This window comes from Rhinoderma darwinii, chromosome 2, assembly GCF_050947455.1.
Source record: "Rhinoderma darwinii isolate aRhiDar2 chromosome 2, aRhiDar2.hap1, whole genome shotgun sequence".
In the NCBI taxonomy this organism is placed as follows: domain Eukaryota; kingdom Metazoa; phylum Chordata; class Amphibia; order Anura; family Rhinodermatidae; genus Rhinoderma; species Rhinoderma darwinii.
In genome coordinates this window covers 341,160,666-341,443,085 of record NC_134688.1, presented here as the reverse complement: position 1 = coordinate 341,443,085, position 282,420 = coordinate 341,160,666, and the positions used below count along the sequence as shown (strand labels likewise).

The 282,420-nt window shown below is 42.8% G+C and overlaps 3 protein-coding genes across 5 annotated transcripts; 1 reads left to right on the top strand and 2 right to left on the bottom strand.

Annotated features, from left to right (window-relative positions):
- Positions 1 to 77,875: 77,875 nt before the first annotated feature.
- AVPR1B (arginine vasopressin receptor 1B) lies at positions 77,876 to 79,778 on the bottom strand. Its single transcript, XM_075850678.1, has 2 exons — positions 78,893 to 79,778; positions 77,876 to 78,156 (listed from the first exon to the last, which is right to left on the bottom strand). The coding sequence occupies exons 1-2, from the start codon at positions 79,776 to 79,778 to the stop codon at positions 77,876 to 77,878; spliced, it is 1,167 nt and encodes a 388-aa protein (XP_075706793.1).
- A 9,875-nt stretch (positions 79,779 to 89,653) lies between these two features.
- FAM72A (family with sequence similarity 72 member A) lies at positions 89,654 to 104,574 on the bottom strand. 2 transcript variants are annotated; one of them, XM_075850676.1, is made up of 5 exons: positions 104,451 to 104,574; positions 99,692 to 99,847; positions 94,502 to 94,579; positions 93,233 to 93,357; positions 89,654 to 90,806 (listed from the first exon to the last, which is right to left on the bottom strand). In XM_075850676.1, exons 1-5 carry the CDS (start codon positions 104,540 to 104,542, stop codon positions 90,706 to 90,708), a joined length of 552 nt encoding a protein of 183 aa, XP_075706791.1. In that variant the 5' UTR covers positions 104,543 to 104,574; the 3' UTR covers positions 89,654 to 90,705. The 2 variants fall into 2 exon arrangements, with proteins under 2 accessions (XP_075706791.1, XP_075706792.1); XM_075850677.1 differs by lacking the exon at positions 104,451 to 104,574 and adding an exon at positions 104,356 to 104,445.
- A 321-nt stretch (positions 104,575 to 104,895) lies between these two features.
- SRGAP2 (SLIT-ROBO Rho GTPase activating protein 2) lies at positions 104,896 to 235,187 on the top strand. 2 transcript variants are annotated; one of them, XM_075853715.1, is made up of 23 exons: positions 104,896 to 105,015; positions 106,620 to 107,056; positions 164,415 to 164,607; positions 177,011 to 177,173; positions 191,371 to 191,433; positions 195,738 to 195,953; positions 196,095 to 196,223; positions 199,438 to 199,659; positions 200,408 to 200,509; positions 204,972 to 205,169; positions 206,757 to 206,841; positions 210,466 to 210,493; positions 210,602 to 210,632; positions 212,004 to 212,064; positions 212,561 to 212,638; positions 215,157 to 215,291; positions 218,567 to 218,672; positions 222,792 to 223,013; positions 223,954 to 224,033; positions 224,403 to 224,451; positions 224,679 to 224,828; positions 229,824 to 230,148; positions 232,196 to 235,187. In XM_075853715.1, exons 2-23 carry the CDS (start codon positions 106,990 to 106,992, stop codon positions 232,577 to 232,579), a joined length of 3,087 nt encoding a protein of 1,028 aa, XP_075709830.1. In that variant the 5' UTR covers positions 104,896 to 105,015; positions 106,620 to 106,989; the 3' UTR covers positions 232,580 to 235,187. The 2 variants fall into 2 exon arrangements, with proteins under 2 accessions (XP_075709830.1, XP_075709829.1); XM_075853714.1 differs by having other exon boundaries at positions 229,806 to 230,148.
- Positions 235,188 to 282,420: the final 47,233 nt, after the last annotated feature.

The following is a 282,420-nucleotide window of genomic DNA, read 5'->3' as shown; positions in this document are numbered from 1 at the left end:
TCAATGGGAGGATTTATCATTCTTTCAATGCCAGTTTTTTGGCGTAGAATAGTCGCAAATGACTCAAAAGTCACAATTTACACAATAAATGCATTTGTGCTGCTTACACCACTTTACTAAAATAGGGCAACGTTACGTAAAAGTGACATAGCCTTCAGTGGCCCGACAAATTTACTATCATTTACGCCAAAAACTGGTGTAAATTATATCGCAAATCTACTCCAGCCCCAGACATCTTAATAAATAAGGTGCATCTTACTTTAGTGCTACTTAGTGTAATACTGATGTCTGACCCCTTATATGCCCCAAAACCCCTGAGGACGCTGCATTTGCAGCGAAACATGTCGGGGGGGCTATATTAATCCTATTTTAGAGCAATGTTAACAGCTGACCATTACTATTGACTACAGTTAGTACCTTTACTCAGTAATAGCTGATCTATACTTTTGACTACAGCTAGCACTTTTACTAATTTCTTATGATTTACATTGGGTTATTCCCATCTCTTGTATGGCATAGGTACTTTGATACTATTACTGGTCGGCAATATATAACCCCAGCACACACAGAGGTACGCAAAAGATCCAGATGCAAACATGTTTGAATCTGGATCTTTTGCGTACCTCTGTGTGTGCTGGGGTTATATATTTCCAATATTGTGGGATTCTCATCCCTACCTTACTAGCACCACGCCAATTGATTGAGGAGTGCATCCCAATATCTATTTTTGATTACTGGTCGGCACACATTGTAGTTTTAAATTCGATGTTGTTTGTCCCTACTTTATTTAAATAAAGGTATTTTTTACAATTTAACTATTCTACTAGGTAGCAAGTAGTTGGGGGAAAAACGTGTTTCTATTGCCTCTGGCAATTTTTCTATATACTCAAAGTTTTTTACTAGGTTCTTTTTCTATTTTTTTGTTAAGACTGACGTCTGAAACACCAGTCTAAATAAATTCCCCGCATTGTGTAATACGATTAAAACCATTCTAGTAAATCACTTTAATCTAGCATCTAATAGTTCACAACTTCTGGCTTTCTATTACTATATGAAAATCTGAATTTTACTATATTATATCCAAATAAAAATAAAAAGGGATTTTCTCAGAAAAATGTTCCACCTACATGCTGCCCATAGAGGTAGGGGGAGGGTGCTGCTGGAGGGAGACAGAGAGACACAGATGCTGATGCAGCTTCTAGTAAGTGTTCTATCTCACCCCAGTGATGGATTAGATTCACAACTACATTGCTCATTACTGCTGTATAATGACCTACATGCTGCTGCTGCTGATTCTAAATGTGTGGGAGATAGAGGAGCAGGATTCTTCTCTTTTATCTGTATGCAATGTATGGGAGACATCATCGCGGGAAAAACTCAGCTTCATAGCTGTAGAAAAACTGACAATTAGAAATAGAGCATACAGAGGGGAAAACTGGTGAAAAATGCAAAATCGGACATCAATATCTGATCGTTTGTTGTCCGACTCTCAGCACCACCAATTAGCTGTTTAAAGTGGCCGCAGCGTGGGTACTAGCGCTGCTTCCCCTTCATACTTTTCACTGCTCCATACTGTAAAACATTGACACATTTGTAACGGCGATTCGCAGAATTATAGCCTTCCCCCATTCAAGTCACATGAGGGTCGTACGACAGTATGCTGCGCATAGCCAGTGGCGGATTATCATTAGGGCGGTTCGGGTGGCCGCCCGGGCCCGAGGCTCCCAGGGGGCCCATAGCCACCCGAACCTTCTCATGCCCAGTGGCGTCGCTAGCACCGGAGGGAGCCCCAGTGCCAGGACCGTACCTGTCATGAGACGAGGGGAGTCCTACTTAGCAGCCGTGGTCTCTGCTGCTTTAGAAGCTCCCCCTCCAGCCCCCCTTCCCTGCTCTAAACATCTCTTCTCCTGCTGCTAGCTGTCGGGACATGGGGGAGGGAAGACTGTCGGCGGGCTCTGTTTCGGGCTGTGAGCAGGAGAAAAGCGGCAGTGAAGACTCACAAATATCCTACATAAAAGGTAAGTACATGTGTGTTTACAATGTGTACTTTATATGTGTATAATGTGCATACACGTGTGTGTTTACGGTGTATACTTTATATGTGTATAATGTGCATACTCGTGTGTGTGTACTTTATATGTGTATAATGTGCATACTCGTGTGTGTACTTTATATGTGTATAATGTGCATACTCGTGTGTGTGTACTTTATATGTGTATAATGTGCATACTCGTGTGTGTACTTTATATGTGTATAATGTGCATACTCGTGTGTGTGTACTTTATATGTGTATAATGTGCATACTCGTGTGTGTACTTTATATATGTATAATGTGCATACTCGTGTGTGTCTGCGATGTGTATAATGTGCATACTCGCGTGTGCGTGTATATATATATATATATATATATATATATATACATATATATATATATATATATATATATATATATATATATACACTGAAGGAAATAAGTATTTGATCCCTTGCTGATTTTGTAAAAGTTTGCCCACTGTCAAAGTCATGAACAGTCTAGAATTTTTAGGCTAGGTTAATTTTACCAGTGAGAAATAGATTATATATTAAAAAAAAAAAAAAAAAAAAGAAAATCACTAATTATATATATATTTATTTGCATTGTGCACAGAGAAATAAGTATTTGATCCCCTACCAACCATTAAGAGTTCAGCCTCCTCCACGCCAGTTACACGCTCCAAATCAACTTGGTGCCTGCATTAAAGACAGCTGTCTTAAATGGTCACCTGTATAAAAGACTCCTGTCCACAGACTCAATTAATCAGTCTGACTCTAACCTCTACAACAGGGGTCTCAAGCACGCGGCCCGCGGGCCGCATGCGGCCCCTGGGGCTGTCATCTGCGGCCCGCGGGACGCAGCCGCTAGTATCGGCTCTGCTCCGAGACTCTGGAATTCCCTGACATCGCTGTCCACATATGAACAGCGATGTCTGGGGCTTCCCCAGAGCCGGAGTCCCGAGCAGAGCGCTGGTGTCGGCTCTGCTCCGGGACTCTGTGGAATTCCCTGACATCGCTGTCCACATATGAACAGCGATGTCTGGGGCTTCCCCAGAGCCGGAGTCCCGAGCAGAGCGCTGGTGTCGGCTCTGCTCCGGGACTCTGTGGAATTCCCTGACATCGCTGCCCATATATGGACAGTGTGTCAGGGTATTCCCCAGAGCGGAGTCCCGGGCAGAGCGCTATTATCGGCTCTGCTCCGGGACTCTGGGGAAGCCTCTGACATCGCTGTCCATACATCGACAATGATGTCAGGGGCTTCCCCAGAGCAGGAGTCCCAGTGATGTCAGGAGCACAGCTGGAGTCCCAGGAAGAGCCTACTAGCGCTCTGCCTGGGACTCCAGCTCTGGGCAAGCCCCTGACATCACTGGGGCAGCCTCTACAGAGGGCACTGGGGCAGCCTCTACAGAGGGCACTGGGGCAGCCTCTACAGAGGGCACTGGGGCAGCCTCTACAGAGGGCACTTTGGCAGCCTCTACAGAGGGCACTTTGGCAGCCTCCACAGAGGGCACTGTGGCAGCCTCTACAGAGGGCAGTATCCGATGAAGAGGTAGACACTTGACGTGGCAGATGGCACTTGGCGTGGCAGATGACACTTGACGTGGCAGATGGCACTTGGCGTGGCAGAAGACACTTGGCATGGAAGATGGCACTTGACGTGGCAGATGACACTTGAACGCGGGTAGGCACAGGAACAATACGGAATGCAGGAACGGTAACATGGCACAGGTAACAGCTGGAACGGGAGACACCAAGGGACCATTTGCGAGACAGACTGGGAAAGACTAACAACGCTCAGGCAAGGACTAGAAGGCCAGGGGCCTTCTTATAGACCAGGAAATCGTGGCAGTTGATGGTGATGACGATTTCCTAATTGCGCGCGCTGGCCCTTTAAGGCAGGGCGAGAGCGTGCGCGCACACCCTACGGGACCCAGCCAAATGGAGCGGAAGTGATCCATGGCTGCGGGCGTCGGGAGGTGAGTAAACCCGACGGCCCGCGGCCATGGGCGCTACAGTATCACCCCTCTTACGCCCCCTCTTCTTGGGGCCAGAGTGAGAGAGGAACTTTTTAATAAGAGTAGGGGCGCTGAGGTTCTCTTCTGGCTCCCAGGACCTCTCCTCAGGACCAAACCCTCTCCAGTCCACCAAATAGAAAGTCCTTCCTCCTACCCTCTTGCGGTCCAGGATCTCCTTTACCTCGAATACATCAGAAGGACCGCTGGGAGCATCTGTGTAACTAGAGGTCTTGCTGTAGCGGTTCAGGACCACTGGTTTCAGGAGGGACACATGGAAGGAGTTAGGGATTCTGAGGGTAGGGGGCAGCCGCAGCTTATAGGAAACAGGGTTAATTTGTTGCAGGGTCTCGAAAGGACCAAGGAACCTGGGAGCAAACTTGTATGAAGGCACCCTCAAGCGAATGTTCCGAGAGGAGAGCCAGACTTTAGTCCCAGGAAGATACTGAGGCGGCTCTCTTCTCTTGGTATCTGCCTTACGCTTCATGCGATCTACCGCCAGCAAAATAGAGGACCGGGTCTGTTGCCAGATTTGCAGGAAGTCCCCATATGCAGAGTCAGCAGCGGGTACCTGAGATGAAGTTGATACAGGAAGAGGAACTCTGGGATGTTGACTGTACACGATGTGAAACGGAGTGGAAGTGGTGGACTCACTTGTGTGGTTGTTATATGAAAACTCGGCCCAAGGAAGAAGCTGTACCCAGTTATCATGCTGTGAAGAGATGAAGTGGTGGAGATAATTTTCCATGATCTGGTTGATCCTCTCAACTTGCCCATTGGACTGGGGGTGATAGGCAGAGGAAAAGTCCAAACTCACATCCAGGAGTTTACAGAGGGCTCTCCAGAACTTAGAGGTAAACGGAACCCCCCTGTCGGACACAATGTGAAGAGGCAAGCCATGCAAGCGGAAGATGTGCAGATTGAAGAGACTTGCCAGTCGAGGAGCAGAGGGTAGGCCGGTCAGCGGGATAAAATGTGCCATCTTAGAGAACCGGTCCACCACCACCAAGATGGTGTTGCATCCTGCTGAGAGAGGAAGGTCCGTCACGAAGTCCATAGCGATGTGCTGCCAGGGGGCACTGGGTACAGGCAGGGGTTGAAGCAGGCCGGCAGGCTTGCTGTGAGTAACTTTGTTAGAGGCACACACCGTGCAAGCAGAGACAAAGTCCAGAACATCCTTAGGTAGCGTGGGCCACCAGAAGTGACGAGCGATCAGGTCTTGGGTTTTACGGACACCGGTGTGCCCAGCTAGTTTAGAACTGTGTCCCCAGCGGAGAATTCTTTTTCTGTCTGCCAACCGAACAAAAGTTCTCCCCGGAGGGATATTTCTAAGCTACAGAGGATTGGCGGTGACAACGCAGGATGGGTCTATGATCGTCTGAAGGGACCCCACTGTGTCTTCCGTCTCAAATGATCTGGACAGGGCATCGGCCCTCACATTCTTGTCAGCGGGACGGTAGTGGAGCAGAAATTGGAAACGGGTGAAGAGCAGTGACCACCTGGCTTGACGAGGATTCAGTCTTTGAGCGGACTGAAGGTAAGTAAGATTCTTGTGGCCGGTGAAGATCAGGATGGGGTGAGCAGCGCCCTCCAGAAGATGTCTCCACTCCTCCAGGGCCAATTTGATAGCCAGTAGCTCCCGATCTCCAATGGAATAATTGCGCTCAGCAGAGGAAAACAGTCTTGAGTAGTAGTCACATACTACTGCCTTTCCTTTGGAGCTCCTCTGGAACAGAAGTGAGCCTGCACCAACAGAGGAAGCGTCCACTTCCAGTGAGAACTGCCGAGATACGTCAGGGTGATGGTGGATCAAAGCTGAAGTGAAGGCTTTCTTGAGGCTAATGAATGCGGACTCTGCCTCTGGAGTCCATACCTTGGCGTTCACACCCTTCTTGGTGAGGGTAGAGATGGGGGCCGTCAGAGAAGAAAAGTTCGGAATAAACTGCCGGTAGAAATTGGCGAAACCCAGGAACCACTGTATGGCCCTTAGGCCTTGAGGACGTGGCCATTCCAGGACAGACTTTAACTTCTCAGGGTCCATCTTAAAGCCTTGATCCGAGATGACATAGCCCAGGAAGGGCAAAGACCTCTTTTCAAAGGTGCATTTCTCTAACTTGTCATACAAGCGATTCTTTCTTAGTCGCAGAAAAACTTGACGAACATGCCTCCGATGGGTCATCAGATCTGGGGAGAAGATTAGAATATCATCGAGATAAACTACAACACACATATAGAGGAGATCTCGGAAGATGTCATTAACGAACTCCTGAAAAACTGCGGGAGCGTTACACAGTCCGAAGGGCATCACCAGGTATTCATAGTGCCCATTGCGGGTGTTAAATGCCGTCTTCCATTCGTCACCCTTGCGAATCCGGATTAGATTATAGGCCCCCCACAGATCTAGCTTGGAAAAAATGTTCAATGGGACAGTCATAATTCTGATGTGGAGGCAACGTCTCAGCCTCTCGTTTGCAAAAGACATCCGCAAAACTGGCATACTTAGAAGGTAGATCGGAGAGTGACTGAGGCAGAGGGGGCACAACAGGACGGACTTGTGACAGGCAATGGCTATGGCATCTGGAACCCCATTGAAGAACTTCTCCAGAACTTCTCCAGAACTCCAGTCGAGTGTCGGGCCATGTAGACGGAGCCATGGCAGACCCAGCAGGATAGGATTGATAGCCTTGGGTAGTACCAGGAAGGAGATCTGTTCTGAGTGAAGAGCTCCGACCCGTAATGTCAATGGCTCAGTGATGAGCATGATCGGATCAGGCAGCGGTAGACCATTCACAGAAGCAACTGCCAGGGGTCTCTCCAGACGGACTGTGGGTAGTTGAAACCGATTCACTAGGCGGAGGAAGGATGTGATGTCTGTCCACAGGTATCGATAGTTTGGAAAAGGTTTTAACGTTTGGAGAGGTTCCACCTAGAGTTGCCTCTCCAACCAACCCTAGGTACTGGAGTTTCCCGGTTTCTGTGGGCATTGGCGCACAAAAAGACCCTTGAGGCCACAATACATACAAAGTCCAGAGGAGCGTCTGTGCTGCTTCTCCTGTTCAGATAACCGGACTCTGTCTACCTGCATGGGTTCCTCAGGTAGCGCACTAGGAGTGGACAATAGTGGTCTCTGGGCAGAGGGTGCTGGTCTGTGGGCCCGGCTCTCCTGACGAACCTCTAGAGAGCGCTCACGGATTCTCATATCAACCTGGGTGGCACATCTTACTGAAGCGGTCTACTACAACCCACACCACCGACTTGCCTTGAGATGGAGGCAAATCGGTGATGAAATCCATGAAGATATGGGTCCAAGGTCTCTGGGGAACGGGCAAAGAACATAGTAAGCCCACTGGTCGGGACCTGGGAGTCTTGGACCTAGCACAAACTTCACAAGCGGCGACGTAGGCCTTAACGTCTTTGAGCAACCCAGGCCACCAATAGTTTCTGGCAATGAGGTGCTTGGTACCCAGGATGCCTGGATGGCCAGATAGTGCGGAGTCATGATTTTCCCTAAGTACCCTTAGCCGGAATTGCAGGGGAACAAACAGCTTGCTCTCAGGAAGGTTCCCGGGAGCTGAACCTTGATCAGCCGCAACTTCAGAGACTAAATCAGAATCAATAGAGGAAATGATTATACCTGGAGGCAAAACACAAGCAGGATCTTCCTCCGAAGGAGGGCTGGCCATGAAGCTACGCGACAGTGCATCAGCCTTAATATTTTTAGACCCAGCCCTATAGGTGACCAAAAAGTTGAATCTGGTAAAAAATAACGCCCATCGAGCTTGTCTCGAGTTTAGCCTCCGGGCAGATTCTAGGAAAACCAGATTCTTGTGGTCGGTAAGGACCGTTACCTGGTGCCTAGCCCCCTCCAGGAAGTGGCGCCACTCTTCAAATGCCCATTTAATGGCTAAGAGTTCGCGGTTGCCAATATCATAGTTACTCTCAGTGGGCGAAAACTTCCTGGAGAAGTAGGCACAGGGTGGGTGAGGGACCTGGTACCCTGGGACAAGACAGCCCCCACTCCCACCTCGGACGCGTCAACCTCCACGATAAATGGTTGGGCTGAACCAGCACTGGGGTTGAGATAAAGCACTTCTTAAGGACCTCAAAAGCCTGGACAGCCTCAGGAGGCCAGTGGAGGAGATCAGCACCTTTGCGAGTGAGATCCGTAAGAGGCTTGGCGATGACCGAGAAGTTAGCAATAAATCTCCTGTAATAATTAGTGAACCCCAGGAAGCACTGTAACGCCTTCAGGGAGGCAGGTTGGACCCATTCCGCCACAGCCTGGACCTTGGCGGGGTCCATGCGGAATTCATGAGGACAAGAGAGATTAAATATCCTACCCTTAGGGAGCTTAGCTCCTGGTACCAAATTGCGCAATCGTATTCTCTATGAGGTGGTAACACTTCGGAGGCCACTTTAGAGAAAACATCAGCGAAGTCCTGAACAAACTCAGGTAGAGTGTTCACCTCCTCAGGGAGAGAAATAGAATTAACAGGAAAACATGACGTCATGCATTCATTACCCCATTTGGTAAGATCCCCAGTATTCCAGTCAAACGTGGGATTATGCAACTGCAACCAGGGAAGGCCTAAAACCAAATCGGACGTTAATCCCTGCATCACCAGTACAGAGCACTGCTCCAAATGCATGGAGCCAACAAGGAGTTCAAAAACAGGGGTGTGCTGTGTAAAATAACCATTAGCAAGAGGAATGGAGTCGATACTCACTATCGGGACAGGTTTAGGCAAATCAATCAATGGCATAGCTAGAGACATAGCAAATTCCACAGACATAATATTAGCAGAAGACCCTGAATCCACAAAGGCACTGCCGGTAGCAGACCTACCACCAAAAGAGACCTGAAAGGGAAGCAAGATTTTATTACGTTTCATATTTACGGGAAATACCTGTGCGCCCAAGTGACCTCCCCGATGGTCACTTAGGCGCGGAAGTTCTTCTGGCTGCTTATTCTTACACCTAGGACAGTTGTTCACTTGATGCTTGTCATCCCCACAGTAGAAGCAGAGACCATTCTTCCTGCGGAACTCTCTACGTTGTTTGTGGGAAACGGAGACCCCGAGTTGCATAGGTACCTCCGAGTCTTCCGTGGAAGAACGAAGCAACGGAACCTCAGGAGGCAACATGGGGGAGTCAGAGGAGAAAACACAAACACGTTCAAGTCGTCGTTCCCTGAGACGTCGGTCAAGTTGTACCGCTAAAGCCATAACCTGATCTAGGGAGTCAGAAAAGGGATAGCTAACTAGCAGGTCTTTCAGGGCGTTCGACAGACCCAACCTAAACTGGCACCTTAAGGCAGGGTCATTCCACCGAGGCGCTACGCACCACTTCCTAAAGTCAGAACAATACTCCTCAACAGGTCTCTTACCCTGACGTAAGGTCACCAGCTGACTCTCAGCAAAGGCAGTCTTGTCAGTCTCGTCATAAATGAGCCCAAGAGCAGAAAAGAAAAGATCAACGGAGGAAAGTTCAGGGGCGTCAGGAGCCAAGGAGAAGGCCCATTCTTGGGGCCCGTCCTGGAGCCGGGACATAATTATACCCACCCGCTGGCTCTCAGAACCAGAGGAGTGGGGCTTTAAGCGAAAATAGAGCCTACAACTCTCCCGAAAGGAGAAAAAAGTCTTCCGGTCCCCTGAGAACCGGTCAGGCAACTTGAGGTGGGGTTCAAGAGGTGAGGTGAGGGGCACTACCAGGGTAGCATCAGGCTGGTCGTCCCTCTGAGCCAGGGCCTGGACCTGTAGGGAGAGGCCCTGCATTTGCTGAGCCAGGGTCTCAAGGGGGTCCATAGTAGTGTCAGGGACCAGGGTAGACTAGGTATATGGGCTTGTGATTATGTATTGACAGGGATTGGGAAACAGACAAGTGAGCCCTAATCTACCCGCCACTTAGTCCCTGCCTACTTGCAACGACCCGCCCTAGGCGACGGGGTACAACTGGGCGACGGTCCCTACACTCAATAAGTGCACGACAGACAACCAGACAAGGGAACACAGAACAAAAGGGAAACGGGGCGGTTTCCCACGGCAACACCGTGAGCAACAAGAGTAGTAAACGAGCATAGTCAAACCAGGAGAGTACGAGGTGCCAAACGCAGAGCAGGAGAGTAGTGAACAAGCCGAGTCAAACCAGGAGAGCACGAGGTACCAAACGCAGAGCAGGAGAGTAGTCAGTAAGCCAGGGTCAATACGAAGCAGGGACAAGTAGTTCAAGAAGCTGCAGCAGGGCCAGGAAACAAACAGAGAAGAGTCACAAGCAAGGAGGAACAGGAAAGGCAGGTATACATAGACAGAGGGCGGGAGCTAGCTCCATCTGGCCAGGCTGTGATAGGCTCTCCCACTCCTAAGCCTGCCATCCTGAGTGGTGGAAGATGGAGTCAGTCTCACAGACATAGAAGCAGGTGCAGACTGATTACTGTCACGGGAACTGGGTTTGTGGACCCACTAGGCCGCTCCGCCGTAGCGGGGAGGCAGCTGACCAGGTCACAGTCTATGTGAAAGTAGATAGCAGACAGTAATGTTTAGGTACCTGTAATAGTCCGGGCGGTGACTGTGGTCTCAGCACGGATGGAGACAGGTGCGGAAAGTGGCGCCAGACGTGGCGTGCAGTATCCGATGAGCCGATGGTACTTGAAGTGGCAGATGGCACTTGACGTGGCAGATGACACTTGACGTGGCAGATGGCACTTGACGTGGCAGATGGCACTTGGCGTGGCAGAAGACACTTGGCGTGGCAGATTGCACTTGACGTGGCAGATGGCACTTGACGTGGCAGATGACACTTGAACACGGGTAGGCACAGGAACAATGCGGAATACAGGAACGGTAACAGGGCACGGGTAACAGCAGGAACGGGAGACACTAAGGGACCATTTGCGAGACAGACAGGGAAAGTCTAACAACGCTCAGGCAAGGATCAGAAGGGCTGGGGCATTCTTATAGAGCAGGGAATCACGTGGGTTAATGATAATTGATTCCATGTGCGCGCGCTGGCCCTTTAAGAGCGGGCGCGAGCGTGCGCGCGCACCCTACGAGTCCCGGACGGACGGAGCGGAAGCGAGCGCTGGCATCTCCTAGGAGGGAGACGGAGGCCAGCGCTCACAGATCCATGGCTGCGGGCGTCGGGAGGTGAGTGAACCCGACGGCCTGCGGCCATGGGCGCTACAATTACCTATGGACGTTGATACAGAAGCTGTGCCTGGCAGATCCTTTAAAATAAATGCCACTTTGGCCTCCTCGGAGGGGAAGAGATGAGGCCGTAGCCTAAAATTCACCGTGCATTGATTGAGAAATCCTCTACATGCTCTGGGGTCACCGTCGTAGCGAGGAGGAAGAGGCAGAGGAACTGAGGATCCGGAACAAACAGGGGGAGCAACAGGCAGTGGCACGGCAACAGCTTCAGGAGGAAGAACCGGGGGAGGAACAGCGAGTAGATCCAGGCGGACCAGAATAGAATTCACCGCCTCAAGGAGTTGATCCTGACGTGTGCGTAGGTCATTCATCTCTGTCTGAATCTTCTGTACTGGGTTCTTGGGCTGGCCAGCGGGTTCCATGGCCTGAGCGTACTGTCACGGACACAGGGTTTGTGGACCCACTAGGCCGCTCCGCCGTAGCGGGGAGGCATCTGACCAGGTCACAGTCTATGCGAAAGTAAAATGGCAGACAGTAATGCTTGGGAACCTGAAATAGTCCGGGCGGTGGCTGTGGCTTTAGCACTGATGGAGGCAGGTGCGGCAAGTGGCGCCAGACGTGGCGGGCAGTATCCGATGAAGCGGTAGACACTTGACGTGGCAGATGGCACTTGGCGTGGCAGATTACACTTGACGTGGCAGATGGCACTTGACGTGGCAGATGGCACTTTGCGTGGCAGAAGACACTTGGCGTGGCAGATGGCACTTGACGTGGCAGATGGCACTTGATGTGGCAGATGACACTTGAACGCGGGTAGGCACAGGAACAATACGGAATACAGGAACGGTAACAGGGCACGGGTAACAGCTGGAAAGGGAGACACCAAGGGACCATTTGCGAGACAGACTGGGAAAGACTAACAACGCTCAGGCAAGGACTAGAAGGCCAGGGGCATTCTTATAGACCAGGAAATCGTGGCAGTTGATGGTGATGACGATTTCCTAATTGCGCATGCTGGCCCTTTAAGGCCGGGCGCGAGCGTGCGCGCGCACCCTACGGGACCCAGCCGAACGGAGCGGAAGTGAGCGCTGGAATCTCCTAGGAGGTAGACGGAGGCCAGATCCATGGCTGCGGGCGTCGGGAGGTGAGTAAACCCGATGGGCGCTACAGCCATAAACACAAACAGACATAAACATAATAATAATAATAACAATAATAATAACTAACACACAAGAGACTTAACGCTAACCCCTTAATGACCGGGCCTGAAAAGACCTTAAAGAGGCTCAGTCATCAGATTTTGCAACCCCTATCTGCTATTGCAGCAGATCGGCGCTGCAATGTAGATTACAGTAACGTTTTTATTTTTAAAAAACGAGCATTTTTGGCCAAGTTATGACCATTTTTGTATTTATGCAAATGAGGCTTGCAAAATTCCAAGTGGGCGTGTTTAAAGTAAAAGTCCAAGTGGGCGTGTATTATGTGCGTACATCGGGGCGTTTTTACTACTTTTACTAGCTGGGCGTTCTGACGAGAAGTATCATCCACTTCTCTTCAGAACGCCCAGCTTCTGGCAGTGCAGACACAGCGTGTTCTCGAGAGATCACGCTGTGACGTCACTCACAGGTCCTGCATCGTGTCGGACGAGCGAGGACACATCGGCACCAGAGGCTACAGTTGATTCTGCAGCAGCATCAGCGTTTGCAGGTAAGTAGCTACATCGACTTACCTGCAAATGCTGATGCTGCTGCAGAATCAACTGTAGCCTCTGGTGCCGATGTGGCCGACACGATGCAGGACCTGGGACAGGAAGTGAGTGACGTCACAGCGTGATCTCTCGAGAACACGCTGTGTGTCTGTGCACTGCCAGAAGCTGGGCGTTCTGAAGAGAAGTGGATGCTACTTCTCGTCAGAACGCCCAGCTAGTAAAAGTAGTAAAAACGCCCCGATGTACGCACATAATACACGCCCACTTGGACTTTTACTTTAAACACGCCCACTTGGACTTTTGCAAGCCTCATTTGCATAAATACAAAAATGGTCATAACTTGGCCAAAAATGCTCGTTTTTTAAAAATAAAAACGTTACTGTAATCTACATTGCAGCGCCGATCTGCTGCAATCGCAGATAGGGGTTGCAAAATCTGGTGACAGAGCCTCTTTAATGACCAGCTCAATTTTTCTGTTTTTGCCTCTCTGCGTTTCAGCAGCCATAACTTTTTTATTTTTTCACTGACGTGGCTGTATGAGGCCTTGTTTTATGCGAGAGAAATAGTATTTTTTTTTCCCACAGTTTGGGGGTAAAAATTTTTTTTTTTACAGCGTGAATATAGGAAAAAGCGATTCTCGGAATAGTTTTTTTTGTTTATTTTTCATCCCGTTCACGTTTTACGCTAAATAACCCATTAGATTAATTCTTCAGGTTATTACGGTCGTGTAGATACCTAATATGCGTAGGTTTTTTGTTTTTATTTAGTGTAGAGGCAATTAAATGTATTTAATGCAAAATAAAGACTCTTTTTGGGACTTTTTTCATTTATTTATTTGTTTTATTTATTTATTTATTTTAATCCCATCAAGGGATAACTTTATTTGTAACTTTATTTTTTACTTGTAATGTATTAGCATACTTTTGTACGCTAATACATTACACTGTGTCGCTATGACACAGGCTGCTGATCGGGCAGCACATAGTGTGCCCGAACAGCAGGCACACGGAACAGACAGCCCTGGGGTCCTTTGTAGGTCCCCAGGGCTGACTGCAGAGGGATTCCCCAGTGTTTGATCGCATCACTGGAATCCCGGTGATGCAATCAAAGAGGGGAATTCCCTTTGATCATGCCGCGGTCACGGACCGCGGTAATCAAAGGGTTAAACAGCTGGGGTCCGAATGTTTGCCGATCCCAGCTGTGTTCAGGAGGCTGCTCTAAGATCAGGAGCTGTTAGTTACAGCTCCTGCTTAGAGGACGAGCGCTCATCAGCCTGATCTGCAGCGACGCCAAAAGCGTCTCTGTAGATTAAGCACCCGCACCACCTGACGTCAAAAGACAGTGGGCGGTCGGGAAGGTGTTAATGACCAGCCTATTTTAAACCTTAATGACCAAGGTATTTTTTACGTTTATCCATCGTCGCATTCCAAGAGCTATAACTATTTTATTTTTGTGTCGACATAGCTGTATAAGGTCTTGTTTTTTGCGCGACAAGTTGTATATTTTAATAGCACCATTTTGAGGTACATATTATTTATTGATTAATTTTTATTCACTTTTTGGGGGGAATAGAAAAAAACCTGAAATTTCGCCACTCTTTTTCGCGTTTTTTTCAAAATTATTTGTTCTTACGTCTCCATATTTGAAGAGCCATAACTTTTTTATTGTTCCGACGATGCAGTTGTATGAGGGCTTTTTCTTTTGCGGGACAGCTTGTCGTTTTTATTGGTACCATTTTGGAGTAGATGTGACTTTTTAATCACTTTTTGTCACAGAATTCACAGAAAACAGCAATTTTTCCATAGTTTTTAATTAAATTTTTTACGCTGCGGGTTATATAATGTAATAGCTTTATAGTTGGGTTTGTTACGCACACGGCAATACCAAATATGCGTGACTTTTTTACTTTATTTTGGTTTTTTAATAGTAAAGCAGTTTGTAAGGGGAAAAAGTGGGTTTTTATTTTTTTCACATTTTTTTAATTAACTTTATTCAACTTTTTTTTTACTTTTTTACTAGTCCCACTAGGGGACTTTAATATGCGATCATCGGATCGCTATTATAATACACTGCAATACTTTTATTACTTTTATTTATTAATATTACTGCCTGTCCATTTAAAACGGACAGGCATCTGCTAGGCCATGCCTCCGGCAAGACCTAGCCGTCATTCACTACAGGCAGACCGGGGGGTCTTTATTAGGGCCCCGGCTGCCATTGGAGACACAGACACTCGGTGATCTTATCACCGTGTTTCAGTGGGATGAGATAGAGCTCCCTCCCTCTCTCCAAAACCACTCAGATGCGGCGCATGCTATTGAGCGCCGCATCTGAAGGGTTAAACGGGTAAGATCGATACTTATATCGATCTCACACGTTCGAGCAGGGACGCCCCCAGCTCTCAGCTACATCTGGCAGCTGAGAGCAGGGAGATTTGACAGCTCCCTGCTCTGTTTATTTATTCTGATGCAGCGCCGTAAAAAGGCATATGCATCAGAATAAAGCCCGTTAGTGGCCGCCGTGAAAAGACGTATTGGCGGTCACTAACGGTGGATGAAATAAGGCCACGGTATTTATTCTGGGTTACCTTAAAATTTTAATAAATAACCATAAATCAAATTAAAATTCACCAATAAAAATAAGGCTTAGTCCCAAATGACTCAAGCCAAATCAGTTTACTAAAAGAGCAGAATAACCTTAGTCCACCCATATTTAAATGGGCGACAACCCCACTATAAATACCGCGATAAATACCAATACAAAGTTCATCTTATTGGGAGGGAGTGCGGGGAGCTGCTCTGGCTGTGCTCCAGGTAAACAAGACAGCAATTCTCCAGAGAGTCCTGTGATGCTGCTGGCCAATCACAGACAAACCACAGCTTTCCTTGAGCTGCTTCCAGAAGGATCCACCTTCAGAACTTGTCTCGTCTATTCGACTTGAACACTGAAGTCGTCTCAGATAATGGACTTGGACACAACAGCTAATATGCCTAGGCATAATGGTCCCAATTTCCCAACCATAATGGTTAAATGGCAGTCTGCAGCTGCTGACCGAGTCAGTCACACTGCACCATAGCAACACGCTATACATACACATCCCATTCCTAATGATGTGCTTTCTTTTTGTTGTACGTTCCTTATTTAAACTGCACTATTAAAATTAGTTGTTGTGTTGAATAAATTTATCCCTGCCAGCCACTAAGGGTCTTCTATTTGTTTCTTCAGATAATGGACTTGAACACAGAAGTCATCTCGTACATGGGTTCAAAGACGCCATAAACACAAACAAACATAAGCATAATAATAATAACAATAATAAATAAGACACAAGAGACTTAAACCGTTAGTGACCGCCCCATATTGTTTTTACGTCGGTCACTAACAGGCTTTATTCCGATGCAATAGACTTTTTACGTCGCTGCATCGGAAAAAGTAAACAGAGCAGGGAGTTGTCAAATCTCCCTGCTCTCAGCTGCCAGAGGTAACTGAGGGCTGGGGGCGTCCCTGCTCGAACGTGTGAGATCGATTTAAGTATCGATCTCACCTGTTTAACCCTTCAGATGCGGTGCTCAATAGCGTGCACCGCATCTGAGTGGTTTTGGAGAGAGGGAGGGAGCTCCCTCTCATCCCACTGACACCCGGCGATAAGATCACCGAGTATCTGTGTCTCCAATGGCAGCCGGGGGCCTAATAAAGGCCCCCAGGTCTGCCTGTAGTAAATGCCTGCTAGATCATGCCTCTGGCATGACCTAGCAGATGCCTGTCCGTTTTACACAGACAGGCATAATACACTGCAATACAGAAGTACTGCAGTGTATTATAAATGCGATCGTAGGATCGCATAGTGAAGTCCCCTAGTGAGACTAGTAAAAAAGTGAAAAAAAAGTTTAATAAAAAGTGAAAAAAAAAACGTGAAAAAAAAAATGAAAAACCCACTTTTCCCCCTTACAAACTGCTTTATTATTATTAACAAACAAAATAAAGTAAAAAAGTTACACATATTTGGTATTGCCGCGTCCATAACGACCCAAACTATAAACTTATTACATAATTTAACCCGCACGGTGAACGTCGTAAAAAATAAAATAAAAAAACATACAAAAATTGATGTTTTCTTTGAATCCAGCCTTAAAATAAATGTGATAAAAAGTGATCAAAAAGTCGCATCTACTCCAAAATGGGAACGATAAAACTACAAGTCGTTCCGCAAAAAAAAAAGCCCACCTACAATGGCATCGGCGAAAAAATAAAAACGTTACGGCTCTTCAAATATGGAGACACAAAAACAAATAATTTTGAAAAAGAAGTATTTTCACTGTGTAAAAGTAGTAAAACATACGAAAGCTATACAAATTTGGTATCGTTGCAATCGCAACAACCCACTGAATAAAGTTATTGTGTTATTTATAACACACGGTAAACGGCGTAAATTTAGGAAGCAAAAAAGTGTGGAGAAATTGCTGTTTTTTTTCTATTCCCTCCCAAAAAAAAAAAGTTAATAAAAGTTAATCAATAAATTCTATGTACCTCAAAATGGTGCTGATAAAAATTACAACTTGTCCTGCAAAAAACAAGACCTTATACAGCTATGTCGACGCAAAAATATAAAGGTTATAGCTCTTAGAATGAGACGATGGAAAAACTTAAAAAATGGCTTCGTCATTAAGGTCTAAAATAGGCTCGTCATTAAAGGGGTTGTCCCAAGTTGATAAATGGAGCTATAAAGCTCCCCCATGTAAAAATAAGAAGAATTCTAATTACCTGTCCGTCGTCCAGCGATGTCGTTTTCTTGATATCGTTGATTGAAGTTGCGGTCGGTCCCTCTTTGTATCCTGCTCGTTGCCTAGGTTCCCGGCCACCGCTATTTACCTTTAGCGGTGGCCGCGCATGCGTAATGACATCCTCTGCGTCCGGAGCAGAGGATGTCATTTACTCATGAACGCGCATCCCGGCGCATCTCGGCGCATGCGCAGGAGATGCAAGGAGATGAAGTGGAAGGTACCCGTCGCGAGAAGTCTGCGCTCCGCTAAAGGTAAGTGTGTGTGTGTGTGTGTGTGTGTGTGTGTGTGTGTGTCTGTGTTTGTGTATATATGGGTGTGTTTGTGTATATGTGTGTGTGTTTATGTGTGAGTGTATACATGGGTGTATTTGTGTGTATATGTTTGTGTATATTTTTGTGTTTGTGTATATATGGGTGTGTTTGTGTATATGTTTGACTGTGTGTGTGTTTTTGTATATTTGTGGGTTTGTGTATGTGTTTGTGTATATATGGGTGTGTTTGTGTACATATGTTTGTGTGTATATGTGTATATGTTTGTGTGTATATGTGTGTGTGCTTTTTTGGTGTGTTTATGTGTGTGTGTTTGTGCATATATGGGTGTGTTTGTGTATATGTGTGTGTATATATGGGTGTGTTTGTGTATATATGTATATGTTTGTGTATATGTGGGTTTGTTTGTGTACATGTGTTTGTGTATATGTTTGTGTGTATATGTGTGTTTGTGTATATGTTTGTGTGTGTGTTTGTGTGTTTATGTGTGTGTGTGTGTGTTTGTGTATGTGGGTGTGTTTGTGCATATGTTTGTGTGTATATGTTTGTGTGTTTTTGTATATGTATATGTGTGTGTGTATATGTGTGTGTTTGTGTATATATGGGTGTGTTTGTGCATATGTGTATATGTATGCATATGTGTGTGTATATGTGTGTGTGTGTTTGTGTATATATGGGTGTGTTTGTGCATATGTGTATAGGTTTGTGTGTATATGTTTGTGTGTTTTTGTATACGTGTGTGTTTGTGTATATGTGTGTGTGTGTTTGTGTATATATGTGTGTGTGTGTGTGTGTGTGTGTGTGTGTGTGTGTGTGTGTGTGTGTGTGTGTGTATATGTTTGTGTATATGTTTGTGTATATATGGGTGTGTTTGTGTACATGTGTTTGTGTATATGTTTGTGTGTATATGTGTGTGTGTATATGTGTGTGTGTGTATATGTGTGTGTGTATATGTGTGTGTGTATATGTGTGTGTGTATATGTGTGTGTGTGTATATGTGTGTGTGTATATGTGTTTATGTGTGTGTTTGTGTAATATATGGGTGTGTGTTTATATGTGTTTGTGTATATGTTTGTGTGTGGTTGTTTGTGTGTGCGTTTATATATGTGTGTAGGTGAGTAGAAGTATTGGTATTGTTCACATTGCTAACTTTTTTTTAATGTTGTTGCAGATTTTGATGTACCGATTGGACTACGTCTTTCGATTCGTTGGACTACTGCGTAGATCTACGTTTTTTGAAAATTTTAATAAAATGGTTAACGAGGGTTTTGTTGGGGATTTCTTATTTCAATAAAAAAAAATTGTCTTTGTGTTTTTTTTTCAAACTTTATTAGTGCCTAGATAATGGCAGTGGCTGATTGACAGCGTCCATTATTAAGGCGGTACTTAGTGTTAGCCGGTGCAGAGGCTAGCACTAACCACCCATTATTACCCCGGTACCCACCACCACCAGGGGTGCCGGGAAGAGCTTGGTACGATCCAGTACCCGACCATCTGTTGTGATGGTCGGGTACTGGGGCGGCCATAGGCTGGTATTATGAGGCTGGGAAGGGCCAAAAACAGTGGACCTTCCCACCCTTGTAATGCTAGGCTGCTGCTGCTGTGTTGTATCGGGCTGGTTATAAAAATGGGGGGGACCCCCACGTCGTTTTTTTGTAAAATTTAACAATAGACGTTGGGTCCCCCACATTTTTAATAACCAGCCATATACAAGGCCGCAGCAGTCTGGCATTACATGGGTGGGAAGGGCCACTGGTTTTGTCCATTCCCAGGCTAATAACACTGTGTTGTTTGTGGCTGGTTATGATAAATTGGGTGGAACCCCATGTCTTTTTAATAAAAATAATAAATAAATAATTTAAAAAAATGACGTGGGGTCCCCCCCATTTTTATAACCAGCCAGATACAACACAGCAGCAGCAGCCTAGCATTACAAGGGTGGGAAGGTCCACTGCTTTTGGCCCTTCCCAGCCTCATAATACCAGCCTGCGGCCGCCCCAGAGCCCGACCATCACAACAGATGGTCGGGTACTGGATCGTACCCAGCTCTTCCCGGCACCCCTGGTGGTGGTGGGTACCGGGGTAATAATGGTGGTTAGTGTTAGCCTCTGCACCGGCTAACACTAAGCCTCGCATTAGTAATGGATGTTGTCACTCAGACAGCGGCCATTACTAAAGTGATAGTAATAAAACTTGAAAAGAAAAGACAAAGATATAGATAAAATATTTTATTGAAATAAAGCACCCCCAACACAACCCTCATTAACCATTTTATTGTAGAAAAAAAAACGTCATCTAAGTAGTCCTCGAAACCGACGTAGTCCAAACACCAAACCTGTAAAAAATCAAAAATATAAAAAAAAAAAATGAAATAAAACATGTCGTAGGCTTACTTTCACTTTCATGTGTGATACTGACTGTTATACCATGTATAGAAGCCTGCGGCAAAGTTGGCTTAGATACAGGGCGCCAGCAGACAGTATCATACATGGCCATACAGACATATATACAAACAAACATACATACATACATGCAAACATACATGCACGTATACACATACAAACATGACAACATACATACATGAAAACATACATACAAACATACATACATGCAAACATAACTACATGAAAACATACACACATACAAACATGACAACATACATACATGAAAACATACATACATGCAAACATACATGCACATATACACATACAAACATGACAACATACATACATGAAAACACATACATGAAAACATACAAACATGACAACATACATACAAGAAAACATACATGCAAACATACATACATGAAAACATACATACATGAAAACATACATACATGAAAACATACATACATGCAAACACATGCACATATACATATACACATACATGCACATACAAACATACATACATACATACAAGCAAACATACATACAAGCAAACATACATACAAGCAAGCAAGCATACATACATACATACATACATACATACAAGCAAACATACATACAAGCAAACATACATGCACATATACACATACATGCACATATACACATGCAAACATACATACATACATACAAGCAAACATACATACAAGCAAACATACGTATATGCAAACATACATACATGCAAACATACATACAAGCAAACATACATACAAGCAAACATACATATATGCAAACATACATACATGCAAACATACATACATGAAAACATATACATACATACATACAAGCAAACATACATACCTACAAGCAAACATACATACAAGCAAACATACATACAAGCAAACATACATACAAGCAAACATACATACAAGCAAACATACATACAAGCAAACATACAAGCAAACATACATACATGCAAACATACATACATACAAGCAAGCATACATACATACAAGCAAAAATACATGCACATATACACATACATGCACATATACACATACAAATATGCAAACATACATACAAGCAAACATACATACAAGCAAACATACAAGCAAACATACATACAAGCAAACATACATACAAGTAAACATACATATATGCAAACATACATACTTGCAAACATACATACATGAAAACATACATACATGCAAACATACATGCACATATACACATACATGCACATATACACATACAAATATGCAAACATACATACAAGCAAACATACATACAAGCAAACATACAAGCAAACATACATACAAGCAAACATACATATATGCAAACATACATACATGCAAACATACATACTTGCAAACATACATACATACATGAAAACATACATACATGCAAACATACATGCACATATACACATACATGCACATATACACATACAAACATGATAACATACATACAAGAAAACATATACATACATACATACATACATACATACATACATACATACATAACAACATACATACAAAAATAAACTCACCTAAGACGTTCCCACGAAGAGCTGAACGGTCCCGTCACTTTTCTTCTCCCATTCACAATAACAGAGCGGTGGGCGCAGATGAAGTAATCACGTGGGCCTGATATGATTACGTCATCTGCGCCACAACGCATTGTTACTATGAATGCGAGCGGCGCCAAGAAGAAGGAAGATGGCAAGTGACGGGACCGTTCAGAGCGCCGTTAGAACGTCTTAGGTGATTATTATTTTATTTTATATATTTTTAGTTGTTCGCCGGGTGCTGATGCAGCACCGATGCGGCGGGTACAAAAATGTAGTGACAGGGTGGGGGAGGGAAAAGTGGCTTGCCGAAACGGGGTGAGTGTAGTGTAGTGTAGTTGACATTCACGGTAAGTTCGTCTCAATCGGGCTTACCATGCCCGCTTGAGACGAACATTCTCCCGATGTTGCTAGAACTACAGTATCTAGCAACATCGGGAGCGCGCACACTGCAGAGCGGAGCGGCTTGATTGACATCGAGCCGCTCACGCCCCTTTTTAGAAAAGATAACCAGCACTTGCTGAGTTATCAAGTGTAAAAAAAAGGCACTCAAATTTTTTTTTTTATACATTTTAAGCAGGAAATGAATTTTAAAACATTTGGTGTTAAAAAAAAATTAAAATTCATTTCCTGCTTAAAATGTATAAAAAAAAAAATTTGAGTCAACTTGGGACAACCCCTTTAAGGGGTTAAATGTGGATGAAATAAGGCTACAGTATTTATTCTGGGTTACCTTAAAATTTTAATAAATAAACATAAATAAAATTAAAATTCACCAATAAAAATAAGGCTTAGTCCCAAATGACTCAAGCCAAATCAGTCCATTAACCCCTTCCCGCCCATTCACGTTACTGTACGTGACAATTGTTGGTGCTTTCCCGCATTCTCACGTACAGTTACGTGACGACAATAAACTGTCACCATGTCATTTGACATGGTGACAACGGGCAGATCGCGGCGGCGAGTAGCAACAAACACTTACCGCTCGCCGGCACAGCACTAATCAAAGCGGTCCTGTGACGTCGATCGCTGTAATTGGTCATTCTAAACTGAATGACCAATCACAGCATAGGTAAACAAAAGACGCAGGATTCTTCTCATCACCGGCTCTGACAAGCTCATTTCTGTCAGAGAGCCTTGTGAGAGTCGGTGTGTGAAGCCCTGTCCGAAATAAAAAGTGAAAGAAAAGTGAATAAAGATCTCTTCTAGATCTCCCCAGATCCTCCCAGATCTCCTCAGATCTCTCCTGTCCCAGTAGTTATAAAATAATCCCCAAATTGCCCACCCATTAACCCAGTGAAATTACTGCAGCATATTACTTCAGGCGATGCCCAGATCGCCCTCTCACTGCCCAGTGAGAGAACATTGAGCCGTGTCAGTGTCCAGTACGATCCACACAGATCGCCACAATTCACTGTTGCCTTGCCACATACAGTGACAGTTTTATGCAGTGATCCAGTCAGTTCCATCCCGCTCCTACATTTTTGAGAATGCCAGTATGTTTCTAGTTAACACAAAAAAAAAAATACAAAAAAATATATATAAAAAAAAAATTATAATTTTTTTTTTCTTAGGGACAGTTACGTTTTAGGGTTACGATAAACTTAGATCTGTTATATTGTAGTGTACATTACTGCAATATGGCGCAGACATTTTATAGCCCAGAGGAGGCATACGCTATGCTGTGCTCGGATACAGACTCTGCTAGCGAGGATGAAATGCAGTTCATGCTGACATCTTCATCTAGCGAGTCTGATGAGCACCCCCCAGCAGCGCAGACGAGTTGCTGGTTCTGACCAGCCCCCCGATAGTGAGGCGATATGGATGCCTGCTACAAGTTATGCCCCCCAGTTTTCCGACTTCATCACATCCTCGGGAATCCAAGTGGAGACCAAGGGGTTCAGAGAGTTTGATTTTTTAAAATTATTTTTCTCCGCTGAATATATAAATTTAATGGTCAAACAGACAAATTTATATGCGGAATAATTTCTCGCCCACAATCCCACATCCTACTATTCCAAAGGCCAAATTTTGACCCCACAAACTCAGAGGAGCATTGCAAATTTTTGGGCCTGTTATTGAATATGGGCCTCATAAAGAAACCCAGTATTAGGGACTACTGGTCATCGGATGTGCTATATAATACCCCCCTTTATGGCACCATTATGACCAGAAAAAGATTTGAGGTCATCCTAAAATTTCTGCATTACACAGAGAATATCTGCTGCCCACCCCCCGATGATCCAAATTATGACCGTTTATATAAAATAAGGCCTGTCATCAACCATTTTAATTTAAAATTTGCCCAAATTTACACCCCAGGAAAAAATAATGCAGTCGACGAGTCTGTCGTCAGTTTTAAGGGAAGGCTCCACTTCCGTCAATACCTCTCAAATAAAAGGGCCCGGTATAGAATAAAGCTATATAAAATCTGCAAAAGTTCCACAGGGTACACACATTGTTTCCGGATTTATGAGGGAAGGGATTCCAAAATTGATGCCCTAGAGTGACCCCCTTCCCTTAGTGTCAGCGGAAAAATTGTGTGTGATCTTATACACCCGCTACTTGGCCAGGGATATAATGTCTATATAGACAATTTCTATAATAGCATCCCTCTCCAAAAGTGCCATTTGGCAAGAGCGACAGTGGCCTGTGGCACGATCAAAAAAAATTCTAAGGGCCTCCCCAAAACCCATCTGGGCCAGACATTGCTAAAAGGAGAATGCAAAGCAATGTGCAGCGAGAATATTTTGCTAGTAAAATATAGGGACAAGAAACATGTCCACATTCTATCTAGCATCCATAAGGATAGCAGCATCAATGTTCCAGTTCGTGGCTCCAGCACCACAACTTCCAAGCCTGCCTGCGTACTGGATTATAACAGCTTTATGAGTGGGGTGGATGTATCTGATCAGGTCATAAAGCCGTATAGTGCCATGCGGAAAAGTAAGACCTGGTACAAGAAGCTGGCAGTCCACCTCTTCAAATGGCAATGTATAACGCATTTGTGGTGTCCAGATACGTAGGCGATAGAAATACATTTCTCCAATTTCAGGAGACAATTATTAAGGCCCTTTTATTTGACAACCCAGAAGGGGAGGGCACTTCTTCGCGAGATTACAGTTGCCGTATAATCCCAGGCCAGCACTTTTCCTCAGTAATACCCCCCACTCAGAAGAAAAGAAGACCCCAGAAAAGATGTCGGGTGTGTTCCAAAAAAGGCTTTAGGAAAGACACTATCCACTAGTGTGAGACATGCCCCATAAAGCCAGGCCTACGTATCAATGAATGCTTTCAATTTTACCATACCTCCACTGAGTTTTAGATTATTTTATTTATACACCCGTTAATTTTACAAATTGGCCATTCTAAATAGATTTTTGAAGCTGAGTAATTTTATTTTCATATATTAAAAGAAGCCCAAATGAAACGAAAAGTTCTTACTACACCCCTAAATGAATACCTAAAGTGGTTTCACATTATAATTAGTCACATCAAATTAAAATATTTTTGAAAAACCGATAACAAAATTCTCACTATACCGCTAGTTGAATACCTTGACAGGTAGAGTTTTCAAAATAAGGTCAGATGGAATTACTAAAATAGCATACTTGAGGTAAAAATGTAATTTTTTATTTGACAGCATCATTTCATATAAATGTAATATTCCTTCAATGCATATTTTTTTTATAATTTTACTGAGTTTGCCTTTTATTATAACTATGTCCTGCCATACAAAGCTGTTATATTAATTCTTATAAACTGTTTGGTGATATGGGCATAGTTCTTTATATTTGGAGGTTACTCATTTTACGAGCTGTTCCTGATCAATACATTATGGGCTTTTTTGTTGTTCAGGTTTTTGCACAACCTGTTAAAGCCGAAAATACTTCCAGGAAAACTGACAATATCTTAGGGGATTAGTAATCCTTTACTGTGCATAAAGAAGGTGTTGGACTGCCCTTTTATATATTCTGTAGGTGATTGGTTGTTTTGCGCACATTACGGTTCCTACTTTACCGGGCAGGGACCTGTAATGGTGTGCCAACGTCCCTTGGCACGTTCGTCTCTGATATAGAGATTGATGGGGCTAAAGAGATGTTGTATGACCAGTCCCTTTGAAAAAAGAAGTGACATTATAAAGCCCTGTTCTTTCATTCTGTGAACATGCTCAAGTTCTTAATTTTTTCCTCCAGTTCTCAAATATATTGCCCTTCAGTCCAATGCAGTTCTAATTTTAATTCTCCCTGCTTTAACTGTTCTTAACAGCTATGGACTGACACATTTGTTGGTCATCTGCTTTGTTAGCATGACATAGTTACATACACTGGCAAATGCACTTCTACGGGTTAATATGCTGTGGAAGGCAACCATGCCCCAAAATTAATAGATTTGGTAAAAAAATTACCACCTAAATACCATGATTCCGGCTATGAAAACCTAGCGGTACAAGCACTCATTAAACAACTAGGTGAATACCTTAGGGGTGCAGTTTTCACAATGGGGTCACTTCTAGGGGTGTCAGATCGTTAGCCAACTCAAATCCTTTACAGGCATGGAGTGGGCCTATCAACTCATTCAAGATAAATTATGTTCTGAAAAGCCAAAGGGTGCTTCTTTGCTTTGGGGTCACACTGTGTGGGCATGAAGCAGATTACGGCCTAATTGGGGGTATTTCTGGACACAGGACAAACTAGGTAATAAATGTTGGGGTGTGTTTCATCAGTTTCATGTACTATTTTGGAAAAATATGTCCTAGAAATGACGCATTTGTGAAAAAAATGTAAATGATATTCTTGAGGGGTGTAGTTTCCAAAATGAGGTCACTTTTGGGGGTTTCTACTGTTTTGGTCCCTCGAGGGCATTGAAAACATGACATGACACCGAAAACCATTCCAACAATATCTCCGCTCCAAATGGCACTCCTTCCCTTCTGAGCACTGCAGTGGGTCTAAACAGCCGTTTATTACCACATATGGGGTAATGCCGTAATCGGGAGAAATTGTTTTACAAATGTTGGGGTGCTTTTTCTCCTTTATTCCTTGTAAAAATTTGAAAATTCAATGTTATTCAGAAACAAAGTAGATTTTCATCTTCACAGACTAATTCCAATAAATTCAGCAAAAAACCTGTGGGGTCAAAATGCTAACTATACCCCTAGAAAAATTCCCTGAGGGGTGTAGTTTCAAAAATGGGGTCACTTTTGAGGGTTTCTGCTGTTTTGGTCCCTCCAGTGCGTTGCAAACGCGACCAGGCACCGAAAACCATTCCAGCAAAGTCTGCGCATCAAAATCCAAATGTCGCTCCTTCCCTTCTGAGCTCTGGCGTGGGTCTAAACAGCAGTTTATTACCACATATGGGGTGTTGATGTAATCGGGAGAAATAGCTTTACAAATGTTGGGATGCTTTTTCTCCTTTATCCCTTTTAAAAATTAGAAAATTGTATGTTTTTTCAGAAAAAAAAGTAGATTTTCATCTTCTCAGACTAATTCCAATAAATTTAGCAAAAAAACTGTTGGGTCAAAATGCTAACTATATAACATAATGTAGATATATGGGATATGTGAAATAGTAGCTATTTTGTGTGGTATTACTATCTGTTTTACAAACAGATACATTTACATTTCGAAAAATGCAAATTTTCTCTAAATATTGGTGTTTTTCACAAATAAATATTGAATTTATCGACAAAATTTTTTCACTAACATAAAGTACAATATGTCACAAGAAAACAATCTCAGAATTGCTTTAGGTAGGTAAAAGCATTCCAGAGTTATTACCTCATAAAGTGACACATATCAGATTTGAAAAAAGGGGGCTGGTCCTGAAGGTCAAAATGAGCTTGGTCCTGAAGGGGTTAAAAGAGCAGAATAACCTTAGTCCACCCATATTTAAATGGGTGACAACCCCACTATAAATACCGCGACTACAATACAAAGTTAATTTTATTGGGAGGGAGTGCGGGGCACTGCTCTTGCTGTGCTCCAGTGGAACAAGACAGCGATTCTCCAGAGAGTCCTGTGATGCTGCTGGCCAATCACAGAAAAACCACAGCTTTCCTTGAGCTGCTTCCATAAGGATCCACCTATTGCCCATAGCAACAGCCTCAAAATAAACTCAGAACAGGTAAGTACCAGAAACCCCCAACTGCGGGGGAGAAACCACGGATTGACATGGCTCGTTGGGAGGTAGGCCTCCCTAGTCCAGCTCCCACATTTCACCAACCCTGCTGTCCTCATCAGCTGTTCCACCTAAGGAGTCTTTGAAGATGGACCATCTCAAGCTGTCCTCCAGAAATATCCGGCTGAGGGTGCCTTCATACAAGTTTGCTACCAGGTTCCTCGGACCCTTCAAGATCTTGCAACAAATCAACCCTGTCTCCTACAAGCTTCGGCTGCCTCCTACCCTCAAGATCCCCAACTCCTTCCATGTCTCCCTCCTGAAGACTTTGGTCCTGAACCGCTACACCAAGATTCCTAGTCCTGCAGTTGCTCCCAGCGCTTCATCGGATACATTCGAGGTTAAGGAGATCCTGGACACCAAGAGAGTAGGAGGGAAAACTTTTTATTTGGTGGATTGGAGGGGCTTTGGTACAAAAGAGAGGTCCTGGGAGCCAGAGGTGAACCTCAATGCTCTTACCCTCCTGAAGAAGTTTCTCTCCTGCTCTAGTCCCAAAAGGAGGGGTGTAAGAGGGGGGGATACTGTAATACCCATGGCCGCAGACCGTCAGGATTACTCACCTCCTGGCGGCCACAGCCATGGATCAGTGAGCGCTGGCCCGCATCTCCTCCTCAGGAGACGCCAGCGCTCACTTCGACTTCACTCTACTGTGTCCCGTAGGGTGCACGCGCGCAATCGTGCCCGGTCTTGAATGGCCAGCGCGTGCACCTAAATTAGATACCAAATCATGCCATGATGTCCCTGGACTATAAGAAGAGCGTTGCCTGAGCGTTGTTGTCGTATACCTATGTTCGTCTTTGCAAATGGTCCCTTTACTATTTTCCAGCTCCCAGTGTTTCCGTTCCTGCTACCGGTATCCTGTATCCTGTGCTATCTTGTTGCAGTGCCGTTTACAGTTGGAGTTGGGTTGTACTATGTACTACGCCTTCCTTGTTACACCACGCCTGGTGTCTTCCTGCAGTCAAGGTCCCATCCGTGCCTATCTTCGCTACTGTCTGAAGTTACCACAGGTACACTTATTTTTTTAATTTGTTTATTCAAAATTTATTGTACATACAAAGTATCTTGACAATAGGATAATACATGACAGTATCAGTAATGACAGTACATAAGCGATGTGAGATATCAACAGTAATATACAGTCACATGTGTAGCTATTATAGTGTCCATTTGCCAATCTTACAGTAAAGTACAGGAGTAATCCCAGTTATTTCACAGATGTTAACCTAAAACTAGTAAACAAACAAAACAATTCGCCTATGTCGCATTATAAGGTCACTAATATCAGTATATCATATCTCATCAGAGGACAAGGAAGCTAAGTTATCCTACAGTGATGGCTAACATCAGGAACCGCCATGGCGGCCAACCACTGACCCCACACTCCCTGAAATTTGTCTGGACATCCTCTGTGGGAATATACCAGCTGTTCATAAGTAACAACAGTATCGATAAGTGATTTCCAGGAGGTTATTGATGGAGCTGTATCTCCCATCCAATGCATGGCTATAGTTTTCCTAGCTAGAAATAAAGATTCTCTTATAAAAATACCAGTGTGGTGTGTCCACTGTTCTTCATCTATGAGACCCAATAAGGCTATTTTGGGGGATAACAACAAAGGACTAGGTAGTAATGGAATAATAACATCATAAACTTCCAAAATATCATAATGAATGAACATTCCCAAATGAGATGCCAAAAATCCGCCTCCGGCTGACCACATCTATGGCAGGCTGATGTTGGTATTCTGCCCATACGGTGCAATTTCACTGGGGTGAGGTAAGCTTGATGTATAATGTATAGTTGAATAAGTTTATTATTTATAGCCGGGGATACTGTTAAGTGTGAGTTTAGAATGTTAGTCAGATCCTCAGAGGAGAGGTCTGGTATCTGTAACTTCCATTTAGACAACACCGGAAGCGGGGCTGAATTAATTTTAGCCAAAATCAGATGGGTATACAGAGCTGAAATTAGACCTTTAGGACCTTGAGATTTTAGTATGCCAATCAGAGGGTATGCTGATATGATAGATGTGTGAGGTGGGAACTGAGTTTGTATAGCATGACGTAACTGCAAATATTTAAACCATTGTAAGTCTGGAGTTTGATGTGTTTCCTTAACCTGTAGGAAGGTAAGAAGTAAGCCACTATCATACATATCTCCCAATCGGGTAACCCCTAGATCCTGCCACATCTGTGTACCAGTCAATGACTGAATGTGAGGTAATGTAGGGTTATGCCATAAAGGAAGCTCTGGAACCGTATCAGTGTACGCAAGTAGCTTTTTGGACGCACGCCAAACCGCTAGTGCCAGGCTATGCATAGGGAGTAAGTCAGTACGGGGAGTAAACTTAGGGTATTCTAGGAAGCTAAGCAGGCTACGTCCTGCAACTAGGGAGGCTAAATAATAGTCTGTGTCAGATAGAGATGAATCTTGTATCCAGTCCCTGATATTGCGAAGTTGTCCAGCCTGGTAGTACAAATAAAAATCTGACAAGGCCATCCCTCCTTCAAGTTTTGGCCGTTGCAATGTGGCTATACTGAGTTTAGACCTGGAAGAGCCCCATATAAATTTTATTATTAAGGAATTAAGGGATCTGAAGAACGATATGGGAACTACGACTGGCATATGTTGTATACTGGCATAATGGCCGATTTTTGCCAGTTAACTTTCAATCCGGAATATTGCGAAAAGATATCCAGTAACCTAGCAGCAACATGAAATGAGGAATTGGGGTTATCTAAAAAAAGGACCATATCATCTGCGTACAGGCCTACTACAGATGTTCTACCCTTCCAGCTTATCCCAGTGAGGTCCGGGGAGGCTCGAAGTCTGATCGCCAGCGCTTCTATGGCGATAGCAAACAGGGCGGGTGATAAGGGACATCCCTGTCGGGTACCTCTAAAGAGAGAAAAGGGGAGAGAAGGGACATTATTGACCACTACATTGGCTTTAGGGGACTCATATATTAACCTGATCCATTGACAAAATTGAGGACCGAAGCCAAAACGCTCTAGACAGGCCCATAAAAACGGCCATTCTACAGAGTCGAAAGCCTTCATGGTGTCTAAAGAAGCAATCGCCCATTGCATATCATGTGCCCTGCCCAATTGCGTAATAGCCTGCACCTTTCTAATATTGATACTAGTGGATTTCCCTGGCATAAAGCTTGTCTGATCTGCGTGTATAATGGAGAGGATAACCTCATTCAATCTTTTGGCTAATAATTTTGTCAATATTTTATAATCTACGTTGACCAATGATATAGGTCGATATGACCCACAGTCAAGGGGGTCTTTACCAGGTTTTAGCAGGACTATAATGGTAGCATCATAAAACGTAGGAGGGAGAGTGTGCGATTGAGAGGCCTGACTAAGAGTATCTAGAAGAAATGGGGCTATGTTATCCATGTATCTGTTATAGATTTCAATCGGGAGGCCATCCGGGCCAGGGGACTTATTAAGAGCCATATCACGGATGGCGTCCTGCACTTCCTCGAGTGTGAAAGGGGCATCTAACATAGATTGTTGTTCAGGTAATAAAGTTGGAAATGTGAGATCATGTAAATACTCTAAACTGTCGGCCACAGAGTGAGGAGTTGAGGAACTGTATAGTCCAGTATAGTACTCTTTAAATCGAGATGTAATGCGCCCCGCTTCTGTAACAACGGACCCATGAGAGTCTCTAATGAGTAATACTGAGTTGGTACCATTTACTTGTTTAACAAGATGGGCTAGTAACTGACTGGATTGGTTTCCCATTTAAAAATAATATTGCTTAGTAAAAAATAATTTGCGTTTAGATTTAAGATGAAGCTGTCTTTTGTATAATTGAGTCAGGCTTAACCATGCCATTTTGTGGGTATCAGTGGGGTCCGCAACATACTGTGTCTCTGCTGCTGTGACCTGCTCCTCCAACTCCTTTTCCACTTGAGCCGATGTTCTCTTAACATAAGATATGGACGATCTCAAGCAACCTCTGAGATATGCCTTAAAGGAACAGTGTCATCACAAATAAATTTTTTATATGTTAAAGATGTTAGTGCTTTAATAAAAACGTTTATATTCATTTGTGTGTTTGTGTTTTACTTTTTCTTATTTTTACACTTTTTCTTCCCTATGGGGGCTGCCATTTTTTGTTCCATTTCTGTGTGTGTCGATTAACGACACACACAGACATGGAATACGGCGTTCACAGTCCCATAGGGACTGTGAACGGCTCCCGTCCCATTGACTGCCGTGTACGGCGTCTGTGTGGGAACTGCGCATGCGCCGCTCCCACACAGTCCTATTCGAAATTGGCGCCGTCCGGCGCCATTTTCCTGTGGACCGGAAGTCGCGGCCGGACAGTAATATTACTACTTCCGGTCGCGGCTTCCGGACTTGTGCACATGGAACAGCGGCAGCAAACGGAGCGGACGGGCTGGAGGGAGCCGCGGCGGCAGGAGCAGGTAAGAGATTTCAATGTATGTTAGTGTTTGTGTGTGTTTACTACTGTATGTAAACCTACTACACTGTGGGTTACCTCAAAAAATGGCGACACACAGTGTAGGAGGTTAAACCTTTCAAACCCCTCGTTTATCCCGGCACTAGCCAGGATAAAGGAGGGGGGGATGCTGAGAGCTCACTAGAGCGAGGGCTTTTAACCCAATGTTGCAATGCTGCAATTTTGGGAACTAGCTCCATCTAGTGACCAAAAATGGGTAGTATTATAAATTAGAAAAAATTTATAATATTTCCTGACTCGCGAAAAAAATAAAAAAAATTTGAACAATGTTTAATCACCCACACACTAAATGTTTAATTTTTTTTAAAAAAACATGTTTTTCTGGCAACACATTCCCTTTAAACGAGTCCCATCGCAAGGTATGCGATAGTGACGAGTTATTGATTTGTAAAAATTGATCTATTTGATCCGATATGCGATCAGATGAGCCAATTCGTTTTAACCAGAAGGGGTGGAATTTCCAGTTGGCCAACACGCCCCCACCGGGGAAGGTCAAGTGGAGCAATATTGGGCTATGATCAGACACACCCCTACGATCATGTGTGACCAAGGAGACATAAATAGCTACATTAAGGGACCCAAAACAATAATCAATCCTAGATAACGTGTGTCGCCCCGTCGAGTGACACGTGTATTCTACCTCTCCCCGGTGATGAGTCCTCCAAAGGTCGATCCACCCCACACTATTCATCAACCGACATAAGGGTGTAAGATTAGAGGCGGGTTGTGATGTGGAGGCTCCAAATCTATCTAGAGAGGAGTGCATAACCTGATTGAAATCCCCCATTCATACTATAAAGGAAGTCGGAAATTGATGTGCAAAGGTAATAGCTGCCTGAATTACATACATATTAGCCTGTGGGGGATTGTAAAGACATAAAAGCACATAAGGTTTGGTATCTATCTCCGCATACACAAAGACAAATCGTCCTTCAGGGTCCCTACGAGTTTGAATAGGATTCCATCGTATAGATCTATGTATAAGGATAGACACTCCCCTAGAGTATGAGGTATGGCATGAATGGCAGGACCATTGAATCCAGGGTTTCCGTAAATAATCTGATTTGTCAGAGGTAAGATGGGTCTCTTGTAAACCAATGATATGGGGATTGGATCTCCTCAAATGAGAAAACACTGATGCACGTTTATTGGGGGGTGTCCAAACCACGTACATTCCACGATATACATTTCAATGTTAGCGCCATAAAGAGCAACAAATGGAGTAAGTGCATATATAAAAGGCACGTAAAGGACTACAATAGGCATTAAAAGAACTTGCGACATAGGCTAAAAACATAAGAACTTGATACCATATCAGGGTATTACTGAAGAACAAAAACAAAAACAAAATAACCCTAAGGAGATGTAACATCAGGGCTGTGTATAATATAAATGGGGAATGTCCGACTAGAATATTGTCAGACATGTGACAAAGCATATTTGGTGTAGGTAACCATTAGACCATAACACATAAAGGTGTAGTGCCGGCTCACTTCTATATGTATAAAAGCACGCCCCCCATATTCTCACCCCCAGATCAACGAAAATAAATCAATACAGAATGGGTAGTGAGATATACATCCCCGTGTCACCCTCAAATATGCAGTACATCACCCAGCGTCCAAATCAAGGTTGAGGCGGATGCATCTGTAGCCATTCAGTCGCCTCTCCCGGAGTATGCAGGAAGACCACCTTGCCGTCAGCCACTATTCGGAGGCGAGCTGGATAAGACATTGAATAGGGAATGCCATGATCTCGAAACTTCTTCTTTACTTCAATAAAGGTGGCACGTTGTTTCTGCAGATCAGCCGAAAAATCAGGAAATATGGATACGACGGTATTGTTGTACTTTAGCGGTCCCTTATGGCGAGCAAGACGGAGAGCGGCATCCCGGTCTCTATAATTCAGCAATCTAGCCAAAAATCGTCGAGGATGGGCCCCTGGAGGGGGAGGTTTGGCTGGGACTCTGTGTGCTCTTTCCACAATAAAGCAGGATGAGAAGGAAGTTTCTCACAAAGTAGCTTTGAGCCATGTTTCAGCAAATGATTCCGGGGTCTGACCTTCAGTTTTCTCAGGGAGACCAATAATGCGTAGATTATTGCGATGCATTCTGTTCTCTAGATCGTCCATTTTGGATTGAGTAGCTTCCATTTTACGAGAGGTGGAAGAGAGTGTAGTCATCAGAGGACGAACCTTGTCCTCCGTTTGGGAGATTCTTTCCTCCATTTCTCCAATACGACCACGTAAGTTTTGCATGTCTTGACGCAGTAAGGTAACGTCGATCTTCATTTCGTCAATTTTCCCTGTCAAGGAGGTCTTACATGCGTTTATGGCTGCCAGCAATTGAGTAGAGACTTGGCGTAGGGTAGGTTCTGGATCCGTCTCAGGTTCAGTGCTATCTCGTGACTGCGGATCCCCATCTCGCGCTCTGCCTTGCGCGGATCGCGTAGCACGAGGAGTGGTTACAGTATCCTCAGTATCTGTATGAGCATATTCTTTCAGCTTATCCATAGTGGGCTGAAGTTTAGATCTGTGCATGTTGCAGAGACGTGAGTATAAGCAACTGGCAAGTCACTATATCGGATATCTAAGGCTGTGAGAGTATCTAGATGGAAAGTGGAACTTTAATGTGCAGGAGAATGTGTAGCTGAGGAGATGTTAGGCCGAGCAAGCTCAGTATACAGTTCCAGGTGGTATAAAAATTCACGCTGATAACGGTAATAGCAGCAGCTCTGTCGTTTCCTGTTAACCCTTCCCTGCTCCAGCAAAGAGGGATACCGTTCAGTAGATTAGATCAACAGAGGTTAGAGCCAGGGGGTACTGCAGTGCTTCTCAGGGTGCAATACACATCTACATTCATCCATATCACACCGCTGGTCCCAGGGTCTTAATGCTGCACACCATGCCACGTGGTGCAAGCCAGGAGCTGGTCCCCTAAAGGTAAGTATGTCGTACCTGTGTCGGCCGTATCTCCCGCCGAGATGTTCCAAATCTGGACAGCCACCGTCTGTATAGGAGGATATGGGCTGGGTGCTGCAGTGTATCTGCGTTGGTGGCCGGAGCACTATGGAGGTGGTAAAGCCGCGGTGACACGTGGCTCTCTCTGCTTCGGCTGTAACTCCCGCCGATATATGTCAAGTCGGGACAGCTCCCGTCTGTGTAGGAGGATATGGGCTGGGTGCTGTAGTGTATTTGCGTTGGCGGCCGGAGCACTTATGGAGGAGGCAAGGCCGCGGTGACACGTGGCGCGCTCTGCACTCAGCAAACGCTCGGTGCCGAGACTAGGCAGGAGCTCCAAAGTCGGCACGGAGAAGGTCAGGGGTATGATGATCTGATTCCGGTCACTCCGGATCACCAAGACATGCTGTCAGCACAGGATTAGATCAGGATGTGTAACGGTCCCCTGGAGAGCAGCTCAGAAGCGTCCGACCATCTTGACCGCTAGCCACGCCCCCCACAGGTACACTTATTAAAACGATAGACTTTGACTTGGTATCCTGTTGGCCAGCTGCTATACCGCCAAGGCGGTTCCATTCCAGTGCGTCCACATACCCACAGACCATTACACTGGCGTCTCTGTGTGAGGAGACGCTGGGCAGGGTCCAGAGGCTTGCGGTCGTGGCTGCAGATAGGTGAGATATGCCGGAGGCTGTGGGCGTAACAAGAAAAAGACCAATAGATTGCAAGTGACGGCTTTCATCCAATACCTTAGGCTGTGGTTCTTGGGTAGTCTCGTAAACGTTTTCGGTCAGCTTTAACCTTCATCAGTCTGATCACCAGATTGTCACATTAAGGCGTGAGCAGCATTGTGAAGAATGGTGATTATATCGCTAGTGACATAAATGCTAAACAGTAGGCATAGCAACTGCATTGGGAACCAATAGTTGAGGGGCCCAGCTCCTCCATGAAAGGATCATCAAAGATTTGTGAGAACTTGGATGAGGAAGGATGAGAGAGAAATTGAGTCCTATGATATGTTATGCTACTGTTACACCACTGCAAGAACTGTTTCTAAAGCATTACATGAACATAACATAATAAAACAATATTAGGTAGTAAATACTAAAGCAGGTAATAAGCTAAAGGTAATGTTCCTACGTTATGGTACTTACAACCAAGAATAGAATCATTGGCAATATAATGCATGTATCATTAAAACCCTTTCAACATGAGTAATTTGTTTGAATATTGATAATACCTACTTTTTATATTTATTAAAATTATTATCTGATAAACTGTGACAAGTAAAATACTGTTATTAGTGCTCCACTATTATTATTTTTATTTTTTTTGCAGGGTCTGTCTGCTGTCACCTGAAGTAAGTGGAGATGACAGACTTTATTTCAGAGACATGGTAGGAGCTATTTTACATTTTTAATACAACACTGAAGAAGGCCAACATTATGCACAAATTAGATCACTTTAGACTGAAGTTCCCAGAGCAGCAGACAGGTCTGTTTTAGCTTTCTGGGCGTCCATGGCTAAAAGCTGAAGTTGTGTTTCTGTACACAGATATGTAGTAATATATAGCAACGCATATGTATGCGGAATAAACAAGGAGCTTGGTGTATTTATCTTGTCCTGCTGTGTGGGAGAAGCATCCTGGCCCAGGTCCCGCTTCATCGAATGTGGGGCCTTGGGCAACAAACAAAGTAGGGCTCACTCTCTCTCAATTTTTAAAGTTTTTCTTATAATTTCAAAGTCCATGGTGTCCATGGTCTATGCTAATAATAAGGTTACATGGACATTAACTTTTCAAACAATTTACGCTAATCTGATATTATCCCTGAAGTAGATCAAATTTGTAATTTAATTACTGTTAAAATGTAGATGTTTTTATACATGACAATTATGTGTGAAGATACTGCCACTAGGTGTCTCCCTTCCTGTAATCTGTTGTCAAGCAAAATCCGTCCCAGGTTACAGAGCAGAATTGAAGGACTGCTTAAGGTGGCCAACACTGCCTGCCTGCCAACAAGTCTATTGAGAGGGAGGGGGCAGGAGGAGGAGGGAGCAGTGAGAGAAAGAGACACAGTCGCGCGGCTGATACATGTCTATGTAGAAGGGAGGTAGAGCAAAAGGAGGGAGCAGAGAGAGACTAAGTGAGAGACAGACACGCTGACAATATAAGTCTATGAAGAGGGGAGGGATGAGCATGAGCAGAGTGAAAAAAACATATACTCACACTACCCTGCTCATTACTGTTGTATAATCTCCTTCATGCTGCATATATATATATATATATATATATATATATATATATATATATATATATATGTGTGTGTGTGTCTGTGTGTGTGTGTGTGTGTGTGTGTGTGTGTGTGTGTGTATGTGTGTATGTGTGTGTGTGTGTGTGTGTTTGTGTGTTTGTGTGTGTGTGTAATAGATAGAGATAGGAGAGCAAGATTCCAACTCTTCTTTTTGTGCAGTGTATAGAAGACACTAGCTCAGAGACAACTGAGAATTAGATAGAGCCTGCAGAGGGGAAAACTGCTAAACAAATACAAGTCACATAATGGCTAGAAATAGTGTTATTCCCTATGTACCCACATATTACATCTTATTCTGAAAAGTCCACTAAAAAGTTAGCTACACTTTAATTATAAATTCCCTGGTTGTCTAATGCAGAAAAAGGGATATTGTACATTCCCTGGCGGTATTGGGAAATTAAGGGGTCAATGATAAATTCAGGTTGCTTAGGGCGGTTGAGTCCTTGGCGGGCTCTAGGAGATGGTGGCCAAATTTGTCATGCTTTATAGCCGATCCTGCCTGGGCCCCAATGCACAATCTATAACAGGACCTCCCACCTACGATGTGCTATTTATAATACTGGTCTCTTCTTATGTGGCAGAGTGGCCCCCTTAGACACCAGGGCTCAAGTGTGACTGCTACTTTTTCACCCCTTAGAACTATGCCCTTGCTGTGTAGGTATATCACAAAAAGAAAATATATTTTTGACTGACACATATATAAGTGTGTTATTAACAATAATAAAATATTAATAGGGTGTCTTTATAAAGGTACATGTAGATTGTGAGGTTCCGTACAGTAACTTAATTTATACATACCTCAGCATATGTATAACGCTGCCGCGCCTTTCCCCGCTGCTTCCACGGCCTCTGTTCCGGTTCCTGTACCCTCTATTCCCTCATGCTCGTCCCAAGCTCCACTCACCCGATCCGGACGCTCTGCAGGCTCTGGGCGTCGTCAGGTAAATGCATCTCTCACCTCCCTCCACGGCCGTTAGCCACGATGTGCGGCTGCAGCCACTAGAGGGCGCATGCGCTGACTCTTCCGTATTAAAGGGCCAGCGCGTGGCAAAATCCTAAGTCTTCCTATTTAAGAAACCTACCCCCTCAGATCCTTGCTTGTTCAACCAAGTTATCACTGTGAGTTTCCCTGTATCCAGTTTCCCTTTTACCTTGACTTCTGCCTTTGTCTGGATTTCCCATTGTAACCTCTGCCTGAACTTGTACTATCCTTGCCTGCCGCCTGCCTTGACCTATTGCTATCCATACCCGTTACGACATCTGCTACTTGTCCTGACTTCTGGCCTATTCATCTGACTGCCTCTAAAACCCGCTGTGCCAAGCTTTGCCCTGGGTTACAAGCACCATCTCCCAGACGACACAGAGGATCCACAAACAAACTGTTGAGAACCATTATAATATGGCAGTACATTCTTAGTGGGAATATACTCATCCATTATAGATAGAAACAAGGCCTTATAATGAGCAGGTGCCTTGGTGACTTTGACAAATTAGTGTTGGGTCATGTTACAGTGAAGGAAATAAGTATTTGATCCCTTGCTGATTTTGTAAGTTTGCCCACTGTCAAAGACATGAACAGTCTAGAATTTTTAGGCTAGGTTAATTTTACCAGTGAGAAATAGATTATATAAAAAAAAAAAAAGAAAATCACATTGTCAAAATTATATATATTTATTTGCATTGTGCACAGAGAAATAAGTATTTGATCCCTTTGGCAAACAAGACTTAATACTTGGTGGCAAAACCCTTGTTGGCAAGCACAGCAGTCAGACGTTTTTTGTAGTTGATGATGAGGTTTGCACACATGTTAGATGGAATTTTGGCCCACTCCTCTTTGCAGATCATCTGTAAATCATTAAGATTTCGAGGCTGTCGCTTGGCAACTCGGATCTTCAGCTCCCTCCATAAATTTTCGATGGGATTAAGGTCTGGAGACTGGCTAGGCCACTCCATGACCTTAATGTGCTTCTTTTTGAGCCACTCCTTTGTTGCCTTGGCTGTATGTTTTGGGTCATTGTCGTGCTGGAAGACCCAGCCACGAGCCATTTTTAATGTCCTGGTGGAGGGAAGGAGGTTGTCACTCAGGATTTGACGGTACATGGCTCCATCCATTTCCCATTGATGCGGTGAAGTAGTCCTGTGCCCTTAGCAGAGAAACACCCCCAAAACATAATGTTTCCACCTCCATGCTTGACAGTGGGGACGGTGTTATTTGGGTCATAGGCAGCATTTCTCTTCCTCCAAACACGGCGAGTTGAGTTAATGCCAAAGAGCTCAATTTTAGTCTCATCTGACCACAGCACCTTCTCCCAATCACTCTCAGAATCATCCAGATGTTCATTTGCAAACTTCAGGGGGACCTTGCGGGCACTGCAGGATTTTAATCCATTACGGCGTAATGTGTTACCAATGGTTTTCTTGGTGACTGTGGTCCCAGCTGCCTTGAGATCATTAACAAGTTCCCCCCGTGTCGTTTTCGGCTGAGCTCTCACCTTCCTCAGGATAAAGGATACCCCACAAGGTGAGATTTTGCATGGAGCCCCAGATCGATGTCGATTGACAGTCATTTTGTATGTCTTCCATTTTCTTACTATTGCACCAACAGTTGTCTCCTTCTCACCCAGCGTCTTACTTATGGTTTTGTAGCCCATTCCAGCCTTGTGCAGGTCTATGATCTTGTCCCTGACATCCTTAGAAAGCTCTTTGGTCTTGCCCATGTTGTAGAGGTTAGAGTCAGACTGATTAATTGAGTCTGTGGACAGGAGTCTTTTATACAGGTGACCATTTAAGACAGCTGTCTTTAATGCAGGCACCAAGTTGATTTGGAGCGTGTAACTGGTCTAGAGGAGGCTGAACTCTTAATGGTTGGTAGGGGATCAAATACTTATTTCTCTGTGCAAAATGCAAATAAATATATATAATTTTGACTATGTGATTTTCTGTATTTTTTTTAATATAATCTATCTCTAAAAATTCTAGACTGTTCATGACTTTGACAGTGGGCAAACTTACAAAATCAGCAAGGGATCAAATACTTATTTCCTTCACTGTATGTCTCTTCAGTTAAAATAATGTAAGATGTTACTTTTAAAGCATCAGCATATTCAATTCACATCACTCTCTGCCCTCATTGAACTATAATCTGTAGGAACAAAATGATAGTAAAGCAAACTAAAACAGTATCATATTGATATTAGTGAAAAGTTCCTAACAAGTTATTGTCTTGTTTCTATTTTCAGGAAGAAATGGAATTACATTGATACTTTCCTACTCCTCATTGCCATCATCCTCTTTGGCTGGGTTCACACGACCTGTTTTCAGACGTAAACGAGGCGTATTATGCCTCGTTTTACGTCTGAAAATAGGGCTACAATACGTCGGCAAACATCTGCCCATTCATTTGAATGGGTTTGCCGACGTACTGTGCAGACGACCTGTTATTTACGCGTCGTCGTTTGACAGCTGTCAAACGACGACGCGTAAAAATACAGCCTCGTCAAAAGAAGTGCAGGACACTTCTTTGGACGTTTTTGGAGCTGTTTTCTCATGGACTCCAATGAAAACAGCTCCAAAAACGGACGTAAAAAACGCCGCGAAAACGGCGCGAAAAACGCAGCGAAAAATGCGAGTTGGTCAAAAAACGTCTGAAAAGCAGGGTCTGTTTTTTCTTGAAAACAGCTCTGGATTTTCAGACGTTTTTGGTCACTACGTGTGCACATACCCTAAGGGTATGTTCACACGAGGGCGTCCGTTACGGCTGAAATTACGGGGATGTTTCAGCCTGAAAACATCCCCGTAATTTCAGCCGTACCGGCATGTGCAGGCGCTTGAACGCCGCGTCCATTACGGCCGTAATTAGCGCTGCTATTCATTGGAGTCAATGAATAACGGCTCCAATTACGGCCAAAGAAGTGACAGGTCACTTCTTTGACGCGGGCGTCTATTTACGCGCCGTCATTTGACAGCGGCGCGTAAATATACGCCTCGTGTGAACAGACAAACGTCTGCCCATTGCTTTCAATGGGCAGATGTTTGTCAGCGCTATTGAGGCGCTATTTTCAGACGTAATTAGTCTGAAGGGTATGTTCACACGCTGAGCCAAAAACGTCTGAAAATACGGAGCTGTTTTTCGCGGCGTTTTTCGCGGCGTTTTTCGCGCTGTTTTCGCAGCGTTTTCGTGCCGTTTTTTCGGCCATTTTTGGAGCTGTTTTCAATAGAGTCTATGAGAAAACGGCTCCAAAAACGTCCCAAGTAGTGTCCTGCACTTCTTTTGACGAGGCTGTAATTTTACGCGTCGTCTTTTGACAGCTGTCAAACGACGACGCGTAAATTACAGGTTGTCTGCACAGTACGTCGGCAAACCCATTCAAATGAATGGGCAGATGTTTGCCGACGTATTGGAGCCGTATTTTCAGACGTAAAACAAGGCATAATACGCCTCGTTTACGTCTGAAAATAGGTTGTGTGCACAGGTTGTCTGCACAGTACGTCGGCAAACCCATTCAAATGAATGGGCAGATGTTTGCCGACGTATTGGAGCCGTATTTTCAGACGTAAAACAAGGCATAATACGCCTCGTTTACGTCTGAAAATAGGTTGTGTGAACCCAGCCTTAGGCCTCATTTACACGAGCGTAATATACGCGCGTGCGACGCGCGTGCTTTTCACGCGTGTCGTACGCACCTAAATTACTCTATGGGGCAGTGCAGACAATGCGTGAATTTTGCGCAGCGCGAGTGCGTTGCGTAAAACTCACGACATGTTCTATAATCGTGCGTTTTTCGCACATCACGCACCCATTGAAGTCAATGGGTGCGTGAAAACCACGCATGCCGCACGGAAGCGCTTCCGTGCGAACTGCGTGATTCGCGCAAGAGCTGTCAAACTGAATGAAAACAGAAAAGCACCACGTGCTTTTCTGTTTACAAACATCCAAACGGAGTGTCTTAGAGATGAGCGAACCGAACTTCACCGGGTTCGGCCGAACTCGTTTTGACCGAACCCGGCAGGAGACAGTCACTGTCCAGGGTGCTGAAAGAGTTAAACTGGTTCAGCAACCTGGACAGTGACTTCCGATCCCAATATACGTGAACGTGTAAAAAAAAAAAAGTTCTGACTTACCGATAACTCCCGGCTTCTTCCTCCAGTCTGACCTCCCGGGATGACAATTCAGTCCAAGTGACAGCTGCAGCCAATCACAAGCCAAGCACAGGCTGCAGCGGTCACATGGACTGCCGCGTCATCCAGGGAGGTGGGGCCAGATGTCAAGAGAGGCGCGTCACCAAGGACGCGTCACCAAGGCAACGGCTGGGAAGTTCTCGGTAAGTACGAACCTCTTTTTTTTTAAACAGGTTACTCGATATGGTGATCGGAATTCACTGTCGAGGGTGCTGAAAGAGTTACTGCCGATCAGTTAACTCTTTCAGCACCCTGGACAGTGACTGACGTCGACTAGCCTCATCTCTATGAAGGCGGCTGCACGAAAATCACGCAGCCGCGCATCATACACTGATGACACACGGAGCTGTCAAGTGCCTTTTGCGCACGCAAAACGCTGCGTTTTTTTGCGTGCGCAAAACGCACACGCTCGTGTAAATGAGACCTTAGTCTAAATATAACCTGTATCATTATCATATATGTGAAATTAAAAAGACAAATAGGTAAAGCAATAGATCATTAAAGATTTTAGTTCCAGAATAAATGAAATAAATGCACTACAATCACGTTCCACCTTTTTTAAGAAAAAAAAAATCCTGTCTGAGCAGGGGGCATTTCAATTTTTTTTACATTTTTTTTTAATAACGTGTTTTGTGATGTATTTTGCAGCCTTTCTTGTCTTACATAGACACACATACACTACCGTTAAAAAGTTTAGGGTCACTTAGAAATTTCCTTATTTTTGCAAGAAAAGCACAGTTTCAATGAAGATAACATTAAATTAATCAGAAATACACTATACATTGTTAATGTGCTAAATGACTATTCTAGCTGCAAACGTCTGGTTTTTAATGCAATATCTACATAGGTGTATAGAGGCCCATTTCCAGCAACCATCACTCCAGTGTTCTAATGGCACATTGTGTTTGCTAACTGTGTTAGAAGGCTAATGGATTATTAGAAAACACTTGAAAACCCTTGTACAGTTATGTTAGCACCGCTGTAAACAGTTTTGCTGTTTAGAGGAGCTATGAAACTGACCTTCCTTTGAGCTAGTTGAGAATCTGGAGCATTACATTTGTGGGTTCGATTAAACTCTCAAAATGGCTAGAAAAAGAGAGCTTTCATGTGAAACTCGACTTGTTCTTAGAAATGAAGGCTATTCCATGCTAGAAATTGCCAAGAAACTGAAAATTTCCTACAACGGTGTGTACTACTCCCTTAAGAGGACAGCACAAAGAGGCTCCTACCAGAGTAGAAAGAGAAGTGGGAGGCCCCGCTGCAAAACTGAGCAACAAGACAAGTACATTAGAGTCTCTAGTTTGAGAAAGAGACACCTCACAGGTCCTCAACTGGCAGCTTCATTAAATAGTACCCGCAAAACGCCAGTGTCAACGTCTACAGTGAAGAGGCGACTCCGGGATGCTGGCCTTCAGGGCAGAGTGGCAAAGAAAAAGCCATATCTGAGACTGGCTAATAAAAGGAAAAGATTGATATGGGCAAAAGCACACAGACATTGGACAGAGGAAGATTGGAAAAAAGTGTTATGGACAGACGAATCGAAGTTTGAGGTGTTTGGATCACACAGAAGAACATTTGTGAGACGCAGAACAACTGAAAAGATGCTGGAAGAGTGCCTGACGCCATCTGTCAAGCATGGTGGAAGTAATGTGATGGTCTGGGGTTGCTTTGGTGCTGGTAAAGTGGGAGATTTGTACAAGGTAAAAGGGATTTTAAATAAGGAAGGCTATCACTCCATTTTGCAACGCCATGCCATACCCTGTGGACAGCGCTTGATTGGAGCCAATTTCATCCTACAACAGGACAATGACCCAAAGCACACCTCCAAATTATGCAAGAACTATTTAGGGAAGAAGCAGGCAGCTGGTGTTCTATCTGTAATGGAGTGGCCAGCGCAGTCACCAGATCTCAACCCCATAGAGCTGTTGTGGGAGCAGCTTGACCGTATGGTACGCAAGAAGTGCCCATCAAGCCAATCCAACTTGTGGGAGGGCATTCTGGAAGCATGGGGTGAGATTTCTCCCAATTACCTCAGCAAATTAACAGCTAGAATGCCAAAGGTCTGCAATGCTGTAATTGCTGCAAATGGAGCATTCTTTGACAAAAGCAAAGTTTGAAGGAGAAAATTATTTCAAATAAAAATCATTATTTCTAACCTTGTCAATGTCTTGACTATATTTTCTAGTCATTTTTCAACTCATTTGATAAATATAAGTGTGAGTTTTCATGGAAAACACAAAATTGTCTGGGTGACCCCAAACTTTTGAACGGTAGTGTATGAGCACAAATGTCTGTTACATTCATTGTGTGCTCTGGTTATCCATCTACAATAGTGAGAACACGCCATCTACTGGTTAAGTAACGTTTCATGCACACTGTACAACACAATTCTATATTACAGAAATTATAGCATGACATGGGCCCTTACCAGTGGCGTAACTACCGCCGTAGCAGCCGTAGCGGCTGCTGCGTGGCCCGCGGCATGAGGGGGCCTGTGTCGCCCGCCGGAACGGGCCCCCACCATGGCCGGAGGCTGCGCTAGCTGCCGCTGTGGCTACTACAGCGCGACGTCACTAAACACTATGGCAGAGCAGAGAGGTATCTCCCCGCTCTGCCATTAAACAAAAGACATGTATTCCCTATCCACAGGATAGGGGATACATGTGTGATCGCTGGCAGCGATAGGGAGAACGGGGGACCGAAAATGCCTTGAAGTTCTCCATCACAAACCTCGGACTTCCGGGGTCTGTGTCGGCAACTCTGTAGAAATGAATGGAGCACCGGTCACGCTTGTGCGCATGCGTGACCAGCGCTCCTTTAATTTTTATTGAGCTGCGCAAACTCCGGAACTCAGAGGTTTGTCATGGAGAACTTGGGGGGACTTTCGGTCCCCCGTTCTCCCTATCGATGCCAGCGATCAAACATGTATCCCCTATCCTGTGGATAGGGGATACATGTCTTTTGTAGGACACACTATAGGTCGGATTTTTTGGGGGGGTTGGGGCTGCATGGCGTTACCTACAGGGGGGGCTGTATAGCGTTACCTACAGGGGGGACTGTATAGCGTTACCTACAGGGGGGCTGTATAGCGTTACCTACAGGGGGCTGTATAGTGTTACCTACAGAGGGGGCTTTATGGCGTTGTCTACAGGGGGGTCTGTATGGCGTTATCTACAGAGGGGTCTGTATGGCGTTACCTACAGGGGGACTGTATGGAGCCATCTACAAGGGGTCTGTATGGCGTTACCTACAGGAGGGGACTGTATGGCGTTACCTATGGGGGGGCTGTATGGCGTTGTCTACAGGGGGGTCTGTATGGCGTTATCTACAGGGGGGCTGGTTGGCGTTATCTACAGGGGGCAGTATGGCATTACCTACAGGGGGGAGCTGTATGGCGTTTCCTACGGGGGGGCTGTATGGCGCCATCTACAGGGGGGCTGTATGGCGTTACCTACAGGGGGGGCTGTATGGTGTTACCTAAAGGGGGGGCTGTATGGCGTTACCTACTGGGGGGGCTGTATGGCGTTGTCTACAGGGGGGTCTGTATGGCGTCATCTACAGGCGGGTCTGTATGGCGTTATCTACAGGCGGGTCTGTATGGCGTTATCTACAGGGGGCTGTATGGCGTTATCTACAGGGGGGCTGTATGGCATTACCTACAGGGAGGGTTGTATGGCGTTACCTACAGGGGGGTCTGTATGGTGTTATCTACAGGGGGGTCTGTATGGCGTTATCTACAGGGTGGCTGTATGGCGTTATCTACAGGGTGGCTGTATGGCATTATCTACAGGTGGGCTGTATGGCGTTATCTACAGGGGGGCTGTATGGCGTTATCTACAGAGGGGCTGTAAAAAAGCCACTATCTACAAGAGGGGGGGGGTTGTGTGACACTCAGGGGAGGGGGCCCCAGTCAAAAGTTTGCTATGGGGCCCAGTCTTTCCTAGTTATGCCCCTGGCCCTTACTGTAGCTCTGTGTAACCCCTGATTTTATACTGAGGTTATTCTGATGGATTAATATGGAATCTGTGCTAAAAACAAAAAAAGGTGGCATGCTGCTTTATATGCTGTATTATAAAGACAGTCTTGGTTTTAGGGGAGAATATAATACTACAATTCAAAGGTCGGAAAAAGAGACGACTCATGTGGCACCCGATCCCTGTCCATACACACCTAGTTCCCCTTGTGCCACATAGTATCATGCCACAGTAGTGCCCCCACACCGTATCATGCCTCAGTAGTGTCCCCCACACAGTATCCTGCCTTCATGGTGCCCTACATTGTATCATGCTCTTATAATACCCCCACACATTATCATGCCCCGACAACATTTCATACTTCATAGTGCCCACACACAATATCATGGCCCTCACACAATATCATGCCCCTATAGTGCCCCCACACTTTATGAAGACCCTAAAGTGTCCCCACACAGTATCATGCACCCAAAGTTCCCACGCACAGTATAATGCCTCCATAGTGCCCCCACACCGTATAATGGCCCAATTGCCTTCCCACACAGTCTAATGCCTCTATAGTGCCTCTACACACAAAATAATGCCCCCATAGTGCCCACACACACACACAGTATAATGCTCCCATAGTGCCTCCTAAAAATAATAACATAAACAATCATGATGAAAGGAGGAGATCCCTCTGCAGGTCTCCCCTGATATATGGCTCGGTGCAGACAAATGTGATGAAGTCACTGTATTGCGCCCCTCTGTACAAGGATGCTCACAACAGGCTGCACATAGTATATGGTGGAGCAGGTAGCTGACAACTCCCTTCTCCAATATTATATTCAACTGTATCTGCATCATCACCCGAAATCCGGGACTGTCCGGTTGGATCCGCCATGGTTGGGATGCATGATATAGTGACTCATGCAAGCACCATACGGTGGCACACGGAGTGCCTAGGTCCGTAATGCAGAATTGTAAGGACTCCATGTGCAGCTGTACAGGGTTCAACTCCTTACTCTCACTAAACACTAAAAAGTTACAAGTAGGCTGTGATTCGGCAAGATATGCTATGCCTGACGACCAGCACATTATCCCTCCACGTATTACACATAGTACTGACACCCCATGAACTATTCACAGCACTGACCCCTATTCACCACACTTATTTATTTTCTATTACATTATCACACAGCTCTGACACTTCCATACAGGGATCAGGAATTTCAGGGCCCCCTACAGCTAAATTTTCTGGGCCCCCATACCGTGGCACTGCCTGTTAACGGTACTCCGTCCAGCACTATATCATGGTACCCAGGGCCGCCATCAGGGGGGGTATTAGGGGTACTGATATGAGAGGCCCAGCCAAACCTAATTGAAAGGGGGGCCCGGCAAACTGCCGCGACTTGCCTTTGGTAGAAAAAAAACAGGCCCCTGCAATGGGGCCCGTTTTTTTCACCAAAAGAATGTCGAGAGCTGCGGGCCCCCCTTTCAATTAGGTTTGGCCGGGCCTCTCACATCAGTACCCATAATACCCCCCCTGATGGCGGCCCTGGGTAGCATGGGGGTCGTCATGGGGGCCGTCAAACACCGCCGCCCGTGCGACCGATCGCGCGCACCAGCAAACTCCCGCGCATGCGCACCCACGACCGCCTGGAACCGCGCACCGAATTTTGAGGCAGATATTGACCTGCCCACACTATCTTGCCGCGTTTTTTGCCCGCTGCGATTGAGGACAGCAGACAAAAAACGCAGGGAAAAATGCATTTTCTGCCTCCCATTGATTTCGATGGGAGGTCAGACGCAGAACCGCGGCAAGAAAGGACGTGCTGCTTTTTCTTTTTTCCGCGACTGGCTCCCATTGATTTCAGATTAAATCAATGGGAGGCGGTTTTGGAAGATTTTTGGTGCTGATTCTGACGCAGTGTCCGAGTCAATATCAAGGCCCAAAAACTCTGTGAACTGGGCCTTATTGTTAGGGCTTATTCAGACGAACGTGTAATACGTCCGTGCAACGCGCGGGATTTTCACACGCCTCGCACGGACCTATGTTACTCTATGGGGCCGTGCAGACTGTCCGTGATTTTCACGCAGCGTGTGTCCGCTGCGTAAAACTCACGACATGTCCAATATTTGTGCATTGTTCGAGCATCACGCACCCATTGAAGTCAATGGGTGCGTGAAAGTCACGCCCAGCGCTTCCGCAGCCGTATAAACTATGAATGAAAACAGAAAAGCACCACGTGCTACAAACATACAAACAGAGTGTCATAATGATGGCGGCTGCGCGAAAATCACGCAGTCGCGCATCATAAGCTGCTGCCACACGGAGCTGTTATGGACCTTTTGCATGCCACGTTTTTTGCGCGTGCAAAAAGCACACGCTCGTGTGAATCCGGCCTTAGGGTAGGAACACACTAGGCATGAACACTGCGGATTTTATGCAACACATTTTATTGTGGAAAATCCGCAGCGTATTACAGTCGCAGCAGAGTGGATGAGATTTGAACAAATGTCATCCACACGCTGCAAAAAAAAAATTACCTGCAGTGTGGCTTTTTAAGCCGCAGCGAGTCAATTTATTCTGTGGAATCGCCGCTCGTCTGTTGTGGAAATGCTGCGGTTCTGCCGCAAAAATCACAAATGAGAAAAAATAAAAAGGCACTTTTTTAAATTTATAAAAAAGTTTAGACTTGCCCCGGCCGTAGTTTAGGTGACGCGATCCTCTAGTCTTAGCGCAGCTCGGCCTCCTGTCATGACGTTTCATCCCATGTGACCGCTGCAGCGGTCACATGGTCTACAGCATCATCCCAGGAGGCGGGGCTACGTTCAGAAGAGAGAGATGCGTCACCAGGACTACGGCCGGGGCAAGTCTAAACTTTTTTTTCCCTGCAGGATTCCCGCAGCGGACATGCTTCACGAAACCTGCGCCACTATTTGGTGTGGTTTTGCTGGCAGAATTCTCTGCGGCTACCGGGGCAAATAAGCTGTGTAGTTTTACTCAGCATATCCGCCTAGTGTGTCCCTTATGATGCGCTCCTGGAGCTGCTGCCGGTCTCTAAATAGGCAGTTGGTCCAGTAGAAGTTGGAATTATTTTTTTTTGTGAACCAGTGCTGTCACTTTCACTTTCCGTTGCGGGGTTCACCCAACAGAAACCTCAGACGGAACCCCGGAACGGAAGCGAACGGTGATGTGAACAGGCCCTAACACAAAAGTTTTGTATTTTTTTAAGCTGGTTCACAAAAAAAAAATAATTCCAAATTCTACTGGACCAACTGCCTATTTAGAGACCGGCAGCAGCTCCAGGAGCGCATCATAAGGAACACACTAGGCGGATATACTGAGTAAAAATACACAGCTTATCCGCCCCGGTAGCTGCAGGGAATTCTGCCAGCAAAACCGCACCAAATAGTGGCACAGGTTTCGTGAGGCGTGTCCGCTGCGGGAATCCTGCAGGGAAAAAAAAGTTTAGACTTGCCCCGGCCGTAGTTTAGGTGACGCATCTCTCTCTTCTGAACGTAGCCCCGCCTCCTGGGATGACGCTGTAGACCATGTGACCGCTGGAGCGGTCACATGGGATGAAACGTCATGACAGGAGGCCGAGCTGCGCTAAGAATAGAGGATCGCGTCACCAGGACTACAGCCGGGGTAAGTATAAACTTTTTTATTAATTTAAAAAAGTGCCTTTTTTTTCTCTTTTGTGATTTTTGCGGCAGAATCGCAGCATTTCCGCAACAGACGAGCGGCGATTCTGCAGCATAAATTGACATGCTGCGGCTTAAAAAGCCAAAAGCCACACTGCAGGTCAATTTTTTTTGCAGCGTGTGAATGAGATTTGTTCAAACCTCATCCACTCTGATGCGACTGTGATACGCTGCGGATTTTCCACAATAAAATCTGTTGCATAAAATCCGCAGTGTTCATGCCTAGTGTGTTCCTACCCTAAGGCCGGATTCACACGAGCGTGTGCTTTTTGCGCGCGCAAAAAACGTGGCATGCAAAAGGTCCATAACAGCTCCGTGTGGCAGCAGCTTATGATGCGCGGCTGCGTGATTTTCGCGCAGCCGCCATCATTATGACACTCTGTTTGGATGTTTGTAGCACGTCGTGCTTTTCTGTTTTCATGCATAGTTTATACGGCTGCGGGAGTGCTTCCATGTGCTGGGCGTGACTTTCACGCACCCATTGACTTCAATGGGTGCGTGATGCGCGAACAATGCACAAATATTGGACATGTCGTGAGTTTTACGCAGCGGACACACGGACACACGCTGCATGAAAATCACTGACAGTCTGAACGGCCCCATAGACTAACATAGGTCAGTGCGAGGCGCGTGAAAATCCCGCGCGTTGCACGGACGTATTACACGTTCGTCTGAATAAGCCCTAACAATAAGGCCCAGTTCACAGAGTTTTTGGGCCTTGATATTGACTCGGACACTGCGTCAGAATCAGCACCGAAAAACTTCCAAAACCGCCTCCCATTGATTTAATCTGAAATCGCAGGGGCCTGTTTTTTTCTACCAAAGGCAAGTCGCGGCAGTTGCCGGGCCCCCCTTTCAATTAAGTTTGGCCGGGCCCCCTACAGTAGTACCCCTAATACCCCCCTGATGGCGGCCCTGCTTCCATACATACACATTTCTGTTTTACCATACATTCACACCCTAGCACTACACTAACACTCATTTATCGCACACTTGTGTGCACTTAGTTCGCCACTCCCCTCACTGCTAGTGGGAGTGGCTATCACTATTTAATGCACCCTCCTTCTGCAGCATTTTTTGACTTGTCTGCGTCCTGCTGGGAACGGGTTTTCACCCACACACTTAGTAAGTATGGCCTTTTTTGTGGTTTTAAACACTAAAAAGTGTCTGAATAAACATATTAGTATACTGGAATGTTTAATCCAATCACATCAGAATCTACAATAATTTAAAGGAACCTGTCATGTAATTATACTGCTGGGGTTTAGCATCCTAAACATGCTCCTCTCAAAACTGTTCTTTTTAGCATTTTGTCTAAAATGAAGTCACAATACAGCATACGCTGTATGTAAATTATCTGAGGAGATCCCTGAGATGAGTCCAGGTGTACTTGCATCGGCTTTATCTGAGCATTGAGCATGTGCAGGATTCCGTTGTATTCATCTCAAAATTCTTCTGTGGTAATTTACATTCAGTGCACACTGTATTATAACTTCTTTTTAGACAAAATGCTAAATCAGACAGTTTTGAGAGGGGCTGGTAGAGTAGTGCCTTACAATCTAGTGTCAGGTTCCCATTAAAGTTATTTTGTCTCTGCTCATAATTGAAAGTTGTTTTTGATAATAGAGTGATTTCATATGAATCAGGCAGGGGTTCAATACCTGAGGGTGCAGTATACGAATCAAACGGCGCTTGGAAGTATGAGATGGAGAACCATGTAAACAATGAAGATGCTGTGGTGCTCATACAAGCATTGCGACCCCTTCAAACGGCTGATCTGCAGGGGTGCTGAGAGTCACACCCCCACCGATCTAATAATCCTAAGGATAGGCCATCAATTTTAAAAGCCCGGATAACCCCTTTAAGTTGTTAGAAGCAGGAAAATTAGGCAAGCAACAGAATTGTACCAGAGAGCAATGGAGGAAGGTGGTCTGGTTTCATGAATCACATTTTCTTTTACATCTTGTGGTAAGGAAGGACCTTTTGCCTCACTTACCTGGGTAATAGATTGCTCTAGGATGCACTATGGGAAGAATGCAAACTGGTGGAGGCAGTGTGATGCTCTGGACAATGTTTTTCTGGGAAACCTTGGGTCCTGGCATTCATGTTGTTGTAACTTTGACATGTACCACCTTCTAATATACCCCTTCATGGCAACGGTATTCCCTAATGACAGTGGCCTCTTGATGCCAGATACCACAGGACACCTTCAGAGGTTCAGTGGTCTTATATAGTCCATGCCTTGACGGGTCAGAGCTGTTTTGTTCACACAAGGGGGATCTAGACAACATCAGGCAGGTGGTTTTAATGGTATGACTGATTGGGGTATATATATATATATATATATATATATATATATATATATATATATATATATATATATATATATATCCAAACTGATTATTCCTACTTCAAAAGGTTATAGAGTATTATTATTTCCATATTCCAATGGCATTATGTTGCTTAAAGGTTCAGACCTCTAGTTATGATATAATTGACTGTGGATTGAGCTTTGATTGTTCTGATTGAGCTTTGAATAATGGATTAACTAAGCTTCTTCATCATATCTGAAGATAATCATGTGTGTCAGAGTTGTAACAAGGAATCGGGACCAAACAATGTGATATGTACCCCCATCATAGAGTCATCTTTAGGCATCAATCCAATAATGGACACAGAGGGTGAGTTATGATCACTTATATCCTAAAATTATTGTTTTATTGTACCACTGTTTTATAGAGTTTACTGTGAAGCTGAGAATATGTACTGTTCTTCTGCATACCATTTCTTTTTTTGGCTATACACATTTATAAGCTATCTATCAACTTACCTCTCTACAAACAGGAAGATTAAGAAATTAACAAATATCTTATCGGTGCTATAATAAATTCTCCATATCTCAGAATACATGGTTCCAGAAGAGGTTCTACACTTTTTGCTGCCTTAGGCGACAACGTAAAAGGGCAAACCTCCCCGAAATTGGAGATGGCAAAAGAGCAGGGATGGACTGTATATCTAACCCACTCCTTAAAGTGAGGGGAAAGTGCCACCTAGGATGATATTCTCACTTTGATCCCATTGATAGTGCACTAAAGTTTATGGCTTTACAGTTCGATACTGGATATAGAAAAACAAAAGGGCAGAACGCATCACAGGACAGTATGTAGCAATAGTATATAGTAGGTGCAAAAACGATTATACTCACCTATTTTTGTTCTGTAGAAGACACAACAGCTTATTAGGATTTTGGTAAGGGTTAGAGGTGCAGCTGCCACAGGAATTGTCGTTTGACCACATAGGATGATTAGGCAAACAGAAAATGGACAGAGGCAGCACTTGCAAAAAGCATCAGCAGTTTATTCACCCGTGCAACGTTTCAGTCCAACAGGACTTTTTTCAAGCATAAAAACACACATCAGGTCATAGGTATATAAAGGCTCACAAAGCCCAATCAAGTTGAAACAGTGATTAAGACAAAATACAATATAAAATGAGCTACACAAAGAAAACTGCAATGTGAAGGTACAGACATTAATACCAGTGATAATGTAAATATACATAATGGAACAAAAATACAGTCCTAGTATCAAAATAGTTTTAATAATATAATGACTCAACCAGTTGTATACAATAATAAAAATCGTTCCAAATTGTCATTTACAAAAACCGGAAGGGCGAATTCCTCTTGGTTTCAGATGTCTATGTGTGTATACTACGTATATCACACATGTGTGATAGAACTGCAATCACCGCCTGCAGTACATTGCGAAATCACGCAAGATTGCAAGTGGTTATTGCCGCGCATGCGCACTAGATGGCATACAGCGTGGCGGCCATCTTAGCAAAATTTACTCTATTAGTTCCGTGCATGCGCAGTGTGTGATTCACTGTGCGACGGCCATCTTACAATCTGGAAAGAGATCTATCTCACAAGAGAAAGATCTATGGGGGAAAAGAGTGCCGGGAACAATGTATAAAGGATCAATTATGTTTATTTATAGTAATCATCCTGCACTGTGGATACAGATTATATACCTGCCTAGATGTATATCTAGCCAGTATATCATAAATTGTGTAAGAACAAGACCCATAAATAATGTCCCTATTCATATAGAACTACAATTAATCCCCATGCAAATGATAATGTATACCAACTAATGCAAGTACTGACATCTTGATGAAATTAACAGATATCTCACACTGTACTACCCCCTATGGCCACAGGTTGTCAATGTTAGACCTAGACTTAATATGAGTAAAAGTAGCCATACAGATGATTAATTAGAACAGTTCTACAAGGACTCCGGAAACCAGAGGAAACAGTCCAGCCCGCTGACAGAATCTGGAAATGACAAAAATAGACAATCTGTAAATATTTTATTAAAACAATGATTATGCTATATTGCAATGAAATATCGTCATATTTAGGGTGTTTGCAGAATTATATACAACAGTCGATGACGCTCGCAGACCACCCACGGCACATCGAGGAGAATAATCACAATCCATATATCCATCAGTTGTAAACCACCCCAACTTTGAAATCAACATTAAGCCCTTTTGGATGAAGAGAATCTAACCTGTAAATCCACTCAAGTTCTTTAAGTTTTCATTTGGCAACTCTATCGCCACCCCTCCTATGTATGGGCACATGGTCAATGACCCAAAATCTCAAATCACTGACCATATGTCCTGCTGAAACAAAATGTGCTGGAACTGGAAGGTCAAGTTTTTTCGTCCTAATAGTAGGTCTATGCTTGTTAATACGTGTGCAATATACCTGTGTGGTTTCCCCCACATATAACAACTTGTATGGACACCGTAATACATATATAACAAAAGATGATGCACAGGTCAAGAATTGTTTAATATGAAAAGTCTTGCCATTTGTCGGATGTCTAAACATATTTCCCTTCATCATGATATTGCAATTCACGCAATTCAGGCAAGGAAAACATCCCAATTTTTTTGGGGCCAGGGTTAACTGGCGGCTGGTTTGAGAAGACCCCACATCTGCATGTACAAATTGATCCCTTAACGCCTTAACGCATTGACAAGGATTTATTTGAATTTCTTGTTGTAACACATCCTGTTACCCCTGTGATCTATTGCCTCCCTAAGATACATAAATGTTTACATAAACCACCGGGACGCCCGATTGTATCAGTGAGGGATTCAATTTTTAATCCTATAGCAATATTTCTTGATAAAACACTCAGGGGTTTTGCTATTTCTGCAACAACCTATATCCAAGACACAACCGATTTTTTGGTGAAGTTAACACAGGTATCTTTGACTGGTGACATCATTTTAGCGTCATTCGACGTTTGTAGTCTGTACACTTCCATCAATCATGATAGAAGACTCAATGTAGTAAGGGAAGCCTTGAGGAGGTCGGAACATTCTGAGGCTGGCACATGCTTTTTGATGGACTTGTTGTAATTGATACTTACAGAGAATTATTTTCTGTTTGTTGATTCCTTCTACATTTACGCCAACATGTTCATGGCGGCCCCCGAAGAGCGTAATGTCTATGTGTCCCACCACTTCAGGCATGTACTGAGGTGGTGGTGATACATAGACGATGTGTTCGTTATTTGGACTGGCACTATGTTACAGCTTGAAGAGTTTTTTGGTTTTCTCAACTCCATTGATGCAGATATCAAATTCACAATGGAGTTCTCTACCACACATTTACATTTTTTGGATACTCTTGTATATAGGGTAGATGACAAACTAGTCACTGATTTATGCCACAAGACCACTGATCGCAACAGTTTGTTGCGATTTGGTAGTCAACATCCTCGCCGGATGGTTGAATCTTTACCTTTGAGCCAAATGTTGAGGGTCAAACGTATTGTGGCAGAACCCCAAAATCTTACATTGCGTTTGGATGACATGGGTGAGAAATTCGCTCAGCGTAAATATCCACGGGCGCTCCTACGAAAACAGAGGGACAGGGTCGAATCTGTCGCTAGGGATCAGTTATTGACATCACAGAGTAAAAAATCCACAAATAGAGTAGCATTTGTTTCAACTTTTTGTGACATTAGCTACAGGATCTCTAACATCATACGGCAAGAGTAGCATATTCTTGGGAACCTGTCTTATGTGGTCCCTGAATTTGGTAACCCCTCTATGATGGCCTTTAGGCGTCAAAAAAACTTAAGGGATGAACTTGTACATGCAGATGTGGGGTCTTCACAAACCAGCCGCCCGTTAACCCTGGCCCCCAAAAAATTGGGATGTTTTCCTTGCCTAAATTGCGTGAATTGCAATATCATGATGAAGGGAAATATGTTTAGACACCCGACAAATGGCAAGACTTTTCATATCAAACAATTCTTGACCTGTGCATCATCTTTTGTTATATATGTATTACAGTGTCCATGCAAGTTGTTATATGTGGGGGAAACCACACAGGAATGTCGCGCACGTATTAACAAGCATAGATCCACTATTAGGACGAAATAACTTGACCTTCCAGTTCCAGCACATTTTGTTTCAGCAGGACATATGGTCAGTGATTTGAGATTTTGGGTCATTGACCATGTGCCAATACAAAGGAGGGGTGGCGATAGAGTTGCCAAATTAAAACGTTAAGAACTTGAGTGGATTTACTGGTTGGATTCTCTTCATCCAAAAGGGCTTAATGTTGATTTCAAAGTTGGGGTGGTTTACAGCTGATGGATATATGGATTTTGATTATTCTCCTCGATGTGCCGTGGGTGGTCTGCGAGCGTCGTCGACTGTTGTATATAATTCTGAAAACACACTAAATATGACGATATTTCATTGCAATATAAAATAATCCTTGTTTTAATAAATTATTTACAGATTGTCTATTTTTGTCATTTCCAGATTCTGTCAGCAGGCTGGACTGTTTCCTCTGGTTTCCGGAGTCCTTGTAGTTCTAATTGTTCATCTGTATGGCTGCTTTTACTCATATTAAGTCTTGGTCTAACATTGACACCCTGGGTAGTACAGTATGGGATATCTGTTAATTTCATCAAGATGTCGGTACTTGCATTAGTTGGTATACATCATCATTTACATGGTGATTAATTGTAGTTCTATATGAATAGGGACATTATTTATGGGTCTTGTTCTTACACAATTTATGATATACTGCCTTGGATGTTTATACATCTAGGCAGGTATATCATCCATATCCACAGTGCAGGATGATTACTATATATATATATATACATAATTGATCCTTTATACATTGTTCCCGGCACTCTTTTCCCCTATAGATCTTTCTCTTGTGAGATAGATCTCTTTCCAGGTTGTAAGATGGCCGCCGCACAGTGAATCACACACTGCGCATGCACGGAACTAATAGAGTAAATTTTGCTAAGATGGCCGCCATGCTGTATGCGATATAGTGCGCATGCGCAGGAATAACCACTTGCGATATTGAGTGATTCGCGATGTACTGCAGGTGGTGATTGCAGTTCTATCACACATATGTGATATACGTAGTATACACACATAGACATCTGAAACCAAGAAGAATTCGCTCTTCCGATTTTTGTAAATTACAATTTGGAACGATTTTTATTATTGTATACAACTGGGTGAGTCATTATATTATTAACACTTTTTTAATACTAGGTCTGTCTTATTTTGTTCCAGTCCCCTAATCACCATTATGTATATTTACATTATCACTGGTATTAATGTCTGTACCTTCACATTGCAGTTTTCTTTGTGTAGCTCATTTTATATTGTATTTTGTCTTAATCACTGTTTCAACTTGATTGGGCTTTGTGAGCCTTTATATACCTATGACCTGATGTGTGTTTTTATGCTTGAAAAAAGTCCTGTTGGACTGAAACGTTGCACGGGTGATTAAACTGCTGATGCTTTTTGGAAGTGCTGCCTCTGTCCATTTTCTGTTTGCCTGATATTGAGGACCGTTGACCAGGTCCAATTGAGGCGTGCACCCTGTTGCAGTTCAGTGCTGTGGACACTATTTGCTTTGTCACATAGGATCATTGGCACATTAGTGGAGGAAGATAGGAAAAAAGACCTCAATAGGCACAATGTTCAAGAGATCAAACCAGAAATCGAGTCCATAGTAGTCAAAATAAGGTTAATTTATTGAAATCTCATAAATTCCACGTTTAGCAGTATCACTTCTTTGTCAGATAACAAATATCTGGTTTGATCTCCTGAAGGTTGCACCTATGCAGGTCTTTTTTCCTATCTTCCTCCATGGCTCTTACAGTTGACAGCAGATTTCAACAATACTGATGTTGATCGACAGGTCACATGTATAGAAAATCAAAGAATCCTCTATGATGCGGAACCACAAGCAGAATTCTAGTATTCAAATATGGCACAAACAATTTCACTCAGATGCCCGAGTTTTGTCTATTTGGCTTTTTTCAGGACTACTTTCTGTTCAGGACAAAAATGTATAATGCTTAAATTTAGTGTGCCATTACTCTTATTATTAATACTACATTGGGGAAAGATGTGGTTCGGAACTGCTCGAGTTAACAGTCCCTCTTTAGAAACAATTCCTGCAGGTTCAAGTCTACGGGGTGCTCATCTCCGAAATCCAAGTCCATTCCATATACATTAGTGAAGAAGGCAAGAGTGGCACTCACACGGGTCAACTTTTTCTTCTCTTTATTTCTCAGCATAAAAGAACCAGGTACAGACAGTGAGTATCACAGGCAACAGCTGTTTCGCGTAAACACGCTTTCTCAAACCTTTAAATTACGTGATACGTAATTATGCTCCTTTTAAGCGTGCACCACGTACAATGTCATGGAAACCATACACAATACAAATTTAAAAAGACAGAAAGTCATAAAAACACAGTCAAGTCATTGTGATCATTGAACCCTAGACTCCCTAGGGCATTTGTCCTAATTATCAATCTAGCCTCCTTCTAAAGTAGGGTCTTGTGGCGATCGCAACCTGCATGTGGTAAATCAACCCTCTCAATTCCTGCAAAGGATAATACCTCTGAATCACGACCGTGTACACTCCTGACATTGTATATTAACCGTGGTGATCCCTCACCTGTCACAATAGATCTACAATGTTCCCTAAGCCTAATGTGGAGGCGTCGTATTGTTTTGCAAATAAAAAAATGTCCACAAAAATTATATAGACCACAAAGGTCATTCTTGAATGAATGAATTGGCGCACTGTGACATTTGTATCTCCAATCCTGAAGAACTTGGATTTTAACATACCAACCAGATTGTATGTGTAACGGTCGTGGTCACTGACCACAGCCTCCTCTTACCTGACGACCGCAGACCTCTCTCTTCCTGCCGTAGTCTCCCTCTTCGGAGACGTCAGCACATGCGGCCGCTCTGCCCTGTAGTGTCCACTAGGGGGCATGCGCGTGCTAGTTCCCGGCCTTAAAGGGCCAGCACATATGTATTTAATTTATTTATTATGTCCAGATCACCCTGAACTATAAAAAGGGCCCTGCCTTTTCACTCCTTGCCTGAGCATTATTGTAGTCTTCTCATGTCTGTATCGCAAATGGTCCCTTAGTGTTATCCTGCTCCAAGTGTTCCCGTGCCCTGCTACCTGTATCCTGTAACCCGTGCTGTGTTTTGTTGGAGTTATGTTGTGCCGCCTGCTGTCATCCGCCATACCTGGTACAACCTGCTACGACTAATGCTATACGCCACATCTGGTGTCATCTGCCACTCCTGGTATCATTCACCACGTCTGGTGCAACCTGCCACATCTAGCCCCATCCGTGCTAAAGCTTCTGCCATTGTCTGGACTATCTCAGGTACCCTTGTGCTACAAACTCTTTGCATGACTTTTGCATTGGCTGTGACTTGGCCAGCTGCCTCTCCACTACGGCAGATCGGCCTAGTGGGTCCACATACCACTAGATCGTGACAGTATGCTCAGGTCATGGATCCCGCTGGCCAATCCATGACCACAGTTCAGGTGATTCAAACAGATATGCTTGATCTATGTGCATGCCAGGATCAACTCCTCGTGGCTGTAAACTCCATCACCGCCCGACTGGATCAACCGCCTGCTCCTCTTCCGGGTGCTACTGCCATTACACTGCCCATCATACTTCCTGTCTTTTCCAGATACACAGTTTTGTTGCCTCTTCCTCCCTGCTATGAGGGCGACCCATTGAGCCTGCAGAGGTTTTCTCAAACAATATATCATTTATTTTAGGCTTCGAGCTCATCTCTTCCCCTCTGACGAGGCCAAGGTAGCGTTCATCATTTCCCTTCCTGCTGGCAAGGCCCTGGCATGGGCGAATCCCATCTTGGAACGACAGGGACCTGAATTCTTGGACCTAGCTTTATTCCTACAGACTTTTCATACAGTGTTCGAGGAGCCAGGTGGAACATCCTCTGCAGCGGCCACTCTGCTGACCCTCAAGCAAGGAGGGTTCACAGTAGGAGAGCATGCTATCACCTTCCGTACCCTGGCAGCAGAGTTGGCATGGAACAATGTTGGCGTTGGTGGCGACCTTTTGGCAGGGACTGTTCTCGCACATCAAGGACAAGTTAGCAGCCTGCGATCTTCCTTCTACCCTGTGTGCTCTCATCCTGTTGGCTACCCGGGTCGACATGAGAATCCAGGAACGTGCTCAGGAGGTCTGGCGGGAGAAACGTTTCCACAAACTGGCACCCTCGTTCTAGAGACCACTATTGCCTCCTGCTGTTGTCCTACCTGAGGAGCCTATGCAGGTTGACAGAATCAAACTGGCCGAGCAGGAGCAACAGCACAGACACTCTTCAGGTTCGTGTCTGTATTTCGGCCGTAAAGGCCATTTGGTGCGCCAATGCCCACAAAAACCGGGAAACTCCAGCACCTAGAGCTGGTTGGAGAGGCAACACTAGGTGGGACGGCGCGAAGCATCAAAGTCTTTTCCAAATTATCCATTCCTGTGACCATCATCTCTGGTCAGACATCACACTCCTCCTCAGCCTATCTGGACTCTGAGGCAGCTGCAAATTTTATTCAGCAGGATCTAGTGGATTGCCTACATCTACCCACAGTTCTTCTGGAGAGACCTCTGGCTGTTGCCTCTGTGAATGGTCTACCATTGCCCAATCCAATTGAGTCCATCACTGAACCACTGACACTACAAGTCGGAGTTCTTCACTCAGAACAGATCGGCTTCCTTGTACTGCCTAAAGCTATCAACCCTATTCTGCTGGGCCTGCCATGGCTTCGTCTACATGCTCCAGTTATTGACTAGAGTTCCGGAGAAGTCCTCCAATGGGGGTCCAAATGCCTTAACCGCTGTCTGCAACAGGTTCATCCGGTTTTGCCTCCACTACCACAGTCACTCTCCGATCTACCCTCACACTATGCCAGTTTTGCAGATATCTTCAGCAAAAAGGAGGCAGAGACTCTTCCTCCTCATCGCAGCTACGATTGCCCTGTTCAGTTACTTCCTGATGCCTCACCACCCCATGGACGAGTCTATCCCCTCTCCCTGCCACAGACCCTAGCCATGTCCGACTACGTTAAGGAGAACCTTGGGAGAGGGTTAATTCGGAAGTCTTCCTCCCTGGCCGGAGCAGGATTCTTCTTCGTGAAAAAGAAGGATGGATCTCTTCGTCCATGTATCGATTACCAAGGTTTGAACCAAATCACGGTCAAGACTAAGTATCCCTTGCCAATCATCTCAGAACTTTTCGATAGAATTTGTGGGGCCAGGGTGTTCACGAACTGGATCTACGCGGGGCCTATATCTTGATCCGTATCCGCAAAGATGACGAGTGGAAAACCGCATTCAACACCCGAGACGGTCACTACAAATATCTCGTGCTGCCCTTTGGACTGTGTAACGCTCCAGCTGTGTTGCAGGAGTTCGGAAATGACATCCTCTGGGATCTGCTGTATTTCTGTGTGGTGGTCTATCTGGACGAGATCCTGATCTACTCACCTGATTTGACGACGCATCGGAGGCATGTTCCCCAAGTTCTGTCATGGTTAAGCGGGAATCTCCTGTATGCTATACTCGAGCAGTGTGTGTTCGATAGCAACTCTCTGCCCTTCCTGGGCTACATCTTATCCAACCCTGGACTCAGCATGGATCCAGAGAAGGTGAAATCCGTCTTAGAGTGGCCACGTCCACAGGGGCTTCGGTCCATACAACAATTTCTGGGATTCGCAAACTTCTAACGGCAATTTATCCAGAATTTCTTGTCTCTAACTGCCCCAATCTCTGCCCTCACTAAGAAGGGGGTGAACACCAAGGTTTTGCCTCCGGAGGCAGAGTCAGCATTTATAAACCTCAAGAACGCTTTCACCTCAGCCTCCGTTTTCATCACCCTGATGCCACTCGGCATTCGTTTCTGGAGGTGGACGCATCTGCCGTTGGTGCTGCAGCACTACTATGTCAAAAAAACTCTAAAGGCAAGATGGTGGCCTGTGGCTTATTTTCAAAACTATTCTCTATGGCAGAACGTAACTATTCCATCGGGGATCGGGAGTTACTGGCCATCAACTTGACAATAGAGGAGTTGACACACTTGCTGAAGGGCGCGGTTCACCCTATTACAATTTGTACGGTTCAGAACCTCACGTAACTACATTCAGCACAACGACTAAATCCTCACCAAGCCAGATGGCCGCTGTTCTTCGCCCGATTTCAATTCTTGCTTCACTTCCGTCCTGCTGATAAGAATGTGAAGGCTGATGTCCTGTCTCGATAATTTGAGACTAATGACTCTGAGGAAATTCCTCAATATATTATAGATCCTTCTAGGATTATTGCCGCTAACCCTCTGCAAATTTCTCCCGGAAAGACTTTTGTTCGTCTCGCACACAAGAAGAGAATTTTCCACTGGGGACACAGCTCCAAACTGGTGGGGCACTCTGGTGTTTGAAAGACTAAGGACTTGGTAGCTCTTCATTATTGGTGGCCCACACTGCCTAGAGATGTTGCAAACTATGTCTCTTCATGTAGAAACTGTGCCTCTAACAAGTCTACCCACTCCAAACCTGCTGGTCTGCTCCTACCCCTGCCTGTCCCTGATGCCCCATGGCAGTATATATCGCTATGGACTTTATTACAGACCTTCCCCCTTCAGCTGGATGTACTACGGTCTGGGTAGTAATGGATCTTTCTCTAAAATGGCACATTTTATTCCATTGACTGGCCTTCTATCTGCTCCTCGCCTGGCAAATCTATTTATTCTACACATCTTCCGTCTGCACGGACTCCCTCTGTACAATGTCTCGGATTGGTGCGTACAGTTTACGTGCAAGTTCTGGAGAGCCCTGTACAACCTGCTAGATGTTAAGCTGGATTTCTCTTCCGGCTACCACCCACAGTCCAATGGTCAAGTGGAGAGGACCAATCAAATTTTGGAGAAATATCTTCGTAATTTTGTGTAAAGGATCTGCCAGACACAGCTTCTGTGTTGACGCCCGTGGTTAATCAGTCTGCATCTGCTCCTAGGTCTGATAGAGTAACTCGAGCTGCTACCACTCAGGCTGGTAAGCTCAGGAGTGGGAGAACCTATCACAGCCTGGCCAGACGGTTCTAGCTCCCGCCCTCGGTCTATGTATACCTTCATTTGCTTCTGGTTTTGCCTGTGATTCTCTCTTGTTTCCTGGCTCTGCTGTTCCTGCTAATACTACTGACCTCTGCTTCATATCGACCCTGGCTTTACTGACTACGCTCCTGCTCTGCGTTTGGTACCTCGTACACTCCTGGTTTGACTCGGCTCGTTCACTACTCTTGTCGCTCACTGTGTTGCCGTGGGCAACTGCCCCATTTCCCTTAGCTTCTGTGTACCCTTGTCTGTTTGTCTGTTGTGCACATATTGAGCATAGGGATCGTCGCCCAGTTGTACGCCGTCGCCTAGGACGGGCAATGCAAGTAGGCAGGGACTGAGTGGCGGGTAGATTAGGGCTCACCTGTCTGTCTCCCTACCCCGACATTACATTTTGTTACCGCCCAACATGACAATTGGGTACAACTTCTGCCTTGGGCAGAATTCTCATATAACAATCACACAAGTGAGTCTACTGCCTCGTCTCCTTTCTACATTGTGTACAGCCAGCATTCTCGAGTTCCTCTTCCTGTGCCAGCCATGACTCAAGTGCCGGCAGCTAACTCTACATTCTGGACTTTTATTCACATCTGACAGCAAACTAAGGCTGCTAATCTCCAAGCAGTGGACCGTATGAAAAAGCAGGCCGGTAAAAGAAGAAAAGTTCCCACTCAATTCTCTCCTGGAGTCAAAGTCTGGCTATCCTGGAGAAACATTCGACTCAAGAATACTATAAACTTCGGTTGCCTCCTATTCTCAAGATTCCCAACTCATTCCACGTGTCCCTCCTTAAGCCTGTGGTCCTGAACCACTACAGTAAAACTCCTAGTCCTGTGGTTGCTCCCAGCGGTTCATCTGATGTGTTTGAGGTGAAGGAGATCCTGTACTGCAAGAGGGTAGGAGGAAGGACTTTCTATTTGGTGGGCTGGAGAGGGTTTGGTCCTGAGGATAGGTCCTGGGAACCAGTAGAGAACCTTAATGCCCCTACCCTCATTAAAAAATTCCTCTCTCCCTCTTACCTGACGACCGCAGACCTCTCTCTTCCTGCCTACGTCTCCCTCCCCGGAGACGTCAGCACATGCAACCGCTCTGCCCTGTAGTGACCACTAGGGGGCGCGAGCGCGCTAGTTCCCGGCCTTAAAGGTCCAGCACACCCATATGTATTTAATTATCTCCAGATCACACTGAACTATAAAAAGGACCCGGCCCTTTCCCTCCTTGCCTGAGTGTTGTTGTAGTCTTCCCATGTCTGTATCGCAAGTGGTCCCTTAATGTTATCCTACTCCCAGTGTTCCCGTGCCCTGCTACCTGTATCCTGTATCCCGTGCTGTGTTTCTAGTGTTGGAGTCATGTTGTGCCGCCTGCTGTCGTCCACATCTGGCGCAACCTGCTACGACACCTGCTATACGCCATATCTGGTGTCATCTGCCACTCCTGGTATCATTCGCCACATCTGGCACAACCTGTCACATCTAGCCCCATCCGTGCTAAAGCCCCTGCCATTGTCTGGACTATCTCAGGTACCATTGTGCTACGAACTCTATGTATAGACTTTTGCATTAAATGTGACTTGGCCAGCTGCCTCTCTGCTATGGCGGAGCGGCCTAGTGGGTCCACATACCCCTAGATCATGACAGTATGGTCACTGAAAAAAATTACTACTGACTAGAATTTCCTTTATGTTCCTACTTCGTCTAAATATATGAGAGGTTTATTAATTGCTACCTCTTTGAGATCCGAGTCTCTTTCAACAATATGTCAGTTTTTGGTAATGGCAGATCTAATATCTAATTCTAGCGGGCTGAATTGAAATGAAAAAGTAAATCTACTTTCTTTTTATTATGTTTCTTGCTTTTTTTGTCCCTTTTGTCTTTGTGTGGTCTCGATAAAAACTCTGATGCATAAGTGCATTTGTTGCTGTAAGCTTACGATAGCTAGTTGTGGTCAGGGCATATCCCTCTACAGAAACCAAGACGTCCAAATATTCTAGGGTTTGAAGTTCCAATTTAGAAGTGGGGCTCATATTTATATGGTTGGAATAATTGAGGTAAGTAACAAAATCGGAGAAATCTCTATCTGTACCAGTCCAAATTATTAATATATCATCCACATATCTTAAATAAAGTTTGATGTTTCTAGTAAAGACATTGGATGTGTTGAAAATGTATTTCTCTTCAAAGAACGCTAGCAAAATGTTTGCATATGTATATGCAATGGGCGTATCCATAGCAGTACCGAGAGTGCCACCTGTCATTGGATCTAAATGGATTGTGTGTGAGTATGAATTGCAAAAACTGCAGACAAAGTTAATGTAGTTGGCACCTTTATCAGTATTCCCTCTGTACAGCCTCAACACCGAAGTCATGTGAAATACGTGTGTAGAGGTTTTCTACGTCAATAGAGGCCAATTTATCGCCTTTACATCACACAAAATCTTCCAATGCGATAAGAAAGTCGTTGGTGTCTTTAAAATACGATGGGATCTCCCTCAAGGTGGGCCATAAAAACCAATGAAAGTATTTGGATAGGGGCTCAGTCACTGACTGTATGCCGGAGACTATGGGATGTCCTGATGAACGTTCACTATTCTTATGTAGTTTAGGTAAAAAATAGCAATTTGGCCCGTTGGGTTTTAGTATTCCTGGTTCTTTTTCTGACCATGATAGACAATATGTTGAATTGTTAGCAGGTTTTTTCTAGAGAGACAACTTATCTACCTGATGATAATTTGGTGAAAGTTAGTGAATTTATTGGTGGTCTTAAGTCCAGTCATTTTTCCCTCTTCCAGGCCTTGGTACCTTGTAGCTATTTTCGTTTCAGGTCCTTAGCGACTTGAATATGATGGTTGTTTACCAAATACCACCCCTGGTGAAACAAGAGCTCTTGAAAGATTGATATCCAGTACAGATCTTGTCATTAAGCCGGCCAACAAGGAGGGCATTATGGTACTTATGACTAAAAAGTACTATGTAGAAGAAGACAAAGGCAATTAAATGAAACATCTTTGTATCAAAAGCTTTCTGATAACCCAACCACCACGTTTCAGAGTCAACTGCAGACATTGTTACGCGCTAATGTAGGGAACGGTACTTTATTTATGAAACTAGCCGAAAAGTTCTACCCTACTCACACATTAAAAACCAAATTGCCTGTGATACTCTGTGTCTGTACCCGATTCTTTTACTTTGAGCAATAAGACTAGAAAAAGTTGACCCGGGTGAGTACCGCTTTCTTTTTTCACTTCTGTATATTGGATGGACTTTTATTATTATCCCTTTCCTCTACTGCTGCTAAAATCTGTAACAGGTCCTAAATCTACCATGTCCTATTTATAATACAGGGGTCTTGTTATGTGTCTGATAGCCTTCTATAGTTATGCAGTGGGAGGACCTGATACATTTGCTTACTTAGTTTTCAAGTTTAAATTCTAAATAATTGTGACTGTGTTTTTTTTTATCAGGTGACAGTGAGACTGAAAGTTCTGATTACTCTGATACTGAAAAGAAGAAGGATCTTATAAAACCACAGGTAACATAACTGTTATTGGTAAAAAAAAAAAAAATGTAATAGCGAATTAGGCCCTCATAGAGAATCTGTTAACATTCTTGTAGTTATTGACCCCTTAAAGAGGCTCTGTCACCAGATTATAAGTGTCCTATCTCCTACATAATCTGATTGGCGCTGTAATGTAGATAACTGGGCGTGTTTTTACTTTTTACCAACAGGGCGTTGTACAGAGAATTGTATGACAGCGACCAATCAGTGACCAATCAGCTTCATACACTTCTCATTGTTCCATCCCAGCTTCTTTCACTGCACAATCACACTGTGCTGTGGATCATGCTGGGCTGGAACAATGAGAAGTGTATGAGGCTGATTGGTCACTGATTGGTCACTGTCATACACTTCTCTGTACAACTCCCAGTTGGTAAAAAGTAAAAACACGCCCAGTTGTCCATTGAGAAACTCATTAGCATAAATCTAAACTAACTCATAACTTGCTAAAAAAATGATCGTTTTTAAAAATAAAAACCACTGCTGATATCTACATTACAGTGCCAATCAGATTATGTAGGAGATAGTCAAGTTATAATCTGGTGACAGAGCCTCTTTAAGGCACCATGACGTACAGTGAAGGAAATAAGTATTTGATCCCTTGCTGATTTTGTAAGTTTGCCCACTGTCAAAATATGAACAGTCTAGAATTTTTAGGATAGGTTAATTTTACCAGTGAGAGATAGATTATATATAAAAAAAAAAAAACAGAACATCACATTGTCAAAATTATATATATTTATTTGCATTGTGCACAGAGAAATAAGTATTTGATCCCTTTGCCAAACAAGACTTAATACTTGGTGGCAAAACCCTTGTTGGCAAGCACAGCAGTCAGACGTTTTTTGTAGTTGATGATGAGGTTTGCACACATGTTAGATGGAATTTTGGCCCACTCCTCTTTGCAGATCATCTGTAAATCATTAAGATTTCGAGGCTGTCGCTTGGCAACTCGGATCTTCAGCTCCCTCCATAAGTTTTCGATGGGATTAAGGTCTGGAGACTGGCTAGGCCACTCCATGACCTTAATGTGCTTCTTTTTGAGCCACTCCTTTGTTGCCTTGGCTGTATGTTTCGGGTCATTGTCGTGCTGGAAGACCCAGCCACGAGCCATTTTTAATGTCCTGGTGGAGGGAAGGAGGTTGTCACTCAGGATTTGACGGTACATGGCTCCATCCATTTCCCATTGATGCGGTGAAGTAGTCCTGTGCCCTTAGCAGAGAAACACCCCCAAAACATAATGTTTCCACCTCCATGCTTGACAGTGGGGACGGTGTTATTTGGGTCATAGGCAGCATTTCTCTTCCTCCAAACACGGCGAGTTGAGTTAATGCCAAAGAGCTCAATTTTAGTCTCATCTGACCACAGCACTTTCTCCCAATCACTCTCAGAATCATCCAGATGTTCATTTGCAAACTTCAGACGGGCCTGTACATGTGCCTTCTTGAGCAGGGGGACCTTGCGGCACTGCAGGATTTTAATCCATTACGGCGTAATGTGTTACCAATGGTTTTCTTGGTGACTGTGGTTCCAGCTGCCTTGAGATCATTAACAAGTTCCCCCCGTGTAGTTTTTGGCTGAGCTCTCACCTTCCTCAGGATCAAGAATACCCCACAAGGTGAGATTTTGCATGGAGCCCCAGATCAATGTCGATTGACAGTCATTTTGCATGTCTTCCATTTTTTTACTATTGCACCAACAGTTGTCTCCTTCTCACCCAGCGTCTTACTTATGGTTTTGTAGCCCATTCCAGCCTTGTGCAGGTCTATGATCTTGTCCCTGACATCCTTAGAAAGCTCTTTGGTCTTGCCCATGTTGTAGAGGTTAGAGTCAGACTGATTAATTGAGTCTGTGGACAGGAGTCTTTTATACAGGTGACCATGTAAGACAGCCGTCTTTAATGCAGGCACCAAGTTGATTTGGAGCGTGTAACTGGTCTGGAGGAGGCTGAACTCTTAATGGTTGGTAGGGGCTCAAATACTTATTTCTCTGTGCACAATGCAAATAAATATATATAGTTTTGACAATGTGATTTTCTGGTATTTTTTAAATATAATCTATCTCTCACTGGTAAAATTAACCTAGCCTAAAAATTCTAGACTGTTCATGTCTTTGACAGTGGGCAAACTTACAAAATCAGCAAGGGATCAAATACTTATTTCCTTCACTGTACATGAACATAGAAGCGTAAAAAATGTTTTCTTTTTTTAAACAGTTAGTGTATAAGTGATTAAACATTGTTCTAATTTTTTTAATTTTTTCACGAGTCAGGAAATATTATAAATTAGATTCTAATTTCTAACATTTCCCATTGCTTTATGCTGCAAAATTTGAGAATACACACTCGCTCTAGTGAGCTCACAGAATCCCCCCTCCTTTATCCTGGCTAGTGCCAGGAGAAAGGAGGGGATTGAACAGTCAAACCTCCTACACTGTGTGTCGCCATTTTTTGAGTTAACACACAGTCTAGTAGGTTTACATACAGTAGTAAATACACAGTAAAACACGTACATACACAGACCTAACTTAGCTGCTCCTGCCGCCGCCGCTCCCTCCGGTCCGTCCACTCCGTCTGCTACCTCCGCTCCAAGTGCACAAGTCCGGAAGCTGCGACCGGAAGTAGTAATCTTACTGTCCGGCCGCGGCTTCCGGTCCACAAGAAAATGGCGCCGGACGTCGCTCGGCCGAAGACCTTCAATTTGGACTGTGTGGGAGCGGCGCATGCGCCGTTCCCACACAGATGGAGTACAGAATAGTGGATGGAACGGGCCCCGTTCGCATTCACTATGGGGCTGTATGTGCCGTATTCCATATCTGTATGTGTCGTTAATCGACACATACAGAGATGGCAAAAAAAAAATGGCAGCCCCCATAGACAAGAAAAAGTTAAAAAATAAAAAAAAGGAAAAAACAAACACACAAATAAATAAAAAATGTTTTAATAAAACACTAAAAGCAAATTGATATAAAAAAAAAAAAAATTTGCGACACTCGTCCTTTAACTAAAGGCTTTATGACGTTCATGTCTGGCAAGTATTCCAAAGCAATATACAAGCGATCAAATGATAGCAGGTTAAAGTCCCCTAATGGGACAAAATGTGAAATAAAGTTTAGTGAAAAATAAATAAGTTCTATTTTTTTTTCAATAAAAAAGATTTGTTTCAAAATTGTAAACAATAAAAAAAAACATATAAGGAGCCACCACAATTATAACGACCTGCCGAATTAACCCCTTTAGGACGCAGCCTGTTTTGGCCTTGTAGTACAGCGACTTTTTCAAATCTGACATGTGTCATTTTATGTGGTAATGAATGCTTTTACCTATCCAAGCGATTCTGAGAATGTTTTCTCGTGGCATATTGTACTTTATGATATGGGAAAAAATGTGGTCGATAAATTCAATATTTATTCGTGAAAAATACCAAAATTTAGAGAAAATTTGCAAAAATGTGCATTTTTCTAAATTTAAATGTATCTGCTTGTAAAATAGATAGTAATACCACACAAAATAGTCACTAGTTACCATTTCACATATGTGTGCTTTATATTTGCATCATTTTTCGAACATCCTTTTAATTTTCTAGGACGTTACAAGGCTTAGAACTTTAGCAGCAATTTCTCACATTTTCAAGAAAATTTCAAAAGGCTATTTTTACAGGGGCCAGTTCAGTTCTGAAGTGGTTTTGAGGGCCTTATATATTAGAATCCCCCAATAAATCACCCCATTTTAAAAACGGCACCCCTCAAAGTATTCAAAACAGCATTCATAAAGTATTTTAACCCTTTAGGCGTTTCACAGGAAATAAAGCAAAGTAGAGGGGAAATTTACAAATTTCTCTTTTTTTTGCCGAAATTCATTTGTAATAAAAAAAATTGTGTAACACAGGTTTTACCAGAGAAATACAACTCAATATTTATTGCCCAGGCCCTGCAGTTTTTAGGAATATCCCACATGTGGCCCTAGTTCCCTAATGGACCGAAACACCGACCTCAGAAGCAAAGGAGCACCTAGTGGATTGTGGGGCCTGCTTATTTTTTGATTATATTTTAGGCACCATGTCAGGTTTGAAGAGATCTTGTGGTGCCAAAACAGTGGAAACTCCCCAAAAGTGACCCCATTTTGGAAACTAGACCCCTCAAGGAATTTATCTAGGGGTATAGTTAGCACTTTGACCCCACAGGTATTTTGCTATATTTATTGGAGTTAGTCTGTGAAAATATAAATCTACTTTTTTTCTGAAAAAACATAGACATTTTTAATATTTACAAGGAATAAAGAATAAAATGCACCCCAACATTTGTAAAGCATCTTCTCCCGATTACGGAAATACCCCATATGTGGTAATAAACTGCTGTTTGGACCCACGGCAGTGCTCAGAAGGGAGGGAGCGCCATTTGGATTTTGGAGCACAGATTTTGCTGGATTGGTTTTTAGTGCCATGTCGCTATTGCAACGCCCTGGAGGGAACAAAATAGTGGAAACACCCCAAAAGTGACCCCATTTGGGAAACTACACCCAAGGAATTTTTCTAGGGGTATAGTAAGCATTTATACCACACAGGTTTTTGGCAGAATTTAGTAGAATTAGGCCGTGAAAATAAATATAAACATTTTTGTCCACTAAAATGTTTAAATTTTTCATTTTCACAAGGGATAAAAGAGAAAAAGTCGCCCTAAATTTGTAACGCAATCTCTCCCGAGTATGACAATACCCCACATGTGGTAATAATTTATTTTTTTAATAGAAATTAATTAACCTTTGCAAGACTGATCCTTTTTTGCTTTTCCATTTTAGTTTTTCACTCCACACCTTCCAAACGCCATAACTTTTTTGATTTTTTTCCATGAATTGGGCAGAGTGAGGGCTTATTTTTGGCAGAACGAGCTGTAGTTTTTATTGGTACCATTTTTTGGTACATGCAACTTTTTGATCACTTTTTATTACATTTTATTTAGAGCTTTGGTGACCAAAAACAGTGATTTTGACGTTTTAAATTCTTTATTTCTTACGGCGTTCATAATGCGCTATAAATGACAATTTTACTTTATTCTGCAGGTCGGTACGATTACGGCGATACATATGTATATAGCTTTTTTATGTTTTGCAGCGTTTGCACAATAAAATCACTTCTTTATAAAATGATTGATTTTCTGTCACCATATTCTGAGAGCCGTAACTTTAAGGGCTTGTTTTTTGCGGGACGGGTTGTAGTTTTTATTGGTACTATTTTCGGGTACATGCGACTTTCTGATCACTTTTTATTCTATATTTTGGATGGGGTGGTGACCAAAAAATAGTGATTCTGGCAATGTTTTTAGTTTGTTTTTTTTTGCGGCGTTCACCGTGTGGTAAAAATAACATTATAGTTTTATAGATTGGGTCGTTACGAACACGGTGATACCAAATATGTATACTGTTTTTTAACGTTTTCATTTTTTGCCCTATAATAAGAGACTTATTATAGAAAAAAAAAATCTTTTATTTTTACACTTTTGTAAAACATTTTTATTAACTTTTTTTTACTTTTTTCTTTACTTTTTGCACTTTCTTTTTTTACCTGCAGCTCTGATCGCTGCTAGAATACATGACACTACCTAGTAGTGTAATGTATTCCAACTGTCAGTGTGACGTCACAGTCACTCTGACAGTCTACGAGGACCAGTCAGAGGCTGATCCTCATAGGCTTCCATACATGGCAGACCCGGAGGCCGTTGTCTGGCCCCCGGGTGCCATCACAAGCATCAGCAGCCCCCACAATTGCATGGGGGCTGCTGATGTGCTACAAACCCCCTACATGCGGAGATCGCAATCGAGCCCCGCATGTAACGGGTTAATTGCCTAAATCAGCGGCAATGTGCCGCTGATCGGCACCAGTGGGGTGTCAGCTGTAAGGGACAGCTAACCTCCCGGTTCCCGATGCACACTGTCACCGCGAACGGCAGTGACGTCCTGTAACTCTGACAGGAAGTCTATCAGGAGGCTGATCCTGATAGGCTTCCATACATGGCAGACACAGAGGCCATTACTTGGCCCCCGGTCGCCATGCTAGCCATCTGCAAACCTCACGATTTCATTGTGAGGTCTGTCGATGTGCTAGAATCCCCTGAATGCGGTGATTGCAATCGATCACCACAATTAAGGGGTTAATTGCCGAAATCAGCAGAAATAAGCCGCTGATCGGCCTACAGTGGAGTGTCAGCTGTCAGGGACAGCTGGCCTCCCGGTTCCCACTGTCGCCGATAGTGTGCACCTGGAACCACGCAGTAACTGTACGCCCCTGTGCCTTAAGACACTGGCCACATGGACGTACAGTTGCGTCGTGGTGCGCCTAGGGGTTAACATTATCCTTCACTGGAAATAAGGGGCCTAGCCAAAACCCTGAAAGACCACCGCAGACTATTATCTCTCCTCCATTAAATTTTACAGTAGGCATAATGCATTCTGGTAAGTACAGTTCTTCAGGGATCCACCTAACCCAAATTCATCTATGGTTTGATAGTGATATATGATTCATCACTCCAGAGAACATGTTTCTACTGCTCTAGAGTCCAGTGATGGTGTGCTTTACACTACTCCAGTCGATGTTTGGCACTGTGCCTGTTAATCCTAGGCTTGTGTGCAGTTGCTTGACCTTGAAAACCCACTTCATGAAAATTCTGATGCACAATTCTTGTGTTGATGTCATTCCCAGAGGCAGTGAAGAAATCTGTAGTGAGTGATGCAGAGGATAGGTGATTTTCATGTGCTACACATTTCAAAACTTGGCGGCCTCGCTCAGTCAATGAGCTCTTCGGTACGACCCATATTACTAGCAATATTTGTCTATGGAGATTGCATGGCTCTGTGCTTGATATTATGCACCCGTTTGCAATGTGTGTATAAAAACAACGAAATGTAATAATTCAGAGGGTTTTTTTATACAATTTTAGCACATCAAGTGTTATTTTTATTGGGCAAAATACAAATACCCAGCCATGTCTCTGCCCCAACAAGTGTCTTTTTCAAGGATGTAGTTAAAACTAAAAACTTAGCTGTGTGACCTCCAGGGGAATACTAGTGTAGCCTGTATCTGATAACAAGCGCAGTATTTTGCAAATACAATTATTTATATATCTGTTCAGTGAAGTCCACCTTTATATGACAATTGCCTTCTAATGTTTATAGTGTATTATACTACCTTGTGTTCATTTACACATACATTTGCTGTAACTCTTTCAGACTATCACCTATAAAACCGTCCATTTTGACAACAAAAAACAACTTCCAGATTATGAGAACATTGTTGAAACGCCTGACTACGTAAATGTTGACCTCAAAGGAACTAATGGAAAGAAGAAGTTGAATAAGACGGTTATATCAGTAGATTACACAACTGTTGTCCCCATGTCCGTTCCCTTTAGAGGACCATCTCATCCCCCAGCAACTGCCACAGATTCCTCCTCATCATGATAGGCTATTATATAAAAATGCCACAACCCAACCCACCCACCTTTACCTAGACAAGTCAGTTGTTTTGGAATCCAGACCTCCATAACCATTAACTTCATTGAATATTATCCCACAACTGTTTATTTTAGCATGCCTTGTGTTCATTTCATGTCATTTAATCTGAATTGTCTTATGTTATATTATGATCAATGCCATTTGCATTTATTGTTTTTGAGCCTGAGTAGATTATAAATGAGAATCTCTCAATCTCTTCCTAGTTGAGGGCCCGGAGCCAAATATTAGTGACCTCTTATTTGAGTCACCTAACATGCCCACCATAAATAATACAGAAAGTGTCTTTAAACTGAGCTTGAAATAAGAAAGCACATTTTTCGTACCTACCAACCTGCATTTGCAATTCATGCTGCCACATGGTTCATCCTCAATTTTTTTTCTATTGTGTTTTAACCCTGCATTACATATTGTTAGAGGAATTATTTAGTTCTTTAAGATTGATGGTATATTAGGTGACTTTTGGTAAGCTTACATCTTCCGGCATTATACACATGGCAATTCTGTGTGCACTGGGACAAATGGCAGAGCACAGAGTACAGTAGGGATCCATATCGTACTCCACACGCCACAATTTCTTTTTTACGAATGCGGTCATGTGCATGAGGTACTAGTGGCGCTCAAGAGTCCAGGGTGACATTTCCTTTGCGAGGATAGCTTCACACAGTTTAGTTTAGTGCAGTTTTGGATGTTTAAATCCTAGAGTATAAAGGAACAGTTTTGGATTTTAAAAAAAAAGAAGCAAAACTGCACTGGTCTAGGTGCCTAGAGGAGAGGGAAGGAAACCAATATCAACAGGACTAGTACTAAATGAGATGTAGTGAAAGGAGCAAATAAGAATACAAAGAAACTGTCGTTAAAATATAATAAGCAGTATTTAGGGAGGAAAAAGCTTTAGCGGCTGAGCACAGGTTTTAACCCTCTCAAATACTTTCGGTTCTCAGAAAGTTTTTTTTATTGTTTTTCATTTGACTATAATGATCCAAATGGTACAAAATACAAGAGTACAAGACTATTAGGAATAAAATGTACTATAGCTAGTTACACATTTAGGATATAGATTATTAAGAATTTCTTGTAGCTGCTGCTCAAATTATTACCTGACAATTCATTTCTATGTTTGCATATACACAAACGTTACAATTTGTGCTATCTTAAATAAGCATATGACAGAAAAATATAATAATATAAATATAAAATAAAAAATAAAATGACTATTACTAACATTGTCCTGTCTTAAAAGGAAATTTCACATTTGCTAAGCTGCTGATGAGATGGCATCGAGATTTGTCTTCATTACCCATTGAACCTTGTATACTGCTCCAATAAGGGCAGATTCACACGAACGTTGCGTTTTTGCGCACGCAAACAACGCGGCGTTTTGCGAGCGCAAAAACCATTTGACAGCTGCGTGTGTCATGCGTGTCTGATGCGCGGCTGCGTGATTTTCGCGCAGCCGGCATCATAGAGATGAGGCTTGTCGATGCCCGTCACTGTCCAAGGTGCTGAAAGAGCTAAATCTTTCAGCACCCTCGACAGTGAATGCCGAACACAACAGCGAAAAACATGTAAAAAAAAAGATAAAGTTCCTACTTACCGAGAACTTCCCGGCCGTTGCCTTGGTGACATGTCCTTGGTGACGCGTCCATGGTGACGCGCCTCTCTTGACATCGGGCCCCACCTCCCTGGATGACGCGGCAGTCCAAGTGACCGCTGCAGCCTGTGATTGGCTGCAGCCTGTGCTTGGCCTGTGATTGGCTGGAGCTGTCACTTGAACTGAAGTGTCATCCCGGGAGGTCAGACTGCAGGAAGGAGACAGGAGTAATCGGTAAGTTAGAACTTCGTTTTTTTTTTACAGGTTCATGTATTTTGGGATCACAAGTCACTGTCCATGGTGCTGAAACAGTTTAACTCTTTCAGCACCATGCACAGTGAATGTCTCCCGACGTCGCGGACCGGAAATTATTTGGCCGGGTTCGGCCAAAACGAGTTTGGCCGAACCCGGTGAAGTTAGCTTCGGTTGTCGGGGTTCGCTCCTCGCAAAGACACTCCGTTTGGATGCTTGGAAACAGAAAAGCACGTGGTGCTTTTCTGTTTCCATTCATCCTTTTGACAGCTGTTGCGCAAACACGCAGTTCGCACGGAAGTGCTTCCGTGCGACATGCGTGGTTTTCACGCACCCATTGACTTCAATGGGTGCGTGATGCGTGAAATACGCAGAGTTATTGAACCTGTCGCGTATTTTGCGCAGCGAACAAACGCTGCGCAAAATACACGGACTGTGTGTACTGCCCCATAGACTTCTATAGGGCATTGCGTGCCGCGCGAAAACCACGCGCCCTACACGCTGCCAAATCACGCTCGTGTGAATCCCCCCTAAGGTACACACATACACGGATCTCTATGCCTGTAGTTTGTCCTTAGAGCAGATTACATGGAAACGCCACCACAGACATCCCTATGCCCCAACCCACATGGTCCCTAAGGTCAACTCTTAGGGAACGAATATTGACAGCTTTTATATATCAAAGTTTGAGTTCTAATGGGGTTCAAACTAAAAGCAAAATTTCCCATTAAGTTTTCATTTTTGGTTCAGTATCAAAGAAGTGCTGATTCCACCACTGTGTCTTCATATGCTGGGTACAGATCCCTAACGCTGTGGCATGTGCTCTGCATCCGCAAAGAATGTGTCCGAACCTGCGTTAGGAGGGTGTCCCGGCGACTGGAGGCACTTCCTGTGCTATTCTGTCTACGGGCATGAAGGAAAGGGATTCTTGAACAAAGTTGCGGACTGCTGTAGAACATATAGATCCATGGATTACTACAGCTGCTCAGGCAGGGCAACAACATTGTAATGGTGAATGCAAAGTCTGAAGTGTCTAAAGGGAAAAAATGGAAAAGAAGGAAATAAATAGAACAATTTTAATTTTACAATAGCAGGCATATGCAATTATACACGCATACAGTGAACATATGTCTGGGGCATACATTAAGTTGCACATCAAACGTTCGGCACAAACGTGATGTGAACAGACGCTTATGTATACATGAGTGGAACTTACACATTTTGTTTTAAAGACTGTATGTCACTATCTTTTGAGTTTGTAGAACAAAGGTCCACAACCTCACGAGCCATGAGCTCTAGAATATGAATCGGGAGTCGCAACATTATATTTTGTGATAAAATATGGTCCCAAGATTTGTCCTTTTCTCTGTTGGTGAGAATTGCTCAGTCCTCCCATTGTTGCTTAGTGAAAAGTGGAAAGCAAGTCCTGTAGTGTTTAATGACAGCTAAATTACAAACTTATATAAACGTTAATGCAAGAGTTAATATATTGTAGGACAGGCTCAGGATAGTCCTGTGGAGTATAGGGTAATAATGCCTGCTTACTGCTCCCCGCTGTATAAGCCTGACGTGGTAAACTCACTATAGATGCTGTGAGTGGTAAAATATATTATATGCTCCAAGAGCTTCACTGGCTGGATTCTCCACTCCCTGCTCGACAAATAAGAAGGAGTCATCATCATCCAAGCAAGAGATAGGTGTAAAAAAAAAACACCTGTCTGGACAACATACATGACATATATATATATATAGTATATAAGTGATCTTACCAACGTCTGGTGCATTTTCATCCCACACTGACCACATTTGAACACTGAAAAATGGTGTCCAGCATATAATGTATGAAAGGACAATAACAAAAGTCATTTTCACTGTTCTTATTTTGGCTCTTGAGATTGTACGAATGCTGCTGACTCTAGATGGCATCACTTGTCCATTACTTTCCCTTTGTCTTGGTCCATAAGTCTGCATTTTCCCTTTGAGGTTCTTGCATATTTCACAACAGATCAAGCTGTAACAAACTATTAGGATACCTACTGGCACAACAAATATGGATATAGTGGTCCAAGTGATATAGGCTTTGGCACCCCATGGGTACCGAAAATCAGCCCAGCAGTCAATTACTCCTGAATCCTGTTGGATTTCCTTAAGAGAGAAGATAAAGATTTGAGGGAGACTGAAGAGGCAACTGATGAACCAGGTGATCCCTATCATGATATAAGCATGTCTAGTTGGTTGTTGTAATGTCTTAAGTGGATGACACACTGCTATATATCGGTCTACGGTCATCATCATGAGCATGTAGGTGGACACAAACATGCTCATCACTTGGGTATACTTCACCACCCTACAAAGGAAATCAGATCCTATGAACCTGAAAGTAATGTCCCAAATCATTTGGGGAAGGATCTGAAAAAAGGCCACTGCAAGGTCAGTATATGCAAGATGCACAATAAACAGATGCATTCGGGTCATCTTTTTTTCTCTCCTGTAGATGGCAAGGAGCAGACCTACATTTCCTAATGTTGTAATTGCTAACACAGTACCTAAAACAGCTACCTCAGCCTTAGCTAGATCTTCATCTCTAGAGTCTGAAGAGTTAATAAAAATAGATGATTTTACCGCTGTATCTGGAGGATATTGGTCTCTATCCATGTTGCTACACCTTTTAATAGTTTAAATATTCCACATTAGCTTTTTATTATTACAATATGATATTCTTAAGTCATATAGCGCTCTAAAATCTGACGTAGAAAAATAGAACTAGCTAATTTTTATACATCAAAATATATTCTCCTCAGAAGCCCTAAGACTTAAGTATTTCCAGTGGTAAGTTCTAGTAGTAGAGAAATTTTGAATTTGTAATTGTCCTTCTTGTTATTGTACTATAGCCAGCTTGATTTTGCATCATTACAGATGGCAAAAATTATACTTGATAGCATGTTGTTCTAGTGTTCAAATCCAAAGAATTTCTTTTTGCTTTTTCCCAAAATGAATCTCCATAGGACATACTTCTTTACAAATGAGTGCTTCAGTAATCATATATCTCTGCATAAGTCCTCGTGAATATGAGACGTCCAAACACCATGTTGGCTACAGCTGGTTATTGATGAGTTTCACAACTAAGAGTTTATCTCCCAGTATATATACACTTCCCCTCCTGCTTTCTCTCTGACATCAGTTCAGTCAGGTTCTATGGAAACACCAATGAGAAAAACCCTGTCAGTTAATTTACAATTTGTAATGATGAGAAGGAAGTCCTACCCGACTTCATAACAGGCCCTCATGATTTATACCTTGGCTTAAATACTCATCTAATACAGATATCTAGTGATATCACCTAATATTTCATATACACAAAATATGCAAAATTTACACCGAGAATGGATATGATTTAATTGTACGTACACTATATGGACAAAAGTATTCAAGCACCTACACATTACACCTACAGGAGCTTTTATGATATCCCATTGCATAGGCCAGGGCTCAGCAACCTGCAAAACTACAATTCCCAGCATCTTCTAACAGTCTTTGGGTGGCAGGGCATGCTGGGAGTTGAAGTTTCACAACAGCTTGATTGCCGAAGGATGCTGCCATAGGCATTAATATGGAGTTGGTCCATTCTTTGCAGTTAAAACAGCTTCCACTCTTCTGCAAAAAAAATCTACAAGATTTTGGAGTGTTTCTGTGGGCATCTTTGCTCATTCATCCAGAAGAGCATTTGTCAGGTCAGACACTGATGAGAGGAGTCTGGCTCGGAATCTCCATTCTAGTTCATCCCACAGGTGTTCGATGGAGTTGAGTTCAGAACTCTGTGCGGGCCAGTCAAGTTCTTCCAATCCAATGTTGCCCAACCATACCTTTATGGACCTTGCTTTGTGCACTGGGGCACAGTCATGCTGGAACAAAAAATGGCTCTCCCCAAACTGTTCCCACAAAGTTAGAATCCTACAATTGTCCAAAATGTGTTGATATGCTGAAGCATTAAGGTTTCCTTTCACTGGAACTAAGGGGCCTAGGCCAACCCTTGAAAAACAATCCCATAGCATTATTCCTCCTCCACCAAACTGTACTGTTGGCACAATGTAGTCAGACAGGTAATGTTCTACTGGCATCCGCCAAACCCAGACTCATCCATCAGACTGCCAGATAGAGATGCGTGATTAATCACTCCACAGAACACATTTCCACTGCTCCAGAGTCCAGTGGCGGTGTGTTTTACACCACTCCATTCGAAGCTTGGATTGTGCTTGGTGATGTAAGTCATGCATGCAGCTGCCTGGCCATGGGAAACCATGCCATGAAGCTACTTTTGGCCATATAGTGTAGTTACTCCATTGTTTCCTATAAAGGCAGCCATAGGCCTGTTACAATCGCACAATAACTTGTAGTGCATTATTTCTAAGAAATCATGTTTATTTCTTTGTAAACTTTTTTTATACATGCGTGCACAGAACCTGTACAGAGGCGCCGGGTCCCTGAAACTGCTTGCTATGGTGCCTGGGGCACGTACGTCGTTGTATGGTGCCTTCGTGCTTCTAGGCGAGAAAATCTCCGTAATACATCCACTGATGGAATGTGATAATTTTTTCTCTGTCAGATTTATATAAATGCAATAGAAAAAACCTATGCATGCCTCCGTATGAAATCGGAGGAATAGGTAGCTACAGTAGGGCCCTATAGACATCTATGTATTATGAATGTTTTTCCACACATTTAACTATACCATTTCCTTTACACATTTAACTAACTACAACTAGATCTGATATATATATATACAGCTGGAACTGGTTCCTGTTGATATGATTCCTGATGATAATGTGTAAAATTAAATAAATGAATGCAAAGTAGACTTTACAATGAAGAATTTTACATATCACAATCTAACAGTAGTATAACATTAAAACCTGGATAGGTAAACATATAAAGCAATGTGGCAAATATATCCTTCTTTATCTAGAATGAGCTGAGTGAAACATGTGTGGCTCAAAAACTGTTATCATCATATCTCTCAGTAATAAGTAAGTTGCAAATGAATACATAAATTAAACTAATTTAATTTGCTAACTAAATGATGGATCCACATTTAAGGATTCCAGTTAAAAATCCCTGAGATCCACATAAAAAAAAATAGAGCCAATATGGTATGACCCAGCAATAAAATAACGCACCAAAGCTCCCAAGTGACCTAGACATTTACTTTTCCATCGATAAAAGAACTTGCTCATTCCTAAGAGACATCATGACAGATTTATTGGACTAGTGGTATAATAGAAGCTGGCTCTAATACGTTTCTGGAGACAAAGAGAGATGTGTACCTTTTTTTTTTATTTTGCAAGGGTTAACTATCAGAAAATACTGTAGATTCAGTCTGAGGACTCCTTCACATCTGCGTTCCATTGTTCTGGTCCATTGACTTTATTAGGTTCCGTCAGGTCAACCTCATATTGCCGGAAATAATAGTGCATGCTGCTCTATTTTATCCGGTAAAAAGAAGGGAATCTGTGACGGAAGCCCCTAGCAGAGCTTCTAACACAGATGTGAACAGAGCCTAAATATACTACATCAGGTAGATTGTATTCCCTATAATATCAGAATATTGGCTCCTCTTATTGCCTGATGGGAGGTTTGATTTAATTCAGAAGAAAAAAAAAGCACTAAAATACAGCACTTTAAAGGCTTATTCCATACTCCACAGTGTATGCCATAAATTTCTGATAGATGCGAGTCCCAGCTCTGGTATCCGCACTTATATCGAGAATAGGGGTCACCTGACCTCTGTCCTGGCTGATGGGGCGGCCGCTGGTCCAGGGGCGTTGCTAGGGTCTTAAAAGTTTAGGGGCACAAGCCATATATTTACACACACACCCCACTCCCCCAAAAAAATACACGTTAGGCTTAAATACAGGGCCCCAGCATACAGTAATCTTATACAGTATAAGATTAATGTCTGCTAAGGCCCTGTATCTAAGCCTACTAAGTAGTAGACAGATACAGGGCCCATCAGACATTATTATACATGGCCGTGTATCTAAACCTACCATGTGGTAGGTTTAGATACATGGCCCATGTGTGATACTGTCTGTTAGACTGTGTATCTAAGCCTACCAGCCTACAGTAACGTTACACTTACCCTCCTCTTCGGCTCGGGTTCAGCGAATGTCGTGACATCATCCAGTGTTGTAACGCCATGCGCGGCGCACAGCGTCCTGATGCGAGAAGATGTCCGCTGCACTCGGGAAGTAGGAGGGTAAGTATAGTGTCATTACTATAGCAACAGGGGCCCATGTAGTTTATTACATAGGCCCCAGTTACTATAGTAACTTTTTATAGACGCGGTGCATGGGGCCCGGTCGCAATTGTGACCCCTATAGCTACGCCACTTATGTGGCAGTCGCCCCATGATCCGGCACATCGGGCCGAAGATCCGGAGCTTGGGACCCGAAGGCCAGGTGATAGCGATGCCCCTGCGCTGGCCGCCTATTGCAGGTGGTCTCTAAGCGGAGAGATCCCACGCATGCACGTGGCTCTCCCCATTCTGTTCTATCGGAGTTATAGACACAGTCGAGCAGCGTTCGCTCCCAAAGTACAGAGCGGAGAGAGCTGCCTTCTCTCCACTTAGTCCCCCTCAACAATTAGTTCCTCTGTATAGGTGCGGGTCCCATTTGATCAGCTTATATTTGATCAATATAAGGAATAGATTGTGTCAAAGGCACACAGGACCCCCTGTCAGCCGAGCCGTCAGTCCAGCTGGCTGAAAGATTTGGCTAACAGCAGCGTTATGCAGCTTCTATGTATTATGGATACATACAAGCTGCAGCGCTAAAGCAAAATTAAATTTTTTATAATACTATATTAGAAAATTGTTTAGTATACCCCAAAAAATACAGTGCAACTGGCAAGTCTTCAGCCCCTTTCACTTTTTTCACATTTTGATATGTTGAGGAAATAAAAAAATAAATTGTGGTGTCTTTCAAAATCATGTCTAATCAAATGAATTTACCACATGTGGACCCCAATCAAGGTGTAGAAAAACTTCAAAGAGGATCTAGAGAAATGGGAGGCACCAAGAGCTAAATTTCAAGTGTCATAGCAAAGAGTCTGAATACTTATGTCCATGTGAAATTTGAGTTTTTCTTTTCAATAAATTAGCAAAGATTACTAATATTCTGTATTCGGTTGTCAGTATGGGGTATTGAGTGCAGAATGATGGAGAAAAATTTTATTTTTCTTTATTTTAGCACAAGGCCTCAACATAACAAAATGTGAAAAAATGTAATGGGTGTGAAGATTTTCCGAATACATTGTACTTTACATAAAAGTAATTAGTTTAAAAGGTAACTTTTAATTAAGGCCACATGGTTCAAAGGTCCCAATGAAAAATGTATTTTACAAATTACATGTACATAGCATCCATATTAGGGTACCAAGATGGTGGATTTCTCTTTTCAATCAATTATACCATAAAGTAAGAGAAAAACAATGCCGTTTTACAATGCATCCCCTTTGTATTTTTAACCCTATATTTTGCTATGATTTAGCACCTTTTTGGCAGAGCATTGAAGTTTTTTTCCCCCACAAAGCAGAAAGATGTTCCCTTATCTACTTTAGGACACTGGGCCTTATAGCTGATGCCTTGCCTTCTATGTCTGTAGTTACACTTATGTAAAGGACTACATGGTTTCGCTGTTCTAGTACAAAGAAGCTGCATGTGAAGATGATATAGTGAGGCCTCCATGTCACTGGATATAGAAACCCAGCTCATTGGGAAATCAGACTACAGTATTGGTACACTGAGATGGTCTGGATGATGTGCAGCTAATCCCTACTCCTTTTGTCCGTTCTAAACCTCAATCAGCCTGTTGTGCATCCTGCGTTCGTTCTGTATTTTATTTCATCCAGGAGCTTAGGGGAGACTTTTCACCTGCGACCAGAGGGAGAGGAGCTCAGAACTTTTATTGCAAGGGATTTGGGCTAGAGTGTTAGTGAAATTACAGTGGATTTACTCAGAATGAACACTCAGAACATATATAAGCTTTTACACCTATTAGTTATAGATATCAAATTATTTCCTTCAATGTTTAGTAGAGGTAAGAAAATATGACCCCCTCCTCCTCCCCAAAACAGTCAGTTCGGCTCTGTTCACACCACGTTCGGAGAATACGCTTTAAATGTGTGTTGCTGAATGCATGCACCTGTATGTTTAGAAAATCTAAACCATAACACATAAAATAAAACATGTATTTGGTTGTCTGCCATCTTGGTTCCTTCTTCCCCTCTGATATGGTTCCCCTAATGCAGACTACATTTCCCATGATGCTTCTGGCTTTGCAGAGGCAGAAGAGATGGAGTCTAATCACACTGCAGTTGCTCTGCTCTGAATCTAAATGTCGAAAGTGATAGATCTGTGACATACAACTTCTGTCCTCACCCTGCAGAGTCTCATTGTATCCTATGTATCTTTATTTTGTCTCTGCTTGCGTTAGGTTTTTCCATGTCAGTCCTTACAAGCAGGAGACAGTGAGAAGCATAGAAAAACACTGGACTCTGCACACAGCACACACAGATAGTAAAGCCGTTTTCAGGAATCTATGATCTGTAAAGGGTATTTGTTCGAAGGGTAAGGACAGCCACCTAGCAACTAGCTAATGGGTGCAGGCGGCAGCCTCTACGGGCCATCTAAGATGCGATCGCTATGAGCGGCCACCGTCATGTGATCCCGAGGAGTTCTTGCGAGAGCGTAGGAACTCCCCTTAGTATTTTTCCAAGGAGGCAAGACGGCTAGCCCAAATCCCCGTTGACCAAGTGGGAATTGAATAAAGCCTAAAAATATAACCAATAATACTATTCGAATGCTTTAATAACAGTGAAAAGGACAAAACAGCGGTTTAGAGGAAGTCTAACAGACATCTATCTCATCTAGGAACAGTTGATAGAGAAGGAACTGAACTTAGAAGTGACGACAAGTAGGTGAAGGGTCCTGAAAGTGTGAAGTAAGTCTCAGCCTAGGAGTGAAGCTGCAAGACCTGTGTCTATTTCTTGGATTCGGCTTGCGGATGGCTCTCTTGTCTCTGGTTTCTTTGCTGAACTAAAAGATAGAGACATTAAAAAGGCAGCTACCACAGGACAACCTTGTTGTTGAGGGAGAATGTGAGGGTCGTTGTTGCTAGGAGGCTGTCCTTACCCCTAGAACAGCGGGCTTTTAATAAATTGGCCTTTGCTTTTCATGGAAAATAAAATCTGGCCTCTAATTGTATTAGCAGATGCTTTCGGAATGGAGTTCTGGAAGTGATGAAGAGATTTGTAATCTAAGCTCTGTAAGGAGCAGAAAGGGTAAAATACTCCTAAAGGGTATTAAAGAGGCTCTGTCACCGGATTATAAGTGCCCTATCGCCTACGTAATCTGGTCGGCGCTGTAATGTAGATAACAGCAGTGGTTTTTATTTTGAAAAACTATAAATTTTGAGCAAGTTATGAACAATTTTAGAGTTATGCTAATTTCTTAATAGACAACTGGGCGTTGTAAAGAGAAGTGTATGAAGCTGACCAGTGTCATACACTTCTCATCGTTCCAGCCCAGCTTCTTTCCCTCGACACACAGCGTCATTGTGCGAGATCAGAGGATGTAGAGGAGCGAACGACTGCCTCAAAGTCCCAATCTAGCTCAGACATTGAACATTCAGTATTATGGGCGAACACACTACTTGGGGATGCCACTCAGTAGTGCCCTGCATGAGGAAATGAAGAACTCCAACGAGCTGTTATCAGAAAGTGGGTTGCTATGCAACCTGCCAAAGACCCCTTTATCCGCCATTGAAGTGTGCCTCCAACGGACTTGGGTGCCACTTTCCACTGCCACCATAGACTTTTCTTTCCTGTTGTTTCCTCATCAGAAGTATTATATGAAGATGGGGAGGATAGGGGCGTTTAGAAGCCCTTTCTCTTGTCTGTGGAGACATCTCCACAGACAAGTAGGCTGCTAAAGAGCAGGCATTCTCCTCCTGAAAAATTCAGAAGGGAATTCCCGCGCTCTCGCAAAAACTCCTCCCGGGATCATGTGATGGCGGCTGCGATTGCGTCTTAGACGGCCCTGGGATGTTGCTGCCTGCACCCATTAGCTGATGCTAGGTGGCTGGCTCCCCGAGAAACAAAGACAGTTAGTGTGAGTGAGGGGTGCTTTATAACTCTGCAGCTGATCATTGTATGGATCAGCAGCAGCACTATATGCATGAGGGACATACAGAGGAACAAGGAGGGTGGAGCTGGGTGGGAAGGGGTAGCGGAGCTGCCAGGAGGGATTTGATTGGTAATGATGTAATCCTGTAGTTCACAGGAAGTCAGCAACACAGGACAAATTACCTCCTGTCTACACGAGAGAATGGTCAATTCTGGTTATCAGACTGAGATCACATGACACAGCTGCCCATAATGAAAGGGTTCAAAATGTAAGAAAGAAAAAAAGAAAGACACCGCTAGAGCATTGCTGGTGATATTTCCAAGATATGTGAAAAAAATATATTTGCTGGAGTGCTTCTTTGAAACCTAGCTCCGACTTTATTCACCAAATATAGATTGGTCCCCAGGAGAATTTTTACGTTAGGGCCCTGTCTACTCAGACTAGGGCTCACCAGTCCTACCTGCTGCAAGTTCAGACTTAACATTTCTCTTGTGTCTGAAACCATCATCTTAGCTTGTATGGACATGCTAGCTCAGCAGCCACTTGTATTGTAAACCAGGAGAATGGGTCCTGCAGGTAGTGCACAGACAAATCCAAATTACTTATAGGGAAATCTGGTAAGGAAGAGCCATTTATCCAGAACCAGGTCTCAGGTAAGCCTGTGCCAAACACCTTTGACACTTGAGTCGGTAACTGTGATTTACTCACATGTCTAATAAAATAATTCACTCACGTTTGTTATGAAGTGATCACTATTAGGTGGGTGATTCCAGTAGCGTGTTGACGGGTGATGTTTATTAACCTCACTAATCTGGGGTGTAACTGCTAATGACGAAATTATCACATTTCACATGTTGTGAAATACCTATTACAGAATCACTTGCAACATTTGTAGGAATAAATACTCCGTTAATAAGATGTCATTAACACAGAATAAGTGAGGCTGTCAATATCTTAGACGCAGCAACAGAGGTTGGGGTCTCATTATTATGGTATGGTTACACTGGTTGAATACGCTAAGGGATAGTCCAAAATGGCGCAGATTTTCGTGGCATTGCCATATCGTATGCTCTTTGTCACCTTGGTTGACCGCTGCAGTCTGCAAAGAGCTACAGCAGTAACATGGGACACAGCGTCATCACATGAGGCCGGCAGCATAGAGAACAACAAAGGGGACAAAGAGCATAGGCTATGGCTACATCATGGGAGGGGAGTATGGACTTTTTTCTATTTTAAACAGGAATTAGGTGTTTTTTTTCCCCCTCTCCTTTCAATTGTCGCTGTGTTTTCACAGCTTTTCCGCAGCAATAACTGCAACACTGGCAATTTGTTATGGGTTTTCTCTTTCACATTGAACGCTACAAAAATGCAACGATTCAGCAAAAATATGCACCGCCGGTCAATTTATTAACTTTTTCTCCGCTGATTTTTTTCCGCAACATGTAGATGAGGTTTGTTAAAATCACATCCACTTTGGTGCTACTCTAATATGCCACGGATATGCTGTCCAAAAAGCCAGAAGGAAAATCTGCAGAAAATATACCATGTATGAACATAGCTTTAAAAAAGAAAATCAGTCAAAATGATCTTCTGATTATAAATACATGTGAAAAGATCGCAATGGTGAAGTCGTCTGATCTCAGAACATCACTAATTTCCAGAATGAATGGTCTTGACTTAAAGAGACTCTGTCACCACGTTATAAGTGCCCTATCTTCTACATAAGGAGATCGGAGCTGTAATGCTTTTTATTTTAAAAAAACGATCTGTTTTCACCAGTTTATTAGCGATTTTAGGTTTATGCTAATGAGTTGCTTAATGCCCACGTGCACGTGTTTTTACTTCAGACCAAGTGGGCATTGTACAGGGGAGTGCATGACGCTGACCAATCAGTGACCAATCAGCGTCATGCACTCCTCTCCATTCATTTAGGCAGCGCACAGGGATCCTGCTAGTTCCTTATGTGCTGTCTTATACTAACACATTAACAATACTGAAGTGTTTAGACAGTGAATAGACATTCCACGGGATGTATATTCACAATCCCGACACTTCGTTAATGTGTCTATGGTAAATTACAGCACAATCTCGCGAGTTTACACTGTAGCTGACAGGTTCCGAGGAGAGGTGTGTGTGTGTGTGTGTGTGTGTGTGTGTGTGTGTGTGTGTGTGTGTGTGTGTGTGTGTGTGTGTGTGTTAACACTGTCAGAATGATCAAAATGTTTTATGCCAAAAAAAATTTAACTCAACGGACAGGTAGAAGCAACGGTCACAAGGATTGCCGATTTATAGGACAATTGTAAGTATGAAGCAATATGAAAAAAATGTACAAACAATTTATAAATATATATTTTCATGTTAAATAATATATCCACATAAAAATCCAGGTAACCGCATCAGTAATCTTCATTATAGAGAGTGAAACAAATGCAGCGAAACCTCTGAGACGACCACCCATTAAAAAAATGGTCTGCAGATGGGTGGCCCTCAAAAATCTGGTCCAGATAAGGGAATAGTCTTCTCAAAGATGTGGTCTTCCGTAGAGGTTTCGCTGGATTACAAATTCTGCTTTAAAATGTTATAAAAATGAAGAGATAAACCAATTTTAGAAGTGATTGTGATGACTTGTGTACATCCTGTACCTGAATATCTTCACATTACCTATCTTAGGCTTCGTTCACATTTGCGTCAGGGCTCCGTTCTGGCGTTCCGTCGGAGCTTTCCGTCAGAACGTAACCCTGACTGAAACAAATGCATCACCATTGATTTCAACGGTAACTGATCTGGTGCAAATGGTTTGTCTCAGTTGTGCAAGGGTTCCGTTGTTTTGATGGAATGAATACGGTAGTCGACTACGGTATTGATACCGTCAAAACAACAGAAACCTTACACAACGAAGACAAACGGAAACTGATTCGTCACTATTGAAATCAAGGGTGATGCAAATGGAAACCTATGGTGTCCGTTTGTTTCAGAGTCCCGTTCTGACGGAACGCCAAAACTGAGCCCTGGCGCAAATGTGAACGAAGCCTAAGACCTGCAGATGCAGTCATGTCTAGGTCCTTAGTAGGCATGTACTTCAGCACTATATTTATAAATGTTTTTTTTTTTATTTTTTATAAAGCTTTCTTTAGTCATTCGTTATATTGCTTAGGCTCCAAGAGATCTAATCCTTTATAATCCAGAATACATATTCAATAATTGGTAACAGATTCTAGTGAATTGATGTTATAAGACACTGCTGGTATACAAGCTTTCAAGCAAGATTTTCTATTCCTTTTGTCTCGGTTTTGTAAAGATTTTATAAAAAGAAACGGTTGCAGAATATGTTGGTGCAATATAAATAAAAAGTAATAAAAGGAGTATAGGGCATATTCCAGTCTACTGTAGATAAATCCAACTTCATCTAAGATAAACGTCATGCTCCTCTTCGTACAGGCTTAATAAGCCTTCCGGTTTTTCATCTGTGTCGGGTAGATCTTTCCAAAGCAATATGTACATACCTGGTCAAATGTATCAGAAGCAAAAATGTCCATTAGTACAGTACATGTTATCGTTGAAAAGTTGTTCACACTACATTATTAGAAGTTAGATGAGATTTTACAGCATTTTTTTTAAAAATAATCTTCAAGATTTTTTAAGATATCTTGGCTCAGACAGGACCCAAGATTTATATTATTTATAGATTGTAAAATGGCATGAGCTGGACTCTCTTTTCTAATGTATCTCATCTAGATTTTTACAGAATTTTTCTCAAGTGAAGGTTATTTTATCAATATTGCTTAAAAATCCAAGGCAAATAGCAACAGAACATGAATTAATAACGGAACACATTTTCCAAAAATATATAAAAAAAAAATTCTTATACAAAGTAAAAAATATATAGTACATCATTCATGAATAAATGCTATATTGTAGTAAGTCTCACAGCCTGCAAGTGGCACTGTTGTCTAGTGAAAGCAAACAATGCATGAAATTCCGCAGACAAAAGTCATATGTGTGGGATACAGAGGTTTATGCGAATTACTAAAGTTTACAGATGTGTATGCAAATTAGTATTAATGACAATTAACAAAACTACTGCATTGTGTTGGATAAGGCTCAGAAACAGCGTCATGTTCACAGCCCTTTGGAAATGTATACAGCATTCCCCAGCGGTTCATTAATATTCTTTGCTCTCCTCTTGTCGATATGGTTCATAAATCATTCTGCCAACATGCCAGTGTTTCACTAGCACTGCAGTAATGTCCTCATCCAATCCAGTGCCTTCTTCACACTGCTACTATCTTCTCTATGCACATGGCAACAAGGTGATATGGGCTTGTACTCTTGTGCCATGCCTTTTCTACTGTCATGTGAACTATTGTATCAGTGTAAACAGTTAAATATGAAAGAACATTGTGCGATGTTGACTTAATCCTGGTTTCGCTGTACAGATTTCACTTCCATCTGCCAAATAGTGTGCCGGGGAATGCTGGACATGTGTAACTTGGCAGCTCTCCCCTACAAGTCCTGCTGTATCATCAGTAAACACCTGTAAATGGAACATTACAGTGATGGTGGATTCAGCAGTCCGCTTACTGAGCCAGAATAATATGGGCATGGAACACTGGCATTCATAAGGCACTCATTGCGACATTATCTAAATGTTTAGTGCGTTGAAATGTGGTTACTACTGATAGCCGGCAGTGGGTTCAGTGTCAACTGGGCACCACCAGCAAAAACCGTTGAGCCATGCTGCCGAGCCTAGGCTTATCCATATGGCCTCACTTGTACTTAGTTAATAATATTGGGTCTAGGAACTTCGTAGTTCTCATTGTGCCCGAAGTTTATTCTGTGTACTACCCCTTGCCTAAGCCCACACAGAGGCATGTGTCTCCTGCAGTCTGTGAACTACTAGGTGGCACAAACGGTATTAATAATGCCAAATAAATAACATAAAATACAATTAAAAATGAAAGGCCTTCAGCACATTTGAGAATGCAGAGTGATGTTTTGATGGACCAGATGTTATTTCATGGAGCTAGGCATAATACCCACTGTACCAGCTTTTGCATGGTCAGGTTCCTTGAGCCCGCAATCTGTCAAACACAATAATAGAGCATTGTGTATAAAGAGGTAGAAATCCCTCACATTATCAACAGTAATGGAGTGCTCATGTAACATACATGCCAGTGAAACACCAAGTGCAAGGCTACATTCAGACGAGAGTCGGCAACCACGGACGTGAAAAACTGACGTTTTTCATGTCCGAGGTGCACCCGTGCGGGTCGCGTTGTCACGGATCACCCATAGTCTAGAGTCCATGGAGGGATGCGTGACTCGCAGTAATAGGACATGTCCTATTTTTTCATAGACCGTTCACATGCTCCATTGAAACAGTCGGGTGAATGGCCCCGGTGAAATACACGAGTAGGTGTAGCAGTTGATTTAATGGCTGTCACAAGGACGTGATACACGCTCATCTGAATGAGCCCTAAGGGTATGTTCACACACAAACTAAAAAAAACGTCTGAAAATACGGAGCGGTTTTCAAGGTAAAACAGCTCCTAATTATCAGATGTTTTTTTAAGCCACTCGCGATTTTTCGCAGCGTTTTTTACAGCCATTTTTGGAGCGGTTTTCTATAGAATCAATGAAAAACGGCTCCAAAAACGTACCAAGAAGTGACCTGCACTTCTATTTCACGGCTGTTTTTTTACGTAGCCGTTTTTCAAAAAAACGGCCCGTCGGAACAGAACGCCGTTTTCCCATTAAAATCAAAGGGCAGATGTTTGGAGGCGTTCTGCATCCGATTTTTCGGCCCAAAAAACAGCCGAAATCAGGCCGTGTGAACATACCCTTAAAGTGAAGATTAGATAAGAGCAAAACTCATGGAAGTGAAAGCAGCAGTATCCATACAAAGCAAGAGATAGGATACTATACTTGCCTGATCCATCCATTCTGTTAACGCTGTATACATACTGGCTCAGAAACATCCAGAAATGGCCATTATTACATGACAACAGACAGGGCCGACATGGAGCCACCACATGGTAGCCAACCTCGTTTCCACTGGATTTGTAAAAAATTAAAACATTTGTTGAAAGTATTTCCACAAGATATACATATGTACACACAGACACAGACACACACACACACACACACACACACTTGAAGTAAAGAAAACAGACAATACTTGAAGGTGATGTGTTGGATCAGGAATAGTGAGCAAGCATAAGGACCTTAGTGACTTTGACAAGGGCCAAGTTGTAATAGACGAATGGGCCAGAGGGTCTCCAAAATGACAGCTCTTGTGGTGTGTTCCCAGTTTGCAGTGATTAGCATCTAGCAAAAGTGATCCAAGAAAGGACAACCGGGGAACTGATGCCAGGCTCATGAGCGCCCAAAGTCTCATTGATGCACATGGGGAGCAGAGGCTAGCCTGTCTGGTCCAATTCCATAGAAGAGCTACTACAGCATAAATCGCTAAAAAAAGAATAATTCTGGCTATGATTGAAAGGTTGCTGGGAGTCTAGGGATGCATCGTCTCAGACCGGTCAGAGTGGCCATGTTGGCCACTGTTAAGAGCACTTACAATGAGCAAATGAACATTAGAACTGACCATAGAGCAAAGGAAAAAGTTGACATGGTTCTGAGGACTCACGTTTTCTTTTACATCATGTGGACGGTTGGGGGTGTGTGCATTGGTTACCTAGGGTAGAGATGGTACCAGGGTTTACTATGGGAAGAAGGCAAGCTGGCAGTGGTAGTGTGATACTCCGGGAAATGTTCTACTGGGAAACCTTGGGTCCCGTCATTCATATGGATGTTACTCTGACACATGCCGCCTACCTAAATATTGTTGCAAACCAAGTACACCCCTTCATGACAATGGTATTTCCTAATGGCAGTGACCTCTTGCAGTCAATCGAGCATCTGTGGAATGTGCTGGAAAGACAAGTCTGATCCATGGAGCTCCCACATTGCAACTTACAGGACTTTAAGGACCTGCTGCGAACGTCTTGATGGGTCAGAGATGTTTTGGCGGCACGAGGGGAACCTACACAAGATTAGGCAGGTGGTTTTAATGTTATGGTAGAACGCTATATGTATGTATGTATGTATGTATGTATGTATGTGTATGTATGTAGCTTTTTTAAAAATTTTATTAAGTAGACAAAAACACGTATAAATAGCTTTTTTATTTTGTACTTACCATCTTAGGCAGGCTATATTCTTCAGTTTGCATCTGCACGCGTGAAAGTAATAACAGCTCCCTACAAAGTCTACAGAACTGGGAAAAAGAAAGGACATGGCCGATTATTAGAATTCAATTACATAAATGGAGAGACGATAATTTCTATTAAATCTTTGCCATTTAAAGAGGCTGTGACCACATTATAAGTGCCCCACCTCCTACATAAGTAGATCGCCACTGTAATGTACAGAACACTTTTTGATTTTGAAAACTATCATTTTTGAGCAAGTTATGAGCAATTTTAGATTTATGCTAATGACTTTCTTAATGCCCAACTGGGCGTTTTTTAAATTTTGACCAAGTGGGCGTTGTAAAGAGGAGTGTATGACGCTGACCAATCAGGGAAATGTCTGCAACAAATCTGCTGTGTGTGAATATACCCTCTGCTCAAAAAACAACTTAGCTGTGCTTAGAACTTCTCTTGTTCCATCACTGTGTGCTCTAAGTCAGTGTTTCCCAAACTGTGGGTCGCGACCCCCCTGGGGGGTAATGTGAAGACCTCCAGCCACTCACTGATATGCTGTGCGGCGGTCCGTATATGGTCACCAGAGGCGTAGCTAGGGTGGCAGCTGGGCGGTGCCACGGAGATGGTGGGGCCCACGCCCAGTCCCCCAGCGCTGGCATGTCCCGGTTTCAACTGTATGTGATACGGATACAGCTGAATCCAATGCTGGAGCAGGGAGCTGACGGCTTTTTGCTTCAGCATTCACTATGTATTGCCGCCGTTCGGGCCTCGACGGAGACCGGCACAATGTAGTAACGTCATAGCGAACCACCCACTGCACAGACTGGAGGGATCTACTCTGTCGTGGAAACGGGGATAGCTATTTATTTATTGTTTTTTTTATTAAATACTATGGGGGCATTATACTGGGGGGGGGCATTATACTGGGAGGCCGCTAAGAGGCATTATACTGTATGGGGGCAGCTATAGGGGCATTAAACTGTGTGGGCACCTATGGGGGCATTACACTGTGTGGGGACACGAAGAGGTCATAGTGTGTGGGTGCAGCTATGGAGGAATTCTTTTGGGTGGGGCATCTTTAGGGGCATTACACTGTGTGGGGGGCTCACTCAGATGTGTTTCTCCCCCCCCCCCTGTGCTAAACCCCTAGCTATGCCTCTGATGGATGGGTCGGGTCACATGACCCACCATCAGCGGCCATAGTGGGACCTCAGTGACATAGAGCAGAAGGATACATTGAGCCCGCCCCCTGCCCCACAATTATTGTTGTTGATGTTGCAGGGATTTACCGGCATCTAGCTAAGAATGATGCTGACATACGTCAGACTAAATAGTTTGTGTCATTGTTGCAGAATATACTTCTATTTTGGTTGTTCTTTGGATGATATTCTCTGGTTTTGATTGTGATGTTGCAGGGACGTATTTTTTGAATGGGGCCAAGTACGGTAGCGGGGGGGGGGGGGGGGGGGGGGGTCTCAAATAAAAGTCTGCCAAAAGTGGGTCTTGGCCTCAGAAAGTTTGTGAACCACTGCTCTAAGTTAGAGAAGCCATTTTAGCAGCTAAAGAACAATCATTAAGGCTACATGCACAAGTTGCGTATTTTTCTGTGTAAAACCGCAAGAAATTCGCAGGGATAGAATTCGCAAGCAGAATCGCAGGATAAATTGACATGTCGCTGTTTCAAAAATACGCACCGTGGGTCAATTTACAGCCCGAAAAATATTGCAGCGTGAACATGAGATTAACTGGAATCTCATGGTCAATGCTGGTACTGTATTACGCTGCGGTTTGGACGCACGCAATACACACTGCAAAACCGCACGTAATACGCATCGTGTGCATTGACACTTGTCTCAGAGTCACCCAGACTTAATATAAATGCATACCCCCCTTCTCCCTACTCCCACCACTCTGTCTCCCCCTGTTAAATCCTACACTGAATCCAATACAGGCCCTGATCTATGGAAGCATAGGAGAGATAAGGTAGAAAAATTAGGTAAAACAGTAGATTTAAAAATATTATAGAAACAACTGGAGATTGACTTTATTTTCTTGTGTACTATGCATGATACCGGAGTATTATAAAATTTCTGTTGATGCATCAGTCTGGATCAATTGCACATACACCACATTAGACTTCTATGAAAAATTGTATGATTCTAAGAAGCATAGTAAGAAATCCAAAATGGTGCATACAAGTAAAGACAAGCCGCTAGGGCTGTGTTCAGTTTTACTACGCTGAGCAGAAAATATCAAACCAATACAATTATTCACATGAAAAACAATTACTGCAAGACAAATTACACATCAAAGATAAAATTCATGCACGTGCCTACAGATTATATGCTGTTTGCCTGGATGAAAATGATAAACTGGCACCTATAAATCAAATGAAAGTCAATGGGAAAAGTCCTCTGTGCATTCATCTGGTTCAGAAATTCGCCTGGTTTGTGCAGGTTCCGAATATAGACTTAAAGAGGCTCTGTCACCAGATTTTGCAACCCCTATCTCCTATTGCAGCAGATCGGCGCTGCAATGTAGATTACAGTAACGTTTTTATTTTTAAAAAACGAGCATTTTTGGCCAAGTTATGACCATTTTCGTATTTATGCAAATGAGGCTTGCAAAAGTACAACTGGGCGTGTTGAAAAGTAAAAGTACAACTGGGCGTGTATTATGTGTGTTACATCGGGGCGTGTTTACTACTTTTACTAGCTGGGCGTTGTGTATAGAAGTATCATCCACTTCTCTTCACAACGCCCAGCTTCTGGCAGTGCAGACACAGCCGTGTTCTCAAGAGATCACGCTGTGACGTCACTTACAGGTCCTGCATCGTGTCGGCCGAGCGAGGACACATCAGCACCAGAGGCTACAGATGATTCTGCAGCAGCATCGGCGTTTGCAGGTAAGTCGATGTAGCTACTTACCTGCAAATGCTGATGCTGCTGCAGAATCATCTGTAGCCTCTGGTGCCGACATAATGCAGGACCTGTGAGTGACGTCACAGATCTGCAATGCCAGAAGCTGGGCGTTGTGAAGAGAAGTGGATGATACTTCTCGTCAGAGCGCCCAGCTAGTAAAAGTAGTAAACACGCCCCGATGTACGCACATAATACACACCCACTTGTACTTTTACTTTTCAACACGCCCAGTTGTACTTTTGCAAGCCTCATTTGCATAAATACGAAAATGGTCATAACTTGGCCAAAAATGCTCGTTTTTTAAAAATAAAAACGTTACTGTAATCTACATTGCAGCGCCGATCTGCTGCAATAGCAGATAGGGGTTGCAAAATCTGGTGACAGAGCCTCTTTAAGTATACCGAATCCCAGCTCGCATTGACTTTTAAAGGCCATGTAACCCTTTGAAACCATTTTTTTGTTTTTTACTAAAACATATTATAGTGTTTAATGCAACATTATAATTGGTTTTTATTAAAAAAAAAAAAAAAAAATACTTTTTGATACAGTTTCTACGTATCTCAAAAAGATAAAAATCAAACGATAAAAAGTAAAAGATTAAAAAGTAAAACATTTAATAAAAAGCAATTACAAAGTTACATTAAACACTCTTCAAAGGTTTACATAGCCTTTAAGTTTGGCCTTTCCATGCGAACCAGAATATTATAGGAGAGCGCTAATTGATGTACCTCCACTATATAGTGAACACCGGTCACGGTTCGGATCTCGATAAAAACTCCCGTTTTGTGGTTTGCCTAGGTTTACAGCACATCTGCGTATTTTGTACCATAAAATTAAATATTCCTCTTCTAGATGGCCTAGAACTTAGAGATCCTGATGGAATATGCAGAACTTTAGAGGCTTTGGTCTATTGTTCCTACCTCAATAGGTAAATGGCAAATAAACACAGTTTATTGTGCAAGCAATCGTCAGAAGTCTATAACTTTTGAGAAGCTATAGGCTGGAATCACACATGCAGGTTTTTTAAACCAACACTGGAGTGGATATAAAAGAGAGGAGATGTATTGATCTTCCCTTTATACTTTCCTTCTTTTTGGATCCACTCCAATACCGCCACAAGAACAGAATGTGGGATTCCAGCCTTTGGCGCATTTTTAACTAGCAAATATTCCTCTAGAATGAATGACATACCATTCTGTAGCCCATTTAAGTGATACGCTAATTTGGGTGGATTGCACGCGGTCACATAACACTCTGCCTGTGCGGGACTACAGGACTTCTAATAATGACGCTGATATACAGCGTATATATTTACCAACATTTGAATTCCAAATCGTGGGAGATTTTACGTTTTTACCCATTCCATCCGGATCGCCACCAAAACGCCCAGGTTCACAAGGTGACTTTTTTTATTTTATTTCGAATCACAATCTCAGTGATGACGCGGGAATTACTCGGAAGGTCATGTGCAATGTAATTTCGAATCGGGGAAACACTAAGGCCTCATGCACACGACCGTAGTGTTTTTCTGGTCCGCAAATTCCAGGACCGTGTTCCGTGAAATGTCATCCGCAGTTCATCCGTATGTCCTCCGCAGTTCATCCGTATGTAATCCGCAAAATGCGGATGAAAAAAAAAAAGCCTAGGTAAAACATGATGACGACAGAACTCATTCCCGGTCGTCGCCTAGCAACACTTCCGCAAATCCGCAAAACTGCGGATGACACACGGAGGTGTATCCGCAATTTCCACGGGCCCATTGACTTCTATTGGCATGTCCGCACCGCATTTGCGGCCCATAATAGGACATGTCCGGAGTTTCTGCGGCACGGATGTGCGGACATGCGGAGACCCGTGAAAACACGGATAGTGTGTATGGGCCCATAGAAATGAATGGGTCCGCAATTCTCCCGTGGATTTGCGGGGGAATTGCGGACGCAAAAACACGGTCGTGTGCATGGGGCCTAAGGTTGCGATGCGGCAATTCTACAATTTTACCCCAGTTTCTGGGCAGCTTAAAAGTCATCCCGCGGTTGGTACAAAAGCAACAAAGCTGCATAAAGAAAAAAAATATATATAGTGGAGGACCATAGCTTATGTATATCGCATAAACAAACCGAGCAGGCAAAAATTTTAAAGTGCATTCATTATATGTGGCATATAATTATTTCATTTCGGATTTATGTTCTGTTTACCTCTGCTGAGGGTGTAAACTAGTATTTATACTGAGGAATGCATGAAATCATTGGCGTGTACACTTACTCGGTGGGAGGGATATCTGTGGAGAAGATCTCCTGCTCTGTTCCTGCCAGCAGCTCGGCCTTCATTCCACGTGTGCTCAGCACCTGCTTACAGAACCTGCAGTGCAAGACAGAGACGTGCTTCTCCTTAAAGATGGACGCCACAGAGGACATGATGCTGCAAGTGTAAAAATGTTTTGTTAACATATACACGGCTGAATTTATCACCTGACAGAAAGAATGAGGAAAACAAAACAGCAAACTTCCCAGGTTCCAGTTCCGTTTCCTTACAAAGATGGCTGGCCGTGTGTAAATGGTCCTAATATTCAGATTTAATGGATTCTGTTATGTGACCTACATAGTAAGTTTCAAGAACTGCTCACAAAAACCATTAGAACCATTAGAACAGTAGTGTGTAAACGTTGCTCAACAGCGAAACTCCATTACTGGGAATAGCAGAGCTTTATTTTTGCACGGTGGGAACCATTGTTCTCATGCCAAGAAAACATCACTGCATGTAAATGAAGGCCTCAAACCATCAGCCAGATACTGATCTTGAAATTCTTCTTATTCAGTTATGTGCGCCAAGAACACAACAAAATATCACAGGTACACACAGTGTAGGTACATTATACCTACCGAGTATTAGCTACCCCACCTGCACATAAAAGACCGACAAAAATTTTCTCTGGTAAAACAGCAGACACCATGACGGAAGCTTGACTAAAATCATTAAAGTCAATCGGTTTCGCAGGGCACAGTTATATACATATATCCCCACACCTACATGTCATACTTAATTTAACAGCCTATTTATTTTTAAAGGCAATGTACACCTTTGAAATAAACATTTTTATTTAAAAAAAAAAAAAAAAACCATCAGTGTGACATCAAGCGTCAGGTCAGCGGTGATCGGTAACAGCTCAACCCGCTGACACTGAACCAGTCAGTACAGCTGACTTAACGGATACAGGTTTCAGCGCTAGATACAGCTGCTCTGTATACAAAGCAGCTGTATCTCAAAAAGTAAAAATAATTTTTATTGAAAAGTATTTTGAAAGTTGCGCCAAATACACTGACAGACATTTTTATTAAAAAACAAAAAACACACAAATTTCAAAGGTGTACATAGCCTTTAAGGTGCATTTACGGAAAATTAAATACTCCTCCTCAACTAATAAGGATGCAGTCACACGCAGCAGACTTTGATGCAGACATTTTCTGCGACTGAAAATCTGTTCCATTCATGTGACTGGAACTTGCAGAAATCCATACACCTGCTCAAGAAACAACCCCATTCAAATATATAGTCACTTGGCAGCACAATGAACCAGGGCTGGCATCGAAAGTTGGTGAGGGGAGCAATGTGCCATCTGGTAGCGCCAGTTACCACAGACACAGTCATGGAGACCAAAAGTCAGGCAGGCATCCATGGTCACTCTCTATTATAGTGTATATACAAAATAGGGAAGCAGAAGAGCATCCCACAAAACACACCTATTCTCAGTAATGGCGGGTATGTTATATAGACCAAACTACAGTTTTCACGTCCGAAGTGCATCCGTGCTCAGCGCTGCGGGATGCGATGTCACGCATCCGCCATAGATGAGAGTCTATGGAGGGCTGCGTGAAAAGATAGGACATGTCCTATTTTCCTACGGACCCTTCACACGGTCCGTTGAAACAACGGCTGTGTTAACGGCCACATTGAATTACATAGGTCCGTGGGACGGCCGCTGTTTCAACGACCGTCCCACGGACGTTTAACACGTTCGTGTGAATCAGCCCTAAAGGAAGTTATACTTTAACATTTCTCTGCAGTGAAAAATATATGGACAAAAGTAATGGGACACCTACAGCAGCTTTTAGGACATCCTATTCTAAATCCATAAGCATTAATATAGAGTTAGTCCCGCTTTGAATACAAAACAGATTCCACTCTGCCAGGAAGGCTTTTTACAAGATTTTTGAGTGTGTGTGGGAATTTTTGCCCATTCGTCCAGAAGAGCATTTGTGACATCAGACGCCGATGTTGGACAAGACGGCCTGGCTCACAATCTCCATTCTAGGTCATCCTAAAGGTGTTGGATGGGGTTGAGGTCAGGGCTGTGTGGGCCAGTCAAGTTCTACCGCACCAAACTCACCCAACCATGCCTTTATGGACCTTGTTTTGTGCACTAGGGCACAGTAATGTGGAAACAGAAAAGGGCCTACCCAAAACAATCCTACGAAGTTGGAAGCATACAATTGTCCAAAATGTCTTAGTATGCTGAAGAATTAAGATTTCCCTTCACTGGAACTAAGGGGCCTAAGACAACGCGTGAAAAACAATCCCATAGAATTATTTCTCCTCCATCAAACTTTACAGTTGGCACAATGCAGTCACCCAGGTAACGTTCTCCTGGCATGCGCCAAACCCAGAATCGTCCATTAGACTGCCAGATAGAGAAGTGCGATTCATCACTCCACCGAACATGTTTCCACTGCGTCCAGCGGCAGCGTGCTTTACACCACTCCATCTGACGCTTAGCATTGTGCTTGGTAATGATCGGCCATGGTAACTCATGCCATGAACCTCCCGATGCACAGTTTTTGTGCAAATGTTTATGCGAGAGGCGGCTTGGAACGCTGCAGTTATTGAGTCCGCAGAGGGTTGGCGACTTTTATGCACTATGCGCCTCAGCGACCCCACTCTGTAACTTTACGTGGTCTGCCACTTTGTGGCTGAGTTGCTGTGGTTCCTAAACGCTTCCACTTTGCAATAATATAACTCAAAGTTGATCAAGGAATACCCAGGAGGGAAGAAATTTCACAAACAGACTTTTTGTAAGAGTGGCACCCTATTACAGTAGCACGCTGGGTTCCAGGGAGCTCTTTAGAATGACCCATTCTTTCACAAATGTTTGTAAAGGCAGATTACATGGCTATGTGCTGGATTTTATACAATTGTGGCAAAAGGACTACATGAAACACCTAAATTCAATGATTAAGAGGGGTGTCCCAATACTTATGCCCATATAGTGGATCTAGACAGATTTGTTATTCAGGAAAGCAGAGTGACAGCCCCATGTAAGATGTAATACCATATGTAAGGATGGTCACCCAGCTTTCCAAAAAAACAGAAGCATCTTGACATGATGTGATGCTTTCACCATCTCTTCATGGGAGAGAACCCATCATTGGACGTCGGGGCCTCCCCTACATAGAAGAGGCTTTGTGCAGTTGCCTTGGTGCAGTACCGCCTAATCTGTTGGCTGCATCTCCTATGGTGGGAGAAATCTACGCGGCTGTCTCCTTTATCGGTTTGCAGAAATCCATGCACATGTAACAGAAGCAACTCCATTTAGTCGCAGAAATGCTTGCAATGAATCTGCCTCGTGTGAACTTACCCCAAGTAGCACTAAACAAACCCACACTGAACAAGCACTTCCTATACTAGAGGAAACCTCCAAAACAGGAAAGTGACAGCTGACAATAGCACAACAGGTGTCCGGGCACCGCTGCCATGTTTCGTTTCCTGATCACAGCGGTTATATGATGAATGATCAGTGTAGCATGGAGTCTGAACGGCCGAATACAGATACATTAAAGGAGAACCCATCACTGGGACTCGCGACAAGACATTACCAGAGGATAAGGTGATGAAGCCTGCAATAGGAATGGGTGAGGGGCTTGGTAACGGATGGAGATTTCTTTACCCCTGAATCTTTGATACAGCGTAAGGCTTCATTCACATCCGACGTTTCCTCTGAGCTTTCCGTCGGAACAGGACCCTGACACAAACCAAAGGTTCACGTTTCCATCACCATTGATTTCAATGGTGACGGATCTGGTGCCAACGGTTTCCGTTTGTCTCTGTTGTGCAAGGGTTCCGTCGTTTTGACGGAATCAATAGCGTAGTCGACTACGCTATGGATTCCGTCAAAACGACGGAACCCTTGCACAACAGAGACAAATGGAAACCATTAGCACCGGATCCGTCACCATTTAAATAAATGGTGACGAAAACCTACGGTTTCCGTTTGTGTCAGTCAACGCTCCATTCCGACGGAAAGCTCAGACGTTCCATCGGAACGGAGCCCTAGCGCAGATGTGAACCAAACCTAAAGACCTACATCTATCAGACATTTACAGAATGACCCTATGATAAGCCCTACGGGCCAAAGATATGCGACCTTGTTTTCCTGTTACACGTAGCAAGTTGTTAAATGAGCAATTAGTCAGACAACTTCCATATGGTTTACATTTTTTGGCAATTTTATATGCATGCTGTAGAGTGGTGATATGTGCACACACACTAATTACGTCCGTAATTGACGGACGTATTTCGGCCGCAAGTCCCGGACCGAACACAGTGCAGGGAGCCGGGCTCCTAGCATCATACTTATGTACGATGCTAGGAGTCCCTGCCTCGCTGCAGGACAACTGTCCCGTACTGAAAACATGTTTTCAGTACGGGACAGCAGTTCCACGGAGTAGCAGGGACTCCTAGCATCGTACATAAGTATGATGCTAGGAGCCCGGCTCCCTGCAGTGTGTTCGGTCCGGTACTTGCGGCCGAAATACGTCCGTCAATTACGGACGTAATTAGTGTGTGTGCACATACCCAAACAGGAATCATCATTTTCATCAACGCGTCTCTTATGCTTCGCTTCACTCCACTCCACTTGTCATTGCTATAGCTACCATCGCCATTTCCGCTACTACTGCAGTGGTGTTCCTGGTTTATTTCTGTGCTCGCTCATCCTATGGGACGCGCCGGCAGGAAAGAGTTAATCTACCTTGATTGTAGCCACTGACCAGACTTTACTTCCGCCCTCCGGCTGGCCTCTCTCGCAGTTTGAATCTCCCGCTCGTGTCCCCGCCCATCCATTGGCCTTTCCTGCCCCCTCACATAACCTTTCAATCAACCCCATTCTCGTTTCCAATCCCACCCCCTCCCTCTGATAGGTAGCCACACAAACCACGCCTTCCATTGTCGGACTTGACTTTCCATTGGTTTATACAGTTGACAATCAAAACATATAGCACACGCCCCTACCTTGTTTCAATGACGCTTTACCACGCCCATTCAGTTTGAAGCGTTCAATGATTGGTTACAGCGCGTGCTTTTTGGGAACGCCTCCAAAAAACATTTCATTGGTTTTGCCGGCTGTCTATTTGCACCATGGCGATTGCTATTGGTCTAGAGGACTAGAGTAGGCGGGGTTCGGTAGTCCTTTGGGAATTGTAGTTGCAAAAGGAGATCCCTGCCTGCTCTTTTCATGGACTGAACGGGATGTGAGTGAGGATGAAGAGATTGGATTTTGGATTTAGAAAAAAATCAACGTTAGCAACAGTCTAGAGGTAAACAGTAGGGATCGGCGTGATGACTAAGCCTGCTTCACTGGGGACAAAGGGAATGCAGGGATTTAATGGGGTGTGTCAGGTTCCCTTGTGTGCAGTTCATCACATCATGTGTGGGAATGCACGTAGGGGGTGGGGGGCTCACAGGGGAGAACATAGTGGAACATAGGGATGGCTTCCTGTGCTGATCCTGTTGCATTAGATTCCCGTGCTTCCAGGCTACTCTGCTAATAGCAATGGTCACTGGTGAAGGAGAACAAAAGATCTGCTTCTTGGAGTGGACTGACATGAGCAGTTTGAGCTAATGGTATAGTCTTATGTGATTTAAGCCTCATGGGATCCCTGGTTGCACTGATTAGGGTCACAGCTATTTGGCAGGGTGTGCAGGCGCTGAGAGGCATAGTAAAGATTACAGCCCATCCTTCCAGGGAAAGCTTGCGAGCAACAGTCATCTACTGCATTACCCAGATGCTTACATTACCCTAGGTGGATCTCTAAAAGGTTAACCCCTTGTAGACAACTTAGAAGAAAGCTTCCCATAGATGTAGCGAGTTTTCTCGTGATGTGACGGATAACGATGTCCGCCATTAATCATTTAAACCAAAATTGATTGAGCGGGTTTCCAAATTTGGATTGATTGCTGATCGTCATGGGGTATTAGTGACGTATGTAGCCGTCTGATTGGTCGTTATTGACCGTTTCACACTAAGTGCTCAAAATTGTATCGGGAAATGGTTACGGTTAATGATCACCTTTATGGGAGTCGTCGTCTATATTTCGTAATGGACGTTGCTACATCTATGGGCAGTGGCGTGTTTACTCCACTTATAACTGGTTGTGCAGTAACAAATTCTCTACTTTGTTGCAAATCCTAAAATCCAATTTCCTGTCCCGTTATCTGGTCCCTGTGATGTGTTAAAGGATGGAGGCCTTTTCCTTCCTGGCTGACCCCCTCCTCCCCTTTCCTCTTACTTTCTGCCAGCTCTTCTCTTTTTTTTTTTTTTTTTAAGTTTTGTGATCTTCTTTTTGTTTTCGCCTCCTGTTGGCTTTATTGCTATCCTTGGTTGGTAACGCCTGGCACACCATAGCATTAAAGCTGTTTCTGTACATCTCCCTTCCTGTTTAGATGTGCCAGATCAGACAAAAATAGGATTTTTTACTGTATTGTTCTGTATGAGACCAAGGCGTGCACCAAGTGCCCTCATTGTGCGCCGCTCGCACATCTTGTAAATGTGGTGGTGCTGTGCGACCGTCTGAAGGTTCTTCATACATTTATTCATGGATGTTCTCAGCACAGCAGCAAGGGAATGCCCATAGATTGCAATGAAGACCGTGCAGATGATACAGTCCTGGTCCTACAGTCTGAAATCTATTCCAGAGCATTGTGCACAATGTTTGGATACAGTTTTACATTGTTTGCTAAACGTATATATTTGTTTGTAAAGATAGAAAATAGCAAATATTCCATTTACCTTTCCCAAAAGCCACAGATGTTTATCTTGCGACCTTTATGTCGGTATAGCAGCATTTATCTATATTAGAAGTTGAAGCTTTTGTAGCACTTTTACTGCTCTTTTTAATGTATTGCCCTGTTGCGTTTGCAGCCCCCGTCCTCCCTCCTGACTCCTGTCGTCTGTGTGAGATCATTGGTGGAGGTGAAGAGAACCATGCAGTTGATTTGGGGAAGGACTTAACACTCTGTACTGTTAATGTCTGCATCAGGAGAAGACTGCAGGAGCCAGGGCTGCTGCTTGAGATTTGCTGCAGGGAATAAGGCCAAGGCTGCTGTATCCAACATATAGCTGCATGTTGTCTGAAGGACCCAGAGCTCCCCTTGTCCCTTTCAGATCCAACCTTCAGTCCCGTCACCTCTCCATGGACTGACAGACCAGCGGATTCTACCAAAACCACATTGATCGGAATCTACAATATCTGTTCTTCAAAGCCAGGATTGTGGCAGCAGAGCCAGACAACATGACATCGCCAGCAAAATTCAAAAAGGATAAAGAGATCATTGCGGAGTATGACACCCAAGTCAAAGGTATTGTGTGTTTCATTCTCTGCGGAGCTGGAGGTTTATGGGGTGGATCTGGAATCTGGTGTGTTTCTGATTTAAAGAGCAATGTAGTTTGGGGAATTGCTGGATATGTTTTTGAAGGGCTGGGTTGTGGTATGTTAGTCAGCAGGGCCTAAATATTCAAGAAATTTTAGGAGCTATTAACCCATTCATCCAACAGGATCTGTCCTCCCAATCCATCTTGTGACTATGCTGACAGCATTCTGCATATTCTGCATAATGCAGCTTGTGTAGCCTTTTGTGACGGGAAGTTAACCCTTTCATCTGTCATCCAGGATTATAGGTAAACAAATTATACGGACCTGGTGTTTCTTGGTTTCAGCTATGGTTGTGTATACAAACCCAATGAATTATAATAGACCAAATTCTACAACTTTAGAGTCCTATTTTGAAATGATAAATTTCATTACCTTATCTTGAATAAGATTCTTGTGTCGTGAGCTAGTGGTATAATAAGTTGGGTTGAGATCAGAAGCTATTTAGGTGCCATCATGAATATTGCTTATCCAATGTACTGTACAAATGTTTTATTTTTTGTATTCATCATGCGCATAGATCTAGCATCCCTATATACCAGGCTTAGTTAACTGTTGAAAATATAACAGCATATGTGGCCTATATAAGGCAACCCAGTATACAAGATTGCTTGTATCATGTTGATAAATCTGATTTAGACCTAACCATAGATGGCCGCTCCCTATGTTTGGTCATCTTCTGTATGAATTGACAGGCCTCCATGATGCTTGAAGAGATTGGATAGTGGTCGTCAAATAATCAGATCTTCGCCAAATTTTGTCAAAATTGCTCTATTCTCTATCAATAATGGCAAGTGGCATTCTGTGGACCGCATCAGATCTCATTTAGTTATGTCTCTTATGGGAGTCAAATGGGTAACAATTGTCCTAACATTCAGACTGTAAATGAGTTGTAACGATAAATAGTACATGTTGGCTGCTACAATGATTGGTAGCCATCTGTCAAAATCCTTTAACTTCTTTACACTTTTATTATACTGGTATTTTAATAATTGTGCAATAATTACTTTTATTTGGGGTCATGAACAGTATTTCACTATAAGGTACATTGAACATTCTGGTAGTTCATTCCGAGTCTATCGTCAATGATGGTATTCCAGTTTCTGCGTATAAAGTTATACAGTTTTCCAATATATCTTCTGTTTTCAAGATCTCTCCTTGCAATAGGAACCTTCATTTGTAACCTTCAGAGGTGACAAATCTGTCCTGGTCAAGTGATACTGATTAACTCATTACAAGACAGAGCTGTGATGGCTGTATTGTCACTTTCATGTGATTATCACATGACCAGGTTAGATTTTATTCCCCTGGAGATAAACAGCAAGGGTTCCTATTCAATGTCTGCAATTAGAGATCTTGAAAAGGGAGATAAATTGATACTGAAAGTATTTGGAAAGCTTTTTATAAAGATACGTTGTATTTTGGACATCATCAATTGGACAGTTGGTTATTGTGACATGATCTTATCAATGTTGGATGCTTTTCCATTACATTTTTTCTTAGAGCCATGTGCATTTGATTTTGCAAGAAATCTGAAACAAGTCCCTTATTCAATGAATGGCATGTAACACACGGCCTTACTCGGCGGCTCATGCTATCAATACTATAGACCTGACCTTTACCTCTGGTTTGCTTTTTTTTTTCTCTCATGAACCATAAACCTTTTTGCTAATGATGCAAACATGCAAGAACTCCGCATCCACACATGGTTGTCATGGACGCAGAGGTGGAGACGCCCTCTAATTTGCGTCCTGAGAGCTTTGGTGCTGTACAGTCTTAGGTTGTCGATTATGTTGCAGTCATTTAGAAACACGACACTAATGGGTATTGCTGATATAGGAATTCTTTATTCTCTACTGTCTTAGGAGGAGATATTAGGTTTATACGTAGGTTAATATTTTCATCTGACCTCATTCTTAAATCGGGAAAAACAAACTATTCCAGAGATTTAATATGTATATCTATGTAAAGGATTAAAAATGTTACATTGCAGTGAGGATGCCACCTGCTTCGGCTGCCCCGTTCCTCCACAATTTTCCCCGTAATTACCCCTTAATATGACTCCATTCGCCTCAGCCATTTGGAGCAAACTTCAAAGAGATTCTTCTTTCCAGAATTTGAAGGGTTTCTTTGTATGGCTCAGCTGTGTTTTTACAGGGTATTTACATTACCTCCTGTTCTAGGTCATCTAAAATGTATCAGTCAAGTATATTTGAATTCATAAATCTGTGATGTCTTCTATGATAAGTTAAAGATTTGCTCAAAACTGCTTTAGGTATAACTACTTCTAGTCCCCACATCCAACTTGTACTCATGCTTTCTTTGGGTATAGGGAGCATGAGGGAAAAAAGTCTTTATTTTTCCTACTCTAGTCCCATTTTCTGTTTTGATGGAGTGGTTGCAGGGTACCCGGGGTTTATAATGCACATCTACCACTTTAATTGTTCCTTTTAAGGGCGTATTCACACGATGCGGTCATATTGTGTTTTTTGCAGTAACTTGCACATAAACCCAACAAACCAACTGAAAAATTTGGCTAAAAACCTGATATGCCCACAACGCGATACAGCCTTATCATGCCGCTTTTGCTGTTCTAGAAATCGTCTATCCAGTCACTGCTTCAATTGTGAGATTGGGATAGACTTGTGTTTATATGCAGCAGCCAATCTGAAGCTGCAGAGGGGAGGAGGAGAGCAGCCGCCTGAACCAATGAGGAGACAGGAGCTGGATTTTAGACTACCTCAAACTCCTTGTAGACACTATGGCTAAGGTTTAGTCTCCGATCACACCTCTGCCCTAATGGAGCTCTACTAAAAAGCAGCAAGCACTGAGGGAGGAAGAAATAGTAGGCAAACATCGCCTATAGATTCTGACTTGCCTATCTGCTTTGCATAATCTAATGACGGATCCGCCTTTAGGGTTTTTTTTTGTTTTTTTTTCTAAATCTTGCATCTTCTCTTCGCATACTTACCCTTTTAAGAATGATCAATTTTGTTTGATAGTAGTGTTGGTTAACACTGCGGTGTATTTCGGTCTCCTCTGTGTGAAGAATTTCTGAATTTTTATAGCTTTTAGCTTGTTTTGTATATTTTTCCATTTAATGACAAGACTTGATGAAAAATGTCTTAATTCTGGTGCCAAAATAATGTATAGAAACTGGGTGAGTCCCTTCTGGCAGCAAACGTGTTCAAATAATAATAATACACCCAAGTTAGGATGAGTACAGCCGCACCCACAAGCCTGAACACTGCACCCCATTCAGGATGTCTGCAGGGTGAGGTGCGTGCTGGGGTGTGATAAGAATATTCACTTGTAAAGAGCTATGTCTATCAACTGTTCTATTCTTAATGTAGTATTGGAAATATAATGCGGCAGCTTCCTTTTATAGAACGTTTTATTGTGTACCTCTGTTTCAATTTATCATTGACCAATTGCATATCCTTTTTATTATTCTAAAATATTCTCTCTTCTCCGGTAAGAGCGGCAGAACATCCCCACAGCTGCATAGCTCTTACCAGTGAAAGCCTTAGAATTAGGCTTTGATTTATTTATTTTGGCAGCCTGCCTAAATGACTGCATCCATTCATTGCCTGCCCCTTCTCCTTCCCCCTTGTGCTCCTTTTTCAAGCAGTGGTTCCCCTGGGATCATTTAGAACTCCTTCCCTCGTACGAGATATAGTCTTGCATAAAGGAGATACCAAATGAGTCCTACTGAATCAAAAGGTATTTTATGTATATTGTTTACTCCTTTTGTAAGGTTCAAGAACTTTTGGCCTTAAGTGGAAGATATAGTGGCTTAGTGTACGTCATCGCCACCACCATCCCGTAAGTTTTACTATGACCATCTTTGATGTGAATTTATGTAATCTGCAAAGGGAGATCAAACCCAATCAATCACTTGATCAACCATTACTAGGAGCCGGAGCGTGGTAAACAATAAGGGATCTGAAAGCACTTTTACAGAAATGTAGAATATACATATAATATATATATATATATATATATATATATTTTATATTTCTGAATAATGCACACAGCTGTATCATATATCATATATATATATATATAATGCCATATGCATGAACCGTGATTTGGCGTGTGTGGAAGCTTTGAGGGATATTATGATGACTTCAAATAAGTGTTTTCTTTAATAAGGTCCCTTAGTTGGGGGACAATATAAATATAAGTAGTTTAAAATATGAAGTTATTAAAAAGGTTATTCAGGAAGTGAAAATGTTTTCTTAGGGGCTGCAAATGAAATGAATCAAACAACTAAGCAATACTTGCCTATCCTTGCCCCCTGGCGATACAGCGCTTTTGCTCAGGTGGCAGTCCCAGTGGTTTACATGCACGTAGGATGTGACCGCTGCAGCCAATCAGAGTGCTCAGCAGTCATATGTTGTACTTCTGGCATTATGCCAGAAATACGATTCCTCGCCAGTAAGCCCAGCTGAGCCTGCTGATTGGCTACAGCGGTCACATACTATGTGCATGTAAACAAGCATCGGGAGTACTGCCGGAGCGACTGCGCTGGATCACTGGGGCAATAGTAGGTAAGTATTGCTTTTTTTGTTTTATTCACTTCATGTGCAAGAAAAAAAAATTCACTTCCCGGATGACGCTCGCTGTAAAACCTAGAGACTCTCACGAGACTTCTGTCAGCAAGCATGAGCTTTGCGTTATGCAGCTGCTGGGAGCTTACTACTGTACCAGCCTGTAGGGGAGTGGGGGGGGGGGGGGCGGGGGCAATCAATTATTAATATATAAATGTGTAATTATTTAATATGTTACAAATCATAGGTGGGTCACACATTATCGTTATAACGCAATAATCTCTGTAAACAAATTTTATAGTTATTCAAATTGGCAGCAATGATGATCCTAAATATTTTTCAATCCAAAAATGTAGTACATTAAACATCTACGTACATTCTTTTATGCATTAATAATTAATTGTCCGGTATTTTAAAAATGATAGCTTCTTTCTTAACATGGTGTGCGCGGTGACACTAGCGCACCGTAGTCGTCGCACAGCAAGTGTGAAAATATGAAAAGCTATAACATTCTCTGTTACAAAAGAAGATCTGCAGTCAAAGACGTTCCAATGTCAAACTTATATAAGGAAATGGGGAGAAAAGCTAGACCAGAGTGCACTGATTTACGGTAGCTTTTCTTAGAAAGCTGGAAAGTCTGAAGCTACGTGTCACCTTGTGTCTGTCAATAGGTGGTGTGTAAAATCAGATTTCTACAGGAAACGGTTTAGTGGAAGGAGGCCGCGTTTTACTGGGCAGTCATTTTCTGTCAAAGTATAAACGTAAACACTTCTTTAGTGGACCTTTCCCTTTCTTATAAAGTACTTATTGCAACTGAGTTTCGGTGGCATGTAGTCTTCGCCAATTCACAGCCATAGCTGCTCTCTGCATTCTGCTGGTTTCCCTTGAAAACAGACTGATTTATCTACACTGTGTTGTTAAGACACGTGAACGTTTATCTCTATCTGTGTTCCTGTCGTCTGAACTTCTACAATCCGTCAGTAGAAATTTTGAGGTTGTCAGCTTTGTACGATCTCATTTTGTTAAAAGGGATCCATAATAATAAGCAGAAGGAAGCCCCGCTGCTGGAACTCCTAGCGATCAGTTATAACCTGTGGTGGAACCTGGCAGTGAGTGTTTAATTGGCAGCGCCACCACAGGAAAAGAGAAGCATTACAAAGTTCCCGTTGAAATCAATAGGCGTTCTGTGTAATGAGTGGACTTGTCTAGTCCTCCATAGCAAGAGATACTCTTCTTAGCCAATCACGCTCTCTATTAGTAAATTTGCCACAGGGAAGTCTGAACTAAGACTGGCCTTTTATACGCCTGTCTCAATATAAAGAGTGTTGGACTAAAATATGCCTCATTTCTTTGGAGGCGCATGCCTCTTAATAAGTAAGGCGCAGCCCTGACTTTCTGTGCATCAGAAAACCAAATTCCTTGTCCGTTACGGGCTGGCGTAGATTTCCACAATAATTTACGCCATTTTTTAACAGTAAATTTGTCAGGCCACAGGTTGTCCCATACCATCACGCTAAGACCGCATCTTTAACCCTTTCAGGACCAAGGGTCATCGATGCCTCAATGACCAGGCCTAAATTTATAGTTTTGCCATTCATTCTTTTAAACTGTCATAACTTTGGATAACTTAACCATTTTTTTAGGTTTTTTTTCCGCAACAAATCACACTTTCAAAAAATCTGTAATGACGGGGGTGGGGAGACAGACAAGTGAGCCCTAATCTACCCACCACTCAGTCCCTGCCTACTTGCAACGACCCGCCCTAGGCGACGGGGTACAACTGGGCGACGGTCCCTACGCTCAATAAGTGCACGACAGACAAACAGACAAGGGTACACAGAGCTAGGGGGAGAAAGGGGCAGTTGCCCACGGCAACACCGTGAGCAATAAGAGAAGTGAACAAGCCGAGTCAAACCAGGAGTGTACGAGGTACCAAACGCAGAGCAGGAGAGTAGTCAGCAAGCCGGGGTCAATATGAAGCAAGGACAATGGTACAAGAAGCTGCAGCAGGGCCAGGAAACCAAACGAGAAGAATCACAAGCAAAGGAGGAACAGGAAAGGCAGGTATAAATAGACAGAGGGCGGGAGCTAGCTCCGTCTGGCCAGGCTGTGATAGGTTCTCCCACTCCTAAGCCTGCCACCCTGAGTGGTGGAAGATGGAGTCAGTCTCACAGACATAGAAGCAGGTGCAGACTGATTATCTATGGGCGTTAACCCCGAAGCTGTGCCTGGCAGATCCTTTACAAAATCCATATATTTTTACTACATTTGCAAACACACATATTTTATATTACAAAGAAACAATTTATCAAAAAAGTGCCAGATTTAGTGTAATCTATTAAAATGTATGACTTAATTAACCATTTATAATCATGCTAACTAACCTACTATTCCTGCCTGCCTATTCTAACACTAAGAGGCTTGTAATTGTAAATGTTTATATATATATATATGTGTGTGTGTGTGTGTGTGTGTGTGTGTGTGTGTGTGTGCGCATATATATATATATATATGTATATATATTATAAAATATATACACACACTTCTATGTAATGCTTTTATTTACTTGCCTTCTGTCTTCTCTCGATCAGTCTCCTTCTCTCTGAAATACTGTTATAGAGTGAAGGAGGCTGAGAGGAGAAGACATGTGGGAAAAGTTTGTTTGTAAACAAACTTTTCAGAGATCACCATGATTGGTTAATCATGGAGATCACATGCTCCGATTGGTTCGGCTGTCGGAGAACAGGTTACTGGGAAGCAGGGGACACACCGGTGTCTGAGCGATCTCCCCAGCGCTATGCCAGCAGGTGCAGAGGTCTGTAGATTCACACCCTGGCTGCATGGGGTATATGCAAATAGGATGTGAATGTACAGATTGCTGGCATGAAAGGGTTAAAAAAGGCAGCGTAATGTGGAAAAAGTCGCAAGTTTTGTCGTAAATATGGCCAGCGTCATAATTTCGGACTTTCTAATGGCATAATACTAGCGTACAGCCAGTAATAAATCCCCCCCCCCCTCCCCCCGGCTCGATTTGACACATGCAGTTTTTTTTATGCCGCTCTGAGAGCCAAGGACTGGATAGAAAAAAGTGGGGAGGTATATGTAACGTCCGTGGTTGCTGACCACAAACTCCTTCCATCCGGTCGACGCCCTTCTCTCCAGAGATGTCTGCACATGCGGCCGTCCTATTCCACAGTGACCACCAGGTTGCGCTCGCGAGCTCAGTCCAGGAGCCTGGTGTGAGATTCAGCTGGTTGCTCCCAGAGCACCCTGGACTATAAGAAGGGCTCTGCCCCTTCCTGTATTGCCTGAGCTATGTTGTCGTTACCCTAGTTTGTCTCTGCAAATGGTCTGCTAGTGTCTTCCAGTGTTTCTCGTTCCTACTACCTGTCTCCTGTATCACGTGCTGTCCTGGTCAAGTGCAGTATCAAGTTGGAGTCATTCTGTGCCGTATACCACGCCTGTCCTGTTACACCACGGCTGGTTTTCGCCTGCTGCCAAAGTCCCATCCAAGCCTGCCTTGGTACTATCCAAAGCTACCTCAGTTACACCTATACGAACTATAGACTTGGACCTGTGTCAAGTTGGCCAGCTGCCATACCATTAAGGTGGTACGGTCCAGTGGGTCCACGTACCCAATGTCCACGTACCCAATGTGACGGCAAGCTCAGGCTATGGACCCCGCTGGTCAATCCAAGACCATGATGACGTCACAAGAGATGCGGGTGAATATGCTAGACCTCCGGTCTCAACCGGACCAACTCCTCCAAGCTGCCGTTCCTCCTACTACATCTTCTTGCAGTGCTGATCCCCGATTCTCTTTGCCGCTTCCTGACCGCTATGATGGAGACGCGAAGAGCTGCAGGGGATTTTTGAACCAGTGCCAGATCCACTTTAGCCTGTATGCAAGGGCATTTTCGTCTGACGGCGCAAGGGTCGCTTTTATCGTCTTTCTCCTTACTGGCAAGGCCGTTGGATGGGCGAAGCCTATCTGGGAGAGACAAGGACCAGAGACCCGTGACTTCCAGGGGTTCTTACGGACATTTCGCAAAGTGTTTGAGGAGCCTGGATGAGTCTCGTCTGCAGCTGCCTCCATGCTGAACCTACGCCAGGGCGAGTACGCCATTCACTTCCGCATGCTGGCGGGAGAATTGTTCTGGAACAATGAGGCCCTGGTGGCTACATTCTGGCAGGGGCTGTCTCCTGAGATTAAGGACGGGCTTGCCGCCCGAGATCTACCATATACCCTGAATGACCTCATCCTTCTGGCCGCCTAGCTTGCTATAAGGATCCGAGAACTGTTCCAAGAAGCTCGTCGTGAGGGACGACTCCCTAGCCCGGTTCTTACTTTGAAGCAACCCTTGCTGTCCTCAGATGCTGATCCTCCAAAGGAGTCTGAGGACAGACCAGTTTAAGCGGTCTACCCAGGAGAGACAACGCAGATGCACCTCGGGACTATTTTCCTGCCTCGGAGGCCATCTTGTGCATCTGTGCCTCCAAAAACCCCAGAGCCTAGAGTTGGTGGGAGAGACCTCCCTGGGCAAAGAAGGACTTTTGCCTAAATTGTTCATTCCTGTGACCATATTGTCCAGTGAAAAAACGCATCGGGTCTCTGCTTATCTGGACTCTGGGTCCGCTGCTAATTTCATTCGAAGAGACCTGGTGGATCTTCTCCAATTGCCCATAACCCCTCTGGAGAGGCCTTTGATGGTTGCATCTGTGAATGGACTACCTCTGCCAGACCTGGTTGTAGCTGTGACCAAGCCACTGAGGCTCCAAGTGGGAGCCCACCATTCCGAGCTAATCTCGTTTTTCGTCCTGTCTAAAGCTGTCAACCCTGTGCTGCTGGGTCCGCCCTGGCTCCGACTACATGCCCCAGTCCTGGACTGGAATTCTGGAGAGGTTCTCCAGTGGGGTCCTGAGTGTCTCAACCGCTGCCTGGTACAAATTCGTTCGGCTCAGCCTCCTCTGCCTCGATCCTTGGCAGGATTGCCTTGTCATTATTCCGCATTCTCTGATGTCTTCAGCAAGAAAGAGGCGGAGACGCTGCCCCCACACCGGGTGTATGACTGCCCTATCGAGCTGGTGCATCCCTTCCCTGTGCTAGAGTATATCCTCTCTCCTTGCCAGAGCCTCTGTCCATGTCCGCCTATGTTAAGGAGAACTTTGAGAGGGGTTTTATACGGATGTCCTCCTCCCCGGCTTGAGTTGGGTTCTTCTTCGTCAAGAAAAAGGATGGTTCTCTGCGTCCTTGCATCGACTACCGGGGTCTCAACCAGATCACGGTAAAGAATAGATAACCATTGCCATTGATCTCTGAACTGTTTGATCGTATACGAGGAGCCAAGATTTTTTTCGAAGCTAGACCTACGGGGGGCTAACAACCTAATCCAGATTCGCCGGGGTGACTAATGGAAGATGGCATTTAACACCCGTGACGGACACTATGAATATCTAGTAATGCCATTCGGCCTGTGTAATGCTCCCGCGGTCTTCCAAGGGTTTAATGACCTCTTCCGTGACCTCCTCTATGTTTGTGTTGTTGTCTGTCTTGATGAAATCTTTTTTTTTTTTTTTTTTTTCTCCATATCCAATGACTCATCGGAGACATGTCCGTTTTGCTGTGGTTAAGGGAGAATCGCCTGTACGCCAAGTTGGAGAAGTGCGTGTTTGAGAAAGATGCTCTACCCTTCCTGGGCTACATCATCTCGGATCAAGGCCTCAAGATGGATCCTGAGAAGGTAAAGGCCGTCCTTGAGTGGCCACGCCCTCAAGGCTTGAGGTCCATACAGCGCTTCCTGGGATTTGCTAATTTCTACAGACGTTCATTCCAAACTTCTCACTGACCTCTGAATGCCAAGGTGTGGATTCCTGAGGCGGAAACCGCATTTAATAGCCTGAAGAGTGCCTTCACGTCAGCCTCTATCCTTCATCATCCAGATGTATCTCGACAGTTCTCGTTTGAGGTGGATGCCTCCTCTGTCGGTGCTGGTGCACTCCTGTTTCAGAGAGGTTCCAAGGGCAAGACAATGGTATGTGGCTATTACTCTAAACTCTTCTCTTCCGCAGAACGCAACTACTTGATTGGGGATCGGGAGTTACTGGCCATCAAATTGGCTCTGGAGGAGTGGAGACCTATATTAAAGGGCCCAGTTGATCCCATTCTGATATTCACGGACCACAAGAACCTCACCTATCTCCAAACGGCCCAATGACTGAATCCCCGTCAGGCCAGGTGGTCGCTGTTCTTTGCCTGGTTCCAGTTTGAGCTCCACTACCGTCCGGCCGACAAGAATGTGAGGGTCGATGCCTTGTCCAGGTTGTTCGAGACAGAGGACACTATGGAGTCTCCACAGGATATCCTCGATCCATCCTGCATTATCCCTGTCAACCCTCTGCAACTTGGAGACGTTTCCCCGGGGAGGACTTTTGTGCATCTGGCTGACAGAAGAAGAATCCTCCGCTGGGGACACAGTTCCAAACTGGCAGGTCAAGCCGCTGACCGTAAGACCCGAGACCGGATTGCCCGTCAGTTCTGGTGGCCTACTCTGCCCAAAGACATCACAGACTTTGTCTCCTCCTGCACGGTATGCGCAGCAAATAAAGTTGCCCACTCCAAACCGGCTGGCTTGCTCCAGCCACTGCCTGTGCCCGATGCTCCCTGGCAACATATTGCTATGGACTTTGTTACCGATCTGCCTCCCTCTGCTGGATGCAGTACGATCTGGGTGGTGGTGGACCGATCCTCGAAGATGGCTCATTTTGTTTCACTGACCGGCCTACCTTCTGCTTCTCGACTGACAAATCTTCATCCAACAAATCTTCCGTCTGCACGGCTTGCCTCTTCATATTGTGTCGGATCAGGGGGTTCAGTTCACCTCAAAGTTCTGGAGAGCTCTCTGCTGACTCCTCGGTGTGAAGTTGGACTTTTCCTCAGCCTACCATCCCCAGTCCAATGGTCAAGTCGAGCGAATAAATCAGATTATGGAGAACTATCTACGACACTTTATCTCCAGGCAGCACGATGATTTGGTGCAGCTGCTTCCTTAGGCTGAGTTCTCCTAAAACAACCACACTAGTGAGTCCACCGCCTCCAGCCCATTCTTCATAGTCTATATAGCCAATACCCACGAATACCTCTCCCTGTTTCCACTACGTCCGAGGTGCCTGCAGCCGACTCTACATTCAGGGAATTGCTACAAATCTGGCAGTGGACACGATCTTCTATTCTGTTGGAGGTCGACCGCATGAAAAAGAAGGCAGACACAAGAAGACTAGAGCCTCCCCAGTTTCTTCCAGGCACCAAGGTCTGGCTGTCCTCCCAGGAATATCCGGTTGAGGGTGCCATCATATAAGTTTGCCCCATGTTCCTCGGACCCGTTGAGATTTTGCGACAAATCAACCCGGTCTCCTACAAGCTTCGAATGCCTCCTACCCTCAAGATGTCCAACTCCTTCCATGTCTCCCTGCTGAAGCCTGTGATCTTGAACCGCTACTCCAAGATTTCCACTCCTGCAGTGGCTCCCAGTGGTTCATCAGATACTTTTGAGGTTAAGGAGATCCTGGACACTAAAAATGTAAGAGGCAGAACCTTTTATTTAGAAGATTGGAAGGGGTTTGGTCCAGAAGAGAGGTCCTGGGAGCCAGAAGAGAATCTCAATGCTCCTACCCTCATTATTAAGTTTCTCTCTCGTTCTGGTCCCAAGGGGAGGGGAGATACTGTAACGTCCGTGGTCGCTGACCACGAACTCTTTCCATCCGGTCAACGCCCTTCTCTCCAGAGATGTCTACACATGTGCCCGTCCTGTTCCACAGTGACAACCAGGGTGTGCTCGCCAGCTCAGTCCAGACTTAAAGAGGCGCTGTCACCACATTATAAGTGCCCTATCTCTTATATAATGTGATCGGCGCTGTAATGTAGATCACAGCAGTGGTTTTTATTTCGAAAAACGATAATTTTTGACGGAGTTATGACCTATTTTAGTTTTACGCTAATGACTCTCTTAATAGACAACTGGGTGTGTTTTGACTTTTTGACCAAGTGGGCTTTGTAAAGAGAAATGTATGACGCTGACCAATCCGCGTCATACACTTCTCTCCATTCATGTACTCCGACATTGTGATCTGTCACTTACTCACACAGTAACGTTACTGAAGTGCCTTGAGAGTGAGTAGACATCGCTTCCAGCCAGGATGCGATATCTATTCACAATCCCGACACTTCGGTACTGAGTACATGAATGGAGAGAAGTGTATGACGCCCACTTGGTCAAAAAGTAAAAACACGCCCAGTTGTCTATTAAGAGAGTCATTAGCGTAAATCTAAAATAGGTCATAACTCCGTCAAAAATGATAGTTTTTTTTAAAATAAAAACCACTGCTGTGATCTACATTACAGCGCTGATCACATTATGTAAGAGATAGGGCACTTATAATGTGGTGACCGAGCCTCTTTAAGGAGCCAGAGCGCACACGTGTGAGATTGAGCTGATTGCTCCCAGAGCACCCTGGACTATAAGAAGGGCTTTGCCCCTTCCTATATTGCCTGAACTTTGTTGTCATTACCCTAGTTTGTCTCTGCAAATGGTCTCCTAGTGTCTTCTAGTTCCCAGTGTTTGCCGTTCCTGCTACCTGTATCCCGTGCTATCCTGGTCAAGTGCCGCATCGAGTTGGACTCATGCTGTGCCGTATACCATGCCTGTCCTGTTACACCACGCCTGGTGTCCGCCTGCTGCCAAAGTCCCATCCTAGCCTGCCTTGTTACTGTACTCGGCTACCTCAGGTACTCCTATACAAACTATAGACTTTGACCTGTGTCCTGTTGACCAGCTGCCATACCGTTAAGGCGGTACGATGCAGTGGGTCCACGTACCCAACGTGACAGTATAAGTCTTTCCTTTTTATACTTTCTGGGGAAAAAATCATTTTAGAGCTTTCTTGCGTATGCCTCCAAATGCGGCGCGGAAAACTGCATTTTTACTGCCCATTCATACATATGATTAGTAAAGTTGCCTCTCATGATCAGGACATGAGCCAGAATTTCAGACCATTTTAATTTTGTTTACAGGAACAGCGGCTGATCCATGAAATCAGTTGTGGGTTCTTCGACTATGTATGAAAACGTTGCGTACTTGTTAGTGTAGATATGGTTATAATGAAGGTGCCCTATAGCGGTAATCTGAGCTTTCTTGTAAAAACAACATTACGTTTGTTATTTTTCTAGATATTTTGTTCTGAACTATTTTGTTTCAGTGAGTTTGTAAACTGACTCTTCATGAAAGCCAAGTTGAGCTCTCAGTAGGGGAGCGAGGAACGGTCATTAACCTCTAAGGTAATCACCTTTCCCAGATTCCTGGCAGGAGATTACCTCCGTGCTTTAGAGTGCAGTGTCAATTTAGCAGTAACACTGCTCGGCCTGCAGAATACTCTGTTTACAAATGAATTTAAAAAACAAAGTTAAGCTTTCTCTTTGACCTAATTATTGAAATTCCACGATGGATAACTCTGAAATTCCACTTACTGCACGGTCATAAACATTGTAAATACCAGATGTAGCGCTGGTCCTCGTTCATTAACGTATATGTGACCAATTAATATTCTCAAGGGAGCGGAGTTTTTCCTATAGTCTCCATTATGTACTCTTAACTTTTATGTTGCTTCGAAAACAGGTCAAATACGTCGCATTGCTTCCTGCTGTGGGATTAAATTGGATTTCAGGCCTGTTTCACACATGTGCGCTGTATGAGAATTGAGAACAGAACCCTGTGAATTGTCATAAAATTCCTGGGACTATATTGTCCATTAAAAACAACTTGGTGCAATATTTTGTATTTAGCTCTCCCTCCCCCCCCCCTTTTTTTTTATTTTATTTATTTATTTATATTTATTTTTTTAAAGTGATTTTCGAATTTTCTGCAAGACTTCAAACTGGAGAATTGATTCTCCCATCTTTTTACTACAAGTAGTGTGATATTTAGGCAGGGCTGGCAATTAGGTTGGTTGGTGCCTTGTTCAATACCTTCTTTTGATGCCCACACTCTATGGGGTACCATGTAGTGCCCAAATAATACATGCATACAGTGCCAAAAAAAAACCTGACAGACTGTTGCCTAAAAAGCAGGATTCATTCTATAAATTAGCTGAATCCTGTGGAACTGTTTTTCCATATTTTTAACAGGTGTTGAATCTGGGTGCCCAGGCCAGGGGCGCTTCCTTCAGTAGTGACAGATGAGGCACTGGCCATTTATTGGTGCAGTTCGATGAGTTGTCTGTTTTGCGGTTTTCATTGTTGTGGCAAATTATTATTTTTTATTTTTTTTAACGCTGCGTTTTTTGCTGCAATTAAGAAAATAACCACAAGAAACCGCAAATAAAACATACCCTAACTTGTGTAAACATACCCTATTTAGTATTGTATTGATGGCCAGAAGCCGGTCATGATTTCAGGTGATCGAATTATTGTCAGTGAATCAGGTGTTGCCACATGTTTTCTCGATGGGATATCCTCAAATCGTGACCAGTTTGGGGTCCTTGAGGACAGGAGTCGATGGAAAATCTCTTTGCGATTGTGGAGTCTATAAGCAGGATCTCCCTGGTAGAAGGGGTGGGATATTGAATCAATTCTGCTAGGTTCAGACGTTGCAGTACATGGTTTTATTGTGTGGCCAATAACCAAATGGGTGCGATTTTGCCCACATGGCACACTATCGTAACGTGAGAAAACAGCCTTATAGCCAACATTATATAGTTAAGGTGTGTGTGTGTGTGTGTGATTGAAGACGACCTTTGAATGTTATTGTGGAGGACTTGACCTAGCTAATAAACTGTCTTTTATTTTCCACCCTGCCACACAAAAATGACAGCTGGAATTTTGCCAGCTACCAAGTTATTTTTGATTTGTTTTTGTTTTTTACCGGAAATCTAGTCAAAATGATCTTCTGATATATACATGTGAGAAGATCACGTTGGTGAAGTCTGTGATCTTGGACCACCACTGATTTCCAGAAGGAAGGTCTTTGTGGACCATTGGCATTGTGTGGCGATTTCTTTAAAAGGAAACTTGACAGGAGATTCTCAGCAAAGGTCCATTCAAAACGACGGCAATTTGCTTAAAGAGAACCTTTCACCTGACCATACGTGTGCAGCATGTAATAGGCAGGGCTTCACAAATACATACTCCCTTTAAATTTTTTTCCTATCTTCCTCCGTTATTTTAAATTTTGGTGCCGTTATATTTGGCGCCCGATATGTAAATAAGCTCCTGAACTGTCAATGGGGCGTTTCTATCTAACTAAATGGCAAGAGGGTGTGATCTCTTCGCTCTGACACTGTCAAATCAGCTACGAACTGTGTCAGGGCAACTTGCGCTGTGTTCCCTCCCGCGAGAACACACAGACTGGTGGTTCTGCAGAGGGCGCTCTCTGTCTGTGGGTGTTCTCACGGGAGGGAACACAACGCAATCCGCCCTGACACTGTCCGTAGCTGATTGGATAGAGAGATCACGTCCCCATGCCATTTAGTTAGAAACATCCCATTGACATATTTATATATTGGGCACCAAATCTACCGGCACCGAAAAGGAAATAACGGAGGAAGACCGGAAAAAAATGTGAAGTGAGAGTATGTTTGTGAAGCCCTGCCTTTTACATGCTGCACATGTATGGGCAGGTGAAAGGTTCTCTTTAAAATGTTGAAATCTCTGAGCAGTACTTTTTTGTTCTGGAAGTCCGTGGTGGTCCAAAACGAGACTTCACCAATCTGATCTTCTCACATGTACCTATGACCTTCTGTATTGGAAGTTAATTTTGATCAGGTTTCCCCTTAATGATAATACATGGGAAAAAGTCTGAGACCGTATACCGCTCGCTCGGCTTTCTGAGAAAAGCCAGTCCGTAATGACTGACTCTTACTTTTAGTGATCGGAGGGGTTCTCACTGCTTGGACCCCCACCGATCAAAACTTCTGACTTGTCACTATAACATCAATTTTTTTTTTTAAACGTCTAGTTACACTGTAAGCATTAGGAGCCGCAACAATAACGCTTATCCGCATTTGCTTCAATGGTTCTGGTGTTTACTATATTGGTAGGCTTTGCGCTGAGTTCAGCAAACACTGTGGAACTAACCTAATGCGCTGCAAAGTATGAAATGAAATTTTGATGCGCATTTTACCCCTTACATTGCAATAAGTGAAAACCGCAGTTGATAGGGCATTTTATAAATCCACAGACTGCCTAGATTCTGCTGTGGATTTTGTACACTGTTTGTAAACAGGGTTTGTTAAAATTTACTGTATTTTGGTGCAGATTTCTTAACCTAAAAATTCTACAGCAAATATGCGATGTGTGAGCCTGGCCTGAACGAGACCACTTGAACCGCCTGTACTTTTGTGGGAGCAAACATAGGTGAACGTCTTACTGGCAGTTGAAAACCATTGTGGTAAAGGACAATATAGCAAATTATTAACCAGCTTGGGTAGTTTCTCCCCTCTTTCTCACTGCATTTGTATATTCGTCTTGTGGTATATAGGTCTTATTTCCATTCTAGCTTGACAAGAGTCAACATTTTCCCCTAATTTTATAGACCTTAATATTCATTATATTCTTCCTATATATTTATTTGGAAGAATAAGCCTGTTTAAGCTATGTGTGTATAGAGATGGCCTACGTAATCTCATTCTATCGTCCGTGTTATGAGAGAGATGAACTGTAAGTGGTTATTTGTCTTGATTTATGACAGCCATGTTTTTCCGCTTCTACTGTCTGGTATTTCACATGCTTCTATATGATTATATTTTTTTTATCACTTTTTAATGGGCCTCGTTTATAAAAAGAAAAGAGTGAAGACAAAAAAACGGAGCTGTTGCCCTTCGCAACCAATCAGATTCTAGAAAATTAATTGGTTGTTATGGGCAACTCCTCCATACTTATTGTCTCTAAACTAATTTTACAAAAATAAATAAATAGGCCCCTATATAGCCAGTTAAAAAACACTGCACATATTATTTTGTCTTTTATTACATATATATTTACATTTGTGTCTTTTTCATTTAACTCGTGTATGAGTCAGTTCATAAGGTAACATTCTCCCTGAGCTGATTTTTTTCCTTCCCACGTTGTGACTTGTACAGTAATATATGCGCATTCTCTAGGATGAGTACTATTAACATAGTGCTGACTTGCTTTTCTGCGCAGCGAAGCATATTTATGCTGAATAGTAACCTGTGATGGGCTGGTTTGATGTTGTTTTGTGTCCTGGCAGTTATCGAATTTGGTAGGAAGAGGTAGACTGCAGGGTGTGTGGTTACTATGACATTAGCCCTTGCTTAGGTTTCTTCTCGCCTTTGTCCTTGTGACAGCTGCTGACCTAAGGTCAATGACTTCTTTACTGTCGAAGGAGGTCACATTGGTGCATACACCATTCTGAAGATGCTTACCGCTGTGAGTGACTGATGGACAAGAACATTTTGTGGCCAGATCTATCTGCAACTCACTATTTCTGGGCTCGCAGGGGTTGTGTGGTTCTGCAGTGCGACGCCGTGCATCCTTTAGTAGAGAAAGAGTTAAGGAAATCTTGGGCCCTTTGCCCAGCTGCCTGATGAATTAAAAAGTCTGTGATTAAACAGAAGGCCGCGTGCCCGGGATCCGCCAGGATTGTGCCTTGTGCTAGCAGGATACTCACACACACAAACTTGCCACTGGGCTCTCTGTGTACGCATTGTTAGGGTATGTTCACACGGCAGCGTCCGTAACGGCTGAAATTACGGGGATGTTTTCAGGAGGAAACCTCCCCGTATTTTCAGCCGTAACGGCATGTGCAGGCGCTTGAACGCCGTGTCCATTACGGACGTAATTGGCGCTGCTTTTCATTGGAGTCAATGAATAACGGCTCAAATTACGCCCAAAGAAGTGACAGGTCACTTCTTTGACCCGGGCATCTATTTACGCGCCGTCATTTGACAGCGGTGCGTAAATATACGCCTCGTGTGAACAGACAAACGTCAGCCCATTGCTTTCAATGGGCAGATGTTTGTCAACGCTATCGAGGCGCATTTTTCGGACGTAATTCGGGGCAAAAACGCCCGAATTACGTCCGTAATTAGTGCGTGTGAACATACCCTTACTGTTACCTGGCAACTATTGTATTGGATGCATCTTAACCCCTTGTATGTGCATTGGATAGAGTATGATTAGAAGAGTGATTAATTTAAGTATACATTTGGATGTTCCTGCTTATTCTTAATAGTATTGACTCTCAACATTGTAGGGGATATGTCATGGCTTGTAGTTTCAATGAATAATGAAGTACTCCCCCACCCCCCCCCCCCCCCCCCCTCCCCGCATCTACTCTGGAGCTTCGGTTTCCTGCACAGGTAATGGCCAGGTTGCAGAGGTTTGGATTTTCAGGGCTTTACACGAGCTGTAAATGTCCAACATTCTGTAAGTTCCCCATCATTCTGTTGACTGCGGGCACACCTTACATGAATGATACAAGGAGTCGGTCATTTGCATATATATGGCTGAAAATGTCCGGCAGTCCAATTCTGTGCACTCTGGGCTTTACCATCCCTATGACACTACATGTAGTAATTCATTACTGTAGGCGAATTTCTCTGCCATGACCGATTCTAGCTGACCATAAGCGATTTATTGATCATCTTTACATCTATGGCACTAACTATACATGGTTTCATGTTTTTTGATGAACGGCACGGTTTGTTGTGTATTTGGGGGTCTCTGACAATATTGAACTGTGAGGCACATTGAACCTACTTGTTTCTTCTGAGACCACTATTAAAGGGGGGTTCCAAGAGTCCAAAAAATATAAAATAAAACTGGCAGCAGAAAATGGAATGAAAAAAAAAAAAATGTTTCACCTGTTAAATCCCCTTCCGCTCCAGCGTCCCTTCACCCGTCAGTCTTTGTTTACATTTCAGCAGCAGTGCCTGACATTCCCTGGCCTTTGTGGTCACGTGCCGATTCTGCTGCCATTTTTTTATTTTTTTTTGTGCACTTTTGAGCAAGTTTTAGTTTCATCGGTATTGATACAAATTATTGTTTTCTTGATCAGTAAGACTTTTTTTTTTTTTTTTAATCCTTATTCATAACTATTTACATCTATGACCTTGAAGAGTCAAACGGCTGGGAGGCCCCATTTTATATGCTGTTTTTGGTGGCACTTTAACGAAATCAAATGTGTCATACAAACAACGCTATTGATACATTATCCACAATGCAGTGCGGTGGCTGAAGAACTGGTGTTTTGCATCTGAAGGTTAGAAGATCCAGGCTAATATCTGTTCAATGGGCATGGATGGTCTTTCCAATAAATGAGCCACCATGTGTTTAGTGTCTCTTTGGTTCCACCTCAGATGTTTGTACATTCTCCAGTCCCCTTTCTTTGGCTTATGCTAGTCACTCGTTTTATTACTGAAGAAGAAAGTGATAAAGGATGAAAGGAGCCTCTGCTTCTAGTAAAACTTTTCTCTCCTCAGATGTGGGGCAGGGCATGCTTTTGAGCAGAATCCCCGGCCTAGTGTCACAGGAGACCTCCACAACAAATACCTAGCTAGATCCTGGGGCTTTCCATTGACTCATTGTGGTTTCTTTCATTAGAAGTGCCCTTAGATTTCAGAAGTCCATTCACTGTCGTTTTCTTGCTCAGACACTTACATGTTTTTGTTGTGTTTTTTTAACCCTTTCATTTTTCAAACAAGCTTTTCCTTTCTAGAATTGTTACACTCCCTTCCTGAGTCCTATTGAAGACTGCGTCTGTCTCTCCACTTGGGCATCGCATATTCCCTCTGTGTCCATTTCAGTGTATATTGTGTGTCCGCCTTACACTAACATATTGCATTCTGGCATGTTTGACTTGGCAGGGCTCTCCACTGGAGCTCAGCCTAGGAAACCCTTCTGCCTTCACCTCTCCAGGATTCCTTTAACCAGCAAAACTTTTCTAGGATTCTGGCAAGGCACATGCAGCTCTCAGCTATTTACAAAGCATGTGTTTTTATTGAATTTTACTAAACATTAGTGTTGGTGACCCTAGTTATGTTTCATTCATACTATTCTTATTATGATGGGGAACTATGTCATTAGGACAAGTTTCCTTTGAATAAGGCCATCTTCTTTTTTTTTTTCTACCTTTTATAAAAGCTGATGGCCCTAAAGTGCCAAACGGGACCAAAATATTCCAACTTATTACCTGCTTAGGATTGTGAGAAATCTTTTACAAGACCCCTATCCCCTCTAGAGCCTCCATGAATTCATAGGAACCTCTTATTTTGCTGCTGCACTGGCATCACAAATGGCATTATGAGAGGCCATTTTGTGTAGTGGTAACTATAGCGTTTTAAAGTAGCTATTTTTTTTCCTGTATTTTTATTGTCTTGATTTTTTAGTATTATTTATCTATTTTATTTGTTTATAATACCTTATTATTAATTGCTTATAATTGTATACTAGAGTAACCACTAAAACAAAGATGTGTTCTTCATACGATCCTGCGATAAAGAGCTTAGTCTTACACTCTTTTTTTATTTTTTATTTCCCTCCCCCTCCTGTGTGAAGACTGCGTTAGAAAGAGGCCTGATTCTCATGCAGCTGGTTGACAGTGACATGTATTGTAAAGCATCAAGGCCTATTGTTCTCTCGGCAAGATAAAATGTGTCACCGAGGATAAAATCGCAACGCTTGTCATAGATTTAAGGATTCTTCATCCAATAATGACCCTTATAAATATAACCTTTTGTGTCTATAGTACCAAAAGTGTAGGATAAGAATAAATTCCATTTTATTTAAACTATAGAAAATTTCCATGCCGTGGCTTACAATTCTTAAATAAAAAATCTTAACTGTGGTCGTGCATCCTTACAATGAATCGTTTAGTTTGTAAACATTTTCATGCGAACCAAAAACGATCGGGTCATATATTATTTTTAACGAAAATCCTCCCGTCTGTATCCAGCTTATCTCCGTTTATTTTAAAATGTGTCACCAATAGGCTATTAAATAACATTTTGAAGTACAAAGTTACTTAATGTGGATCATGCAGATACACGGAACAACGAGTCTTTGTGTTAATGTCTTTTCTCTCCCATTTCAGAGACAGATTAAACCCTTGAAAAATGACAGCTGTTTCTACTGCTGAGATTTCCACACTTTTTTTTTTTTTCTAATGAAACGGGGAACCGATTTTGGCAGAGAGCTGAACAGTCAAAACACACCGTTTGTAATTTAAGATCTCTGCATTTACAGAACCTTGAAGGCTGGCTGTAGAAGGATTTCTAGAAAAGTTGGCATCAAGTCTTCAGAACTTCTTCCTTTCTTCTTAATTAGACCCGAGTACTCGATGGTGTAATAATGGTGAAATCGGATAAGTCATCATAGTGCACTTCTCTTTTTTTTTTTTTTTTTTTTCTTGTCATGTGGATTGGCATCACCGACATATGTGGAGTTGTCACACAATCACATGCAAAATGCCAACCGTGATGTCTCCATAGGTGAATGAAGGTTTTTAAACATTCTATTTTTGGTCCCTCAAATAGCATAGTTATAAACTGTGTGTGTGTGTGTATATATATATGTGTGTGTGTGTGTGTGTGTGTATATGTTGTCCCTTGCCTGAATTTATTTAAAAAAAAAATTCTACTTTTGCTAGTTTTTCCCAGTAAAATGTTTCAGATCTTCCAACTAATTTTAATATAAGTTAAAGACAACACAACTAAACACAAAAGCAGCTGTTAAATGATACTAACATTATTTGAGGATAAAGATTTATTCAATATCTCTATCACCCATGTGAAAAGTAATTAATTGACCCCCTAAAACTAATAACTGGTTGTGCCACTCTTGGCAGTAACAGCTGCAATAAAACGTTTGCGATAAGTCTTTTACATCGCTGTGGAGGAATTTTGGTGTCGCTCCTCTTTGCAGAATTGGTTTAATTCGGCTACATTGGATTGTTTTTCTGCATTGAACATGTTCAAGGTCTTGCCACGGCATCTGAATGGGATTCAGGTCAGCACTTTGACTCGGCCACTCCAACCTACTCCATTAGGATTTTGTTTTTTAACCATTGTGAGGTGGACTCACTTTAGTACTTTAGGTCAGCAACTGACGGGCGTAAATTCTCCTTCCGGATTTTCCGATAGAACCATGAATTGTGCACTCTATCAATTATAAGTCGTCCAGGTTCAGAAACAAAGCAGCCCCAGTAATCGCCCTACCACCACCATGTTTGACTCTTGGTATAATGTTCTTCTGGTGGAATGTGGTGTTTCTTCTAAAAAGTTCTGCCTTTTTGACTCATCAGTACACTGAATATTATCCCAAAAGCTTTGGTGGTTATCTAGATGTTTTTTAGGCAAATGCGAGACAAGTCTTTGTGTTCTTCTTGATCAGCAGTGGTTTGCGCCTTGCAGCTTTCCCTCGGATGCCATTTTTACCCAGTGTCTTTCTTATTGTGGAATCGTGTACATTGACCTTAACTGTTCAGCGAGGCCTGCAGTTCTTTAGATGTTTTGTCTGGGTTATATTTGTAACCTTTTGGATGTCATCGATGCGCTCTTGGTAAAATTTTGGTTGGTCGGACACTTCTGGGCAGGTTTACCACTGTTCCAAGATTTCTCCATTTGTGGATAATGGCTCTCCGTTTGGTTTGCTGGAGTCCTAGAGCCTTATCAATAGCTTTTGTACCCCTTTCCAGACTGGTAGATTTCAATGACTTTGTGTGGCATCTGTATTTGAATCTCTGTATAACGTGGCATCAGTGCTGCTTTTTGAGACCTTTTTAGTCTTCTTCACATTGCCAGATAGGGGGTTTTCCCATAATCATTATCACCAATCCTGTGGTTAGGTAATAAATATCTGATCGGTGAGGGTCCGACCGATGAGATCCCAACCAATCACGAGAACGAGCTTACTTTGCCATTCCTGGGAGCCCCATAGGAATGGAGCGGTAGTGCGCATGTTCAACCACTACTCCATTCATTCCTATGGGGTTGCTGAGCGCTATCAGAATCAGCAGATTATAGAATAAACAGGTCAGTATATGGAACTGTACTTTTCTATGGTCCGCTGGGTCTTCATGTGACAACTGCTAGTTTTAACAGTCTAGTCTTATCAATTTTATTTCCTTAGGTCTGTATAATGCTATGTTTGTTCTACGTCACACCCACCCATTCTGCCTTTTTAATAAGAAGTAAAGATGCTGCAATCTTGTTATCGGCTCTGGTACCCGGGAAGTGTAAAGGTTTCCATGGCAACCTTCTTCCGCTCTAAAGATGCTCGTAAGCCGAGACTGGAGCGTACTGAGGCACAGACACCTATTTGCAATGCTGCAGTCACCTCACATGTGAACACGACTTGCCTGGAGTACAAGAGACGTGCACTTCATTCTCCCCTCCCCCATCGACATCCCAAAGCTCAAAGAGAAAAATGTAGTGTTTGTAAATGGGACTTTCATGTGTAGAAGTTTAAAGTGGGATGTTGCGTTTTAAGTATAAAAAGGAAATCCTTATCCAGATAAAATTCAAATGAGTTTATCACATCTGTATTCTGGTAAAAAAATAAAAATTGCTGCCAAAATTTATAATTAAAAATATTTTTTACCCACAGTCCTTTTTTATATTTTTTATGGTTCCGTCACTTTCTCCGTGGCACAGTACAATGGTGTACAAAACACGGGTAAACCATTAAATATGAGTACAAGTTTAGAGTAAATAAAGCAATTATTAAAAATAACTGTGGCAAGATACAATAAAATAAATCCTTGCGCTCTTATGAGCTTACAATCTAGAGAGCAAGGGGTATAAACAGGAATCTGGAACATTGTTGGTTTAGAATAGTAGACCGTATGGGCCTTTGATGATAGCCGGTAGCATTGGTCTATAGCAGATTGTATGCCTGTCTAAAGCTGACCATACACATGAGAGAACTATTTCATCCAACACTACCATAAACATGCACGCTCAACCCCTCAGAGCGTGCATGCTTATTTTAATCGAGTGAAAGCGAATAAGCCGTTACCAGACACCTCTAACCGCATCTTATCTCCTGTGGGAAAAAAAATCTGGCATGTTAAAACCCAAGAGTCAAGAGGGCGCCATACATGCAAAATTGTGTAGCTTTAACAAGTGAGTTTTATGATGTAAAGGTTTGACAAGTGGCAAATGTGTTTTCTAAAAGAGGGGAGAATATGAAGAAGAGATTATTGGAATGGAGATAGTTGTGTGCAGAACAGTAGTTGCATTTTAAGGGATATCTAGAATTTTTTTTTTTGCTGGTAGAGGGCCTGTTCATATCTGCTTTGTAGACTCCGTTAGGGGCCTACGTTACAGATCCGGCAAAAGATTACCGGAAACAAAAACGCATCAGTCTGCGCTATTGTTTACAGTAAAACCATGGACACCACAGACGGAAAGCAGACTTAACCAATTAAAGGTTCCATCTGCTGCTGGAGGTGTGAGTGTTGCAATGAAACTGTTTGCGTCAGGTATTCCCTTGTTCTGCTCCTCTCTGTAAAACTGCATATTGTGTGCATGCCAGCATCTTAATCCGGCAAGAACAGTTGATTAAAAGAGGTTGTCCAACCATCGGTGATGTGCTCACACTTTGTCCTGATAATGAATACACATGATCATCCAGCCTGGACGTCATGTGTATTCAGAATCCTGACACTTCTGACTCTTTTCTTTGAGATTTCTAGCAAGGGAAACGAAATCTCGCGAGATTACGGAGGTAAACGAGATTTCGTTTTCCTTGCTGGAAATCTCACAGAAAAGATTCAGAAGTGTCAGGACTCTGAATACACATGACGTCCAGGCTGGATGGTCATGTGTATTCATTATCAGGACACCTGATTTATGTGGCTGCACATCGCTGTTGTGTAAATCAATGGAGATGAGTGTATGATGCTGACTGGTCACTGATTGGTCAGCGTCATACACGTAAACACGCCCAGTTAAAAACACAATACACGCCCAGTTGGACATAACGAAAAAAAAACACCCAGTTGTCCATTTCAAACCTCATTTGCATATATATAAAATAGCTCATAACTTGGCCAAAAATTAACGTTTAAAAAAAAACCCAAACGTTACTGTTATCTACATTGCAGTGCCGATCACATGCAATAGGAGATAGGGGTTTGAGAATCTGGTGACAGAGCCTCTTTAACAAACAAGGTAGCAAAAAACATTTATTTTATTAGCAAGTCTTAAAGATGCCCTAATGAGTAATTACAGGTAGCCAATCTTCCATAAGGTCAGCATCCTATGATAGTTCCTAAACTGTCTGTACACTTGAGATAAATATCAGCCAAAACAGACAATATTTATATGCAATTGACCGATCCACAATGATCTGATATGGCTCCCCTAATACAGCCTACATTTGCCATGATGCTTCTGGCTTTGCAGAGTGGGTGGAGTCTCAACACCATGCAATTGCTCTGCTCTGATTATGTAAATGCAGCAAGTGATAGATTAGTAGCATTGTACTCTCACTGCAGTCTCAGTGAATCTTATGTGATGCAGCTACAGCCTGTCTCCTGCCTGTCAGTTTTTACACAGGAGGCAATGAAGAGCAGCATCTCATAGAAATACACTGGACTCTCTGAACACCGCACTCGCATAGAATATATAATTTGAGTGTGAGTCGGGAGTTTTATAACTCTTCAGTTAATCCATTGTATGGACTCACCTTTTATATAATTGCACTCCTGGTCCCTTCATCGCCAAAATAATGTGTTCAGCAGCAGTGTGTGGGGGGGTGGGTGGGGGGGGGGAGACATACAGAGGAAGAAGGAAGGTGGAGCTTGGTGGGGAGGGGTCTCGGTGCTGGCAGGAGGGATTTGATTGGTGGTGATGTAATCCTATAGTTTACAGGAAGTCATGTGTAGACCTCCTGTCTACATATGAGAGCATGGTCTATTTTGGGGTCAGACTGATAATTCAAAACACAGATGCCCATAATGAAAGGGTTTATAATGTATAGATGCTACTGAGCTGAGCAGAAAGAATGACGTTTCTAGAATATTTCTAGCGAGTCAACATGATATATGTGCAAAAAAAATTGGTGTAATGTAAGCATGAGCTGGACCTTACAAATTCACTGAAAATATGCCCTTAATGGTTGAGATCAGCAATTATTATTCAGTGCTTCGTTTACAGACACATCTGCATGGGGGGGGGGGGGCGGGAGTGTGTTAAGATCTGAATTTACCACGGTATTTCAGCATGAACCATGGCCTCTTCATTCTTCCATGTGGTCGGATCTGCACCAATCGCATAAGGATAGGCTATAAATGTTAAACCCTTGAAAAACTCTTTAATATTATGCAGAGACATTTTTTTTTTTAAAGGGGTTTTCCGGTTTAAAACTTTCTGTTTTTGATTTTAACATCAATGGTGCTTACATATAGATGGATGCACCAGCAGTCAGAAGGACCCTTCTTCCGGTATCGGCACCAGTTACTTGACCACGTCCGGTTCACAACTATTGGTTGTCAGAGATGGCTACCACCTGTCCTTCGCATCTCTGTTCTAGAAAAGCCCTCAGTAGTCGGCGCAGCATTTTGAGCCAAATCTATCACCTTGCCACTCGTCCTCCCTTACATTCTCCGGTGCATGCGCTGAGCAGTAAAGATGGAAACCGCAAAAGCACCCGTGAGTTTGAGTCTCTGAGATGACCCGCCCATTTCAATTGCCAAAGAAAGGAGTTCAATGATCACGCGACTGGCGCTGATACCGGCGGAAGATTGTGGAATGGCGCATCTGACCGCATGACCGTTCATCTATATGTGAGTACTGCTGATAAAAACTTGTTTGTTATTTTAATTTTATTAACTGGAAAATTGCAACAGTTTTCTGAGCCCTTTCACGTTAGACTTTCACAAATCTGCCCCTTTTATGTTAGAATTTCAGAAATCTGTAAGAGGCAAAGGGAACTCCGAGTTAAGGCCAACTTTTACACGGGCCAATTAGAGTTCACAGAACACTCGTTCCCGATCATTGCCAAGTGTAAACATGGCAACGGTCAGCTGATGAATGAGCAAACGCTTGTTGATCGGCTAATCGTGTCGTTTATGCAGCAGAAAATATTATCGTTGTCTGCAGCACATCTCGCTGTGTAAACATGATGGTAATGCATGGGGAGGAGCGATCGTAGTAACTGTCACTGTGTTCCTTTTTTCCTTGTAATTTGAATACCTATTAGACCACATCTGCATCCTGGTTTCCTTTTATAAACGTACGGACGAACACCAGAGGGCCCTAATTTGGTTATAACTGAGTCTGTCGGGTTCCATAGTGGTGCCTTTTACTTTGACGAGAAGAATAGCGATTCATGCAGCGTATTCGTCCGGTCAAATCTGATCGGATCTTCGACAGAGGCTCCGAACAGATGTAAACATGGGCTAAAAATATAATTTCAGGGATTTACGATCCGTTTTGGATTTTTTTTTTACATTTTATTTTAGAAAAAGTAAATAACATGCATAACCGCGTGAAAAATGAACCGACGAGCCTTTTAATTTAATTTGATTTTGTATTTTGACCTCAAACCCTTTGCTAAGATGACCAGATCATTCTGTGTTTGGACATATAGCCTAATTTTGATCTATCCGTGTTTATCTTTTACCTTTTTACTCTCTATTTACTTTCCTAATTTTGCCTGCTGCCTACTTGATTTAGATCATGATCACTTGCCTTCATTCCATTTCTGCCTGCTTCGAGTGGCAGCAGATGGTGATAGGGAAGTGACCATGTGCCAGACACCGCAGCGCCCGCACCCCACCTTTCTCTTCATTCTTAATCCGTTCCCTTCCTCACTGTCATATAGCTCAGCACGAGCTGCAGCAGTATCAAACACCCCCCCATTCTCCCTGTGCTGCCTGTAAGGAAATGACACTGTTGGAAATAACATTTTATAACATTTTGTGTGCAGCTCTTTGAAATCCTGTTTGAGGAAATGAACCATATGATAACAACTGTACAGTTTTAACAAACCAAAGCATTGCTTTCTTGTTGAATCAAGAGCTTTAGGTGCACATTGCAATATCAACCACATCTTGTAAAAACGTAGTGAGCCCCTATTGGTTACATAATTATTATGGATTACAGTATATTTTGGAGTGTTTAATACTCAGTCGGCTGTTGAAGAGAATCTGGCTTCAGCTAGGTGGAATTTTGTGGTCAAACTTTTTTTTTTATTATTTTAAACTCTGCACATACAGTTTACTTTCGAACCTTATGCACTGCAATTATTATAGAATCATATGAGAAATATATTCTGCACTATAAGACGCTGACTTTATTCCAGTAACTAACTGCCGTTGTCTTGAATGTTGTCTCTGTATCTTAAAGAGGCTCTGTCACCAGATTATAAATGCCCTATCTCCCACATAATCTGATTGGTGCTGTAATGTAGATAATGGCAGTGGTTTTTATTTTGAAAAACGATCATTTTTGAGCAAGTTATGAGCAATTTTAGATTTATGCTAATTAGTTTCTTAAAGACCAACTGGGCATGTTTTTACTTTTGACCAAGTGGGCATTGTAAAGAGAAGTGTATGAGGCTGACCAATCCGTGACCAATCAGCGTCATACACTTCTCATTGTTCCAGCCCATAGGATAGGTCGTCAATATATGATCGGTGCGGGTCCGACACCCGGACCCTGCACCAATCAGCTTTTCCGGTTGGCTCCGGGCACTGGATGTTTTGAACGGTATGCAGTAGTTGGAGCTGAAAGCAGATGGCTCCAATAGCGGCCATTCTACAGAACTGCAGCTCTGATCCTATCCAGTATAGTGAATTCCAATAGTGGGATTAAAATAAAAAGCAACGACCTGAACTCTAAAACTATTACGTTATTTAACCCACACGGTGAACGTTTAAAAAAAAAAAGGAAATTTTTATTGGTATCAAAATGGTACCAATAAAAACTACAAACCGTCCCGCAAAAAATAAGCCCTCATACAGCTACATTGGCAGAAAAATAAAAATGTAATTGTCTCGTAGAATATACTGACCGAAAAACAAATACTTTTTTTTATTTAAAAAAAAAAGGGTTTTTTATTGTGCAAAAGTAATTAAAAAAATATCTAACTTTGGTATCGCCATAATCGTAATGACCCACATAATAAAGTTATTTATACCACACGGTAATTTTTTTTTAAAGATGCAAATCAGAATAGTGTTTTGCTGGTTTGTGTTGTTTGTTTGTTTTTATTACTACCCACAAAAAAGTTGTTGTTCGATAAATTTATATGTACCCTAAAATCATTTCTAAATAATCAAAAGCATAAACGGCAAAGAGTGTTGTATTTCAACCAATGACTTTAGAATGCATACAAGCAGGCTTTTTTTCTGCCTTCCGCTAACAGCCCTGACTTTCCCAAAAAGGGTATGTTCACAAGACTTGTTTTCAGAAGTTTTTCGGGCCGTAAACGCCACAAAAAACGGCTGATAGTACGGAAGCTGAACCCCTCCAAACATCTGCCCATTTCAGTGATGAAACGGTGCTTCGTTCCGACTGGGCGTTTTTGTTTTTTTTACACGGCCGTTTGAAAAAACGCCACGTAAAAAAACACCCCGTAAAAAGAAGTGCATGTCACTTCTTTAGTCGTTTTTGGAGCCATTTTTCATTGGGTCAATAGAAAAAACAGCTCCAAAAACGGCCGCAAAAAAACGCATCCAAAAATGCTCGATGCTGAAAATCGGAGGCTTTTTTCCCTTGAAAACCGCTCCATATTTTACAGCCGTTTTTTTGTTTAGTGTGTGAACATACCCTAACATGGACATTTGGCTCTGCTTAGCATGGATGTCATTTCTGTAGAGCGAGGTTGGCAGATTAGAGGCTGCTTATCACCCGGGAAACTATAAAATCCAGCTGGAAAAATCCAACCTGCCAGATCCATGTTTGAAAGTCTTTTCTATTAGACCTCGTAGACCAGGGGTCTCAAACTCGGCCGGGTAAGTGGGCCGCATATAGAAAAAATGGGAAGTTGACGGGCCGCATTACTTTCAAATTTGATACAATACAAAATTATTGTTAATCAATTAGTTATTTGAACTACAATAACACTATATTACTATAATAATAATACTACATTACTATAATAATACCGCTAGGTTTAAAATGTGAGATATTTCTCCACGTGCTTGTTTCAACAATCCAGCTTTCCAGTTTGAGTTTCGCTAAATGCAGTCCGGAGGCTCAGTTAGCACCCATGTCAAGATTGGGCAGCCCCTTTTTAGATAGTGCCACAGTGCCCTCTGTGGATGCTGCCCCAGAGTCCTCTGTAGGTGCTGCCCCAGAGTCCTCTGTAGGTGCTGCCCCAGGGTCCTCTGTAGGTGCTGCCCCAGGGTCCTCTGTAGGTGCTGCCCCAGGGTCCTCTGTAGGTGCTGCCCCAGGGTCCTCTGTAGGTGCTGCCCCAGGGTCCTTTGTAGGTGCTGCCCCAGGGTCCTCTGTAGGTGCTGCCCCCCTGCAGGTGCTGCCCCCGTGCCCTCCGCAGATGCTGCACAGTGATGTCAGGGGCTTGCCCAGAGCCGGAGTCCCGGAGCAGAGCCGCTTCTGGCACCCTGCCTGGGATTCCAGCTCTGCTCCTGACATCACTGTCCATATATGGACAGAGATGTCAGGGGCAACCCCAGAGCTGGAGTCCCGGGCAGAGCGCTAGTAGGCTCTTCCTGGGACTCCAGCTGTGCTCATGACATCACTGGGACTCCTGCTCTGGGGAAGCCCCTGACATCATTGTCGATGTATGGACAGTGATGTCAGAGGCTTCCCCAGTGTCTCGGAGCAGAGCCGATAATAGCGCTCTGCCCGGGACTCCATTCTGGGGAAGACCCTGACACACTGTCCATATATGGGCAGCGATGTCAGGGAATTCCACAGAGTCCCGGAGCAGAGCCTGTACTAGCGCTCTGCCCGGGACTCCGCTCTGGAGAAGACCCTGACACACTGTCCATATATGGGCAGCTATGTCAGGGAATTCCGCAGCGTCCCGGGGCAGAGCCGATACTAGCGCTCTGCCCGGGACTCCGGCTCTGGGGAAGCCCCAGACATCGATGTTCATATGTGGACAGCGATGTCAGGGAGTTCCAGAGTCTCGGAGCAGAGCCGATACTAGCGGCTCTGTGTCCCGCGGGCCGCATATGACAGCCCCAGGGGACGCGTGCTTGAGACCCCTGTCGTAGACAGTAGTTGAAAAATTATCACATCCACCATTAAAAATTTAATACGCATGGGCATCACAGCGTTTTTCAGCAAGCAAAAAATTCTGCTTCAAAATTCTTTCAGGAGGCAAATTTTGAAATGCAATCGGTCTCACCCCCCGATATTATTTATTTTTATTATATTTTTGTTAGCCAGTTTTAGATAATAATTTTAACAAAACCTGGCAAAAAAACGCTCCAAACAAATCGCACCTCCCATGAACAGGTTGTTGTCTTTCACGTCTCATAGTACTACTGTTTAGTGTCGCCTAACTGCTGATGAAACCTTGGGGGAGATTTATCAAAACTAGTGCAAAGGAACAGTGGAGCATTTGCCCATTGCAACCAATCATATTCCATCTTTTATTTTTAAGAGGCCCTTTGGAAAATGAGAGCAGCCATGGGCAACTATACTTTTTTTTTTTTGCACCAGATTTGATACATCTCCCCCTGTGTATTCTAGTCTGCACTTCTCCTGCTTATTGTAATGCAAAAATAAATGGTGTTCGAGGTATTGAATGTATGAACATTTTCATGTTTGCTATACTATTTATGTTGTACCTATTGATAGTTCGAGTCTTACAATGAGGTTAATGAGACGAGGCTTCTTTCTGTGAATGAATTGGTAAAGTCCGCAGAGCTTTGGCTAATTGTTTTATGGGTCATTTCCTGCTGATGAGTCTCTAGGGAGACCCAGGGAGTCCTCCCTTCTGGCATAAAGTCGCAGGATAGTGGAGGAGAGGTCACCGCTGTCACCTCACAGCAAGTCTCTGCTGTTCACAAGCCGTTGAGAACAAGGGTAGAGATCCACAGAGTAGGCGTTCATGTAGATCATCTCAAGCACATGGACAATATGCGTTATGCCATTTAGAATTACCCACCCAAGTGTTAATTTCTATCTTTCTGGTTTAATGACTCTCCAGTGAGTACTAAAACTGATTATTATGGAAATAACCGTTATTCTGTGTAAACGGTGAAGAAAAATGGGTTGTTGTCCCAACCCCAAAGAACAAACAGGACTCCCACTACTGATAGGAATGCATGTCCACAATATATGGCTAGTATCCGGATTAACGAAAATCACATATACATTTTTTTGTCCTTTTAATTAAAATTATTTTCTTTTATTCTTAAATTGTAGCCATCATCCAAAGCAGTAAAGACGTAGATATCCATATATCCTTCTGTTTTCACTGCATATGTAAATCTATAATACTTGAGTTATCTATTGCCTAATCTGCGTAAAAAACAACAACAAAAAACACTATTTTGATTAATTTTAAGGGGTGGGTACAAAAATAATGGAATATGGTATTTTAAAATTCTTATGGTAAAGAAGGCTTGCCGTCTCTGCAGATTGAACCATTTTTCTCCCGATGGAGGAAATGCCCCGTTGTCTATTGAGGGGATTTTACATGGAACAGCTTTTCGCCATATTTTTTGTATGTGCCATTTATATATTTGAACAAGTTAATCATGTCGTCGTCCCATCCCCCCCCCCCCCCCACTAAGTCGTCTTTTTTTAAGTCTAAATAAGTTTCATTCTTTTAATCTTTCCTCATAACCAAGATTCTCCATGCCCCTTATTACGGTAGTTTAGTTGCTCTTCTTTGTATCCTTTCTATGAACTGGAGCCCAGAACTGAACTGCATATTCTAGATGAGGCCTCACTAATGCTTTGTAAAGTGGTAATATTATATCCCTGTCCCGCGAGTCCATGTTTCTTTTAATACATCACAGAATTCTGTTGGTCTTAGAAGCAGCTGATTGACATTTCATGCTGTTATTTAGTCTATGATCTACAAATACACCCAGATCCTTCTCAACAAGTGACTCCCCCAGTGTAGCTCCCCCTAGGACATATGATGCACGCAGATTGCTGGTACCCAGATGCATAACTTGACATTTATCTACATTAAACCTCATTTGCCAAGTGAATGCCCAAACACTTAGTGTGTCCAAAGCGGCTTGCAATTTATGAACATCTTCCATAGACTGAACAATACTACATAGCTTGGTGTCATCTGTAAAAATAGAAACGGTACTATTAATCACACCCTCTATATCAGGGGCGTAACTAGGAAAGTCTGGGCCCCATAGCAAACTCTTGACCGGGCCCCCCCCCCGGGTGCCACAAGCAGCCCCACTTATAAATTGTGCCCCCTGTAGAATGTGCCATACAGCCCCCCTGTAGACCGTGCTATATAGCCCCGCCTATAGACCGTAACACCCCATTTATAGATAGCGCCCCCACCTCCCCCTTGTAGATGGTGCCATACAGCCCCCTGTAGATATCGCCCTAAAGCCCCCACAGTATATAGCGCTGTACAGCTCCCACTGTATATAGTGCCACACAGCCCACTCCCTTGTATATAGTACTCACAGCCCCCCCTTAGTAGAAAGTGCAGCACACAGACCCCCTGTAGATTGCGCCACACTCAGCCCCCTGTAGATAGAGCCACAGCCCTCCCCTTGTAAATAGTGCCACACAGCTCCCCCTTGTGTATAGTGCCACACAGCTCCCCCTTGTGTATAGTGCCACACAGCTCCCCCTTGTGTATAGTGCCACACAGCTCCCCCTTGTGTATAGTGCCACACTGCTCCCCCTTGTGTATAGTGCCACACTGCTCCCCCTTGTGTATAGTGCCACACTGCTCCCCCTTGTGTATAGTGCCACACTGCTCCCCCTTGTGTATAGTGCCACACTGCTCCCCCTTGTGTATAGTGCCACACTGCTCCCCCTTGTGTATAGTGCCACACAGCTTCCCCTTGTGTATAGTGCCACACAGCGTCCCCTCGTGTATAGTGCCACACAGCGTCCCCTTGTGTATAGTGCCACACAGCGTCCCCTTGTGTATAGTGCCACACAGCGTCCCCTTGTGTATAGTGCCACACAGCGTCCCCTTGTGTACAGTGCCACACAGCTTCCCCTTGTGTACAGTGCCACACAGCTTCCCCTTGTGTATAGTGCCACACAGCTCACCCCCCCCCCCCCTTGTGTATAGTGCCACAAGGCAATGGCACATCCGAGAAAGTTGTATCAGCCAGGGAGATGTCACTCAACCATAGAAAGGTGGGTTTGGAGGCAGGACTATGTGACTCTTCAGGATAGCAGCACCGCCCCATGACCCTCTAATGAGTAATTTGCATATAGTGTGCTCCGTTTTAAAAGTGGATTTTAAGGATTTTGCTGCATCTGAAAAAAACATACAAGGGAATGTTTGGAAATATTGTTAGGTCATGTATTACTGCATGGTGGCGGTTCAAGGGGTTAAAACTACCTGACAGATTCCTATTAAATTTACAATGAATTGAGAACAATTCCATCTGCCCTGCAATTTTGTTATTATAAATATATCCTATATAACTACAGATCCAGAACCAAGCTCTGACATATATACAGTACCACAACCAAGCTCAGTACATAAATACAGCACTAGAACAAAGCTAATTACATATATACAGCACCAGAACAAAGCTCCGTACATACATACAGTACCACAACAAAGATCAGTACATATATACAGCACCAGAACAAAGCTCAGTACATAAATAAAGCGCTAGAACCAAGCGCAGTACATAAATACAGCACTAGAGCCAAGCTGTGACATATATACACAGCACCAGAACAAAGCTTTGTACATATATACAGCACTAGAACCATGCCCATACATATATACAGCACCAGAACCAACCTCAGTACATAAATACAGCACTACAACAAAGCCCAGTACATATATACAGCACCAGAGCAAAACTCATTACATATATACACAGCACCAAAACCAATCTCATACGTATATACAGAACCAAGCTCCGTACTTACATACAGCATCAGAACCAAGATTAGTACATATATACAACACCAGAACAAATACAGCTCAATTTAGTGCAACCCCTGCCGTATAGGTTTATACGGCATAAAACTACAGCTCCCAGCATGGCCTGAACAATGGTAAGGATATGCTGGGAGATGCTGTTTCACAAAAAAATATCATATCATAATCATCTCGCTGCATATCACACAGTGACTACAGTGCTGATTAGAGGCAGAATAAACCTTTACGTTAAGTGACTCACCGGTGACGTCTCAGATTCTAGTTCTTTTCTTCTCCCTCTAGTCCAGACCTCTATGATGGATTTCTACCGGCCATGACCCATTTCTGAAGTTTTCCGCTCCGATGTCTTCAGCAAAACATTTCTGCACCTATAAACAAAGTTAAAATTCTCAACACCTCTAAATATAATAAAGCACCATACACTGCACCTCTAACTATAATAGCGCCATACACTGTGTCCCTGATTATAATAGTACCATATACTATGTCATACACACACCGTGCCCCCTGTAGATATAGCCCCCTGTAGATAGTGACCCCCATAGAGCCTCTGTAGATAGGGACCTACATAGAAGCCCCTGTAGATAGTGCCCACATATGGGCTCCAGAGCTGCAAGGCAATAGTGCTAACCACTGAGCAGCCGTGCTGCCCTAGATATAGCTTCCCCTATAGATAGTGCTCCACATATAGCCCACCGCTGTAGATAGTGTCTCACACATATAGCTCCCCCTGTATATAGTGTCCCACATATAGCCCACCCCTGTAGACTGTGCACTACATATAGCCACCCTGTTGCTAGTGCCCCACAGGTAACCCACCCCTGTATATAGTGTCCCACATATAGCCCTCCCCTATAGAAAGTACCCAAAAAAAATAGCTCCCCTATAGATAGTGCTCTACATATAGCCCACCCCTGTATAGTGTCTCACATATAGTGCCCCACATATAGAGCCCCCTGTATATGGTGGCCCACATATAGAGCCCCCTGTATATAGTGGCCCACATATAGAGCCCCCTGTATATAGTGGCCCACATATAGAGACCCCTGTATATAGTGGCCCACATATAGAGCCCCCTGTATATAGTGGCCCACATATAGAGACCCCTGTATATAGTGGCCCACATATAGAGACCCCTGTATATAGTGGCCCACATATAGAGACCCCTGTATATAGTGGCCCACATATAGAGACCCCTGTATATAGTGGCCCACATATAGAGACCCCTGTATATAGTGGCCCACATATAGAGACCCCTGTATATAGTGGCCCACATCCCCACATATAGTTCCCCCCCCCTCTGTAGATTGTGCCCCACATAGACCCCCCTGTATATAATGGCCCACATATAGAGCCCCCTAAATATAGTGGCCCACATCCCCACATATAGACCCCCCCCTGTATATAGTGGCCCACATATAGACCCCCCCTGTATATAGTGGCCCACATATAGACCCCCCTGTATATAATGGCCCACATATAGACCCCCCTGTATATAATGGCCCACATATAGAGCCCCCTAAATATAGTGGCCCACATCCCCACATATAGACCCCCCTGTAGCTAGTGCCCCACATATAGACCCCCCCTGTATATAGTGGCCCACATATAGACCCCCCCTGTATATAGTGGCCCACATATAGACCCCCCCCTGTATATAATGGCCCACATAAAGACGAACCCCCCTGTAGATAGACCCCCCCACTATAGATAATGCCACTCATTTTTATGAGAAAAAAAAAATATTAACTTGACATACTCACATGATCCCGTTCCCACGCTGTTCACTGGCGATGCAGATATGCTCACTTCTGAGCATGTCTGCTGGAGCTGAACGAGCGTCGTCCAGTCCGTGTCATTGTAAGGCACTGTATGGGCCTGTGTCGCCCAGCCGATACTTAGAGGCTCAGCGGCGCGGGCCCCATAGTAGCGGCGCTACCGCTGTAGCAGCCATAACGGCTGCTAGCGGCGCTACCAGGCTTATGAAGGGAGCGTGTCGGCTGGCGGCGTGGGCCACCTAAAGCCCCGGGCCCCGTAGCGGGCGCTACGGCTGCTACCGCGGTAGTTACGCCACTGTTCTAGCTCATTAAAGGTGTTGTTCAGGCTGGAGGCGGTTTTTCATACTGATGACTTATTTACAGAATAGGTCATCAGTATATGATCGGTGTGGGTCTGACACTCAGACCCCACAAAGATCAGCTGTTCCGGCTGCCTCCGAGCACCAAAAGTTATGCAGTGGTCGGTGTTAGAAGATGACTCCGGTCACAGTATAGCGGCCGTGCTTCAGTAACCCAGCACAGCAACTATACAGTGTACGGAGCATCTGCTTCCAGCACAGACCACTTCATATCTTCCGATGCCTGGAGGCATCTGGAGCAGCTGATCAGTGTGGGGTCTTGGTGTTGGACCCACACCGATAATATAGTCAACCATATGAAAAACATCTCCATGCCTGGACAACCCCTTTTAACAAATCAGTTGAATAAAAGTGGTCCCAGCAATGTACCCTGGGTACATCACTTATAACCGGGGACCATTCCGAGTAGGAATCATTGGCCGCAGCTCTCTGGATACAGTCCTTGAGCCAATTTTCAATCCAATTACATTCTGTATAATGCCCACACAGATGCCCCCATATATTATAATGCCCCATAGCTGCACCATGCAGTGCAATGCCCCTGTAAATAGTGCCCACATAGATGGGTCCAGTGACCACATACTACCACGGTACCCATGTAGATAGTGTCAAACCCCCTTGAAGATAGCGCTTACCCCCCCCCCCCCTAGATAGCGCCATTGGGGAAGCCCTAGCCAGAGCATCGGACTCGCTGTGGTCGGGGATTACACTCCAGGAGGAGCCCCTGACGTCACTGTCCATATATGGACAGTGAAATCCGGGGCTTTACCAAGACGGGAGTCCCCGGCCAGAGTGCTTGGTTGCTCCTTTCCGGGGACCTTGTAATTGAATACTGAAGCAGGGAGCGGACGGTTCCTTGCTTCAGCATTGGATTCAACTGTATCTGCGTCCTGAGGATGCAGATACAGTTGACAATGGGACCTACCACCGGCTGCCCGGGACTGCGGGACACCGCCCGAAATCAAAGGGTTAAGGGTATGTTCACACGGCCCATTTTCGGCCATTTTTCGGGCCGTAAACGCCTGAAGAACGGCTGAAAAATCGGAAGCAGAACGTCTGCAAACATCTGCCCATTAATTGCAATGGGAAAACGGCATTCTATTCTGCCGGGACGTTTTTTTACGTGGCCGTTTTGAAAAACGGCCGCTTAAAAAACGGCCACGAAAAAGAAGTGCAGGTCACTTCTTGGGACGTTTTGGGAGCTGTTTTTCATTGACTCCATTGAAAACCGCTCCAAAAAACGTCCGTAAAAAACGCTGCGAAAATCGCGAGTGGCTCAAAAAGCATCTGAAAATCAGGAGTTTTTTTCCCTTGAAAACCGCTCCGTATTTTCTGACTTTTGAGTTTGCGTGTGAACATACCCTAATTCTTGCGATAACTTCTAGCATCATACATTTACGCAGTTGTGAAGTGCTGGCTGCCTGCTCTGTATATTTACGGTGGAGGGTGGGAAGGGGTTACTTGGTACGTATAATTTTGCATACATCTGTAGGTCATTGAAGAATATAACAAGATATAAAATCATGAGAAAGGGTTAACATTTTAAAAATCCAAAAAGAGAGACTAGGCAGCACATCCAAAAATAAAGGGAATTTATTTACTCAAGTATGTATGTCTCTTTTTGGATTTCATTAAGGGACTTTGTCCTGTTAATGCGTGCACCCTTTTTACTTTATTTATCTGGTGCTGTAATACTCTTCTGTTTTAACATTTTAAAAATGTCAGGTCTGGCCTCTTATGTGCATTTTTCTATCGATCTATAAAAAAAAGATCATTACATGCAACCATCTATGCCCCTTTTGTATTGACAGAAAGTGTTGGCATCCCAGAAAATGATCTTGGTCTTTCATAAATATGGCACACTGTAAGTGCCAATTTTCCTGTGCATATGTAGCGTAACATAGTAAGACATCTGTTCTGCTGCATGTGCCTAAAAGAGCTGGTTCGCACCTTTTGGCCTCCTGTTTTAAAAACTTTTTAGATATTCAGTATTGGGAGTGACTTCTACAAATGAAGACCGAAAGTGGGACAAAAACTAGCAATTGTTTTGGATTAGTTCCACTTTACATTCCACACATCATGCTGGTGGAAATGCCCTTTTAATTTATGAGTAGAGATCAGTTGTACTTTCTTATCCGGGCAGTTAGTGGAATCCTCTCAAAATATGAGAGTATAAAAAAGAATCCATGACGCAACAGGTGATCTATATAACAACTTTTAACGTTTTTATGGATTTCACATATAGAATATAAAAGTAATTCACATTTTTTTGGTCGCATAAAAAACTATGAAGTATGCTCCACATTTGGTGGGACTGCTCTATAATTTGCCCATTTTGGAATAAAATATTTGAGCTTTATAACCGCCTTACTGGCCTTCGTTTAACAGGCTCCCCATCAATAGGGCCTTTTTCGACATTTCTTAACAGCGGCTATGATCGCGTTATGCCCCTGACCCTCCACCTCTTCACAGCGACTGTGAAGGTCTGTTTAGGTTGACTATCTGATGAGAATGGAGACCATACTAGCTGATGATACTGGGCAAACAGATGGCTTTATTCGTACTTGGACCAGATAGGATGGTGGTGACCTTCCTCGTTGGTTTGGTGGATGCTTCATAACTTATTATATAAGACATGGACTCCTTTTTTGGCTTTCTGACCTTATCTTGTGACTTGAAATATTTTATAAAAATGTAAATGATGGGAGGAAAAAAGAAATTCCAGGTAGAAAAGACAACTGGCAGTAGATGACTGACGTGATACTATGGCCCTGAAGAAGCAAATTCTGAAAAACTCTTTTCGGTGTTTTTTTTTTTGTTTTTTTTTTTCACAATCTTCTGTAAATGCTCCTTAGCATAAAGAGTTAATATAGAAAAAAGGAATTGCCTCTTTTGGTGTATGAGACAGTAGGAAGGGGAACGTGTCTGCCGCCTTCTAATTACAGACTGCTGAGCTCCGATGTCTGCTTTGCAAAATTAGACTTGAAAGTATTGTGGGAACAACTTATTTTGACCAAAGTTAGACATTTGACTCGAATTGAGTGAAGGGTATGTGTCTCCCTCCGTTTATGACGTCGATGTGCCACCTTTAGATGGTCTGGTTCGGATAACTCTGGAAAAGATGCCTTCTCGTAGGACTTCATGGCCATTAACATGTATTTATGCTAGTGGGATGGACCCAAAATCTGGAAACTCAATACCTCCTTATTTTGGAGAACCAAAGGGGATTATATTTTTCTAATTCCTCCCATTTCGATGTGGTGTCTGATATCATACAGGAACCAGAAAGAACAGTCATTTGCCACTTAAGAAGAACATGAGATCTGCAGCTATTTTGTCTTTCCACAACAGGAGAAGGAAAGGTAAATGAACGGACAGGTGTTTTTGAACAATGCATCCTGTGACAAGTAGTCCTATTCAGGTGGATTGGGGAGGGTTCCGTGTGTTCATTTACTGCTTCAGGCTTCATGTCTGGAACATGACTAGTCACAGCGTAGTTCTCATTATCATTTTTTACATATTTGTTAGACTTGTATATTGTTTAAAGGAACTGTACAGGATTGGAAACGTGGCTGCTTTTTTTTCTTCCCATTGACCGCGCCACATCTGTCTATGGGTTGTCTGATTTCGCAGCTCGGCTCTATTGAAGTAAATAGGACTACATGTGGACTGGTGTGGTGCTGTTTTTGAAAGAATTTAGCCATGTTTTTCTAATCCCGTACAACCCCTTTATGGTAATGAAATGTTTTTGATTTTGGAACTCCTACTGTTTCCGCAGTATACATTCCCTGGTGGCCTATGTATGGACTAAGACCATACATGGGCAAGCTTCCTTTCCCTTTAGCATCCTGCATCGGTCAGTGCCTTGTCCTTGATATCCAGGTCAGCTACGTTCAGAAATCGGTACATAAATGATATCTGTGCTGGAGTTGGTTATTGAATGAAATAGCAGGGGTACTTTGCATCCTTCTTCTTCTTCTTTTTTCTTTTTACTACTGATTAAGTAGCCCAGGTAATTATAATTTGGGGAATAAGTGATCAAATTACACCCATAATTGCTTTTTAATTATAATTTGTGCCTTCAGAAGTAAGGAAGTGAAGGAAATCCATGTATTCACCAAATGTTTAGTGGTCTAATATGACAACATATGGACCCCTACATGGTAGAGTAATAGTAGTTGTTATCGAAGTATGTTTGATCTTCAATTAAAATTAAGTCTCGTTCAGAAATTAATTGAAAGCATTATGCTAGGGGCAGTGCTACTTATCCAGTATCTTAAAAGCCACTTTGGCCTCTTGCATGTGGCACCCCAGTGATCCATGGGTCAAAATACTTTAGTGAACTAGTTACTCCATGGAGGTCATAGCATTCTTAGAACTTACTACGGTGAAAACAATCTCAATGACCGTTAACGCTGCTTGATCATATCTTTAATAGGCTTTTTCTCTTATTAATGTTCCATGTGGCTCAACTCCACTAGTTTTATTTAAGTGTGTTGCGATCTACAAAAACGTATGGAACTCTATTCTAGGTCTTTTAGGTTCCTTTATCCATATACTATGATTTTACATAACATTTATCCTGGCCCATAGTCCATTCATTATGTTAAACTTGTGGTCAAAATGGACCATGAATAATGCAGCCGTGATTGTTACTGCTATTCTTACTTGTAGCAATACCACAATGGCCTTGTGTTTTGTCAGCTGCAGCAAGACCTACACTGAGGCTTCCAGCAACAAAAATTGACTTACAGCCCCAGGTTTGCATCACGTTCAGACGACAATATGTACCTCGAAGGCCACATTCAGATCACGTTTGTGCTATCTGCCAAGCGTATACGTTTTGAAAATGCTGAAAAAGTATTGAAACGTATAGCTCGGCATATACATAGACAATGTGTCAAACGTAAACCAAAATGGCATCCTTTTGTCTACGTTTGTCATGGTTTATGTTGGGATACTGTTTTTTGAAAGTACTGAATAGCGTAGTCTGCTACGCTATTCAGTACTTAAAAAAACTTTACGTCGCGCATTTCTTTTTTTGAAAATTTATTTTAGGTAAAAAATGGACAGAAATGTAAACCAATGTATGAGTATACGCAGGGGTGGGATTCAAATTTTTAACGGCTTCCCTGTTTTTCAGACCAAGACATACACGTCAGGGGGGGGTCGCGGGGTTTCGCGGTGTATTGCGCAATGGAAAAACAATTACGATATTTCAAATACGCCCTATATTAAAGTGGACTCTAAATAAAGAAATTCCCTGTCCAAAATGTTTCTGTGGATGTCCACACTATGTATATAATTACATAAGCGTACATACCTACCTCATTATATTAAACTCAACCATTACGTATAGACCTATATGCGCACATTCAATATTCTAAGCGTTTTCAGCCCATTTAGTTAGGCTGTGGACTGTGAGAAGCGTGGAGGACAGTGCAGCATGCGCAGTAAGCCGCGACAACTCTCCCGGCTAATGCACAGATACAGTGCCAGGAGCAAGCTCAGTACATATATACAGTACCAGAACAAAGCTCAGTACATATATACAGCAACAGAACCAAGCTCAGTAAATATATATAGCTCCAGAACAAAGCCAAGTACATATATACTCACCAGAACCAAACTCCGTACATAAATACAGCACCAAAACCGAGCTCAGTACTCTATTTAATGAGCTTGGTTTTGGTATTGTATTTATGTACTGAGTTTGGTTCTGGTGCTGTATATATGTACTGAGCTTTGTTCTGGTGTTATACATATATACAACACCAGAACCAAGCTCAGTACATATATACAACACCAGAACCAAGCTCAGTACATATATACAACACCAGAACCAAGCTCAGTACATATATACAACACCAGAACCAAGCTCAGTACATATATACAACACCAGAACCAAGCTCAGTACATATATACAACACCAGAACCAAGCTCAGTACATATATACAACACCAGAACCAAGCTCAGTACATATATACAACACCAGAACCAAGCTCAGTACATATATACAACACCAGAACCAAGCTCAGTACATATATACAACACCAGAACCAAGCTCAGTACATATATACAACACCAGAACCAAGCTCAGTACATATATACAACACCAGAACCAAGCTCAGTACATATATACAACACCAGAACCAAGCTCAGTACATATATACAACACCAGAACCAAGCTCAGTACATATATACAACACCAGAACCAAGCTCCGTACATATATACAACACCAGAACCAAGCTCAGTACATATATACAACACCAGAACCAAGCTCAGTACATATATACAACACCAGAACCAAGCTCGTATATATGTATGAGCTTGGTTCTGATGCTGTATATATGTTCTGATGCTGTATATGTGTGCTGAGCGGTGTTCTGGAGATGCATATATGTACGGGGCTTGGTTCTGAAGATGCATATATGTACTGGGCTTGGTTCTGATGCTGTATACAGCACAAACGCAGCTCAGTACAGAGATCATTTGAAAATCCTGCCATATAAGTTTGTATGGCATAAAACTACAGCTCCCAGTATAGCCAGAACGCTGATAAGGATATGCTGGTAGTTGTTGTTTAACAAAATAAGAACGATACACCCATCATCTCGCTGCAGATCATACAGTGACTACAGTACTGATCAATCACAGAGAGAATAAACCTTTACATTTAGTGACTCACCGGTGACGACTTCTTAGATTGGAGTGATTCTTTTTCTCTTTTCTTTGGTTCTCTATTATGACTTCTCCCGGCCACGACTGATTTCTGCAGAGTTTGCCGCGCAGATGTTTTCAGCTTCTCACTTTTCCAACATTTCCGCACCTATAAACGAAGATAAAATTCTCATGGTGCCACACTCTGTCCCTAAATATAATATCATACACTGTGCCCCCGAATATAATAGTACCATACGCTGTGCCCTCGTCCCCATACATTATTATCATGTCAGCAGCACGTCTCCCTGTTTACACAGGGAGATGTGCTGCTGACAACGATAATATTTAACTTTTTTAAAACTATACGACCAGCAGATGATCGAGCGTTTGCTCATTCATCTGCTGATCGCTGACCTTTTTAACACAGGGCAATTATAGGCAACAAACGGTCCGCACGATGGTCGCCCCGTATAAAGCACCCTATAGAGCATCTCATAGAGCCCTCTGTAGATCGTGCTTCCTGTAGTGCCCTCTGTAGATAGTAGCGTTCCCTGTAGATAGGGCTCCCTGTGGCGTTATTATTATTGCCTATAGATTGTGACCCCTGTGGCGTCCCCCGTAGATGGTGCCCCCTGTGGCGTCCCCCGTAGATGGTGACCCCTGTGGCGTCCCCCGTAGATGGTGACCCCTGTGGCGTCCCCCGTAGATGGTGCCCCCTGTGGCGGCCCCCGTAGATGGTGCCCCCTGTGGCGGCCCCCGTAGATGGTGACCCCTGTGGCGGCCCCCGTAGATGGTGACCCCTGTGGCGGCCCCCGTAGATGGTGCCCCCTGTGGCGGCCCCCGTAGATGGTGCCCCCTGTGGCGGCCCCCGTAGATGGTGCCCCCTGTGGCGGCCCCCGTAGATGGTGCCCCCTGTGGCGGCCCCCGTAGATGGTGCCCCCTGTGGCGGCCCCCGTAGATGGTGCCCCCTGTGGCGGCCCCCGTAGATGGGGCCCCCTGTGGCGTCCCCCGCAGATGGTGCCACCTGAGGCTTTCCCTGTAGATAGGGGCCCCTATGTAGTGCCCTGTAGATAGGGGCCCCTATGTAGTGCCCTGTAGTTATTGTCCCCTGTAGTTAAGAAAGTAAACGGAAAAAACAAACATAGGGTATGTGCACACACACTAATTACGTCCGTAATTGACGGACGTATTTCGGCCGCAAGTCCCGGGCCGAACACAGTGCAGGGAGCCGGGCTCCTAGCATCATACTTATATACGATGCTAGAAGTCCCTGCCTCTCTGCAGGACAACTGTCCCATACTGAAAACATGATTACAGTACGGGACAGTTGTCCTGCAGCGAGGCAGGGACTCATAGCATCGTACATAAGTATGATGCTAGGAGCCCGGCTCCCTGCACTGTGTTCGGCCCGGGACTTGCGGCCGAAATACGTCCGTCAATTACGTACGTAATTAGTGTGTGTGCACATACCCATATGCTTACCTGTCCCATTGCCGCACCATCCTCCAGCGACGGCAGTCCTCTAGCGGAACGACGCAGCGGTGCGATGACGTCATTGCGCCAACTGCATCATCAATAAAAAGTGCAGAATGGCAAGACATCATGTGCCTCGCCAGGGCAGCGCTAGTCAACTCTATTGTATTCGCGTCCTAAGGACATGAATACAATTGAGGGCAGGGGACCGGCTCCAGCTTCCCGCTTCACCCCGGTTCTGCGAATCGGCTGTAATTTTAACAACCGGTTCGGGAGAACTGGGGCGAACCGTCCGGATCCCACCCCTGAGTATACGTTAAACTTGCTCGCTATAAAAAACACAGACATAAACAGAAAATTGTATACTATTGTACACGTTTTTAATGGTACACCATTTAAAAAAAAATATAAAAAATGTATACGCTCGACGGATAGCACAAACACAATTTTCAATGGGGCCTAATCTAATGTCAAAATAAATTGTTCATATGACATTAATAGTAGTCAATATGCTGTAATAAACAAATATAATATATGCAGAGTACCGAAATATATTGTAATGGCCAAAATTTTAAAATAAATCCTGTGGACTATTAGAGCAATGTCATTTTTTATTTCTAGTGAATAGTTAATAACTGTCTCTGGATTTGTTTCTAGATCCAGATAGCAGATTGGAGAATAAGGAATTCCTCACCTGAAAAACCATGTTCTGTTATGCTATATAATTACATCGGACTGTAATGAGTTTTTAGTGAAAACAGCACTTAGCGACGGTAAAGGATAAGAAATAGTAAGTCGTTGGAATGTTAGTACATTTCTAGACAGAAGTGTGTTCTTCAGGATCCAGTAAAATTACTTATGATGTATAACCGCTATTTTATACCTATTGTGTTAGAACAATTTGTATTCTTGAATTTGCTGTTTTTTCGTTTTATGTTAGGCTGTGTTCACATTACCAATTCTTTTTTGTTTCGGTGTTTTTTGACGACGAGAATAGAATGATCTGCATCGCTATTCTTGCCTTTTTTAAAAAAAACAAAAAACAAACAAACTGTAAAAATTATGGACCTCATTATAAGTCTAGCAGAGCCTTCAGGATTAATTTGGAAACAATTTGTCATATTGGTCATGACTCCGTTTAGAACAAAAGCTATGACCGTAATGTAAATAAAGCCTGGGACCCTGTTCACATCTGCGTCGGGACATCTGATGCAGATTCCGTTACTTTTCCAGACAAAATAGCGCAGCATGCTATTTTGTTTGGCAAAGTGTCAGAAACCATGATGGAAACCTGACGGAACCCATTAAAGGGGTTGTCCAGTCCTTAAAAAAAAAATGAGGATAGGCCATCAATAGCTGATGGGTCATGATCCTACTTCCGGGACCCCAGCCGATCAACTGTTTTGAAGGGGGTACAGCACTCGTACGAGCGATGCTTCCCCTTCATTTCTACTTGCTCGCTGTGAATCTTCGACACACATGTATCTGCGTTTCACAGGTATTGCAGCCTTTTCTCCCATTCCCTTCAATACCTGTGAATCACCACTACATCCATCAGTGGCGGATTAAGAAGACCATGGGCCCTGGGCTGTTACCCAAACTTGGGCCCCCCTTCTCCACCACCACCCTGCCGCGCCGTAACTATTGCTAACACTACCTAAACACTAGTACACAAAGTAGGCACATTATGCACAAAGTACACACAGTACGCACATTATGCACAAAGTACGCACATTATGCACAAAGTAGGCACATTATGCACAAAGTACACACATTATGCACAAAGTACGCACAGTACACAAAGTACCACATTATGCACAAAGTACGCAAATTATGCACAAAGTACGCACATTATGCACAAAGTACGCACATTATGCACATTATGCACAAAGTACGCACATTATGCACAAAGTACACAAAGTAGGCACATTATGCACAAAGTACACACATTATGCACAAAGTACGCACAGTACACAAAGTACCACATTATGCACAAAGTACGCAAATTATGCACAAAGTACGCACATTATGCACAAAGTACGCACATTATGCACATTATGCACAAAGTACGCACATTATGCACAAAGTACACAAAGTAGGCACATTATGCACAAAGTACGCACATTATGCACAAAGTACCACATTATGCACAAAGTACACAAAGTAGGCACATTATGCACAAAGTACGCACAGTACACAAAGTACCATATTATGCACAAAGTACGCACATTATGCACAAAGTAAGGACATTATGCACAAAGTACGCACATTATGCACAAAGTACACAAAGTATGCACATTATGCACAAAGTACGCACATTATGCACAAAGTACACAAAGTACGCACATTATGCACAAAGTATGCACAGTACACAAAGTACCACATTATGCACAAAGTACGCACATTATGCACAAAGTACACACATTATGCACAAAGTACGCACATTATGCACAAAGTACCCACATTATGCACAAAGTACGCACATTATGCACAAAGTAGGCACATTATGCACAAAGTAGGCACATTATGCACAAAGTACGCACATTATGCACAAAGTATGCACATTATGCACAAAGTATGCACAGTACACAAAGTACCACATTATGCACAAAGTACGCACATTATGCACAAAGTAGGCACATTATGCACAAAGTAGGCACAAAGTACGCACATTATGCACAAAGTACGCACAAAGTACGCACATTATGCACAAAGTACGCACAAAGTACGCACATTATGCACAAAGTACGCACAGTACAAAGTACGCACATTATGCACAAAGTACGCACAGTACACAAAGTACACACATTATGCACAAAGTACACAAAGTAGGCACATTATACACAAAGTATGCATAGTACACAAAGTACACACGAGTATGCACATTATACACTAAGTAGGCACATTATACACGAGTATGCACATTATACACAAAGTACACCTTGTAAACACATGAATATGGACATTAAACATACATGAATATGGACATTAAACATACATGAATATGGACATTAAACATACATGAATATGGACATTAAACATACATGAATATGGACATTAAACATACATGAATATGGACATTAAACACACATGAATATGGATATTAAACACACATGCACTTACCTTTTATGTCTTCACTGCAGCTCTTCTCCTGCTCACAGCACAGAGCCCGCCGACAGTCTCCCCTCCCCCATGTCCCGACAGCTAGCAGCAGAGATGTTTAGAGCAGGGAAGGGGGGGCTGGAGGGGGAGCTTCTAAAGCAGCACAGACCACGGCTGCTAAGTAGAAGCAAAGCTCCCCTCGCCTGACAGGTGCGGTCCTGGCACCGGGGCTCCCTCCGGTGCTAGCGACGCCACTGGGCATGAGGGGGTTCGGGCGGTCATAGGCTCCTTGGGCCCCCTGGCAGTCTTGGGCCCCGGGCGACCGCCCGAAACGCCCTAATGATAATCCGCCACTGACATCCATGTCGACAATTCACAGCGAGCAAGTAGAAATGTAGGGGTAGCAGCGCTTGTACGAATGCTGCATCTCTTCAAAACAACTGATCGGTAGGGGTCCCGGGAGTCGGACCACGACCCATCAGCTATTGATGGCCTATCCTGAGGATAGGCCAACGATTTTTAGGGACTGGACAACCCTTTTAAAGTCTTTTTAGAAACCAGGCCAGAAGTTGTGAGTGGTATTGTAGCTTAGCCCCATTCACTTCATTGGAGCTGAGTCACGATACCAGACAGAAACCGCACCACATCTGTTCATGGGTTTTAAGACACATGATAAATACTCTCCAATGCTACCCACCCATAAAATCCTGCCCTCTTCTGGAAAATAATATTTTTCCATAGAAAACCTGTATCGTTGTGGTGAATGGAAGCGGTTTGTCGTCTGGGCCTCTCATACAGGAAGTGTTTATCATTGTGTTAAAGTCTCTTATCCCAGACGCCCCTTGACAAGGAGCCAATCGAGATAAAAACATGTTGGCTCTGCCTCGATTAAATGGAGTGAAACGCACAATAACAGGCGAATGTCACCTTTATTTAGGATTTTTTTCTTTATTTTTTTTCTTCCCGTCTTTATAGTATTATATGTAGGATATCGTGATTTTTGGCTCCGCAAGAGTTTGTCCACAAATATGCAGCAAGTTTTTATCATTCATCTAAATGTGTCAATGTTATTATTCGCTCTATATGACCCTACCAAGAAATCTGCACAGAAAACAACGGCTTCTCTGTATTCTTTCATCCATCAGCCCTTTTCACGAAATCCCACATCATGGAGTTTCCTGTAGGATTTTGTTTAGTTTGCAGTTCTCGTTTTTGCTAGTCTGAAGGCTATTTTGTACAGTCTTTATTCCGAGTCTTACAGCAAATATTGCTGTTTTACATTAGTTACAACATTATTAGGCTACGTTCACACATGGCGTATTCGCCCTGATGGCTGCAGGTAAATTGTGGTGCAGTTTTTCGTCCAGAGTGTCCGCTGCAGGAAACTGCACGTTAAAAAAAAAAAAAAAGCCCAAACACCTACTGATTCTCTGACGTCCTGCAGACCAACCCATGTGACCGCTACAGCCTGTGATTGGCTGCAGCGGTCACATGGGATGAAACGTCATCCCAGAAGGCTGGCCTGGACGAAGAAGCACAGAATTCTGGATAAGTATATGATTTTTTTATTTTTTGCAGCGGAATCGCAGCCTTTCTGCTGCAAGTGACGCAACATCTGCTATGTATTGCAGGTTTTACCTCCCTGTTGAATTACCACCCGCAACACAAAGGCATTGATTACGCAAATATGTTTGACCTGCTGCGGACTAAAAAACTAATTTCCGCAGTTGCTACTGTATTATTCTGCGGATTTTCCTGCACGAAATCCATTGCGGAAAATCTGCAGTATTTACACTACGTGTGAACTTGCCCTAAAGCTGCATATGCTTTAAGAGGATAATTTTAAGATAAATTAAAATTAAAGACAATTTGTATCTGCAGCTAATTGGCCCAATGATAGATCTAGGTCTTAACTTAAATATTTTTACATACCAAAAGTCCTGAAACCTGTTATTATTTGTTGTAAAATAATTCAGTGTTTCATATAAAAATACCTTTCTCATCTTGTTTTCTTTCCATGTGTTCCCCCCTTAGTGTTGCTGCTAATCTGTGCTGCAGGTGGAGGGGCTCTGAGAAGTATCAGTCGTCCCTCTCACTCTGAGAGTTGACATCATAGTCTTATAACTCCCAACTGTCCCATTTTTCTCAGCATTCTCCCACTGTTACATTTTGGGTTTGGTTTATGCAAATTTGCATAAACTTGTGAGTTGTCATTCCTGAGTAGGGCGGGACATAAAGGTGTCCTGCGAATGGGGTTGCAAATGTTGGGAGATATGTATAGTCCCTTATTACTTTTCCTAGATATAGGTAACATGGGATCCAGAGTGGTGAAGATATTTACTGTGTGACTTCCATAGTATGCAATGCCTTGAACCCAATGAAAATCTAATTAAATAAAACAATAAAGACTTGAGTGGGCATATGCAGGGTTAATATATGCTCCCAGGATGCAGAACTCTACAGTCCTAAAAGCTAAGAAAGAGTATTCTCCTCAGCCATACTGCAATGCTACGGAGTGCCCCTTTCCTGACGAGCAGTAAAGAAATCTATTTCTATTGGCTACCCTACAGTGAACAGAGGTTGACTATGGAGAGAACAGAGAGTGGGTGGAGTGACTGAGCATGCGTGTCCACCAGCACATTGCTATACATTTTGAACACCCGATGACGCTATACTAAGTATGAAAATGTTGTGACTCTTCACTGGATCGTTTGTTAACATGTAAAGATTAATTTTTATAATCTATACATTAATATGATATTTAATGGTGTGACAACCCTTTTAACATCAATAAAAACAATCCTAGAAGGTTATTGGGCTCAGGGTAGTAAAGCCGGCTACATAATTGCCTAGCCCTTTTGGCAAACAAAATAATAATTTGAGTATCAAAGCAGGTGTTCAAAAGCAACAGACAACTGTCAGGGACGTTTTAGAGTTATACAGGCAAGTTTGCAAAGCAAGGCATTAATTTAAATGGACACTAACTTTTTAAACAACCTATGCTAATCGAATACTTTACCTGATATATATCAACTTTGGAATTTACTGTTAAAATTTAGTTGTTTTATCCAAGCAAAGTATGTGTAAAGTTACTGCCACTCGGCGTCTCACTTCCTGTAAACTGCTGTCTACTCCGTTTTAAGCAAAATCTGATCCCTAGTTACAGAGCAGAGAAGACAGACTGCAGAAAGTGGGGGGGGGGGTCTCTTCACTGCCTGCCCATAGAATTCTATGGAGAGGGAAGGGGGAAGCAGGAGGAAGGAGCAGAGTGAAGGACACACTGCTCATACAAGTTTATAGAGCGGGGAGCAAGAGCAGAGTGAGAGACACTGACACGCTGACCATAGAAGTCTATATAGAGGGTAGGGGGAGCACGAGCTGAGACATAGGCACACACAGATGTGCTGCAGTTGCTGGAAAGAGTTATGATACCCCAGTGCTGGATTCTCAGCTACACTGCTCATTACTTCTGTATAATCTCCTCCATGCTGCTGCATCTACCTGATAGAGATCGGAGAGCAGAATTCTCCTCTTCTCTGTATGCTGTGTATAGAAGACATGATAGCAGTTAAACTCTGAACACTAGCTCAGAGAAAACTGAGAATTCGAGAGAGCCTGCAGGGGGGAAATCTGCTAAAAAAAAAAAATGCCGTATAGAAGTCCTATGATGTGCAAAAATACACACGTCTGTTTATTCTGAAAAGTCACCTTTATAGGTAAGGTACGCTTTAATAGAATTTATCTACAGTATGTTTGTGTTATCTAAGCAGCATAAGTAAACCAGCCAAAATTCTGGGAGTCTAACTGAGAAAAAACAATGTAACTGTCCTGAACATCATCATCGCTCCATCATCATTACCACAATATCCCATTTTAAAGGTCTTCTACCGCCCATCCTGGTTTAAAGACTTCATCCTTTTATTTCTACTTCTGGGATGTAACAAGACAAATATGTCAAAACCAAGCTGGTCTTGGGTGAAGAAGTCATAGGTCATTCCCAAGGGCGAATGAAGTGCTACAGTTGCAGTAAATTGTGAAGTAGTCCTGTGTTTTTAGAGTGTTTCTGTTTTGCTATGTATACTTATGCAATTTGTTTGTTTGATTTGACTGGTCACAATAGCAGCCAGTTAAATAATTGATACAATGTCGGACTTATTATTTAGGTCACAGGAATTCCTTTCATTGTGTATAAGCCCTACGCATTGTTTATTCTAAGCAAATCTGAATGTCAGTAGCTGGAGGGTTGTGACTTTGTACTGGTCTGGACGTGTGTTTTCATTTTTCATAGGGTGCCAATGTGTTAGTAGAATGCAATAGTTTATTATTAATAAATATATTTTACTTAAAGATATTTGCTTTTGTCTTGTCCATAATATCCTCTGCACTTTAGGAGTTAACGTCTGTGTCCTAACTTTTGAGGGCACATGGGATGACTGTCTGTTGCCCTGGGTATTGTGGGCTGTCAGGAATCCAGGCATTGTGGGCTCGGCACAGCTGAACAAAGCAGTATTGAGCCCCACTATGCTTTGCTGCATTGAAATCTGAGTGGGTCAGGAAATTCCTGACATTGCTGTGGGAACACTCGGAGACCCACTGCTGCTGCTACAGTGAGTGTGCCGCAGACAATATACAGCCATCCCACCTCGACAAATGAAAAGATGGGTTTCACACTAAAGGTTTCCACCCAGGGCAATGTCAGACCTTGACTTTTGTGTTATTGTGGCTGCGTTTTTCGACTGCACAAATCCGTAAAACTACATAGAGTTAAGCTTGAGTGATCATTTGGTACTGCTTTAAATATGGAATCAAAGTCTATCTCGTGGATTATTACTTTTTTTGTAGGAAATGTCCTTCAAAAACTGGAGGCTGGAAAAACGCCTAGCAGTTTCTAGAAATTGTCTGGAGTTGCCTAAATAGCTCTTGAAGGCTACCGTGTTTTGTCCGTTCTTGGTCCTAGGACATTTAATCTAATCCAAGACATTACAACATCACCTACTGGGCCAGGGACAATCCCTCAAGGATTTTCATTATCTCTCCACAATTCACATCCATCCTGACTAAAGAGAATTGTCTCCGGAGAGATAAATGGACTTGTATAGCCAGATTTCTCCTTTTTTTTTTTTTTTTTTTTTAAGGGGGTTTTACACTAACAAATTATCGGGCAGACAAGCGTTCATATAACGCTCGTTGACGATAATTGCCCTGTGTAAAAAGGGGAATGATCAGCAGATGAACGAGAAAACGCTCGATCATCTGCTGGTCGTTTTAAAAAAGTTAAAGATTATGGTTGTGGGCAGCACCTCTCCCTGTATAAACAGGGAGACGCACTCTCGACATGATAATGTATGGGGATGAGCGATTGGAGTAACAACCGCTCGTCCCCATCCATAGCTCCGTGTAACAGGAGCAAACGAGCGCCGATCAACGAGCTGTCTCGCTGCATCGGCCAAAATTGGCTGGTGTAATAGGGCCTTTACTCTGTATTGATTATCTTTGTATCCATTCTTTACCCTTCAATGTTGGCAATAATCTTTCCCTTCAACTTTTTCAAGGTATCACATTGCTACCTATAACTTACTTCTGTTATTTTCCATACCTGAAGGGCACTGCTACACTTCTTCTACGTTTCCCTCCTTCAGGGTATTTACAAGAGAACTATGCAGATAACCAACAGCAGGACGCATATCAAGAATGATTGGACTTTTTCTGGGTCATCAAATAGCATAGAATATATTAAGACTCGACACCTTATACATGGAAGCCTTAGGGAACTGGTATTTGGCATTTTTGACTTGTGTGTATAAATGCTTGTACCACTGCAGTATGCTTTTAATCTGCAGGTTTTGTCTCGTTGATCTTCACTTACTTGCATACGATAGCTACCAAATACTAATGATTGTATAGCTAGGTTGGAAGCGGGGTCAGCAGTCCTTTCATTACAATAAGAGGGGAAGATCACAATAAAGCGTAACACCTGTTCTATTTAAAATGAAGGCAGATTACACAGGATCACACCGTACTTGAAGACGACGATTCCTCCCTCTCCATGCACAGTGACCTCCGCGTATGGGACAGCATTTTTACAATACTCTTCCAGAAATGTCAATGGGGTGACTTTTTATTAGGAGCTCTACGCCAATTTTCTGCTGTAGAAAAATTGCAATTTGTGCAAAACTTTTGCACTTTTTACACCGCTTCTGCCACATGAGAAGTGGGTGGAACTTAGTGAAAGGGAGTGGGGCCACCAGCTGCTCAACCCCTTTACTATGATCTACACAAAAAAAATATGGAATAGTTGATCTGCCGTGTTGGATTTTTCAGGTTGTTGTCGGGTGCAGTTGTTGGCAATACTTGGAATGTTATGCATGCCAAAAAACCTCATCCGTAGAAGACCACACTTGACTATTGATTCCGTCAAAACGACGGAACCCTTGCACAACTGAGACAAACGGAAACTATTAGCACCAGATCCATCGCCATTTGAATTCAATGGTGATGGAAATGGAAACCTTTTGGCTTCCGTTTGTGTCAGTCAGGGCTCGGTATCCAGCGGAAAGCTCAGAGATTCCGTCGGAATGGAGCCCTGGTGCAGATGTAAACGAAGCCTTAGTATTGTAACACATGAATGTAGTGAGTGGGCTGCGGCTGTGTAATACCATTGCCCCGCGTCTGATAAGTGTGCGCGGTCACCATGAGGTGATGTGGCCGGCACCTCACTAATGAGTGCCGGCACTGAAGACAGAAAACATGTTGGGTGAACTGCAAAACACCCCCATGTTCTCTGTCTTCAGTGCCGGCACTGTCACTCGTTATTGCTGCACCTGCCGCATCACATCTGACCATGCGCACACTTGTCAGGAGCGGCGCAATGGCTGTATTACACAGCCACAGCCCCACTCTTAACAGTGGAGATCCTAAAAACCTCTCATCACCGATATGCCCTTGAATGCCGCTATCAAAGCTGACTGCAGCATTCAAAGGGTAAATGAGAAGGAGGGTAACCCTTTGATGCGATCTAGGAACATATAATATATGGGCAGACAGCCCAGGGTCCATTGAAGGACCTCAGGGCTGACTGAGCATATTTCCTGTTGTTAGGGAATACTTAGTACACAGGTAGTTGTTAGGACATACCTATAAATACACAGGCTAATGTACTATAGATATATGCCAGTACATTAAAGTGAAAAAATAAAAGTTAAATAAAATACGTTAAATACTCAAATTTTTTACAATAAAAATTAAAATAAAAGTCTCAATACATAAAATATAAACTTATTCGGTATCGTCGTGACCGTAATAACATGCAGAACAAAATTTGTATAGCATTTATGATTTGTATGCTGTAAAAAAAAATATATAAAAACTGCTTTCTTTCACTTATTAATGTGAGGCACATGGTATTATGAATTTCCATGCGCCTCACGTTAATGGTAATTAACCCCACCATGTAAATCACAAATTAACCCAATGTTGTCCATTATGACTGTGGGAAACATGATGGAGTTAATTTAGTGTTAATGTTTGGCACATTGAAGTTCAAAATTCATCACACCACGTGCCTTACATCCGAAAATGTAATGTAAGGACTTATTTATTTTTATTTTTTTATCATTGGCAAAGTATCATTTTGATATCGAGGATCGCCATACTAATTCTGGTATCGTGACAACCCTAGTGTATGGCCAGTTTTCTTATGTCATGGTGTATTCTGTAAAGCTTGCATGGGATTATGTTCTGTTAGCATGCTGTCCTTTTAAAGTGTATAAAATGTTGGTAATAGAAAAAAAAACTCATGTTGACTTTTTTGCTCTTTAATTCGTACTAATATTATTTTAGCGCTCTGTCCCCCCTCTAAGTTTTCCCTGCACAGCGGCACTCGTGGCCACCTGGCTGTGCAGTGAACTCTAACTGACCTCATTCACTTTATTGGGGCTGTGCTACGATTCCCTGCACAGCGTGTGGCTGGGGCACCGCTGTGGATGGAAAAACCGTGAAGGAGATCTAGTGCTGAATCAGCGCTGTAGCCCCTTTTATACTCCAGATCAGTGGGAGTCCCAGGGGTCTGACCTCCACCGATAATAAAGTGATGGCATAACCTAGGAATATCCCATCACTTTATAACATGGGAATAAGACTTTAATTCCCTTATGTAAGAACTGTCATAAATAGAACCTCAATACAAAACACCCCGATAAATTAGGTGTCAGAGGCAGATTTATTAATGCTCCATTTATATAGATGAAACATATTGTGCTGCTGTGTAACAACTTTTTTTTTTTTTTTTCTTCTCCCCTTTAGAGATCCGAGCCCAGTTGTTGGAGCAGCTGAAATGCCTGGATCAGCAATGTGATCTGCGCACCCAGCTTCTTCAGGACCTTCAGGACTTTTTCAGAAAAAAAGCTGAGATTGAAATGGATTATTCCCGTAACCTGGAGAAACTCAGTGAGCGGTTCCTTTCCAAAACACGTGGAGCCAAAGATCAACAGTTCAAGTAAGATATAAAAATGAATACAACGGAGCTAAATTCTAAAAATATTTCAAATTTTGCTTTAATAGATGCTTCTCAATTCAGGCTGTCCATCTGACTACCATATTAGTGTGAGCTTAGCTACTTAAGTGACTTCTATTAGCACTCAGCCTACATAAATAACCAGTGATCAGCCGCACTTTCTAGGATTTTAATTCTACTCTATCGCTAACCCGTAATCTTGTATCCGGAATAGAATGCTAATTTCCGTGATCAAGAGCACAATTGCAGATTTGCCACAGAGAAATAAACAAGCGATGTACTAGCAATTTCCGGTAGAGAAATAAGAAACTGACTTCACAGTACAGAGTATCCAAGCACCTTTAGAGGTTTCCTTCAGGTCCTGTATATGATGAGTGATGTAAGCACAATATACTACATGAATCCAAAAATGTAGGCGTTGAATGGGGTCACAGGCGGTATTACATTTGGATGTATGTGCACATCCTCTACTCTTTGAACGGAGGATTCAGTTTGTAACCGATCTATTGGATAGAAATCTGTAAAGGACTCCATATTGTTACATAGTACAATACTAGGCAGACACGTGCGGACTGGACAATCTAGCAATGTCAGATAGTCTGGAAAATAAGTTGGTCACTGCTTCTACTCTAAGCAATCTCAGTGTAGGACATTTATCTGGTTGATCAACTAAGTGATGTCACTGCAAAGGTATGGTGATGTCACATTCCCTGGTAGGCGGGGACAATCTCTCTTTTTCACCTTCATTTATATTAATATACTACAAGATTATGTTTTATATTCCCACCCTCCTACAATAGATTACTCATAGTAGAGTTGTTTTATGTGCCTTTTTGGAGTAAACCTACATAATATTATATTTAAAGGGGTTTTCCGCATTGGCGGTCCATGCTGTTCCCTGGCTTGTCCACTTGTCAAGCGAGAGAACAGCAGGAACCGCGCATGCGCGTTCCTGGCTGTATAACAGCCTATACGTGGCAAGTCACTAGTGACGTGTCGTATACCAGGCAGAAACTTTTAACAGTTTGACCTCGTGATGGGTATACGGCTGGTAAACAGAGCGGGCAAAGAGTGTGACATCACCAGTCATGTGCCCTGTCGCAGTATCGGCAAACTGAGCCAATTTTAATACAGTAAGTGCATTACAAATGTAATCACATTCCGAGGTAAAAAGCACAAAAGTTATCTTTATCTCGGGAAAACCCCTTTAAGTTGTTTTAATGAAAAAATTGCCTCTATATAAAAGATTATTTTAGGGTCATATTATTACTATATGAAATTTTATTCTATATGAGATTTTTGGGCCAGTTATCTTAGGTTATTAGCGTAAACCGATCTCTGTGTTTACTGACCGTGTGTCATCTAATGCAAATTTATTTTATTAGAAAAGCCAGGGACACGGGATTTCACAAAGTTTAATATAACACATGCACTTCAGGAGGGGCCTGAATTTTACTCTGCTGTAGCGGTATCTGGCATATGTCACTTCCTGACGATTCTAGTAAACAGCAGATGTTTTGTGCAGGGGTTGATGGAATTCCTGAAATTCCAGTTGTAGCTCCGAGAACCAGAGGGTCAGGCTGTTTTTCACAAAACATTGTAAAAGTGGGTCAATCTTGTCATGAAGTGAAGGAAAGTGTGTCCGGAATTACTCAGAAAAAAAGATCTTTACAAATCTGGCAGCGCCCTCAAAGTGCCCATGCCATCAAATGTACACTGTTTTGAGAATGTAAAAAAAAATCGTATTTCCATTCTATATACACAACTTTAATATATCTTTACATTTAAGGGCTTGTAATAGAGGGCCCACATCATAATATATAAGTTTTTAGAAACGTGTGTGATTTTACCCCTGGGATTTATTCGCTTTTAGGCCAGTTGCACGCTAGGCATATTACATACAGATTTGCTGCACGTATTTTTCCCGCGGCAAATCCACAGCGTAATACAGTATCCGTAAAGCAAATGTAATCTCCTCTACATGTTGCCGAATTTTTCCACAAGTATACTGACCTGCGGTGCGTATTTTAAAATCTGCAGCATGTCAATTTGTCTTGCGTTTCCACCTGCAAATTGTTTCTGACAAGTTTATTCAAAAACACACCATTATACGCAGCATAAAGTCTGAACCTATTTCCACATCAAAATGTAAAAAAAAACACCTAAAAACCAATAAAAAATTACACCATTCGGTACGGATTTTACCTGCATTTATCTGCGGTTTTGATGCAGATTTCCTGCATCACGCAACGTGTGTATGTTGCCTTAGGCTGAATGCATATGTTGCGGATTTGATGCGCGTATTTTCATGCAGCAAATCCGAAGCATAATAAAGTACCAGAAAAGTAAATGGGATTTCAAGAAATCTTATCTACACAGTGCAGATTGTTTCTGCGCGTAAATTTGACCTGCGGTGTGTATTTTTAAGTCCGCAGCATGTCCATTTATCCTGTGTTTCCGATGCAAATTATATCTGACTAGTTTTAAAGAAAAACACAGCATAAAACCGCACCAATTTCCACATCAAAATGTAAATACTGTGCCTAAAAACGCACCATTAGGTGCCGTTTTAGCTGTGGAATTACGTGCATACACCTGCGGTTTTGGTGCAGATTTTCCGCATCAAATTACGCAACGTGTGCATGTAGCCTTAAGGTGCTCTACATCAGCATCATATTTCTAAAAGTGTAGCTAAAATGTGAAACTGCTAGTGCGTCCATAACACTCCGCCCGATACATAGATACATACACATATACATACATACACATGCCAATTTTTGCAGAACTGTCCTACAAACTGGACCACGAAAGGGTTTTCATTAAATGGGCGTTTCTGGAGATTTTTTGGGGCGGTAAGTTTACATATAAAAGCCGTGTATGTGTTTTGGAGTACTTATAGCAGGGCAAAACATGTGCAGTTACAAGAAATAGTGAGTGACCCTTTTGGAATTACCTGGATTTCTGCGTTGATTAGTAACAAAATGTGGTCTTGTTATCCAAGTCACAATTATAGACTTTTCATAAAAAAATCTAACTACTAATAGCAAGCCAACCATTGTAAACCCGTGGCCATTGAAGCCAATGCAAGGACCGCTGACAAAAAATGGAGCGAAAAACGCTCAGAGCTGCAATTCTGCCGCAAGAATCGCAACTCAAAAATGGGAAAAAAAAATGACCCTCTGCGTCAAGCCCGGCCTCCAGGATGACGTTTCATCCATAACGTCATTCCAGGAGGCCGGGCTGCATTACGTCAGAGGGGCATGTCGCTATGGGTAAGTATGATCACCTTCCTTTTTTTTTTTTTTTTACCTGCTGTTCTCCACAGCAGACATGCACATCACAGCAGCGTTTTTTTGGGCCAGATTTTCCTGTGACGTGCCTGGCGGATACGCTGGGTGCTTTTACGCAGCGTATCCGCCCTGGGTGGACATAGCCTAACACATCTTCTGAGGTCTTCTCAACGTTGTTTGCCTCAAGGCATGGTTGACACTAACCAAACTATCTTGGGAAGAACAGATTTGTCAGTAACCAGACTTTGTGTGTCTTTTTAGTTAATGGACAAAGCACCTGTGAATCCCACACTTCCAATCTTATCTCCTTAGTTGAGACCCCTTTTGCCAATTAGCTCTTGGAGAAGTCATTAAACACAGAGTATCACTTACTTTTTCTCCCTGCATTGTGAATGTTTACACAATGTGCTCGATAAGACATGAACAGTAGAACGGTTTGTGTTTTATTCGTTTTAGTTAGATGTGTTTTATCTTTAATTGTGTTTATTAGTAATCCATGCAGAAATCCAAGTAAGGGCCTGTTCACATCAGCGTTTGCTTTCCGTTGAGGGGTTCCGTCGGAGGTTTCCGTCGGGTGAACCCCTCAACGGAAAGTCAAACGGAAACCACAGCTTCAGTTTCCATCACCATTGATATCAATGGTGACGGAAACATTGCTAATGGTTTCCGTTTTTTCGACGGAATCCTTAGCAATTGCGCAATTGATTCCGTAAAAAAAACGGAAACCTGCATGGCCTTTAATGTATGGATGGGCCGTGTCCGCCAGAGTGGCTCTTTGTGCTGGCTCATAGAGGCTCTATGTGCACACTCTGTTAGTCTCATAGACTTCTGGGCTGATAACAGCCGCACAGAGTGTTTCAGATTTGTATTCTCATGTGTGAGATTGATGTCTCCAGTAAGGTCCCTAAATTGCAGAGTAGTGAAATGAAGCAAAACTCTGCATGAGTCAAACTTTATATATCTATACCTGACACGATATGATGAGCATTCCATTCAGAATTCTTGTTGGCATAGGGGCATACAAGAAGATATTTCCCACAACATGAAAAACATTTTCTCATGGAAATTCGTTCATATTGTGGGAAGTATTTAGCATTTGCGTTGCACCACGTTTATTTTTCTCAGACAATAGTAAAGTTATTGCTATCATTATAGCGTTTGACATGAACGACCAAAACATTTCTGAAGCATGAACGGTAAGTGTTCCGACCAATGTAGCAGATTTACCTCTGCCCCCAACCAGCTTGGCATCCGAACAAATAGCGACATCACTCTGAGCTCTGCATTTGCATGCAAAGATATTCTGCTAGGATGGGGAAAATAATTCCCTGCTGTTTCACATAATGGGCTTTGCTGTCTGATCGCCACTTACACGCAACTATTGTTACATTCGTAGCGATCAGAAGAGTGTGACTAAATACACATTGCTAATATTGGAATGATCTGAAGATGTTGGAAGCCTTGGAAAAAAAATCACGAAATATTAATCCAGCCGTATTTGTTTACGGTAATTTTGATATTAGAAGGGCCAGTGTATATAGAAAAAGGACTGGACCATATGTTGTGCGTGGCGTGTGTATCAATAATGCAATTAGTAGCTGTCTGTAATATGGGGAAATGATGTTAGAAAACCATGCACAGCTAGTGATTTATGCAGCCTCCTGTAGCCTGAGGCCTGCTACTGATGGAGAATACCCCGGTGTAACAGAACAGTGCACCTCTATTTTTCATGATAATGTTTCATCACACCGTTGCAAGCACTTGCTCTTGTTTACTACCTACTCTAACATGGTGAGGTGCCTGAGGGGGTGGTGCATGACACACAGATTCAAGGAAAAGCAGAGAGAGGGTCTGTGTGTCGTGTACCACCGCCGCCTCTGGCCCTGCACTACTCATAAAATACTGTTCCTTTTGCCCATAGTTCTCCTTTAAATGGATAGGTAGGCAAATGTGAAGCTGGCTTTTTGTTTATGTACTGAAGAGGGAACGGTTGGGGGAGGATGGATTTGCTAAGTGTCCACACCCCCGGGTGAACGAGATGTCTCTATTGGTGGAGATGATCAGTAATGGGGTAGTCCTTTGTCACCAGACCAGACATCTATCTTATGAGGTGAGACCGGAGCGTCAATGATATGGCCCTTTCTTCAAGGAATAAACTTGGGTCTTAGGCCTCATTCGCATCACGTTTTTGGCCAATGTTATGTTATATTTTCATATGCAGAGAAAAGCTCCCAACGTATACGTATATTAAGCATAGGTTGTTTATACTATTATATGATCCGTTTAACGTATTCCCCATTACCTTTTTAATTATGTAATAATTCTGATACATTAAACAGATTCCATAATAGTCTATGGGTGACAAATGCCACTGTTAGGATTCTGTCACTGGCATCCATCACCCATAGGCTATTATGGTATCAGTTTAACATACATGTCATGAAAAGCTAGTGAAAAGCCCATGACGTATACGTTTAACAAATGCCTGTGACGTATGCCATACAGAGGCATACGTCACCCATAAGGCTCCCAAGTTGAAAAAAATTTTTAGATCACGTGGTATACGTTTGTTTTTTTTTTGTGGGCTCCTGTAGTATGGAATAAGGTAGTCTACTATACTAGTCCATACAAAATTTTTTTTATGTCTGTTGCTGTCCTGGCGTGCACACTAAACAAAGGACAAACACATGCCTGTAGGCTGGCTTTTCACGTTGCAGACGCGATTTGGCCAAAATCATGTAGATGGGCTCCAATTTCAAGTTGACTCTTGGTAAGAGCACTTCCATTGTAACTGGCCATTGTTATGTAGCTAAATGTCTGTTTACCGTGTGGCCATTATCCATGAATTCGCTTCTACCTGCAGTCCGTTTGAAAACCACACTCCTCTAAATGTCATGATGGTTTTAGCTCTATCGTGGCCGCACATAGGCTGCGGGGCTCCACAATATGAGCAACCAGCCTCGAGGGCAAGAACTGCCTCCTAGACCTTTCCTACAGGCAGATCTGGATTTATGTTGGTCACCCAATGTGAAAAGCTCTTAATGAACTTCTTGGATGTATTTGAAACCAAAAAAGGGGAAGAATGTGTGACTTGTAAAAACCCGAGCAAGTTCTGAGGAATAAAACGCAGATTTCCTGACTTTAACTTGACATGGTATTTTCCAGACCGAATTAGTGGAGAAACAGAAGTGCAGCTTCAAGTAATTACAAGTAATTTTTGAGCTTCTATAACTAAACGCTCAGTCAAACGTGGAATACTGTAAAATCCTATGAACATCATATATTAATACTATGGGGCAGATTTATCAATGTATTTACACCAGTTTACTGTCGTACAGCTGCAAGAAAAATTAAGTGAACCCTTTGGAATTCCCGGGATTTCTGAATTGCTTTCTAATAAAATGTGGTTTGATGGTTATCGAAGTCACAATTATGGACAAACACAATGTAACTAAAATAATAACACACAAATTGTCATATTGTTAATCTCATTTATTCAGCACATTGGGTGAAATGTATTCACTTTCTTTTAAACCCAATTTCCACAAAAATTTCTACTTTTGATGCATTTAAGCCGCCCACGACGCTTTTCCGCAAAGTTGGTGGACCTTTGCAAAAGAGGGTGAGACCTACCGCAGCCTGACAAATTTACTATAATTTAGGTCAAACTGGTGAAAATTATACTACGATGCTCTTTCAGGTGCACAGCTAGCCAGAGATGCGCCTAATTTGAGACGTGCGTCTCCTATTAAATTAGGTGCATCTATCTCAAGTTATCTTTTTATACGAAGACTGGAATGTCAGTCTTAATAAATCTCTCTCATTGAGTAAACATCCACAATGCAGGGAGCAAAAGTAAGTGATACTCTGATATTTTGACTTCTCCAAGAGCTAATTGGCAAAAAGCGTTTAAATTAATCAGATGGGTTTGCAAGTGTTGATTTCACAGATGCTTTGTCCAATAAATAAAGACACACAAAGCCTGGTTACTGACCCCTGTTCTTCCCAAGAAAGATTGGTTAGTGTGAACTATGCCTTGGGGCAAGCAACTTTTAGAAGACTACAGAAGATGTGTTATAAAAATGCATGAAGTAGGAAAAGGCTACAAAAGCATTGCTAAAAATCTGGGTGTACATTAATCCACTATTAGACAAATTGTCTACAAATGGAGAAAATTCAGGGCTGTTGCTGCTCTCCCTAGGAGTGGGCATTACAAAATTTCATGTGTCCACTATTAGAAAAACACTGAACAAGAATGGTGTTCGTGGAAGGACACCACGAAGGCCGCTGCTGCTATATGTAAAAAAATAACATTGCGGCCCTGCACTAGTTTGTTCGAGACCTTCTGGATGTTTCACAATTCTTCTACCACAAACGCACAAGGTTATGTTTAGAGAAATAAAGAATACGGCACACCAAACCTCATCCTAACTGTGCGTCATGGTGGAGGGAGCATCATGGTTGGGGCTGCTTTCCTGCCTAAGTACCTTGACGCCTTGCGGTCATTGAGGGACCAATGTATTCAAAGGTGAATCAGAACATTTTACAGGTGAATGTAAGGGCAGCAGTTCATGACTTCAAGCTACAGAGACTTAGGTGATACAAGACAATGACCCAAAGCACACAAGTAAATGAACTAAAGAATGGTTGAAAAAGAAGACTATTTGTTTTTTGGAAACGTTAAATCAGCGTCCTGACCTTAACCCTATCGGGAAGCTGTAGCATGAGCTGAAGAGGGCTGTGCACACAAAGTCCCAGAAATATTGAAGAGCTGAAACATGTGCGCAGTGAACGATTCCTCCTTATCGTGGTGCAAATTGTATTTGCAGCTGCAGAAAACATTTGGTGAAGGTGATTTCTACTAAAGGGGAATCTACAGGTTATTAAATTCAAGGGTTTACTTACATGAACATTATAATTGTGTGTTATTAGTTTATATAGATTATTATCGAAGTCCCAATTATAGGCAAACAGTCAGACTATATTTATTAGTAATCAAATACTTTTTCTTGCAACTGTAAATACGTTATAAAATATGACATTGAGTTGAACGCCATATTTATAAAGCCACCTGTACCAATTCAACTCTTATTATCCTCCTTTCCTTTGTTTCTATTCTGTCTCATATTGCTATCAAGACTTAGAAATCATCTATATGTGTTACAGGAAATCAGCCGTTCCTCCTTTTTTTCCCAAGTCTGTGTCTGAATTTAAGACAACTGCCTGCAGAAGGAACCTCCTCCACTGCTCTAGGAGACCAAAAATGTTAAGGCATGCCCCATAGCTAAGCTCCGCTCCATCTGTCTGACCGAAAAAAAAAAAAAAAGGAAGATATCTGCAGGAAATGACACCTATGTTCTCTGCAAGATTTCTCCAAGAGTGTATGTTTCAGGAACGTGCAGAAAATCCTGCAAATTGACAAACCGTGTGAGCACGTTTTATCTCCCGTTTACTTTTATCATTCATCTCTCCATGTTTAGTGTTCATATTGTGGGAAGTATTTTGCATTTGCGTTGCACCACATTTATTTTTCTCAGACAATAGTAAAGTTATTACTATCATTGGAGCGTTTGACACGAACGACCAAAACATTTTTTAAGCTTGAACGGTAAGGGTATGTGCACACACACTAATTACGTCCGTAATTGACGGACGTATTTCGGCCGCAAGTCCCGGACCGAACACAGTGCAGGGAGCCGGGCTTCTAGCATCATAGTTATGTACGATGCTAGGAGTCCCTGCCTCTCTGCAGGACAACTGTCCCGTACTGTAATCATGTTTTCAGTACGGGACAGCAGTTCCACGGAGTAGCAGGGACTCCTAGCATCGTACATAAGTATGATGCTAGGAGCCCGGCTCCCTGCACTGTGTTCGGTCCGGGACTTGCGGCCGAAATACGTCCGTCAATTACGGACGTAATTAGTGTGTGTGCACATACCCTAAGTGTTCCGATCAATGTAGCAGATTTTCACGGCAGCCTAGTCAACGTCCTGTAGGGGTCTCCCGTGCAGGCTGGACCCGGGGCTCAGCTGTCTACTGACAGCCGGGCTCCTGCTCCAATGGTAGCAATCGAAGTTTGCTTAGATCGTGGCCGTTTAACCCCTGAAATGCTGCGGTCATTAGCGACCGCTGCATTTGAGTTGTTTACAGAGGGAGTGAGCTCCCTCTCTCACCCATCGGCGGCCCGCAAATGCAATTGCGGGTATCCGATGGGGTTCCACGGCAGCCGGGGGCCTAGCAAAGGCCCCAGGTCTGCCCTGGCTATATACCTATGAGGACGTGCCAGAGGCATGTCCTAATAGATACCTTTTCAGTTTTACACTGAAATAATGCATTATATCTGCGATCTAAAATCGCATAGTGAAGTCTCCTAGAGAAAATAATGTGAAATAAAAGTTAATAAAATCATACACATAAAAAAAATTAAAATGTTTGCCATAATAAAATGGTTTACTTAGTAAAAGTGTAAAAATTCAAATAAAAACTACACATATATGGTATCCCCGCGATCGTAATGACCCAAAAAATAAAGTTTGCATGTTATTTAAACCGCAAGGTGAACGCCGTAACAAAAAAAACCTGCAAATACCAATGGCAATATTGGTATTTTTTCCCATCCCCCCCCCCAAAAATAATAAAAGGTTAATCAATAAGTCCCATGTACCCCAAAATGGTAGCAATGAAGCAAAATAACAAGCCCTCATATGGCGACATTGACGGAAAAATAAAAAAGTTATGGCTCTTGGAAAGCAGTGATACAAAATAAAATTATTTTAGTTCAAAAGTGTTTTTATTCTGCAAAAGTAGTACAACCTAAAAAAAAAATATACATATGTGGTATCGCCGTAATCGTACCGACCCATAGAATAAAGGTAGCATGTTATTTATGTTGCATAGTAAACGGCGCAAATGTAAAGTGCATAGAACAATGACTAAATTGTGGTTTGTTTGTTTTTATATCCCCCCCCCCCCAAAAAAAATGAATAAAAATATTCTACATACCCCAAAACGGTGCCATTTGAAAAATACAACTCATCCCGCAAAAAATAAGTCCTCATACAGCCATGTCCACGTGAAGATAAAAAAAGTTATATCTCTTTGAATGTGATGATGGAAAAACGAAACAATTGCTTGGTCATTAGGGCCCAGAATGCATACCGGGGGAAGGATTTAAACCATATGTATATATTTACTGCATTGGAGTCCCTAGTTTAATGGGAAATCTGCTAATAACTAAGAACTACAGTAAGACAAAAGAGCTATCAAATGTGCTAGACATTAAAATGTATTCAGTGACATGGGGGATGGGGGTGCTGCATAGATCCAGTTCTCACATGATGTCACTGCTTCTTGACAAAGAGTCTATAAGTGTAACGTTCTGTAAGGACCCCGAAAGGTTGTGGCCAAGATAGACGGATGCTTCATATTATTATGATTTGCACTGCATTTATCTAGTATTAGAGCAATTTCTGATCATGTGTGTTTATCCATACTCATTGATAGACCTTTCTAATCTGCATCCTACAAATGACCTTAAATCTATTCTCAAACATCAGAATAAATCCCAAGCAGTTTAAATCACTCTTGACTTCATGCGGGGGTTGGCGAATATCATAGCCCAAAAATAACACAAATCCATTTAATCCCTCCTCCCCTCTAAAGTTCTCAGTGTGAACTTTGGCCTTCGCTGCCAGAGGTGGGTTTAACCCTTTCCAGATAAGAGCTCCGCGACGGTGAACCTTATCATGGTGATTTTATTTGCAATTACACAAAAGACTATTACGGGGATTGTGGCCATGAGTTTATACTATTTTCCCTGTTGCCATGAGTTTTTACTAGACTACGTTGTACGAATTTGCATCAAACTGCTATCTTTCTTATCATAGTTTCTCAAGAGTAGTAGAATATATATTTGTGTATATTGGTCACCATACCTGGTGTATTATTACTGTGGCCGCCTTATTTAGAATTTTTTATTTTTTATTATTGCAGCCCCCATTTGTACAGTACACCTGGTAAAAGGTTGGGCAGGCCATCCTCTTACTGGGCGCTTTGTTGCAAACCTATTAGACTCACATTGAGCGTCTCCTAGGAATTCATAGTGAAAGAGACTTCCGGTCCACACAGCAGACACTGTGGGAATTGGCCGGTCACAGTTCGGTCATGTGACCAAATTGCGACCACGTTATTTCTGCAATAGAGCACACGGTAAGAGGATGGCCTGCCCAACATTTTACCAGGTGTACTGTACAAAAGGGAGCCGCAATAAAAAAAAATTTGCTGGAATGGCTCTCTAAGTTTATTGGTGCTACCTTCGCAATTGACTATCGTTTGATAAAGTGCTTGATAGCGAAGGGAGCCTGAACACCAAGCTGCGGTAAATGCTGAGAGGCAGAGAACTTGCTCAGTTTGCGCAAATTGCCTCAGTTTTTGGCAGCATGGCCTGTACAGGTGAAGCACTATGAAACTATGTGCTTCACATGTATTTGCCTTGCAACCGAGAACCGCACCACAAAATTGGCAATTTCTGGTAAACCGCTACTCTTTGAGTAGCATTTGATAATTAAGTACTAGCAGTAGTCCCAAATGAATAGTCCTAAAAGTAGTGCTGTGTGGCATTCTTTTTCTTCTTTTTTTCTTTTTTTTTTTTGCCTGTGGGAAGCAATTATTCACATTAAGTAGTAAATCCTCGCAAGCTTTTTATCAACACATTTAATGGAGGCGGTTTTAAAAAAAAAAAATCGCCTAGCAATCTCAATCATCGCACAAAAAAATCACTATAAAAAACACAATTGCAGAACAAACAAAATCACCAGTGTAGCTCAGGACATAGCTTGGATCCATTTTCAAGAATTTAGAAATTGAAAAGCCATGAGCATGTATGTATAAAATACTGACCATAGTAACAGGTCACGTTGACTTTTGCAGGTCACCAATCTACTCATTCGAGGCTGAGAAGAGACTTTTTCTCATTTACGATCAGGCTTATCTGACTAATCTTAGATCTGTTTTATCAATTGCTCTCATCTGAGGAGGAATGTTCTACTTTAATTATGTATGATTTTTTCTTTCTCTACTTTTTTTATTAAATGCAGGAAAGATCAGAATGTCTTATCTCCAGTGACCTGTTGGAACCTGCTTCTAACGCAGGTGAAACGAGAGAGCCGCAATCACGCTACATTAAGTGATATCTACTTGAATAACATCATCCCTCGATTTGGCCAAGTCAATGAGGATTCTGGGCGGCTCTTTAAGAAGGTGAGAATATTGTCTTTAATTTTCCTGCAAAAGAGAAAACGTGACAATGTGAACGTGTGGTCCTCTTGGTTGCACTTCCTTTCTTGGTTACATTTCTTCTCTTGAATAATTTAAAGTGGTTTTCCGATACTTTGATATTAATGGCCTATCCTTGTGATAGAAGGTCAATATCAGACCAATGGGCGTCTTGGCACGCCCGCCAATGAACTGAGTGAATGAGCCGTGCCGTTTTGGTCAGCGCCACATCCCCTGTATGGTTTACCAGACACAGCTCTGTACCAAATGTACAGTGTTGTGCCTGGTCAACAAAGAGTATGCAGCCCCTTTAGTCAGCTGATCAGTGGGGTGCCACAAAGTCCTGGAAAAACCCCTGTAGTATATTTAAAGCGTACCTGACTTTCCAGGTAACTTTTAAGAATAATCTGTCATATGTGTGTACATGAGGAAAAACGCTTTTTTTCTGGCCATTATCGGACTTGTGTATGACATTTATTAGCAGTTTTCCCCTCCTGCAGAGACTCTCTCTTTCTCTCCTCTTTTTTTCTTTTTCTCTTCCTCAGTTTTCTCTGAACTAGTAAGTGGAGCTTAATGTCTATTATGTCTTCTATACACTGCACGCAGAGAAGAGGAGAATCCTGCTGTCCTATCTCAATCTATCACATATATATATATTATATATATATACACAAAGAAGCTGCAGCAGCATGGAGGATATTCTACTGCAGTAATGAGCAGTGTAGCTGATAATCCAGCACTGTGGTGAAATGTAACACTTACCAGCTGCAGCACGTCGTTCTTTCCCTTTTGCGACAACAGGGGGTGGACAGCAGAAGGGAGATGCCTAGCGGCAGTAACTTCACGCAGAATTTGCATGGACAAAGCAACTATGCTTTAACAGTAAAAAAATTACAAAGTTGATCATCAGGCATACTATTAGATTAGCACAAGTTGTTTTAAAACCTTGTGTCCATTTGACTGATTCAGTGAAAATTCACTTTCTAAAGTATCCTCTTTCCTGTGACCGAGATGGTGTTAGAGTACTTTATAATGTCTACTAAAGATTCTTTATTCACCATCAACCCAAACATTGCACAAATACATCATGTTGACCGTTAAAGAGGCTCTGTCACCACATTATAAGTGCCCTATCTCTTACATAATGAGATCGGCGCTGTAATGTAGGTAACAGCACTGTTTTTTATTTAGAAAAACTATCTATTTTCACCAAGTTATGAGCGATTTTAGCTTTATGCTAATGACTTTCTTAATGCCCAATTGGGCGTGTTTTTACTTTTGACCAAGTGGGCGTTGTGGAGAGAAGTGTATGACGCTGACCAATCAGCATCATATACTTCTCTCCATTAATTTACTCTGCACGTAGTGATCCTGCATTGTTCACTATGTGCAGTCACATACACACACATTAACGTTGCTGAAGTGTCTTGACCGTAAATAGACATCGCGTCCAACCATGACGGGATGTCTATTCAGTATCCCGACACTTCGGTAAAGTTTGTGTGTGACTTACAGCACAGCACAATCAGATCACGTTGTACTGTCACTTACAGCGTGATCTCGCGAGATTACACTTGCTGTGCTGTAAGCCCCACACAAACGTTAGCGAAGGTGTTGGGATTGTGAATAGACGTCCCGTCCTGGTTGGACGCAATGTCTATTTACTGTCAAGACGCTTCAGTAACGTTAATGTGTGAGTATGTGACTGCACATAGTGAACAACGCAGGATCACTATGTGCAGAGTAAATGAATGGAGAGAAGTGTATGACGCTGATTGGTCAGCATCATACACTTTTCTCTCCACAACGCCCACTTGGTCAAAAGGTAAAACACGTCCAGTTAGGCATTAAGAAAGTCATTAGCATAACTTGGTGAAAATTAGATAGTTTTTCTAAATAAAAAAACACTGCTGTTAGGGCCTGTTCACATCAGCGTTGGCTTTCCGTTCCGGGGTTCCGTCTAAGGTTTCCGCCGGGTGAACCCCGCAACGGAAAGTCAAACTGAAACCACAGCTTCCGTTTCCGTCACCATTGATATCAATGGTGACGGAAACATTGCTAATGGCTTCCGTTCTTCACCATTCCGGCAGGTTTCCGTCTGAATGACTAAATCCATAGCGGAGTCGAATTCGCTATTGATTCCGTCGGAAAAACGGAAACCTGCCGGAACGGTGACAAACCGAAACCATTAGCAATGTTTCCGTCACGATTGATATCAATAGTGACTGAAACGGAAGCTGTGGTTTCAGTTTGACTTTCCATTGCGGGGTTCACCCGACGGAAACCTCCGACGGAACCCCGGAACGGAAAGCCTATGCTGATGTGAACAGGCCCTTACCTACATTACAGCGCCGATCTCATTATGTAAGAGATAGGGCAATTATAATGTGGTGACAGAGCCTCTTTAACCCCTTAACGCTCCAGGACATACTATTATGTCATGGTAAGTGCATCGTTCGCGCTCCATGACATAATAGTATGTCATGGAGTAAACACGGCGCCGTTCGCGCGGGGCGCGTGCATGAGCTGTGATAGCTGCTGTTTCCGACAGCAGACTATCACTGCTCAATGTGCCGGGACCGATCGCGGTGGTCCCCGCAGATTTAACCCCTCAGAAGCCGCGTTCAATAGCGATCGCGGCTTCTTAGGGGTTAATCCGCCATCGCCGGCCTGCTACACGATAGCGGCCGGCGATGGTGACTATGGCAACCGGACACCAAAAAATGGCGTCCGGCTATGTCATAGACGGAAGCCTAGTGGGTCCTGACAGAGTCAGGACCCACTATGCTTGCTGTCAGTGAGTAGCTGACAGTTCTAATACACTGCACTACGCATGTAGTGCAGTGTATTAGAATAGCGATCAGGACCTCCTGCCCTCAAGTCCCCTAATGGGACAAAGTAAAAAAGTTAAAAAAAAGTTAAAAAAAGTTGTGTAAAAATAAGAAAATAAAAGTTTTAAAAGTAATAAAAGTAAAAATCCCCCTTTTTCCCTTGTCAGTCTTTATTATTAAAATAAATAAATAAACAAATAAACTATACATAATTGGTATCGCCGCGTCCGTAACGGCCTGAACTACAAAATTATTTCGTTATTTATCCCGCGCGGTGAACGCCGTAAAAAAAATAAATAATAAACCGCACCACAATCACAATTGTTTGGTCACTTCACCTCCCAAAAAATGGAATAAAAAGAGATCAAAAAGTCGCATGTACCGAAAAATGGTACTGATCGAAACTACAGTTCGTTACGCAAAAAATAAGTCCTCGCACGGCTTTTTTGAAGGAAAAATAAAAACGTTATGGCTCTTAGAATAAGGGAACACAAAAAGTGAATGATTGTTTACAAAACGTATTTTATTGTGCAAACGCCATAAGACATAAAAAAAACTATAAACATCTGGTATCGCCGTAATCGTATCGCCCCGCAGAATGAAGTGAATGTGTCATTTATAGCACACGGTGAACGCTGTGAAAAAAATAGAACAAAAAAACAATAGTAGAATTGCGGTTTTTTAGTCACCGCGCCACCTAAAAATAGAATAAAGACTGATCAAAAAGTCGCATGCATGACATGAAAACTGCAATGGATTCCTCAAGGTCTCTAGTTTCCAAATTGGGGTCACTTTTGGGGGTTTTCCACTGTTTTGGCACCACAAGACCTCTTCAAACCGGACATGGTGCCTAATAAAAAAGAGGGCTCAAAATCCACTAGGTGCTCCTTTGCTTCGGAGGCCGGTGCTTCAGTCCATTACCGGCCCGAGGGCCACGTGTGGGATATTTCTCTAAACTGCAGAATCTGGGCAATAAGTATTAAGTTGCGTTTCTCTGATAAATCCTTTTGTGTTATAAAAAAAATGGTATAAAGAGGATTTTCTGACAAAAAAAAAAAAGTAAATGTCACCTCTACTTTGCTCTAAATTTCTGTGAAACACCTAAAGGGTTCATAAACTTTCTACATGCTGTTGTGAATACTTTGAGGGGTCTAGTTTCTAAAATGGGGTGTTTGATAGGGGTTTCTAATATATGGGCCCCTCAAAGCAACTTCAGAACTGAACTGGAACCTAAAAAAATAAATAAATGAGGCAATACTTCGCTTCTCACATTATACTGATAATGAGTCGTGCCCACCCCGAGATGACCCCATTTTGACCGTTTGTATAAACGGAGACCCCTATTAGACCGTTTCAGTGCCCGGTTTTCCCAAGCATACACCCCCGAGAAGTGTATTTCTATTGATGAGTCCCTGGTACATTTTAAAGCGAGGGTTCAATTCCGCCAGTACCTGCCGGGTAAGAGGGCAAGGTATGGCGTGAAGATGTATAAGCTGTGCGAGAGTGCATCAGGGTATACCTACAGGTTTAGGATATATGAAGGAAAGGCCACCCCCAAACCAGACTGCATCCTGGACTACAATAGGTACATTGGAGGGATGGACTTGTAAGATCAAGCCCTGAAGCCCTACAGCGCCATGCGGTGTGGTATAAGAAGCTGGCCGGGCACATCATACAGATGGCTTTGTACAATGCGTACGTGCTACGTCGATGTGCAGGCCAGAGGGGAACTTTCCTGGAATTTCAAGATCTAATCTTTAGGGACCAGGAAGGGGGGGCACCCAGTACTTCTGGAAGCGAGGCCACACGCATCGTACCAGGGCAACACTTTCCAAGAGAAGTTCCCCAAACCGGTGGAAAGGGAAAGAGTCAAAAGAGGTGCAGAGTCTGCTATAAGAGGGGGATAAGGAAGAACACAATATACCAATGTGACACGTGTCCCGAAAAACCAGGGCTCTGTATAAAAGATTGTTTTAAAATGTATCATACATCCCTTGATTTTTAATTTACCGTGATGCACTCCGCACAGCTTACCCCCCTCATCTTTCCCTTCTGAGCCCTGCTGTGTGCCCAGGCAGCTGATAACAGCCACATGTAGGGTATTGCCGTACCCAGGAGAACCCACATTACAATTTAAGGGGTGTATATCTCCGGTGGCGCATGCTGGGCACACTATATCGGACACTGACATGCCATATATATATATATATATAAAATTGCAAATCTCACTCTGCACCATCTGCTGCGCATTATCTTTTACACAGTACCTGTGGGGTCAAAATGCTCACTACACCTCTAGATGAATGTCTTAAGAGGTGTAGTTTTTAAAATGGGGTCACTTCTCGGGGGTTTCAACTCTACTGGTACCTCAGGGGCTTCTGCATACATGACTTAGCACCAGAAAAGCTCCAGTAGGCCAAATGGTGGTCCTTTCCTTCTGAGCCCTCCCATGGGCCCAAACGGCAGTTTATCACCACAAATGGGGTATTGCCGCACTAAGGACAAATTGGGCAACAAAATGGGGTATGTTGTTCCCTGTGAAAATAAGAAATTTTGATCAAAAATTACATCTTATTGGAAAAAATATCTTTTTTTTCATTTCACAGCCCAATTCAAATAGGTGCTGTGAAAAAACTGTGCGGTCAAAATGATAATAAAAACCATAAATGAATTCCTTGAGGGGTGTAGTTTCCAAAATGGGGTCACTTCTGGTGGGTTTCCATTGCTTTGATACCTCTGGGGCTCTGTAAATGCGACATGGCACCCGAAAACCAATCCAGCAAAATCTGGACTCCAACAAACACATAGCGCTCCTTTCCTTCTGAGCCCTCCCATGGGCCCAAACGGCAGTTTATCACCACAAATGGGGTATTGCCGCACTAAGGACAAATTGGGCAACAAAATGGGGTATGTTGTTCCCTGTGAAAATAAGAAATTTTGATCAAAAATTACATCTTATTGGAAAAAATATCTTTTTTTTTCATTTCACAGCCCAATTCAAATAGGTGCTGTGAAAAAACTGTGCGGTCAAAATGATAACAAAAACCATAAATGAATTCCTTGAGGGGTGTAATTTCCAAAATGGGGTCACTTCTGGTGGGTTTCCATTGTTTTGATACCTCAACACCTCTTCAAACCTGGCATGCTGCCTAAAATATATTCTAATAAAAAAGAGGCCTTAAAATGCACTAGGTGCTTCTTTGCTTCTAGGGCTTGTGTTTTAGTCCACGAGCGCAGTAGGGCCACATGTGGGACATTTATAAAAACTGCAGAATTTGGACAATACATATTTAGTAGTATTTCTCTGGTAAAACCTTCTGTGTTACAGAAAAAAAATTAATAAATTTGAAATTCAGCAGAAAAAATGAAATTTGCAAATTTCATTTCCACTTTGCTTTAATTCCTGTGAAATGCCTGAAGGGTTAAAAAACTTTCTATATGCTGTTTTGAATACTTTGAGGGGTCTAGTTTTTAAAATGGGGTGTTTTATGGGGGTTTCTAATACATAGGCCCCTCAAATCCACTTCAGAACTGAACCGGTACCTTCAAAAAAAGGCTTTTGAAATTTTCTTAAGAATATGAGAAATTGCTGTTTATGTTCTAAGCCTTGCAACGTCCAAGAAAAATAAAATAATGTTCAAAAAACGATGCCAATCTTAAGTAGACATATGGGAAATGTGAACTAGTAACTATTTTGGGTGGTATAACCGTCTGTTTTTCAAGCAGATGCATTTAAATTCTGAAAAATGCTATTTTTTGTAAATTTTCTCTAAATTTTGCAATTTTTCACAAATAAAGACTGAATATATCGACCAAATTTTACCACGAACATGAAGCCCAAAGTGTCACGAGAAAACAATCTCAGAATCGCTTGGATAGGTTTAAGCATTCCGACGTTATTTCCACATAAAGTGAAATATGTCAGATTTGAAAAATGGGCTCTGAGCCTTAAGGCCCAAACTAGGCTGCGTCCTTAAGGGGTTAAAGAGGCTCTGTCACCAGATTTTCAAACCCCTATATCGTATTGCAGCAGATCGGCGCTGCAATGTAGATTACAGTAACGTTTTTTTTTTCTTCAAAAACTAGCATTTTTGGCCAAGTTATGACCATTTTTATATTTATGCAAATGAGCCTTTCTTAAGTACAAGTGGGCGTGTATTGTGTGTGTACATCTGGGCGTTTTTACTTGTTTTACTAGCTGGGCGTTGTGAATAGAAGTGTATGATGCTGACGAATCAGCATCATCCACTTCTCTTCGTCAACACCCAGTTTCTGGCAGTGCACAGACACACAGCGTGTTCTCGAGAGATCACGCTGTGACGTCACTTCCGGCCCCAGGTCCTGCATCGTGTCGGACGAGCGAGGACACATCGGCATCAGGCGACAGAGGCTACAGTTGATTCTGCAGCAGCATCGGCGTTTGCAGGTAAGTCGATGTAGCCTCTGTCGCCTGGTGCTGATGTGTCCTCGCTCGTCCGACACGATGCAGGACCTGGGGCAGGAAGTGACGTCACAGCATGATCTCTGGAGAACACACTGTGTCTCTGCACTGCCAGAAGCTGGGTGTTAACGAAGAGAAGTGGATGATACTGATTCGTCAGCATCATACACTTCTATTCACAACGCCCAGCTAGTAAAACAAGTAAAAACGCCCAGATGTACACACACAATACACGCCCACTTGTACTTAACTTTAAACACGCCCAGTTGTACTTAAGAAAGGCTCATTTGCATAAATGTAAAAATGGTCATAACTTGGCCAAAAATGCTCGTTTTTGAAAAAAAAAACGTTACTGTAATCTACATTGCAGCGCCGATCTGCTGCAATACGAGATAGGGGTTTGAAAATCTGGTGACAGAGCCTCTTTAAGTGACATGTTAAATACACGCTAAAAGTCTATTTGTTTACGGAACGGTCCTGCAAACCAGTTTGCAAAATGGGCTGGGTTTATGAAAAGGGTGTTTTTGGTAGTTTTTGGAGCGTTCCCAGTTGTGATGGGAGCGTGGCTTATAAATGTCCGTGTTTTGAAATTCAAATGCCAGTCAATAGGTTGTTGTGTCAGATCACTGAAAAAAGGCCACGCATAATTATAAAGTCAGGTTAAAACACGAGTTCCCAGCAGGATGCAAACAATCCAGAATGTTTTATGGAGGAGGAGGAGGTCAACAGGGTGCAAAAAAGTCACATACACACCTACCACTCAGGAGGGGGTTGCTGCCTAATATTATTATTGCACACAGATAAGGCTTATATAGGTGCCAGAGAAGTGCACCATGTTGGCTAGCAGCCACTTGGTCATGCCCATAGAAGATCAGGCGGGCTGCCCAGCACCTTCTAAGTGTATCACGCAAAGTACGGACACCGCATTCTCCCCCTACACCACAAGGCCAGACTGAATCCTGCAAAAATGATTAACCTGATAAACATGAGGTATTAGTTGATATTTTGACCAAAAATCTGCACGCTCACAACCTAGGCAGGAGTCCTTTATTGTTTTGTGAGACCATACAAAATGACTTTGTTTTTTTGCATGCTTGAAATTGACTATATTATATATGAATATATACACATCATTCATTAATTTACTCACTCTACTTTCCTCTTCTTCTTTTTTTTTTTTTTTTTAAGTTCCGCTCCTTCCATTTTGTTCTTTTTCTATTTAATTTATTTTGCCCTCCTCTTAATTCTTTTTTTATTTTATTTATTTATTTCACCCTCTCATATCTCTTGTGCCAACTATTACCAGGCTGTTCTTTTTTTGTGCCAGTTTTTGGCAGACTGTGCCAGATGCCATTCTATCCTCATTAATTTTAGCCTTGTGTAATTTAATCAAAGGTGTTTTTGATACTAAGATATTTTCATTTCTGATATGATATGTGACTGCTGGATTTTGTTTTGTCTTCTTGACAATGTCGCACAGACTTTGGTTTATGGTTTTATTTTCTGATCGCTCTTTGCATCTGTTTGGTTTCACATAAAACATTGAACATTTAATATTCGTATCACATATTCTCTCAATTGCAGTTTGTTTGTTCAAGTCAAATGCTTAAGTAATTGCAGCCACATTTACATCTGCATTTACCTTGCTTGCGTTTTATTCGATGGTCTTCAGCTGACATATATCCCAAAGAGTTGGCAGCCGCCAGGTTGATAGTAGTAAGAACTTCAACATCTAGTTTTGATTATTTTTCTTATTTTTTTTTTTTTCCAAGATTTCTTTGAAATGCTCACCTCACTAAACCTTATTTATACCTATACGTAACCGTATAATAACGTCTTGATGAGAATCTTTGTGGCCCATGTCAAAGGAGTGCTTAAAACTGATGTACAAACCACTACATCCTTTGCCTATCTTGTTTTATAGCTAAAGTTGCTGTGTTAGGCTGGATTCACACGAGGTCATTACGTCCGCAATTGACAGACGTATTTCGGCCGCAAGTCCCGGACCGAACACAGTGCAGGGAGCCTGGCTCCTAGCATCATACTTATGTACGACGCTAGGAGTCCCTGCCTCGCTGCCGGACAACTGTCCCGTACTGTAATCATGTTTTCAGTACGGGACAGTTGTCCGGCAGCAAGGCAGGGACTCCTAGCGTCGTACATAAGTATGATGCTAGGAGCCCGGCTCCCTGCACTGTGTTCGGTCCGGGACTTGCGGCCGAAATACGTCCGTCAATTACGAACGTAATGACTTCGTGTGAATCCAGCCTCAGACTCTGTTCACACTGGTGCCACTGTTTACAATGGAAACCGCGACGATGTTATGGATTCCTCTTACAACGGATCCAAATGGTTTCCCACGAACGCCATGGACAACTTGGGGTCAGTCTGGTTTCTGTCAGAGCTTCCCATGCTTTGAGGGCAAGAATAGCGTTACATGCAGCACTGAAAAGTGACGGGACCTGCAACCGAGAGTCACTAACACTAATGTGATCTGTAATCTGAGAATGAAGCATTCTCTAATTCATTCCAAGTTTTATACGCTGCCACCTTTTACTGGTTAATCCTCTTAACTGCCATGATAATTTGTTTGTGGCAAACAATAAGTTAAACATTTTTTTTATTGTAAGAAATCTTAAACCTTCCTCAATTTATACCTGACGCACGCAGCTATTCTGCATGCATGGAACGCACTACAGCTCTGCAATGGGTGTGCTTCCATGTGGTACTTTACAGGCATTGTAGCATACCACATTTTTTTTCCCCCATGGAATCTGAGAAGAACCTCTTTGTGTAAGATCAGGGGCACATAGAGGTATGGTATGGATTTCTAAGGGTCCCATACTGGATGTCCTTGTACCCACTAAACATCCCATTGACATTCCGAACAAGGAGGTTGATAGATTTCCGGCTTCATGTGCAAAAGCGGGCATATAAGCCATCTCATGGCTTCCCAAGAAGACCCACTGTGATGCTGCATGCTCAGACCCCTTTACATTTTTTTAACAGTATGAGAAGTTTGGAATAATTCCTCACACCCCTTCAGCCATTTTGAAGCACCCATAGGGATTACCGGCCCTCATTTGTATGACGGTTGTGGGCCATTTAATTGGTGCAGATGCACCCACTTTCTCCGAATTAGCAGGGCATCATATAGATGTTCTTAAGTAAACGCCTCTGTCAGGTGACAGATGCTCTTTAAACCCCTTTGGCATCGCTCATAGTAATCAAAATCTCTAAATAGTGCCAAAGCTTTCTATTTATTCTAGTGGTGTGAAATCACAGACCGATGTCATATCTATCTGTGACTTTATAGAAAACCACTTTCCAATTTAAAACACCAAATTGCTAAAAAAAAAGTCAGAAAGGAAATCCCCACAGTGACCAGCTGTAGAATACAAAGTCCTCTATTACCCAATAATACAGAACAGATATATGTGTAATAATAATATCTAATATTGAGTGTGTACAATATCATTTGTAAAAACGTGGGTATAATCAATCAATAATGATGATGGATGCGAAAATGTTTACAACTTGTACTACTACAAGTATTGGCTCATCCGAATAATCACGGGATAAGCAAAGTACAGGAATCAAGCCGTACTATTCTCTGCCAAGATTAAAATAAATGTTCTGTCGTTTCCAAATAATGGAAGCATTTCAGCGTTTTGTAATTGGTTGGGTTGCATTTGTATAGTGGAGCCAGTCGGATTGTTTGCTGGTTTACAAAGGTTGATTTGTAGCCAACTACTATATATGAGATTGCATCTCTAACCTCCGGTCTGCCTCTCCCTCTTGGGTGTCTCCCAGAGGGACAGTCAAGTTAAAGAGACAGCTCAGCGTGTGGTCTCCTTCCTGACTTTGTAGCCTGGCTACATGAAAAGTCCCATAGGGAAAGGGCAGCGGGATGAAGGTATTAACAATTAATATGGCAGAAAATGCCTCCTCCTGTGTTAGAAGCCTTTAGAAAAAATAACTACATGAATTAATAATGCCAGTTGCAGGGTCTGGAATAAAGAGAATGTCTGTCTGTCTGTCTGTCTGTCTGTCTGTCTGTCTGTCTGTCTGTCTGTCTGTCTGACTTCTGTGTTCCCCTTTTGTCTGCCTACATAGAAGTACAACAAGTTTGTGCCTTGCGCTGTGGAGTACAGTATTTAATGGGTTAAAGAACTAAACTGTTCCTGTTTCTACCCTCTGTGACATAACATACAGGGTGCTACAATACAGTGTTTGCCAGTACTCCGTATAAATACATATATAGCATATATATGATTTCAGCATGGTCTGGAGAACGGGCAGGAATCCGGCTCATTCTGTGTGTGCAGTAGCCTGTCCTCTGCCCATCTGGTGTCAGAGCTCTTCAGGGTATCTTCTCCTCATGTTCTCTTACCAATTCTACATCACCTCCAGAGTCTTCCCTTCTGTTCCCGTCTGTCACTTCCTCCTGTTGCCAGTGCCCCTTGTCTTCTGCTTCCATTTTCTAAAATGTTGCTTATAGACTCTGTGCCAAGATACCACCTACTTTTTGGATTGGGAAAGTGTTGCGGGGATGTTCCTATTAATTCTGTTTGATGAAGCTCGTTGTTTGTTTTCAACATGCGTGTCCTGTCCATTCAAATGTTAGAGAATTTTGCGGATAACACACGGACCCATTCATTTGTATGACTGATATTTACAGATTCGTGTGGGAGGTGCAAAATTGACCTGCAAAAACTCGAGGCATGTTATTTTACTGTCCGTATTTGCAAGTCGTGACCTACTCACAGGGTTGGGGCCAAGCCTTCCTTTTTTTTAAGATATATTTTTTTGCGGACATATGAAAAATCACCAGTATCTTGTACAGTAGGCCTTATACAGACTAACCAGTGCAATGAAACGGGAAATTCTGGACGTAATTATATGCGTTATAATTATTCATAGATTGCAGAAACTATTCTTTTCTAAAACCAGGACAGACCCTTTTAAATTCGTTCATCTGTATACTGCCCTAATAATTCTAAACTCGAGCGGGCAATTTTACCCAATAAACTGTCCCTCAAGGTGCCAGTAGAAGATCAGGAATGCCAATGAGTAAATGTGGTGCTGCCCTCTCCTCAGTGACCACTTTTGGACAATCGGTAGTACCAGGAGGGTTCATGTTCTATGCTGTGTGCCTCATGTCATAGTATTTGGTTTATGGGCAATATGTTACATTTCGGGATATTTACATGTCGTACAGGTAATTTTCTAGTTCTAAAAGCATTTTATTTTAATGCTCCCTACGGCGTGGAGCTTTATCACATATGGTTTTATAGGGTTATATGATCTTCTTTATTGTTTTTGGCTAACTTCTATGCTTTTATTCATGCTTATGTACATATTAAGATTAAATAACATGACATTATAAACCCAAAATTCTGTGCTGATCTCACAATGTAACTTTATAGGGGACGGAGCTTTTCTGATACAGAGCTCTAAATCCCCTGCATGCCTTCACAGAGCTATAGGGTTAAAGTGTACCTGTCATTTTAAATAACTTCTGACATATCCTAGAAACAAGCTGTGCCCTTTTGGCCCCGTTCTACATTTTATTGTTCTCTTTGGCGAGCCGTGTACAGGGGATTATAGTATATAACTCCTACATGACGAACCCTAAAAATGCAGATCGGAGCCAATGGGGCACAGCACAAAATAAGGTTTGACAAAGAGGAAAAGCTAAAGTTTGGTCCAAGAATTAGCCCCCCTTCACATCAGGTTCTTTCCGTATGTTTAGCACGTGCGTCGGGGAAAGCGTGGTTTGGGCCTCTGTCAGGCTGGTACTTTTTTTTTTTTTTTTTTGCTTAGACTACGTTATTCCATGCAACGGAGTCCCTTAAACAAAAATGTTAAGATGCGTGGTATAAGTTTTTAACATAGGAGCATACGTCACAGGCATACATCATAGGCAGGCATCGAACTGGTATGTAAATTTGCTTTTTAATCGATGTGTTTTAAATTACTTATAAGTTAAACAGATACCATTATAGCCTATGCATATACGTTGGAAAATCTGCTAGATTATACGTTCAACGTGGGCTGTGGGGGATGCCCTCACAGTGGCATCTGTCATCCACAGGCTATAATGGTATTGACTTAACAGATACGTCATGAATTCACATGACCCCAGTTCATGACGTATCTGTTTAACGGATACAATTATAGTCTAAGGTGACGGATGCCACTGTCATCTGTCACGGCCTACGTTTAACTTCTTAACAATGTAGGGCAATAATGTGATGTGAAGGGGGCCTAACTCCCAATCGATCTGCTCTCTCTAAGCAAATCAAATAGTGCAAAGAAGATTGTGAATGGGTAACCTATACTATAATGACCTATGACATAATACACATAGTTATAGCTGAACATCCCTACAATAGGCACCTGCATGAAATGGAAACTTCGCCTTCTGCCTTGTATCTGTTAAAATGTATCCTAATCGCAACACTGGAAGCCGCAGACTGAGCATAACCGATTATTAGTCATATCTGACTTACATTTTTATTTTGGACTGTCTAGCGCTATATTTCTATGACAGTCTGACGGAAAGTTTGCTAATCTGGCACATGTCAGGTCCCGTAAATACTAGATTCAATTAGTTTTACTGCACGGCTTATTGATGGTGGTCTTTAAGAACTTCCCTCTATTATTTTAGAATGCCTTTAATAGGGTATTTGAAATTTGTTCTTTCTTGACCAGACAACCCCTTTAAGGTATATAACAGCTGGGTAGAATGTATATTCCTGGACAGGTATAGTCTATATTGTGATTGCTTTTTGATGTTAATGTAGCGGACCCCAGGAGGTCTATTCCATCTTTGTGCCTTGCCATATGTTTTTATGTCCTAAAATGCATTATTTAAATACCCACAATGTTCTTTGTGCCTTTGCAGAGTAAGGAGATTGGTCTGCAGCTGCAGGAGGACCTCATGAAAGTGTTAAATGAGCTCTACACGGTAAGTCCTGGGGATTTGCATCATGGTTATTGAACTCCTACTGGGGTTATACAGCGTTCTGAAATTACCCAGAAGAACAATGGCCACAAGCTCATCTCTCTTCTCTGTCCATACAAGCCTATTGTTTGTTGAATTCATTCTTCACTGGTTTCGGAGATTGTTGTGATTGTGGAGAATGTGGTTTGATCTTGGTCCACTTAATCAGATAAAAGCAGCGCTGAGTAACATCATTAATAATAATCATTTCTCTTTATTAAAAAATGCTTGAGCTTCCAGCATTGACGTGTGCCTATATTACACTGCAATTCTTGGCTTACAGTGCTGGAGAACGGCTTTCCAATTCCTAGTTGTCATTGTTCCTGATGTACGACAGACAATCGCAGTGTAGTCCTGTTGGTGTTTTTTTGTGTTTTTTTTTTGGTTTTGCATCAATTATTCAATTATTATTTCATTATTCAAAAGATGGAATAACCCGATTAGACCATTAACTCCAGACTCGCTTGGGAAAAGGTAGTTTTGACTGGCATTCATATTACCTGTCATTTGCAACCTCATAATTGGGAATGTTGCGACTATAAATTGTATAGTATAAGGGACGTTGTGTTTTTATACACCGTAATCCAACCTGTTTTTTATGTATAGTGGTGTCATAGTAATAATAGTACGTTGCGGCTCATTCCCATGAACCTGCATACTGCTATTACGTAACAGTGATGGTGCGGGCTCAGGCGCTGTGCTTGCGCCATCACTTGTGGGTGTCGGCTGCATTTCACAGCCCACATCTCGCTCGAATGGCCGTTTAATACCTTCGATGCTGCTGTCAATAGCGACCGCGGCTCCTAATGTGTTTGACAGAAGACAGGGCTCCACCTGTCAGCCCATTGGCACCCATGCGATCGCGGGATGCTGTTGGTTTACTGTATCAGCCGAGGGTCCAGAGGCGTAACTAGGAAAGACTGGGCCCCATAGCAAACTTTTGACTGGGCCCCCCCAGGTGCCATACGCAGCCCCCCTGTAGATTGTGCCATACGGCCCCTCTGTCTACATGGGGTCCGTATAACACTGTCTACAGTATCACACCCTACTTCTGGATAGTGCCATACAGGCCCCCTGTAGATATCGCCATAAAGCCCCCCCCCTGTATATAGCATCACACAGCCCCCCTACCTTGTATATAGTGCCACACAGCCCCCTTAGTAGATAGTGCCACACAGCCCCACCCCTTAATAGATAGTGCCACACACAGCCCCCCGTCGATAGCGGCACAGCCCTCCCCCTTGTAAATAGTGCCACACAGCCCCCTTTAGTTGTGCCACGCAGCTCCCCCTTGTGTATAGTGCCACACAGCCCCCCCTGTACATAGTACCATACAGCCCCCTAGTATATAGTGCCATTCTGCTCCCCACTTGTATATAGTGCCACCTTGCCCCCCCCCCCTGTATATAGTGCCTAAAAAAATCAAACCACCCATCAACTCGCTGCAGATCATACATGGACTACATTACTGATTAGAGGCAGAATAAACATTTACATTAAGTGACTCACCGGTGACATCTCAGATTCGAGTTCTTTTCTTCTCCATCCGGTCCAGACCTCTATGATGGATTTCTCCCGGCCATGACCCATTTCTGCAGTTTGCCGCTCAGATGTCTTCAGCTTCTCACTTTTTCAAACGTTTCTGCACCTATAAACAAAGATAAAATTCTCTAAAACACCTCTAAATATAATAGCACCATACCCTGCTCCTCTAACTATAATAGTGCCATACACTGTGTCCCACACACACCGTGCCCCCTATAGATAGTGCCCCCATGGCCCCCCTGTAGCTAGCGACCACCATAGAGCTTCTGTAGCTAGTGCCCTACATAGAAGCCCCTGTAGATAGTGCCCACGTATGAACTCCAGAGCTGCAAGGCAATAGTGCTAACCACTGAGCCACTGTGCTGCCCTACATATAGCTTTCCCTATAGATAGTGCTCCACATATAGCCAACCTCTGTAGATAATGCCTCACATATAGCTCCCCCTGTATATGGTGCCTTACATATAGCCCCCCTGTAGATAGTGCCCCACAGGTAGCCCACCCCTATACACAGTGCCCTACAAATAGCTCCCCCTATAGATAGTGCTCCACATCCCCACATATAGAGCCCCCCCCCCCTGTAGATAATACCACTCACAGATTTATTATTAAAAAAATAAATCTTTACATACTTGCATGATCCCGTTCCCGCACCATCCGGTGGCAATGCAGACCTGCTCTCTTCTGAGCATGTCTGCTGGAGCTGAAGGACTCAAGCGGCGTGCTGACGTCCTCACACAGCTAGCATTATTGAAAGGCGCTGATTGGCAGGGCCAAGTCAATGCGGTGCTAGCGACTCCACCGGGCATGAGAGGGCCCGTGTCCCCCCTGGCCCATAAGTGTTAGAGGCCGGGCAGTGTCGGGCGGACGGCACGGGCCCCCTCATGCCACGGGCCCTGTAGCATCTGCTATGGCTGCTACTGCGGTAGTTACGCCACTGCGGGGGGTCTAACAAAGGCACAACTGTTATACACTGGCAGGCAATAATGCGTGGAATAAAAAAAGCTTTAGATTTAAAAAAAGTTATGACTCCCAGAATGCGGCGACACAAATAGGGTTTTTTGTTCTTTTATAAATCCTGTTTTTATTGTGCAAAATTACTAGAACAAAATATACACATATTTGTTATTGCCACAATTGTAACGACCCGTAGAATAAAGTTAACATTATTTATGCCAAAAGGCACATTGCGTAAAAAAAAAAAAAAATTGATTTATTTTTAAACCCCCACCCAAATTTTTTTTTTTTAGCAGAAACTTAAATAATTGTATGTACGCTAAAATTAAACCATTAAAAATTACAACTCCTTCAGCAAAAAAAAATATTTGAAAATAAAAAAATGTCCTCAAGCAACTACGTTGTCAGGAAAATAAATTATGGCTCTTGGAATGCGACGACGAAAAAAACTTTACAAAAAAAAACCGCTGCGTTTTGAAGACCCAAAATACGCTGCGTCCTTAAAGGGTGAAAACCACTGACTGGTGAAGTGAATAACATTGATTCATTATCTTGGTGCTCATTGGTGCCTGTCAAGGAATGGGATATATTGGGCAGCAAGTGAACCGCCCGTTCTTCAAGTTGATTTGTTGGAAGCAGTGAAAATGGGCAAGCGTAAGGATATGAGCGACTTTGAGAAGGGTCAAATTGTGATGACTAAGACGACTGTACCTGAGCATCTACAAAATGGCAGGTCTGATGAATCACATTTTCTTTTATGTTGTGTGGACAGCCAGGTGCATGTGTGTTGCTTACCTTGGTAACCGCGTGCATCCTGGTACCATATGGTAAGAAGGCAAGTCGGCGGAGGCACTGTGATGCTCTGGGCAATATTCTACAGGGGAACTTTGGGCCCTAGCATTTATGTGGATGTTACTATGACACGTACCACCGATCTAAACATTGCTTTAGACCAAGTACACCCCTTTATGGCAACTGTGTTCCCTAATAGAATTTGCCTCTATCAGCAGACTAATGTGCCCCTTTGTACTTCTGAAATTGTTTGGGAATGGTATGACAAACCTGACAAGGTGTTGACTTGGCCTCTAAATTCTCCAGAGCTCAGTCTGATCAAGTATCTGTTGGATGTGCTGCAAAAACAAGTCCGCTCCATGGAGGCCCCACTTCGCAACTTACAGGTCTTACAGGATCTGCTTGTGCCAGATACCATAGGACACCATCAGAAGTCTTGGAGTCCATGCCTCAATGGGTCAGAGCTGTTTTTGCGACATCCGGGGGACCTACACAACATTAGGCAGGTGGTTTTGATGTCACTGAACGGTGTGTAATGCACACTTTTCCAGATATTATTTTTAGTCCAGGTTCACACAGGGCATTTGTGATGCAAGTTGGCTGCTTTAGCCAGTTGCATCAGTTTAGTGAGTGGGACTCTGAATGTTCCATCCATATTTTTTTTTATTAGTATTATTATTTTCTGCTGCAGTTATAGAAATTGCTGCATACTGTAGGTGTAACATATTTTGTGGCTTTTGTCATTGAACTGAAAAAAATAAGCCATTTTTGATTGTCATGCATATGTGGTTTCCAATACAAAACCGTTTTATAGAAAAAAATATAATAAATTCCCCCAGAATTGCAATACAATCCCAGATGTCATGCATATCCGTTTTGCTGCACCGTTTAATGAGATCGTAATGCACTTCTCGACTACACCACTATCGCATACCCTAATGTTTTTAAAGGATTAATTTTTTGGTTTTATTTAGGTAATGAAAACCTATCACATGTATAACGCCGATAGCATATCAGCACAAAGTAAGCTGAAGGAGGCAGAGAAACAGGAGGAGAAGCAAATGAGTCGGTCGGTGAGACAGGAAGATCGCCAAACCCCTCGTTCCCCAGACGCCGCCACCAGTGTCCGCTTAGATGAAAAACACATTAGGCGCAGCTCGGTTAGAAAAATTGAAAAGATGAAAGAGAAGGTAAAAATGATAATTTTTGCTAATTATTGCATTTAATTGCCTTTCCTGGCTCTCTGTTTGGCACGATTACAAGTGCCATTATCACTCTGTCTGTAGGCCTCAGAGTCTTAGCACATCCCTTTTACTTTTTTGTTTTTCCAGCGTCAAGCCAAATACACAGAAAACAAGGTGAAGGCTATCAAGGCTCGTAATGAGTATGTACTGGCACTGGAAGCCACTAATGCATCTGTCTTTAAATACTACATCCATGACTTGTCTGACCTCATTGATGTAAGTATCGCTGTATAGCCAGAGTTTTCTTATACCATGTAAATGAGTAAATGGTGAACCCTAATTATTTTCGAACACTGATAAAATTGCTTAGAAAAATACACGGAGATGTTGTGTGGCGCGTTAAATTTTTTGTCAGGGTTGATGTAGGGCTGGGCAACTATGACCTAAATCAAAATCACGATTAATTGAACGTGTAACCTCGATTACGATTATCGAATGATTATTTAGGGCACACCCCTTTTTGCATGCCATGCCCCCTATTTGCATGCTACAACATTGAATTAATTCCCTGAGCCTGCTGTATACTGCTGTATATAATCTACCCCATGACACTGTCCCCACACCGTATAGTGCTCCGCACACAGTATAATGCCCCATAGCTGCCCCCACGCATTATAATGCCCCTATAACTGCCGCTACATAGTATAATGCCCCTAAAGTTGCCCTCCATACAGTATAATGCCCCAATAGCGGCCACCACACAGTATAATGCCCTCACACAGTATAATACCCCCACACAGTATCATGCCATCCATAACTGCCCTCCACACAGTATAATGCCCCATAACTGCCCCCCCCACACTATAATGCCCTCATAGCGGCCTCCACATAGTATAATGCCCCCATAATTGACTTCCACACCGTATAATGCCCTCATAGCTGCACCCCACACAGTATAAAGTCCCCCATAGCTGCTCCCACGCTGTATAATGCCCGTTTAGCTGCCCCCATAGTGCATGATATAATAATATGCATACTCCCCTAACCCCGTTCCAACGACTAGTAGAGGAGATCCCTCTGTTCCGCCGGTCTGTGCGGCACAGACAGGCGCGATGACGTCACTGCTTCGTGTCCGGTGATACATAGTGAATGGTAGAGCAGGGACCTCACAGTCCCCTGCTCTACCACTGGATTCAGCTGTATCTGCGTCCTGAAGATGCAGATACAGTTTAAACCTGGAAAAAATAATTGATAAAACCAAAATTCGTGAGATGACGTCGATTTTAATTGCACTGAATTTCGATTTAGATTATTTTTCGATGAATTGCCCAGGCCTAGGTTGATGTTTTTGTGAATTTCCAACCAACTGCCAATCACACAAGGGATGACTTCATACAAACAACATGTTGCCTTACATTTTAATGAATAAAAAACGACATTGCACTAAAGCAGTGTTTCTCAACTTTGGGAAGCAAAGTACCCCTTATTTAAACAAATGTAATCAAAATACCCCCAATGCTATGATCTAACACTGCCTTGCCTATTAAAAGCTTAACTTGAGCACAATGTGAGTACCCCCTAGAGACATGGCATGTACCCTTGGAGTATACTTACCACTGGTTGAGAATCTAAGCACTACTATGCTGAACCAATATCCATTACAGTATATACACTGATCTAATGCATAGCTCCAGTATGTTTGTGGAATGCACTTCGATAATGCAAAGACTCTCTTGCTGTAAATGACATTCAGAGGTTGATGATTCATGGGTTCTGTTATACATTCACATAGGAAAATGTCTACATCACTTTTGCTGGTATAGCAATAAAAACATCTCTGACACTCTGGGCTGGAATAGGCAGTAAAATTAAAATGGGGAAGGGGAATATGTCAGCAGTTTTTAGGCCTCAAAACTGCTGACCGAGTAATTTAGGGTAGGGGAAGGGCATTGTAAACATACCTTTATGTCTCGGTCATGCAAGTCGCATTACCGAGAAACAGACGTTTGATTCCTCTGTCACGTCGATCGCAATAGCCACTCTGCTCTAAGCGACAGTCTAGCGGCCAATCAGTGGACCGCTAGAGCTATCATTCAAAGCAGAGGTGGCGGGCTGGAAGCGTGCTGGGCAGCAGCACTTGCGCGTCAAGTGCCTACCTTAGTGTCTCTTGCGATCGTGGCCTTGGGTTAAATTGAACATGGTTAAAAGGTATGTTTTTAATGCCCTCCCCCGCCCTTATATCACTGTCAGCAGTTTTAAGGGCCTCATGAAGACAGAGAACTGGTCTAGAAAGAGGAACGGTAATGTTGTGAGGCTTTGTCACTTTGGTTAGGACCATTTCAGTAGAGTGCTGGGGTCCAAAGCCAAATTGCAGACGGTCGAAAATAAATTTGGATGAGAGGTGAGGTAAGCGTTCAAGGTAGACCTGTTGTAGAAGCAAATGGCAGTAATGAGATGGAGCAATAGTTAGACAAAGAAGGCAAGTCGATGGATGGCTTCTTGAGGATGGGCATGATAGCTGCGTGTTTAAATATGTAAACCTTGCATTGATATCTAGGGCTCATAAAGGTTCAGAACCTTACAGAGCATTGAAAGGGCATTCACACTGCACCAATTGCACAATAATAAATAGGAATGCAAATATAAAGCTTCTACATAACCGTGTAATCCAATCCTAGTTGTAGCCTCTCCAAAAGAAGACTAGATCATACAGACAAATCTGAGAATCTAACGTCATAATAAATGTGTGTCTTTATTATGCTGTTAGATCCTCCAATTTGTATTCATCTTTAGTATTATTTGGAAGAGGCTACAAATAATATTAAATTATACCGTTATGTATAGGCTTTATTATGTAACATACATTGTTTTATCAAAGTATTGGTGCAATTATATATTTAGAATCTCAAATGTGTCCTTTTTTAGGGGTAAAAGTAAAGGCACTTCAAAAGGAATAAAATGTTACACTGCCAAAACACGGAACAAAATCGCAAAAATTAGTCGCTAAAATGAATAGCCACTGGTCTGTACCATTGTGGAACTCATCAAGGTGTTGTGAATGTGAAGGGAAGGCTAGGAAATAATGACTTGGGCAAATTATGTGTACAAGTGAATAAATATAGCTACGTATATGAATGGTGAGCATAATGTCTGGAAAATGTGAATGTGATGAGAACTAACTACAAGGATAATATGGGTTGATCAATTTTTTTTATTTTTTACAAAGAATAAATACTATAAAAATAAGAATAAACTGTGATAGTCCAGTTAAATGGGTAGTAGAGGATTAAACGTTGCATGTTTTTTGTTCTCAAGTTTGACATTCTTGCACTGGGTTCTACTCTGACATGTCGACCCCTGATGCTTAGGACCAATTTCCATGGAGTGCTAATAATCTAGCAACTGGTTAGATCATGCAGAATATGTGAGACCCATGCATGGTTATGGTATGTATATTAATATTAGATCTACATTTATTATCCTGTTACAGTGCTGTGACCTGGGCTACCACTCGAGCTTGCATCGTGCTCTGCGTACCTTCCTCTCTGCTGAATTCAACCTGCAGCACTCTAAGCAGGAGGGACTGGAGGCCTTGGAGAATGCCGCAGAAAACCTAGATGCTACTTCAGACAAGCAACGTCTCATGGAAACCTCAAACAGTGTCTTCTGCCCGCCTGTGCGGTTTGAGTTCCAGCCGCACATGGGGGATACAGTAAGTATAATTACATTGCACTCACTATAAGAACATATGTCATGTAAACTAAAAACGTAAGGTCCACGGATACATTTGTAAAGGCCCTGACTTGGCAAACAATTTCAATTATCTTGTTGGCTACTTAATAGTCAAGATGGTGGCCAAATCACTTTTAAAGCCTGTAAAACTTCCTTTGGTGTTCAGTAAAGGATAAACTTTGTGATTGAAGTGAGACTCTAGGTAAAAGCTGAAAATTGAGATAGGTAGGAAACTGACCCATTTTTCTTATCTACTAAAACCCCCCAAAAAATCTTTACTACTTCTGGTGCCACAATGCGGGACCTCGGGGTTCCCACTGCCTGCTTCCTTATGTCCATGGCAACCAACCGGCCGGAGGTGCGTGGGTCATGGTGTTGCCCTCCATATACTTACATGGATTTTGTAAGGAAGCATTTATTTATCTTGATGATGAATTGGACCCGACACTATTTGTTGTAAGGCCGTTCAATTTAAAATATCCAGATGAAGAAAACCGGAAAGACTCCAAGAAATCCATGTTGTGGCATACCAAGTAAGTAAGATTTTTGGGGTTGGGAAGTTGAAGTGAAAAAGATACAGTTTGTCATATACTGCACTTACAAATGAGAAATGTGGAAAGAGAAGGTCAATTTGTCATTATTCCGCATAATGTGTACGGTACATATTTATATATTGCAGTTCGCTATTAACGTTGTTAGTCCGTAACTAATTCTTTATTGGTCTTTAGGTCGCTCAGCTGTGTGCGCAGCAGCCTCTACAGGGAGAGTTGTCTCAGAGGTGCCAGCAGCTGCAATGTCGCTTGTCCACATTACACATAGAAAATGAGGAGGTATGTAGTAGTTTCTACCTTTTTGCCTTTATTCTAGTAGATCAAGAGGACCCCCAAAAATCTCCAATAGAGATAAGGTTGTGTACACATTGCGTTCAAGCCCTAAGTTTGGCATGTACGCCAGGAAAAACGTATTCTGAAGCGGAGTGTCCTTTTGGCCGCCATCATGCTGGTATTCTGTACGTCGGTATATTTTTTATTGTTGCTTTATAGAAAAGCATAGCCAATTACGCATTTCTATGCAGAGACGTCTCACAAAAAAAAGGATTTCCTATGGTGTGTGTGCCGAAGAGGTTTTCACGCTACAGTTTTTTAACATGTAGGTTTACCCTGTGTGGTTCAGCCCACTATACTAGGTCCTTTCTCAAACCGTAATATAGTGAAACAAGTGGTTGTAAATAGCATCTCAGTGCCACTCAGGTGGTAGTTCAGATGCTGCTCATCATCCTATTGTTACATATTTAACAATAGGATGTTGATCAGCACTGTAAAGGCCCTTTTACACCGGCCGATAAGCGGCCGGTGCATCGAACGCCGATCAACGAGACATCGTTGATCGGCGCTCGCTTGCTCCTGTCACACGGAGCTATGGATGGGGACGAGCGGTCATTACTCCGATCGCTCGTCCCCATACATTATCATCATGTCGGCAGATCGTCTCCCTGTTTACACAGGGAGATGTGCTGCCGACAACGATAATCTTTTACTTAAAACGATGCGACCAGCAGATGATCGAGTGTTTGCTCGTTCATCTGCTGATCGTTCCACTGTTTACACAGGTCAATTATTGGCAACGAGCATTATATGAACGCTAGTCTGCCCGATAATAGTCCTGTGTAAAACCCCCTAACATTGTGGGTGCAAACCTCAGAACGCCAACTCTGTGTCCTCTCATATTAACCGAAATGTGCAAAGTTTTAACATAGTGAAATTGGTGAATATAAATAGAATCACAGTGCAATCAATTAATTAGTAAGTAGTAAAAATAAAATCTAAAATGCTTCATAACTTACAATAATTGATCTATCATGCATACAATCGTTAAAAGCAATGAAGTGCCAAAGTGTTTTTAGCCTGTTTGTAACATACATAAAATGCATGCACATAATATACACACAAAAATAGCATAAAAAGTATCTTCCCCTGATCAGTAAAAGCATGTCGATTTTCATATCTCACTTAGGGGCTCATCCAATTTAAAATCTAATCATAATCTACATTTGTAGATATAGTTCCATTATCTAGTGTGGTGAACACGCTGCTGGGCATGATACAAGTCTACTGGTTCATCACAAGAAGCCAACACTGGGCGCTCATTCGGATTGTGTTCAGACAGAACTTCATGTTTAAACACCATCTTGTTTAAGGGCAAGAATTACCAAAGTAGTCAAGTACACTAGGCATCATTTTATAAAGTAACTGTGATGCTAATGTCTTCCCATGATTTGAGAAAGACCCTATCATTTATTTATATATATATATATATATATATATATATATATATATATATATATATATATATATATATAGCAAATTTGCGTTCTTTATCTTGTACTGCAGCAAAGAGCATTAGGGTAGTTTTACACGGGCAGATATTTGCACGTGTTTACCAACTATTTCCAAGTGCCGATTGACAATACAGCTTGTTGATCGGCGCTCGTCTTCTTAATTCAAAAGAGTAATGATTGGAAATATGAAAAGTAACTAACGTTACTACGATCATTCTTCCTCATTACATTCGCAAAATGTCAGCTGCATATGTTGTGCTTATGACTAGCGACCATTTTTATGACTACACAAAAGATCGGCTGATCGCTTCCTTGTTTCCACAGGACAATGATTGGGAACGAGCAGTCGTACAAACTCTCGTTCACCCAATCATTGGCTCATGTAAAAGGGACATGATCTCAACAAAGTTGTTAGAGAAATGTCTGTTAGTAAGGTTATAGTAGCTACAAGCGGGACTGGGATTTCACCTCTGGGCTATAATTCGCTTTGTAACTCTAGATCGGTACAAGATAAGTAAAGCTATATATTTGCAAAGTATTTTCAAAGTTACTCAACTAGATTCTATCTATGTGTAAACTGTAAAATGATGTCCAGAGGTGAACCTACACCTTGAGCACAGCATAGTAAAAGGAGAGCTGCTTAGGGCTTGTCCACACTTAACGGCATTGCTGCGTATTTTACGACAAAAAATACGCAGCAGAATACAATAGCAACAAAGTGGGCGAGATTTAACAAATCTCATCCACACGCTGCGTAAAATTTTCATCCAGAAATTCACCTGCAGTGTATATTTTTCGTAGCACAGATTGTCAATTCCTACTGCGGAAAGTGGACTGAATTGCTGTGCTTTTCAGAGGAGGAGATATCACCATCTCCCAGTATTGAGAAAAACACCGCAAAATCCGCACCATTTTCTGCAGTAAAAAACACAGGAAATTATACGTTTTTCCCGCAGCGGAATTTCTGCTAGTCCCTGCGGAGTTGCTGCAGAAATTTTCTGCAGCAATTCCGTTACGTGTGGACAAGCCCTTCCAGTGGCAGGAATAGTGCTAGAACAGACTTTATTAGCCAGGCTGCAGTGTCTGTGGAGAGTGGAAAGTGCGCTGTTGTGGAGTGCTTTTTATCTATATTACTTTTATTGATTTAACAAATATGACACATGAAGTGTAGCATACAGTCCTATGTCGCAAGGAGTGCAGCATACAGTCCTATGTCGCAAGGAGTGCAGCATACAGTCCTATGTTGCAGCGCATCACCTTAAAGATAACCTATCCGCTCTCCTGACATATCTGTTTTAGTAAATACCTACCACTACCCTTGTCAAAGGGACATGTCCCTATAGGAGAATGCTAACACCCAGTTGTCAATTTATGCATCTGCACATTTCCAGGAGGACTAACCGAGGAATTGCACAATGCAGAGTTCTAAGGCAAGATGGCTCAGATTTGTTATTTTATGTGGCACTGACAAGTCCTAGAGTGCAAACCACACTATAGTCATTTTTTTAAGCTGCTGTTAAAATATTCCTAAAGCATTGGCTAGGCTGAGAAAGTTCTGCCATCCTCCTAATACATAGCGCTTTCACCCAGCCATGCATATTCATACCTCCTAAACTTGAATCGCCATTCACAGGACATTCGTAGAATCCACACAAGACCTTCCAGAAATGCCCATTTTTGGGCTCATTTGCACTCTTCGCCACATTTGGAGGTCCGTTTGGCTAGACAATTCTGTGAAAAATGGGACAGTTAGGAGGTATGCTTATTCAAGGTTTCTTTTTTTTTTTTTTCTGCTTCGCAATCTGAGTACAAATTCCCCCCCCCCCCAACTGATTTATTACCAGTGATAATTTATTCGGTATCTCGTAAGTAAAGTAGAATTTCCCTTTATTGAGATTCATGAGGATTTCTCATTATGTCAGAATACATCTTCCTATATATATACACGGTAGACTACAAGTGTTGAAGCTGCAGCTAAAGATGGCAATCGATCCATTTTCTAAATGTTGTAAAAAAATAAATAAAAGAAAACTGTTATAAAGCTTGTTGAGATAATTGAGCGTTTACTGAAATAGAGCATTTTAGTCAATATGAACTGAAGACAGAAAATGCTGTGAACCGACCAACTACGCAAAGATGTGAACGTCGATGCCGGTGTGTTTTTTCTGTTGTCCCATTCTGAGCCTCCTCAATGAGTTGGAGGTCCACGACACAGGACACTGTGTAGGCCAATGTTGCAATTAGGCTTTATTAGGGATGAAGGCCCAGCAGTTTTTGCGTATAATTTGCTCCATCGAGTTACAATATTAAAGGGGTTAACATGCATGTAGCACTGCGGAGAGCTACTAGAAGACGTCCACTTCAGTAATACTGCGCACGCTGCTTGATTCAATTTGCCCCCAAGGCTGATAACCAATGAAATGGGCACACTGGTTGTTTTGGTCTGCTAGCCATCATTTGTGCGACAGATTAGCACTATATGGAGCAATGTCGTCTGAATGTAGTTTCCATTTACAATGCTCCAGGAAAGACCATTGTAAGGGCTTGTTCAAATCTGCAGATTCAGTCGTTTTTACCCAACAAAATAGCATAGCGTGGGTTCTGTCTGGCACCGTTATGTGACGATTTGGTGTCTCCGGTTTCTCGTTCTGCTCATATGAGAAAGCCGTTTAACGGAAAGCCATAACTCGGACGTGTGCACAGCCTAGGCTGAAAATACTGTAATACTTGATATGTTAATTCTGCGTACTCTACAAGGAATATAAAATATTGTGTCCCCTGCAGAAAACATACACACTATTATATATATATATATATATATATATATATATATATATATATATATATATATATATACATATGTGTATATATATATATATATATATATATATATATACATATGTGTAACTTTACTGTAAAATATTTAAATTTGTATATATTTATTTTCCTGTAAGGTTAAAAAGACAATGGAAGCGACATTACAGACCATTCAAGACATGGTGAGCGTGGAGGACTTCGATGTTTCCGATTGTTTCCAGTATAGTAACTCTATGGAATCTGTGAAGTCCACAGTGTCCGAGACGTACATGAGCAAGCCGAGCATAGCCAAGCGGCGTGCCAATCAGCAGGAGACAGAGCAATTCTACTTTACTGTAAGTATGATCTGTAAAGTTAGTAACACCATTTTCCTAAGTAACTTTATCTGAATAAACTATAAAATGTATATTTAATCACATGGTATGACTGAAAAATGTTCCAATGCTTTCAAGTTATATTGAATGTGCTATCTATGACCCTTTGTGCCAGGGGTCTCGGGACAATTTTCGCACTTTTGACACGCACAAATAAAGAAAAACAATCATATTATACTCTCATAAACACAAATTTTCTGAAATAGACTAGTTTTTTACATTCATGGGAGCCTACATGCGTTTTTGTATCAAAACATGTTTTGTAAAAAAAAAATGCATAAAAAGTCATGTTGGTGGCTAAAAATTTGCAAACGCAGAGACACACACCTCCTAAAATAATAGGCATAGGTGGCATGTGAGAACACTGCACATCTTGACCTATGTCAACATGCACACACCTTCATAAAAACACCTAAACTGAAGTGATCAAAAATATATGCGTTGCCAGTAAACATTGGACTCCACAAATAACCTAATAAGGTGCAGGAATTAGATAAGCAACTGCTCTTCTCTCGCCCCTTTAGTAGCAAATAAAAGAAACCTCTACCCCTCCCATATGTTACAATCCGAGAGTACATATCATCTCTGAATAGTAAGGCTACATTCAAAATACATGAGTCCGTGTGAGTGTGACAGCGGTTGTTTTAACGGCCGTCACACGGACGTGATACACGCTAGTCTGAATGAACCCTAAGGGGGTGGGGGTATAACCTAAACAAGCGAGTAGAGATAACAAGAGGCTGTGAGGTTTCTTACTGCTCTCACTTGCAGCGCCTCCTCCCCTACGCAGACACAGAACCAGGAAGTAAAACCTTTTCTCCTGCTCCCAGACGTTTTAAACAAGTGCTACTTCCTGAATATTGAAGTTACAGATGTTATAGTGACGTTATAATTCTCGGATTCTGGGCTTTAAACGGTTGCAACAACTAGAATATAAGGGATAGAGCCTTAAGTATGGTATCATTTTAAGGTACTGTATTACATACATCCTTGGCGGTTAAAAGGGTTAATGTAGACAGATATCTGTAAATTTCCAGTATGGTGGTAAATATGATTATTAAATTCTTACAATAGACTTTTTGAAGTGAACCTGGAATTTAATATCTTTTCTCCATGTAGAAAGGGGTGTTAATTGGCTATTTCTTTTTTTAGATGTCTTAGCCGCTAGGCCTTTGTCATATTCTTTTTGGTACTGGAGGAGTGCAAACACTTTTTTCATTTTGAAGGTGAAAATGTTTTTCCAATTCCCTTTCCGAATTAGTCTCTGCCCTTTGCCTGCAGCTGGGAGTCTATTTCTAGAGTCGACCACACTTTCTAAAAGGAGTTCTGCTTCTATATCATGATTTTCTCATCTTCAGAAAGACTTATCATTTATTTCCCAAATTCTTTTTGGGTGCATAGTAAGTGTTGCCTTAAGTGCAATCCGCGTAAGTATATTAAAGCTTTGAAATTAATTAGATATTTCTGGGTCAAGTATAATAGCTCTGGGAGGCATTGAGAATCTGATTGGTTGTTGCTGATGAATTATTGCTTCTTTGTTCTCTGTAGAAGATGAAGGAATTCCTGGAGGGACGAAATTTGATTACAAAACTGAAAGCCAAGCATGACATGTTACAGAAGACCCTGGGAGAGAGTGAGTCTGGCAGAAGCAATTTCTTATGTTCATCTGGGAACTGGGTGGGGAGGTACGCCTATCAGTCACATTGACAAGGTCAATGATAATCTAGAGTGACAAACTTTGGTAGTCACCTGGTCACTAATAACGGTTGTCAGATTCCACCTCAAAATCAGTGTCTGGAATATCTAATAAACGAATTGAAGAATTACAAACCTCCTTCCATTTACTTTTTCTAAGATTACAACCTTTATTCCGACTATTATGTTGCCAGTAATGCTTTTTGTCCGCTTTGTCTTTCCCTGTACTTTGGCCCTATTTGTCATTGTGTCCTATAGTTTTATTTAAATACTAAAAAGAAATTCCGTTCTCATCAGGACCATTTCTATCCTGATCTCTTGGGGGTTACATAAGGTTTGTGGTTACAGTTGTTTCAAATAATTATTAGGCCATTTATCCACTTTTCTGCCTCCATTATCGAACACTGATAACCAGGGGCACTATGGTCAACTCCCACAATGGAGGGAGTTGTCGTACCTTTTAATATATTGTAACACACATTGTTATGTACCCTGCTGAACAGCCTCTCTTCGATAAAGCTAAAGGCCACATCCAGAGCCACTCTCATCTCTGCTGGATTGTAGAAAATTAATTGGTGCCTACACGTCCAATGATTTTATTTGGTGCCTGGTATTGCTTTAGTGGATAAAAAAATACTTTGGTTCTTCCACAAATTAATTTTTTTCTATTTTCGCTTCTTTTATAGCGCCAACAGCGCTGTGCAGTGATTATCGCAATTCACATCTGTCCCTGTCCACATTGGAGCTCACTATCTAATTTCCCTATCTCAGACACACTAGGGTTAAGGCCCTTTTACATCAGCCAATGATTTGGTGAACGATCATTGATGTGAATGCTCGTTCACGATCAATGTCCTGTGTAAACAGAGCAAAGATCAGCCAATGAACGGGGAAACGCTCGTTCATCAGTTGATCACCTCTTTTATGCAGCTAAAAAAAAAATCTCCCTAGTCAGCAGCACATCTCCCTGTGTAAACAGGAATATGTGCTGCCGACATGATGCAAATGGATGGGAGGGAGTGATCGTAGTAACGATCATTCATCCCAATATTAAACGGTCCATACTCTGTTGATTGACGCTCGTTGCTCCCTTTAAACGAACTGCAATGTCGATCGGCACTCGATTTTAAGAGTGGTAAACACAGGCGATATCTGCCCGTGTAAAAGCACTTTTAGTTTCATAAGATGCTAATTATCCTATCAGTATGTTATTAGGAGGGTGAGAGTAAACCTGAGTACACGGAGAAAATTCATGCAAACACTGGGAGAACAGACTTGAGCCCTGGACCCCATTGCTTCAAGGCAACAGTTCCAACCACTGAGCCACCAGGATGCAAATAGTTATGGAGACTACAACAATGGGCTTCCTTATTTTTAGCCTGCCTTAGGGGACCCACAATCTGAGGTTGGGTTGTCCAAGGTAAACACAAGCTCAATTGCAGTTGGTTTACTAACCATACTACATTTAGGTTGGTAATATGTAAATAATATCTCCGGTCATCATGATAGACGGCAATGAAATGAATGCAGGCTTTACAACTAATTAAACTCCAAAAATAGAATTTGGGGTATGTAGTGAGATTTAAAAAGGCTCGGTCACCAGATTATAAGTGCCCTATCTTCTATATAATGTGATCGGCGCTGTAATGTAGATTACAGCAGTTTTTTTTTTATTTAGAAAAACGACCAATTTTGACGGCGTTATGACCTATTTTAGATTTATGCTAATGAATTTCTTAATGCCGAACTGGGCGTGTTTTTACTTTTTGACCAAGTGGGCGTTGTGGAGAGAAGTGTATAACGTTGACCAATCCGCGTCATACACTTCTCTCCATTCATTTACTCAGCACATAGTGATCTTGCTAGATCATGATGTGCAGTCACATACACCCACATTAACGTTACTGAAGTGTCTTGACAGTGAATAGACACGGGATAACGTTTGTGTGGGACTTAATGACCTCAAGCATGATCTTGCGGGATCACGCTGTAAGCTGTCATTTACAGCATGATCTCACGAGATCACGCTTGCTGTCATTAACTCCCACACAAACGTTACCGAAGTGTCGGGAGTATGAATATACAGGGCGGGCCATTTATATGGATACACCTAAATAAAATGGGAATGGTTGGTGATATTAACGTCCTGTTTGTGGCACATTAGTATATGGGAGGGAGGAAACTTTTCAAGCTGGGTGTTGACCATGGCGGCCATTTTGAAGTCGGCCATTTTGTATCCAACTTTCGTTTTTTCAATGGGAAGAGGGTCATGTGACACATCAAACTTATCGAGAATTTCACAAGAAAAACAATGGTGTGCTTGGTTTTAACGTTACTTTATTCTTTCATGAGTTATTTACAAGTTTCTGACCACTTATAAAATGTGTTCAAAGTGCTGCCCATTGTGTTGGATTGTCAATGCAACCCTCTTCTCCCACTCTTCACACACTGATAGCAACACCGCAGAAGAAATGCCTCCCGATCTGACCCCCTTAGACTTTTATTTTTGGTGTCATCTGAAGGCAATTGTCTATGCTGTGAAGATACGAGATGTGCAGCAACTGAAACTACGGATACTGGAAGCCTGTGCTAGCATTTCTTCTGCAGTGTTGCTATCAGTGTGTGAAGAGTGGGAGAAGAGGGTTGCATTGACAATCCAACACATTGGGCAGCACTTTGAACACATTTTATAAGTGGTCAGAAACTTGTAAATAACTCATGAAAGAATAAAGTAACGTTAAAACCAAGCACACCATTGTTTTTCTTGTGAAATTCTCGATAAGTTTGTGTCACATGACCCTCTTCCCATTGAAAAAACTAAAGTTGGATACAAAATGGCCGACTTCAAAATGGCCACCATGGTCAACACCCAGCTTGAAAAGTTTCCCCCCTCCCATATACTAATGTGCCACAAACAGGAAGTTAATATCACCAACCATTCCCATTTTATTTAGGTGTATCCATATAAATGGCCCACCCTGTACATCGCGTCCTGGCTGGAAGCGATGTTTATTCGCTGTCAAGACACTTCAGTAACGTTAATGTGTGAGTGTGACTGCACATCCTGATCTAGCAAGCTCACAATGTGCTGAGTAAATGAATGGAGAGAAGTATATGACGCTGATTGGTCAGCATCATACACTCCTCTGTACAACGCCCACTTGGTCAAAAAGTAAAAATACGCCCAGTTGGGCATTAAAGTCATTAGCATAAATCTAAAATAGGTCATAACTCCGTCAAAATTGATTGTTTTTCTAAATAAAAAGCACTGCTGTCATCTACATTATAGCGCCGATCACATTATGTAGAAGATAGGGCACTTATAATGTGGTGACAGAGCCTCTTTAAACTCCAAGCAGGTGTACACCCATTTGCTAAATATTTTACTGATACAACGTGAGGAACAAGTCCAGGTGGCATTTAAAATGTGAAAGGTTTGGAGTGGGGTCCAGCTTAGCCCAAATTTCAGGGTCCTAGAATTATGTAAAAAAAACTGAGAAATAGGGTTAGCTTCATAATATTTTTAGATTCCTTGTTTTCATACATTATTTTGTTTTGTCAGGTCAACGAACAGACTGCTCTCTCGCCAGGTCAGTTTTTACATATAATAATAATCTATAAAATATAATGTTTGTGGCTAGGGAATCATATTAACAGATTTATTATTTTTGTAGTTATTTATTTATTTTGTCTTTCAGCGGTCGAAGAATGTCTACTCTACGTAAGCAGGTGAGTTGAATAAGGCCCAGTTCACACTGAGTTTTTTGGCTCTGATTTTGCCGTGGAATTTTTCTGCCTACAAAATACTGTGTGAATAGGGACTAAGCATCGATTTTACAAATATTATGGTGGTCGCTTCATTAGATAGATTAGATAGATAGATAGATAGATAGATAGATAGATAGATATACTACATGCTTTAGGTTTGTCCACACTTGCAAATTTTCATTCATTCTTTAAAAAAATAAGCCAAAAAAAAAAATTGAACCTTGATGTGAATGTCATTTATAGGAATTGCGTTCATATATTGCAATTAAAAATGCATGTTTGGACATGGTAATGCCAAATAAAAAAAATTAAAATTATATTACATGTACTTTTTCTTCTGAACCCAGTTTAACGTAAGCAGAAAAAGAGATAATTATGTTGCAAAATTTCTGCAGTTAAAGGGTAACTAGATCTTCAACAAACGTCTGACGTTATAGTGACATGTCAGAAGTTGTGATTGGTTGGGGACTGAGCACTGAGATCCCCACCAATAGCTAAAACGAAACGACAGAAGCCCTCGTGTGAGCGCTGTGCCGCTTGATTTCTGTTCGGCTTTTTCCGGATCCGATGTAGCAATGTACGGGCTCAATAGAGCACTTCTTGCCGCTTTGTTTTAGCGATTGGTGGGGGTCTCCGTGCTCAGACTCCCACCAATGACATGTCAGAAGTTTGAACGTTTTATTACCCTTTTAAAGAAAAGTCTGTGTAGCATATAAGCACTTATCAAAACGACTTCCCTACTCCGCCTGATCTATAACTGGGTGGCGCCTCACCTATGCGATGGTGTCATGTTGTTTGTGATTTTTAGTGCTTTGGCTCCTTGCAACGCCACTACCTGTGTGTATGAAGCCAGCCCCAGTCAGAGTAATAATAGTCCACATTTAGTTACAGGATCCATCAAATGTATGGTCTTTATTTGGTTCTCTAAATTGTTTTCAAATATTAAATAACGAAACAAAAACCCCAGAAGAATTGACATAAGAACTTGGGTGTACGTGGCTGGCTTTTATTATTTAAGACTTATTCCTTTACTTTATACCTGTAACCAGATCAGCTCTTAATCTTGTTTCTGAAGTACACAACGTGTAACATATGATTGTGTGGCAATAAGCTCCTGTAAATCCAATTTGTATGGAATGAATGTATTCTATCTATGACTCCTGTAGTACCTGTGTATTCTGTCAAGCAAATATAATTTGACAAAAAGGTAAAATTATCAAACAGGGGCCCAGCCTGTTACTTCGCTTCAATAATCTTAGGACAAGTGTCTCTTTTCCAAAATCTGTCCATATTATGCTCAGGTCTGTGTAAATTTTTCTTCTTTTATCCCAGGATTCCAAGCAACCCATTCCCCTAGTGGTTGAAAGCTGTATACGGTTCATCAGCCGCCATGGTATGTATTTTGTCAATAGTCTTACAAATCTTCCAGAACTCTTTTGCTTATGTGTTAGGGTATGTTCACACGGCCTATTTACGGACGTAAATCGGGCGTTTTTGCCCCGAATTACGCCCGAAAATAGCGCCTCAATAGCGCTGACAAACATCTGCCCATTGAAAGCAATGGGCAGACGTTTGTCTGTTCACACGAGGCGTATATTTACGCGCCGCTGTCAAAAGACGGCGCGTAAATAGACGCCCGCGTCAAAGAAGTGACCTGTCACTTCTTTGGCCGTAATTGGAGCCGTTATTCATTGACTCCAATGAATAGCAGCGCTAATTACGGCCGTAATTGACGCGGCATTCAAGCGCCTGCACCTGCCGGTACGGCTGAAATTACGGGGATGTTTTCAGGCTGAAACATCCCCGTAATTTCAGCCGTTACGGACCCCCGCCGTGTGAACATACCCTTACTATATAACCATCCACTCTTCTATTCTTTCTTTCCACAGGTCTTCAACATGAGGGGATATTCCGTGTGTCCGGCTCTCAAGTGGAAGTAAATGATATTAAGAATGCATTTGAGAGAGGTGTGTGTCATTTCATGAAACATGTTCCAACTAAATCTAAATTTAGCAATGGTCCTTTTACGCGGCCTGATATGGTGCCGTGGAAACGATCAACTAAATTAATCGGCGCTCATTTCCTTCTTTCACAAGTAGCAATAATTGGCTATGTCTGGGAACGAGCGATCGTTACCACGATCATCCAAATACTATATTTCCATCACATTGGCAGCACATATCCCTGTTTACACAAGGAGGTGAACTGCCGACTAGTGACCATTTTATTGGCCGCATAAACTAGCAGATCAGCCAATGAACATTTGCTCGTTCATCGACTGAACGTTGCCCTGTTTACACAGGGCAATGATCTGGAATTAGTGTTCATATGAATTCTTGTTTGCCTGAATTGGTTCATGTAAAAGGGTCTTTAAAGTGTATCTGCCTTTTTTAGGTCCAACATTTTGTGCTGATTCACGTCTTAATATATTTCTTTATAGCAGCCAAAGCTCCGTTTTTCTAATACATTGTTCAAAATCCCCTTCATAGACACATGACTATAAAGGATAAAATTAAGCCTTTATGTAGCCGCCATTAATGGACGCTTAGGAGCTCGCTCCATACTGTTTTAGTATCAAGTTCAATGCATAAATGTATAGAGTAAGTGCCCTCTTTCCCCAAGTGGACACTGCAGGCATTTCTATATGGTTTTAATTGCTACAAAAATATATAAATAAATTAATCGGCACACATTTTTCCTATTTAGAGAAAAAAAAAAAAAAGATTGTGGATGGTGTTCCACAGTGGACATTCAGATCTTAGGAGACTTTTGTGGTCAGCTATGATCAGAATCCTAATTGAGTCATGTAGGTGACAACCACTTCAGTATCGACCTTCTCTTTTCTCATAGGGGTGGCTATATTCGACATTTGACATTATCTGAGAGAGGAGATGTCGTAACTATCTCTGTGTGCAGTGGCGTAACTACCACTGTAGCCATGGCCGGAGGATCCGCTATGGCTGCTACAGCGCGACGCCACTGAACACTACGGCAGAGCAGGGAGGTATCTCCCCGCTGATCCATTAAAGGGGTTGTTCCTACAGAATACATGAATCCCCTATCCACAGGATAGAGGATACATTTGTGATCGCTGGGACCCCCAGCCATAAGGAAAACAGGGGACCGAAAGTCCACCGAAGCTCTCCATGAGAAACCTCGGAGTTCCAGAGTCTGTGTCGGCAGCTCCGTAGAAATTAATGGAGCACCGGTCGCGCTTATGCGCATGTGTGACCAGCGCTACTCTCATTTTTATTCAGCTGCCGGACACAGACCCCGGTAGTCCAAGGTTTCTCTTGGGGGACGTTCTCCCCTTTCGCTGGAGGTCCCAGCAATCGCACATGTATCCCCTATGCTGTGGATAGGGAATACATGTCTTTTGTGGGACAAACCATAGGCTACAGGCTGTTTTTTTTTGGGGGGGGGTTGGGGCTGTATGGCGCGCTCTATGGGGGGGTGTATGGTGCTATATACAGGGGGGTTGTTGCGCTATATATACACGGGGTTGTTGCGCTATACATACAGGGGGGGCTGTATTTTGCTATATACAGGGGGGGGCTGTATGGCGATATCTACAGGGGGACTGTATGGCGCTATCTACAGGGGGGCTGTATGGCGATATCTACTGGGAGGCGGCTGTATGGCACTATCTACAGTGGCGGCTGTATGGCGCTTTATACAGGGAGGGGGCTGTATGGCGCTATCTACAGGGGGACTGTATGGCGTGATCTACAGGGGGACTGTATAGTGCTATCTACAGGGGGACTGTATAGTGCTATCTACAGGGGGACTGTATGGTGCTATCTACAGGGGGATTGTATGGCGCTATCTACAGGGAGGAGGCTGTATGACACTATCTACAGGGGCGGCTTTATGGCGCTTTATACAGGGAGGGGGCTGTATGGCGCTATCTACAGGGGGGCGCTGTGTGGCAGAATCTACAGGGAGGCACTATCTACAAGTGGGGGTTGTGTGGTACCCAGGGTAGAGGGGCCCAGTCAAAAGTTTGCTATGTGGCCCAGTCTTTCCTAGTTACGCCCCTGTCTGTGTGATATGATAAAAACATTGTCTACTCATCTTTAAAATGGAAATCAACCCACCGTGACCACCTGATATGGCATAGATACGTTTTGGAAGATCCCATTGCCATAGATCACATTGTTGGAATTCATGAGTGATTCCTTGATTCTGAATCCTATGTTCGCAGTTGATTGATGTCTATCTTTGCATTATTATTTATTGTCTCTTTGCGGAAAGGGACTTACTGTGTTAACTCAAAGCGTATAGTTGGAATATATCCCTACATATATGTTTTCGTTGTGAGTGCACAATTTGATTCTCTGCATTTTTGTCCCACTGAAAGTACAAAACTTGCAGCCTCTCTCTTTAATATAAAAATGTCACATTGAAACATACACAACTTTTTTTTGTAGAAATGGATATATTGTAGCTGACATTGTAATCTCTGGCTGTTATGTTTTTTGGCAGGAGAGGACCCTCTAGAAGAAGATCAAAATGACCATGATTTGGATTCTGTGGCCGGAGTTCTCAAACTTTACTTTCGTGGGCTGTCAACACCTCTTTTTCCTAAAGAAATCTTCCATGACCTCTTAAGCTGTGTCTGTAAGGACCCACATACTTTATTTTTGTCCCTAAATGAACAGTTTGCACAAAGTATTAGCTCATTTTACAAATTATCCCAAAAGAGTTCATGGCTATAAAACTGTGATATAAGCAGAAGAAATGAGCCTTAAAGACAACTTGAGTGGAAATACTCTTTTGACGGCAACTAAGAAAATACAGCCATTCAGAGCTGCCAAATTTATCAGCAATACTTGAAAAGTGCCTCTTGTTGCCAACAACCTCCTAGATGCCAAGGTGTACCCATCGTCAGAGCAGCCTCTTGCTTTAAAATACCAATGGGAGAGCTTTTCTGTAGACCGCTGCACCCACCCTCTAGTATGAGCTTTCTAAAGGAAGCATAACCATGTCCATGCAGGTGTGTTACAACCCTGAAGACCAACATGGGGTAGACAAAGGTTATGTTTTTGTCGTGATTAAAAGGAACCTGTCACCGGGACACTTGGCCTTTAGATCAGGGTATCTGTACAATGTTTTATTAAAAAAAATGAATTACTGGGTACCTAAATTACATCGATAGTGGTGATCAGGGGTCTGAAGACGTAAGCCCCCTCGACTCCTGAGGCTGGGTTCACACTGTGCATTTTTGTTTGTTTTTTTTTGTTTTGTTTGATGAACATCCTTTGAAAGATATGGGAGTTTATCTAAAAAAACAAAAGACGCATGTTAAGAACGCAACAAAAACGCACAGTGTGAACTCAACCTGGGGAAATTGTATTCTTCTGTTAATAAGGTGTCAGGGCTTAACGTCTGAGAGGACTCTGTTCAGCTGACACATGCCACTGTTCCTTTATTGTATAACGCCTCTTGCACACGACCGAGTTCGGGTCGTGAAAAACTGTCCCAGCCTGACCACGGTACAGGTGAATGGGACTCCTGGCATCCTAGACATTTATGATGCTGGGAGTCCCTGCCTTCCCGGGGAACTGCTGTTTCGGACTGAACAAAATTATACAGAACGGAAGAGCAGTTCTATGATGGCATAAATTTCTATGATGGCAGGAGTCCTGTTCACCTGTACCATGGTCGGGCCAGGTAATCCTGCCGACACACAGACCGTTTTTCACAGCTCGAACTCGGTCGTGTGCAAGAGCACTTCGATATCTCTTCATGGCTTGTCATAAGGCTTGCCCGGACACGTATAGGTTTTCAGGATTTTTATGCAGCTTTTGAAGCCAAAACCAGGTGTGCATCATAAAGGGAGATTAACTATGAAGGACAGATACTACTTCTCCCCTCCCTTTTTTTTTTTTTTTTTAAATCCTTTTCTGGTTCTGGCTTCAAGAACTGCTTCATAACTGATCAAAACCTGCATGTGTAAAAGCATTCATGCCTTAGGCTGGATTCACACGAGGCGGAGATGCTGCAGATTTTCTTCAGCAAAATCTGCAAGTGTTACTTCACCCCTTCTGCATTGAAATGGGTAAAATCCACATTGAACATCCAGAAAAGAGTAAGCATGCTCCAGATTTGAAAATCCGCATCATGTACTGATTCCTGTCCAAAAAATGTTCAGCAGCTTGTGGATGAGATTTGTTCAAATCTCATTCATATGACTGGGGCTCTAATACGCTGTGGATTTTCCGCACAGAAAATATGCAACATTTCCGTCCAGTTTGAATCCAACCATAGGCCCTCTGTACACGTAGTGGACTTGTTGTGGTTTTTCCGTACACATTTGCAGACTGTTGCAGGCAAGTGTATAAGATGTAAAAAAAAATCTCATCCACATGCTGCTGAACATGTTCTACACGGATATCAGAACTTGCTGCGGAAAATGTAAATGTAGAAGTGGTGTGGATTTTGCTGCGGAACGTCTGCAGCATTTCCGTCCCGTGTGAACCAAGCCGTAGAGAGAGGTTTGATACACTTAATGAGGCTTTCATCTAAGTAGGCTGGACATGACCAGGACAGGGTTTCAGTCCATTTACTGGCAGGAAGCTGAGATTTTAAAAACACTGAATTGTTTTCACTATACTAAGACTACATTTTATATACATAAATCTGGAAAAACCCCTTTACCCTTTCAGGACCAAGGGTCATCGATGCGTCCATGACCAGGCCTAAATTTAAAGCTTTGGCATACATTATTTTACAACTTTTTCACAACTTTTGAACTATTTTGGATAACTTCACCATTTTTTTTTTTAAAGTTAACTAAGGCTCTGTTCACATCTGCGTCAGAGTCTCCGTTAGGGGCCTCTGTTGCAGAATTTACCGGAGAAAATACAACAGCATTCTGCAGCAAACAGTGATGTCTGTTGGTTCCGTTATTCCCTTGTTCTGCTCCTCTACTATTCCTGCCTGCCTATTCTAACACTATGGGGCACAGGGAATACAAAGTATATACTTTCTATATTTTTATATACTTTGTAAATGTGTGTGTGTGTGTGTGTGTGTGTGTGTGTGTGTGTGTGTATATATACTCTCTGAAACATTGACAGAGTGAAGGAGGCTGAGAGGAGATGACAATCTGGAAAGGTTTGTTTGCAAACCATCTTTTCAGAGAGAACCATGATTCGTTAATCATGGTGATCACATGCTCCGAAGCCGAACGAATTGGTTCGGCTGTCAGAGATCAGGTTGCCGGGGACATGCCGGCAGAAGCGGGGGACTGTAATATATATATATATATATATATATCATGTCCTGGCTGCATGGGGCATATGCGGCTAGGACTTGAATCTACCTATTGGCGGCATGAAGAGGTTACATTTAATGTTAATACACAGCACATACAATATGTATAGTTCTACCGGTTTGAAGAGGAAGAAACAATGAACCACAGTAAAAGAGTTAATATAATTGTTTTTTCTTTCTTTCTAATAATGGGTTCTACAGGTCATTTCCCTGGAGAGCTGAGATGACCTAATAAGAATGATGTATTTGCGGATGGGGGAGGGATACTGGGAAGAAAGCATGCCAAGTGATGACTCGATGAGTCAGGAAGCTTATTGAAGTGGGAAAGTATCATCATCATGCTTTATAATTTCGGAAGTCCCTTGATGTGGAGATGCATCACCATCAACGTTTCTCCCATGTGAAAATCTAGCTGTGCCTGGGTGCAGTTAACTTTTCCGGAAATGATTATTCGTAATCCTATAGAAAATACTGTGACTGCTTGTGCTTGGCATAATCACTAATGCCCTCCTCCCCCTCCCATGTTTAATATGTTAATCACATTTTAAAATACTGAATAAAAACCATTTGAAGTACAAAATAAATACTGCAACTAAATTATCATTTATCCTTTGCAGCTATGGACCACATGCAAGAGCGAGCTGCTCACATACGCAAAGTTCTACTCTGCCTCCCTTCTCCTACCCTCGTCCTTATGAGATACCTTTTTGCCTTCCTCAATCAGTAAGTGTTACATAACCAACACGTATATTATTATAAATAGGTTTTTATGTACCCGATGCTATCCTGTAACAGTGTGGAAAAACGTATATCTATTTCTTGCCGAATTAAAAACCGTAAATAGCTGCCATTACTACTCCCTCACGGGTTGTCATCCAGCGTCGCTAGACTCAAAACTTCACTTGACCCGGCATATTCTTACACACACTTTTTTGCATCTTAGATTTACGCCGTTTACTGTGTGGTATAAATATCATAATAAATTTATTCAGTGCGTCGTTACGATTTTGGCGATACCAAATTTATATAGATTTTCTTATGTTTTAATATTTTTACACAGTAAAAACACTTTCTTTCTTTTTTTTAATTATTTGTTTTTGTGTCGCCATGATTGTTTTATTTTTACGCCGATGCAGCTGTATGAGAGCTTAGTTTTTGCGGGACAACTTCTAGTTTTTATTTGTACCATTTTGGAGTACATTGGACTTTTTGATCACTTTTCATCAAAATTTTTGAAGGCAGGATGAACCGTAAACAGCAATTCTGGCATTGTTTTTTTATTTTTTTAAGTTCACGGTGCGGGTTAAATAACGTATTAGCTTAATAGGTGGGGTCATTACGGACGCGTTGATACCGAATATGTGTAATGTGTTAAAGAAACATTTTTTTTTTCATATTCAAGTATTTTATAAGGGAAAAAGTGGGTTTCTAATTTTTTTTTTATTTGGGAATTTTATTTATTAACTTTATTTAACTTTTTGATAACTTTTTTTTATTTTTAGTCCCACTAGGGGACTTCACTATGCGATCTTCTGATCGCTTTTATAATACACTGCAATACTTCTCTATTGCAGCGTATTATTGTCTGTCAGTGTAAAACTTAGCAGGCAACCCCTACAGGCAGACCTGGGGGCCTTTGTTAGGCCCACGGCTGCCATAGAAGCCATCGGCACCCTGCGATTGCAATTTCAGAGTGTCGATGGGGTGAGAGAGGGAGCTCCCTCTCTCCAAAACCACTTGGATGTGGCGCTCGCTATTGAGCGCCGCATCTAAGGAGTTAAACGGGTGAGATCGATGTTGAAATCGATCCTGCCCGTTAGAGCAGGTGCCCGGCTGTCTTTAGACAGCCCGACACCTGCTTTAGCCGGCACAGGACACCCGTGCTGGGCTTATGACATAGCGCCGTGAAAAGACGGCGCTCTGGCATAAGTACCCTTAAAGAGGCTCTGTCACCATATAAGTGCCCTATCTCCTACATAAGGAGATGGGCGCTGTAATGTAGGTGACAGCAGTGCTTTTTATTTAGAAAAACGATCTATTTTCACCACGTTATGAGCGATTTTCGCTTTATGCTAATGAGTTTCTTATTTGATCTCGTGAGATCACGCTGTAAGTGACAGGTTACAGCGAGATTACGCTTGCTCTGCTGTAAGTACCATAGAAACGTTACCGAAGTGTCAGGACGGGATTTCTATTAACAATCCCAACTGGAAGGAATGTCTATTCACTGTCTAAACACTTCAGTAACGTTAATGTGTTCGTATAAGTCAGCACATAGTGAATAACGCAGTGTCACTAAGCGCGGAGGAAGTGAATGGAGAGAAGTGCATGACGCTGATTGGTCAGCGTCATACACTCCTCCGTACAATGCCCACTTGGTCTAAAGTAAAAACACGCCCAGTTTGGCATTAAGAAAGTCATTAGCATAAAGCTAAAATCGCTCATAACGTGGTGAAAATAGATCGTTTTTCTAAAACGACAGAGCCTCTTTAACGGCCGCCGTGAAAAGGCGAATAAAACCGACGTCATCGAATTAATGAAACCGCACTAGTTACTTGCAAACAAACTGGACTGTGAAAACTGCCATCAACCTCTGTGTTGGATCGCTCGTCGCCAATGTCCTGATAGATATTCTTGGAAGTGTATTTACAAGAACTGTGCGTCACCAGGGGTATTCATCAGAAAGGGCTCTCTCTTTGAAAAGTCGCACATCTCTGAAAAAGTGGCTACACATTACTTACCTCTGGTGTTTTTTGAAACCTCTGGAAAAACAAGGTGCACAACTGACTGGACTATCCGAACGCAGGGAGACATAATCTACACAACTGACTGGAATATCCGAACGCAGTGAGACACAATCTACACAACTGACTGGAATATCCGAACGCAGGGGGACATAATCTACACAACTGACTGGAATATCCGAACGCAGGGAGACATAATCTACACAATTGACTGGAATATCCGAACGCAGTGAGCATAATCTACACAATTGACTGGAATATCAGAACGCAGGGAGACATAATCTACACAACTGACTGGAATATCCGAACGCAGTGAGCATAATCTACACAACTGACTGGAATATCCGAACGCAGGGAGACCTAATCTACACAACTGACTGGAATATCCGAACGCAGGGAGACCTAATCTACACAACTGACTGGAATATCCGAACGCAGGGAGACATAATCTACACAACTGACTGGAATATCCGAACGCAGTGAGACATAATCTACACAACTGACTGGAATATCCGAACGCAGGGAGACATAATCTACACAACTGACTGGAATATCCGAACGCAGGGAGACATAATCTACACAACTGACTGGAATATCCGAACGCAGGGACACATAATCTACACAACTGACTGGAATATCCGAACGCAGGGAGACATAATCTACACAACTGACTGGAATATCTGAACGCAGGGAGACATAATCTACACAACTGACTGGAATATCTGAACGCAGGGAGACATAATCTACACAACTGACTGGAATATCTGAACGCAGGGAGACCTAATCTGCACAACAGACTGGAATATCCGAACGCAGGGGGACATAATCTGCACAACAGACTGGAATATCCGAACGCAGGGAGACATAATCACTTGATCCATCTCATTTGTGTCAAGTGAAGTTTTATGTCCTAGGGGGACATAATCTTCACTTGATCCAATATGCCTATATATGTAGAGATCCGTCTAACGTGCCAATATCTTTCTGCATTAATAGACAGTTTTGCCATTTAGGAATATGGGAAAGCTGTGTGACGACATTATAATAACCGCTTTATTGTTTGTCACCCAGATTCCTCAGAAATAGATGTATTTAAGAAATGGCTGAATAAGCATTTTAACCGCTTGACAAAGACAGTTGATTGACTTTTTAAAGGCTATGTAAACCTTTGAGCGCGTTTTTTAAATTATTTATCTAAGAAAACAACGTATTAGAATATTTTGGACAACTTTTTAATTGGTTTTCGTTTTTAAAAAAATGGTTACTTTTGAGATACATATTCTATGAATTCTGGATATATAGAAGCTGTATCTTGCGTTTAAAACCCGAATAAATCAGGTCAGTAGGACGGAATGCTTTGGTCACAGTGGAGACACGCAGGAACCGACTATTATTGAACACTACGTTGCGGGTTTCATCGCAAGATACGGCTTCTATGTATCCAGGATACATAAAAACTGTATCTCAAAAAGTGAAAAAAAATCTTATAAAAAGCAGTTACGTTTTCTAAAATCTGCTAATACATTGGTTTTAAAAAAAAAAAAAATTGCTCAAAGATTTACATAGTCTTTAATGACCATAAACACATGAGCAAAGGGGTATCAAAATTCTTCTGATTGTTTAGTTGGCTGTGTAACTAGTAGACCTACCTCCAGCAACTACTACAGCCATCCATGGGCAATTCACATGTCACTACAATGTAAATCATAAATGGAAGAGAGCAGTCCTGCACCAGAATTAACTGGTCGTGGCGGGGTGACTGCTGAAACCTCCGGCCATAATAGCGATAATTAGAGATTTCTACAGAGGAAATGTGTTGTAACACGGCGCACATTCAAGTGAATGAGCGACTGTATACCAACTGGTTTGCGGTTAGTCCACCAAAGCAAGAGTCATTGTTTTCCTTGGCTCTCTGCTCTGGCTAATAGGGCGGTGGTCTGTATGATTCAATACCGGTTATGGAAAGGGGTTGTCCTCCGCAACCAACACATTTAAAGAAAGACACTAAACACTGTTAGACTATTGTGAAACATTTTCAAAATAATTGTCCTAAATTCCTCCACTGATCTTTCTCCCATTTTTTGTCTCTTGCACATAGTCTTTCTCAGTTCAGTGATGATAACATGATGGACCCCTATAATCTTGCCATCTGCTTTGGCCCCACCCTGATGTGCGTACCTGATAACCATGACCAAGTTTCTTGCCAGTCGCATGTCAATGAATTTATCAAGACCATCATCATGCAGCACGAGAGCATCTTCCCAGGCCCACGTGAGCTGGATGGACCAGTCTATATGGCTGGCAGTGGTGGTGAAGATTGGTACGAAATCAAAATGATCATTTTTAGAATACAATCTGTAGATTTTTCAATGGTAGTAAAACTTCCAGGATCGTGTCCGCTTGTAATCTATTATAATTCTCTTTAATATTATGCAGGGCCTGTTCGATCCACTTCAAAGTGTTTTGGACTATAAAATATTATCAGATAACAAAAATATGACCGTGTTTTCCTACAAAACCAATTTAACCTACAGGTGGTCTTGCATATAGAAATGACATACTCTGTTTTATATGAATGCTACATTGCCCTATATCTGCATTTATGATCAAATCATGCACATCGACAAATGTACTTGTGCATTGTATTTTTAATGTACATGGACATGAATGTGGACATGGGGGTCCGAAATAGGACGGACTCTCAACCCACGCTCTGACTGACACAGCTCATCCATGTATTACATGCATAGTTATTCATTTTAAATAAAACGTATGGCTGACTACAACTTCCACTAGCTATAACAGCTGACCAACGTGGGTTTCAGAAGCCGCACTCACCTCAATCGGCTGATCACTGGCCCCGACTTCAAGCTGAATTAGGCTTGTCATGATGACACAACGTGTTTAAGTTTAGTCAATCTTACCATAGATAGAATGCTATCATAAAGCTGGGTATTCGTATCGAACACAGGACGTTACAAGATAATGATACATAACACAATTGATAGCTCAAAATAGGGCATACCACTGTTAGGTTGGGTAAAGAAGCTTTAATTATTGGGCTTGGCATGTAGAAATTGGATTTGTAAGCGTGGAATACAACTGGTAGACTAGGATAAAGGACGTATATTTGTCATACATTTCTAAGGGTTATTTAAGATTACGGTAGTAGATATAAAAAAATGACATGCATTAATATCTTAGACTTTTCTTTCATTCCCTTTTCTTCCCCTTTGTTTATATACCTTTTCGGTATGTAGTGAGAGTTCACATAGTGAACCCATCTCAGCTGAAGACTCTGTTCTGGATATAACATCGGAGATGCACAGCACAGAGGACGGTAAGTACAAGGGCATACATACCATAGAGGCAGCCCATGCGGCTGCTACAGAGCTCTTGGAGAGAATTGGCCCATCCCTGGTTGGTCCAATCCCCTCTGCTATTCAGTAGTGAGAACATGTGCAGGACTCTCCTCTCAGATAAACTAATTTGTTATCAAGTGGGGGTGGCAATTGGCCCAAGGGTCATGGAAAGGCTGTGGAGAAATACACACCAGGCCCTTTCGTCCAGTGTAGAAAAGTTCGGCACTAGGATGCCAATAGTGCCCAGCCTGGTATAACTTTTCTGCCAGCCATACTAAGATGTGTTTGTCTTAACCAACCTGCTATATACTTCTATTGCAAACTGACATGTCTTGTCCTCCACACAGGATCCCATCCAAACAGCATTGCATACAGCAGGCGGATACCAACTGGAAGGTATGTGCCCACATGTATATATTGATTTATTTGAACTACACCTAGACAACCGCTTCTGAGCTTCTTTTCAAGCTTTTTGTAACAGAATATGGTTTAGCCCTTAGTTCCTATTTTCACAAGATGTATTGTGATGTATATTTCTTTGCTAACCCTTACAAAATGAGTTATTTGATAACCAAATGCAGTAATTTGAAACCATCTCGGTAATTATTCTTGTTTCTTGACAGCGATGACCCCCCTAGTGAGAGATCCAGTCCACGGTCTGACCCAGAGCAGAGTTCTGAGCCACTGGGGGAAGAAAAGGTCACAGCTAGAGCCAGTCTCAGCTGCCCCACAGGGAGCCACGTGGCTGACATTTACCTCGCTAACATTAACAAGTAAGGCCTGTTAATAAGAGCATGAATACATTCATGAAGCATGGCTCGGTTTGGCTGATGAAACTCTAGTTTTGAATAACTGCAGATGTTTTACCTTTTAAAAAGTGCTTTTCTGGGATTTCACATTGAAGGTCCTGTCTTATGATAGTCCATCAATGTGTCGTGGGTGGGGATCCCATCCTCTGGACTCCTGCCGATGAACAGAATAAAGGGGTGGCAGCGACACCCATATACAGTACATGCTTCTGTATTTCGTACTGCAGCTTAGCCCATTCGAAAATGAGGCTGAGTTGCAGTACAGCATGCAGCCACACGCCACTTAAAATTATTCCGCTCCCTTTAATATCATGTCATTTTTAGGTCCAAAATTCTGGACAGATTTATTTCTTAAGATCTCTTTAGAGCGGTCGAAGCTTTGTTTTTCTCATACGGAGTTCTAAATTCAGGCATAGACATAGATTTAAAAGAAAACGTTTGCTGCCTGCAACTGCCGCTAGAGGAGGCATAGGAACGTACAATATACTTTCTTCTCATTTGAGTTAAATTCATAAAACCATTCAGATAGATTAGCAACTGAGGAGCTGAGTCTCTGACTACATACACACAGAACCAGCAGCAGCCACACACTGAGGAGAAAGTGGGAGAGACTCTGAGACCGGATGTACCTTCTGCTGCTTTTAGAGAGACTCTTCAGATTACCCGGCAGCCTCTTCCTCCTCCTGCTGCTCCTTACTACACAAGAAACAATCTTACATTGCTGCTCATATACCAACAAACCGCATGAAGTCAGATAGCAGCTGCGATATCTCCCCTATGTTTACATGCTGCACAATTTGTCTCACTCCTCACAATGGACTCTCCCAGCTCAGAAGCACAAAGACTCACTGCTGCATGTGGAGAGACTTCAGCAGAAGTTCTGTCCATTCTTAAAGGGCCAGAGCTTTAATGAAAAAAATTAGAGGACTATTTTTATTTATCCAATATTACAAATATTTGAGAGCGGTTTGATGTTTGGGTCTACTATTATTTCATGAGGTTTTTCTACCATGACAAATGCTCAACCTGTACTATGTATGTGACTTCCAATGTTGGAATGGTTGTCTGATCATGGCCAGATCTTTGTGGCCTCTTTAAGAGCTTGGTGTGTGATTTTTTTTATTTTTTATAATGTAGGTGGATGGAGGATCTTTGTTTCAAGAAATATTTTGATTATATAGTTTAACTCAATGATCGCCCACCATCTTTTGACGGCAGGCTGTGCATGTCCTTAGTCTACAGCGACGTCTTTTGGCGTCGCTGTAGAAGATGCTGATGAGCTCTCCTGTGAGCGCTCATCCTCTAAGCAAGAGCTGTAACTAACAGCTCCTTATCTTAGAGGAGCCTGCTGAATACAGCTGGGGTCGGAAAACATTCAGACCCCAGCTGTTTAACCCTTTGATTGCTGTGGTCTGTGACCGCGGCAAGATCAAAGGTAACTCCCCACTTTGATCTCGTCATCGGAAACCCGGTGACGTGATCTATCACCGGGGAATCCCTCTGCAGTCAGTCCTAGGGACCTACAAAAGACCCCAGGGCTGTCTATTCAGTAAGCCTGCTGTTAGGGCACACTATGTGCTGCCCTAACAGCAGCCTGTGTAATAGTAACACAGTATGATGTATTAACATACAGTAGTATGCTAATACATTACATGTAAAAAAATAAAGTTATAAATAAAGTTATCCCTTAGTCGGATTAAAAGAAAAGTAACAAATAAATGAATTAAAGAAGGTCCAAAAAAAAAAGTCATTATTTTGCATAATATATATTTTATTTCCCCTGCACTAAATAGAAACAAAAAACCTACACATATTAGGCATCTAAACGACTGTAATAACCTGAAAAATTAATGTAACGGGTTATTTAGCTTGAAACGTGAACGGGATAATAAATAAGAAAACGATGCAGAGAATCGCTTTTTCTTATATTTACGCCATAAAATATATATTTTTTTCTACCTCCAAACTATGAAAAAAAATAATACGATATCTCCCGCATAAAACAAGGCCTCATACAGCCACGTCAATAAAAAAAATAAAAAAGTTATGGCTGTTGAAATTCATAGAGGTAAAAACCGAAAAATGTAGCCGGTCATGAAGACTTTTTCAGGCCCAGTCATTAGGGAGTTAAAGTATGTCTTCATTATGATCAGGTTATAAATTTATCTTTATTTTGCTTTTATATAATGGTGTTCTTTATATAGTATTTCACTAATCGAGAACACAAGCACATTGCATTCCCACAAGCTTTCCAAATATGCAGAACATTCATTACAGCTGCCTTAGACAGACATTTTGATTAATTTTTCATGCCTGAAATGCTTCTTGTAACTTGCACAAACAATCTATATTTCTAACATTCAGCCAGTCATAAAATTATAGAAACATGTTCCTGGGTTAAAATGGCATTTCTTCACATAAGACGAGGATTGTTCTTTACAGTGAAGTTTCTGTTTGGAGAAACTTTAAATATACAAGCGGAAATCTAATCTTATAATAACACAAGTGGGCACAATATAATATAGAAACAATTTACAGAAGATTTACAGGAGGAGGTTAAAGGGGCAAATGCTTCAGGGCCTTGACTATCGGGGAGTCTCCACCACCTTCGTCACGACCAATCACAGCAGAGATAAAATACCTCGGATTGAAAACCCAGGGTCTAAGCATTGTATGGCATTGTTATTTATATAGTGTTATTTGGGCAATGTATGGCAATATATAGTTATGTGGGCATCGTAGGGCAATTACTTGGGCACTGTTTGGCACGTTCTAATGTAAATACATTGAGTTCCTTTCTTGATTGTCCCTTAGCAGAATATTGGATATCATGAACCGTTCCCTTTTTCTAGTGATCATTCCTAGAAAATCCCAGCAGCTCTTGGGCATGGGCTACACCTAGACCTATTTTTTTCTGGTTAGTCTGTGAAGGTTGTCGTTCTGAATTACAACTTCATGGCGGATATGTATGAAGACTGTGCCAGTCTTGATAAAAAGATAGGGTAAGATGCAAGAAATTTATTAGGTGGCACATGCCTTAAAAAATCGTCAGCAAAACTAAATTAAATCTATGCCAGCCAGGAGTTGGCGTAGATTTTCTCTAAAATTTTGTCTCGTTTCCGGCATGAATTTTATAGTTAATTTCGTTGGGCTGCTGGTAACCCCTCGCGTTTTGCTAAGCTCTGCCCATTATTTTTTTTTAAAACAAATTAGCGAGAGCAGGGGTAAAGACCCAAAAGTAAAAATTTTTGACATTTTTGGGTTGTTTGCGACATTTCTACGCCAGAAAACTGGCGTAGAAACCTTGTTAACTTCACCCATACGTCAAAACAACAAATAGCTTATCTATATTTGACTTGATCTCTGGCCCGGCCTAGGCTTCTGATAATTGGGTGCAGTTTGTCACGAAGACTGCAACCAACAACGACTGAAAAATTACAACATGGCAGATCAACTTTTCCACTGTCTTCAGTGTCTGTCACGCTCATCTGTGTCACGAAAGGCGGCGACAGTCATCAGAAAATGGTCTAAATTGTCATTTTTGCCCAGGCCAAAACTTCAAGTGTATGGCCCACTTTACTATATAAAGGAAAAAAGTTCCTACTATTTTTAAAATCATTCAGAAATCCCAGCATGTAGGAATGAAAAAAAAAAAGACGCAATTTACAAGAGATTTGAAAGCTACTCAATTCATTTCTACGGACAACGGTTCTAGATCAATATTTTTTTTTATTGTAGTGAGCAATAAGTCTAGGTGTAGCCCTAGCCGAAGGGTGAGAAACCACGCCACATGGGGTGACTAATTCACACGTGATTTTGACGGTAATGCCACAACTTTACTGACTAAATCATTCATCACCCATGTGGTAATGGTTTCGTCCATCTGCGGCACTGCACGGTGTGTTCTTTCCCTAAAGAGTGGTCCTAATAAATTGGTATATTAGGTGATTGCAAATAATACCATTCCCTAATATACCATTTAATGTGGCACCGAATCAGAGCTTTCTTTAAGAGTAGAATGCAGTGTCATGAACACTGCACTACATAGGTTATTTTTTGAACCAAAACCAAAAAGTCAACAACAATAGCTCCCAATTACCTTCGTCAACACACATTAAATGGGGCTGTTAGCATGAGTTACTTTTCATGTTTTAAGAGATGCATTCTGCACCTCAAAACTATATAAACCTATAATAGAGCAGACTGAGCATCGGACACCGTGTAATGAAAAAAGTTTTATTATTTGAAAATGTAAAAGATTACGCACATACACAAATGATCATACAACAAGGATGAGTCACACAGTTTTGAACCAAACCCAGAGAAGCACAACAGATTACAATAATCAAATAGAGAGATATGTATACAAGAAAATGTAGGGATGAATATTCCCTATACTTAACAGGAAGTAAATCGTGACAGCCAATGTCAGAAAGCGCGTACCAATAGTACATAGATTACTCACATAAAAATAAGGAGCTGACAAAGTTTACAAATGATTACCTATAAATGAGTGGTGCCCTCCCGACAAGCGTTTCAGCGTCTCAAACCTTTATCTGGGAGTCTAAAATGAAGGCTTGAGACGCTGAAACGCGCGTCAGGAGGGTAAGCAATCATTAGTATACTTTATCAGTTCCTTATTTTTATGTGAGTAATCTATGTACTATTGGTACGCTCTTTCTGACACTGGCGGTCACGATTTGATTCCATTCATCCCTACATTTTCTTGTATACATATATCTCCATTTGATTACTGTAATCTGTTGGGCTGCTCTGGGTCTGGTTCACTCTTACATTTTCGAATGATAAAACTTGTACTTTTTTCATTACATGGTGTCTGATACTCATTCTGCGCTAATATAGTGCTTTTTTGCCAGACTGAGAGTTTCTGATTTTAAAACACAGACAGTTCACTCTTACATTTTTTGTAAAAAAAAAAAGGATGTTTTTCCCTTTCAGGCAGAGAAAAAGACCGGAGTCTGGCAGCATCAGGAGACCCTTTAGACAGAGTGACAGTGTCTCTGCCTCCGCCTCCGATACATCCGAACTGGCATCACCAGGAGCAACTGTACGGCCGACATCTCAGCCTGTCATGAGCCAGACTTTCTCCAGAGAAGCTCCAGATCGTTGCTCTATTAGTGGTCATGGCACGGTGAGCAGCATCAGCCGACACTCATCCCTTAAGAACAGGATGGACAGTCCTCAGATACGCAAAGCAATGGCCGCCGGCAGGTCTAAAAGCTTCAATAATCACCGCCCGCTGGACCCAGAAGTTATTGCTCAGGTAACTATTATTGTTCAATCTCCACTTGAGTTGCTGCTTTGTTCTTGGTAATGGTATTCCAGCGCTTACTTGAAGAGTGCAATCAGGGTTACAATATAGTGGTGACCAAACCTGTTCTCAAAACCTGTTTCATGCTTGGCTAAATTAGTTAAGTAGTCCTAGTACATGTTATATCACTTGTTCTCACACAGATTAATTAACATGATTTTTTTTTTTTTACCCTTTCATTTTCAGACCAATGACTGCGGTAAGGTAGAGCGAGCAATAATTCTGTGTCCTATAAGTGCTTCTTATTTCAATGTTTCATGTTTTTCTTGTTTTAATCCATATATTGTAGTCCATTTTGTCCAACAGGCAGCTCTCGGGCAGTAAAATTTCTTATATTGCACCTATATATGCCCAAAATCTGCATGCCCCATATGGTATAATGTAGAAAACTGCAGCATAGCTGTCAGATCTAGGATGCAGCATGTTTTAGTATTGGGCATAGTAAGCAGACCGTAGTAAATTGTCGATCTCTTACCTTACACTCGTGCAACTTTGCTTGCAAGGCACTTTTAACTGTGACATAGTCGCTCACTGTTCCTTGGGCTGAAAACACTTCTCATTTTCTGTCTACTGCTATAGTATCTTTTTGAAGATATGGAGGCATTACATTCACTCTACTGATCATAATGAAGGTGCCACTGGACTAGAATACACAAAACCTTCCAATATGCATTGTAGTTTATCATTGCTTAACTCTATGCACATCAGGCACACATAGTATGTAAAAAAAAAAAAAAAAAGCAGTTGCTTGCTAAAAAAATGTATAGAAACCAATGCTGGACACAAGACGTGTACTGTAAGTAATACTTCATTTCCTAACCGCTATAATAGAGGCCACTAAGATGATACTTCAATGGGTATTACGGTTTCAGCAAATAAAGATTATGGTTTGTATAATGTCAAGTCATTTAATTTTACAATATACTTTCTGTATCAATTCCTCATACTTTTCAAGATCTCTGCTTGCAGTCAATGAATAGTTTACTTAGAGTGGACAAAAATCTGTCTTGGTCATGTGATGGACACAAAGCAACTGTGCGATCATTACATGACCAGGATAGTTATTTGTCCACTAGAAGTAAACCATGAAGGTTCCTATTGAATGATTGCAGGCAAAGATCTTGAAATCTATAAAGGAATGGATACAGAAAGTATATTGGAAAATTGTATTCGTTTTTATTACACAATGATTAACACTTATTTGCATTATACGGCTTTGGAGGTGTTATCCGGCGGCAAAGGATGATATAATATGAATAAGATGAATGACACATGACCTCTGCAGGAGCATGCCAGGACCAGAGCAGCAAAGAATGGAGCCTCAGTGCTGGGGGGGGGGGGGGGGGCACTTTAGGCGGTGAGGGTAATCTAATGGATTATTACTTCACATCATCCCCTGCCCTGCTGCCGACTTTGGAAAGTTCTGAAATATAATACTTTAAAGGCTATGGACACCTTTGACATTTTACCTATGTTAGTGTTTACCTGGAGTTAAAAAAAATAAGTTGCTCTAAGTTTCAGGCTTCAATCTTTATTCCTTCATTTATTTTCAGACCCCCTGATTATTACGTTTTTAACCTTCTCCTAGTTTCATACTTTTTTATGTGAGCATGTTTCTCCTAGTAATACATACTGGATGTGAGTTCTGAGAGTCCAGGATGCTGCTGACTTCACTAGCTTTTATGTATAAGCACAGCTTTATTTCAGTATTGCCTTCTCCTTCAACAACTGTAATTGTAAATGAACATCATATTTATAGACCTGATCTTGTGGGATACAGGAGAACAGTCTTGTAAAGCAATTAAAGTAATTATTTTTCTATTTACTATATATTCCTTGCTAACTACTGAAATTATTTCCATTTTAACAAAAAAAATTACATTTGAGTATATCTAATTTAATTAATGGTAAATACAAAATAAAATAGTTTCTACAGGTGTGTTTTTAATCAGAAAGAAAATAAAAAAAAATATTTTAATTTTGTTTAATGTATTTTCAGGACATTGAAGCAACGATGAACTCTGCTCTCAATGAGCTACGGGAGCTTGAGCGCCAAAGCAGTGCAAAACATGCCCCAGATGTGGTGCTGGACACCCTAGAGCCTCTAAAGACTTCACCTGTGGCTGCTCCGAATTCTGAGCCTTCTAGCCCTCTTCATGCTCAGTCCCTGCGGGACCAAGAGCCTAGTTTTCAACGGAGCTCCAGCTCCGCTAGCGACATCCCTTGTTCTTTCCGTACTGCTAAATCAGTACGTCTACCACCCTCAAGGCCTCCAGTTACACGTCCCAAACCAGCTATGTTCCCCAAATCCAATACCCCTGCACCTGGTGGTGTTGGATCTACATCTGGTCAGCAGCCCCCTGACAAGTCCTGTCCGGTGTGATTCAGGTGACTTAGGGCCACCACTGTGAATTCTATGCTAGAAATCTTCAATTTGTACATATGGACTTCTGTTGAGGAGAATGTGGAAGCTGATGGAAGTAAGAGCCCTAAACTAAAGGCTGGGGGAATTCTATGAGTGAGCAAACAAGGGGGTCCAGGACCATTTGGAAACTTTTTTTCTTTAATTACTTTTTCCATGTAGGATCAGTGTGTTCCGGACTTGACAAGTAGTGGCACACCTACTGGGAACCCTAAGCTGTCTAAATGAAATATCCACTGCTGTCAACATAGGTTGGTTGGTTCTTCTCGTTTGTTCACAAAGGGCTACTTTCTGTCTAAACAAGCATTTCATGAGTTACTAAAATAGAACACTAAAGCTAGTCTTAACAATGAATGCGTCGAGATTAATGTTTTCACTTAGAACTCTTTCCAGTAACTAGCAGTATTGTGTATGTTACATACCTCATGGCACATATCTAACCAGCTTGCTGCAGAAAAGCTCTTTATGTACATGCATGAGAAGAGCTCTATTGGCACAATCAAAGAGATGGATTAAAGGCGCTTTTGGAGGGTACATAATCCACAGATTTCTGTTACTTTTTAATACATGGTAAATGTATCAATTTTAGGAGACATTCCAATATTTCTGAAAAATTATTGAATGGATTTAAATTATAAACATTTCCAGGTATATGATAAATAGTCCTTTTTTCTAGTTTCATAGAGTATGAATTGGCTCTATATGCACATTATAATAAGTCGGCACCGTTTATAAAAGTAGAGTGGATTGCTGAGCATGCCAGGGTGTGTTCATATGGATCCTTTGCTTCTAAAGTCTGTGATTCTCCATTGCACTTAGAGAGATAAGAGCATCATTTAGGGGATCAGTATATTGTTCTTACCCTAACTGCATATAATCTGTGTAAAATGGGTCGGTTGTTTAGAGCTATCTTTTATGGAGAATTAATCTTTTTTTCCTTTTTACATTCCATTGTATTCTAAACTGGTTCCAAAAATGCCATGGCAGATCTAGAGAACCCAAGTTGGTATACATTGTTTTTCAAAATAATTTGGTGCCCTAGGTTCCCCTTAATGAACACCTTAACCAACCACCCAAGAAGTATAGTCATAGTAACAGAGTGAGTGGTGTGGCCCATATACCATTGCATTGATGGTAATTTTTACCAAATAAAATGATTAGTGGAAATCTTTGATAAACCATGGACACTAATGTGATCAGTACTGTATTTATCCTGAATAAAGTCAGTCCATATTGAACATTGATTAATAAAACACTATGCTATATAATTTTTCCCAGTTATCTATCCTCTGACGTTGCTGAAGTAGAAGTCCTATATAATGTTACATTTGGAAGTCCTTTGCGAAAGTTTTTGAAAGACCAAAGTAAAAACAAAAAAACAGCTGAGACTTTGGAAATTTTAGCACAGCGGGGCAGTACATCAGCAGTTTTATTACTTAATAGTTTTGTTTATAGTCTTTGTAGATCGTATGGCTCCACAAATAATAACCATGTATAGCAAGTAACTAATAGATCCATCAATAAGGAAAATGTATTACAAGGAAAACCCGAAAGCCACCAAAAGCAGCGATGCTTTTATTCCTAATGTGCAATGACAGTGTAAGCTTTAGCTGACCTGAAACTTGACAGTATTTAGTACATCTTCATGCATGGTACTGCGTTACAAAGCATGCAATTCCTGCTGGGTAACTGCCAAAGAGTGGGGGGGTTAGTTCTGTTGTTGGCAAGAGAAGCAGAGCACTTTGCAGCAATATAAGAACATGCAGTTCATTGATATAAAGTGTCTTTAAGGACTTATTATTATGATTTGTCCCAAATTATGGAGTGTGGGGTCATTTTATATGCCTGTGGCATACTCAGTAGCCTTTTTGTATCTCCTTTAAGCCTTTACATTACCAAGAAGATGAAGTGTGGTGAAGATCTTGGTGAACTTTTGCAATCCTAGAATGGACCTTTATTGTAGCAGGACATTTGAGTGTGTACTATCCCTATCTACTTCCAGAGAGGACATATCTCCCTCCGAATACATACGGGTTGCATATCAGTCTCCTGTGTAATGCAGTCTCCCTTGTTCTTGTTCCAACTCTTTGCTGGGGTTGCGGGCGTAATGAAGCGCCACTCTGGTGCCGCCAGCAAAGGAGATAAGACCAGCCTTCATAATTGTGTATATGTGTGTGTGTGCATTTAGGAGAACAGAGCACGAACCTAATACTGTGCTCTCTTGCAATAAGCCAGCACTGTACAACTGCTTTTTTTGTTTTGGCACTTTGACCACTGATACTAGAATAAATGTTTATGGACAGTGTTTCTCTGGGAGCTGTGTCAGTTATACTCATGCTGTCTAGGAGAATGTATGCATCACATAAGTAACACCACGTGTATAAAATGTCATTAAAAGTGGTCTTCTTATCCTTTGAACTACATGTTAAAGATAAAAGAAAAAACTAAGCAGCATTTTCACAACTGGAATAATGTATGTCCGTTATTGTGCTTTGTATTCTCCAAAATCCCGAACTGAGGGGAGGAGAATTTAATGTGGGACTCCTCAATAAATTGTGTTTTTAGATAACCGGTCTGTGTAGTGGTCATTCACAATGACACCTCATTATATTGGCTTGTTGTAAAAAATAGTAACATCCAATTAGGGTTGTCACAATACCAGAATTTGCAAATGGAGTTTAAAAATTCATAACATTAATCTGAGGCACATGGTAAGTGACCCCATAATTTTCCTCACCTAGTAGCAACATTGGGGTTAATCGCTTAGGGACACTGTAAATTTAAATCTTGAGGATACAACAATTAATTTTTTTCCCTTTTCATCCCGTGCTCATAACTTTAACATTTTTTGCTCGACGTAGCTGTACGAAACAGTTTTTTTCCACGGGATGAGTTGTACTTTATGAATGTGCCCTTTTTTTTTTTTTGGTACATTTATATTATCGTTTAATTAATATACATTTCTATTTTGGGGGAATAAGCATGCATATATATATATATATGTGTGTATGTATGTATATATATATATGTGTGTGTATGTATGTGTATATATATATATGTATGTATATATATATATATATATATATATATATATATATACAGTGAAGGAAATAAGTATTTGATCCCTTGCTGATTTTGTAAGTTTGCCCACTGTCAAAGACATGAACAGTCTAGAATTTTTAGGCTAGGTTAATTTTACCAGAGAGAGATAGATTATATTTAAAAAAAAAACAAAAAATAACATAGTCAAAATTATATATATTTATTTGCATTTTGCACAGAGAAATAAGTATTTGATCCCCTACAAACCATTAAGAGTTCAGCCTCCTCCAGACCAGTTACACGCTCTAAATCAACTTTGTGCCTGCATTAAAGACAGCTGTCTTACATGGTCACCTGTATAAAAGACTCCTGTCCACAGACTCAATTAATCAGTCTGACTCTAACCGCTACAACATGGGCAAGACCAAAGAGCTTTCTAAGGATGTCAGGGACAAGATCATAGACCTGCACAAGACTGGAATGGGCTACAAAACCATAAGTAAGACGCTGGGAGAGAAGGAGACAACTGTTGGTGCAATAGTAAGAAAATGGAAGACATACAAAATGACTGTCAATCGACATCGATCTGGGGCTCCATGCAAAATCTCACCTCGTGGGGTATCCTTGATCCTGAGGAAGGTGAGAGCTCAGCCGAAAACTACACGGGGGGAACTTGTTAATGATCTCAAGGCAGCTGGGACCACAGTCACCAAGAAAACCATTGGGAACACATTAAGCCGTAATGGATTAAAATCCTGCAGTGCCCGTAAGGTCTCCCTGCTCAAGAAGGCACATGTACAGGCCCGTCTGAAGTTTGCAAATGAACATCTGGATGATTCTGAGAGTGATTGGGAGAAGGTGCTGTGGTCAGATGAGACTAAAATTGAGCTCTTTGGCATTAACTCAACTCGCCGTTTTTGGAGGAAGAGAAATGCTGCCTATGACCCAAAGAACACCGTCCCCACTGTCAAGCATGGAGGTGGAAACATTATGTTTTGGGGGTGTTTCTCTGCTAAGGGCACAGGACTACTTCACCGCATCAATGGGAGAATGGATGGAGCCATGTACCGTTAAATCCTGAGTGACAACCTCCTTCCCTCCACCAGGACATTAAAAATGGCTCGTGGCTGGGTCTTCCAGCATGACCATGACCTGAAACATACAGCCAAGGCAACAAAGGAGCGGCTCAAAAAGAAGCACATTAAGGTCATGGAGTGGCCTATCCAGTCTCCAGACCTTAATCCCATCGAAAACTTATGGAGGGAGCTGAAGATCCGAGTTGCCAAGCGTCCGCCTCGAAATCTTAATGATTTACAGATGATCTGCAAAGAGGAGTGGGCCAAAATTCCATCTAACATGTGTGCAAACCTCATCATCAACTACAAAAACCGTCTGACTGCTGTGCTTGCCAACAAGGGTTTTGCCACCAAGTATTAAGTCTTGTTTGCCAAAGGGATCAAATACTTATTTCTCTGTGCACAATGCAAATAAATATATATATAGAATTTTGACTATGTGATTTTCAGTTTGTTTTTTTAGATAATCTATCTCTCACTGGTAAAATTAACCTAGCCTAAAAATTCTAGACTGTTCATGTCTTTGACAGTGGGCAAACTTACAAAATCAGCAAGGGATCAAATACTTGTTTCCTTCACTGTATATGTATATATGTATATATATATATATCTCAAACAAGAAAATGGGGACAGCACACTGCGAACACTAATGCCACTAAATATAAATAAATATGCATTACTGCTAAATCTACTTACAATAGGGAGGTTCTTAGCGCACAGATGATTAAATTGCGTGAGCCCACCTGCCACGTCAAAGCGACCTCTATGAAGTGGGATCCTACTCTGCACATACACCCAGAACTGGCACTAAGCCTACATATACTTGGGGATGGTAGGAACCAGCATTAAACTAATTAAAATCATCCAGGACAGAATGGGAGGAGTCAGAAAATGGAGGCAGTCACTATCCCCACATATATGAATCATATAAACAACACAAGTTTTGGGTTTTTTTTTTATTAAAGAAGCAGTCCAGTAATTTTTTTTATTTTGCACATATCATGCTTAATCAACTGCAATATTGTAGCAGTGTCATTTTTCTTCTCAGCTCCGTTACATTTGAATCCTTTCATTGTGGGCAGCTGTGTCGTGTGATATCAGTCTGACCACTAAAATAGCACATTCTTATATGTGTAGACATGAGGTCAGTCTCTCCTGTGTGGTAGACTTCCTGTGAAATACAGGAATCCATCCCTCCTGGTAGCTCTGAAACCCTTCTCGCTTGTTCGACTTTTTTTGTTCCTTTGTCCCTCATGCATATAGTGCTACTGAAGAGATGATAATTTCTGCCCTATTTAAGGGAGCAGGAGTCCAGTCATATAATAGGTGAGTTCATACAATGATTAGCTGCAAAGTTTTCTAAAACTCCCCTGACTCACAATGCCTATTTATTCTATCTGTGGGTGCTGTGTGCAATCTCCAGTGTATTTCTATGAGATGCTGCTTCTCACTGCCTCCTATGTAAGATATGTCCGAGAAATCTTATCACGAGCAGGGAGAGTAGTGTAAAGCAGTGTGCACTTTCTGCACTAAGATAGGACTTTGAGCGAGTTTCAGAGTAATGTTACTCCACCCTTTTTGCCTCTGCAAAGCCAGAAACATTGTCTGAAATGTAGGCTGAATTAGGGGAACCAAATCAGAGGGGAGAAGGAACCAAGATGTCAGACAATCTATGACACATCAACTAAAACCGGTATACCCAAGGCATCCACAGTAAATTTTGCTGGAGTGCTTGGACATATCAATATGTGATCCTTATTTAAACGGTGTATAAATGTGATGCAAATATACATATCACTAAACTAGGCCTGGCACTAGAAGTCGTTTGGGAGTGACCACATTTCATGCTCCACTGGATTCTGTTATTGCATGTTGCTTATTGACTTTTCTCAGGGTGTATCCGTGCTTAGTTTAGTGCACCTAACACACTATACAAAAATTTCCTTTTGTTTGAGTATGATAGACTACCCAAATTCACACATGCCAGACTTGTTGCAAAAACTTCTGTGACTGTCTCCTTAATCTAAATGGGACTTGTAGAAATCCATGCACCTACTGCAGAAACAAGCCCATTTACATGTATGGGATAGAATTGAAAAAATGTCTGTCGCAACAAATCTGGCGCATGTAAATTCACCCTAAATATTACACCTTTTTAATTGGAAGGTAAATACAAATTTACACCAACTATTGTGGTTGGTCTTTACAGAGGTTCACCACCTAAAAGTTACTCCAGTTACTGATGCCCAGAGGTAGCACTAAATATATTTCAGGAGCGTGAAATAAACTCTTCTTAGTATTTTGAGTATTTTTGAGCCAAGGAGAAGTATGGCCTCGTTCGCAGCAGCGTCTGGTTCCATTAGAGCTTTCCGTCGGGGAACCAATGAACGGAAAGACAAACGGAAACCATAGCTTCTGTTTGCATTACCATTGTTTTCAATGGTAATGGTTCCGTTCTGTAAGTTTTCAGTTTTATTTTGCGGAAACAATAGCGTAGTCGATTAATCTATTGATTCCGCTGAAAAACTAAGACCATCAGCAACGGAAGGATTACCTTTGAAATGAATGGTAATGAAAACGGAAGCTATAGTTTTCATTTGTCTTTCCGTTCATGGTTTCCTCCGATGGAAAGGTCTAATGGGACCGATGAACAGAAACCGACGCTGATGTGAACAAGGCCTATATTATATTATTTCATTTATTTTAGCTTTCAAAAATGTAACAAATAGTACATCGTATCTGCACAGAAAAATATCTCTACATGGGAAACTCGTACCACTCAAGTAGGACCTATACACAAAGCTCAGGTTTCCAACGAAAATAATGCATGTTAATAATCAGTTCAAAGTTTACAGGTCAACTCTTTACTGAACAGAATTCTCCATGTAATTTTATAGTACATAGGCGTGTGGAATGTTCAGAACGCCCTATTTATGTATGGAGGTATTGCTATTTACTTACAACAATGCTCCCATACATAAATAGCGAGTCTTGGATATTATATGCCTATTTACCATATTACATACACAGAATAGTGATGGTGTTACTATACAGAGCACACGTGCAATACTACAGTTTATGCAGTGATTGCTCTATAAACTGACTTCACTATGCTATAAATATATAATTACAGTTTAATGTTCTAGCGTCCCCTCCTCAACCCTCCCTTTATTTACATACAATCCGAAAACCTCTTTAACCCCTTAAAGCGGTTGTCCCAGTATTAAATGTTATTATAGTATAATTCAGCATTAAAAACGAATTAGTGTTGTCATTTATCTTGTTACAAAAATTCTCCAGTTGCTAGATATTCCCTTCGGTATAATGGTGCCCCCTGGTGTTCAGTCTGTATAGTAATGTTCATGTCCTGTTACTGAGATGAATAAGGGAGGACACACATGCTCAGTGCCACTCCCCAACTCCACCAGCAGAAAATGCCTTCTCTGCCTGTCAGTAAAGAAGTAGAGAGGAAGCTTTTATTCAGAAATACCGCTTGTAGTGTGGATGGAGACTCACGCAGGAGGAAACACACTAAAATGCTACCAATAAAAACGACATCTCCCTCAAAAAACGGGGAAAAATACAAAAGTTATGGCTTTTGAAATGCGGCGATGCGAAAACAAATTATTTGAATAAAAAAAAATGATAGCGCACAAGTATTAAAATATGGCGATACCACATTCAGTTTCGCCATAATCTTAGACTTATTGGATAATGGCATAAAACCATGGCAAAATTGCTGTTTTTCCATTCTTCCCCAGAAGAGTTAAAAAAAAAAAAAAAAAGGTCATCAAGAAGTTATATGTATCCCAAAATGGTGCTATTGAAAAATACAACTCATCCTGCAAATAAAAAAAAAAGCTTTCATATGGAAGAAAAGACAAAAAAGTTATGGCTCTCAATGTAGCGACAGAAAAAAAAATCTGCAGGCTTTAACCCCTTCCTGCGATTGGGCGTGACTGTACGTCCGGAATCAAAGTGAATTCCCGCAATAGGATGTACAATTACGCCCAAGCTTTAAACTGTCCCCATGTTGTGAGATTAAACTCCATCACTCTTGAGTTCCTTTTCTCCATACCAGAATTTGTCCAGGATTCATTCATATTCACAAATAATATCGGGAGAGATTGCTGATGGGGAATGCCATGTTTTAAGAGCATCTTAAAGCATATCTTATATCTCCTTGAATATAATGCAGTCATTTTGATAATAATCTTAATACAATATAAATCCAACAGGTATTAGATTTATTATTCTGACAATGTCAATAGACACGGTGACAGCGTCCTGATCGCAACTGTCATAGACAGTTGCCGAGCAGGACTCCCGGCACAGGACCAATCAGAGTGGTCCCGTGTCGGCAAGAGCTGTGATTGGCCAGTCAGTACTGACTGGCAAATCACAGCGCAAGAGGCTTGCTTTGCCGGCATCTCCAACTCTGACAAGCTCATTTCTGTCGGAGAGCTTGTCAGAGTCGGAAGCCAGTGAGAATACAGTGCAAGAGTGTTAAAAAAACAAAACAAACAAACAGCGATCTGCCCCTTTTGTGCCCACTGACTAGTGATCACCCCCTTTAGTGTCCACTGGTTATCAAATATATAATTATATCATTTGTCACCCACAGTGTCCTCGTGCTGTGCTGCGATCTGTGCCCAGCTATCACCTGTTGCAGTACCCGGTCGCCATCACCCTGCTGTGTCCCCAGATTGCCCACTGCCGGAGTTCCTTGTTAGGTAGCAATGCCATGTCTCATTTAGTTTTTCCCCTGGTAGGTAGGGTACCCTTACTCATTGAATACAGCAGGGTCGCTGGTCTATTCTCATTCCCCAGTTGAGAGTAGTGCCGTTTATTTTATGTTAAAAAAAAAAAGTTTGTTACAAAAAAATGTGTTAGTTACTAGCTGAACTAAATTATTTTATATGGTTAAAAGAGTGTTCGCAGCCGAGGAAGCATATCAAATGATGTGTTCCGATACGGACAGCGCAAGAGAAGGTGAAGCACAGTTCGTGCTTTCATCTTCATCTGTATCCAGTGACTCTGAGTTTGCACCCCCCTCCCCCGTCCGCGCAGAAGAGTCGTAGGTCCTGCTCTGCCTGTGCTGACATGGGACGCTGCGAACACTTATACCCCCCCCCCAGGTGCCTGAATTTACAGCCCCCTCAGGCATTCAAATTGATACTACGGGTTTCAACCCCATTAATTATTTGAAGATTTTTTTTTTTCGGACGCCCTTTTAGATTTAATGGTCCAGCAGACCAACATCTATGCGGAACAGTTTATCGCCCAGAACCCTCACTCTTCTTATGGGAGAGGCCAAAATTGGACCACCACAAACGCAGTGGAATTGCGGAAGTTTTGGGGCTTATTTTAAAGCTTTGGTCTCAAAAAAGCCCAGTATTCGAGACTATTGGTCCCCTGATATTTTATATAACACCCCCTATATCGCACAGTAATGACAAGGATGCGATTCAAAGCCATCCTAAAGTTCCTGCATTACAATGACAATAGTCACAGCCCGCCCCCACAGGACCCAAATTTTGATAGGCTCTATAAAATAAGACCATTAATTGCGCACTACTCCCAAAGTTTTTCCCAAGTTTATACCCCCCAACAAAATATTTTGGTAGATGAATCATTAGTGAGCTTCAAGGGTAGACTGCACTTCAGGCAGTATCTATCCAATAAAAGAGCCTGGTACGGCATAAAACTGTACAAACTATGTGAAAGTGCCACTGGTTACACTCACTCTTTTAGGGTTTATGAGGGGAAAGACTCCCATATAGATCCACCAGAATGCCCCCCTTCCTAGGAATTATTGGAAAGATCGTATGGGATCTTGTTCATACTTTGCTCGGCAAAGGATATCATCTTCATCTGGACAACTTTTATAACAGTGTCCCATTGCTAAAAGCTCTCTCGTCCAGATCCACCTTGTCGTGCGGAACAATCCGCAAAAATCAGAAGGACCACCCCAAAACTTTGCTGGGTCAGATACTAAAATTAGGAGAGAGCAGAGCTGTCTGCAGCGACGATCTGCTCCTCCTGAAGTATAAGGATAAAAGGGACGTCCTTATACTGACCAGCATTCACGACAGCAGAGGCAGCCTAGTCCCTGTACGCGGATCCACCACCCAAGTACCATTTTGTGTACAGGAGTACAACAAATATATGGGTGGCGTTGACCTGTCTGACCAGGTCATAAAACCATACAGCTCCATGCGCAAGACCAAGGTATGGTATAAAAAGCTGTCTGTGCATCTTACACAGATGGCTTTATACAACGCCTTTGTCCTCTGCAGATATGCTGGCAGTAGGGATACGTTCCTGCCATTTCAGGAAAATTTATCAAGTCCCTGATATTTGCTGACCAGTTAGGAGAGAGCAGTTCATCTGGTTCTTCCGTCCGCAGGATAATTCCCGGCCAGCATTTCCCCACAGAAATCCCCCTCACCGAAAAAAACCCAGAAACCCCCAAAAAAATGCAGTGTGCGCCAAGCGAGCCATTCGTAAGGACACCACATACCAATGCGAGATGTGTCCCACAAATCCCAGCCTGTGCATGAAACAATGTTTCAAAATATATCATACCTCGTTGGATTTTTTATTTATTTATTCTTCATTCACCTTTTCTGTCTCCCATATTGGCCATGACAAATATTTATGTTTTTACTGACCAGCCCCGGTCAAAATGTGATCATATAAAATTTGTAAAAAAAAAAACCTAAAACAAAACTACAAATTCTCGCTATACTAAGAACCCGAGGAAGTGTCTTTCTCACCTAGGTTGCAAATCCTGGTAAGAGGAATAAATCCAGATGAGATTGGTTGTCTCGGCAAATCTTTTTTTTGCTGAGGCCTTTGATTTATTTTTTTGGGCTGGATTTTATGGAATGGTGGGTAGGTTGGTAGTGGGACCTGCCATTCCCTCTCCCTCCATTGCGGGTTTTCCAGGTTGTCCTCCTTAGTTACTCAAATTAAAGTGATTCTTATACCCCTAGATGAATACCTAGAGGGTTGTCACTTCACAAATTAAAAATTCTCACTATACCCCTAGATGAATACCTTGAAATGTGTTACATTACAATCTAAATCTTCTCACTATACCGCTAGATGAATTCTTTGAGGGGTTTAGTTTCCTAAATGGGGTCACTTTTCTAGGTTTCTAATGTTTTCACACCCCAGAGCCTCTTCTTTCATGACACAGGGCAGTAAATGTCATCGTAGTAGGCCTCAGATGTTGCATGGTGCTCTTTACATTCTATGCCATGTGCTCAAACAGCAGTTTATCTCCACAAATAGGGTATTGCCGTATTCAGGAGAAATTGTGTAACAAACTGTGGGTGCTTTTTCTCCTTTAACCCCTTGTGAAAATGATAAATTTGGGGCTAAAGCAACATTTTCTTTAAAAAAAATTAAAATTTTTTTTTTTTACTGCCCAGTGTATGAAACACCTGTGGGGTCAAAATGCTCACTATACCACTTGAAAAATTCCTTGTGGGATGTAGTTTCACAAATGGAGTCCCATTTGTGGGGTTTCCACTGCACTGGTACCTTTACAAATGCGACATGGTGTAGAGAAATCAATCCAGCAAATTCAGCGCTACAAAAGCTAAATGGCGTGCCTTCCCTTCCAAGTCCTGCCGCTTGCCCAAACAGCAGTTTATGACCCCATGTTTGGTATTTCTGTACTCTGGAGAAGTTGCTTTACAAATGTTTGGGTGCTTTTCCTCATTTATTTGTTGAAAAAGTTACAATTTTTGAGGTAAAGCTACATCTTATTGCAAAATAATGTCATTTTTCATTTTCACTGCCCCATTCTAATGAAATCCATGAAACACCTGTGGGGTCAAAATGCTCACTCCAACCCTAGATGAATTCCTCAAGGGGTGTAGTTTCCAAAATGGGGTCTTCTTCTGGGTGTTTCCTTTGTTTTGGAACCACAAGACCTCTTTTAACCTGACATGGTGCCTGAAATATAATCTAAGAAAAGGAACGCCCTAATATCCACTAGGTGCTACTTTGCTTCTGAGGCCGGTGTTTCAGTCCATTAGCACACTAAGGCCACATGTGGGATAGTTCTAAAAACTGCAGAATCAGGGCAATAAATATTCAGTTGTGTTTCTCTGGTAAAATCCTTCAGTATTAGAGGAAAAATTTATTAAAATGGAATTTCTGCAAAAAACAAATGAAATTTGTAAATTTTCCTTCCACTTTGCCTTAATTCCTGTGAAATGCCTAAAGGGTTAAAAAAACTTTCTGAATGCTGTTTTGAATACATTTAGGGGGGCCGTTTTTAAAGTGGGGTCATTTGTGGGGGTTTCTAATATATAAGGCCCTCAAAGCCACTTCACAACTGACCTGTTCCCTATAAAAATGGGCTTTTTAAATTTTCTTGAAAATGTGAGAAATTGCTGCTAAACTTATAAGCCTTGTAACGTCCTATAAAAGTATGTTCAAAAAATGATGCCAATCTAAAGTAGACATATGGGAAATGTTAGCTAGTAACTGTTTTGTGTGGTATAACTTTCTGTCTTATAAGCAGATACATTTGAATTTAGAAATTCTAATTTTTTGCACATTTTCTCTAAATTTTGATGTTTTTCCACACAAAAATATTGAATATATCGACCACATTTTTTCACTAACATAAAGTACAATATGTCACGAGAAAACAATCTCAGAATCGCTTGGATAGGTAAAAGCATTCCCAAGCTATTACCACATATAGTAACACATGTCCGATTTAAAAAAATGAGGCTCTGTCATTTGGTCCAAAAGTGGCTGCGGCGGGAAGGCGTTAATGCTAAAATAGGGGTTAAAGGCTATGTACACCGTTGCAGGACATTATTATTATTATTTTTTAATAGGTTATAAATTTGTTTTTATTAATAATTCTTTTTACTTTTTGAGATACAGCTGCTCTGTATTCTCTATACACAGCAGCTGTATCTAGTGCTAAATCCTGCTCTCATCAGGTCTGCGGGCCTAACGGGTTCTGTGACAGCGGGTACGCAGGATCCACCTGTAATCTGTCACATCTAAATGATGAATTTACCCTCTGACACTGAACCCGTCAGTCCCGCAGACCTTTTAGATACAGAGCAGCTGTATCTAAAAGAGTAAAAATAATTTTTAATAAAAACTATTTAGAAAGTTAGACCCAACACACTAAGCTGTTCATTAAAGAAAAGAAAAAAATGCCCTGTAAAGGTCTACATAGCCATTAAAAAGGGTCTCCAATCAACTATACCGCCATTATAACAAACCCATATACGCTTCTGTTGTTAATACAACAGAGCGCCTACTATAGTCTGCAATACAAAGCTCAATTTAGCGTAAACCTTCTTTGCTATTGCTCTCACCTAGAAAGCATGCCCTCGGCTTGGTAGCTGCTATGTTCTGCCATTTTTTAGTTGCTGCCCTAAGACGCCGCACTTACTTGAAAGCCAATCACACATGACCACACTTACCACGATCCAATGACTTCAAGGGTCGTGCTGATCTGCTTCTCATGACTTGCCACACTTACTTCTGAAGATAAAGATTTCTAATCGGAACAATGCACAAACAAGAAATGCACTATTCAAAGAGGTGAGCGGCTCCTACTGTGGGCAGGGACAAAGCAGAAAAACGTTCAAGAATTTTGAGGCAGATTTTGACCTGCCTGTACCTTCTTACCACGGTTTTCACAGCGTTTTTTGCCGCGGGTATTGAGCGCCACGGGCGGAAATGTAGCGAAAAACACTTTCTGTATCCCATTGATTTCAATGGGACGTCAGAAATGGAACAGCGGCAAGAAAGGACATGCTGCCTTTTTCTCCCGTGAGCGGTTAAAAGCCACTCTAGGAAAAGAAAACGCCTCTGCCTCCTATTGAAATCAATGGTCGGCGGTTTCGGACATTTTTTTTGGCGCTGATACTTTCCGCATCAAAATTAGTCTGCACAGCGAAGAACATGGGCAGCATGGTGGCTCAGTGGTTAGCACTATTGCCTTGCAGCGCTGGGGTCCTGGGTTGAAATACAACGAAGGACAACATCTGCATGGAGTTTGTATGTTCTCCCCGTGTTTGCGTGGGTTTCCTCCAAAAACATACCAATAGGGAATTTAGATTATGAGCCCCCAATGGGGACAGTAAAAAAGAGGACCTCTGTACAGCGCTGGGTAATATGTTGGCGCTATATAAGTAAATAAATAACATGTAACAACACATATTAATGCAGCCTGGCCTCTAGGTGGCAGCATAGCAACGGAACTATATACATTTATATAAAACATTAGCATAGGAACAACAAAATGTTAACACAAACATAAATCTGTACATTTCAAGAGACAGCAGCTTTGAAGCTATGTCGCTTTGACTGCTGTGCTAGATCTGCTTCTGAGCTGGGAGAATTTCCTGTAAGGGGGGAGACTGATGTGTGCTGCACACAGTGAAATCTTGTAACATAGGGTTACTGGAGGTGTTTCCCATTTAAGGAATTACACAATCGCAGACCAAATGAATGTTGAACATGATATTTTACTGAACACAACTGATATCACAGTGACACACAAGCATATGGTTATTTTCCTCCTTATGAGTAAGTTTAATGGTTCCAACGCTTTAAATGGCACAGTCTCTTAAAAGTTACTCTAATGTTAAACTAGGTAAACACTTTATCAGGCTCCATGATCGGTCCGTGGTTACGGGTACGGCCGGCCGCGGACAGCCACCCGCATTTGTGGGCAGTGCTCCCATATAAAGTATGGGAGCACGGTCCGTAAAAGGCAAAAGATAGGACATGTCCTATATTTTGCGGAGCCTTTCTATAGCTCGGACATCTTCTCGTAAATATACTGGAAGGTGTCCGTGGGCAACAGAAGTGAATGGGTCCGTAATTACGGACGATTACTAAGCTCGTGAGCGGTCGTACGGTCATGTGCATGGGGCCTCTCCCCGTTTTCCGTGTCCACACCCAGGCTGTGCTACTTCATACAACCTCTGATTTCCTCCAGAGCTTGTGTCAGACGTCACTCTCCTATTTGCCTATCTATAGCTTCTGGTCTTAATCTTCAAAAGCACCTTGTCACCAAGTATCTCCGACGCCACACTTCTAGGCAGGGACGTCTCCAGGTTTATGTGGGCCCTTGGGTGACACTGACTTAGTGGGTCCCTTTGCAGGGGAACTTACAGCAGCAGTAAAACGGCAGAAAACCAGTTTGTGCCCTCATATAGAAGTTAAACCCGGTTTATGCCCCCATATAGAAGTTAGGCCCCCAGTTTGTGGCCCCCATCTGAAAGCTAGGCCCCCCTTTATGTCCCCATATAGAAGTTAGTTCCTAGTTTGCCCATATATACAGTGCCCTCTGTAGATAATGCCACAGTGCCATCTGTAGATAGTGCCACACACACACACACACCCCTTTAGATAGCGCCACACCGCCTCCCTGTAGATAGCGCCATTGGGGCTCCCTCTAGGTGTGGAATCCCCAGACAGAGCATTGCTGATGCTCTGGCCGGGGATTTCTCCCCTGGAGGTGCCCCTGACGTCACTGTCCATATGTGGATAGTGCCATAAGGGGATTCTCAAAAAGCGGAATCTAGTCCCATAAATGGACAGGGACGTCAGGGGCTCCCTTCTCTAGGGGCGGAATCTCTGGCCAGAGCATTGGCAACACTGGCAAAAAAGCATGCTCAAAACATAAAATACATGGAAAACTTGTCAAAAATGCCTGTATTTTAAAATGCATTAGACAAAAACGCTAGTGTATTTGACACGTTTCCACGTCGGTCTTTTTTTACTGCCATGTGAACATAGCCTTACAGTCAATCCAGAAATTAGGTAGCCTTTCCACTAGGGCCCAGATCTCAAAGGTCACCTGCGGCTAATTTCTCCAAAGATAATAGTAGTCCAGCCCTTCCCAGGACTAGGCCACGTTCCAAGCAATTAATCCTCTACTATAATGTTGTCTACAATCCCACTAAGGCCTGATTTACACGAGCGTGTGCGTTTTGCGCGCGCAAAAAACGCAGCGTTTTGCGCGCGTTTGTATTGCGTATGCACTGCGTATACGCAGCGTTGGTGCATTTAAAACGCGCGCACGACTAGCGTTTGCATCGCGCGAAAAAAACGCAGAGAGGATTAGTGGGACGCCAGCCTACAAATAGGCCAGCTGGCCCAACCCCTGCTTGCTGGTAGAAGCCTGTTTAGAACCTTATTTCCGCCTCTGCAGAAACCACAGTGTGTGTTTTTCCCTTCACGTTGGAATCGCCTTGACACACCACTATTATGGCTTCGCCATCGCTGGCGCGTGTGCTTCTTGTCTGGATGATCTCACGTCGGTTTGGCGAGCGCCGACACATGCTGCAGCACCAGACGCCTGTAAGAAGTCGCATTTGGGTTCATCCACTTGTGGCCCAACGTACAATAAAAGGCCATTTCCATACCCTGTATGAGGACCTACGCCGGCATCCAGACAAATTTCGAGCCTTCTGCCGAATGTCTGTGGCCACATTTGACCTTCTGCTCGCGCAAACTCGCTCTGGTCTCACCTACCAGAATACCAACATGAGACTCTGCATTTCGGCCGAGGAACGGCTGCTTGTGACCTTGAGGTATGTGTGAAGCTGCTAGAACTTAGTCCATGACGCTGTCTGCTTCACCAGCCCCCCCCCCCTAACATGTGTTCTGCCTTTCTTTTTCCTTCTCGTGGTTTTCTAGATTTCTGGCCACAGGCAATAGTTATCATTCGTTGCATTTTGAATTTCTTTTGGGAGTGACCACCATTTCGTTCATTGTCACATCCACCTGTGTCGTGTTGTGGCAGAGGTTAAAGAGCACGGTCATGCCTCAGCCCACGACAGTGGCTAAGTATTTCTGAGGGATTTCTTCGAGCTACTGAATTTCCAAATTGCATTGGTGCCCTTGACGGCAAACACATTCGTGTGAGAAAGCCCCCACGCAGTGGCTCGCAATACTATAACTACAAGCAGTATTTTTCTATGATATTGTTAGCATTGGCGGACACTAATTATTGTTTCACTATTGTTGACATTGGTTCGTATGGAAGCTCGGCAGATGCACGCATATTCCGTTCATCAAGAATGGGGAAGCGACTCGTGAATAGGCGACTGGCGGTGCCGGAACCTTCCATCCTCCCGGGCTCCAGCGGCCCCCCAATCCCGTATGTAATCGTGGCGGATGAGGGGTTTGCACTCACAAGGCAAGTCATGCGTCCCTTTGCAAGAAGGGGCTTGGATGACCGTCGGCGCATGTTCAATCTCCGCCTGGGCCGAGCTCGGCGATGTGTGGAATGTGCCTTTGGCATTATGTCAAACAGGTGGCGTGTCTTTCTGTCAATAATGCAATTGTCCATGCAGAATGTCACACGTGTTATACAAGCGGGTGTAGTTCTGCATAACTTCTGATGCTAACTTTGATGCAGAATATATCCTAACACATGCAGGCACCACTGACAATGGCCCGGTGATTCCTCTCGGCCGATCTGTCTCTTCCGGCCTTCGAGTGCGTGATACTTTGGCGGCATATTTTGAGTGCCCATCTGGACCCGCACCGTGGGGGGCTGATGACTTTTGAAGGGGTGTCTGTTGTTTGGCGGCTTCACTACACATGTCACATGTGACCAGTTATTTATTTAGTGTTTTTTTGGGGTTGGTGTTGGGTTAGGGACTCGCAAAACATGAGGACCCTTGACGCGGGTTGCGAGCTTACATCTCTCGGGGTTTGAGCAGGACTTTAGACAGTTGGCGACTTACTTTCCCCAGATATCATGTTGTGCGGACTACAGTTATGAAAGTCCAATTGCTAGTGTACTTATTTTGCTTCGGGGCCCATGGCAGCACCTAAACGTTGCCATCACTTGCAAGCCATGTCAAACCCCGAGAGATTAACTAAAACCTCATATCATGTGGGTATGCATTAGACCAAAAGGCTAGAAGTGTGTGAGAGTGTAGGCAAAGGAAATGTGTGCCAAACCTTGTGTTGTGTGGTATAAATGAATAACAACACGAAATCCAACCATTAACCATGAAATTTTTTAATGATGTGTTAGGACCCAACACAAACTTTTAACACCAAAACATAGACACCAACATGGTGTATAGTAATACACATCCAAAACATGAGCCCACAACAAACGTGGGCAGGCCTGCACCACACACAACTGTTGCGTCCAAATCTATTGGCACCAACACACTCATAGGTGTTGGTATTGTTGTCCCGGGGGAGGTATACGCCTGCATTTCAGCACCACTATGCTGGACCTGGAGCTGGATAGGTTGTTCCTCGCCAGCATAGTGGTGCTGATGTTGTGGGTGGAATGTTGGCCCTGCGAAGTCGGGAGCCATAGGGCGCATGTACGGATGCGGCCGGCCCATCTGGGGGACAGGGTGGAATTGGGCAGGCACCTGGGGCGTGGTGGGCGGCATGTATGAACTGCGCCATTGCTCTATGGCCGTGAAACAGATGTTTGGATTGTGGGGCGGTCTGGAGGCGTCGATCAATGTGACTATCGACGCCTGCAGACGGCCCATACGATCCATGGGCACCAGCCGTAGGAGGGGAACTATGCTGCGCCCGAACGCATCATGCCCGTCCTCTTCAGCGGCTCGCCTAAGATAGTCGAGGACCCGAGTATCGACCTGGGCAGCTGTGGAGGGCTGTGGAGCACGGACACGGCGACTGCGGGCACGCACGGGGCGCTCCTGTGCTGGAAAGGCGACGGGCCCTGCAGACTGGCCAGGTGCGGGCTCCTGGGGTGTCGGCTCTGGGCTGGGCGGCAGGACATTGGGAGCAGGAGGATCTTGCAGAGACTCGCCGACGTCAGTCACCTCTGCGGTGTCCTCCAAATTGTCGGTGGTTCTACAAGGAGAAAAAAACGTAAGAATAGAATATAGAACATTGCCCACACCAACACGTTGGCAAACAGGACATTGGCAAACACACATTAGACACATGCAAAGGCATAAATTCTTACGTGCGCATCTTCATGATGTCCTTCAAGAACATGAGCGGCTTTGTGTAAATGTAGGGGCGTTTGCGAGATGCGCCATCTCCGCTGCGTCCCTTGTCACCCATCTCTCGCCTAAATTGATCACGGCAGCTCCGCCACCGTGTTTTGATATCTTGGACTGTTGGATGTAACAAAAACATAACACGCCATCAGAACTATCACCTCTCACTTCTAAATGAAGGGCCCTGCAGTGCCAATGACGTGGGACACGGGGATGCACCTGCTCCACCAAAGTTCCTCGTGCTAATGCGCGGAATACACATACAGGGCCCCAGGTCTTCTATAGGGATGACAGGCATTGACAGAAAATGCATGTTACTCACCCAACCGAGTGCGGTCCCGGGTTCGGCCAGTCTCCCACTCTTGCTCAAACAGGTTCTGGGCGACCACCTCCCAGGCGTCCTCCTTGACCGTCCTGTTGTGGTACTCCTCTGATCGCGTGTCCCATATTGCAGGATGGTCCTGGACAAATAGGATGAGGCGCTCTACATCCATCCCACGCGGCATGGCAGTAGAATAGTTGACACTCTGAAAGCAACCTTGTCAGAGTCTCCAGGCACTGGCTAGGCTTGCCCCCTCGCACTGGAAACGCAGGCACTTCCTGGTTTGGGTTTGCTTTGTCTAGCTTTATAGACTCTTTTGCATGGACATAACAGCTCTTGCGTGCTTTTCGCGCATGCAACGCAGGAGCGTCCGTGTGTCATGCGTTGTTTTCACGCACCCATTGACTTCAATGGGTGCGTGTTGTGCGAAAAACGCACGATTATAGAACATGTCGTGAGTTTTACGCAACGCACTCACGCTGCACAAAATTCACGCATCGTCTGCTCTGCCCCATAGAGTAATATAGGTGCGTACGACACGCGTGAAAAGCACGCGCGTATATTACGCTCGTGTAAATGAGGCCTAATTCAGGAATCTCTCTATTCCCCATCATACCTTACTGCAGACATTCTCAGGATAGGCCATCAATAGCTGATCGATCGGGGTCTGACTCCTGGCTGGGACCCCCGCCGATCAGCTGTTTTGAAGGGGGTGCAGCGCTCGTACAATCAAATATCCTGAGGATAGGCCATCAATTTTTAGAGCCTGGAATACACATTTAATCCACGGCCTGCCTCTGCTGTTCGAGACTATATAAACCCACTCTGGTAATCCGTTTATTCTCTCTGCACAACTCCAGCAGTCTTCCCTATGCCTCATGCAGTTCACCTTACTCTTCCTTTGGTCGTCCAAACACCCCCTTAAATGGGTTCCTCCTTGTCCCTTCTATCAGTGTGGTGGCGCAGTGCATCAGTGCCACCATGCTTCTCTGCTTGCCGATACTAGGCTTTGCCAGTGCCTGTCAGTCCCTCCCTCCTGTCACTGCTCCTTGGTTTTTGTGGGTTTCCTGCCAAATTGGGCTGCTTTCTTTCTTTTTTTTTTTTTCTGTATTTCAGCAGATTTTTATCTTAGCATCCCATCCAAACTTAGTTTGGTGGATTTTAATTGGGTTGATTTAACAATCTTCTATTGGTGCTTTCTCCCACCTAGACAGGCTTCACCCACGGGACAAGGAGGTGAATTATGCTGGGTTGGTGGCTGTCACTTTATTTGAGGACTGTCACTATATCTAGGGGCATTGTGACTGTGATTATATCTGGGAACACTATGGCTGTCACGATATCTAGGGACACTGTTACTGTCACTGTATTTGGGGGCACTGTGTCTGGCACTATATTTGGGGACACTGGCTATCGTATTTGGGGGCACTGTGGCTGTTGTATTTAGCGACACTGGCTGCCACTGCATTTGGGCACACTGTAGCTATTACTGCATTTCAGTGTACTGTTGCAGTCACTATATTTTGGAAACTGTTGCTGTCACTGTATTTTGGGACACTAGCTATCACAGTTATTGGAGGCATTTTGGCTATAATTGTATTTGGGGACATTGTGGCTATCACTGAATTTGGAGATACTGTGGGCGTCACTGTATTTTAGGACATGGTGGCTATCGTATTTAAAGGCGTCTTGAAGTCCCTACTTTTATATGCTAAAAACACGGCTTCTCTAACATACACAATGTAATAAAATGTTCCATCTATTGTTTATTATAATTTATTAAGTGTGTGTTTGTGATGTGAACATTGGGCTACTTTTAGACTATGTTGTAGTTCGCCTTTGACTATTTTTGGAATTTAGACATTTGTCCTCTGCCTGTCAGCTCCGGCAAGAGCAATCCCCAGGGCTTATTGGGAAATTGTGACAGCCCTAAGCCTAATAATGTCCCCCCGGACTGTCTTGTAAAAGTGCCTGTTAGGGCATACCTTTAGGTATGCCCTAACAGATGCCTGTGCGTTTTCTATCTGCAGGCAGTAATGTACTGTCATATAGACATATGACAGTACATTAAGTTTAACCCCTTCCAGACATTTGACTTACATGTAAGTAATCATATATTACAGATGACACCCTGCTCTAACGTCCATCCTACGATCCCAAAGCTTTAACCACTTAGGTAACATGACTAATAGCAACCGCAAAATTTGAGTGTTTAGACAGAGGGGGGTATGCCCTCAGTTAAAATATAAACAATACAAAAATAAACATATGGTAATTGGTATAGCTGCATCCGTAACAATACAAACTGGTAAAATATATCATTACCTATCCCGATTTTTGTTTTTTACTCACCTTGCCTCATCTAAAATATTTAATAAAAAGTGATCAAAAAGTCGTATGTACCCCAAAATCGGGCCAATAAAAATTACAGCTCACCCTGCAAAAAAAAAAAAAACAAGCTTTTTCACAGCTCCGTCGATGGAAAAATAAAAAAAAGTTATGGGGCTCAGAATATGGTGACGCAAACCTTTTTTTTTTTTAGCAAAACATACAAATTTGGTATTGCTGTAATCATACTGACCAGCAGAAAAATGTAACATGTCATTTTCCATTCCACCCCACAAAAAATGTGTTAACAATTTTAGTACATTATATGGCACATTAAATAGCGCCTTAGAAAAAACAAAAAACTTGTCTTCCAAAAACGAATGGGAGAACAGCGCATCACTTTCTCTAAACATCCGCAATGGGGTCCAAAGTGTAAAAAAGGCTTCAGATTTGTCTACAGCTTGCACAATGAGCTCTTTCATACAATAGACATGACTAATTTTAGGGCAACTCCACCAAATGTAGACTATCACCAATGGCCGTGTGCAACGCCAACAAATGGGCGGAAGTAGTACATGGCATTTAGTGTGACTGAGCACCCATATCACCTAGTAAGAATTTTATAGCTCTTCTCCTGGGTGAAACAACAAATAGAGGAGTTATGTGGAAGGAAGAAACGTTCCTCTAAGGAAAGAGGCCTACGAAGATCCTCTTCCCACTTGGAAAATGGAAAATCTTGTTTCGGCATCTGCTCCCCCTAAAAATAATTACTCTCACCAGTAACTTGATTTCTGGAACCGATGACCGCACCAGAAGAGAAGGTCTTCCCCTTGGCACAGGAAACCTGCAGGTACGAAAAGGTAGAACCTTCAACACAGACTGACTGGTTTACAGAGCAAAATACAGGGTGGGCCATTTATATGGATACACCTAAATAAAATGGGAATGGTTAGTGATATTAACTTCCTGTTTGTGGCACATTAGTATATGGGATGGGGGAAACTTTTCAAGCTGGGTGTTGACCATGGCGGCCATTTTGAAGTCGGCCATTTTGTATCCAACTTTAGTTTTTTCAATGGGAAGAGGGTCTTTACTTTAACGTTACTTTATTCTTTCATGAGTTATTTACAAGTTTCTGACCACTTATAAAATGTGTTCAAAGTGCTGCCCATTGTGTTGGATTGTCAATGCAACCCTCTTCTCCCACTCTTCACACACGGATAGCAACACCGCAGAAGAAATGCTAGCACAGGCTTCCAGTATCCCTAGTTTCAGTTGCTGCACATCTCGTATCTTCACAGCATAGACAATTGCCTTCAGATGACCCCAAAGATAAAAGTCTAAGGGGGTCAGATCGGGAGACCTAGGGGGCCATTCAACTGGCCCACGACAACCAATCCACTTTCCAGGAAACTGTTCATCTAGGAATGCTCGGACCTGACACCCATAATGTGGTGGTGCACCATCTTGCTGGAAAAACTCAGGGAACATGCCAGCTTCAGTGCATAAAGAGGGAAACACATCATCATGTAGCAATTTCAGATATCCCGCGGCCTTGAGGTTTCCATTGATGAAGAATGGCCCCACTATCTTTGTACCCTATATACCACACCATACCATCAATTTTTGTGTTCCAACAGTCTTGGAGGGATCTATTCAATGTGGGTTAGTGTCAGCCCAATAGCGGTGGTTTTGTTTGTTAACTTCACCATTCACATAAAAGTTTGCCTCATCACTGAACAAAATGTTCTGTGTAAACTGATGGTCCTGTTCCAATTTTTGTTTTGCCCATTCTATAAATTCAGTGCGCCGATCTGGGTCATCCTCGTTGAGATGCTGCAGCAGCTGGAGTTTGTAAGGGTGCCATTTGTGAGTAGCTAATATCCGCCGAAGGGATGTTCGACTGATGCCACTCTCTAGTGACATGCGGCGAGTGCTACGCTGTGGGCTCTTGCTGAATGAAGCTAGGACAGCCACTGATGTTTCTTCATTAGTGACAGTTTTCATGCGTCCACATTTGGGCAAATCCAACATTGAACCAGTTTCACTAAACTTGGCAAGCAGTTTGCAAACTGTAGCATGGGAGATGGGTGGTCTCGTAGGGTGTCTTGCATTGAAATCTGCTGCAATTATACCGGGTACTGCGTTCACCAGACATCAACACAATTTCTATCCGCTCCTCACGTGTTAACCTCTGCGACATGTCAATGGCTGTAAACAAAGAGAAGATTGTAAATAACTCATGAAAGAATAAAGTACCGTTAAAACCAAGCACACCATTGTTTTTCTTGTGAAATTCTCGATAAGTTTGATGTGTCACATGACCCTCTTCCCTTTGAAAAAACTAAAGTTGGATACAAAATGGCCGACTTCAAAATGGCAGCCATAGTCAACACCCAGCTTGAAAAGTTTCCCCCTTCCCATATACTAATGTGCCACAAACAGGAAGTTAATATCACCAACCATTCCCATTTTATTTAGGTGTATCCATATAAATTGCCCACCCTGTAGTGATTACCTGAACAGATATAGTTGCATTTATATCTTCTAGGATATATTTTTTTTTATTTGCAACACCTTTTCCCAACGCCCATCACCATTAAAAAGAAAGTTAGGGAGAGAATGAAGGGTATTATCATGGGTTCCGTAAAATTAAATCAGTTAGTGTAATTATCATTTTTCCCTTTACCCGAGACATCACCTGGAGAGACAATAGCGGAAAAATTTCAAGGGAGAGACCACTGCTTGCAAAACCTTTCTACCATAGGAAAGATCAGACTGAGTAGACCAAGTGGCTGCCCTAAAGGTTACATCCACTGAAGCTGTTGCCCATTCAGCCCAAAAAGTAGCTAAAGCTCTATGAAATGTGCCTTTAGACCTACAGGAATAGGCTCACCTACTAACTCATATGCCATGCTAATATCCTGTTTTATCCACCTGATTATGGAGCATTTGCTAACCCCTTGCTTTATTAGGACCCTGAAATTGCACAAAAAGGAGCTAGATTCCTTAAAACTGTAGAAAACTCAATGTACAAAAGCAGGCACCTCCTAACATGTAGGCAATTAAAATGCTTGACTTTTTCTGAATTCGGCTTATCACAAAAATTAAGCAACAATATTTACTTAAATCTATGAAAATGAGAGATCACTTTAGGCTGAAAGGTTGGATCAGGTTTTATAATCACCTTATCCCACTAAATATTGGTATAGGAAGGATTAATAGATAGCCATGATATACGGTCACATTATTATGAACACCTCCTACTTTCGACGTCTGCAGCGCGTAGGCCATGAAGGAAGTGATGTGTCGTGTACTGGCTTGGTGGGTATATAAGGTGTCTCGTTGTTGCCTTGGGTAAAAGGGGCAATTTATCAGAGTTGCAAAAAAAGAATGGTTATTGGCTTTCGGGCCAAAGGTGGTGTAATGAGGGGGGTAGGGAAACAGACAAGTGAGCCCTAATCTACCCGCCACTCAGTCCCTGCCTACTTGCAACGACCCACCCTAGGCGACGGGGTACAACTGGGCGACGGTCCCTACGCTCAGTAAGTGCACGACAGACAAACAGACAAGGGTACACAAGCTAAGGGAAATGGGGCAGTTGCCCACGGCAACACCGTGAGCAACAAGAGTGGTGAATGAGCCGAGTCAAACCAGGAGTCTACGAGGTACCAAACGCAGAGCAGGAGAGTAGTGAACAAGCCGAGTCAAACCAGGAGTGTACGAGGTACCAAACGCAGAGCAGGAGAGTAGTCAGTAAGCCAGGGTCAATATGAAGCAGGGTCAAATAGTTCAGAAGCTGCAGCAGGGCCAGGAAACCAAACGAGAAGAATCACAAGCAAGGAGGAACAGGAAAGGCAGGTATAAATAGACAGAGGGCGGGAGCTAGCTCCATCTGGCCAGGCTGTGATAGGCTCTCCCACTCCTAAACCTGCCATGCTGAGTGGTGGAAGATGGAGTCAGCCTCACAGACATAGAAGCAGGTGCAGACTGATTACCTATGGGCGTTGACATAGAAGCTGTGCCTGGCAGATCCTTTACAGTACCCCCCCCTTTTATGAGGGGGCACCGGACCCTTTCTAGGTGGACCTGGTTTATTGAGGAAACGAAGGTGGAACCTCCTGACCAATACCCCAGCGTGAACATCCCGGGCGGGTACCCAAGTCCTCTCCTCAGGCCCGTATCCTCTCCAATAGACCAGGTACTGGAGGGAGCCTTGGACCATCTTGCTGTCCACAATCTTGGCCACCTCGAATTCCACCCCCTCAGGGGTGAGAACGGGGACAGGAGGTTTCCTCGAGGGAGCCAAGGATGGGGAGCAGCGTTTAAGGAGGGAGGCATGAAACACGTCGTGTACTCGAAAAGATGGGGGCAACTCCAGTCGGAAGGAGACAGGATTGAGGACTTCAATGACCTTGTACGGCCATATAAACCGGGGAGCAAACTTCTTGGACGGGACCTTAAGGCGCAAGTTCTTAGACGATAGCCACACCAGATCCCCGACCATAAACAAGGGGTTAGCAAACCGTCTTCTATCTGCCTGAGTTTTTTGTATGCTCTGGGACGCCTCTAGGTTCTTCTGAACCTGGGCCCAGACTGTGCACAGTTCCCGATGAACGACATCTACCTCGGGATTGTTGGAACTACCAGGTGAAACGGAGGAGAACCGTGGATTAAACCCAAAATTACAGAAAAAGGGGGAGACCCCTGACGAGTTACTGTCCCGGTTATTAAGGGAAAATTCGGCGAGGGGAATGAATGAGACCCAATCATATTGACAATCAGAGATAAAACACCTTAAATATTGTTCTAGAGACTGATTAGTCCTCTCAGTTTGTCCATTAGTTTCAGGATGGAAGGCAGAGGAGAAGGACAGATCAATCTCCAACTTTTTACAGAAGGCTCGCCAAAACAATGAAACAAATTGTACCCCTCTGTCAGAAACAATATTGACAGGGACCCCATGGAGACGCAGGATGTGTTTGACAAACAAGGTAGCTAACGTCTTAGCATTGGGTAGTTTCTTGAGGGGCACAAAGTGGCACATCTTACTAAAGCGGTCTACTACAACCCACACCACCGACTTGCCTTGAGATTGAGGCAAATCGGTGATAAAATCCATGGAGATATGGGTCCAAGGTCTCTGGGGAATGGGCAAAGAACGTAGTAAGCCCGCTGGTCGGGACCTGGGAGTCTTGGACCTAGCACAAACCTCACAAGCGGCGACGTAGGCCTTAACGTCTTTAGGCAACCCAGGCCACCAATAGTTTCTGGCAATGAGGTGCTTGGTACCCAGGATGCCTGGATGACCAGATAGTGCGGAGTCATGATATTCCCTAAGTACCCTTAGCCGGAATTGCAGGGGAACAAACAGCTTGTTCTCAGGAAGGTTCCCGGGAGCTGAACCTTGATCAGCCGCAATTTCAGAGACTAAATCAGAATCAATAGAGAAAATTATTATACCTGGAGGCAAAATACAAGCAGGATCTTCCTCCGAAGGAGGGCTGGCCATGAAGCTGCGCGACAGTGCATCAGCCTTAATATTTTTAGACCCAGCCCTATAGGTAACCAAAAAGTTGAATCTGGTAAAAAATAACGCCCATCGAGCTTGTCTCGGGTTTAGCCTACGGGCAGATTCTAGGAAAACCAGATTCTTGTGGTCGGTAAGGACCGTTACCTGGTGCCTAGCCCCCTCCAGGAAGTGGCACCACTCTTCAAATGCCCATTTAATGGCTAAGAGTTCGCGGTTGCCAATATCATAGTTACTCTCAGTGGGCGAAAACTTCCTGGAGAAGTAGGCACAGGGACGGAGATGGGTGAGGGACCTGGTACCCTGGGACAAGACAGCCCCCACTCCCACCTCGGATGCGTCAACCTCCACGATAAATGGCTCCATTTGGTTGGGCTGAACCAGCACCGGGGCCGAAATAAAGCACTTCGTAAGGACCTAAAATGCCTGGACAGCCTCAGGAGGCCAGTGGGGGAGATCAGCACCTTTGCCAGTGAGGTCCGTAAGAGGCTTAGCGATGACCGAGAAGTTAGCAATAAATCTCCTGTAATAAATAGCGAACCCCAAGAAACACTGTAACGCCTTCAGGGAGGCAGGTTGGAACCATTCCGCCACAGCCTGGACCTTGGTGGGGTCCATGCGGAATTTATGAGGAGTGAGGATTTGACCCAAAAATGGTATCTCCTGCACCCCAAACACACATTTTTCGGTCTTCGCAAACAGTTTGTTTTCCCGAAGGACCTGGAACACCTTCCTGACATGCTCAATGTGGGAGGACCAGTCCTTGGAAAACACAAGTATGTCATCAAGGTACACTACAAGTAATACCCCCAGGTAATCCCTTAAAATCTCATTTATGAAATTCTGGAAGACCGCGGGAGCATTACACAACCCAAAGGGCATGACGAGGTATTCGAAATGACCTTCGTGCGTGTTAAACGCAATCTTCCACTCATCCCCCTCTTTCATGCGTATAAGGTTATACGCCCCCCGTAGATCAAACTTAGAGAACCATTGGGCCCCCTGAACCTGATTAAAGAGATCAGGAATCAAAGGAAGGGGATACTGGTTCCTTACAGTGACCTTATTCAAGTTACGGTAGTCAATGCATGGCCTAAGACCACCATCCTTCTTCCCTACGAAGAAGAAGCCAGCACCTACCGGAGAAGTAGAGGGGCGAATGTAACCCTTGGCCAGGCATTCCTGGATATACTCTCTCATGGCTTCACGTTCGGGACAAGAGAGATTAAATATCCTACCTTTAGGGAGCTTAGCTCCTGGTACCAAATCGATAGCGCAATCGTATTCTCTATGAGGAGGTAACACTTCGGAGGCCTCCTTAGAGAAAACATCAGCGAACTCCTGAACAAACTCAGGTAGCGTGTTCACCTCCTCAGGGGGAGAAATAGAATTAACAGAAAAACATGACGTCAAGCATTCATTACCCCATTTGGTAAGCTCCCCAGTATTCCAGTCAAACGTGATATTATGCAACTGCAACCAGGGAAGGCCTAAAACCAAATCGGATGATAATCCCTGCATCAACAGTACAGAGCACTGCTCCAAATGCATGGAGCCAACAAGGAGTTCAAAAACAGGGGTATGCTGTGTAAAATAACCATTAGCAAGAGGAGTGGAGTCGATACCCACTACCGGGACAGGTTTAAGCAAATCAATCAAAGGCATAGCTAGAGACATAGCAAATTCCACAGACGTGATATTAGCAGAAGACCCTGAATCCACGAAGGCACTGCCGGTAGCAGACCTACCACCAAAAGAGACCTGAAAGGGAAGCAAGATTTTATTACGTTTCATATTTACGGGAAATACCTGTGCGCCCAAGTGACCTCCCCGATGATCACTTAGGCGCGGAAGTTTTCCGGCTGCTTATTCTTACGCCTAGGACAGGTGTTCACTTGATGCTTGTCATCCCCACAATAGAAGCAGAGACCATTCTTCCTGCGGAACTCTCTACGTTGTCGGGGGGACACGGAGGCCCCGAGTTGCATAGGTACCTCCGAGTCTTCCGTGGAAGAGCGAAGCAACGGGACCTCGGGAGGCATCATTTGGGAGTCAGAGGGGAAAACACAAAAACGTTCAAGTTGTCGTTCCCTGAGACGTCGGTCAAGTCGTACCGCTAAAGCCATAACCTGGTCTAGGGAGTCAGAAGAGGGATAGCTAACTAGCAGGCCTTTCAGGGCGTTCGACAGACCCAACCTAAACTGGCACCTTAAGGCAGGGTCATTCCACCGAGAAGCTACGCACCACTTCCTAAAGTCAGAACAATACTCCTCAACAGGTCTCTTACCCTGACGTTAGGTCACCAGCTGACTCTCGGCAAAGGCAGTCCTGTCAGTCTCGTCATAAATGAGTCCGAGAGCAGAAAAGAAAAGATCAACGGAGGAAAGTTCAGGGGCGTCTGGAGCCAAGGAGAAGGCCCATTCTTGGGGCCCTTCCTGGAGCCGGGACATAATTATACCCACCCACTGGCTCTCAGAACCTGAGGAGTGAGGCTTTAAGCGAAAATAGAGCCTACAACTCTCCCGAAAGGAGAGACAAGTCTTCCGGTCCCCTGAGAACCGGTCAGGCAACTTGAGGTGGGGTTCAAGAGGTGAGGTGTGGGGCACTACCATGGTAGCGTCAGGCTGGTTGACCCTCTGAGCCAGGGCCTGGACCTGTAGGGAGAGTCCCTGCATTTGCTGAGCCAGGGTCTCAAGGGGGTCCATAGTAGTGTGAGGGACCAGGGTAGACTAGGTATATGGGCTTGTGATTATGTAATGAGGGGGGTAGGGAAACAGACAAGTGAGCCCTAATCTACCCGCCACTCAGTCCCTGCCTACTTGCAACGACCCGCCCTAGGCGACGGGGTACAACTGGGCGACGGTCCCTACGCTCAATAAGTGCACGACAGACAAACAGACAAGGGTACACAAGCTAAGGGAAATGGGGCAGTTGCCCACGGCAACACCGTGAGCAACAAGAGTGGTGAACGAGCCGAGTCAAACCAGGTGTGCACGAGGTACCAAACGCAGAGCAGGAGAGTAGTGAACAAGCCGAGTCAAACCAGGAGTGTACGAGGTACCAAACGCAGAGCAGGAGAGTAGTGAACAAGCCGAGTCAAATCAGGAGTGTACAAGGTACCAAACGCAGAGCAGGAGAGTAGTCAGTAAGCCAGGGTCAGTATGAAGCAGGGTCAAATAGTTCAGAAGCTGCAGCAGGGCGAGGAAACCAAACGAGAAGAATCACAAGCAAGGAGGAACAGGAAAGGCAGGTATAAATAGACAGAGGGCGGGAGCTAGCTCCGTCTGGCCAGGCTGTGATAGGCTCTCCCACTCCTAAGCCTGCCATCCTGAGTGGTGGAAGATGGAGTCAGTCTCACAGACATAGAAGCAGGTGCAGACTGATTACCTATGGGCGTTGACACAGAAGCTGTGCCTGGCAGATCCTTTACAGGTGGCAGTATTTCTCAAATGGCGCAGTTTGTGAACTGTTCGCGTGCTGCTGTGATGAAAGTGTATCGTAAGTGGACAAATGACACCATTGGGAATAACCGACGTGAAAACTGCGGAGCACCACGTGCCATTGATGTAAGAGGTGACTGTCGGCTACGAAGGTGAACGAGGGATGAACGACACGCTACAGTGGAGAACCTCACCGTGAAAATCAACCAGTGGGCTACCAGATGTGTGTCTAAATCAACAGTTCAGCGAACCCCACTGCGTATGGGGCTCCGAAGCAGTCAGATGGTCATTGCTCCTATGCTAACAAAGGTGCATCGGAAGAAAAGGCTTCAAATTGCATAGCAGTATCGGAATTGGACCACCGATGGTTGGCAAACGGTTGCCTTCTCCGATGGGTCGTTTTTTGCTTTATCGAACGGATGGACATTGGCGTTTCAGGCAAGAAACATCAGAGAACAAACAGCCTGCAACCGTTGCTGGAAGAACACAAGCTGGTGGCGGCAGCGTTATGGTCTGGGGATTTTTTTCATGGCATTCTCTGGGCCCACTCATCCATGTGGAAGGCGCTCTGAACTGATTTGCAGATCACGTCCACCCATACATGCTGTTTGTCTTCCCTGGGGCAGATGGAATTTTCCAGTAAGACAATGCAACATGTCACACGGCTAGAAATGTCCAACAGTGAATAGAAGAGCACGACCAAGAATTCCAAGTACTTCCCTGGCCCCCTAATTCACCAGACTTGAACTCAATTGAGCATCTGTGGGACCACCTCGATCATCTTGTTCGCTCTATGGATCCTCCCCAACGCACCTTCCAGCAAATGTGGTATGCACTCCAGATACCTAAGATAACCTACCGGCATTGAGTCCCTCCCAGCCCGTCAAGCTGCTATCCGTGCTGCGCACGGTGGTTACTCTGGATATTAGCTGGTAGTCATAATAATATGACTCAACTGTGTGTTTCACCTACAGTTAGGTCCAGAATTATTTGGACAGTGATACAATCTTCATGATTTGGGCTCTGCATGCCACCATACTGGATTTGAAATTAAACATCTGAGATGCAATTCAAGTGTAGACTTTCAGGTACGCCAGTATTTACAGGAGGAAAAAAATATGTTCGTGTGCATGGGGCCTAAAGGATAGATGCACCCGAGATAGTGTTCGGGATATCACCCTCAATACTTTTGGCGAAATATGCGAGAAATGCATCAGAACCAAAGTTGTGACGGAAATCCGAGCTTGCTGGATATAACCCGGACAGAGGACAGGCATACTATTTACCACATACTATGTAGAAGTATTCATTCAGAAATGCATCAGTGGTAGCTATTCCACCTTGACACAACATTACATCAATTACATCTAGGAATTAGGATTAAGGCCAGTTCTAAAACCGTAGGTTTAAGTTTTTCCCATACAATGGGCACTTTTGTTAATAGATTCGAGGTAGTTAAACTGTTCTCTTTGCCAGTTACTACCCATCCCCAGTCTATAAATAGCCTTTTGCTCTTTAGAGAAGAAAATCTTAAATGGATATCCCCATCAATTATCAAGTCCTTTATTATTGAAAACAATAAATAAACCATACATATTTGGTATCGCCGCGTCCGTAACCGCCTGAACTATAAAAATATAATGTTATTTATTCCACGGGGTGAACTTAAACGGACTAAATTTAAACGCCAAATAGCACTCTTTCCCTTCTGAGCCCTTACGTATGTCCAAACAGCCGTTAATGACCACATGTTGGGTATTTTTTTACTCGGGAGAATTGCTTTACAAATTTTGCGGCGCTTTATCTCCTTTAGTCCGTGTGGAAATTTTAAAAAATTAGCTACACCTACATTTTCTTTGGAAAAATGTAGATTTTGATTTTTACGGCCTAATTCCAATAATTTCTGCAAAAAAACCTGTGCAGTCAAAATGCTCACTATACCTCTAGATAATTTCCTCAATGGGTGTAGTTTCCAAAATGGGGTCACTTGTGGGAGGTTTCCACTCTTTTGTCCCCTCAGGGGCTTTGGAAATGCGACATGGCCTCCGCAAACCATTCCTGCTACATGTGATCTCCAAAAGCCAAATAGCGCTTTTTCCCTTCTGAGCCCTGCCGTGTGTCCAAACAGCCGTTTATGACCACATGTGGGGTATTGTTTTACTCGGGAGAAATTGTTTTACAAATTTTTTGTGTTTTTTTCCCTTTAGTCCATGTGGAAATGAAATAAAATAACTAAACCAACATTTTATTTGACAAAATGTAGATTTTAATATTTGCGGCCTACTTCCAATAATTTTTGCAATGAACCTGTGGGGTCAAAATGCTCACTATACCACTAGATAATTTCCTTGAGGTGTGTAGTTTCCCAAATAGGGTCACTTTTGGGGGATTTCCACTGTTTTGGCATCGCAAGAGCCCTTCAAACCTGACATGGTGCCTAAAATATATTCTAATGAAAAGAAGGCCCCAAAATCCTCTAGGTGCTCCTTTGCTTCTGAAGCTGGTGCTTTAGTCTATCACCACACTAGGACCACATGTGGGATGTGGGATATTTCCTAACTCTGCATAACCTGGACAATAAATATTGAGTTGCAGTACTCTAGTAAAACTTTCTGTGTTACAAAAAAAATGGATTAAAAATTTATTTCTACAAAAAAAAAAAAAAATTGTACATTTCACCTCTACTTTGCTATAATTTCTGTGAAACGTCTAAAGGGTAAAGAAACTTTCTAAATGCTGTTTTGAATACTTTGTGAGGTGAAGTTTTTAAAATGGGGTGACTTATTGGGGGTTTCTAATATATAAGACCCTCGAAGCCATTTCACAACTGAACTAGCCCCTCTAAAAATAACCTTTTGAAATTTTCTTGAAAATGTGAGAAATTGCTGCTAAAGTTCTAAGCCTTGTAACGTCCTAGAAAAATAAAAGGATGTTCAAAAAACTATGCCAATCTAAAGTAGACATATGGCGATGTTAATTAGCAACAATTTTGTGTGGTATAAACTGCCTGTCTTACAAGCAGATACATTTAAAGGAACAGTGTCACCAATTATTTATTTTTTATATCAGTTTTATGTTAGGGTTTTATTAAAAACGTTTATATTTATTTGTGTGTTTGTGTGTTACTTTTTTCTATTTTTACACTTTTTCTTCCCTATGGGGGCTGCCATTTTTTTTCTCCATTTCTGTATGTGTCGATTAATGACACATACAGACATGGAATACGGCAGCTCCAGTCCCATAGGGACTGCGAACATGGCCCGTTCCATCCACTATGGTGTACGCCGTGTGTGTGGGAACGGCGCATGCGCCGCTCCCACACAGTCCGATTTGAAATGCGCGCCGTCCGGCGCCATTTTCCTGTGGACCGGAAGTCGCGGCCGGGCAGTAAGATTACTACTTCCGGTCGCGGCTTCCGGACTTGTGCACATGGAGCAGCGGCAGCAGACGGAGCGGACGGACCGGAGGGAGCGGCGGCGACTGGAGCAGGTAAGTGATTTCTATGTATGTTCGTGTTTCAGTGTGTTTTACTAGTGTATGTAAACCTTCTACACTGTGTGTTAGCTCAAAAAATGGTGACACACAGTGTAGGAGGTTAGACCGTTCAAACCCCTCGTTTCTCCCGGCACTAGCCAGGATAAAGGAGGGGGGGATTCTGAGAGCTCACTAGAGCGAGGGATTTTTTCCCAATTTTGCAGCATAAAGCAATGTGGTTGCTTTACCACATGCAATGCTGCAATTTTGGGAATTGCTCCATCTAGTGACCAGTGCTGGGAAATATTATAAATTGAATCCAATTTATAATATTTCCTGACTCGTGAAAAAAATAAAAAAAATTAGAACAATGTTTAATCACCTACACACTAATTGTTTAACTAAAAAAAAAAAAAAACATGTTTTGCTGGCAACACATTCCCTTTAAATTTAGAAAAATGCTAATTTTTTAAATTTTTCGCTAAATTATTATTTTTTTTCACAATTAAATACTGAATGTATCGAGCAGATTTTGCCAGTAACATAAAGTCCAATGTGTCACGAGAAAACAATCTCAGAATCGCTTGGATAGGTAAAAGCATTCCGAAGTTATTACCACATAAATTTAAACATACAAAACAAATAAAAACAAGGACATTTATACAAAAACACCGAAAAAGGCCATACTTACAAATGGACACAGCCAGGTCAGAAACGCTGATGAAGGCGAGTGAGCAGGTGCTTTAAATAATAATAGCCACTCCCACTAGTCTTGAGGGGAGTGGTATGTGGTGCATGGGATGTGTAGTAAGAAATAATAAATGAATAGTGTATGTGCAACTGTAATAATGTAAGTGAAATATAGGGGGCAGTAATGAGTAAAGTGCCTAAAAAATAAATGAATAATGGGATGCAAGTGTGTGAAACATGGAGAGATAGTGTGTAAGTCATGAGGCGCAACGTGTGTAGCCAGGTAGAAGCCTATTTGTGACGCCTTGATAATTCATAGAGCGGGCTACCCTGCTTGCTAGGCCAAACAACAACACACCATGCTCTCCCAGCATCAAAGACCATGGTGTGTTGTTGTTTGGCCTAGCAAGCAGGGTAGCCCGCTCTATGAATTATCAAGGCGTCACAAATAGGCTTCTACCTGGCTACACACGTTGCGCCTCATGACTTACACACTATCCCTCCATGTTTCACACACTTGCATCCCATTATTCATTTATTTTTTAGGCACTTTACTCATTACTGCCCCCTATATTTCACTTACATTATTACACTTGCACATACACTATTCATTTATTATTTCTTACTACACATCCCATGCACCACATACCACTCCCCTCAAGACTAGTGGGAGTGGCTATTATTATTTAAAGCACCTGCTCACTCGCCTTCATCAGCGTTTCTGACCTGGCTGTGTCCATTTGTAAGTATGGCCTTTTTTGGTGTTTTTGTATAAATTTAAACATGTCAGATTTGAGAAATGAGGCTCTGTCAGGAAGGTCAAAAGTGGCCAAAGAGGGAAGGGGTTAAACATATTGCTTCACAAACAATAATATAGATTGATATAGTCCGCGTTAGCTCTTGGTTAACCAGACATAAAACACCAACATTCGTATCTAATAGTAGTGTCTTACTGGTAGTGCTTAATTTAACACATTACAAAAATTGCCAAAACTTACTACGGTCAACAGGACCAATAGCAATGTCTCTGTTGATATAGACTAAGCAAATATTAGTTGCTAATGACAATAATATTTGATATTGTATGGTGACGCTGGAGGAGACGGTCAGCAAGATTTGGTGATGACGCTGGAGGAGACTGTCAGCAGTATTGGGTGGTGATCCTGGAGGAGACTGTCAGCAGGATGGAGGGATAAAGACATTTAGCAGGAGAGGCATGTAAAAAGCGCAAAAAAAAAAGTGTAAAATTCACGTCGTGTGAACCTGTCAACTGAAAAGTCATTCACTTCACTTTCATCATTCTAAGGTTATGTTCACACGCAGTGTTTTCAGCCATTTTTCGGGCCGTAAACGTCCCGAAAAATGGCTGAAAAATCGGAAGCAGAACGTCTACAAACATCTGCCCATTGGTTTCAATGGGAAATACGGCGTTCTGTTCTGACGGGGTGTTTTTTTACGCGGCCATTTTCCAAAAAGACGCCCGCCAAAAAGAAGTGCAAATCACTTCTTGGGATGTTTTTGGAGCAGTTGTTCATTGACTCTATAGAAAAACAGCTCCAAAAATGGCCGTAAAAAACGCTGCCAAAAATGCGAGTTTGATTAAAAAAATGGCTGAAAATTAGGAGCTGTTTTCCCTTTGTTTAGTAAGCGTGTGAACATACCCTTAGCCTTTTGGTGTGTCCTATAGCTTCTGCCAGCTGCATTTCAAGAATCACACCCAAAATGGCAGCTGGACACTGCTTATCATTTTGAAGACACCTTTTCCTGGCTTGTAGGAGGGGGGGGGGGGGTGTGAGATTCCCTCCCACATTTATGGCAGCTGTGAGTCAGGTTGCTTTGCCTTATTCACCTTGCCGTAATTCTGGGAAGTGCTCCATCTGGTGGCCAACATAGGAAAACCTGTAAAATGATTATTTAATTTGTAATACTTTCCACCATGTGGAAGAAAAAAAATAATTATACAGCAAAAAACGTAAAAAATATAGTAAAAATAAGTAACTTACTTAAAAAAAAAAGGTTTCATTCGCGACACATTCCCTTTAACTGCAACAGATTTAGTTGCGGAGAATCCGCAGCAAATACAGTAGCAGCAAAGTGGATGGGGTAAAACAAATCTCATGAGCATGTCAATTGTCTTTACGTAAATGCTGCTTATATGTTGCGGGATTTCCCCATTGAATTCAATGGGGATGTAAATCCCACGTCAAATAGCAGTTGTTCCATTTTTTGTGGCGGATTCACAGCGATCCCGTTGCAAAACCCTAAAAATATTAAACTTACCTATAAGACTGTGTTTCATCCTCCTGAGATGACGCTTCATCCCATGTGATCGCCGCTGCAGCCAATAACAGGCTCAACGGTCTCCTGCTAGGTGCTGCAGTTTTTCGTAGCAGACATTCTGGGTGTAAAATTGCACAAAAGTTTGGTGCGCTCTTTCACCAGGAATTCCCTGCGGCGCACAGGGCGGATACGCTGCGTGCTATTATGCAGTTTATCCCCCCAGTGTGAACGCAGCCTTAGGCCTTATTAACACGGACATGTCCATTTTGCGCGCGCAAAAAACGCTGAATTTTGCGCACGCAAAAAAACGCTGCATTTTGCGCACGCAAAAGCTCTGTGTGGCATCAGCATATGGTGCGTGGCTGCGTGATTTTCGCGCAGCCGGCATCATTATGACACTCTGGCTTTATGTTTACAAACAGAAAAGCACGTGGTGCTTTTCTGTTTTCATTCATTTATTTTACTACTGTAGCGCGCATCATGCACAGCACCCGGAAGTGCTTCCGTGTGCCGTGCGTGATTTGCACACACCCATTGAAACACGGCCAAATATAGGACATGTCGTGAGTTTTACGCAGCGCACACACGAAATTCACTGACAGTCTGAACAGCCCCATTCATTAACATAGGTCCGTGCGAATAAGGCCTTAGAAGAAAGAATTATGCACTCATAAACAGCGTCCACTTTAAGGCTGGGTTCACACAACCTATTTTCAGACGTAATGGAGGCGTTTTACGCCTCGAATTACGTCTGAAAAAACGGCTCCAATACGTCGGCAAACATCTGCCCATTACTTTCAATGGGCTTTGCGATGTACTGTGCCAATGACCGGTCATTTTACACGTCGCTGTCAAAAGACGGCTCGTAAAATTACAGCCTCGTCAAAAGAAGTGCAGGACACTTCTTGGGACGTTTTTGGAGCCGTTTTCTCATAGACTCCAATGAAAACAGCTCCAAAAACGGGCGTAAAAAACGCAGCGAAAAACGCAGCAAAAAACGCGAGTAGCTCAAAAAACTTCTGAAAATCAGGGGCTGTTTTCCCTTGAAAACAGCTCCGTATTTTGAGACGTTTTTGACTCTACGTGTGAACATACCCTTAGGATATGTGCACAGGATAACTGCAGTTACGTCTGAAATTACGGAGCTGTTTTCAGGCGAAAACAGCTCCTGAATTTCAGACGTAATTGCTCGTACTCGCGTTTTGTGGGGCATCCATTATGGACGTAATTTGGATCTGTTCTTCATTGGATTCAATGAAAAACTGCTCCAATTACGTCCCAAAAAGTGTCCTGCACTTCTTTGACGAGGCTGTTATTTTACGTGCCGTCTTTTGACAGTGACGCGTAAAATTACAGGTCGTCGGCACAGTACATCGGCAAACCCATTGAAATGAATGGGCAGATGTCTGCCGACGTATTGGAGCCGTGTTTCCAGCCGTAATTCGAGGCGTAATACGCCTCCATTATGCCTGAAAATAGGTCGTGTGAACCCAGCCTAAGGGTATGTGCACACGATAACTGCATTTACATCTGAAATTACGGAGCTGTTTTCAGGAGAAAACGGCTCCGTAATTTCAGACGTAATTGCATGTACTGGCGTTTTGCGAGGCGTCTTTTACGGACGTAATTTGGAGCTGTTCTTCATTGGATTCAATGAAAAATGGCTCCAATTACGTCCCAAGAAGTGTCCTGCACGTCTTTGACGAGGCTGTTATTTTACATGCCGTCTTTTGACAGCGACGTGTAAAATTACAGGTCGTCGGCACAGTACATCGGCAAACCCATTGAAATGAATGGGCAGATGTTTGCCGACATATTGGAGACAGATTTTTAGACGTAATTCGAGGCGTAAAACGCCTCCATTACGCCTGGAAATAGGTCGTGTGAACCCAGCCTAAGGCCTGATTCGGACGAACGTGACGTTTTTGCGCACGAAAAAAACCCGGCGTTTTGCGTGCGCAAAAGGCACTTGACAGCTCCGTGTGCCCTGTTCATATGGATGCGCAGCTGCGTGCTTTTTGCGCAGCCGCCATCTTTATGACACTCCGTTTGGATGTTTGTAAACAGAAAAGCATGTGGTGCTTTTCTGTTTACATTCATTCTTTCACTGTTATTGCGCGAATAACGCTTGTCCCACGGAAGTGCTTGACTTCAATGGGTGCGTGATGCGCGAAAAACGCCGACACAGAACGTGTCGCGAGTTTTACGCAGCGGACTAACGCTGCGCAAAACTCACGGACTGTCTGCACTGCCCCATAGACTTCCCTAGGTCCGCGTGAAAAGCACGCGGCCAGCACGGATGCAAAACACGTTCGTCTGAATCCGCCCTAACAGTAATCAAGATTAAAGGGAACCTGTCACCAGCATTTCACCTATTAAATCAGCAATACCTGGTGGTATTAGGTGAAAAATAATTTCTATATAACTTATAATTGTTTTCTTAGTCGGCTCTGTAGCTTTAGTATTCAGTTTTTTAGTGTCCCAAGCCGTATGCATAAAAGAGTCAAATCTTCGTATGAAAAGAGTCAAATCTTCGTATGAAAAGAGTCAAATCTTCATTCCTCAAGTCTTTCCGGCTTTACCCCGCCTCCTTACTTTTGATTGACAGCTCCTCGCCTTCCCCCAGCACACAAAATACCGTGCTTGTGCATTGATGTCCTATTCTGGTGTGTGCGCACAAATGGACACCGGATTATTACGATAAAAGGTGCAAAATGTTTGCAGACCGTTATTTACAGTTGGAGGAGGAGTTTAGGAGAGGGGATAACGGCAATTAACTTTTGATAGCAGCGGCCAGTGAGGGATAAGTAAAGTTCAATAGGTGAAAAGCTGGTGACAGGTTCCCTTTAAATATATATTCCTATTCCCAGAACTGAACTGGTCCCTGAAAAAATAGCCTTTTGAAATTTTCTTGAAAATGCGAGAAATTGTAGCTAAAGTTCTAAGCCTTGTAACGTCCTAGAAAAATAAAAGCACGTTCAAAAAACGATGCAAACAAAAAGTAGACATATAGGAAATATTAACTAGTAAGTATTTTGTGTGGTATTACTATCTGTTTTACAAGCAGATACATTACAATTTAGAAAAATGCAGATTCTAAATTTTCGTGTTTTTGACAAATAAGTATTGAATTTAACGACGGAATTTTTTCAGTTTCATAAAGTACAACATGTCACGAGAAAACAATCTCAGAATCGCTTGGATAGGTAAAAGCATTCCGGAGTTATTACCACATCAAGTGACACATGTCAGATTTGCAAAAATCGGCTGTGTCCACAAGGCCAAAACAGGCTTAGACACTAAGGGGTTAAATCATTGCTAAGGGCAACAGAAAAAATAACAATGTCTTAGTGTTGAAATAGGATAACTAAACACTAGTTGCTGATAACAACAGAAATATGCGCAATCTCGGCAACAATTTTTAGCATTTGCTGCACAAATCGGCACTTTAATAGCCACAAGAGTTGTATTTATAAAGGCAGCCGTCCTTAGGCCGGATTCACACGAGCATGTGCATTTTGCGCGCGCAAAAGGTCCATAAAAGCTCCGTGTGTCAGCAGCATATGATGCGTGGCTGCGTGATTTTTGCGCAGCCGCCATCATTATGACACTCTGTTTTTATGTTTGTAAACGGAAGAGCACGTGGTGCTTTTTTGTTTTCATTCATAGTTTTGACTACTGTAGCGCGCATCACGCGCGGCACACGGAAGTGCGTCCGTGTGCCATGCGCGGTTTTCACACACCCATTGACTTCAATGGGTACGTGATGCGCGAAAAACGGGCAAATATAGGACATGTCGTGAGTTTTATGCAGCGGACATACGCTCCGTGAAAATCACGGACAGTCTGAACGGCCCCATTGACTAACATAGGTCCGTGCGACGCGCGTGAAAATCACGCGCGTAGCATGGACGTATTATACGTTCGTCTGAATAAGCCCTCAGTTTAACACACTATTAGGGCTTATTCAGACGAACCGTTCAGACTGTCCGTGATTTTCACGCAGCGTATGTCCGCTGCGTAAAACTCACGACATGTCCTATATTTGCCCGTTTTTCGCACATCATGCACCCATTGAAGTCAATCGTGCGTGAAAACGGCACACGGACGCACTTCCGTGTGCCGCGCGTGATGCGCGCTACAGTAGTCAAAACTATGAATGAAAACAGAAAAGCCCCACGTGCTTTTCTGTTTACAAACATAAAATCAGAGTGTCAAAATGATGGCGGCTGCGAGAAAATATCGCAGCCACGCATCATATGCTGCCGGCACACAGAGCTTTTATGGACCTTTTGCGCGTGCAAAACGCCGCGTTTTTATGCGCGTGCAAAACGCACACGCTCGTGTGAATCCGGCCTTAAAAGAAAAAAGTATGTGCACATAAACAGCACCATCTACTTTGTCAGTAATAAGAATGAGATATATATCGCAAAACAGCCTATTACCGACTTGAACACATGCCTTAGCATAGAGGGATAGCAATATCCTCAGTGTTTAGACAAAATTAAATGAGTTGCATAATTCATTGATGAGAGCAACAATGAGAGCACCACTAAGACAATAACAATGTCTTAGTGGTGATGTGAGCTAACCAAACCCTAATTGCTAGTGACCACGTGAGTATATGCAGCATGAGCAACAATTTTTAACATTAGAGCATAAAAAGATACTTTACTGGTTGAGCAGGTTGTATATGTAGAAGACGCACTTTTTCATTCAGCATGCTATTAGAAGTATGCGCGCGCAAAACGACTCTCTACTTTGACAGTACTAAGAATTACATATATTTTGCCAACTATTGAGCATGGTTGAACATATACTGGAGAATAATTGAATACAAACTTGGTCACTTCATAGAAACAGTTAAGACAGTATATATATTGCCAACTGACAATCAAACATATTTCAACAATAATAATTCAAGAATGTTTTAATGCAGATTTAGTTGCTTCAAACAGGTACTTAAAGAGGCTCTGTCACCAGATTTTCAAACCCCTATCTCGTATTGCAGCAGATCGGCGCTACAATGTAGATTACAGTAACGTTTTTTTTTTTTTTAAAAACGAGCATTTTTGGCCAAGTTATGAGCATTTTTATATTTATGCAAATGAGCCTTTCTTAAGTACAACTGGGCGTGTTTAAAGTTATGTCCAAGTGGGCGTGTATTGTGTGTGTACATCTGGGCGTTTTTACTTCTTTTACTAGCTGGGCGTTGTGAATAGAAGTGTATGATGCTGACGAATCAGCATCATCCACTTCTCTTCACAACGCCCAGCTTCTGGCAGTGCACAGACACACAGCGTGTTCTCGAGAGATCACGCTGTGACGTCACTTCCTGCCCCAGGTCCTGCATCGTGTCGGACGAGCGAGGACACATCGGCACCAGGCGACAGAGTCTACATCGACTTACCTGCAAACGCCGATGCTGCTGCAGAATCAACTGTAGCCTCTGTCGCCTGATGCCGATGTGTACTCGCTCGTCCGACACGATGCAGGACCTGGGGCAGGAAGTGACGTCACAGCGTGTCTCTCGAGAACACGCTGTGTGTCTGTGCACTGCCAGAAGCTGGATGTTAACGAAGAGAAGTGGATGATGCTGATTCGTCAGCATCATACACTTCTATTCACAACGCCCAGCTAGTACAACAAGTAAAAACGTCCAGATGTACACACACAATACACGCCTACTTGGACATAACTTTAAACACGCCCAGTTGTACTTAAAGAGGCTCTGTCACCAGATTTTGCAACCCCTATCTGCTATTGCAGCAGATAGGCGCTGCAATGTAGATTACAGTAACGTTTTTATTTTTTAAAAACGAGCATTTTTGGCCAAGTTATGACCATTTTTGTATTTATGCAAATGAGGCTTGCAAAAGTACAACTGGGCGTGTTTACAGTAAAAGTACAACTGGGCGTGTATTATGTGTGTACATCGGGGCGTTTTTACTTCTTTTACTAGCTGTGCGTTAGGAATGGGAGTGTATGATGCTGACGAATCAGCATCATCCACTTCTGTTCGTTAACACCCAGCTTCTGGCAGTGGAGACACACAGCGTGTTCTCGAGAGATCACGCTGTGACGTCACTCACTTCCTGCCCCAGGTGCTGCATCGTGTCGGCCACATCGGCACCAGAGGCTACAGTTGATTCTGCAGCAGCATCGGCGTTTGCAGGTAAGTAGCTACATCGACTTACCTGCAAACGCCGATGCTGCTGCAGAATCAACTGTAGCCTCTGGTGCCGATGGTTCCTCGCTCGTCCGACACGATGCAGGACCTGGGGCAGGAAGTGAGTGACGACACAGCATGATCTCTCGAGAACACGCTGTGTCTGCACTGCCAGAAGCTGGGCGTTCTGAAGAGAAGTGGATGATACTTCTCGTCAGAACGCCCAGCTAGTAAAAGTAGTAAACACGCCCCGATGTACGCACATAATACACGCCCAGTTGGACTTTTACTTTAAACACGCCCAGTTGTACTTTTGCAAGCCTCATTTGCATAAATACAAAAATGGTCATAACTTGGCCAAAAATGCTCGTTTTTTAAAAATAAAAACGTTACTCTTATCTACATTGCAGTGCCGATCTGCTGCAATAGCAGATAGGGGTTGCAAAATCTGGTGACAGAGCCTCTTTAAGAAAGGCTCATTTGCATAAATATAAAAATGGTCATAACTAGGCCAAAAATGCTAGTTTTAAAAAAAACAAAAACGTTACTGTTATCTACATTGCAGCGCCGATCTGCTGCAATAGGAGATAGGGGTTTGAAAATCTGGTGACAGAGCCTCTTTAAGACAGCTGAGTCAACGCAATAGTCCGTCGGACCTAATGGTTTCTTCTTCTCTTAGGGTATGTTCACACGGAGAATTTTCAGCCGTTTTTCAGGCCGTAGACGGATGAAAAATCAGAAGCAGAACGCCTCCAAACATCTGCCCATTAATTTCTGTTCCGACGGGGCATTTTTACATGGCCATTTTTTCAAACAGCCGCGTAAAAAACGGCCGTGAAAAAGAAGTGCATGTCACTTCTTCAGACGTTTTTGGAGCCGTTTTTTATAGACTCTATAGAAAAACAGCTCCAAAAACGTCCGTAAAAAACGCTGCAAAAAACGTGAGTTTGCTTAAAAAACTTCTGAAAATCAGGAGCTGTTTTCCCTTGAAAACCGCTCCGTATTTTCAGACGTTTTTGAATTTGCGTGTGCACATACCATCAGGGTATGTGCACAAGCTTACTAAAAAACTTCTGAAAATAAGGAGCGGTTTTCAAGGGAAAACAGCTCCTGATTTTCAGACTTTTTTTTTTTAGCAACTTGCGTTTTTTATAGCTGTTTTTGGAGCTGTTTTTCTATAGAGTTACTAGCGTTACCATCGCTAGTGATACGCCATGCTGTTTCTCCCCTACATCCAGCTTTCAAGCCTTTCAGCCTCTGACCTCCAACCTCTGCCCGCTCAGCCACGCACCCGGCTGCTCTTCTGTTTTTGAGGCTGATTAATGGTTTACACCTTGTGGTGAACCCTCTGTATTTGCTCTCATGAAGTCTTCTCTTTATCGTAGACTTGGATACTGATACACCTACTATCTTGGGTAGATGTTGTGAAGGGGTTTTTCTTCACCATGGAAAGGATTCTGCGATCATCCACCACTGTTGTTTTCTGTGGACGTCCAGGCCTTTTGGAGTTCACGAGATCAACAGTGCGCTCTTTTTTTTCAAGAATGTACTAAACTGTTGATTTGGCTACTCCTAACATTTGTGCTATCTCTCATTTCGGATTTCTTCATTTTTTTCAGCCTAACGATGGTCTGTTCACTTGCATTTAGAGCTCCTTTGACCTCATGTTGTGGTTTCACAGCAACAGCTTCCATATGCAAATGCCACACCTGGAATCAACTCCAGACCTTTTACCTGCTTAATTGATGATGTTTTAACGAGGGAAAAGCCCATTCAGCCCATTAAATAGCATTTGAGATAATTGTCCAATTACCTTTGGTCCCTTGAAAACGAGGTATCTACACATTAACGACATTTGACAAATACATACGTCATGGCCAGGTAGGGGAAGTATGGAATGGGCTCATGCAGTGAACCCGCTCCATACGATGCGGGTGTTGGCTGTATGTTACAGCCGACACTTCACAGTAATGAGCGGGACCGCGCTTGCGCACGATCCCGCTCGTTTAACCCATTAAATGCCGCGGTCAATAGCGACCGTGGCATTTAAATCGTTAGAAAGAGGGGGGCGACACCCCTCTAGCAGCTCATGCCCCCCCGCAATGCAATCGCGGGGTAGCGATGGTTGCTATGGCTGCCTGGGGGCCTAATGATGGCCCCCAAGTCTGCCATCTTTGTGCTCCTACTTAGCCCTACCTCTGGCAGGGCTTAATAGAAGCTTGTCAGAAAGACGATATACTGCAATACAGTATATCGTATTGCAGTATTGCAGTATTGCAGTATATCGTGCAAGCGATCCAACAATCGCTGGTTGAAGTCCTCTTTTAGTAAAATAAAGTGGGTTTTTAAAAAAAATAAAATATTAAAAGTTCAAAAAAAAAAACCTTTTCCCATTTTCCCCCTAGAGCATAGTAAAAAAAGAACTAAATAAACATAATTGGTATCGCCGCATCCGGAAAAGTCTGGACTATTACAATATATCATTATTTAACCCGCACGGTGTACGCCGTAAAACAAATTTGTAAACGCCAGAATCGCTATTTTTTGGTCACCTCATCTCCCACAAAAAATGGAATAAAAAGAGATCAAAACGTCGCATGTACCCCAAAATGGTATCATTAAAAACTACAGCTAATCCCGCAAAACATAAGCCCTCATACCACTCTCAGAATTTGGCGACACAAAATAAATTACATTATTTACACTTAGTTTTTTACTTGTAAAAGTAGTAAAACATAGAAAAAACTGTATATATTTGGTAATTACGTAATCGTACTGACCCGCAGAATAAAGTTAACATGTTGTTTTAATTGCACAGTGAATTCCGTAAAAACAAAGCGCAAAAAACAATGGAGGAATAACTGATTTTTCATTTTCTATCCCACAAATAATGTTTTTCCCGTTTCCTAGTACATTATATGGTACAATAAATGGCGCGACAAAAAACTACAACTTGTCCCGCAAAAATCAAGCTATCATAGGACTATATCGACGGCAAAATAAAAAAGTTATGGCTTTTGGAAGGTGGGGAGGAAAAAACTAAAATTAAAAAATGAAAGTTGTTTACGACGGGAAGGGGTTAAAGAGCTGTATTTCCTAAACCCTTCCTCAAATTAGGATGTGAATACCCTCAAATTAAAGCTGAGTCTGCACTTTAAAGGGAACCTGTCACCAGCATTTCACCTATTAAACCGACTATACCTGGTGGTAGTGGGTGAAAAATCATTTCTATATAACCTATAATTGTCTTCCTAGTCGGCTCTGTAGCTTTAGTATTTAGCTTTTTAGTGTTCCCACATCATATGCTAATGAGCAGAAAAGAGTCAGATCTTCATTTGAAAAGAGTCAAATCTTCGTTTGGAAACAGTCATATCTTCATTCCTCAAGTCTTTCCAAGTTTACTTCGCCTCCTTACTTTTGATTGACAGCTCCTCGCCTTCCCCCAGCACACAAAATCCTGCGCTTGTGCATTGATGTCCTCTTTTGGTGTGTGCGCACAAAGGGACACCGCATAAGTACGATAAAAGGCGAAAAACGTTTGCAGACCGTTATTTACAGTCGGAAGAGGAGTTTAGGAGCGGGGATAACGGCAATTAACTTTTTATAGCAGCGGCCAGTGAGGGATAAGTAAAGCTCAATAAGTGAAATGCTGGTGACAGGTTCCCTTTAAGCCCATATTGATTATATAACTGTATATTCAATATGTTTTGGTAAACGGCTAAAATGCCAAATCTTGTGTCACTGTCAAAATAATTCTGGACCTAACTGTAACTGATAGGGGCGATGGCTTCTAAAAAAAATAGTTTAATGGGGAAGGACTCTAAGGAAAATACACTGTACTGTCTCAAAGAGTGCAGATGTTAGGGTATTAAAGGGAACCTGTCACCAGCATTTTGCCTATTAAACCAGCCATACCCGGTGGTAGTGGGTGAAAAATAATTTCTATATAACCTATAATTGTCTTCTTAGGCGGCTCTATAGCTTTAGTATTCAGTTTTTAGTGTTCCCACACCGTATGCGAATGAGCAGAAAAGAGTCAAATCTTCGTTTGAAAAGAGTCAAATCTTCGTTTGAAAAGAGTCAGATCTTCATTCCTCAAGTCTTTCCGAGTTTACCCGCCTCCTTACTTGTGATTGACAGCTCCTCGCCTTCCCCTAGCACACAAAATCCTGTGCTTGTTTATTGATGTCCTCTTCTGGGGTGTGCGACCAACGGGACACCGGATTATTACGATAAACAGCGCAAAATGTTTGCAGACCGTTATTTACAGTTGGAGGAGGAGTTTAGGAGAGGGGATAACGGCAATTAACTTTTTATAGCAGAGGCCAGTGAGGGATAGGTAAAGTTCAACAGGTGAAATGCTGGTGACAGGTTCCCTTTAAGTACCAAATTTAAATCCCATTGAGGAACTTTATCACTTATAACAGTCCGAGATCTAGAGACAGCTTTAGAGAAATCTAACTATTCATGGGTGATCTGTAATTTTTGTGTTAGATAACCCAAGGGCAGGCACCTGTTCTTTAAAGTGTAGCTAAACGTTCGACAAACTTCTGACATGTCATAGTGACGTGTCAGAAGTTTGTATTGGTGGGGGTCCGAGCACGGAGACCCCCACCAATCTCTAGAACGAAGCAGCTGAAGTGCTCGTGTGAGCGCTCATCTGCTTCGTGTATGTTCGGCTATTTCCGGAAACAAATGTATCGGTGTACGGACTCAATACAATGTCTATGAGCCCGTACACGATACATCGGCTTTCCGGAAAAAGCCGAACAGAAACTAAGCAGCTGAGCGCTAACACGAGAACTTCAGCTGCTTCGTTCTAGCGATTGGTGGGGTCTCAGTGCTCGGGCCCCCACCAATCCAAACTCCTGACATGTCTCTATGACATGTCAGAAGTTTTTCGAACGTTTAGCTACACTTTAAGGGTACATCGACTAAAGGGCTTTTTACGGCCGATGCAGCAAACCGATTAACGAGAAATCGTTGATTGGCGCTCGTTTGCTCCTGTCACACGGAGTTATGGATGGGGATGAGTGGTCATTACTCCGATCGCTCGTCCCCATACATTACCATCGTGTCGGCAGTGCATCTCCCTGTTTAGACAAGGAGACGCGCTGCGGACAACGATAATATTTCACTTTTTTAAAACGATACGATCAGAAGATGATCAAGCGTTTGCTCGTTTATCTGCTGATCGCTGCCCTGTTTACACAGGGAAATTATCATTATGTCAATGAGCGTTATACGAACGCTCGTCTGCATGATAATCGCCCAGTGTAAAAGGGCCTTTAGACCCTTCTCACAACCATGTTGTAAAAACTGTAACACCTGAAGCCATTGTCTAAAAGCAATCTCCGTTCAAGATCTATGATGTCAAGTGAACATTTTTTACTTGTGGGTGTAGAGCTGGACCATGAAACAGCAGATCTGATGTGTCTGGCAGTTACCACGGATTCGTATATATGAATTGACATTATTTATTGAAATTATTATTTATAATTAACAAATTAACATTATCCTCAACCAAGTGAACCAAGCCCTCTTTGGTCAAAAGAGAGTAATAAGTATTTCTTTGGCCCTGTCCTCCCTGATCTTTTTCAACACCTTTGAGACCAGGTATAGAGATGGGAAGGCATACAGTAGATCCTAATTCTATCTAAACAGGAAAGCGTCCACTTCTAGAGGACAGTCTTCCAGATTTAGGGAGTAAAATAGGTCAAATTTCCTGTTTTGTCTCGTGGCAAAAATGTCTATCAGTAGTCTGCCCCAGAAACTGCTCATTTTGATAAATACTTTCTTATTCAAGGACCATTTACCCTGATCTAACCCTTGGCCACTTAGTAAGTCTGCTTCCCCATTTTCTTGCTCTTTTAAATGGACCGCCGAAAGGGATAACAAATAATTTACCGCTATCCTGAATATCTGAATAGCTCTTCACATCAGGGCTTTGGATTTGGTCTCCCCTTGATGTGTCAGGTAAGCGACAGTTGTTATGTTGTCTGTCAGGATCTGTATGCGACTTGCAGATTTCCGGCAAGAAATTTCTGGGGACATGCTGTGAGTTTTTTCAGGTTAGAAGATGTGTTCAAGAGGGAAGAGTCCCAAGTCCCCTGAACCCATCTGTCCACTTTATGTGCCCCCAACCAGTCGGGCTTGCATCTCTGATAATGATCAATGGATTCAACATCCTCCAGGGCACTTCCTGAGATGAGTTCTGATTCCTGGAGCCATCACCGTAGAGAGTGACATACAGTCTGGGACAATGAAACAATGTGGTCTAACTGACCATAATCCCCTTCACACTTCCTTAATATCTCTTCCTGTAACATTCATGAGTCAGCTTGAGTCCATTGTACAGCTGGAATACAAGAAGTGAGGGATCCCAGCACTGACATCACTTTTCCTCAATGATATCCGAGGGCAACTGAATAATGTGT

Coding starts and splice junctions, on each gene's coding strand:
- AVPR1B (XM_075850678.1), bottom strand. CDS start 79,778: ATGGATAGAGACCAATATCCTCCAGATACAGCGGTAAAATCATCTATT. Junction 78,157..78,892: donor TGAAAATGCACCAGACGTTG/GTAAGATCACTT, acceptor TTTTCCCTTTAG/ACACTTCAGACTTTGCATTC.
- FAM72A (XM_075850676.1), bottom strand. CDS start 104,542: ATGGATGGGCGGGGACACGAGCGGGAGATTCAAACTGCGAGAGAGGCC. Junction 94,580..99,691: donor ACAGATATCCCTCCCACCGA/GTAAGTGTACAC, acceptor TCTTTTTCCCAG/TTCTGTAGACTTTGTAGGGA. Junction 93,358..94,501: donor AATATAGCCTGCCTAAGATG/GTAAGTACAAAA, acceptor TTACAAATCCAG/TGGAAACGAGGTTGGCTACC.
- SRGAP2 (XM_075853714.1), top strand. CDS start 106,990: ATGACATCGCCAGCAAAATTCAAAAAGGATAAAGAGATCATTGCGGAG. Junction 177,174..191,370: donor CTGGGCGGCTCTTTAAGAAG/GTGAGAATATTG, acceptor GTGCCTTTGCAG/AGTAAGGAGATTGGTCTGCA. Junction 224,034..224,402: donor GATGCACAGCACAGAGGACG/GTAAGTACAAGG, acceptor TCCTCCACACAG/GATCCCATCCAAACAGCATT.